This window comes from Coregonus lavaretus (genome assembly GCF_964263955.1).
Source record: "Coregonus lavaretus genome assembly, contig: HAP1_SCAFFOLD_465, whole genome shotgun sequence".
Classification (NCBI taxonomy): Eukaryota; Metazoa; Chordata; class Actinopteri; order Salmoniformes; family Salmonidae; genus Coregonus; species Coregonus lavaretus.
Genome location: NW_028164548.1, coordinates 28,816 through 313,046, shown reverse-complemented (window position 1 = coordinate 313,046; position 284,231 = coordinate 28,816). Strand labels below are relative to the sequence as shown.

The window sequence follows — 284,231 nt, the reverse complement described above, 5'->3', positions numbered from 1 at the left end:
ACTGTAAGTCGCTTTGGATGGAAGCGTCTGCTAAATGACATATTATTATGCGTGTGTATGAGCTTTCGCACTCAAGCGTAGACGTACGTTATGAGTGGGAAAGTAAGTCGCTTTGGATAAAAGCGTCTGCTAAATGGCATATTATTATTATTATTATTATAGAGAATATTTGCGTTTTTGGTCAGTTGGCAGACGCTCTAATCCGGAGCGATTTGAAGAGCCAATAGTGCTTTGCATGGAACTATTCTGTCGTGTTGGGCATTTGAATGGCAGAAGATGGAATATGTGTGTATGAGGAAATTCAACGGCGGGTATGAATGATAACCGGATACTACTTAGTATTTGGTTGGTTAAATGCTAAATAAAAGATTTGAGGCGTGGTTATGGGGGAACTAGGAAGACGCACTTATTCAAAAAGGAATGGGTGGAGAGAGAGTTTTTTACGTGTATTAAAAGTTGCATTAGATAGACATATCTAGAATATTACTAAAGCTATGAAAATATGTTATAAGTACTAATGACATTATTTCTTAAGAAGGAAAATTGTAGGGAAGTTTCCCGCGCCTCCCCATAATGTAGGAAGGAGCAGGGAAGGGGGGGAGTGAGAGACAGGACATCGTTCAAATGGTAGGGATGTCATTAAGTGTATGCTGATAAATAATATCAAGCGTTTGTTTTATTGATTGGGGCCGAATCAGAGAAAACTGTTAAAGATATTGAATAGCGAACTGAAAATGAAAGGCATAAAATACAGAATAATTGGACGATTTTAAAACGATAATTTATTTTGGTTAGGAAGCAAGTGGCATTGGCTGTTGTGCTGGGGAAATAGCGCCAGCCTGTGGTGGGTTCTGGATTTGTTATAAACAACTTTATATTTTAAACTAAAATGAATAGACTACAATTTGAACATCAGAAAAAGGACAATATAATTCGTAATAGTTATTATAATTATTATTGATAGTTATTGCAGTTATTATTATCCTGAGTGGCGCAGTGGTCTAAGGCACTGCATCGCAGGGCTAACTGTGCCACTAGAGATCCTGGTTCGGATCCAGGCTCTGTCGCAGCCGACAGCGACCGGGAGACTCATGGGCGGTGCACAATTGGCCCAGTGTCGTCCAGGGTAGGGGGGAAAATGGCCGGCAAGGATGGAGCTCAGTTGATAGAGCATGGGGTTTGCAACGCCAGGGTTATGGGTTCGATTCCCACGGGGGGAGGCCAGTAAAAAAAATAAAGATAAAAATAATACAAATGTATTCACTAGGTTGCTCTGGATAGGAGCGTCTGCTGGGTGACTAGAATGTAAATGTATTATCATTGATTCAGTAATGATAGGAGGGAAGTAGCGATAGAGCTGTGAGGGTTGAGAGTTGAGGAGAATGATTTGTGGCTCTGGTTGGCGGGAAAAAGGAGAGGCAGAGACATACTTAGAGAGACAGAGGAAGTTAGAGGGAGAGAATAAAAGAAAAAGAGAGAAGGAGACTGTTTAGGTTTGAAAAACAAGCAGGCTGAGGGACAGAGATAACAGTTTCTGGAGCTTGAAAAGCAGAGACTAACAGAGTAAGAAAAGGAACAGACGAGAGCAGAGTATTTAATGGCCACTAGGGGAAATAGCTGGGATCGGTAAAACTCTAAGATAGAAGAGGAGAGAGATTTACTAGGGGGTGGATCAAATAATTGATAACGGATCATTTGAATGAGATCACATGTAGCAGATTTAGAGTAATCAATTAAATAATCATTGTATACTCTAGGAATTTTGAGGGATTTTATGAGGTTAGGCATATTTAGGTCATTTTTCAATTGGGTTTTTCAAATAAAATAAAAACACACCCAGCATGATGTTTATAAAGGGTTGTTATGTTGAATTTAGGGAATTTTCAACAGTTCATAGGTGGTGTTTACTATGCTGTGGGATGGAACGGTTTATTGGGTGATATTTGAAACTAAATTCATGGAATAAGCTGCAGTAATCAGAAGAATGTACAATCTAAGGCGAGACAACTATTGCCTAGATCATTGATTTAGCAATAGGGTCAGGTAGATAAGGAAAATAAGAAAACAATTAGATGAAGAATGATGAGCTTTTTGGTAAGGATAGACTTCTGTAAAGCTAAGGTCGTCATTATGTACTGCATACGGGTAAATCAAGTGATCTTATCTACGGGAAGGCAATGGCAGCCCATGGTAAAATCATTTGGAACTCTGAGGAGGAAGAACAGGTTATGTTGTTGCTCTCTTCCCAAACAGTCTTAGCTTTTAATAAATATATCAGGGATGTTACCCAAATGGTAGAGAGTAACGAGGGATATGACATTGGTAGTGATTTAAAGATGATGAAGTTTTTTGGTGGGCTATTAGATATAACTGGGTTAATCATGAACATAGAGATTTTTATTCTTTGTTGCTAGACAGAAGACTTAAGTGACTTACAAAACAGACTTGTCATGTCCAACAATCAGTCTTCAGGTCAAGCCCGGGAGAGCCGGGGTAGAACAGAGGTTGAACTAAACATAAGTGTTTTTACAAGATAAGAGATTGTTTGATTGGATTACTAATTGATTCTGAACTGAATGAAAGTCAAATTTAGCCGCCATAAAGAGAAAGGAAGTGGGAGGAGCAATAAAGAAGCAAAAAAGAATCTAAAAAATGAAAGGCATGGCAATTGGTTGATAAATAATCTAAGGGAATGTTTAGGAAGGTGGAAAAAATTGACACATAAGCAGAACTATGTGTCAAGAGGGGGGAAGAGGCTAATTGTATTAGATAATATACGAAGGAGAGGACAAAATACTTTTAAAAAAAAACATTTTTTAGATAGTCTAAAAAGAGAATGCAGTCAGAAATTGTTACATTAATCTGAACATGTGTGAAGATAGTTTATTAACCACACCCGTATGTCAGAGGTTTTGTGCCCCACAGGTGAACTAAAGGAGAAGGTGACCCACTATCTAACCAGGTGACTGGTGAGCATCCAGTCACTAGAAGGAAAACTGGAAGCAGGCCTGTTGGGAAGGGCCCTATCAGGTTATGTTGGTCACCACCTTGGCCATTAGAATAGCAGAGAGAGGAACCTGGGTCCATGTTACCCACTGCAAGAAGGTAAGACCACATACAAGCACCGCTTAGCACACGCAGAGTTGACGAGCGGAACTGCGCCACAGGGTGCGGGGGTCATCTCTGTCAACGAAGATCTCCTACCCAGACCTATCATCACTGTAGTGTGTTCCTAGGGTGTGAGTATGGGGTGGTACCGAGCAGAAGGACTCAAGACAGGAGAGGGTTGGGTTTTTTTTTTGTTGAGAATATGGGTGACCCTGAGCTGCATCATAGTCTCGGCAATAGTCGTGGTAGGTCAAAATCCACCACCACCTCACACCAATTACGCTATGGCCTTACCATTATTAAGAAATAAAGGGAAAGTGACCCGACATACTGACCATCAAGGGCGAGTGATCTACAAAATAGGAGTCAGAGAAGGGTGGGGAGTAAGATTCAAAATTATGATTAGGGATCTTATCAGAGCGGATAAGCAAGCAACATGGGATTATAAGATCCCGTTGTATTTATGTTCAGCCCCCTCAGCGGATTGTTCCTGGGCTCAGGTATTCAGACATACTGGGGGAAGGAGATATGAGACGGGGGGGGGCTGGACGTCCAGATGGAGGATAAGAAGGTATAACGACATCCCCACGGAGATGGTAGTAACAATAGTAAAGGTCGCTAAAGAGGACATGAAAAGAACTTACTGGGCTTGTGCGGACGTATACGGACGGGATACTTGTCTAAGATTATATTTGATGGAGTCAAAAGATATAGAGGGAGCAGGTACTGGCATTAATCCATTAATGACAATAGACCGAGTAAATCAGTCAAGGGATGACGGAGTCAATTTGACTAACCCGTCCACTATGAAAGATTTTCTCCTCCAGGAATGGAACAATGGGGAAGTGGAGGGGGTCCCTGATGAGAATCTCTGGTTAAAGTGGATGAAATACACCGCTAGGGCCTTGGGGGAGACAAATTGTTATGCATGCTCCATTGGGTGACCAGCAATGTTGACCGCCCCAATGCCAAAGGCGATGTTTCCCTGTGTATTAGACCTGGGGTCCAATCAAAAAGAGCCAAATTGCACAGGGATTGGGCTGGCAAAATTGACATACTCGGCCAGCCCACCTAGATTCACTTTAACTCCTGGCGAATACCAGTGTTACATACATAGAAATGGCACCCGTAACTTGGGTGATTTTGATGGCTGTAAGGAGATAATTAATGTGACTGATTTAGATAAGGAAGGAAGGGAAAAAAGATTAGGAACCTAACCATCCCTTTGACTGATGTGTGGTGGGCATGCACTAAACAGGGAGCATTCGGCAGACATTACCAGAGGGATGGGTGGGTACTTGTGTACCAGTATTGTTGGTCCAACCTGTAAGAATTGGTCATCAAAGACCAGTGACAGGAAGAATAATTAGGAGAAAAATAAATAAGTCAGGAATGAAATAGCCCAATTTGGATAGATGGTATAGGCATCCCCAGGGGTGTTCTAGACGAATACAAAGCTATAAATCAAATATGGGAGAGTTTTACTACAAAATGTTTCTGGTGGGGGACAAACAAAAATATGGATTGGATAAATTATATCTATTACAACCAACAGCGATTTATTGACAAGACTAGAGATGCAGTAAGGGGATCTCTGAGCGATTATCCGCCATCCCGCTCGTAACTTAGTAGAGGTTGGTTCTAGATCAGGCAGAAAGGGCCGGTGTCTATAGAATGATAAGCCATTGTTGCATATTTATCCCTAACAACACCACACTGGATGGGACAGTCACCAGAGCTCTTACAGAATTAACTGCACTGAGTGAAGGATGAACTGAACTCAGAAGTTAGTACATTGTGGATAGGGTGGTTTGATGAAATATTTGGTAAATGGAAAACCCTAGCAGCCACCGTCTTAGGAGCGATCAATGTTTGTATGGATATTCTTGTATTATGTGGTTGTTGTCTTGTTCCCTGTGTCCGAGGATTGGTGAGTCAGGCGTTGGTGAAATGCAGTATCTAAACAATGATGAGAGATGGACTGACTCCGGACTCTGACCAGGGGAATGTGAAAAACAATCCTCCAGGCTTGGTGGATGACGAAGATTTGGACCCTGAAAGACCGCAATTGGATGAAATGTTTATTAGTTCTGATGTGATCTCTGAGATTAATCATGCTTGTAAAATACATTTATCCTGAATGTGGGAATATTTAGTCAAAGGGGTGGATTGATAGATGAATTTGTGTACTAAGAATAATGACTAAAGAATTACACCCCAAACACAGTATAAATGTTAGAATTATCATGTGTCAACCCACTAACAGAAGGGGCGTTACTAACCATTCAAGGGGGGAGGCGGGAACTGTTTAAGAAAGGTGGGAGGAGTATAGTGTCTTTGTTGTCAAGAAGTATAAAGAAAGGAGATTTGTGTTTTGGCCTCAGAGCTCTCACCATGGATAAAAATACAGATAAGACTTGTGAGTTGTGGACCTTGAATCATTGATGATTAAAACTAGAGCCTTACAACCTCTGGTAATGATTCAAGCTTAGGGTGAATTAGAGATAGAAATTCACGTGACAACAAATCAAAATATATTTGAGATTCTTCAAATAGCCACCCTTTGCATTGATGACAGCTTTGCACACTCTTGGCATTCTCTCAACCAGCTTCATGAGGTAGTCACCTGGAATGCATTTCCGTTAACAGGTGTGCCTTCTTAAAAGATAATTTGTGGAATTTCTTTCCTTCTTAATGCTTTTGAGCCAATCAGTTGTGTGGTGACAAGGTATACAGAAGATAGCCCTATTTGGTAAAAGACCAAGTCCATATTATGGCAAGAACAGCTCAAATAAGCAAAGAGAAACGACAGTCCATCATTACTTTAAGACATGAAGGTCAGTCAATACGGAAAATATATTATAAATATATACCACAGCATATCTTTATTGTAATATATTCTAAATACAGCATATCTTTATTGTAATATATTCTTAATATATACCACAGGATAAATGTAGTGTAGTCAGTCTGTTAAGGTGAGGTGTTGTAAATGTAGTGTAGTCAGTCTGTTAAGGTGAGGTGTTGTAAATGTAGTGTAGTCAGTCTGTTAAGGTGAGGTGTTGTAAATGTAGTGTAGTCACCTCTGTTAAGGTGAGGTGTTGTAAATGTCCCAACACAGGAAATCCATGTATAAGGAAGTAGAGGAATAAATGGACGTTATGGGTAGAAGACAAAAACATCGGAGGTTTGTAGCTTTCTTTTACAATTTAATGTAGAAAAGTGTTCTGGAGAAGTTAGGCTATCATAGAGAGACAGATGATTTAGGGGTAAGACATCTACAGAAATGTAAAGTTAATACAATACTGATTTCAACTTTCAACAATGATAATTTTACTGTACATTGGTGTTGATTCATATTGCTTAGCCTAATCAATATGATCCAATGTGATGTGATGTTATAGGCTACAGGGCTATGAGGTAGGGTATTAATGGTAAAGGCGATTGACATCACATTATCGTGATTATTATCCGCATGTCGAAACTGCGTTAGAAAGACGTGCATCGGAATTATGTAAAGATGTCACTGAAGAAAATAGTCTGTTTCGACAAGTCAGTCAAGTAAAAATGACGCGCAACAATAGACATAGAAACTATTTAAATGTTGGGATAAATCAAAGTTCAAGTTGAAAATGCTTTCTGGCGACACCGATCAGAAAGGCTGTGGTCCGTTTTGCTCAGTGCTCTACGCTTCATATAACTTGGCCAGCGCACTGTTGCGTAATGTTCCGCATCGTTGTCTGCACACCTGAATACAAGCCCGGGTGCAACGGACGAGATAAACTGTTGGCACCTCATGTGAAGTCAAGCAGTGCATGGGTGTATTCACTAAGGGCACTATTCCAACTTATGAAATTACGCCTTTCCTACGCACTGCTCATAGTTTCTATTCAGAAATATTGGAAGATGGAAAAAAAGTGTACAATAGGGGTTGAATAGGGGGGTCCTATACATTTACCCTAATTCTCACTAATCATGGAACTGTATGAAACCGGTTCAGTCGTCGTGAACCGTGAACCAGGCTACAGGTTTAACCTGCTACGTGTGGTCTGAGTTCCATAATGATTCAAACAGGCTACATGTCCTAAATTCTTGCCCAACGTTAGCCTAATGCTAACGACCCTCAGGAACAACTGACGTGACAGAGGAAAGAAAGGGAAACAGAATGGAATGATGCTAAATGGAAGCTACAAATGGAAGAAAACGAACACTAAAGTGACAGTTATAAATGTATGTGGGTTTTACTGACGGTGGTTCTCGATAGTGGCTGATATTTAACATGATACAACTTGTAAAATAAACGGAGAAAAGCCCGGGCATAGCCTATAATTAAAACATTCCGAAGCTCATACATCAACTCGGCAGGTTCAGTCCTACAGAAGCCTAAAGCTTGGGGGTCCAAATTGCATCCACGCCTATTATGAGGTCACACCAGTAGAGGTGCGTGCGTAAAATCACTGGGGAAGACAGAAAAATACAATACAATCTATGTGTTGTAATATTTATTTTGCTCTATAACCTGTTAATTCATATGCCTTGTGACCCTGATATAGGCTTTAGGCCTAAAGGTCGAGACAATAAGAAGACACAGTGGGAGAATAAATTCAACCACACCTTTGTTTTTATCACAAAACCAGAGAGCAACTTCTGTCCAGTTAAGTCCACAAAGCATATTCTATGTAACAGACAGTTACATGACCTACATCATGGTCAAGCAAGTTAATGTTTCCGATCACTAAACAACTATTGATTTAGATCCACAGAGAGTTACAGCAAGTTGTAAATGCAGTGTAGTCACCTCTGTTAAGGTGTGTGTGTGTGTGTGTGTGTGTGTGTGTGTGTGTGTGTGTGTGTGTGTGTGTGTGTGTCTGTGTGTGTGTGTGTGTGTGTGTGTTAGAGAGAGAGGCAGATCCTATGTCAATAAGCTCTAAGGTCCTATGTTACTACACAGTGTATAGAGTACGTACTCTCAAATGACACCCTTTTCCCTATATAGTGCACTACTTTTGATATTGCACAATGATCAATCTCCACTTCTCCTCCCTCTCTCCACCTCTCCTCCCATCCCCCCTCCCTCCCTCCCTCCCTCCCTCCCTCCACTCCACTCCACCTCTCCCTCTCTCCCCCCCCTCCCCCCTCCCTCCCTACCTCCCTCCACTCCACCTCTCCCTCTCTCCCCCCACCTCTCCCTCTCTCCTCCCTCCCTCCCTAAACTCCACCTCTCCCTCTCTCTCCCCTCCCTCCCTCCCTCCCTCCCTCCCTCCCTCCCTCCCTCCCTCCCTCCCTCCCTCCCTCCCTCCCTCCCTCCCTCCCTCCCTCCCTCCCTCTCTCCACCCCTCCTTCTCTCCACCTCTCCTCCCTCTCTCCACCTCTCCCTCTCTCCCCCCACCTCTCCACCTCTCCTCCCTCCCTCCACCCCCCCTCCCCCCTCCCTCCCTCCCTCCCTCCCTCCACTCCACCTCTCCCTCTCTTCCCCCACCTCTCCCTCTCTCCTCCCTACCTCCCTCTACCTCTCCCCTCCCTCCACCTCATGTCCCAACATAGGTAGTATCAGGAAGTAGAGGAAGAAATGGACCTTACAGGTAGAAGACAAAAACATCGGAGGTTTGTAGCTTTCTTTTTCAATATAATGTAGAAAAGTGTTCTGGAGAAGTTAGGCTATCAGAGAGAGACAGATGATTTAGGGGTAAGACATCTACAGAAATGTAAAGTTAATACAATACTGATTTCAATTTTCAAGAATGCTAATTTTACTGTACATTGGTGTTGATTCATATTGCTTAGCCTAATCAATATGATCCAATGTGATGTGATGTTATAGGCTACAGGGCTATGAGGTAGGGTATTATTGGTAAAGGCGATTGACATCACATTATCGTGATTATTATCCGCATGTCGAAACTGCGTTAGAAAGACGTGCATCGGAATTATGTAAAGCTGTCACTAAAGAAAATAGTCTGTTTCGTCAAGTCAGTCAAGTAAAAATGACGTGCAACATTAGCATAGAAACTAATTAAATGTTGGGATAAATCAAAGTTCACGTTGAAAATGCTTTCTGGCGACACCGATCAGAAAGGCTGTGGTCCGTTTTGCTCAGTGCTGTACGCTTCATATAACTTGGCCAGCGCACTGTTGCGTAATGTTCCGCATCGTTGTCGGCACACCTGAATACAAGCCCGGGTGCAACGGACGAGATAAACTGTTGGCACCTCATGTGAAGTCAAGCAGTGCATGGGTGTATTCACTAAGGGCACTATTCCAACTTATGAAATTACGCCTTTCCTACCTGGCTAAAATGCTTGGAGAATTAAGTAAAACCACAAGTCCGAATCCCTATCTCCATCCATGGTTAATTTAGGAAAGGACCAATGTTAACTAACTAGCTAGACACCAGAGGACAACAACACAACGAGATGCAACAATTCAAGTAGTTTCTGTCAAAATCCAAGCTGGTTTACCTTGACACCTTTTATTGGTGCACCAGAACCAATCACAGTTGAGCTCGCTCAGTTTAGCTCAACGCTGATTGGCTCATTTCTAATAGTTTTTTTAATCAAAGGCCAAATGCTCGCAGGCTTCCCTTGTCTTCAATGCAACGGGCCACAATGTCATACTCGTTTGGACCAGACAGCATCAGATAGATGGCCTACACATAGAGAGACAGAGGGGCGCTGTTTAGCTCGCTCGGATGCTTTCTCCTGTGAGATACATTCAGCCTCTTGCAAATTAAAGGACAATTATGAAGCAAAGAGAGACTAAAGATACATTATAGCCTGGCTTCCCTTGGCATAGAAGAAATACCTGTCAGCTATTTTAACTGTATGTAATGTCTACTTGGTAAATGTTTATAATGTCTGTCAATCTAAGCTGTAACGTATTTTTAGTTGTGTTTACCCGAGGTAGACTAGCTGTTGTTATGGCGTCAGCTAATGGGGATCCAAGTCAAATCAAATCAAATTAACTGTGCATGTTTAAATGCAACATGAAGTCTCTGTTTGAACTTTGACCACAGACAGTAAAAGTGTTGTCATTGTTAATGGTTCTTCAACAATGTTCAGAAATATTGACTGTTCTGTTATTTCTTATTGTAGCTGAGTGAACTGTGACTTACATCTAAAATGAGTCTCTCTGGGGAGAGAGAAGAGGGAACCACTGCCTCTAAAATGAGTCTCTCTGGGGAGAGAGAGGAGGGGACCACTGCCTCTAAAATGAGTCTCTCTGGGGAGAGAGAGGAGGGGACCACTGCCTCTAAAATGAGTCTCTCTGGGGAGAGAGAGGAGGGGACCACTGGCTCTAAAATGAGTCTCTCTGGGGAGAGAGAGGAGGGGACCACTGCCTCTAAAATGAGTCTCTCTGGGGAGAGAGAGGAGGGGACCACTGCCTCTAAAATGAGTCTCTCTAGGGAGAGAGAGGAGGGGACCACTGCCTCTAAAATGAGTCTCTCTGGGGAGAGAGAGGAGGGGACCACTGCCTCTAAAATGAGTCTCTCTGGGGAGAGAGAGGAGGGGACCACTGCCTCTAAAATGAGTCTCTCTGGGGAGAGAGAGAAGGAGACCACTGCCTCTAAAATGACTCAAGACACCAGTTCTAAGAGGTAAGAGATTACATGTAAAATATACAGTTCTCTTAAAGATATAAAACTAAAGGGAAAAGTTTTCCCAAATTACATCAAATGTAGTTCTACATCATTCATTTAAAAGTCCCCAAACCGATTTACCAATTGCAGACTGTAGCTTTATAAAGAAACATCAGGACTTCTATGAGTTCAGCTATACACTTGTTGAAATGATGTAGATGAGGTATTGATGAGATATTGATGAGGTGATCTGCCTCCCTGTTTTGTTCAGTGTCCAGAAGCCCAGAGCAGAGTCACCTGCCCCCAGCCTGCTATCAATGAAGAGTGATCAGCCACCTGCTTTCAGCCAGGAACCATTACCAGATGACAATAAGGAAGTGGAGAGTTTGGACAGTGAGGATGCATTAAAGATCACACACAACCTTCTGGACAGAAGAAGTAAGACTGTGTTTCATACAATATTACAAAGAACGGGACAAAGGCCCTTCTAACACACACACACACACACACACACACACACACACACACACACACACACACACACAAACTTATGAGTCCCAACTCTCATTGTTCTCCTACAGGTCAAACTCTTCTGACAGTCCAACAAGACATTAAGGCTAAACTGAAACACAAGTATCAACACATATCTGAAGGAATTAGACACCATGGAAACCAACGTCTGTTAAATGACATCTACACAGAGCTCTACATCACAGAGAGTGGAAGTGGAGGGGTCAATAATGAACATGAGGTGAGACTGATAGAGATGGCATCCAAGAAACAAACCACACAAGAGACACCAATCAAATGCAACGACATCTTCAAGCCTTTAGCTGGACAAGACAAACCTATCAGAACTGTGCTGACAAAAGGAATCGCTGGAATTGGAAAAACAGTCTCTGTGCAGAAGGTCATCCTTGACTGGGCAGAGGGAAAAGCAAATCAGGACGTTCATTTCATGTTTCCTCTTCCTTTCCGTGATCTGAACCTGAAAAAGGACCAATACAGTCTGATGCAACTTCTTTCCCACTACTTCTCAGAGCTGAAAGAGATTGACAGCATTGAAGATGGTGAAACCAAAACTGTTTTCATTTTTGATGGTCTGGATGAGTGTCGACTTCCTCTAGACTTCAAAAACAATGAGAGGTGCTGTGATGTCACGAAGCCAACCTCAGTGGACGTGCTGCTGACAAACCTCATCAAGGGGAATCTGCTTCCCTCTGCTCTCCTCTGGATAACCTCACGGCCTGCAGCAGCCAATCAGATCCCTCCTGAGTGTGTTGACCAGGTGACAGAGGTACGAGGGTTCAATGATCCACAGAAGGAGGAGTACTTCAGGAAGAAAATCACAGATCAGAATCTGGCCAATGAAATCATCAAACACATGAAGACATCAAGGAGCCTCCACATCATGTGCCACATGCCAGTCTTCTGTTGGATATCAGCCACTGTCCTTGAGATTATGCTGAAAGAGGCAGAGAAGGATGAAGTCCCCAAAACTCTGACCCAGATGTTCACACACTTCACGCTCATCCAAATCATTGTGAAGAACAAGAAGTACAACAAAGCCACAGAGACAAACCCAAAGGAACTGTCTCAGTCAGACAAAGAGATGATCCTGAAACTGGCAGAGCTGGCTTTCCAACAGCTGCAGAAGGGCAACCTGATCTTCTATGAGGAGGACCTGAGAGAGTGTGGCCTTGATGTCACAGAGGCATCAGAGTACTCAGCATTGTGTACAGAGATCTTTAAAGAAGAATCTGGGCTCAACCAAGAGAAGGTCTACAGCTTTGTGCATCTGAGCATTCAGGAGTTTCTAGCAGCAGTGCATGCTTTAGAATCATGGCTGGACAAGAAGGAAAATGTTTTTTCCCCCAAAGCAGTCACTAGTGGTTATGATGACTACGATGATGATGATGATGATGATGATGAAGAGTACTATGAAGCGTTTTCAGTCAGTGATGATGATGACGAGGAGAAGAATGATGACGAAGATGATGACTATGATGAAGATGAGGAGAAGGATGATGATGATGATGAGGAGAAGGATGATGATGATGATGATGATGACTATGAAGAGAAGGATGATGATGATGAAGAGAAGGATGATGACAAGAAGGAAAATGTTTTTTCCACCACTAGTGAGGATGAAGAGGAGGATTCAATCCAGTTGTTTGACTTACACAGGAGAGCAGTGGACCAGGCCTTGAAGAGTGTGAATGGACACCTGGACCTGTTCCTCCGCTTCCTTCTGGGTCTCTCACTGGAGTCCAATCAGAATCTGTTACGAGGCCTTCTGACACAGACAGGAAGTACAACACAGAGCAATGAGGAAACAGTTGAGAGAACAGTCAGGTACCTTTCAGACAAGATAGAGGAGGAACGTTCACCAGAAAGGATCATCAACTTGTTCCACTGTCTGAATGAACTTGGTGCCAACTCTCTAGTTGAAGACATGCAAACCTCCCTGCGATCAGGAACTCTTTCAGAAACAAGACTAAAACGTGACCAATGTTCAGCCCTGGCCTACCTGTTACTGATGTCAGAGGAGGTGCTGGAGGAGTTTGACCTGAAGACATACACCACATCAGAGGAAGGTTATCAGAGGTTGCTGCCGGTAGTGAAAACCTGCAAGAGAGCACTGTAAGTTCTGTTATTGAGTTGATGTATACAGTATCATTATTCTGAAGGATTTGTATATCTAACAGATGATCTCCTCTCTCCAGACTGCCTGGCTGTAAACTCACATATGAATCCTGTGAGACTCTGGCCTCAGCTCTGCAGACACCAAACTCCCCCCTGAGAGAACTGGACCTCAGCTACAATGACCTGGGAGACAGAGGAGTGGAGCTGCTCTGTGTTGGACTAACCAGTCCACTCTGCAACATACAGACACTAGTGTGAGTTAAATATCTTCAGTATCCACTGTGAGTGTTTATATATTATGTATGTAGTTAGTATGTGTATGTTTTTAACATTATTTGAACGTCTTGGTAAATATGCAGAAACATACATAGAATGTGATAAATATATCAAACTAAGGTTGAATATCTTGAGTGAGTTAGTATGTTTTTAACATTGGTTAATCATGTGTCCTTCTGTTATTGTCTTAATGCATCTCATTATTCTTAAAGCTTTGCATATTTAACAGTGTATCAACATATCTCCTCTCTCCAGACTGTCTGGCTGTGAACTCACATATGAATCCTGTGAGACTCTGGCTTCAGCTCTGCAGACACCAAACTCCCCCCTGAGAGAACTGGACCTCAGCTACAATGACCTGGGAGACAGAGGAGTGAAGCTGCTCTGTGTTGGACTAACCAGTACACTCTGCAAAATACAGACACTAGTGTGAGTTAAATATCTTCATTATCCACTGTGAGTGTTTATATATTATGTATGTACTGTATACTGAACAAAAATATAAATGCAACATGCAAACATTTCAAAGGTTTTACTGAGTTACAGTTCAAATGAGGAAATCAGTCAATTGAAATAAATTCATTAGGCCCTAATCCATGGATTTCACATAAATGGGAATTCAGATATGCATCTGTTGGTCACAGATACCTTAAAAAAAATAAGTATGGGTGTGTATCAGAAAACCAGTCCATAAATGGACCACCATTTGCCTCATGCAGCGCGACACATCTCCTTCACATAGAGTTGATCAGGCTGTTGATTGTGGCTTGTGGAATGTTCTCCCACTCCTCTTCAATGGCTGTGCGAAGTTGCTGGAAACTGCCGGGAACTGGAAGATGCTGTCGTACACGTCGATCCAGAGCATCCCAAACATGCATGTCTGGTGAGTATGCAGTCCATGGAAGAACTGGGACATTTTCAGCTTCCAGGAAATGTATACAGATCCTTGTGACATGGGGCCGTGCATTATCATGCTGAAACATGAGGTGATGGCGGCGGTTGAATGGCACGACAATGGGCCTCAGGATCTCGTCACGCTATCTCTGTGCATTCAAATTGCCATCGATAAAATGTGATTGTGTTCGTTGTCCGTAGTTTATGCCTGCCCATACCATAACCCCACCGCACCATGGGGCACTCTGTTCACAACGTTGACCTCAGCAAACCGCTTGCCCACACAATACCATCACGACTCCATAAACGCTTTCTGCCATCTTCCCGGTACAGTTGAAACCGGGATTCATCCGTGAAGAGCACATGTCTCCAGCGTGTCAGTGGCCATCGAAGGTGAGCATTTGCCCACTGAAGGCGGTTACGACGCCGAACTGCAGTCAGGTCAAGACCCTGGTGAGGATGACGAGCACGCAGATGAGCTTCCCTGAGAAGGTTTCTGACTATTTTTGCAGAAATTTTTCGGTTGTGAAAACCCACAGTTAAATCAGCTGTCCTGGTGGCTTGTCTCAGACCATCCTGCAGGTGAAGAAGCCGGATGTGGAGGTCCTGGGCTGGCGTGTTTACACATGGTCTGCGGTTGCGAGGCCGGTTGGATGTACTGCCAAATTCTCTAAAATGATGTTGGAGGCGGTTTATGGTAGAGAAATGAACATAAAATTCTCTAGCAACAGCTCTGGTGGACATTCCTGCAGTCATCATGCCAATTGCACACTCCCTCAAAACTTGACACATCTGTTTCATTGTGTTGTGTGACAAAACTGCACATTTCAGAGTGGCCTTTTATTGTCCCCAGCACAAGGTGCACCTGTGTAATGATCATGCAGTTTAATCAGCTTCTTGATATACCACACCTGTCAGGTGAATGGATTATCTTAACAAAATTGATTATCTTAACAAAGGAGAAATGCTCACTAACAGGGATCTAAACAAATTTATGCACAACATTTGAGAGAAATAAGCTTTTGTGCGTATGGAACATATCTGGGATCTTTTATTTCAGCTCATGAAACGTGGGACCAACACTTTACATGTTGGGTTTATATTTCTGTTCAGTATAGTTAGTATGTGTATGTTTTTAACATTATTTTAACATTTTGGGACATATCCAGAAACATACATAACAACATATATCAAACTAAGGTAAATATCTTGAGTGAGTTAGTATGTTTTTAACATTGGTTAATCATGTGTCCTTCTGTTATTGTCTTAATGCATCTCATTATTCTTAAAGCTTTGCATATTTAACAGTGTATCACTATATCTCCTCTCTCCAGACTGTCTGACTGTGAACTCACATATGAATCCTGTGAGACTCTGGCCTCAACTCTGCAGACACCAAACTCCCCCCTGAGAGAACTGGACCTCAGCTACAATGACCTGGGAGACAGAGGAGTGGAGCTGCTCTGTGTTGGACTAACCAGTCCACTCTGCAACATACAGACACTAGTGTGAGTTAACTTTCTTCAGTATGACTTATTATGTGGATGTTTTAGACATTTGTTAATCATGTGCTCTTCTGCCCTCTAGTCTAGGTCAGTGTGGTCTGACAGAGGGTTGCTGTTCAGATCTGGCCTCAGTCCTGAGTTCACCCAACTCACAACTGAAACAACTGGAGCTGAGAGACAATGACCTGCAGGACTCAGGAGTTACACTGCTGTCTGCTGGACTGGAGGATCCAGACTGTAAACTACACACACTGGGGTAAGTACAGCTGTTTCAGTCAGGTCGGTACTGAGCTGAGTTACACTGCCCTCTGCTGGACTGGAGGATCCAGACTGTAAACTACACACACTGGGGTATGTACAGCTGTTTCAGTCAGGTCGGTACTGAGCTTAGTAAAACAAAAATCAAATGTTTCTTTACAATGTTTGTGTCATGGACAAATATATGGGTGTCCTACAAGATGATTGACACCAGTCCACCAACCTAGACAGCTGTTGTGTCTCTCTGTAGGCTGTCTGGCTGTCTGGTCACAGAGGAGGGCTGTGCTGCTCTGTCTTCAGCTCTGAGGTCAAACCCCTCCCACCTGAAAGAGCTGGACCTGAGCTACAATCACCCAGGAGACTCTGCAGGGGGACTGCTTTCAGCTGCTCTGGTGGATCCCACAGATAAACTGATGAAGCTGAAGTAAGTCAGAATAGATGTCCTAATAGTGTGAGCAGTGGTTGTGTCCTATGTAGTGTAGTAGGTTCAGTAACATGAGGACATGATGGTAGAATACAGGGGATGTTTACCCAGCAGGCTTAGCACTCCAACACAGCATACATCATCACCACATTAATACTCTTCTTCTGCATCTCTGATATCCTGTTGGAATTGTACTCTGTTCTGTATGCAGTAGGTAGGATAGAATACCTGTATGTCTCTAGTAATGAATTGTACTCTGTTCTGTATCCAGTAGGTAGGATAGAATACCTGTATGTCTCTAGTAATGAATTGTACTCTGTTCTGTATGCAGTATGTAGGATAGAATACCTGTATTTCTCTAGTAATGAATTGTACTCTGTTCTGTATGCAGTAGGTAGGATAGAATACCTGTATGTCTCTAGTAATGAATTGTACTCTGTTCTGAATGCAGTAGGTAGGATAGAATACCTGTATTTCTCTAGTAATGAACTTGGATAGTGCACCAGAACACAACAATATGGTTTAAATGTTGACTGCTGTATTAGGTCTTTGTCAGTCAATAACCTGTTTCTCCTACAGTGTGGATCATGGTGGAGAGTTCAGGCTGAAATCAGGGCTGAGGAAATGTAAGTCTCTTCAATCCTAATTAACTGCATATTCAGAACTACAGTAACATAGTAACTAATCAATACTTGTTCTCTACCTACAAAACAACATTTTATATGAAGATGTGGTTTGATTAAACTCTCCTTTTGTCTACAGATGCCTGTCATCTCACCCTGGACCCAAATACAGCAAACCCAGACCTGATACTGTCTGAGGGGAACAGGAAGGTGACATGGGTGGAGGAGAAGCAGCATTATGAAGACCATCCAGACAGATTTGACCATTATCCCCAAGTTCTCTGCAGAGAAGGCTTATCTGGATCTCGTTATTACTGGGAGGTGGAGATGGATGGTGACGGGGCTGGCATTGGTGTGGTGTACAAAGGAATGAAGAGGAAGGGAGAGGAGGACAGTTGGATTGGATACAATAGGAAGTCCTGGTGTTTATTCTGCATTGACAGTGGATATGCCTTTCACCATGCTGGAGTCTGCAGATCCATCCCTGGTCCTGTTCCTAACAGAGTTGGAGTGTATCTGGACTGGCCAGCTGGTACTTTGTCCTTCTATAGTGTGTCCTCCTCTGGTACACTGACACACCTTTACACAAAACACACCACATTCACTGAACCCCTCTATCCTGGGTTTGGGTTTGGGGTTCCCTCCTCCTCCTCAGTGACCCTGTGTCAGATAGATGACCAACACATTCAAAGGTGAGTCATAGCAATGTTTTATCATGTGTTTTCCTCTGGAATCATTCCTACAATTAGATTGTTTTAATGTGTTCTGTTGGACCTACAGACAGTTAGATTAGTAGTAGTGGTGTGTTTTAATGTGTTCTGTTGGACCTACAGACAGTTAGATTAGTGGTAGTGGTGTGTTTTAATGTGTTCTGTTGGACCTACAGACAGTTAGATTAGTAGTAGTGGTGTGTTTTAATGTGTTCTGTTGGACCTACAGACAGTTAGATTAGTGGTAGTGGTGTGTTTTAATGTGTTCTGTTGGACCTACAGACAGTTAGATTAGTAGTAGTGGTGTGTTTTTAATGTGTTCTGTTGGACCTACAGACAGTTAGATTAGTAGTAGTGGTGTGTTTTAATGTGTTCTGTTGGACCTACAGACAGTTAGATTAGTAGTGGTGTGTTTTTAATGTGTTCTGTTGGATGTACAGATGTTTCCTCTCCTATGTCTCACTGTAGTGTCAGTCTCACTCTAACCACAAGAGGGCATCAGAACCTGTTAAAATGGTACCTGGTGACTTCACCTCTCTAGGGGCTTTCATCAAGATAAGCAATGTCACCTGTAATGTCACCATCAGTATTGACTCCATGGAAGTTGACATAGTGTTATGTCACATTAGGCAATGCACCCTACATAGGGAGTGGTTCTGTCACCCTTTATACACCCTTTGTATTGCTTATGAAGACTGTATGTATGCTATATAAAGCCTTTATAAGTTGTATTTAGTTTAATCACAGTCTATCCTTCTGCTTTCCCAACAGCAGAGACCATGGTGGAGAGTGTTGTATCAAGCCTGGACCTGAGAACACCAGAGACCAGATATGTGAGTGTTAACTGATAATTGTTTTAAAATCAAAATACGATTAAAGCGTTCTTGAGTCCCAGGCAAGGAACACAATCATGATCTATTTGGTCAAAACAAACTTAAAGGTAGAGTCAGCAATATGATGTAGATGCACAAAGTAAACAGCATAGTGGGTCAATTTCTACAACAACTAAGAGCGTTGGAGCGCGATGCTAAACTTCTCTGTTTTGGTCCCGTGGCTACCACACTGTAAGAGAGTGAAGAGAACCCGTGCACCTGGGCAGATACTGTGTGAGAGAGAAGTCAGGCATCTTGCTCATCACAATATCTGCGTTGCTGCTCGTACAACATCATTTAGCTGACTCTACCTTTAAGCTCTCATCCTGGGATCTACCAGAAATCAGGCCCCCAACATCTCCAAAACATGGACCAGAACCATGTTGTTTCCTGCTTCCACAAACATTCATTAATATAACACTAATGTCAGATTATGGTATGATAATGAGTGTACATTCTGAGACTGTTGCTCACTTACATTCATTTTTATTACAAGTCTGTTTAATATTTATTAATTCATTATTACATGAGATTGTCCGTTTTAAATAACAACTTCTTTTGACTTCAGGGATTCCTCAGAGCTGTAAGACTTGTGACCATGTTGAGGTAAGTCATAATGTCAATTCTCACTTTTACATACCTTCAGGAGTCAGGCACAGTCTGAAAGCCAGGTGTGTACTGACCAACCATTCATACTGGGATATAGACAGTCCTGTGTTCTGCTTTAGTAATATAAACACAGTCTGAAAGCCAGGTGTGTACTGACCAACCATTCATACTGGGATATAGACAGTCCTGTGTTCTGCTTTAGTAATATAAACACAGTCTGAAAGCCAGGTGTGTACTGACCAACCATTCATACTGGGATATAGACAGTCCTGTGTTCTGCTTTAGTAATATAAACACAGTCTGAAAGCCAGGTGTGTACTGACCAACCATTCATACTGGGATATAGACAGTCCTGTGTTCTGCTTTAGTAATATAAACACAGTCTGAAAGCCAGGTGTGTACTGACCAACCATTCATACTGGGATATAGACAGTCCTGTGTTCTGCTTTAGTAATATAAACACAGTCTGAAAGCCAGGTGTGTACTGACCAACCATTCATACTGGGATATAGACAGTCCTGTGTTCTGCTTTAGTAATATAAACACAGTCTGAAAGCCAGGTGTGTACTGACCAACCATTCATACTGGGATATAGACAGTCCTGTGTTCTGCTTGTAGGAATGCAGGATTTTAGCTGTTGTCATATTTTGTCATTAGACAGTTTAATTGGATCAATCGCCAGCATTCCATGTAACATTGAATAAATACATTAGATTAGTTACTTTGCTTAATGGGCCAGTTTCCCGGACAAAGATTAAGCCTAGTCTTGGACCTTAAATAACTTTCTATTGAAACTTCCATTGATCATGCTTAAAGTCCAGCACTAGACTCAATCTGTGTCCAGGAAACTGGCCCCATATGTATAACTGACATGCTTGTCCTTGTTCAGGACTCCACACACTGGCTTCAGATTGAACCCTTGACTTCCACTGTCCAGGAAGTGACAATGTTCAGGTAAAATAACTACTTTTAACATTTCATTCCACTTGCTAGTGTATTTCCCCATTACCTTTGGGAATAGGCTTCTAATCCAACCTCTCCATTTGACGATTGACCCTATCTACCATATCTTGTTGTTGCCCTCAGGCACAGGACACCCAAAGGGCGTTATGAGTGCACAGTGTCTGGTCTCCGCTGGGTGTGTGACGGAGATGTCATTCTGAAGTATCACTTCAGGAACTGGGAACCCTACAGTCAACTTCTGAAAGACATGCAGTACGGACAAGGTGGTCCATTGCTGGACATCACTATGGAGTTAGGTGAACTGGAGGAAGTTCATCTGCCACACTTTGTCTGTTTAGGTAAAACCATATAGACATAGTATTCAGAAAGACATTTCCATGTAACTGAGTTTCACTTCCTGAATGAATAAATGAATATTCTGGGAGTTTGAGTTTACTGTGATCTGGTACCGCATATTCTTTGTGTTTTAGTTGGATGAATAATACAATATTTGTCTTTCTGTCTCCTTTTTATTGTGTTGTTCAGGGACCAACCCTTCCCTGAGGAATGAGATGAAGATTCTTCATGTAGAGGAACATGGAGTGTCTGTTGAGGAAGTGCATGAGGTCACCAGATTCCATGCCAAAATTCTCCATCCCAAGTTTTCAGCTATCGCTGTTATACTGAGCTATATCTTTTTTTGGAACGTAGATGTCCACTGTGACGTGGTCCTCTATATGGCAGTAAAAAAGGCAACAGTAATTTCACGGCTGTACATGCTCCTCAGAAACTCCAGTCAGAAAGAGGTGAGGCACCATCATTGAAGTGACAACAGTATGTTGAAACTTACTAAAGGAAAGCTGATAGGTTGTTGAAAATCTATAGATTACAAAGTTACAAAATCTATTTCTGTCTCATTCATTTGAAGAGCCAGTAGACGGCACTCTTCTCTCTGTTCGAAGGAGAACCCAATGCCCCGGGGCAGTGAAGGGGACATTGCCCCGTGTAAGGTGCTGTCTTTCGCATGGGACGTTAAACATGTTTCCTGACTCTCTGTGGTCACTAAAGATCCCATGGAACTTATCGTAAGAGTAGGGGTGTTAACCCCGGTGTCCTGGCTAAATTCACTATCTGGCCCTCATACCATCATGGCCACCTAATCATCCCCAGCTTCCAATTGGCTCATTCATCCCCTTCCCCTGTAACACTTCCCGAGATCGTTGCTGTAAAAGAGACTCTCTTCTCAGTCAATTCCCTGGTAAAATAAATAAAAAATAGTGTACACATTTTTTTGATGTTGACAAAAAAGGATTGCTCAGTGAGCTGCATGTTGTGTGAATTATTAGACTACATTGTTCAGACTGACTACTACACTGCTCATTTTGTAGGCTGTTCGGGACCGGGAGAAGAATCAGGTGTCCCAAGGATATTCAGAATTTCTGCTGTCAAGTCCAAAGGGGTCCTTAAAGCTGAACAGTTGGTTTGCAGTCAAGAATCCCCATTCCTCCTCCATCAATCCAGAGGTGCAGTTTTAGCAGGCTGAGGACATGAATCTGTCATATTATATATGAATAACTGGAATATCATTCTATTTCTTTCTCTCTCTCTCTGTCTGTTGTCTCAATCGTTGCACCATATGACCTTCTACAGAAGATTCAGCTGTTACCTGCAGACACCACACCAAGCTGTTGTAAGATGGTTATGAGAAACACAGGGGTTGACATTGAGATGGAGTTAATCGGGGATGATGAGAGGACAGTATGGAGATCAGTTGTATCAAAAGGTAAGAAATACTATACATGAACACTATGTCAATCATAAATGTCATTTTCTTACAGATGCTATTAAAATGTTTTTATGATGTTTTCTCTTGTTTGTCTTTTAGATGAATACAGCAAAGACTCTCATCCAATAGGTACGTTTGTTTTTGTGGACGAGGTTTATAAAACGGGTTATAGAGCGAACGTCTCTTCAAGTTGTGATGAAGGACACTGATGAAGACCTTCATGAGTCATGTTCAGTGGGGTGATGAAGACCTTCATGAGTCATGTTCAGTGGGGTGATGAAGGTCTTCATGAGTCATGTTCAGTGGGGTGATGAAGGTCTTCATGAGTCATGTTCAGTGGTGTGATGAAGACCTTCATGAGTCATGTTCAGTGGGGTGATGAAGGTCTTCATGAGTCAAGTTCAGTGGGGTGATGAAGGTCTTCATGAGTCATGTTCAGTGGGGTGATGAAGGTCTTCATTAGTCAAGTTCAGTGGGGTGATGAAGGTCTTCATGAGTCATGTTCAGTGGGGTGATGAAGGTCTTCATGAGTCATGTTCAGTGGGGTGATGAAGGTCTTCATGAGTCATGTTCAGTGGGGTGATGAAGGTCTTCATGAGTCATGTTCAGTGGGGTGATGAAGGTCTTCATGAGTCATGTTCAGTGGGGTGATGAAGGTCTTCATGAGTCATGTTCAGTGGGGTGATGAAGACCTTAATGAGTCATGTTCAGTGGGGTGATGAAGGTCTTCATGAGTCATGTTCAGTGGTGTGTAATGCTACAGAACATTCAGACAGAAACCCAGTGCCTTGCAAAAGTATCTGCATCACATTTTATTGTGTTACAAAGCAGGATTAAAGGGGATTTAATTGTCATTTTATGTCAACAATCTACACAAAATACTGTAATGTCAAAGTGGAAGAATATTTATATATATATTTTTAGATTGATAGAAATGAAATAGCTCCCTGAGTCAATAAATGTTAGAAACACCTTGGCAGCCATTACAGCTGGGAGTCTTCTTGTCTAAGTCTCTAAGAGCTTTACACACCTGGATTGTACAATATTAGCCCATTATTCTTTTCATAATTCTTCAAGCTCTGTCAAGATGTTGGGGATCGTGGCTAGACTGCAGTTTTCAAGTCTTGCCATAGATTTTCAAGTAGATTTAAGTCAAAACTGTAACTTGGCCACTCAGGAACATTCACTGTCTTCTTGGTAAGCAACTCCAGTGTAGATGTGGCCTTGTGTTGTAGGTTATTGTCCTGCTGAAAGGTGAATTCCTCTCCCAGTGTCTGGTGAAAAGTAGACTGAAGCAAGTTTTCCTCTAGGATTTGTCTGTTCTTAGCTCCATCCCATTTCTTTTTATCCTGTAAAACTCCTCAGTATTGTCAAGCATACCCATAACATGATGCAGCCACCACCGTGCTTGAAAATAAGGAGGCAGTTACTCAGTGATGTGTTGTGTTGGATTTGCCCCAAACATGAGGCTTTGCATTTAGGCCCAAAAGTGGATTCCTTTGCCGTTTCCTTTTGCAGTATTACTTTAGTACCTTGTTGCATATAAGATGCATGTTTTGGAATATTTGTATTCTGTATATTTGTGTTACTTTAAGTCATCATTGTGGAGTCACTACAATGTTGTTGATCCATCCTCAGTTTTCTCCCATCACAGACATTGAACTCTGTAGCTGTTTTAAAATCACCAATGAACTCATGGTGACATCACTAACAGTTTCCTTCCTGTCCTGCAGCTCAGTTCAGAAGGACGACTGCATCTTTTGATGTGTCTGGGTGGTTTAATACATCACCCACAGGATAATTATTAACTTGACCATGCTTAAAGAGATATTCAATGTCTGATGTGTTATTGTTACCCATCTACCAATCACTGCCCTTCTTTATGAGGCTTTCAAAAAAGATCCCTGGTCTTTGTATATAGTTGAGTCTGTGCTTGAAATGCGATACTTGACTGAGGGACCTTACAGATGTTGAATGTATGGGGGACATGTCCACTTTGACATTAGAGGATTCTGAGTAGATTGTTGATAAAACATTAATAAGGGCATCAATTTTCAATGACTTCTCAATAAACCTAATAGGAAAAATTATTATTTCAATTTTTTTATTTTAAATTGACTGACTTTAATTGGAATTGACCACAACCCTGGAGTCGGCTCTATACAATAAATGACTATCAGATGAATGATAACTGGAGAGACTGGAAGATGTAGAAACAGCTGCTGTTAACCCTAAAGCCATATTAATTTAATTGACCCCCTCCCCCCCTTCAGCATTAACAGTCCCTGACATTCCTGCTGAGGAGTTTCTGAAGAAACACTGGGCTAAACTAATTCAGCGAACCAAAAACTCAATGCCAATAGCAGATGATCTGTGGTCAAAGAACATGATTGGTGAAGAAGAGCACTCCAGAATAACAGCTGAAACAACTGAACAGGACCGAATGAGAAAACTACTGAAAGCAGTCATCCCCAAAGGACCAGAAGTGACGGGAGCTTGTCTCAAAGCTCTCGTTGAACATGAAAACCATCTTGTTAAGGACTTGAGTGAATCTAGGTAAGACAGTTTTCTTTGCTCCCTCCCTTGAATATGTGTAATGATTAAATATAGGTCAAATAAAAACACAGCTACCCAGATCAAAGAGGAACTGTTTTTCCAGAATGGAAGCATGTTTTTGTGTTTCTGTCTGTAATAAATGACTGTTATCTTATTGTAGTTACATCATAGGACCATCATCACATCATTATCTCAGGTGGAACTCCTCCTTCTCCTCCATACTTTCTGATCTCTCTCTTCCCTTCTCCTCCATACTTTCTGATCTCTCTCTTCCCTTCTCCTCCATACTTTCTGATCTCTCTCTTCCCTTCTCCTCCATACTTTCTGATCTCTCTCTTCCCTTCTCCTCCATACTTTCTGATCTCTCTCTTCCCTTCTCCTCCATACTTTCTGATCTCTCTCTTCCCTTCTCCTCCATACTTTCTGATCTCTCTCTTCCCTTCTCCTCCATACTTTCTGATCTCTCTCTCCCCTTCTCCTCCATACTTTCTGATCTCTCTCTCTCCCCTTCTCCTCCATACTTTCTGATCTCTCTCTTCCCTTCTCCTCCATACTTTCTGATCTCTCTCTTCCCTTCTCCTCCATACTTTCTGATCTCTCTCTTCCCTTCTCCTCCATACTTTCTGATCTCTCTCTTCCCTTCTCCTCCATACTTTCTGATCTCTCTCTTCCCTTCTCCTCCATACTTTCTGATCTCTCTCTTCCCTTCTCCTCCATACTTTCTGATCTCTCTCTTCCCTTCTCCTCCATACTTTCTGATCTCTCTCTTCCCTTCTCCTCCATACTTTCTGATCTCTCTCTCTCCCCTTCTCCTCCATACTTTCTGATCTCTCTCTTCCCTTCTCCTCCATCCTCTTTCTTGTAGAACCTAATCTGAAGACGCTGAGGCCTGTCTCCTAGTCTGTGGACTAAGACACTTCTTCACCTAATCTGAAGACGCTGAGGCCTGTCTCCTAGTCTGTGGACTAAGACACTTCTTCACCTAATCTGAAGACGCTGAGGCCTGTCTCCTAGTCTGTGGACTAAGACACTTCTTCACCTAATCTGAAGACGCTGAGGCCTGTCTCCTAGTGTGTGGACTAAGACACTTCTTCACCTAATCTGAAGACGCTGAGGCCTGTCTCCTAGTCTGTGGACTAAGACACTTCTTCACCTAATCTGAAGACGCTGAGGCCTGTCTCCTAGTCTGTGGTCTAAGACACTTCTTCACCTAATCTGAAGACGCTGAGGCCTGTCTCCTAGTCTGTGGACTAAGACACTTCTTCACCTAATCTGAAGACGCTGAGGCCTGTCTCCTAGTCTGTGGACTAAGACACTTCTTCACCTAAGAATGTATTTTGTTTGTGTGTGTCTTTGTATATACTGTGTGTGAGTTGGTCTCTGATTACTGTGATTAGTTCAATGTAATGTCATATACTATACATTATAATCAGTCTGTTTTGGGTTTGCAGAATCATTGTATATCATTGGTTTTCCATCCTATCATGTTACCACACAGATGTGACTGTCTAGCTCAGCGGTTCCCAAACTTTCCCATTCTGGAGACCATCAAATCACCGTCCAAAGCTCTTGAGGACCACCATTCACGGAGTCGCTGTTCTTTTTTCACATCAAATATATTGCGGGTCAAATTATATCAATAGATGTGAATGTAACAAAGCCTGTAAAGGTCTATTATTATAAACTAGTTGCATTGTGAAAAGGAATGTAAAATTGCTTATAATACCATTAATACTCCCAACTGTTATTATTTTTGAATAATAAAATACTACAATCTAAAAGTAATTGAGGACCACCTGCACCACCCCCCAAGGACCACAGGTTGGGAACCACTGGTCTGGAGTCCTTCTGCCAAACCTGGTTGTTGTGTCACACTGCCCCCTCCTGGTTGCACTGCAAAACATCACCTCATTAAATCAAATCATTAAATACAAAAATGTAATTGCAGTTTTACTAGATATAATCTTAATTTATAGGCTGAATACTTGTATTAAGTGGATGAAGACTTTAGATGAACCTATGGGTGTTGAATCCTCCCACTGTGTTGAAACAGGAAGTCCATTTATAATGAAGTAGAGGAACGGGTCCACCTCTTATTGTAGATCAATGGTGCCGCTACTTCGCTTCACCTCCGTTCCGCCAGTATGAATAACCAAGACCTAGAAAGAATAAGGTCGTGACCTCGGCGATTTTCCTTCAAAATAAAAATCCCGCAATGATGATTGTGATTTTTTCTATACTGAAATTCGTAACATTTTGTGAGGAAATGTTAGCAGACTTAGAATGTTGTTTAACAATATGAAAAAAGCAATAAAGTCAATCGCCTTAATAGCACAAATAATATTATAGCATTGCCATTTGTTAACAGCATTGAAAGTAATGATTACTAGACAGTTGTCATGGTAACAGCAGTAATACAAATATCATTTATGATGCTACTATTAATAATAATAGCAATAGCACTATTAATAATAATACAATCATTATAATAATCAATTTTAGAAAACACTTTAAAATCCCATCGTTAATTAGATTAGATGAGTTTATTAGTCACATGGAGAGGGACGCAAAATCTTATGCTCTGGGCTCCAACAGCGCAGGTCAAAATAAATCAAATCAAATCATCAATCTTGTGCTCTGGGCTCCAACAGCGCAGGTGGGGGCAGGGTAAGAGTCTGTTGGGTGATGGGGGCAGGGTAAGAGTCTGTTGGGTGGTGGGGGCAGGGTAGAGTCTGTTGGGTGGTGGTGGGGGCAGGGTAAGAGTCTGTTGGGTGGTGGTGGGGGCAGGGTAAGAGTCTGTTGGGTGGTGGTGGGGGCAGGGTAAGAGTCTGTTGGGTGGTGGGGGCAGGGTAAGAGTCTGTTGGGTGGTGGGGGCAGGGTAAGAGTCCGTTGGGTGGTGGTGGGGGCAGGGTAAGAGTCTGTTGGGTGGTGGTGGGGGCAGGGTAAGAGTCTGTTGGGTGGTGGTGGGGGCAGGGTAAGAGTCTGTTGGGTGGTGGTGGGGGCAGGGTAAGAGTCTGTTGGGTGGTGGGGGCAGGGTAAGAGTCTGTTGGGTGGTGGTGGGGGCAGGGTAAGAGTCTGTTGGGTGGTGGTGGGGGCAGGGTAAGAGTCTGTTGGGTGGTGGGGGCAGGGTAAGAGTCTGTTGGGTGGTGGGGGCAGGGTAAGAGTCTGTTGGGTGGTGGGGGCAGGGTAGAGTCTGTTGGGTGGTGGGGGCAGGGTAAGAGTCTGTTGGGTGGTGGTGGGGGCAGGGTAAGAGTATGTTGGGTGGTGGGGGCAGGGTAAGAGTCTGTTGGGTGGTGGGGGGGCAGGGTAAGAGTCTGTTGGGTGGTGGGGGCAGGGTAAGAGTCTGTTGGGTGGTGGGGGGGGACAGGGTAAGAGTCTGTTGGGTGGTGGGGGCAGGGTAAGAGTCTGTTGGGTGGTGGTGGGGGCAGGGTAAGAGGCCGTTGGGTGGTGGTGGGGGCAGGGTAAGAGGCCGTTGGGTGGTGGTGGGGGCAGGGTAAGAGTCTGTTGGGTGGTGGTGGGGGCAGGGTAAGAGTCTGTTGGGTGGTGGTGGGGGCGGGGTAAGAGTCTGTTGGGTGGTGGTGGGGGCAGGGTAAGAGTCTGTTGGGTGGTGGTGGGGGCAGGGTAAGAGTCTGTTGGGTGGTGGTGGGGGCAGGGTAAGAGTCTGTTGGGTGGTGGTGGGGGCGGGGTAAGAGTCCGTTGGGTGGTGGGGGCGGGGTAAGAGTCTGTTGGGTGGTGGGGGCAGGGTAAGAGTCTGTTGGGTGGTGGGGGCAGGGTAAGAGTCTGTTGGGTGGTGGGGGCAGGGTAAGAGTCTGTTGGGTGGTGGGGGCAGGGTAAGAGTCCGTTGGGGAATGCCCACAGGGGGAGCAGCAGGGGGGGAAGTGATATGTGAATGAAACAGTAATAAAGCAGAATAATATGTAGATATTTACTCCATTGGGGGGTGTGGCTAGGGTAAATGAGGAAGTGATCCATGGTTGCCATCAGTAACAACAAACCAGGTATGGTTTTATTTGCTTTACATTTTTCTCCCCTCTTATCATAGTTTTGTTTTTGTCCTGTTGTGTTCTAAAATACAATTCTGGTACAAACCTCCCAAAAATACTAATGTGTTGTTTGTTAAACTCTTATTTTCTAGTTTATTTTATGCACTTTGAGATTATTCTTGTTTTCAAAATAATTATTATTATTGGTGGTGGTGGGGGCAGGGTAAGAGTATTGGGTGGTGGTTAAACTGCGCTAATCTGTACATAAACCATGCAAGGGATCATTTCCACGCAAAGTGTGAGATTGATCAATATAAATGTTAGTTTGAGAGTGTTCAGCCCCATGACCACGATCAGTGCCAAGTGGCGGAATAAGGGAACTGCTTGTGAAGCGTAGAATGGGGAAAGGGAGATACATAGTAGGTTGTACAACTGAATGAATGAATTCAACTGAAATGTGTCTTCCGTATTTAACCCCTCTGAATCAGAGAGGTGCTGGATCTGCCTTAATCGACATCCACGTCATCGGCGCCCGGGGAACAGTGGGTTAACTGTTCAGGGGCAGAACGACAGATTTTTACCTTGTCAGTTTGGGGATTCGATGTATAAACTTGGCGCATTCATGTTTCCAGTTATAAATCAGACATGTTGTAAAACGGTGCCCGCGTGAACCAGCGTTATAACTCCACCTGACATACACCCATCATTCATCTGTTATGGTGACAATAACGCCCTTATTTTCTGTATACCTTGGAAGTATTGGAATTAGGCCCACCCAGCTAACAAGGAACGTAACTGAGACATTTGTAACGTTCCCCTGAAGTCTTCCAGAAGTACTGAATGCCATAGCCCGTTTGGGACGTTACAGGCACATTCATATCAATCAATCAATCAATTTTATTTTATATAGCCCTTCATACATTAGCTAATATCTCGAAGTGCTGTACAGACACCCAGCCTAAAACCCCAAACAGCTAGTAATGCAGGTGTAGAAGCACGGTGGCTAGGAAAAACTCCCTAGAAAGGCCAAAACCTGGGAAGAAACCTAGAGAGGAACCAGGCTATGAGGGGTGGCCAGTCCTCTTCTGGCTGTGCCGGGTGGAGATTATAACAGAACCATGCCAAGATGTTCAAAAATGTTCATAAGTGACAAGCATGGTCAAATAATAATCAGGAATAAATCTCAGTTGGCTTTTCATAGCCGATCATTAAGAGTTGAAAACAGCAGGTCTGGGACAGGTAGGGGTTCCATAACCGCAGGCAGAACAGTTAAAACTGGAATAGCAGCAAGGCCAGGCGGACTGGGGACAGCAAGGAGTCACCACGGCCGGTAGTCCCGACGTATGGTCCTAGGGCTCAGGTCTCTCAGTTGGCTTTTCATAGCCGATCATTAAGAGTTGAAAGCAGCAGGTCTGGGACAGGTAGGGGTTTCGTAACCGCAGGCAGAACAGTTGAAACTGGAATAGCAGCAAGGCCAGGCGGACTAATTAGACATAACGTTTCTAATAAGTATTATAGAGGTTATAAATATCAGGTCGCTATACAGACATCATGGGAGCATAAAAAACGTTCCTTGGTAGTCCATGAAAGGTTCTGAATATCATGTTATTTTGGAGATATAATAATAATAATAATATAATATAATATAATATAATATAATATAATAATTATATAATAATATAATATGCCATTTAGCAGACGCTTTTATCCAAAGCGACTTACAGTCATGTGTGCATACATTTTTACGTATGGGTGGTCCCGGGGATCGAACCCACTACCCTGGCGTTACAAGCGCCATGCTCTACCAATTGAGCTACAGAGGACCACCTTATCTAGGACATTAGTATCTTCAGACTGTCTGTTTGAGACTTTAGACATAGAAATCGCTCAGACAGACATACGTACCAACCCCTAGTTGAGAAAGGGTGGTCCCAGAATGCACCCTGATGTGTGGCAGCTGTCAGGGCCATTTTCTCTGGCAGCTTAAGCGTTAAACAGGTTTCCAGTGTTCATGCGAGACGCGTCTCTAGTCTCTATAGCCAGACTTGACTACAGAGTCCAACCCTACTGGTCAACTATTTTACTACTGCTTACTACAAACAGACAAACATTCAGTGATTCAGTGATCCAGAGTCTGGAATGAAGCAGAGACAAACCGTCATATTTATAATAAATTTAAAAATAGCACTCGGAACGGTTCAGTTTGGGGGTGTTAAGCCCCCAAGGGAAAGTTAGTCAGCTTTGTCCAGCTCTGTCCACAAAATAGGGGTGAGAAGTATAGGGAAAGGGGTGGGCTGGGGTACGGGTGTAAATGCGGGTGAGAGGGGTGGGGGTATAAGGGTGAATGGTTAGTGGTTGGCCATGGGGTCAGTCGAGAAGGTGTTTGCGGAGGCCAATGCGTGCGCGGTATGAGCGGCGGTTGTCTGCAGGGCCCAGTGTGTCTCTGCACCTCTGACACCTATACTTCTCGGGGACGTGGGACTTCCTGATCTTAGCGCAGGATATCCTAGGAACATTTCATAACGTCACATTTAGAGCTATGGTTTGTCTTAAAATCGGAATGATAGAAATACATTTTGGAACATCGTCTGTAAGTTTCACAATAACGTTATTATGACTTATGTGGGGACTAAAATAACTTTGTGGTCAAGTCCTGGATCATAATTTTGTTAGCTGGGCAGACAGTGTATCTAAAGGAAATATCCATGGCGAACTTGATCAAATGTCTTTGGAGGTGTTGGCAGAATGTTTTATTTACCAGTGACATTTGCTGTCGGTCTATCTGATCGTTTCTGAAAGACAAAAACACTTGCAAATTGTTGTGGACCTGTAAACAGATCGTTTGAATGCAGTAATGTTTTGCATTCACTTTTTCCCGAAACTAAATATGCTGTCCTGCTCACAAATTCTGAAACAAAAAAATAAAAATAAACTAGAGTTTATTGGTAGCCTACACACTTCAATACAAAAGATCAGCTGTCTGTTCACCTGTTCCATTCTGCTGTATGTTATAAACCGCGCCGCGCACCCTGTCATCTGCATAGAGCAAACACTTTAAATAAAAGCCTCTCTGATAGGCCCAATTAAATGAGAAATGCGCATGGTAATGTGTTGTATGGCTACATCGGGAATATGAACTCATCATGGCCAGAAAAGGTGAGGAATTTATTATGCAATGATTATGATAATGTATTATGTTTATAAATGAAATATTGTCAACGCAAGAAATGTCACATTACATCATTCAGACGTCGCCTACAAACGTCAACGGAAAAGGTGAATCGTCTGTTCTAACGTTAAACTGCGCTTCGGATCGGATCGCATAGAGCAAAATAGGCTGCTGGAAATACTGTAGCTGATCTATTTACTACTGTGAAGTGGGTCCTATTAAATGAGAGATGGGACGAATGGTAGCCAATCCGAACTTGTTATAGGCCTATAAGCTATTTTTGAGAGTATAGGCTTTATTCTGCAATAACAGGAAATGTATGCCTATTTCTAATTATTTTAGAATGTAAAGATAAATGGATTTTCACTAGCAGCAAATGATTGCATCTTGTTATTATATTTAGCTAGGCCTACCGGTTGTTTTGTTCTGAATAAGAGTCTCGTCATATATTCCCCATCTGCACAAAGCTACTAGGCTACTTTAGCCTTCTTAATATGCAAGACTTCAACCACTAGAAACTGTGCGCACGCATGGTCTAAAGTTTGCAGCAAATTCTCAGGTCAAGTTCAGTTTTTATAAATGACAACATTTGCGTGAAAAGTGGCACTTGCATGTTTTGTTGTATATTTTGTGTGTAGGCAACGTTTATAAATGAGACCCCTGGTATTATAGAGCAAAATACTTGGAATAGCTGATCTATTTACTGCTGTGAAGTGGGTCCAATTAAACGAGAGATGGTTGGAACAGTAACCTTGTTGTAGGTCTATATGCTACCACGTGAGTATGAAACCATCACAGAAAAGGTGAGGAATTTATTATGCAATGATCATGGAAACGAAATAAATAATAGCCTAGGAAATAGATGTCTATTTCTAATTATTTTAAAACGCATAGATAAACGAAATACATTTTCTCTCTTCTCTCTAACGGCATCTTGTTATTAACCTTTTTATTGTTATGAATTAGCGTGTCCATCATATCCCACATTTACACAAAATACTAATGCACCAATTTGTAAGTCGCTCTGGATAAGAGCGTCTGCTAAATGACGTAAATGTAAATGTACTAATCTACTTGCCTTCTTGCAACGCAATACTTCAACCACTAGAAACTGTGAATACGCATGGTCTAAAGTTAGCGGGAAGGTGTGTGTGTGTCTGTCTGTCTGTCTGTCTGTCTGTCTGTCTGTCTGTCTGTGTCTTTCTTTCTTTCCTAAAACATGACATTTCTACCTTTTAGATTTTGTGGCATAGAGAAAGTTAAAATATCAGACAGGGGAGGTGATATAAATAATACTCTGAGCAAAAGAGAATGTTTTTGGATTTTCACCCTCCAGACATTATTTCCTGAAGGTCGTAATGATGTAATGCCTATGTATGTTCTGTTGTAAATGTGAACATGAATTAATGCCCCCATTTCAGATTACTCTGACGTATTTCTTGCGCTGTAGCCAATGATTTATGAAAACTTGCTTAGTGGGTCGACGTCCTTATTGTGGTTTTACAGACGTGTTTAATACGTTTATGTACACACTGTATTAGAATATTTATGAAATGAACATTTTTATATTTGGTAGCCCTTACTTGTTTTCCCTCGACTCCAACCCTATTGGATGGTGGAACGGATGTGGGTGGAGCTATGTCTACATAAGGGTGCTAATTTAAAAAAACTCACAAAAGCTCTGATGAAGGCCTTGAGGCGGATACATAAAGCTTATTAAAGAGCAGTGATACTATCAAGAGCAGTGATACTATCAAGAGCAGTGATACTATCAAGAGCAGTGATACTATCAAGAGCAGTGATACTATCAAGAGCAGTGATACTATCAAGAGCAGTGATACTATCAAGAAAAGTGATACTATCAAGAGCAGTGATTTAAAAAAAAAGATAGCTCAGATGTGTTAGTGCCTTTAGAATTCTGTTTAACAAGTAATTTAAAAAAAAGATACGTCCATATTATTGGACCTGACTGTACATTAATATGTTTCATATGTGTGGTCCTATTGTAATATATTCTAAATATACACTCATTTGGACACACCTACTCATTCAAGGGTTTTTCTTTATTTTGACTATTTTCTACATTGTAGAATAATAGTGAAGACATCAAAACTATGAAAGAACAAATATGGAATTATGTAGAAACCAAAAAAGTGTTAAACAAATCAAAATATATTTGAGATTCTTCAAATAGCCACCCTTTGCATTGATGACAGCTTTGCACACTCTTGGCATTCTCTCAACCAGCTTCGTGAGGTAGTCACCTGGAATGCATTTCCATTAACAGGTGTGCCTTCTTAAAAGTTAATTTGTGGAATTTCTTTCCTTCTTAATGCTTTTGAGCCAATCAGTTGTGTGGTGACAAGGTATACAGAAGATAGCCCTATTTGGTTAAAGACCTAGTCCATATTATGGCAAGAACAGCTCAAATAAGCAAAGAGAAACGACAGTCCATCATTACTTTAAGACATGAAGGTCAGTCAATACGGAAAATATATTATAAATATATACCACAGCATATCTTTATTGTAATATATTCTAAATACAGCATATCTTTATTGTAATATATTCTAAATACAGCATATCTTTATTGTAATATATTCTAAATACAGCATATCTTTATTGTAATATATTCTAAATACAGCATATCTTTATTGTAATATATTCTAAATACAGCATATCTTTATTGTAATATATTCTAAATACAGCATATCTTTATTGTAATATATTCTAAATACAGCATATCTTTATTGTAATATATTCTAAATACAGCATATCTTTATTGTAATATATTCTTAATATATACCACAGGATAAATGTAGTGTAGTCAGTCTGTTAAGGTGAGGTGTTGGAAATGTAGTGTAGTCAGTCTGTTAAGGTGAGGTGTTGTAAATGTAGTGTAGTCAGTCTGTTAAGGTGAGGTGTTGGAAATGTAGTGTAGTCAGTTTGTTAAGGTGAGGTGTTGTAAATGTAGTGTAGTCAGTCTGTTAAGGTGAGGTGTTGTAAATGTAGTGTAGTCAGTCTGTTAAGGTGAGGTGTTGGAAATGTAGTGTAGTCAGTCTGTTAAGGTGAGGTGTTGTAAATGTAGTGTAGTCAGTCTGTTAAGGTGAGGTGTTGGAAATGTAGTGTAGTCAGTTTGTTAAGGTGAGGTGTTGTAAATGTAGTGTAGTCAGTCTGTTAAGGTGAGGTGTTGTAAATGTAGTGTAGTCAGTCTGTTAAGGTGAGGTGTTGGAAATGTAGTGTAGTCACCTCTGTTAAGGGGAGGTGTTGTAAATGTAGTGTAGTCAGTCTGTTAAGGTGAGGTGTTGTAAATGTAGTGTAGTCAGTCTGTTAAGGTGAGGTGTTGTAAATGTAGTGTAGTCACCTCTGTTAAGGTGAGGTGTTGTAAATGTAGTGTAGTCAGTCTGTTAAGGTGAGGTGTTGTAAATGTAGTGACGTCACCTCTGTTAAGGTGAGGTGTTGTAAATGTAGTGTAGTCAGTCTGTTAAGGTGAGGTGTTGTAAATGTAGTGTAGTCAGTCTGTTAAGGTGAGGTGTTGTAAATGTAGTGTAGTCAGTCTGTCAAGGTGAGGTGTTGTAAATGTAGTGTAGTCAGTCTGTTAAGGTGAGGTGTTGTAAATGTAGTGTAGTCAGTCTGTTAAGGTGAGGTGTTGTAAATGTAGTGTAGTCACCTCTGTTAAGGTGAGGTGTTGTAAATGTAGTGTAGTCACCTCTGTTAAGATGAGGTGTTGTAAATGTAGTGTAGTCAGTCTGTTAAGGTGAGGTGTTGTAAATGTAGTGTAGTCACCTCTGTTAAGGTGAGGTGTTGTAAATGTAGTGTAGTCAGTCTGTTAAGGTGAGGTGTTGTAAATGTAGTGTAGTCACCTCTGTTAAGATGAGGTGTTGTAAATGTAGTGTAGTCAGTCTGTTAAGGTGAGGTGTTGTAAATGTAGTGTAGTCAGTCTGTTAAGGTGAGGTGTTGTAAATGTAGTGTAGTCACCTCTGTTAAGGTGAGGTGTTGTAAATGTAGTGACGTCACCTCTTAAGGCGAGGCGTTGTAAATGTCCCAACACAGGAAGTCCATGTATAAGGAAGTAGAGGAAGAAATGGACGTTATGGGTAGAAGACAAAAACATCTGAGGTTTGTAGCTTTCTTTTACAATTTAATGTAGAAAAGTGTTCTGGAGAAGTTAGGCTATCATAGAGAGACAGATGATTTAGGGGTAAGACATCTACAGAAATGTAAAGTTAATACAATACTGATTTCAACTTTCAAGAATGATAATTTTACTGTACATTGGTGTTGATTCATATTGCTTAGCCTAATCAATATGATCCAATGTGATGTGATGTTATAGGCTACAGGGCTATGAGGTAGGGTATTATTGGTAAAGGCGATTGACATCACATTATCGTGATTATTATCCGTATGTCGAAACTGCGTTAGAAAGACGTGCATCGGAATTATGTAAAGCTGTCACTAAAGAAAATAGTCTGTTTCGACAAGTCAGTCAAGTAAAAATGACGCGCAACAATAGCATAGAAACTAATTAAATGTTGGGATAAATCAAAGTTCAAGTTAAAAATGCTTTCTGGCGACACCGATCAGAAAGGCGGTGGTCCGTTTTGCTCAGTGCTCTACGCTTCATATAACTTGGCCAGCGCACTGTTGCGTAATGTTCCGCATCGTTGTCGGCACACCTGAATACAAGCCCGGGTGCAACGGACGAGATAAACTGTTGGCACCTCATGTGAAGTCAAGCAGTGCATGGGTGTATTCACTAAGGGCACTATTCCAACTTATAAAATTACGCCTTTCCTACCTGGCTAAAATGCTTGGAGAATTAAGTAAAACCACAAGTCCGAATCCCTATCTCCATCCATGGCTCATTTAGGAAAGGACCAATGTTAACTAACTAGCTAGACACCAGAGGACAACAACACAACGAGATGCAACAATTCAAGTAGTTTCTGTCAAAATCCAAGCTGGTTTACCTTGACACCTTTTATTGGAGCACCAGAACCAATCACAGTTGAGCTCGCTCAGTTTAGCTCAACGCTGATTGGCTCATTTCTAATAGTTTTTTAAATCAAAGGCCAAATGCTCGCAGGCTTCCCTTGTCTTCAATGCTACGGGCAACAATGTCATACTCGTTTGGACCAGACAGCATCAGATAGATGGCCTACACATAGAGAGACAGAGGGGCGCTGTTTAGCTCGCTCGGATGCTTTCTCCTGTGAGATACATTCAGCCTCTTGCGAATTAAAGGACAATTATGAAGCACAGAGAGACGAAAGATACATTATAGCCTGGCTTCCCTTGGCATAGAAGAAATACCTGTCAGCTATTTTAACTGTATGTAATGTCTACTTGGTAAATGTTTATAATGTCTGTCAATCTAAGCTGTAACGTATTTTTAGTTGTGTTTACCCGAGGTAGACTAGCTGTTGTTATGGCGTCAGCTAATGGGGATCCAAGTCAAATCAAATCAAATTAACTGTGCATGTTTAAATGCAACATGAAGTCTCTGTTTGAACTTTGACCACAGACAGTAAAAGTGTTGTCATTGTTAATGGTTCTTCAACAATGTTCAGAAATATTGACTGTTCTGTTATTTCTTATTGTAGCTGAGTGAGCTGTGACTTACATCTAAAATGAGTCTCTCTGGGGAGAGAGAGGAGGGGACCACTGCCTCTAAAATGAGTCTCTCTGGGGAGAGAGAGGAGGAGACCACTGCCTCTAAAATGAGTCTCTCTGGGGAGAGAGAGGAGGAGACCACTGCCTCTAAAATGAGTCTCTCTGGGGAGAGAGAGGAGGGGACCACTGACTCTAAAATGAGTCTCTCTGGGGAGAGAGATGAGGAGACCACTGCCTCTAAAATGACTCAAGACACCAGTTCTAAGAGGTAAGAGATGACATGTAAAATATACAGTTCTCTTAAAGATATAAACCTAAAGGGAAAGGTTTTCCCAAATTACATCAAATGTAGGTCTACATCATTCATTTAAAAGTCCCCCAATCGATTTACCAATTGCAGACTGTAGCTTTATAAAGAAACATCAGGACTTCTATGAGTTCAGCTATACAGTTGTTGAAATGATGTAGATGAGGTATTGATGAGATATTGATGAGGTGATCTGCCTCCCTGTTTTGTTCAGTGTCCAGAAGCCCAGAGCAGAGTCACCTGCCCCCAGCCTGCTATCAATGAAGAGTGATCAGCCACCTGCTTTCAGCCAGGAACCATTACCAGATGACAATAAGGAAGTGGAGAGTTTGGACAGTGAGGATGCATTAAAGATCACACACAACCTTCTGGACAGAAGAAGTAAGACTGTGTTTCATACAATATTACAAAGAACGGGACAAAGGCCCCTCTAACACACACACACACACACACACACACTCACACACACACACACACACACACACACACACACACACACACACACACACACACACACACACACACACACACACACACACACACACACACACACACACACACACACACACACACACACACACACATGCACTTATGAGTCCCAACTCTCATTGTTTTCCTACAGGTCAAACTCTTCTGACAGTCCAACAAGACATTAAGGCTAAACTGAAACACAAGTATCAACACATATCTGAAGGAATTGGAAACCATGGAAACCAAAGTCTGTTAAAGGACATCTACACAGAGCTCTACATCACAGAGGGTGGAAGTGGAGGGGTCAATAATGAACATGAGGTGAGACAGATAGAGATGGCATCCAAGAAACAAATCACACAAGAGACACCAATCAAATGCAACGACATCTTCAAGCCTTTAGCTGGACAAGACAAACCTATCAGAACTGTGCTGACAAAAGGAATCGCTGGCATTGGAAAAACAGTCTCTGTGCAGAAGGTCATCCTTGACTGGGCAGAGGGAAAAGCAAATCAGGACGTTCATTTCATGTTTCCTCTTCCTTTCCGTGATCTGAACCTGAAAAAGGACAAATACAGTCTGATGCAACTTCTTTCCCACTACTTCTCAGAGCTGAAAGAGATTGACAGCATTGAAGATGGTGAAACCAAAACTGTTTTCATTTTTGATGGTCTGGATGAGTGTCGACTTCCTCTAGACTTCAAAAACAATGAGAGGTGCTGTGATGTCACGAAGCCAACCTCGGTGGACGTGCTGCTGACAAACCTCATCAAGGGGAATCTGCTTCCCTCTGCTCTCCTCTGGATAACCTCACGGCCTGCAGCAGCCAATCAGATCCCTCCTGAGTGTGTTGACCAGGTGACAGAGGTACGAGGGTTCAATGATCCACAGAAGGAGGAGTACTTCAGGAAGAAAATCACAGATCAGAATCTGGCCAATGAAATCATCAAACACATGAAGACATCAAGGAGCCTCCACATCATGTGCCACATGCCAGTCTTCTGTTGGATATCAGCCACTGTCCTTGAGATGCTGAAAGAGGCAGAGAAGGATGAAGTCCCCAAAACTCTGACCCAGATGTTCACACACTTCACACTCATCCAATTCATTGTGAAGAACAAGAAGTACAACAAAGCCACAGAGACAAACCCAAAGGAACTGTCTCAGTCAGACAAAGAGATGATCCTGAAACTGGCAGAGCTGGCTTTCCAACAGCTGCAGAAGGGCAACCTGATCTTCTATGAGGAGGACCTGAGAGAGTGTGGCCTTGATGTCACAGAGGCATCAGAGTACTCAGCATTGTGTACAGAGATCTTTAAAGAAGAATCTGGGCTGTACCAAGAGAAGGTCTACAGCTTTGTGCATCTGAGCATTCAGGAGTTTCTATCAGCAGTGCATGCTTTAGAATCATGTCTGGACAAGAAGGAAAATGTTTTCCCCCCCAAAGCAGTCACTAGTGATGATGATGATGATTCCTCTGACGATGACTATGATGAAGCAGCCACTCCAACCCTACTCCAAAATGTCATCACACAACAGTACAGAGACATGAAGTCAGACCCGTTGTATGACTTACACACGAGAGCAGTGGACCAGGCCTTGAAGAGTGAGAATGGACACCTGGACCTGTTCCTCCGCTTCCTTCTGGGCCTCTCACTGGAGTCCAATCAGAATCTGTTACGAGGCCTTCTGACACAGACAGGAAGTACAACACAGAGCAATGAGGAAACAGTCGAGAGAACAGTCAGGTACCTTTCAGACAAGATCAAAAGGGAATCCTCACCAGAAAGGATCATCAACTTGTTCCACTGTCTGAATGAACTTGGTGCCAACTCTCTAGTTGAAGACATGCAAACCTCCCTGCGATCAGGAACTCTTTCAGAAACAAGACTAAAACCTGACCAATGTTCAGCCCTGGCCTACCTGTTACTGATGTCAGAGGAGGTGCTGGAGGAGTTTGACCTGAAGACATACACCACATCAGAGACAGGTTATCAGAGGTTGCTGCCGGTAGTGAAAACCTGCAAGAGAGCACTGTAAGTTCTGCTATTGAGTTGATGTATACAGTATCATTATTCTGAAGGATTTGTATATCTAAAAGATTATCTCCTCTCTCCAGACTGGCTGGCTGTAAACTCACATATGAATCCTGTGAGACTCTGGCTTCAGCTCTGCAGACACCAAACTCCCCCCTGAGAGAACTGGACCTCAGCTACAATGACCTGGGAGACAGAGGAGTGGAGCTGCTCTGTGTTGGACTAACCAGTCCACTATGCAACATACAGACACTAGTGTGAGTTAAATATCTTCAGTATCCACTGTGAGTGTTTATATATTCTGTATGTACTGTATACTGAACAAGAATATAAAAGTAACATGCAACCATTTCAAAGGTTTTACTGAGTTACAGTTCAAATGAGGAAATCATTCAATTGAAATAAATTCATTAGGCCCTAATCTATGGATTTCACATAAATGGGAATTCAGATATGCATCTGTTGGTCACAGATACCTTTAAAAAAATAAGTATGGGTGTGTATCAGAAAACCAGTCCGTATCTGGTGTGACCACCATTTGCCTCATGCAGCGCGACACATCTCCTTCACATAGAGTTGATCAGGCTGTTGATTGTGGCCTGTGGAATGTTGTCCCACTCCTCTTCAATGGCTGTGCGACGTTGCTGGAAACTGCCGGAAACTGGAAGACGCTGTCGTACACTTCGATCCAGAGCATCCCAAACATGCATGTCTGGTGAGTATGCAGTCCATGGAAGAACTGGGACATTTTCAGCTTCCAGGAATTGTATACAGATCCTTGCGACACGTGGCTGTGCATTATCATGCTGAAACATGAGGTGATGGCGGCGGTTGAATGGCACGACAATGGGCCTCAGGATCTCATCACGGTATCTCTGTGCATTCAAATTGCCATCGATAAAATGTGATCGTGTTCATTGTCCGTAGCTTATGCCTGCCCATACCATAACCCCACCGCCACCATGGGGCACTCTGTTCACAACGTTGAAATCAGCAAACCGCTTGCCCACACAATGCCATCACGACGCCATACACGCTTTCTGCCATCTTCCCGGCACAGTTGAAACCGGGATTCATCCGTGAAGAGCACACTTCTCCAGTGTGCCAGTGGCCATCGAAGGTGAGCATTTGCCCACTGAAGGCGGTTACGACGCCGAACTGCAGTCAGGTCAAGACCCTGGTGAGGATGACGAGCACGCAGATGAGCTTCCCTGAGACGGTTTCTGACAGTTTGTGCAGAAAGTATTCGGTTGTGAAAACCCACAGTTAAATCAGCTGTCCTGGTGGCTTGTCTCAGACCATCCTGCAGGTGAAGAAGCCGGATGTGGAGGTCCTGGGCTGGCGTGGTTACATGTGGTCTGTGATTGTGAGGCCGGTAGGATGTACTGCCAAATTCTCTAAAACGATGTTGGAGGCGGTTTATGGAAGAGAAATTAACATAAAATTCTCTAGCAACAGCTCTGGTGGACATTCCTGCAGTCATCATGCCAATTGCACGCTCCCTCAAAACTTGACACATCTATGGTATTGTGTTGTGTGACAAAACTGCACATTTCAGGGTGGCCTTTTATTGTCCCCAGCACAAGGTGCACCTGTGTAATGATCATGCTGTTTAATCAGCTTCTTGATATACCACACCTGTCAGGTGAATGGATTATCTTAACAAAATGTATTATCTTAACAAAGGAGAAATGATCACTAACAGGGATCTAAACAAATTTATGCACAACATTTGAGAGAAATAAGCTTTTGTGCATAAGGAACATAACTGGGATCTTTTATTTCAGCTCATGAAACGTGGGACCAACACTTTACATGTTGGGTTTATATTTCTGTTCAGTATAGTTAGTATGTGTATGTTTTTAACATTATTTTAACATTTTGGGACATATCCAGAAACATACATAACAACATATATCAAACTAAGGTAAATATCTTGAGTGAGTTAGTATGTGTCCTTCTGTTATTATCTTAATGCATCTCATTATTCTTAAAGCTTTGCATATTTAACAGTGTATCACTATATTTCCTCTCTCCAGACTGGCTGGCAGTGAACTCACATATGAATCCTGTGAGACTCTGGCTTCAGCTCTGCAGACACCAAACTCCCCCCTGAGAGAACTGGACCTCAGCTACAATGACCTGGGAGACAGAGGAGTGGAGCTGCTCTGTGTTGGACTAACCAGTCCACTCTGCAACATACAGACACAAGTGTGAGTTAACTTTATTCAGTATGAGTTATTATGTGTATGTTTTTAACATTATTTGAACGTCTTGGTAAATATGCAGAAACATACATAAAATGTGATAAATATATCAAACTAAGGTTAAATATCTTGAGTGAGTTAGTATGTTTTTAACATTGGTTAATCATGTGTCCTTCTGTTATTGTCTTAATGCATCTCATTATTCTTAAAGCTTTGCATATTTAACAGTGTATCACTATATCTCCTCTCTCCAGACTGTCTGGCTGTAAACTCACATATGAATCCTGTGAGACTCTGGCTTCAGCTCTGCAGACACCAAACTCCCCCCTGAGAGAACTGGACCTCAGCTACAATGACCTGGGAGACAGAGGAGTGGAGCTGCTCTGTGTTGGACTAACCAGTCCACTCTGCAACATACAGACACTTGTGTGAGTTAACTATCTTCAGTATGAGTTATTATGTGGATGTTTTAAACATTTGTTAATCATGTGCTCTTCTGTCCTCTAGTCTAGGTCAGTGTGGTCTGACAGAGGGTTGCTGTTCAGATCTGGCCTCAGTCCTGAGTTCACCCAACTCACAACTGAAACAACTGGAGCTGAGAGACAATGACCTGCAGGACTCAGGAGTTACACTGCTGTCTGCTGGACTGGAGGATCCAGACTGTAAACTACACACACTGGGGTATGTACAGCTGTTTCAGTCAGGTCGGTACTGAGCTGAGTTACACTGCCCTCTGCTGGACTGGAGGATCCAGACTGTAAACTACACACACTGGGGTATGTACAGCTGTTTCAGTCAGGTCGGTACTGAGCTGAGTTACACTGCCCTCTGCTGGACTGGAGGATCAAACTGTAAACTACACACACTGGGGTATGTACAGCTGTTTCAATCAGGTCGGTACTGAGCTTAGTAAAACAAATACTCTGAACATCTGATGTTTCATGACAATGTTTGTGTCATGGACACATATATGGGTGTCCTACAAGATGATTGACACCAGTCCACCAACCTAGACAGCTGTTGTGTCTCTCTGTAGGCTGTCTGGCTGTCTGGTCACAGAGGAGGGCTGTGCTGCTCTGTCTTCAGCTCTGAGGTCAAACCCCTCCCACCTGAAAGAGCTGGACCTGAGCTACAATCACCCAGGAGACTCTGCAGGGGGACTGCTTTCAGCTGCTCTGGTGGATCCCACAGATAAACTGATGAAGCTGAAGTAAGTCAGAATAGATGTCCTAATAGTGTGAGCAGTGGTTGTGTCCTATGAAGTGTAGTAGGTTCAGTAACATGAGGACCTGATGGTAGAATACAGGGGACGTTTACCCAGCAGGCTTAGCACTCCAACACAGCATACATCATCACCACATGAATACTCTTCTTCTGCATCTCTGATATCCTGTTGGAATTGTACTCTGTTCTGTATGCAGTAGGTAGGATAGAATACCTGTATGTATCTAGTAATGAATTGTACTCTGTTCTGAATGCAGTAGGTAGGGTAGAATACCTGTATGTCTCTAGTAATGAATTGTACTCTGTTCTGTATGCAGTAGGTAGGATAGAATACCTGCATGTATCTAGTAATGAATTGTACTCTGTTCTGAATGCAGTAGGTAGGATAGAATACCTGTATGTATCTAGTAATGAATTGTACTCTGTTCTGTATGCAGTAGGTAGGATAGAATACCTGTATGTCTCTAGTAATGAATTGTACTCTGTTCTGTATGCAGTAGGTAGGATAGAATACATGTATGTCTCTAGTAATGAATTGTACTCTGTTCTGTATGCAGTAGGTAGGATATAATACCTGTATGTCTCTAGTAATGAATTGTACTCTGTTCTGTATGCAGTAGGTAGGGTAGAATACCTGTATTTCTCTAGTAATGAACTTGGATAGTGCACCAGAACACAACAATATGGTTCAAATGCTGACTGCTTTATTAGGTCTTTGTCAGTCAATAACCTGTTTCTCCTACAGTGTGGATCATGGTGGAGAGTTCAGGCTGAAACCAGGGCTGAGGAAATGTAAGTCTCTTCAATCCTAATTAACTGCATATTCAGAACTACAGTAACATAGTAACTCATCAATACTTGTTCTCTACCTACAAAACAACATTTTATATGAAGATGTGGTTTGATTAAACTCTCCTTTTGTCTACAGATGCCTGTCATCTCACCCTGGACCCAAATACAGCAAACCCAAACCTGATACTGTCTGAGGGGAACAGGAAGGTGACACGGGTGGAGGAGAAGCAGCATTATGAAGACCATCCAGACAGATTTGACCGTCATCACCAAGTTCTCTGCAGAGAAGGCTTATCTGGATCTCGTTATTACTGGGAGGTGGAGAGGGGTGGTGACGAGGCTTGCATTGGTGTGGCGTACAAAGGAATGAAGAGGAAGGGAAAGGGAGAGGAGGAGGACAGTTGGTTTGGAGCCAATAGGAAGTCCTGGTGTTTATTCTGCTATAACAGTGTATATTACTTTCACCATGCTGGAGTCATCAGATCCATCCCTGGTCCTATTCCTAACAGAGTTGGAGTGTATCTGGACTGGCCAGATGGTACTTTGTGCTTCTATAGTGTGTCCTCCTCTGGTACACTGACACACCTTTACACAGAACACACCACATTCACTGAACCCCTCTATCCTGGGTTTGGGTTTGTGGTTTCCTCCTCCTCCTCAGTGACCCTGTGTCAGATAGATGACCAACACATTCAAAGGTGAGTCATAGCAATGTTTCATCATACGTTTTCCTCTGGAATCATTCCTACAATTATATTAGTAGTAGTGGTGTGTTTTAATGTGTTCTGTTGGACCTACAGACAGTTAGATTAGTAGTGGTGGTGTGTTTTAATGTGTTCTGTTGGACCTACAGACAGTTAGATTAGTAGTAGTGGTGTGTTTTAATGTGTTCTGTTGGACCTACAGACAGTTAGATTAGTGGTGGTGGTGTGTTTTAATGTGTTCTGTTGGACCTACAGACAGTTAGATTAGTAGTAGCGGTGTGTTTTAATGTGTTCTGTTGGACCTACAGACAGTTAGATTAGTAGTAGTGGTGTGTTTTAATGTGTTCTGTTGGACCTACAGACAGTTAGATTAGTAGTAGTGGTGTGTTTTAATGTGTTCTGTTGGACCTACAGACAGTTAGATTAGTGGTGGTGGTGTGTTTTAATGTGTTCTGTTGGACCTACAGACAGTTAGATTAGTAGTAGTGGTGTGTTTTAATGTGTTCTGTTGGACCTACAGACAGTTAGATTAGTGGTGGTGGTGTGTTTTAATGTGTTCTGTTGGACCTACAGACAGTTAGATTAGTAGTAGTGGTGTGTTTTGAATGTGTTCTGTTGGATGTACAGATGTTTCCTCTCCTATGTCTCACTGTAGTGTCAGTTTCACTCTAACCACAAGAGGGCATCAGAACCTGTTAAAATGATACCTGGTGACTTCACGTCTCTAGGGGCTTTCATCAAGATAAGCAATGTCACCTGTAATGTCACCATCAGTATTGACTTCATGGAAGTTGACATAGTGTTATGTCACATTTGGCAATGCACCCTACATAGGGAGTGGTTCTGTCACCCTTTATACACCCTTTGTATTGCTTATGAAGACTGTATGTATGCTATATAAAGCCTTTATAAGTTGTATTTAGTTTAATCACAGTCTATCCATCTGCTTTCCCAACAGCAGAGACCATGGTGGAGAGTGTTGTATCAAGCCTGGACCTGAGAACACCAGAGACCTGATATGTGAGTGTTAACTGATAATTGTTTTAAAATCAAAATACGATTAAAGCGTTCTTGAGTCCCAGGCAAGGAACACAATCATGATCTATTTGGTCAAAACAAACTTAAAGGTAGAGTCAGCAATATGATGTAGATGCACATAGTAAACATCATAGTGGGTAAACTTCTACAACAACTAAGAGTGTTGGAGCGCGATGCTAAACTTCTCTGTTTTGGTCCCGTGGCTACCACGCTGTAAGAGAGTGAAGAGAACCCGTGCACAAGGGCAGATACTGTGTGAGAGAGAAGTCAGGCATCTTGCTCATCACAATATCTGCGGTGCTGCTCGTACAACATCATTTAGCTGACTCTACCTTTAAGCTCTCATCCTGGGATCTACCAGAAATCAGGCCCCCAACATCTACAAAACATGGACCAGAACCATGTTGTTTCCTGCTTCCACAAACATTCATTAATATAACACTAATGTCAGATTATGGTATGATCATGAGTGTACATTCTGAGACTGTTGCTCACTTACATTCATTTTTATTACAAGTCTGTTTAATATTTATTAATTCATTATTACATGAGATTGTCCGTTTTAAATAACAACTACTTTTGACTTCAGGGATTCCTCAGAGCTGTAAGACTTGTGACCATGTTGAGGTAAGTCATAATGTCAATTCTCACTTTTACATACCTTCAGGAGTCAGGCACAGTCTGAAAGCCAGGTGTGTACTGACCAACCATTCATACTGGGATATAGACAGTCCTGTGTTCTGCTTTAGTAATATATACACAGTCTGAAAGCCAGGTGTGTACTGACCAACCATTCATACTGGGATATAGACAGTCCTGTGTTCTGCTTTAGTAATATAAACACAGTCTGAAAGCCAGGTGTGTACTGACCAACCATTCATACTGGGATATAGACAGTCCTGTGTTCTGCTTTAGTAATATAAACACAGTCTGAAAGCCAGGTGTGTACTGACCAACCATTCATACTGGGATATAGACAGTCCTGTGTTCTGCTTGTAGGAATGCAGGATTTTAACTGCTGTCATATTTTGTCATTAGACAGTTTAATTGGATCAATCACCAGCATTCCATGTAACATTGAATAAATACATTAGATAAATTACTTTGTTCATTTAATGAGCCAGTTTCCCGGACAAAGATTAAGCCTAGTCCTGGACCTTAAAGAACTTTCTATTGAAACTTCCATTGATCATGCTTTAAGTCCAGCACTAGACTCACTCTGTGTCCAGGAAACTGGCCCCATATGTATAACTGACATGCTTGTCCTTGTTCAGGACTCCACACACTGGCTTCAGATTGAACCCTTGACATCCACTGTCCAGGGAGTGACAATGTTCAGGTAAAATAACTAATTTTAACATTTCATTCCACTTGCTAGTGTATTTCCCCATTACCTTTGGGAATAGGCTTCTAATCCAACCTCTCCATTTTACGATTGACCCTCTCTACCATATCTTGTTGTTGCCCTCAGGCACAGGACACCCAAAGGGCGTTATGAGTGCACAGTGTCTGGGCTCCGCTGGGTGTGTGACAGAGATGTCATTCTGAAGTATCACTTCAGGAACTGGGAACCCTACAGTCAACTTCTGAAAGACATGCAGTACGGACAAGGTGGTCCATTGCTGGACATCACTATGGAGTTAGGTGAACTGGAGGAAGTTCATCTGCCACACTTTGTCTGTTTAGGTAAAACCATATTGACATAGTATTCAGAAAGACATTTCCATGTAACTGAGTTTCACTTCCTGAATGAATGAATGAATATTCTGTGAGTTTGAGTTTACTGTGATCTGATACTGCATATTCTTTGTGTTTTAGTTGGATGAATAATACAATATTTGTCTTTCTGTCTCCTTTTTATTGTGTTGTTCAGGGACCAACCCTTCCCTGAGGAATGAGATGAAGATTCTTCATGTAGAGGAACACGGAGTGTCTGTTGAGGAAGTGCATGATGTCACCAGATTCCATGCTAAGATTCTCCATCCCAGGTTCTCAGTTATCTCTGTTATACTGAGCTATATCTTTTGGCAGAACATAGATGTCCACTGTGAGCTGATGCTCTATATGACAGTGAAAAAGCAAACACTAATTCCACGCCTATACCTGTTCCCCAGTAACCCCAGCCAAATACAGGTGAGGTACCATTATTTTAGAGGTGACCTTAACTAAGCAGTGGTACGGTTTATGTTGACACTCATAACATGAAGATAATAGTGTGTTGCTAGTTTTCTGAATAATGTTTGAATAAGACTATACATTGACTGGCTGTGTATTTCATGCCTCGTTTCGCAGGCTGTGAAACAACAGGAAAAGTCTCAAGGGTCTTCAAGGGTTCTCATCACAAGACCAGAGCAGGCCTTCAAACTGAATAGTTACTTCAGACTGAACATTCCCTGTTCTACCGCCATCAATCCACCGGTACAGTTTTAGTAGACTAAGAACATGAATCTGACATTTAAGTCACATTTCTATCCATTGCTCTCTGTCGCTCGATGGCTCTCAATTCAAATGGCTTTATTGGCAAGGGAAATATATGTTTACATTGCAAGCAATCTCTCTCTCGCTCTCTCCATCTCTCTCCAGAAGATTCATCTCATACATAGAGACTCCACACCAAGCTTTTTCAGGGCGGTTGTGAAAATAACAGGGGTTAACATTGAGATGGAGTTATTCGGTGATGATGAGAGGATTGCATGGAAAGAAGTGGTATCACAAGGTAGGAGCATATGTCAATCATAACTTTGTACTTTTGTAACAGATGCTATTTAGAGTAATATAACCTCATTTGGTTTATATTTCAGATGAATACATCACTGCCACCCATTCAACAAGTAAGTAAACATGAGTTACAGTGCATTCAGAAAGTATTCAGACCCCTTGAATTGTTCCACATTTTGTTACATTACAGCCTTATTATAAAATTGATACAATTGTTTTTTCCCCCTCATCAATCTACACAAAATACCCCATAATGACAAAGCAAAACAGGTTTTTAGACATTGTTGCAAATGTATACATAAAAAAACCCTGAAATATCACATTTACATAAGTATTCAGACCCTTTACTCAGTACTTTGTTGAAGCACCTTTGGCAGCGATTACAGCCTTGAGTCTTCTTGGGTATGACGCTACAAGGTTGGCACACCTGTATTTGGGGAGTTTCTCCCATTCTTCTCTGCAGATCCTCTCAAGCTCTGTCAGGTTGGATGGGGAGTGTCGCTGCACAGCTATTTTCAGGTCTCTCTAGAGATATTAGATCGGGTTCATGTCCGGGCTCTGGCTGGGCCACTCAAGGACATTCAGAGACTTGTCCCGGAGCCACTCCTGCGTTGTCTTGTCTGTGTGCTTAGGGTCGTTGTCCTGTTGGAAGGTGAACCTTCGCCCCAGTCTGAGGTCCTGAGCGCTCTGGAGCAGGATTTCATCAAGGATCTCTCTGTACTTTTCTCCATTCATCTTTCCCTCGATCCTGACTAGTCTCCCAGTCCCTGCCGCTGAAAAACATCCCCACAGCATGATGCTGCCACCACCATGCTTCACCGTAGGGATGGTGCCAGGGTTCTTCCAGATGTGACGCTTGGCATTCAGGCCAAAGAGTTCAATCTTGGTTTCATCAGACCAGAGAATCTTGTTTCTCATGGTCTGAGAGTCTTTTGGTGCCTTTTGGCAAATTCAAAGCGGGCTGTCATGTGCCTTTTACTAAGGAGTGGCTTCCGTCTTGCCACTCTACCATAAAGGCCTGATTGGTGGAGTGCTGCAGAGATGGTTGTCCTTCTGGAAGGTTCTCCCATCTCCACAGAGGAACTCTGGAGCTCTTTCAGAGTGACCATCAGGTTCTTGGTCACCTCCCTGACCAAGGCCTTCTCCCCCGATTGCTCAGTTTGGCCGGGCGGCCAGCTCTAGGAAGAGTTTCGGTGGTTCTAAACTTCTTCCATTTAAGAATGAAGGAGGCCACTGTGTTCTTGGATACCTTCAATGCTGCAGAACTGTTTCGGTACCCTTCCCCAGATCTGGGCCTCGACACAATCCTGTCTCGGAGCTCTACGGACAATTCCTTCGACCTCATGGCTTGGTTTTTGCTCTGACATGCACTGTCAACTGTGGGACCTTATATAGACAGGTGTGTTCCTTCTCAAACATGTCCAATCAATTATATGTACCACAGGTGGACTCCAATCAAGTTGTTCAAACATCTCAAGGATGATCAATGGAAACAGGATGCACCTGAGCTCAATTTCCAGTCTAATAGCAAAGGGTCTGAATACTTATGTAAATAAGGTATTTCTGTTTTGGAATATAATTTTTATTCTGTATATTTGTATTCTTCTGTTCACTCTGTCATTTAAGTCATTATTGTGGAGTCACTACAATGTTGTTGATCCATCCTCAGTTTTCTCCCGTCACAGACATTGACCTCTGTAGCTGTTTTAAAATCACCAATGGCCTCATGGTGACATCACTAAGCAGTTTCCTTCCTGTCCTGCAGCTCAGTTCAGAAGGACGACTGTATCTTTGATGTGTCTGGGTGGTTTAATACATCACCCACAGGATAATTATTAATTTGACCATGCTTAAAGAGATATTCAATGTCTGATGTGTTATTGTTACCCATCTACCAATCACTGCCCTTCTTTATGAGGCTTTCAAAAAAGATCCCTGGTCTTTGTATATAGTTGAATCTGTGCTTGAAATGCGATACTTGACTGAGGGACCTTCCAGATGTTGAATGTATGGGGGACAGGCCCACTTTGACAATAGAGTATTCTGAGTAGATTGTTGATAAAACATTAATACGGGCATCTATTTTCAATGACTTCTCAATAAACCTAATAGGAAAAATTATTATTTCAATTTTTTTATTTTAAATTGACTGACTTTAATTGGAATTGACCACAACCCTGGAGTCGGCTCTATACAATAAATGACTATCAGAGGAATGATAACTGGAGAGACTGGAAGATGTAGAAACAGCTGCTGTTAACCCTAAAGCCATATTAATTTAATTGACCCCCCCTTCAGCATTAACAGTCCCTGACATTCCTGCTGAGGAGTTTCTGAAGAAACACTGGGCTAAACTAATTCAGCGAACCAAAAACTCAATGCCAATAGCAGATGATCTGTGGTCAAAGAACATGATTGGTGAAGAAGAGCACTCCAGAATAACAGCTGAAACAACTGAACAGGACCGAATGAGAAAACTACTGAAAGCAGTCATCCCCAAAGGACCAGAAGTGACGGGAGCTTGTCTCAAAGCTCTCGTTGAACATGAAAACCATCTTGTTAAGGACTTGAGTGAATCTAGGTAAGACAGTTTTCTTTGCTCCCTCCCTTGAATATGTGTAATGATTAAAATATAGGTCAAATAAAAACACAGCTACCCAGATCAAAGAGGAACTGTTTTTCCAGAATGGAAGCATGTTTTAGTGTTTCTGTCTGTAATAAATGACTGTTATCTTATTGTAGTTACATCATAGGACCATCATCACATCATTATCTCAGGTGGAACTCCTCCTTCTCCTCCATACTTTCTGATCTCTCTCTTCCCTTCTCCTCCATACTTTCTGATCTCTCTTCCCTTCTCCTCCCTACTTTCTGATCTCTCTCTTCCCTTCTCCTCCCTACTTTCTGATCTCTCTCTTCCCTTCTCCTCCATACTTTCTGATTTCTCTCTTCCCTTCTCCTCCCTACTTTCTGATCTCTCTCTTCCCTTCTCCTCCATACTTTCTGATCTCTCTCTTCCCTTCTCCTCCCTACTTTCTGATCTCTCTCTTCCCTTCTCCTCCATACTTTCTGATCTCTCTCTTCCCTTCTCCTCCATACTTTCTGATCTCTCTCTTCCCATCTCCTCCATACTTTCTGATCTCTCTCTTCCCTTCTCCTCCATACTTTCTGATCTCTCTCTTCCCATCTCCTCCATACTTTCTGATCTCTCTCTTCCCTTCTCCTCCATACTTTCTGATCTCTCTCTTCCCTTCTCCTCCATACTTTCTGATCTCTCTCTTCCCTTCTCCTCCATACTTTCTGATCTCTCTCTTCCCTTCTCCTCCATACTTTCTGATCTCTCTCTTCCCTTCTCCTCCATACTTTCTGATCTCTCTCTTCCCTTCTCCTCCATACTTTCTGATCTCTCTCTTCCCTTCTCCTCCATACTTTCTGATCTCTCTCTTCCCTTCTCCTCCATACTTTCTGATCTCTCTCTTCCCTTCTCCTCCATACTTTCTGATCTCTCTCTTCCCTTCTCCTCCATACTTTCTGATCTCTCTCTTCCCTTCTCCTCCATACTTTCTGATCTCTCTCTTCCCTTCTCCTCCACACTTTCTGATCTCTCTCTTCCCTTCTCCTCCATACTTTCTGATCTATCTCTTCCCTTCTCCTCCCTACTTTCTGATCTCTCTCTTCCCTTCTCCTCTCTACTTTCTGATCTCTCTCTCCCCTTCTCCTCCATACTTTCTGATCTCTCTCTCCCCTTCTCCTCCATACTTTCTGATCTCTCTCTTCCCTTCTCCTCCATACTTTCTGATCTCTCTCTTCCCTTCTCCTCCATCCTCTTTCTGATCTCTCTCTTCCCTTCTCCTCCATACTTTCTGATCTCTCTCTTCCCTTCTCCTCCATCCTCTTTCTTGTAGAACCTAATCTGAAGATGCTGAGGCCTGTCTCCTAGTCTGTGGACTAAGACACTTCTTCACCTAATCTGAAGACGCTGAGGCCTGTCTCCTAGTCTGTGGATTAAGACACTTCTCCACCTAATCTGAAGACGCTGAGGCCTGTCTCCTAGTCTGTGGACTAAGACACTTCTTCACCTAATCTGAAGACGCTGAGGCTTGTCTCCTAGTCTGTGGACTAAGACACTTCTTCACCTAATCTGAAGACGCTGAGGCCTGTCTCCTAGTCTGTGGACTAAGACACTTCTTCACCTAATCTGAAGACGCTGAGGCCTGTCTCCTAGTCTGTGGACTAAGACACTTCTTCACCTAATCTGAAGACGCTGAGGCCTGTCTCCTAGTCTGTGGACTAAGACACTTCTTCACCTAATCTGAAGACGCTGAGGCCTGTCTCCTAGTCTGTGGACTAAGACACTTCTTCACCTAGGAATGTATTTTGTTTTTGTGTGTCTTTGTATATACTGTGTGTGAGTTGGTCTCTGATTACTGTGATTAGTTCAATGTAACGTCATATACTATACATTATAATCAGTCTGTTTTGGGTTTGCAGAATCATTGTATATCATTGGTTTTCCATCCTATCATGTTACCACACAGATGTGACTGTCTAGCTCAGCGGTTCCCAAACTTTCCCATTCTGGAGACCATCAAATCACCGTCCAAAGCTCTTGAGGACCACCATTCACGGAGTCGCTGTTCTTTTTTCACATCAAATATATTGCCGGTCAAATTCTATCACTAGATGTGAATGTAACAAAGCCTGTAAAGGTATATTATTATAAACTAGTTGCATTGTGAAAAGGAATGTAAAATTGATTATAATACCATTAATACTCCCAACTGTTATTATTTTAGAATAATAAAATACTACAATCTAAAAAGTAATTGAGGACCACCTGCACCACCCCCCAAGGACCACAGGTTGGGAACCACTGGTCTGGAGTCCTTCTGCCAAACCTGGTTGTTGTGTCACACTGCCCTCTCCTGGTAGCACTGCAAAACATCACCTCATTAAATAAAATCATTAAATACAAAAATGTAATTGCAGTTTTACTAGATAGAATCTTAACTTATAGGCTGAATACTTGTATTAAGTGTATGAAGACTTTACATGAACCTATAGGTGTTGAATCCTCCCACTGTGTTGAAACAGGAAGTCCATTTATAATGAAGTAGATGAACGGGTCCACCTCTTATTGTAGATCAATGGTGCCGCTACTTCGCTTCACCTCCGTTCCGCCAGTATGAATAAACAAGACCTAGAAAGAATAAGGTCGTGACCTCGGCGATTTTCCTTCAAAATAAAAGTCCCGCAATAAAGATTGTGATTTTTTTTTAAACTGAAATTCGTAACATTTTATGAGGAAATGTTAGCAGACTTAGAATGTTGTTTAACAATATGAAAAAAGCAATAGTCAATCGTCTTTATAACACAAATAATATTATACCATCGACATTTGTTAACAGCATTAAAAGTAATGATTACTAGATAGTTGTGAGATTTATCAATATAAATGTTAGCTTGAGAGTGTTCAGCCCCATGACCACGATCAGTGCCAAGTGGTGGAATAAGGGAACTGCTTGTCAAGCGTAGAACGGGGAAAATATACTGTATGTTGAAAATGTGTGAAATCATGAGTGTAATAATGACATTATTTTATTTATGTAATTATATTGACATTGTGAATTCATGCAACGGGCTTGACAGGTTAAATATATTTGACCACATCAGTGCATTGGTAACGATAATAATCCATATAAAGTACAGTCATTTGTTAAATTAGAGGTACGTGTGAAAGTGAAACTATTGTGTAAATCCTATAAAAGACTGAGATAATGGAAATCCAATGAGAGATGGCTGATCTTGCTCTGTTGGAAGATCTGGCACCGCTGCATTTCACAGAGAGCACGTTTTTAGAGACAGGTGAGACGTTTTAGCAGAAAGTACAGATTGGCTCATCAGATATCGATTCCCAAAACCAATCTTATAGGATCTTTGAGAGGATTTAAGACCTACTTTAGAAAGTTAAACCCATGCCATTCGGGTGCGCGTCAAAGTGTTATCCATCCTCGGGTTTTTGGCAACGGGCACTTTTCAGCCGGAGCTTGTGATCGGCCAGCGGCATCTCACATCCCTCGATGAGCCAATGTTTTGGATGCAATCATCAGCAAAACGTACTGTAACATACAATTTCCACCATCGCGCAACAGGTTAAGAGGGGTTTCTTTGCCATCAATGGGTTCCCAAATACGAACGGAGAAATAGACGGCCCCCACATCGCCATAAAAGCACCATCCCAAAACGAGTTCAACTAGGCTATGTGAACAGAGAAGGCTTCTACTCTTAATGAGCATGTGATAGGTGATGTTATGTGCAAAACACGCTACTGAATTTAGTGCTCAGGTGGAAAGCACGACTTGTTCATTCTGCAGAACAGCAATGTTGCCGATCCGCCTACAGGGGGAGCTGTTGAGGATGGATGGCGTATTGGTGAGTATTGCCTACTGCTAGTGTCAGATATTGAATTCAACCAAAAGGTTTTATTTGTCTCACTCAGTTGTGGTTTGATGAGTAACAATGAGCGTTATAACTCCACGTGAAATACGCCCATCATTCACCCTTCATGGTGACAATAATGCCCTTATTTGCTGTATAGTTGGGAAGTATTGGAATTAGGCCCAGACAGTATATCTAAAGGAAATATCCATGGCGAACTTCAAATGTCTTTGGAGGTGTTGGCAGCAGTGGCGGTTTTACACGGAGGCCGGGGGAGGCCCGTGCCTCCCTGGAAATGTCCCTGGCCACCCCTGTGGCCCCCCCGTGCTGACCAAATAAAAAATTATGAATTTATAACTATTTTACACGCGAGCGCCAAAAGCGGAACTAATGCAACGCTCTACACGGCAACGTTCTACACGGGTAAATTAGAGTGGCGCACCCAAAAACTGTATCCTGCCATCTGCCTGCCTGCCACGTGTGGTGCTGCTTCGGTGAATGAGAGCTCAGCAACTACTATTTGCGAGAGGAGCTACGATTTGCAGGAGTCGAAGGTAAGAAAAAACAATTTAATATCATAAGTGACTTGTTGTTCTTGCACATAGCCTACATGTTCCTTTTGTTCCTCACACATAAATCAAATCAAGTTTTTAAATGTCTGGTCTCGATTTGTTTAGAAATGTAATCATATCTAAGCAAACTCATCGAAGCAGAAGCAAATATCCAAATGTTAGTAGGCTATCCTTGCTAGGTCTACACAATGTTGTGATGTTAACCACGTAACTTCATCCGTCTTGGCTGTTGCATCGCGATAACAAATACATTTTTAGTAAAGTAATCAACAGGTTATCTGCCAGTGTTAAGTAGGGAGGGATGGTTAGGTAACAAAATGTAATGCATGCCCCTACGTTTTTTCTTCTTCTAATAGTTATCATGAAACGAGGAAGGGACATAAAGTCATTTTTTGCCCCAGCAAACAAAAAAGTGAGAGAAACAAATCGAGGTTTTGAGAAAGTTGAGGAAGAGGGAGAGCCAGCATGTGATGAAAGTGAGGGGTCTGACAAAGAGAGGGAAATTCCAGAGGGTGAGGAGGATGAAGAAGAGGGTGAGGAGGATGAAGAAGAGGGTGAGGAGAATGAAGAAGAGGGCGAGGAGAATGAAGAAGAGGGTGAGAAGCATGAAGAAGAAAGCATACAGGGACAGAGAGATGAACAGCCAGAGGGACAGCAAGTGGATCCATGTGGATCAAGTACTGCACCATCAGGTTTGTGATGAGGAAGGTTCTTACTATTTGCAAAGCAATGCAATTACAATGTAATGGTAGGCCTGCTGGGTGTCCTTAAAATGCTGCTTTCTGCTGTTAATTCTTTTTTGTGTCAATATGGCTCTGTTTTTTTTTTAAAGTAAATACTTTGCCTACATTTTGAAATACATGCAGATATACAGTAAATAAATGTTGTAGTTGTGCCCTATGTTTACTGTCCATCTTCTTCAGATATCAGCAAGTCTAAGTATGACGTACCAGTACAGCCGAACTTGAAGATATTCCCAACCACACTGATGGGGGACAGAAGACGAAGCTTCAGACCAAACTGGTACACTACTCATCCATGGCTTGAGTATTCTGTAATGACGGACTCTACATGTTGCTATGCATGTAGACATTTTAGCACACCAAATGCCCCAGACACCGTTTTTGTTTCAACACCTGGTTTTACAAACTGGAAAAAGGCAACTATGAGAAATGCAGGGTTTTCACTACATGCAAAGTCTGAACGACACAAGTGTGCGGTTACGAAACCCCTACCTGTCCCAGACCTGCTGTTTTCAACTCTTAATGATCGGCTATGAAAAGCCAACTGAGAGACCTGAGCCCTAGGACCATACGTCGGGACTACCGGCCGTGGTGACTCCTTGCTGTCCCCAGTCCGCCTGGCCTTGCTGCTATTCCAGTTTCAACTGTTCTGCCTGCGGTTATGGAACCCCTACCTGTCCCAGACCTGCTGTTTTCAACTCTTAATGATCGGCTATGAAAAGCCAACTGAGATTTATTCCTGATTATTATTTGACCATGCTTGTCACTTATGAACATTTTTGAACATCTTGGCATGGTTCTGTTATAATCTCCACCCGGCACAGCCAGAAGAGGACTGGCCACCCCTCATAGCCTGGTTCCTCTCTAGGTTTCTTCCTAGGTTTTGGCCTTTCTAGGGAGTTTTTCCTAGCCACCGTGCTTCTACACCTGCATTACTAGCTGTTTGGGGTTTTAGGCTGGGTTTCTGTACAGCACTTCGAGATATTAGCTGATGTAAGTAGGGCTATATAAAATCAAATTGATTGATTGATTGATTGTGCAATGATCGCATGGAGGGATTATCAAAGAGCTGTTAGAACTGACGCAACACTAACAGATCTCCTTGACAAAGAACACACTAAACAAGTACAAGAAAATCAGGCATACATTAAAACAGTTGGGGAAGTGCTGTTGCTTACAGCTACACAAAACATAGCACAAAGAGGACATGATGAATCTGAAGGGTCCACTAACAAAGGAAACTTTAGGGAAATTCTTAACACAGTTGCTAACCACGACCAACTTGTTAAGAGAAGATTAACTTCCATTCACAATGCAAAGTACACAAGCAAGATCATCCAGAATGAGGTTTTGGGTTGTTTGGCAGAAATGGTTCGGTCTGAAATCATAGAAGAAGTGAAGAAAAGTGAGGTTTTTAGCGTCATGGCAGATGAAACAAAGGATATTTCAAAAAAAGAACAGATGTCCTTCACACTCAGGTACTATTACAATGGGGCCATTAAGGAGAGTTTTCTCCATTTTGAATCTGCAGAGAGGTTAGATGCAGCAGGGCTTACTGGAAAAATAGTACACTTACTGGAACGTTATGGCCTGGACTACAAAAATAACCTCGTAGGCCAAGCGTACGATGGCGCTGCCGTTATGAGCGGTAAGCATTCAGGGGTTCAGGCAAGGATCAAAGAACAGGCTAAATTTGCCTTCTACGTCCATTGTAGTGCTCATTGTCTGAATTTAGTGTTAGTTGATGTAGTCAAAAGTGTCCCAGAAACGGAGGAGTTTTTTTCTTTGTTACAGAGTCTTTATATGTTTACTTCTTCCTCATATGTGCACCCAAAATGGCTGTCTCTCCAAAGAGAAATGTATGGCAGAACCAGAGAGCTGCAACGTTTAAGCGACACACGTTGGTCATGCCGATTTCTAGCCCTACGTAATATCATGGACACTCTACCTGCCCTTAAACGACTACTGCAAGAGATTGCTCAAGAACGTCATGGTGAAAGAACTGTTGAGGCCCGAGGTCTTCTTGCTCAAATTGACCTAGAATTTGTTGTGCATCTTGTTACTCTGCGTAAGTTGTTTGGGGAGACAAAGCTATTGTCTGACATGTTACAGTCACAAACTGTTGATCTGTCAAGTGCTGTTGACTTAGTAAATGCTTTAGTCCTGACATTGAAAGACCACAGGCAGGAGTCTTTCTTTGATGAGTTGTGGGATGAAGCATTGAATATTTGTGAGCAGTGTGATTCTGCAACAAGGTCAGTGGCGAAACGTCAGAAAATGCTGAGCTCTAGACTCAGTGGCTACTGCACGCTAAGCACTGTTGGTCAGAGGGAGGTAGAACGTGACAAAGATATGTTTCTCACATCATTTTTCTATCCTGTAATTGACAGCATGCTCAATGAGTTGAACAGACGTTTCTCCAATACAAACTGTGAGCTCATGAGAAGCATACAGTCTCTCAGTCCCCAGAGTGATACCTTTTTAAAGGAGAGCAATGTTTTTTCATTTGGCCGTTTGTATAATGCAGACATTGATGATTTAGGGCATGAGCTCCATCAATTTAAGAGAGTTTTGGACAGAAAAATACAGAGTGGTGAAGTCAAAAAGCCATGCAGTACAGTTGAGCTGGTTTGTTTTATTGAGCCATACAGGGAAGTTTTCTTTGAGCTCTTTAGACTGTGCAAGATTGCTGTAACCCTTCCTGTAAGCTCAGCCTCTTGTGAACGCAGTTTCTCCACACTGAAACTGATAAAAACCTTCCTGCGGTCCACCACTAGTGATGAGAGACTCAGTGATCTTGGTGTCCTGAGCATAGAGTCCAGAAGGGCCAAGGCTCTGGATCTTGATGTATTTGTGGACCGTTTTGCCAGACAGCACAACCGCCGTATCCTGTTGCTGTAGTGTATCTATATGATATATACGCTAGTAGCGTATGAGTGCCGCTGTGAGGAAAAAGAGATATAATGAACAATAAAACAACAAGCTTGAGCTTCTTAAGACACGGTGGGTTTATCTGTTCTCAATACCACCGGTAAAATGAATGGAGTTAGTCTGGTGTCCACATGAAGTTACGTGTGTAGACAAAGAGTCTGGTGTCCATATGAAGTTACATGTGTAGACAGAGACAGTCTGGTGTCCATATGAAGTTACATGTGTAGACAAAGACAGTCTGGTGTCCACATGAAGTTACATGTGTAGACAGAGACAGTCTGGTGCCCATATGAAGTTACATGTGTAGACAAAGACAGTCTGGTGTCCATATGAAGTTACATGTGTAGACAAAGAGTCTGGTGTCCACATGAAGTTACATGTGTAGACAGAGACAGTCTGGTGCCCATATGAAGTTACATGTGTAGACAAAGAGTCTGGTGTCCATATGAAGTTACATGTGTAAACAGAGACGGTCTGGGGTCCATATGAAGTTAGATGTGTAGACAAAGACAGTCTGGTGTCCACATGAAGTTACATGTGTCTACTTAGATGAACCCACCGTGTCTTAAGAAGCTGAAGCTTGTTTTATTTTTCATTTTACATCATCTATCTTTTTTTCCTCACAGTACCAGTAGTTCCACACACTACTAGAGTGTATGTATGTTTGTATGTATGTATATATATCCCACCAATCCTCTCTCAAGAGGTTTTCAAAAAGGGGCAAACTCATGTCTCAAGACCTGCTTCTGTTGGTTCCCCTCTCCTGCCTGTAACTTTCCATCCACATCCCCAAAGTTTTGTGGCCCATTATGACATCACTCCATTAAGTGATTGCTGCATGTACTGCTCTAAGGAAACACTTCTCTCTCTCTCTCTCTCTCTCTCTCTCTCTCTCTCTCTCTCTCTCTCTCTCTCTCTCTCTCTCTCTCTCTCTCTCTCTCTCTCTCTCTCTCGATAGATAGATAGATAGATAGATAGATAGATAGATAGATAGATAGATAGATAGATAGATAGATAGATAGATAGATAGAGTTTATGATTTTATTCTTTTGAATTATCTCTGCCAAACATCTATGTACTACAAATCTTCAAGCTCCACAGATGTTTTATGGCATCCACTAAACCTCTTTAGATATTTGTAAATTATACAGTGTGATACCTTTCAACGAAAGTTTATTTTATTTTTTACCAACTATGATTTTTCCTTTTGAAAACAAGCAAAGCAAGAAAAAAAAGAAAAAAAATCACTCCAATCATTGCACACTTGTGTCGTTCAGACTTTGCAGGTCCAGCTTTGACATGATGATCTAACTAACACTAATATTGTAACTAATATTGTAACTGAAATATGCATGATCCTATGATGAGCGATTGCTTACTTCCCTTTCACTCTTAAAAAATTACTGAAAAAAAATGTGTATAAAAAGGTATATGTAGTATATGTTTGTTTAGTGAGCATTCATGCTGTCATTTTTTCCTAATGTGAACTATGGTGGAAATGTGCTGTCCTAAATGGACTTGCCCATATATGTTGTAAAGCCTTTTTTTGTACACCTGCTCATCAACTGACAGTGAAGTACACAAAGACACACACACACACACACACACACACACACAGACACCTGTAATATTCTTGTTTTCATGTTGTTGCTGATATCCATCAGTGTTGTTCATATTGCTACATTGTGTTGACATGATTGTTGCTTTTAAACGAATGTTAACTTAATGTTTATTGTCTGCATCCTATTGGACTACTGGATGTTAATGTGTAACACGTTTCCCTGTTTATGTGCTTTAGCAATACTGTATGTCAATATGGTCATGCTAGTAAAGCCTCTTTGAATTGAATTTCTTTTCTGATTTGGTTTATTTTACCTAAATGGATACAGGGTAGTGTGTTTTGTTTATAAATCACTCAGAAAGTTTTCTTTCTTAAAACAAAATGTGGAATCAACTGTCCACAGTAGTGGGGCTTCCATAAATAGGAAATGGCACATTGTTGTACCCTTTGTTGTATCCTGGAGTTTTGTTCACATTGAATATGAACCCTGTATTTGTACCCTGTACTTTTTAAAATTTTTTAATGTATTTATTTTTTCATTTTTATGGCACTATCTCTCTTGCATCTGCACTCTTGTACAAAATACATGTTATAATAAATGTCATATGATTTTAAAGTAAAATAAAGTTTATAATCTTTGAATATCAAGTGTTGCCAGTTTTTTTATGTGTGCCCCCCTGATTAAACACTGGCCCCTCCTTGGCCCCCCTAGTAAAATGTGTCTAGAACCGCCACTGGTTGGCAGAATGTTTTATTTTACAGTGACATTTGCTGTCGGTCTATCTGACCGTTTCTGAAAGACAAAAACAATTGCAAATAGTTGTGGACCTGTAAACAGATCGTTTTAATGCAGTAGTGTTTTGCATTCACTTTTTCCCGAAACTAAATATGCTTCACTGCCCACAAATTCGGAAACATTGTCTACTCGAAAAAAATGAAAAATAAACGAGTTTATTGGTAGCCTACACACTTCAATACAAAAGATAATCTGTCTGTTCACCTGTTCCATTCTGCTGAATGTTATAAACCGCGCCGCGCACCCTGTCATCTGCATAGAGCAAACACTTTAAATAATAGCCTCTCTGATAGGCCCAATTAAATGAGAAATGCGCATGGTAATTTGTTGTATGGCTACATCGGGAATATGAACTCATCATGGCCAGAAAAGGTGTGGAATTTATTATGCAATGATTATGATAATGTATTATGTTTATAAATGAAATATTTTCTACGCAAGAAATGTCATATTACATCATTCAGACGTCGCCTACAAACGTCAATGGAAAAGGTGAATCGTCTGTTCTAACGTTAAACTGCGCTTCGGATCGGATCGCATAGAGCAAAATGGGCTGCTGGAAATACTGTAGCTGATCTATTTACTACTGTGAAGTGGGTCCTATTAAATGAGAGATGGGACGAATGGTAGCCAATCCGAACTTGTTGTAGGCCTATAGGATATTTGGCGAGTATAGGCTTTATTCTGTAATGATCATGGAAATGAAATAAAAACAGGAAATATATGCCTATTTCTAATTATTTTAGAATGTAAAGATACATCGATTTTCGCTCTTTCACTAACAGGAAATTATTGCATCTTGTTATTATATTTAGCTAGGGCTACCTGTTCTTTTGTTGTGAATAAGAGTCTCGTCATATATTCCTCATCTGCTCAAAGCTACTAGGCTACTTTTAAATTCTTAATATGCAAGACTTCAACCACTAGAAACTGTGAATACGCATGGTCTAAAGTTAGCGGGAAGGTGAGTCTGTCTGTGTCTGTCTGTCTGTCTGTGTGTCTGTCTGTCTGTGTGTCTTCACATATTTCTATATTTCTTAATTCCATTCTTCTACTTTTAGATTTGTGTGTATTGTTGTGTATTGTTAGATACTACTGCACTGTTGGAGCTAGGAACCCAAGCATTTCACTACACCCAGAATAACATCTGCTAAATATGTTTATGCGACCAATACAATTTGATTTGATTTAAATGGCCCCTGGGTGTGAGAATTCATTATTGAAAAAATATATTGAGAATTGTTGGTAAACCAATACATAGTCAGGGTTGGGGTCGATTTCATTTAAATTCCAGTCAATTCAGGAAGTAGACTGACATTCTAATTCCAATTCTCCTTCAATGCTTTTCAATGAAGACAATTTGGATTTGGAATTTGGTTAACTTTCTGACTGGACTGGAATTCAAATGGAAGTGACTCCAACCATGTACATAGTCACTATGAAAATATAGACCTTTCATTTAAGTTCATCATTGGTTACCCATCCTATCATGTTACCACACAGATATGACCGTCTAGCGTCCTTCTGCCAAACCTGGGTGTTGTCACAGGGCCCTCTCTTGGTAACACCTGCAACACATCACTAAATCAAATCCTGAAATAAAAATCCACTTTTACTAGATAAAATATGTATTTATGGGCTGAATACTTGCATTAAGTTTATGAAGACTTTACATGACATAAATATATACTTTAAACCTATACGTGGTGAACCCGCCCACTGTGTTGAAATAGGAAGTACATTTATAAGGAAATAGAGAAAGAAATGGACACTATCGGTCGAAGAAAAATGTTTCTGAGGTTTGTAGCGTTCTTTTACAATTTTATATAGAAAAGTGTTTTGTAAAAGTTAGGCCATCGCAGAGAGAGGTGATTTAGGGGGTAAGACATCCGCAGAATTGGTAAGTTATTAAAATACTGGTTTCAACGTTCAATAATGATCATTTTAGGCTTACTTACATTGTCGCTGGATCATATTGATTAGCCTAGTCAATATGAATCAATGTTATATTATATATATACATATATATATATATATATATATATATATATATATATATATACATCAGCACACACCATTTGTCTTGATGAAAACCCCGCCAGCCAGTGTACAGGTTGAGATAACCGGTACCGCACCTCAAGTGAACTCAAGCAGTGGGTTTCGGCCTTTTCAGTAAACGGACCAAAACGGAGAGGGACCTACCTGAATTTGTTCACTATACAATAGATCACTAAATCAAATCCTGAAATAAAAATAAACTTTTACTAGATAAAATATGAATTTATGGGCTGAATACTTTATGAAGACTTTACATGACATAAATATATACTATAAACCTATACGTGGTGAACCCGCCCACTGTGTTTAAATAGGAAGTACATTTATAAGGAAATAGAGAAAGAAATGGACACTATCGGTCGAAGAAAAATGTTTCTGAGGTTTGTAGCGTTCTTTTACAATTGGATGAAGAAATTTGTTTTGTAAAAGTTAGTCCATCGCAGAGAGAGGTGATTTAGGGGGTAAGACATCCGCAGAATTGTTAAGTTATTAAAATACTGATTTCAACGTTCAATATGGATCATTTTAGGCTTACTTACATTGTCTCTGGATCATATTGATTAGCCTAGTCAATATGAATCAATGTTATATTATAGGCTACAGGGCTATGAGGTAGGGTATGGGCGATTGACTGCACATGATCGTGATATTAGCTTTGCGCTCTTTCGATTACGGGAGAAAGACGTGTATCAGGTAAACTAGTTAATTTGAAAAAAAAAAGTCAGTCTCGTCAATTCGGCCAAGTAAAAGTGACGTGCAGCAATGGGCATTGAAACATATTTTTTTTCCCGAGTTCCAAGTTGTTTTGACCACACTGAAGTCGAAAGTCGGAGAGTTCCCAGTTGTTTTGACCGCACTGAAGTCGAAAATCGGAGAGTTCCCAGTTGTTTTGAACACACTGAAGTCGGAAGTTGGAGAGTTCCCAGTTGTTTTGACCGCACTGAAGTCGAAAGTCAGAGAGTTCCCAGTTGTTTTGAACGCACTGAAGTCGAAAGTCGAAGAGTTCCCAGTTGTTTTGACCGCACTGAAGTCGAAAGTCGGAGAGTTCCCAGTTGTTTTGAACGCACTGAAGTCGGAAGTCGGAGAGTTCCCAGTTGTTTTGACCGCAATGAAGTCGAAAGTCGGAGAGTTCCCAGTTGTTTTGAATGCACTGGAGTCGAAAGTCATCATCAACTTGCTGTAGTCACCTCTGTTAAGATGAGGTGTTGTAAATGTAGTGTAGTCAGTCTGTTAAGGTGAGCTGTTGTACATTTAGTGTAGTCACCTCTGTTAAGGTGAGGTGTTGTAAATGTAGTGTAGTCACCTCTGTTAAGGTGAGGTGTTGTAAATGTAGTGTAGTCAGTCTGTTAAGGTGAGGTGTTGTAAATGTAGTGTAGTCACCTCTGTTAAGGTGAGGTGTTGTAAATGTAGTGTAGTCAGTCTGTTAAGGTGAGGTGTTGTAAATGTAGTGTAGTCAGTCTGTTAAGGTGAGGTGTTGTTAAATGTAGTGACGTCACCTCTTAAGGCGAGGCGTTGTAAATGTCCCAACACAGGAAGTCCATAGGAAGAAATGGACGTTATGGGTAGAAGACAAAAACATCGGAGGTTTGTAGCTTTCTTTTACAATATAATGTAGAAAAGTGTTCTGGAGAAGTTAGGCTATCATAGAGAGACAGAAGATTTAGGGGTAAGACATCTGCAGAATTGTAAAGTTAATACAATACTGATTTCAACTTTCAAGAATGCTAATTTTACTGTACATTGGTGTTGATTCATATTGCTTAGCCTAATCAATATGATCCAATGTGATGTGATGTTATAGGCTACAGGGCTATGAGGTAGGGTATTATTGGTAAAGGCGATTGACATCACATTATCGTGATTATTATCCGCATGTCGAAACTGCGTTAGAAAGAGGTGCATCGGAATTATGTAAAGCTGTCACTAAAGAAAATAGTCTGTTTCGTCAAGTCAGTCAAGTAAAAATGACGCGCAACAATAGCATAGAAACTAATTAAATGTTGGGATAAATCAAAGTTCAAGTTGAAAATGCTTTCTGGCGACACCGATCAGAAAGGCTGTGGTCCGTTTTGCTCAGTGCTCTAGGCTTCATATAACTTGGCCAGCGCACTGTTGCGTAATGTTTCGCATCGTTGTCGGCACACCTGAATACAAGCCCGGGTGCAAAGGGCGAGATAAACTGTTGGCACCTCATGTGAAGTCGAGCAGTGCATGGGTGTATTCACTAAGGGCACTATTCCAACTTATAAAATGACGCCTTTCCTACGCACTGCTCATAGTTTCTATTCAGAAATATTGGAAGATGGAAAAAAAGTGTACAATAGGGGTTGAATAGGGGGGTCCTATACATTTACCCTAATTCTCACTAATCATGGAACTGTATGAAACCGGTTCAGTCGTCGTGAACCGTGAACCAGGCTACAGGTTTAACCTGCTACGTGTGGTCTGAGTTCCATAATGATTCAAACAGGCTACATGTCCTAAATTCTTGCACAACGTTAGCCTAATGCTAACGACCCTCAGGAACAACTGACGTGACAGAGGAAAGAAAGGGAAACAGAAAGGAATGATGCTAAATGTAAGTTACAAATTGAAGAAAACGAACACTAAAGTGACAGTTATAAATGTATGTGGGTTTTACTGACGGTGGCTCTCGATAGTGGCTGATATTTAACATGATACAACTTGTAAAATAAACGGAGAAAAGCCTGGGCACAGCCTATAATTAAAACATTCCGAAGCTCATACATCAACTCGTCAGGTTCAGTCCTACAGAAGCCTAAAGCTTGGGGGTCCAAATTGCATCCACGCCTATTATGAGGTCACACCAGTAGAGGTGCGTGTGTAAAATCACTGGGGAAGACAGAAAAATACAATACAATCTATGTGTTGTAATAATGTTTTTGCTCTATAACCTGTTAATTCATATGCCTTGTGACCCTGATATAGGCTTTAGGCCTAAAGGTCGAGACAATAAGAAGACACAGTGGGAGAATAAATTCAACCACACCTTTGTTTTATCACAAAACCAGAGAGCAACTTCTGTCCGGTTAAGTCCACAAAGCATATTCTATGTAACAGACAGTTACATGACCTACATCATGGTCAAGCAAGTTAATGTTTCCGATCACTAAACAACTATTGATTTAGAACCACAGAGAGTTACCGCAAGTTGTAAATGCAGTGTAGTCACCTCTGTTAAGGTGTGTGTGTGTGTGTGTGTGTGTGTGTGTGTGTGTGTGTGTGTGTCTGTGTGTGTGTGTGTGTGTGTGTGTGTGTGTGTGTGTGTGTGTGTGTGTGTGTGTGTTAGAGAGAGAGACAGATCCTATGTCAATAAGCTCTAAGGTCCTATGTTACTACACAGTGTATAGAGTACGTACTCTCAAATGACACCCTTTTCCCTATATAGTGCACTACTTTTGATATTGCATTATGCTCAATCTCCACCTCTCCCTACCTCCCTCCCTCCCTCCCTCCCTCCACCCCCCCTCCCTCCCTCCCTCCCTCCACCTCTCCCTCTCTACCCCCACCTCTCCCTCTCTCCTCCCTCCCTCCCTCTACCTCTCCCCTCCCTCCCTGTCGCCATCTCTCCCTCTACCTCTCCCCTCCCCCCTCCCTCCCTCTCTCCCCCCACCTCTCCCTCCCTCCCTCCCTCCCTCTACCTCTCCCCTCCCTCCATCTCATGTCCCAACATAGGTAGTATAAGGAAGTAGAGGAAGAAATGGACCTTACAGGTAGAAGACAAAAACATCGGAGGTTTGTAGCTTTCTTTTACAATTTAATGTAGAAAAGTGTTCTGGAGAAGTTAGGCTATCATAGAGAGACAGATAATTTAGGGGTAAGACATCTACAGAAATGTAAAGTTAATACAATACTGATTTCTACTTTCAAGAATGATCATTTTACTGTACATTGGTGTTGATTCATATTGCTTAGCCTAATCAATATGATCCAATGTGATGTGATGTTATAGGCTACAGGGCTATGAGGAAGGGTATTATTGGTAAAGGCGATTGACATCACATTATCGTGATTATTATCCACATGATGAAACAACGTTAGAAGACGTGCATCGGAATTATGTAAAGCTGTCACTAAAGAAAATAGTCTGTTTCGACAAGTCAGTCAAGTAAAAATGACGCGCAACAATAGACATAGAAACTATTTAAATGTTGGGATAAATCAAAGTTCAAGTTGAAAATGCTTTCTGGCGACACCGATCAGAAAGGCTGTGGTCCGTTTTGCTCAGTGCTGTACGCTTCATATAACTTGGCCAGCGCACTGTTGGGTAATGTTCCTCATCGTTGTCGGCACACCTGAATACAAGCCCGGGTGCAACGGACGAGATAAACTGTTGGCACCTCATGTGAAGTCAAGCAGTGCATGGGTGTATTCACTAAGGGCACTATTCCAACTTATGAAATTACGCCTTTCTTACCTGGCTTGGAGAATTAAGTAAAACCACAAGTCCGAATCCCTATCTCCATCCATGGTTCATTTAGGAAAGGACCAATGTTAACTAACTAGCTAGACACCAGAGGACAACGATGCAAGAATTCAAGTTGTTTCTGTCAAAAACCAAGCTGGTTTACCTTGACACCTTTTATTGGTGCACCAGAACCAATCACAGTTGAGCTCGCTCAGTTTAGCTCAACGCTGATTGGCTCATTTCTAATAGTTTTTTAAATCAAAGGCCAAATGCTCGCAGGCTTCCCTTGTCTTCAATGCTACGGGCAACAATGTCATACTCGTTTGGACCAGACAGCATCAGATAGATGGCCTACACATAGAGAGACAGAGGGGCGCTGTTTAGCTCGCTCGGATGCTTTCTCCTGTGAGATACATTCAGCCTCTTGCGAATTAAAGGACAATTATGAAGCAAAGAGAGACGAAAGATACATTATAGCCTGGCTTCCCTTGGTATAGAATAAATACCTGTCAGCTATTTTAACTGTCTGTAATGTCTACTTGGTAAATGTTTATAATGTCTGTCAATCTAAGCTGTAACGTATTTTTAGTTGTGTTTACCCGAGGTAGACTAGCTGTTGTTATGGAGTCAGCTAATGGGGATCCAACCAGGGAGACTAGCTGTTGTTATGGAGTCAGCTAATGGGGATCCAACCAGGTAGACTAGCTGTTGTTATGGAGTCAGTTAATGGGGATCCAACCAGGTAGACTAGCTGTTGTTATGGAGTCAGCTAATGGGGATCCAACCAGGTAGACTAGCTGTTGTTATGGAGTCAGCTAATGGGGATCCAACCAGGTAGACTAGCTGTTGTTATGGAGTCAGCTAATGGGGATTGTAGTGGCTTCCTTTCCTCTTTACCATAGCCACTGCCCTAGCCTGAAGCGGGGTTGTTTCGGACGCATACAGTCCACACTCAACGTTTCCAAACGGCCAAACATTCAATGAGATCCAGGGATATAGTGCAACAAAAATGTTTATTCTTCTTATCTAACAAAAAGGTATTCTCCAATCAACTTAAAGCAGAGATTACTTGAAATGCAAATACATAATATAATATGACCTGTCTGTCTGTATTTCTGTATGTCTATATGATCAAAAAACTATACCGCTCCCGCATCTAGCAAGGACTCCTCCCCCCGAAGGCCCAACTTCCTGCCTTTATACTAACACAATTAACACAGTACAATGAATGGGCGAGAGGGGGGGGCAAAAACTGAGTTACACTAATAACAAATGAATAAATCTCAATCCGGTAAATAAATCATAAAGGTACGTACCTAATATTTCATCATATACATTAATATTTAATATATTTACACAAATGTACATGGAGCTCAGTATGTTCAGTCTTTTATACAAAATATGCCCAAATCGGCTCTAACATACCGGCCCCTAATTGTTGACTGCACTGAATGCACAACAATTACTTAATATTCAAACGTAGAGCCAATACAAAAACATTCTATACCAGAGCACCATTACAGTTCATAGCTATATACAAATATACAAGGTGCTATATAGGAAAATAGTCCATAGATCTCAGTCTGAGTTGAAGTGTAAAGGTGTTCAACTTCCAAAAAATGTCAAGAGTTTGACGTCCACAAAATGTATGACATCAAAGAATGTAAGAGTACGACATCAACGAATCAGAGGTGCACGTGATTCAAAGATGGGGCACTGTGTGTGTGTGTGTCTCACTTCGTCGCCTCAAGGAGCAGACAGAGTTTATTGATAGGTCTCTGTAGGATATTGGTCTTAGTCTTAACCATGACACTCCGGACAAGACCTTTGGCCCCTGGCAAAGCCTTCACCACACGCCCCATTAGCCAAGAGTTCCTTGGGGCGGTGTCATCGACGATGACCACAAGGTCACCAGGACTGAAGTTTCTCTTAGTTTTGTTCCACTTGTTCCGCTCCTGCATAAGTGGTAGATACTCCCTGATCCATCTCTTCCAGAAGAGGTCAGTGATATATTGTACTTGCTTCCATCTCCTTCTTGAGTATAGGTCACTTCTCTGGAATAGTCCTGGTGGCAGGACTGGCTTTGCTTTCAGATGAAGCAGATGGTTCGGAGTCAGGGGTTCTAGATCGTTAGGGTCATTTGTTACAGTAGTGATTGGTCTGTCGTTCATAATCGCCTCAACTTCACACAAGGCTGTCTGCAAAGCCTCATCATCCAGTACTTGCTCTTTAAGGACTGAATAGAGGATCTTTTTCACCAGTCGGATCAACCTCTCCCATACCCCCCCATGGTGGGCTCCAGAGGGAGGGTTGAATGACCATGTCACTCCTTCCTTCAGTAATTTATTTTGAATCTTGTTGTGATCCAGCTCTTTCAGAGCTTCTCCTAGCTCTCTGTGTGTTCCGACAAAGTTGGTGCCATTGTCTGTTCTGATACTTGTTACTGGGCCCCTTCGACAGATGAACCTGCGCAGGGCATTGATGCAGGAATCAGTATCCAGATAACTAGCAACTTCTAGATGGACAGCTCGACTCACAAGGCAAGTAAAGATCACACCATACCGCTTCACATGAACGCGGCCTCGCTTCACCTCTATGGGGCCGAAGTAATCTATGCCCACATGGGTGAAAGGCGGCAAATCAGGTGCTACCCGATCTTGTGGAAGGTCAGCCATCTTCTGTTCCCCAGCTCTAGCTTGCATCCGCCTGCAGAAGACACAGCTCTTAAGGATCTTCCTTGCTAAGGAGTTGGCACAGGGTATCCAATATCGCTGGCGAAGTCTAGAAAGCTTCCGCATTGTCTCCGTACTGCTGTGCTGTTTGTTGCTACTTGGCTACCTGCCAAACTATTCACGTTTTACTTTTAATAAACGTTTAATCAATCTTTGTGTTCAACATATTTACCAACTTTTTAGTTTTGTCCTCACTCATCTTTTTTCGTTAAACTTTTTCACCCCGGACGTTTATCCCGAGACAGAAGAGTCATTTTCCTGTGCGTTTTAGCTGCCAACTTTACGTTATTTTCCTTTTTTCCATCGCAACTTTTTTTCCCTTATTCAACTTTTTCACTCCGGACGCTTTATCTGGACATGGTTCATCAACATCTTCAACAGCCGAAGCTAAGTAGTAACATTAACATGATGTCTTCTAATTGCAGTCGCTGTACTCATAATATACAGGAGAACGATCGCCTTACGGCGAAAATAGCTGTGCTACAAGCCCAGCTTCAGACGCAATCGTTAGGCAAGGGTAATCTCAGTGTAGGAAAGGAAGAAACAGCGTCTGTGCCACCAGTAAGTACAGACAGTAACGTTAGTATAAATCCCCCCGCACAGTCCCTGCAGCCGGACAACTTTCTCATGGCTTCTGGAGGGAAATACTGTTGGAATGCTCAACCGGTGTCGCTCATTCAGCCGACAGAAACCTTCAACCGGTTTTCCCCATTATGTAGCGAGTCGGAGTCTGAGTCTGAGTCTTCTCTAGTCTCTACTCCTCCCGTTACGGGGTCTGAGACGCCGAAGGCTCCCACCATTAGCTCTGACAAATTGAAAACCCTAGTCATTGGCGACTCCATTACCCGCAGTATTAGACTTAAAACGAATCACCCAGCGATCATACACTGTTTACCAGGGGGCAGGGCTACCGACGTTAAGGCTAATCTAAAGATGGTGCTGGCTAAAGCTAAAACTGGCGAGTGTAGAGAGTATAGAGATATTGTTATCCACGTCGGCACCAACGATGTTAGGATGAAACAGTCAGAGGTCACCAAGTGCAACATAGCTTCAGCGTGTAAATCAGCTAGAAAGATGTGTCGGCATCGAGTAATTGTCTCTGGCCCCCTCCCAGTTAGGGGAAGTGACGAGCTCTACAGCAGAGTCTCAGCACTTAATCGCTGGTTGAAAACTGTTTTCTGCCCCTCCCAAAAGATAACATTTGTGGATAATTGGCCCTCTTTCTGGGACTCACCCACAAACAGGATCAAGCCTGACCTGCTGAGGAGTGACGGACTCCATCCTAGCTGGAGGGGTGCTCTCCTCTTATCTACCAACATAGATAGGGCTCTAACTCCTCTAGCCCCACAGTGAAATAGGGTGCAGGCCAGGCAGCAGGCTGTTAGCCAACCTGCCAGCTTAGTGGAGTCTGCCAATAGCACAGTCAGTGTAGTCAGCTCAGCCATACCCATTGAGACTGTGTCTGTGCCTCGACCTAGGTTGGGCAAAACTAAACATGGCGGTGTTCACCCTAGCAATCTTATTAGGATAAAGACCTCCTCCATTCCTGCCATTATTGAAAGAGATCGTGATACCTCACATCTCAAAATAGGGTTACTTAATGTTAGATCCCTCACTTCAAAGGCAGTCATAGTCAATGAACTAATCACTGATCATAATCTTGATGTGATTGGCCTGACTGAAACATGGCTTAAGCCTGATGAATTTGCTGTGTTAAATGAGGCCTCACCTCCTGGTTACACTAGTGACCATATTCCCTGTGCATCCCGCAAAGGCGGAGGTGTTGCTAACATCTACGATAGCAAATTTCAATTTACAAAAAAAAAAATGGCGTTTTCATCTTTTGAGCTTCTAGTCATGAAATCTATGCAGCCTACTCAATCACTTTTTATAGCTACTGTTTACAGGCCTCCTGGGCCATATACAGCGTTCCTCTCTGAGTTTCCTGAATTCCTATCAGACCTTGTAGTCATAGCAGATCATATTCTAATTTTTGGTGATTTTAATATTCACATGGAGAAGTCCACAGACCCACTCCAAAAGTCTTTCGGAGCCATTATCGACTCAGTGGGTTTTGTCCAACATGTCTCTGGACCTACTCACTGCCACAGTCATACTCTGGACCTAGTTTTGTCCCATGGAATAAATGTTGTAGATCTTAATGTTTTTCCACAAAATCCTGGACTATCGGACCACCATTTTATTACATTTGCAATCGCAACAAATAATCTGCTCAGACCCCAACCAAGGAGCATCAAAAGTCGTGCTATAAATTCTCAAACAACACAAAAATTCATTGATGCCCTTCCAGACTCCTTCTGCCTACCCAAGGACGTCAGAGGACAAAAATCAGTTAACCACTTAACTGAGGAACTCAATTTAACCTTGCGCAATACCCTAGATGCAGTTGCACCCCTAAAAACGAAAAACATTTGTCATAAGAAACTAGCTCCCTGGTATACAGAAAATACCCGAGCTTTGAAGCAAGCTTCCAGGAAATTGGAACGGAAATGGCGCCACACCAAACTGGAAGTCTTCCGACTAGCTTGGAAAGACAGTACCGTGCAGTACCGAAGAGCCCTCACTGCTGCTCGATCATCCTACTTTTCCAACTTAATTGAGGAAAATAAGAACAATCCCAAATTTCTTTTTGATACTGTTGCAAAGCTAACTAAAAAGCAGCATTCCCCAAGAGAGGATGGCTTTCACTTCAGCAGTGATAAATTCATGAACTTCTTTGAGGAAAAGATCATGACCATTAGAAAGCAAATTACGGACTCCTCTTTGAATCTGCGTATTCCTCCAGGGCTTAGCTGTCCTGGATCTGCACAGCTCTGCGAGGGCCTGGGATCGGGAGAGACACTTAAGTGTTTTAGTACTATATCTCTTGACACAATGATGAAAATAATCATGGCCTCTAAACCTTCAAGCTGCATACTGGATCCTATTCCTACTAAACTGCTGAAGGAGCTGCTTCCTGTGCTTGGCCCTCCTATGTTGAACATAATAAACAGCTCTCTATCCACCGGATGTGTACCAAACTCACTAAAAGTGGCAGTGATAAAGCCTCTCTTGAAAAAGCCAAACCTTGACCCGGAAAATATAAAAAACTATCGGCCTATATCGAATCTTCCATTCCTCTCAAAAATTTTAGAAAAAGCTGTTGCGCAGCAACTCACTGCCTTTCTGAAGACAAACAATGTATACGAAATGCTTCAGTCTGGTTTTAGACCCCATCATAGCACTGAGACTGCACTTGTGAAGGTGGTAAATGACCTTTTAATGGCGTCAGACCGAGGCTCTGCATCTGTCCTCGTGCTACTAGACCTTAGTGCTGCCTTTGACACCATCGATCACCACATTCTTTTGGAGAGACTGGAAACCCAAATTGGTCTACACGGACAAGTTCTGGCCTGGTTTAGATCCTACCTGTCGGAAAGATATCAGTTTGTCTCTGTGAATGGTCTGTCCTCCGACAAATCAACTGTACATTTCGGTGTTCCTCAAGGTTCCGTTTTAGGACCACTATTGTTTTCACTATATATTTTACCTCTTGGGGATGTTATTCGAAAACATAATGTTAACTTTCACTGCTATGCGGATGACACACAGCTGTACATTTCAATGAAACATGGTGAAGCCCCAAAATTGCCCTCGCTAGAAGCCTGTGTTTCAGACATAAGGAAGTGGATGGCTGAAAACTTTTTACTTTTAAACTCGGACAAAACAGAGATGCTTGTTCTAGGTCCCAAGAAACAAAGAGATCTTCTGTTAAATCTGACAATTCATCTTGATGGTTGTAAAGTCGTCTCAAATAAAACTGTGAAGGACCTCGGCGTTACTCTTGACCCTGATCTCTCTTTTGACGAACATATCAAGACTGTTTCAAGGACAGCTTTTTTCCATCTACGTAACATTGCAAAAATCAGAAATTTTCTGTCCAAAAATGATGCAGAAAAATTAATCCATGCATTTGTTACTTCTAGGTTAGACTACTGCAATGCTCTATTTTCCGGCTACCCGGATAAAGCACTAAATAAACTTCAGTTAGTGCTAAATACGGCTGCTAGAATCCTGACTAGAACCAAGAAATTTGATCATATTACTCCAGTGCTAGCTTCCCTACACTGGCTTCCTGTTAAGGCAAGGGCTGATTTCAAGGTTTTACTGTTAACCTATAAAGCGTTACATGGGCTTGCTCCTACCTATCTTTCCGAGTTGGTCCTGCCGTACATACCAATACGTACGCTACGGTCACAAGACGCAGGCCTCCTAATTGTCCCTAGAATTTCTAAGCAAACAGCGGGAGGCAGGGCTTTCTCCTATAGATCTCCATTTTTATGGAACAGTCTGCCTACCCATGTGAGAGACGCAGACTCGGTCTCAACCTTTAAGTCTTTACTGAAGACTTATCTCTTCAGTAGGTCATATGATTGAGTGTAGTCTGGCCCAGGAGTGTGAAGGTGAACGGAAAGGCTGGAGCAACGAACAGCCCTTGCTGTCTCTGCCGGGCCGGTTCCCCTCTCCACTGGGGTTCTCTGCCTCTAACCCTGTTGCAGGGGCTGAGTCACTGGCTTGCTGGTGCTCTTTCATGCCGTCCCTGGGAGGGGTGCGTCACTTGAGTGGGTTGAGTTACTGACGTGATCTTCCTGTCTGGGTTGGCGCCCCCCCCCTTGGTTTGTGCTGTGGTGGAGACCTCTGTGGGCTATACTCGGCCTTGTCTCAGGATTGTAAGTTGGTGGTTGGGGATATCCCTCTAGTGGTGCGGGGGCTGTGCTTTGGCGGAGTGGGTGGGGTTATATCCTTCCTGTTTGGCCCTGTCCGGGGGTTTCTTCGGATGGGGCCACAGTGTCTCCGGACCGCTCCTGTCTCAGCCTCCAGTATTTATGCTGCAGTAGTTTATGTGTCGGGGGGCTGGGGTTAGTTGGTTATACCTGGAGTACTTCTCCTGTCTTATCCAGTGTCCTGTGTGAATTTAAGTATGCTCTCTCTAATTCTCTCGTTCTCTCTTTCTCTCTGAAAACCTGAGCCCTAGGACCATACGTCAGGACTACCGGGCATGATGACACCTTGCTGTCCCCAGTCCGCCTGGCCTTGCTGCTATTCCAGTTTCAACTGTTCTGCCTGCGGCTACGAAACCCCTACCTGTCCCAGACCTGCTGTTTTCAACTCTTTAATGATCGGCTATGAAAAGCCAACTGAGAGACCTGAGCCCTAGGACCATACGTCGGGACTACCGGCCGTGGTGACTCCTTGCTGTCCCCAGTCCGCCTGGCCTTGCTGCTATTCCAGTTTCAACTGTTCTGCCTGCGGTTATGGAACCCCTACCTGTCCCAGACCTGCTGTTTTCAACTCTTAATGATCGGCTATGAAAAGCCAACTGAGATTTATTCCTGATTATTATTTGACCATGCTTGTCACTTATGAACATTTTTGAACATCTTGGCATGGTTCTGTTATAATCTCCACCCGGCACAGCCAGAAGAGGACTGGCCACCCCTCATAGCCTGGTTCCTCTCTAGGTTTCTTCCTAGGTTTTCGCCTTTCTATGGAGTTTTTCCTAGCCACCGTGCTTCTACACCTGCATTACTAGCTGTTTGGGGTTTTAGGCTGGGTTTCTGTACAGCACTTCGAGATATTAGCTGATGTAAGAAGGGCTACATAAAATAAAGTTGATTGATTGATTGATTGATGTGACCTCTCCCAGAGTGGCCAACCTGCTCATGGATGTGGAGTAAGATCAGTCTGGAGATGTAGGAGTCTTTGGGCAGGATCATAGGATTCTTTAGTTCCGTAGGCATAGCAGCTTTGCTTAACCTTCCTCCTACTCTCAGAATGCCATTGTCAACTATTGGATCAAGCTTACAGATTGAGCCGCTTCTCTTGGCACATTGTTTTCCTTTTACATCTAGTGCAATTTCTTGTTTAAAGTGCTGTCGTTGCTCAAATCGAATGATGACCTTTTCTGCTTCATCTAGGTCATCTACAGACAGACTTTCTTTTCCAAACGTCAGTTTGAACTTGTCAATTTGTTCCTTCAGTGAGTTTGTCAGACTCTGATCTGATCCTGGATCGGTTTGGGTGAGAACTTTCCTTTTCTGGCTTAACTGTAGTAGAAGTCTCTTCAGTTTCAGCATCCAGGCAACTGCTTTCTTCAAGCTGTTCCATGTTGAATAGTACTCAATCAGTTTGCTGGTCGGACTCTTTTCTTCCACACATGTACTGTTTACGATGACGTCTTTTCTCACCTCTGGATCATCTGGAGGGATGGAGCCAAGCTCCTCGGGGACTTTCGGCCATTGTGTTTCTGTTTTCTCCAGGAATTCTGGTCCTTTGCGCCATCTCTTTGAGTTCAGGAAAGTTTCAACATGTAATCCTCTTGAGGCATCATCGGCTGGGTTGTGTTTGGAGTTCAAATACCTCCACTGTTTTGCTTTCGATAGGTCACGGATCATAGCAACCCTATTAGCCACAAAAGTATGGAATCTCTTGGTATCGTTGCGGATGTATTTTAGCACCGACTGGCTGTCTGTCCAGAAAGTTGACTCCTCAAGTTCAATCTGGAGCTCCAACCTTAACATCCTGTCCACTCGCACTGCCAATGTTGCTGCAGCTAGTTCCAGTCTGGGGATCGTCATCTGCTTGAGTGGGGTCACCCTTGATTTCCCCAGTATGAATGCGATGTGGACCTTTTCCATAACGTTTGTGAACCTAAGGTAGCTTGCCGTGCCATAACCTTGTTCACTTGCATCACCGAAGTGATGCAGCTGTGCGGTCTTGATTTGACCAAAGTTCTCCGGCATCATACACCTGTTGATCTGGAATCTGGAGAGCAGGTCCAGCTCTGAGAGCCATCTCTTCCATGAAATAGAGTGTTCTTCAGGGATGACTTCGTCCCATCCACACTTTAGCTTGCAGAGCACTTGAAGAATTTGCTTTGCCTTTAATACGAATGGGGCGAGGAAACCTAATGGATCATAAATAGAGCTGACAGTTGAGAGAATACCTCTTCTTGTAAGGGGTCTGTTCTTGACAGTGACCTGGAAGGTAAACACATCCCTTTCAATGTTCCATCGGATTCCAAGTGCTCTTTCAACAGGCAGCTTTTCTCTGTCCAGGTCCAGTTCTTTTATCTGCTTGGCTTTGTGTTCATCAGGGATAGAAGCTAGTACAGTGCGGCTGTTGCTGACCCACTTGGTCAATTTGAACCCACCTTGAGAGCACACATCCCTGAGGTTTCTTGTGAGAGCTATGGCTTGTTCTTCTGTGGCCACTGACTTGAGGCAGTCATCAACATAGAAGTTGGACTTGACTGTTTGAATCACCTCTTCATCGTACCCCTCACAGTTGTCTTCTGCAGTCTTTCGCAGTGCAAAGTTTGCACAACTTGGAGAGGATATAGCACCGAAAAGATGTACTGTCATTCTGTACTCCTCCAATCTTTTGTTAGTATCACCATCCGGCCACCATAGGAATCGCAGGAAGTCTAAGTCATCTTCATGGACACGTACTTGATGGAACATTCCTTCGATGTCTGCCATCATGGCAATGTGCTCTTGCCGAAATCTTAGCAAGACTCCTATAAGCGTGTTTGCCAGGTCAGGGCCTTGAAGGAGTTCACTGTTAAGAGATGTACCTTTATAGGATGATGAACAGTCAAACACCACTCGTATCGTTCCTTTGCGCTTATGGTGAACGCCATGGTGTGGTATGTACCATACCTTGCCTTTCTCTCTGAGGAGCTGTTCTTGTGGTACCTTCTCGGCGTAACCTTTTGTTATCATCTCTTCCATGAAGCCTTTGTACTCTGCAGCGTAACCTTTGTCCTTCTTGAACTTCCTGATAATATTTAGAGCCCGCTGCTTTGCCATGTCACGGTTGTTTGGCAGGACTACATCTTTGTTGCGAAAGGGCAACGGTAAGTAGTAGTGATGGTCTTTGAGGGTTATGGAGCTTGATACTATCTCCATAAACCTACGATCCTCAGCTGACATCTCACTTTTCTCTTCATACTCTCTCTCAGGGAAGTCATGGTTGTACTGATTTACAAGAAGAACCCCCAGGTCGGCCATTGAGATACGATTGGCCATCACCGTAGGACGCCCAGATTCTTCTGCCATGGTACAACTGTTGAGAGGACCATTCATCACCCATCCAAAGAGGGTTTTCACTGCATACGGTCCGTTGCCTTGGCTATTTATGATTTGCCAGGGTTCCATTGCCTTTGGAGCATTTACGCCAATCAGAAGTTCGACGTCGGCATCAATCTCCTTCAACTGAACCTCTTTCAGGTATGGCCACCTTTTGAGCTCTTTCTGAGTGGGAATGTTCTCTCTTGTCACTGGGATCTTATGTTGGGTGTAGACCTTTGGTAATGCAAGAAATGTGTCGCCTTCCACATTGCCAATCTCTAATCCAGATATCTCGAAGCTCTTGGTAGGACTCTCCTGCCCCATTGTGCGTAGCAGAATTTCAGTCGCACTGCCTTTAGCTTGCAACTGCCTCATGAGTCTCTCCGTACAAAATGTTGCTGAGCTACCAGAATCGAGAAACGCATAGGTTAACACAGACTTGCTTCCATTTGCCACCTTTACTTGAACTGGCACAATTGCAAGTGCACAATCTGTACCGGCCCCGGTATCTTCACCAGCTTCCAGTGAAACAAGAGCACTGCTGACAGTCTCCTCCCGCTTTACTGCTACACCACTCATATCTGCCTTTTGAGATCTAAATCTCTCTCTTCCTTCAATGTGCAGGATAGTGGGGTGCTTTCTTTGACAGCTCTGACAGGTCATCCTTCTTTTACATTCTCTGCTTAAGTGTCCTCTCATCAAACAGCCAAAACAAAGGCCTTTTGATCTCAGAAACTCAACCTTGAACTCATGTGGCTGTGCCTTCACCTGTTGGCAGTCGACCAATAAATGCGCACCAGCACAAAATATACATGAGATACTGGGAGCATCAGAAGGGTAGGTGCCTGGTCTCTTTACTTTGAATGTTTGTTCTTTTAAAGGTTTTTCAGAGTCACAATCTGCCACTACAGCTACTGTAGTGGCAAAGCTGCTTCCCCTACTCTTGGACTTGAACTGCTGTTTAAAGTCAGCTTCTGTTTTGGGTTTTAAAAACCTTTTGTTGTACAGGGGATCTTGAATATCTCCATACAACGGATCCTGCAGTATTTTGGCCTGTTTTTCCATGAACGTTACCAGGTCACTGAACTGGGCCCTCAGGTGACTTCTCTCTAAAATATCACATGCCATAGACCTCCATTTTTCCCTTAGTTTGTAGGGAAGTTTTGACATGATCAGCTTTATGTTGGAGGGAAGATTAAGCTCTTCCATGTTCTGTAGGTCTTGCATAGCGTTACAGCAACCTCTTAGATAGAGTGCATAACCACCCAGTCCCTTTCCATCATCGGGTTTGATGTTTGTCCAGTTCCAAGCCTTTTCCATGTAAGCAGTGGTGACTTTGATTTCATTGCCAAAGTGTTCCTTTAACAACCTCTTAGCTACTGCATAGCCTCTTCTGGCTTCCATATGCAGACAACTACGGACCAGATCCTTGGGCTGACCAGAGGTGTATTGTTCCAGGTAATAGAGCCTATCCTGGTGACTGCTTGTCTTATCTTCTATACCATGCTCAAATGCACGCATGAATGGCCTAAAGTTTAGAGGATCACCGTCAAACATAGGTATCTCCCTAACAGGGAGTGTGGCTTGTTTGTGCTGTAGTACAAGGAGGTCAGCAATTTCATTCTGCCTTTGCATGACAGTAGAGAGGTTATCATGGCTGGTATTATGGCTGATACCCGCAGTGTTGATTCTGTGTCGATTGCTAGACCTTGCTGTTGGCTGCTGAAGAGTGTGGTTTACGACTGTTTTCGGAATAGGGTTTGATGGCTTTGTGGTCGGTTGTTGTAAAACTCTTTGTAGTGGGGTCTTTGGAACTGCACCTAATGCAGCAAACTCAACAGGTGATGGTTCAGGTTCCACATAGACCTCTGGTTCCTGTTTCTCAAAATAAGAGTTCATTCCATCTTCTTGGCTTAGTAAATGGGCTGCCACAGAATGGGATTGAGAAGTTGACTCGGTACTCTCCAGGACCTTCAGTTTGGCATTATATGCTGCTATGTCCGTTTCCAGTGCCATTTTTTCCATCCTAACATTCAGTTGAGCTTTCTCCAGTTCCAATGCATGCTTGTCTTGTAATGATGCTTGGCGAGCTAGTAGAGCTGCTCGTTCTGCCTCGGCTTTAAGGCGTTCAGAGGACACTGAGGAAGCAGTCTTAGAATACTTAGTTTTACTTGATATTTTTGACACATTGGAAATGCTGTCATGTGGTTCAATGAGCGTTTGTGGCTCAACTTCAGCCTTTTTCCATATTTCCACCTCTTTCAGGAAATGTTCATAAGTTCTCATTCTTGGTTGATAATAGTTAATGCTCTCCTGTTCCTGTTCCTCCTCTGTGACCAGCTCTAGCACAGATTCATGAGCCTTCTTAAAGTCATTGAGCACAGCATCAAATGCTTCAAGACTCTCATTCACAGTTGCAATGTTTCCTCCATCAACAAGAAGGACTTTTATTTCATTCATTTTGCGTGTACACACTCCAAGTTTGCCTCTCCGGGCTGCATAGAGTGAATTTAGATGCTCCTCTGCCCTCTCCAGTGGAGTCTTATTTGGGATTTCCTCCTCCATCATTCACTTTTAGTTCACTCAATTTACAATGACACGGTTGTTGGTTTGATTGTTAAACGTAATGCCCCTTTAGACCTCCTTTAATCTTTAAAAACACAGTCATCCATTTCAGCATATTGACCCATTTTGAATTGCACATGTGCAAGTTTGGCATTTTAGATGCGTTTTAAACATTTCATCCCGTTGAGGTTTTGTCCCTTTAATGAAGTTTTAACACGCAGTATCTTTAGATCCTTAAGTTGCATTCGTTGCGTTGATGGATTGCATTTCCACGTTAGGCCAAATATTAGATATATGATTAGGCTACATTGTGCATAGGATCTGTGTTTCCCGAACTTAAACTTCTTAATTGTTTTCACAGCGCTGTATCTTGAATTCCATTCCCAAGTTTATCAAACATTCCAATTATAAGCACATTTGCGCTTCCATAATATGCATGATCAAACGCTCGCCTTGAACAGGGCAGCTCATTCATTCGCAGTGGTTACTCACGGCTGGCGAAATCTAGGAGTTCAAATCCTTCCAAGCGAGCTGTCCTTATGGTCCGAATGCAATTACAAATAGAACAAAATCCAGCGTGTGTCCGAACCGGAGATTTCCTTCCGGTAGTAATCCTTCACGGAGTTTTTTGACTTGAATGTAGTGGCTTCCTTTCCTCTTTACCATAGCCACTGCCCTAGCCTGAAGCGGGGTTGTTTCTGACGCATACAGTCCACACTCAACGTTTCCAAACGGCCAAACATTCAATGAGATCCAGGGATATAGTGCAACAAAAATGTTTATTCTTCTTATCTAACAAAAAGGTATTCTCCAATCAACTTAAAGCAGAGATTACTTGAAATGCAAATACATAATATAATATGACCTGTCTGTCTGTATTTCTGTATGTCTATATGGTCAAAAAACTATACCGCTCCCGCATCTAGCAAGGACTCCTGCCCCCGAAGGCCCAACTTCCTGCCTTTATACTAACACAATTAACACAGTACAATGAATGGGCGAGAGGGGGGGCCAAAAACTGAGTTACACTAATAACAAATGAATAAATCTCAATCCGGTAAATAAATCATAAAGGTACGTACCTAATATTTCATCATATACATTAATATTTAATATATTTACACAAATGTACATGGAGCTCAGTATGTTCAGTCTTTTATACAAAATATGCCCAAATCGGCTCTAACAGGGATCCAACCAGGTAGACTAGCTGTTGTTATGGAGTCAGCTAATGGGGATCCAACCAGGTAGACTAGCTGTTGTTATGGAGTCAGCTAATGGGGATCCAACCAGGTAGACTAGCTGTTGTTATGGAGTCAGGGGATCCAACCAGGTAGACTAGCTGTTGTTATGGAGTCAGCTAATGGGGATCCAACCAGGTAGACTAGCTGTTGTTATGGAGTCAGCTAATGGGGATCCAACCAGGGAGACTAGCTGTTGTTATGGAGTCAGCTAATGGGGATCCAACCAGGTAGACTAGCTGTTGTTATGGAGTCAGCTAATGAGGATCCAACCAGGTAGACTAGCTGTTGTTATGGAGTCAGCTAATGGGGATCCAACCAGGTAGACTAGCTGTTGTTATGGAGTCAGCTAATGGGGATCCAACCAGGGAGACTAGCTGTTGTTATGGAGTCAGTTAATGGGGATCCAACCAGGGAGACTAGCTGTTGTTATGGAGTCAGCTAATGGGGATCCAACCAGGGAGACTAGCTGTTGTTATGGAGTCAGCTAATTGGGATCCATGTCAAATCAAATCAAATTAATAACATATTGGACTGTGCATGTTTAAATGCAACATGAAGTCTCTGTTTGAACTCAGACCACAGACAGTAAAAGTGTTGTCATTGTTAATGTTCGGAAATATTGACTGTTCTGTTATTTCTTATTGTAGCTGAGTGAGCTGTGACTTACATCTAAAATGAGTCTCTCTGGGGAGAGAGAGGAGGGGACCACTGCCTCTAAAATGAGTCTCTCTGGGGAGAGAGAGGAGGGGACCACTGCCTCTAAAATGAGTCTCTCTGGGGAGAGAGAGGAGGGGACCACTGCCTCTAAAATGAGTCTCTCTGGGGAGAGAGAGGATGGGACCACTACCTCTAAAATGTGTCTCTCTGGGGAGAGAGAGGAGGGGACCACTGCCTCTAAAATGAGTCTCTCTGGGGAGAGAGAGGAGGGGACCACTGCCTCTAAAATGAGTCTCTCTGGGGAGAGAGAGGAGGGGACCACTGCCTCTAAAATGAGTCTCTCTGGGGAGAGAGAGGAGGGGACCACTGCCTCTAAAATGACTCAAGACACCAGTTCTAAGAGGTAAGAGATGACATGTAAAATATACAGTTCTCTTAAAGATATAAAACTAAAGGGAAAGGTTTTCCCAAATTACATAAAATGTAGTTCTACATCATTCATTTAAAAGTCCCCAAACCGATTTACCAATTGCAGACTGTAGCTTTATAAAGAAACATCAGTACTTCTATGAGTTCAGCTATACAGTTGTTGAAATGATGTAGATGAGGTACTGATGAGATATTGATGAGGTGATCTGCCTCCCTGTTTTGTTCAGTGTCCAGAAGCCCAGAGCAGAGTCACCTGCCCCCAGCCTGCTATCAATGAAGAGTGATCAGCCACCTGCTTTCAGCCAGGAACCATTACCAGATGACAATAAGGAAGTGGAGAGTTTGGACAGTGAGGATGCATTAAAGATCACACACAACCTTCTGGACAGAAGAAGTAAGACTGTGTTTCATACAATATTACAAAGAACGGGACAAAGGCCCCTCTAACACACACACACACACACACACACTCACACACACACACACACACACACACACACACACACACACACACACACACACACACACACACACACACACACACACACACATGCTCTTATGAGTCCCAACTCTCATTGTTTTCCTACAGGTCAAACTCTTCTGACAGTCCAACAAGACATTAAGGCTAAACTGAAACACAAGTATCAACACATATCTGAAGGAATTGGAAACCATGGAAACCAAAGTCTGTTAAAGGACATCTACACAGAGCTCTACATCACAGAGGGTGGAAGTGGAGGGGTCAATAATGAACATGAGGTGAGACAGATAGAGATGGCATCCAAGAAACAAATCACACAAGAGACACCAATCAAATGCAACGACATCTTCAAGCCTTTAGCTGGACAAGACAAACCTATCAGAACTGTGCTGACAAAAGGAATCGCTGGCATTGGAAAAACAGTCTCTGTGCAGAAGGTCATCCTTGACTGGGCAGAGGGAAAAGCAAATCAGGACGTTCATTTCATGTTTCCTCTTCCTTTCCGTGATCTGAACCTGAAAAAGGACAAATACAGTCTGATGCAACTTCTTTCCCACTACTTCTCAGAGCTGAAAGAGATTGACAGCATTGAAGATGGTGAAACCAAAACTGTTTTCATTTTTGATGGTCTGGATGAGTGTCGACTTCCTCTAGACTTCAAAAACAATGAGAGGTGCTGTGATGTCACGAAGCCAACCTCGGTGGACGTGCTGCTGACAAACCTCATCAAGGGGAATCTGCTTCCCTCTGCTCTCCTCTGGATAACCTCACGGCCTGCAGCAGCCAATCAGATCCCTCCTGAGTGTATTGACCAGGTGACAGAGGTACGAGGGTTCAATGATCCACAGAAGGAGGAGTACTTCAGGAAGAAAATCACAGATCAGAATCTGGCCAATGAAATCATCAAACACATGAAGACATCAAGGAGCCTCCACATCATGTGCCACATGCCAGTCTTCTGTTGGATATCAGCCACTGTCCTTGAGATGATGCTGAAAGAGGCAGAGAAGGATGAAGTCCCCAAAACTCTGACCCAGATGTTCACACACTTCACACTCATCCAATTCATTGTGAAGAACAAGAAGTACAACAAAGCCACAGAGACAAACCCAAAGGAACTGTCTCAGTCAGACAAAGAGATGATCCTGAAACTGGCAGAGCTGGCTTTCCAACAGCTGCAGAAGGGCAACCTGATCTTCTATGAGGAGGACCTGAGAGAGTGTGGCCTTGATGTCACAGAGGCATCAGAGTACTCAGCATTGTGTACAGAGATCTTTAAAGAAGAATCTGGGCTGTACCAAGAGAAGGTCTACAGCTTTGTGCATCTGAGCATTCAGGAGTTTCTAGCAGCAGTGCATGCTTTAGAATCATGTCTGGACAAGAAGGAAAATGTTTTCCCCCCCAAAGCAGTCACTAGTGATGATGATGATGATTCCTCTGACGATGACTATGATAAAGAAACCACTCCAACCCTACTCCAAAATGTCATCACACAACAGTACAGAGACATGAAGTCAGACCCGTTGTATGACTTAAACACGAGAGCAGTGGACCAGGCCTTGAAGAGTGAGAATGGACACCTGGACCTGTTCCTCCGCTTCCTTCTGGGCCTCTCACTGGAGTCCAATCAGAATCTGTTACGAGGCCTTCTGACACAGACAGGAAGTACAACACAGAGCAATGAGGAAACAGTCGAGAGAACAGTCAGGTACCTTTCAGACAAGATCAAATTGGAATCCTCACCAGAAAGGATCATCAACTTGTTCCACTGTCTGAATGAACTTGGTGCCAACTCTCTAGTTGAAGACATGCAAACCTCCCTGCGATCAGGAACTCTTTCAGAAACAAGACTAAAACCTGACCAATGTTCAGCCCTGGCCTACCTGTTGCTGATGTCAGAGGAGGTGCTGGAGGAGTTTGACCTGAAGACATACACCACATCAGAGGAAGGTTATCAGAGGTTGCTGCCGGTAGTGAAAACCTGCAAGAGAGCACTGTAAGTTCTGCTATTGAGTTGATGTATACAGTATCATTATTCTGAAGGATTTGTATATCTAAAAGATTATCTCCTCTCTCCAGACTGGATCACTGTGACCTCACATATGAATCCTGTGAGACTCTGGCCTCAGCTCTGCAGACACCAAACTCCCCCCTGAGAGAACTGGACCTCAGCTACAATGACCTGGGAGACAGAAAAGTGGAGCTGCTCTGTGTTGGACTAACCAGTCCACTCTGCAACATACAGACACTAGTGTGAGTTAAATATCTTCAGTATCCACTGTGTGTGTTTATATATTATGTATGTACTGTATACTGAACAATAATATAAATGCAACATGCAACAATTTGAAAGGTTTACTGAGTTACAGTTCATATGAGGAAATCAGTCAATTGAAATAAATTCATTAGGCCCAAATCTCTGGATTTCACATAAATGGGAATACAGATATGCATCTGTTGGTCACAGATACCTTAAAAAATATAAGTATGGGTGTGTATCAGAAAACCAGTCTGTATCTGGTGTGACCACCATTTGCCTCATGCAGCGCGACACATCTCCTTCACATAGAGTTGATCAGGCTGTTGATTGTGGCCTGTGGAATGTTGTCCCACTCCTTTTCAATGGCTGTGCGAAGTTGCTGGAAACTGCCGGGAACTGGAAGACGCTGTCGTACACGTCGATCCAGAGCATCCCAAACATGCATGTCTGGTGAGTATGCAGTCCATGGAAGAACTGGGACATTTTCAGCTTCTAGGAAATGTATACAGATCCTTGCGACATGGGGCCGTGCATTATCATGCTGAAACATGAGGTGATGGCGGCAGATGAATGGCACGACAATGGGCCTCAGGATCTCGTCACGGTATCTCTGTGCATTCAAATTGCCATCGATAAAATGTGATCGTCTTCATTGTCCGTAGCTTATGCCTGCCCATACCATAACCCCACCGCCACCATGGGGCACTCTGTTCACAACGTTGACCTCAGCAAACAGCTCGCCCACACAATGCCATCACGACGCCATACACGCTTTCTGCCATCTTCCCGGTACAGTTGAAACCGGGATTCATCCATGAAGAGCACACTTCTCCAGTGTGCCAGTGGCCATCGAAGGTGAGCATTTGCCCACAGAAGTTGGTTACGACGCCGAACTGCAGTCAGGTCAAGACCCTGGTGAGGATGTTGTCCTCTGTAGCTCAGCTGGTAGAGCACGGCGCTTGTAACGCCAAGGTAGTGGGTTCAATCCCCGGGACCACCCATACACAAAAATGTATGACTGTAAGTCGCTTTGGATAAAAGCGTCTGCTAAATGGCATATTATTATTATTATTATTATTATTATTATTATTATTATTATGACGAGTACGCAGATGAGCATCCCTGAGACGGTTTCTGACAGTTTGTGCAGAAATTATTCGGTTGTGAAAACCCACAGTTAAATCAGCTGTCCTGGTGGCTTGTCTCAGACCATCCTGCAGGTGAAGAAGCCGGATGTGGAGGTCCTGGGCTGGCGTGGTTACATGTGGTCTGTGATTGTGAGGCCGGTTGGATGTACTGCCAAATTCTCTAAAACGATGTTGGAGGCGGTTTATGGAAGAGAAATTAACATGAAATTCTCTAGCAACAGCTCTGGTGGACATTCCTGCAGTCATCATGCCAATTGCACACTCCCTCAAAACTTGACACATCTGTGGCATTGTGTTGTGTGACAAAACTGCACATTTCAGAGTGGCCTTTTTTTGTCCCCAGCACAAGGTGCACCTGTGTAATGATCATGCAGTTTAATCAGCTTCTTGATATACCACACCTGTCAGGTGAATGGATTATCTTAACAAAATTGATTATCTTAACAAAGGAGAAATGCTCACTAACAGGGATCTAAACAAATTTATGCACAACATTTGAGAGAAATAAGCTTTTGTGCGTATGGAACATATCTGGGATATTTTATTTCAGCTCATGAAATGTGGGACCAACACTTTACATGTTGGGTTTATATTTCTGTTCAGTATAGTTAGTATGTGTATGTTTTTAACATTATTTTAACATTTTTGGGACATATCCAGAAACATACATAACATATATAAAATTAAGGTAAATATCTTGAGTGAGTTAGTATGTTTTTAACATTGGTTAATCATGTGTCCTTCTGTTATTGTCTTAATGCATCTCATTATTCTTAAAGCTTTGCATATTTAAGTGTATCAACATATCTCCTCTCTCCAGACTGTCTGGCTGTAAACTCACATATGAATCCTGTGAGACTCTGGCTTCAGCTCTGCAGACACCAAACTCCCCCCTGAGAGAACTGGACCTCAGCTACAATGACCTGGGAGACAGAGGAGTGGAGCTGCTCTGTGTTGGACTAACCAGTCCACTCTGCAACATACAGACACTAGTGTGAGTTAACTTTCTTCAGTATGAGTTATTATGTGGATGTTTTAAACATTTGTTAATCATGTGCTCTTCTGTCCTCTAGTCTAGGTCAGTGTGGTCTGACAGAGGGTTGCTGTTCAGATCTGGCCTCAGTCCTGAGTTCACCCAACTCACAACTGAAACAACTGGAGCTGAGAGACAATGACCTGCAGGACTCAGGAGTTACACTGCTGTCTGCTGGACTGGAGGATCCAGACTGTAAACTACACACACTGGGGTAAGTACAGCTGTTTCAGTCAGGTCGGTACTGAGCTGAGTTACACTGCCCTCTGCTGGACTGGAGGATCCAGACTGTAAACTACACACACTGGGGTATGTACAGCTGTTTCAGTCAGGTCGGTACTGAGCTGAGTTACACTGCCCTCTGCTGGACTGGAGGATCCAGACTGTAAACTACACACACTGGGGTATGTACAGCTGTTTCAATCAGGTCGGTACTGAGCTTAGTAAAACAAATACTCTGAACATCTGATGTTTCATGACAATGTTTGTGTCATGGACAAATATATGGGTGTCCTACAAGATGATTGACACCAGTCCACCAACCTAGACAGCTGTTGTGTCTCTCTGTATGCTGTCTGGCTGTCTGGTCACAGAGGAGGGCTGTGCTGCTCTGTCTTCAGCTCTGAGGTCAAACCCCTCCCACCTGAAAGAGCTGGACCTGAGCTACAATCACCCAGGAGACTCTGCAGGGGGACTGCTTTCAGCTGCTCTGGTGGATCCCACAGATAAACTGATGAAGCTGAAGTAAGTCAGAATAGATGTCCTAATAGTGTGAGCAGTGGTTGTGTCCTATGAAGTGTAGTAGGTTCAGTAACATGAGGACATGATGGTAGAATACAGGGGAAGTTTACCCAGCAGGCTTAGCACTCCAACACAGCATACATCATCACCACATGAATACTCTTCTTCTGCATCTCTGCTATCCTGTTGGAATTGTACTCTGTTCTGTATGCAGTAGGTAGGATAGAATACCTGTATGTCTCTAGTAATGAATTGTACTCTGTTCTGTATGCAGTAGGTAGAATAGAATACCTGTATGTCTCTAGTAATGAATTGTACTCTGTTCTGTATGCAGTAGGTAAAACTAGCCGCCGAAATTGTCGCAACCCCTAATACTAGTCTGTTCAACCTCTCTTTCATAACGTCTGAGATCCCCAGAGATTGGAAAGCTGCCGCGGTCATCCCCCTCTTCAAAGGGGGTGACACTCTAGATCCAAACTGCTACAGACCTATATCCATCCTGCCCTGCCTTTCGAAAGTATTTGAAAGCCAAGTTAACAAACAGATCACCGACCATTTCGAATACCACCGTACCTTCTCCGCTATGCAATCCTGTTTCCGAGCTGGTCATGGGTGCACTTCAGCCACGCTCAAGGTCCTAAACGATTTTATAACCACGTTTGATAATAGACAGTACTGTGCAGCCGTCTTCATCGACCTGGCCAAGGCTTTCGACTCTGTCAACCACCGCATTCTTATTGGCAGACTAAATAGCCTTGGTTTCTCAAATGACTGCCTCGCCTGGTTCACCAACTACTTCTCAGATAGAGTTCAGTGTGTCAAATCGGAGGGCCTGTTGTCTGGACCTATGGCAGTCTCTATGGGGGTGCCACAGGGTTCAATTCTTGGGCCGACACTTTTCTCCGTGTATATCAATGATGTCGCTCTTGCTGCTGGTGACTCTCAGATCCACCTCTACGCAGACGACACCATTTTGTATACATCTGGCCCTTCATTGGACACAGTGTTAACAAACCTCCAAACGAGCTTCAATGCCATACAACACTCCTTCAGTAGCCTCCAACTGCTCTTAAACACTAGTAAAACTAAATGCATGCTTTTCAATCGAACGCTGCTGGCACCCGCCCACCCGACTAGAATCACCACTCTTGACGGGTCTGACCTAGAGTATGTGGACAACTACAAATACCTAGGTGTCTGGTTAGACTGTAAACTCTCCTTCCAGACTCACATAAAGAATCTCCAATCCAAAGTTAAATCTAGAATCGGCTTCCTATTTCGCAACAAAGCCTCCTTCACTCATGCTGCCAAACATGCCCTCGTAAAACTGACTATCCTACCGATCCTTGACTTCGGCGATGACATTTACAAAATAGCCTCCAACACTCTACTCAGCAAATTGGATGTAGTCTATCACAGTGCCATCCGTTTTGTCTCCAAAGCCCCATACGCTACCCACCACTGTGACCTGTACGCTCTTGTTGGCTGGTCCTCACTACATGTTCGTCGTCAAACCCACTGGCTCCAGGCCATCTATAAATCACTGCTAGGCAAATCCCCGCCTTATCTTAGCTCATTGGTCACCATAGCAGCACCCACCCGTAGTCTGCGCTCCAGCAGGTATATCTCACTGGTCATTCCCAAAGCCAACACCTCCTTTGGCCGCCATTCCTTCCAGTTCTCTGCTGCCAATGACTGGAACGAATTGCAAAAATCTCTGAAGCTGGAGACTCTTATCTCCCTCACTAACTTTAAGCATCAGTTGTCAGAGCACCTTACCGATCACTGCACCTGTACACAGCCCATCTGAAATTAGCCCACCCAACTACCTCATCCCTATATTGTTATTTATTTTGCTCTTTTGCACCCCAGTATCTCTATTTGCACATAATCTCTTGCACATCTAGCATTCCAGTGTTAATACTATTGTAATTATTTTGCACTATAGCCTATTTATTGCCTTACCTCCATAACTTGCTACATTTGCACACACTGTTTTTCTGTTGTATTTTTGACTTTATGTTTTTTACCCCATATGTAACTCTGTGTTGTTTTTATCGCACTGCTTTGCTTTATCTTGGCCAGGTCGCAGTTGTAAATGAGAACTTGTTCTCAACTGGCTTACTTGGTTAAATAAAGGTGAAATAAAAATAAATAACAAATAGAATACCTGTATTTCTCTAGTAATGAACTTGGATAGTGCACCAGAACACAACAATATGGTTTAGATGTTGACTGCTTTATTAGGTCTTTGTCAGTCAATAACCTGTTTCTCCTACAGTGTGGATCATGGTGGAGAGTTCAGGCTGAAACCAGGGCTGAGGAAATGTATGTCTCTTCAATCCTAATTAACTGCATATTCAGAACTACAGTAACATAGTAACTAATCAATATTTGTTCTCTACCTACAAAACAACATTTTATATGAAGATGTGGTTTGATTAAACTACCCTTTTGTCTACAGATGCCTGTCATCTCACCCTGGACCCAAATACAGCAAACCAAGTCCTGATACTGTCTGAGGGGAACAGGAAGGTGACACGGGTGGAGGAGAAGCAGCATTATGAAGTCCATCCAGACATATTTAAATATCATCCTCAAGTTCTCTGCAGAGAAGGCTTATCTGGATCTCGTTATTACTGGGAGGTGGAGATGGATGGGGGCAGGGCTGACATTGGTGTGGCGTACAATGGAATGCAGAGGAAGGGAGTGATGGACAGTTGGATTGGAGACAATAGGAAGTCCTGGGGTTTAGTCTGCTCTAACAGAGGTTATGACTTTTACCATGCTGGAGTCATCTCATCCATCTCTGGTCCTGTTTCTAACAGAGTTGGAGTGTATCTGGACTGGCCAGCTGGTACTTTGTCCTTCTATAGTGTGTCCTCCTCTGGTACACTGACACACCTTTACACAGAACACACCACATTCACTGAACCCCTCTATCCTGGGGTTGGGGTTGGGATTGGGATTAGGATTGGGGCTTTCTCCTCCTCCTCAGTGACCCTGTGTCAGATAGATGACCAACACATTCAAAGGTGAGTCATAGCAATGTTTCATCATGTGTTTTCCTCTGGAATCATTCATAAAATTAGATTAGTAGTGGTGTGTTTTAATGTGTTGACAGTTAGATTATTAGTAGTGGTTTGTTTTAATGTGTTCTGTTGGACCTACAGACAGTTAGATTAGTAGTAGTGGTGTGTTTTAATGTGTTCTGTTGGACCTACAGACAGTTAGATTAGTAGTGGTGGTGTGTTTTAATGTGTTCTGTTGGACCTACAGACAGTTAGATTAGTGGTGGTGGTGTGTTTTAATGTGTTCTGTTGGACCTACAGACAGTTAGAATAGTGGTTGTGGTGTGTTTTAATGTGTTCTGTTGGACCTACAGACAGTTATATTAGTAGTAGTGGTGTGTTTTAATGTGTTCTGTTGGACCTACAGACAGTTAGATTAGTAGTAGCGGTGTGTTTTAATGTGTTCTGTTGGACCTACAGACAGTTAGATTAGTAGTAGTGGTGTGTTTTAATGTGTTCTGTTGGACCTACAGACAGTTAGATTAGTAGTAGTGGTGTGTTTTAATGTGTTCTGTTGGACCTACAGACAGTTAGATTAGTAGTAGTGGTGTGTTTTAATGTGTTCTGTTGGACCTACAGACAGTTAGATTAGTAGTAGTGGTGTGTTTTAATGTGTTCTGTTGGACCTACAGACAGTTAGATTAGTAGTGGTGGTGGGTTTTTAATGTGTTCTGTTGGACCTACAGACAGTTAGATTAGTAGTAGTGGTGTGTTTTAATGTGTTCTGTTGGACCTACAGACAGTTAGATTAGTAGTAGTGGTGTGTTTTAATGTGTTCTGTTGGACCTACAGACAGTTCGATTAGTAGTAGTGGTGTGTTTTAATGTGTTCTGTTGGACCTACAGACAGTTAGATTAGTAGTAGTGGTGTGTTTTAATGTGTTCTGTTGGATGTACAGATGTTTCCTCTCCTATGTCTCACTGTAGTGTCAGTTTCACTCTAACCACAAGAGGGCATCAGAACCTGTTAAAATGATACCTGGTGACTTCACGTCTCTAGGGGCTTTCATCAAGATAAGCAATGTCACCTGTATTGTCACCATCAGTATTGACTTCGTGGAAGTTGACATAGTGTTATGTCACATTTGGCAATGCACCCTACATAGGGAGCTGTTCTGTCACCCTTTATACACCCTTTGTATTGCTTATGAAGACTGTATGTATGCTATATAAATATAAGTTGTTTTTAGTTTAATCACAGTCTATCCATCTGCTTTCCCAACACCAGAGACCATGGTGGAGAGTGTTGTATCAAGCCTGGACCTGAGAAATGTGAGTGTTAACTGATTTAATTGTTTTTCAATCAAAATACTTTTAAAGCGTTCATTATACTTGAGTCCCAGGCAAGGAACACAATCATGATCTATTTGGTCAAAACAAACTTAAAGGTAGAGTCAGCAATATGATGTAGATGCACAAAGTAAACAGCATAGTGGGTCAATTTCTACAACAACTAAGGGCGTTGGAGCGCGATGCTAAACTCCTCTGTTTTGGTCCCGTGGCTACCACGCTGTAAGAGAGTGAAGAGAACCCGTGCACCTGGGCAGATACTGTGTGAGAGAGAAGTCAGGCATCTTGCTCATCACAATATCTGCGGTGCTGCTCGTACAACATCATTTAGCTGACTCTACCTTTAAGCTCTCATCCTGGGATCTACCAGAAATCAGGCCCCCAACATCTACAAAACATGGACCAGAACCATGTTGTTTCCTGCTTCCACAAACATTCATTAATATAACACTAATGTCAGATTATGGTATGATAATGAGTGTACATTCTGAGACTGTTGCTCACTTACATTCATTTTTATTACAAGTCTGTTTAATATTTATTAATTCATTATTACATGAGATTGTCCGTCTTAAATAACAACTACTTTTGACTTCAGGGATTCCTCAGAGCTGTAAGACTTGTGACCATGTTGAGGTAAGTCATAATGTCAATTCTCACTTTGACATACCTTCAGGAGTCAGGCACAGTCTGAAAGCCAGGTGTGTACTGACCAACCATTCATACTGGGATATAGACAGTCCTGTGTTCTGCTTTAGTAATATAAACACAGTCTGAAAGCCAGGTGTGTACTGACCAACCATTCATACTGGGATATAGACAGTCCTGTGTTCTGCTTGTAGGAATGCAGGATTTTAACTTCTGTCATATTTTGTCATTAGACAGTTTAATTGGATCAATCACCAGCATTCCATGTAACATTGAATAAATACATTAGATAAATTACTTTGTTCATTTAATGGGCCAGTTTCCCGGACAAAGATTAAGCCTAATCTTGGACCTTAAAAAACTTTCTATTGAAACTTCCATTGATCATGCTTTAAGTCCAGCACTAGACTCAATCTGTGTCCAGGAAACTGGCCCCATATGTATAACTGACATGCTTGTCCTTGTTCAGGACTCCACACACTGGCTTCTGATTGAACCCTTGACTTCCACTGTCCAGGAAGTGACAATGTTCAGGTAAAATAACTACTTTTAACATTTCATTCCACTTGCTAGTGTATTTCCCCATTACCTTTGGGAATAGGCTTCTAATCCAACCTCTCCATTTGACGATTGACCCTCTCTACCATATCTTGTTGTTGCCCTCAGGCAGAGGACACCCAAAGGGCGTTATGAGTGCACAGTGTCTGGGCTCCGCTGGGTGTGTGAGAGAGATGTCATTCTGAAGTATCACTTCAGGAACTGGGAACCCTACAGTCAACTTCTGAAAGACATGCAGTACGGACAAGGTGGTCCATTGCTGGACATCACTATGGAGTTAGGTGAACTGGAGGAAGTTCATCTGCCACACTTTGTCTGTTTAGGTAAAACCATATAGACATAGTATTCAGAAAGACATTTCCATGTAACTGAGTTTCACTTCCTGAATGAATGAATGAATATTCTGGGAGTTTGAGTTTACTGTGATCTGATACTGCATATTCTTTGTGTTTTAGTTGGATGAATAATACAATATTTGTCTTTCTGTCTCCTTTTTATTGTGTTGTTCAGGGACCAACCCTTCCCTGAGGAATGAGATGAAGATTTTTCATGTAGAGGAACATGAAAAAGTGTCTGTTGAGGAAGTGCATGAGGTCACCAGATTCCATGCTAAGATTCTCCATCCCAAGTTCTCAGTTATCTCTGTTATATTTATAAATATTATTTTGTGGTTTGTAAATGTCCACTGTGAGCTGATGCTCTATCTGTCAGTGAAAAAGCAAACACTAATTCCACGCCTATACCTGTTCCCCAGTAACCCCAGCCAAATACAGGTGAGGTACCATTCTTTTAGAGGTGACCTTAACTAAGCAGTGGTACGGTTTATGTTGACACTCATAACATGAAGATAATAGTGTGTTGCTAGTTTTCTGAATAATGTTTGAATAAGACTATACATTGACTGGCTGTGTATTTCATGCCTCGTTTCGCAGGATGTGGAAAAACAGGAAAAGTCTCAAGGGTCTTCAAGGGTTCTCATCACAAGACCAGAGCAGGCCTTCAAACTGAATAGTTTCTTCAGACTGAACATTCCCTGTTCTACCTACATCAATCCACAGGTACAGTTTTAATAGACTAAGAACATGAATCTGACATTTTAAGTCACATTTCTATCCATTGCTCTCTGTCGCTCGATGGCTCTCAATTCAAATGGCTTTATTGGCATGGGAAACATATGTTTACATTGCAAGCAATCTCTCTCTCGCTCTCTCCAGAAGATTCATCTCATACATAGAGACTCCACACCAAGCTTTTTCAAGGCGGTTTTGAAAATGACAGGGGTTGACATTGAGATGGAGTTATTCGGTGATGATGAGAGGATTGCATGGAAAGAAGTGGTATCACAAGGTAGGAGCATATGTCAATCATAACTTTGTACTTTTGTAACAGATGCTATTTAGAGTGATATAACCTCATTTTGTTTATCTTTCAGATGAATACATCACTGCCACCCATTCAACAAGTAAGTAAACATGAGTTACAGTGCATTCAGAAAGTATTCAGACCCCTTGACTTTTTCCACATTTTGTTACGTTACAGCCTTATTATAAAATTGATTAAATCGTTTTTTCCCCTCATCAATCTGCACAAAATACCCCATAATGACAAAGCAAAAACAGGTTTTTAGACATTGTTGCAAATGTATATATATAAAAAAACTGAAATATTACATTTACATAAGTATTCAGACCCTTTACTCAGAACTTTGTTGAAGCACCTTTGGCAGCGATTACAGCCTTGAGTCTTCTTGGGTATGACGCTACAAGCTTGGCACACCTGTATTTGGGGAGTTTCTCCCATTCTTCTCGAAGCTCTGTCAGGTTGGATGGGGAGCGTCGCTGCACAGCTATTTTCAGGTCTCTCCAGAGATGTTCGATCGGGTTCAAGTCCGGGCTCTGGCTGGGCCACTCAAGGACATTCAGAGACTTGTCCCGAAGCCACTCCTGCGTTGTCTTGTCTATGTGCTTAGGGTAGTTGTCCTGTTGGAAGGTGAACCTTCGCCCCAGTCTGAGGTCCTGAGCGCTCTGGAGCAGGTTTTCATTAAGGATCTCTCTGTACTTTGCTGAGTTCATCTTTCCCTCGATCCTGACTAGTCTCCCAGTCCCTGCCGCTGAAAAACATCCCCACAGCATGATGCTGCCACCACCATGCTTCACTGTAGGGATGGTGCCAGGTTTCCTCCAGACGTGACGCTAGGCATTCAGGCCAAAGAGTTCAATCTTAGTTTCATCAGACCAGAGAATCTTGTTTCTCATGGTCTGAGAGTCCTTTAGGTGCCTTTTGGCAAACTCCAAGCGGGCTGTCATGTGCCTTTTACTGAGGAGTGGCTTCCGTCTGGCCACTCTACCATAAAGGCCTGATTGGTGGAGTTCTGCAGAGATGGTTGTCCTTCTGGAAGGTTCTCCCATCTCCACAGAGGAACTCTGTAGCTCTGTCAGAGTGACCATCTGGTTCTTAGTCACCTTCCTGACCAAGGCCCTTCTCCCCCGCTTGCTCAGTTTGTCCGGGCGGCCAGCTCTAGGAAGAGTCTTGGTGGTTCCGAACTTCTTCCATTTAAGAATGATGGAGGCCACTGTGTTCTTGGGGACCTTCAATGCTGCATAACTTTTTCGGTACCCTTCCCCAGATCTGGGCCTTGACATAATCCTTCGACCTCATTGCTTGGTTTTTGCTCTGACATGCACTGTCAACTGTGGGACCTTATATAGACAGGTGTGTGCCTTTCCAAATCATGTCCAATCAATTGAATTTACCACAGGTGGACTCCATTCAAGTTGTAGAAACATCTCAAGGATGATCAATGGAAACAGGATGCACCTGAGCTCAATTTCGAGTCTCATAGCAAAGGGTCTGAATAATTATGTAAATAAGGTATTTCTGTCTTTTTATTTTTAATACATTTGTAAACATTTACAAAAACCTGTTTTCGCTTTGTCATTATGGGGTATTGTGTGTAGATTGATGAGGAAAAACATGTAGTTAATCCATTTTAAAATAAGGCTGTAACGTAACAAAATGTGGAAAAAGTTAAGGGGTCTGAATACTTTCCAAATGCACTGTACAAACCAATGGCTTGATGGCCAGTCGACATGGTTTACTGTTGGACTAGTCCTGATTATAAAAGGCTGTCTTCAAGATCAATGACATCTCCTCCAGGACGTGATGTAGATTAGCCTGGTTCTGAATGACATCTCCTCCAGGACTTGATGTAGATTAGCCTGGTTCTGAATGCCCCAATGACATCTCCTCCAGGACGTGATGTAGATTAGCCTGGTTCTGAATGCCCCAATGACATCTCCTCCAGGACGTGATGTAGATTTGCCTGGTTCTGAATGCCCCAATGACATCTCCTCCAGGACTTGATGTAGATTAGCCTGGTTCTGAATGACATCTCCTCCAGGGCTTGATGTAGATTAGCCTGGTTCTGAATGCCCCAATGCCATCTCCTCCAGGACTTGATGTAGATTAGCCTGGTTCTGAATGCCATCTCCTCCAGGACTTGATGTAGATTAGCCTGGTTCTGAATGCCCCAATGACATCTCCTCCAGGACTTGATGTAGATTAGCCTGGTTCTGAATGCCCCAATGACATCTCCTCCAGGACTTGATGTAGATTAGCCTGGTTCTGAATGACATCTCCTCCAGGACTTGATGTAGATTAGCCTGGTTCTGAATGCCCCAATGACATCTCCTCCAGGACGTGATGTAGATTAGCCTGGTTCTGAATGCCCCAGCCTGTTTTTCTACGTCTGTGAAAACCGACCCTAAATATGAATGAAACAGTAGTGGTGTGATGTGTTCATTGATGCAGGTTGTTATTGTTACAGAATGTGTTCTTAATGCAAAGATTAATAATACAATGAAGACTTTTACTGTAGGTCACTCTGAAAGAAGTCTGTTTCTAAATGTCTGAAATGTGAATGAACAAATGTAGTTATTTTATAACCTGACTCTCTCAGGTGCTGTGTTGGGGGCAGGGCGTCCGGCTGAGAGCAGTCTGACTGGTTCTACAGAGCAGCAGCTGGGTTCTGTACGGACAGAGTTTGTGAGACGAGTGTCAGGACCTGTCCTGGAAGGTCTGCTGGACGGACTCCTGCAATACACAGTCATCAACCAGGAGGAAATGGAATCAGTAAAGGTGATAGCTGCGAGGGCAGAGAAGGCACGTTACATCATCGACATGGTGTTGAGAAAAGGAACTGAGTCATGTTCCAGGATGATCAACCTTCTTGGGGATCTGGACCCCTGTCTTTGGTCACAGCTTCAGAACAACAGTTGTAGCCAACCCCTGGGTGTGGGGAGACCAGGCAGAATAGACAGGCAGGGTGGTTCAACATGTTCTTGTTGTCTGTTGCTTTAATTCAGGCTCCTAAAAATGTACAGAAAATGTCAATCAAACATGACCACTATAATAGCAATAAACGAACCAAAGGTCCAGCCAAACAGCCCCTCTCCTTCTGCAGCCTCCTGGAGGTGTGGATCTTCTAGCAGGAGGATCAGTTAGTCCTCCACTAGGTACCTAGCTGGACCCCTATCTAGCAGGAGGATCAGTTAGTCCTCCACTAGGTACCTAGGTATGGACCCCTATTTAGCAGGAGGATCAGTTAGTCCTCCACTAGGTACCTAGCTGGACCCCTATCTAGCAGGAGGGTCAGTTAGTCCTCCACTAGGTACCTAGCTGGACCCCTATCTAGCAGGAGGGTCAGTTAGTCCTCCACTAGGTACCTAGCTGGACCCCTATCTAGCAGGAGGGTCAGTTAGTCATCCACTAGGTACCTAGCTGGACCCCTATCTAGCAGGAGGGTCAGTTAGTCATCCACTAGGTACCTAGCTGGACCCCTATCTAGCAGGAGGGTCAGTTAGTCCTCCACTAGGTACCTAGCTGGACCCCTATCTAGCATGAGGGTCAGTTAGTCCTCCACTAGGTACCTAGGTATGGACCCCTATCTAGCAGGAGGGTCAGTTAGTCCTCCACTAGGTACCTAGCTGAACCCCTATCTAGCAGGAGGGTAAGTTAGTCCTCCACTAGGTACCTAGCTGGACCCCTATCTAGCAGGAGGATCAATTAGTCCTCCACTAGGTACCTAGCTGGACCCCTATCTAGCAGGAGGGTCAGTTAGTCCTCCACTATGTACCTAGCTGGACACCTATCTAGCAGGAGGGTCAGTTAGTCCTCCACTAGGTACCTAGCTGGACCCCTATCTAGCAGGAGGATCAGTTAGTCCTCCACTAGGTACCTAGCTGGACCCCTATCTAGCAGGAGGATCAGTTAGTCCTCCACTAGGTACCTAGCTGGACCCCTATCTAGCAGGAGGGTCAGTTAGTCCTCCACTAGGTACCTAGATGGACCCCTATCTAGCAGGAGGGTCAGTTAGTCCTCCACTAGGTACCTAGCTGGACCCCTATCTAGCAGGAGGGTCAGTTAGTCCTCCACTATGTACCTAGCTGGACCCCTATCTTGCAGGAGGGTCAGTTAGTCATCCACTAGGTACCTAGCTGGACCCCTATCTAGCAGGAGGGTCAGTTAGTCCTCCACTAGGTACCTAGCTGGACCCCTATCTAGCAGGAGGGTCAGTTAGTCCTCCACTAGGTACGGACCCCTATCTAGCAGGAAGATCAGTTAGTCCTCCACTAGGTACCTAGCTGGACCCCTATCTAGCAGGAGGGTCAGTTAGTCCTCCACTAGGTACCTAGGTATGGACCCCTATCTAGCAGGAGGATCAGTTAGTCCTCCACTAGGTACCTAGCTGGACCCCTATCTAGCAGGAGGGTCAGTTAGTCCTCCACTAGGTACCTAGCTGGACCCCTATCTAGCAGGAGGATCAGTTAGTCCTCCACTAGGTACCTAGCTGGACCCCTATCTAGCAGGAGGATCAGTTAGTCCTCCACTAGGTACCTAGCTGGACCCCTATCTAGCAGGAGGGTCAGTTAGTCCTCCACTAGGTACCTAGCTGGACCCCTATCTAGCAGGAGGGTCAGTTAGTCCTACACTAGGTACCTAGCTGGACCCCTATCTAGCAGGAGGGTCAGTTAGTCCTCCACTAGGTACCTAGCTGGACCCCTATCTAGCAGAACATGTTGATACAACTCTGTCTCTCTCTCACACCAACACACCTACCTACCTGATGTCTGTGTATTTTAAACTTTAGATTTTAAATTTCATTGTATACGCATTGTAAACATGTATTTTATACGCATTGTAAGCTTGTATTGTATACGTATTGTAAACATGCATTGTATACGCATTGTAAACATGTATTGTATACGCATTGTAAACATGTATTGTATACGAATTGTAAACATGTATTGTATACGCATTGTAAACATGTATTGTATATGCAGTGTAAACATGTATTGTATACGCATTGTAAACATGTATTGTATACGCAGTGTAAACATGTATTGTATACGTATTGTAAACATGTATTGTATACGCATTGTAAGCATGTATTGTATACGCATTGTAAACATGTATTTTGTACGCATTGTAAACATGTATTGTGATGTTATTGGAATTTACTTACTGTATTTGCATACTCACTGTGAATGTGTCCGGGAAAATGGCTCTGAGAATTTGGCATTCAACTTAAAACCACAGAAATATATTTTATGAATATATTGTACAGTGTTGGCCTGATAGAGGTTAATGAGAGGGGCTGGATATCAACACAACCACCTCAGTCTATCAGCAGTTTTCTCAGTGAGAGCACATTGACCATTGACAGACATAAGGAGCTGCTCAACCTCTCTCCCCTTTACCAATGACTTGAGAGAGGCTGAAGGACCAATCAGCCCCCATCTATACACAATGTTTTACTAAATGTTTTATAACGTTGTATTTTTCTATGTGTATCTACCTGCCCAGGGACTACAGCTAAATCTGGCACATTTACAGAAATGTTGATTGATGTGCTGTATCCCTGTCAAATACATGTTGTACATGTCAATTAAAAGGAATGTATTGTGACTTAGAATGTTGTTTAACAATATGGAAAAAAGCAATAAAGTCAACCGCCTTTATAGCACAAATAATATTATAGCACTGACATTTGTTAACAGCATTGAAAGTAATGATTACTAGACAGTTGTCATGGTAACAGCAGTAATACAAATAACATTATTTATGATGCTACTATTAATAATAATAATAATATTATAATAATAATCAATTTTAGAAAACACTTTAAAATCCCATCGTTAATTAGATTAGATTAGTTTATTAGTCACATGGAGAGGGAAGCAAAATCTTATGCTCTGGGCTCCAACAGCGCAGGTGGGGGCAGGATAAGAGTCTGTTGGGTGGTGGGGGCAGGGTAAGAGTCTGTTGGGTGGTGGGGGCAGGGTAAGAGTCTGTTGGGTGGTGGGGGGGCTGGGTAAGAGTCTGTTAGGTGGTGGGGGCAGGGTAAGAGTCTGTTGGGTGGTGGTGGGGGCAGGGTAAGAGTCTGTTGGGTGGTGGGGGCAGGGTAAGAGTCTGTTGGGTGGTGATGGCAGGGTAAGAGTCTGTTGGGTGGTGGGGGGGGGGGCAGGGTAAGAGTATGTTGGGTGGTGGGGGCAGGGTAAGAGTCTGTTGGGTGGTGGGGGCAGGGTAAGAGTCTGTTGGGTGGTGGGGGCAGGGTAAGAGTCTGTTGGGTGGTGGGGGGGCAGGGTAAGAGTCTGTTGGGTGGTGGTGGGGGCAGGGTAAGAGTCTGTTGGGTGGTGGTGGGGGCAGGGTAAGAGTCTGTTGGGTGGTGGGGGCAGGGTAAGAGTATGTTGGGTGGTGGGGGCAGGGTAAGAGTCTGTTGGGTGGTGGTGGGGGCAGGGTAAGAGTCTGTTGGGTGGTGGTGGGGGCAGGGTAAGAGTCTGTTGGGTGGTGGTGGGGGCAGGGTAAGAGTCTGTTGGGTGGTGGTGGGGGCAGGGTAAGAGTCCGTTGGGTGGTGGTGGGGCAGGGTAAGAGTCTGTTGGGTGGTGGGGGCAGGGTAAGAGTCTGTTGGGTGGTGGTGGGGGCAGGGTAAGAGTCTGTTGGGTAGTGGGGGCAGGGTAAGAGTCCGTTGGGGGGTGGTGGGGGCAGGGTAAGAGTCTGTTGGGGGGTGGTGGGGGCAGGGTAAGAGTCTGTTGGGTGGTGGTGGGGGCAGGGTAAGAGTCCGTTGGGGGGTGATGGGGGCAGGGTAAGAGTCTGTTGGTTGGTGGGGGCAGGGTAAGAGTCCGTTGGGTGATGGGGGCAGGGTAAGAGTCTGTTGGGTGGTGATGGGGGCAGGGTAAGAGTCTGTTGGGTGGTGGTGGGGGCAGGGTAAGAGTCCGTTGGGGAATGCCCATAGGGGGAGCAGCAGGGGGGGAAGTGATATGTGAATTAAACAGTAATAAAGCAGAATAATATGTAGATATTTACTCTGTAACAATGAGACATCTCCATTGGGGGGTGTGGCTAGGGTAAATGAGGAAGTGATCTATGGTGGCCATCAGTAACAACAAACCAGGTATGGTTTTATTTACTTTACATTTTTCTCCCCTCTTATCATAGTTTTGTTTTTGTCCTGTTGTGTTCTAAAATACAATTCTGGTACAAACCTCCCAAAAATACTAATGTGTTGTTTGTTAAACTCTTATTTTCTAGTTTATTTTATGCACTTTGAGATTATTCTTGTTTTTCAAAATAATGATGATTATTACTATTCATTACATCATACATAGGCGCTAATCTGTACATAAACCATGCAAGGGATCATTTCCACGCAAAGTGTGAGATTTATCAATATAAATGTTAGCTTGAGAGTGTTCAGCCCCATGACCACGATCAGTGCCAAGTGGTGGAATAAGGGAACTGCTTGTCAAGCGTAGAATGGGGAAAGGGAGATACATAGTAGGTTGTACAACTGAATGAATGAATTCAACTGAAATGTGTCTTCCGTATTTAACCCCTCTGAATCAGAGAGTTGCGTCGACCGGGGAACAGTGGGTTAACTGTTCAGGGGCAGAACGACAGATTTTTACCTTGTCAGTTTGGGGATTCGATCCAACAACCTTTCGGTTACTGGCCCAACGCTCCTACCCGCCAGGCGACCTGCCGCCCCAAAATATACTGTATGTTGAAAATGTGTGAAATCGTGAGAGTAATAATGACATTTTTTTATGTAATTATATTGACATTGTGAATTCATGCAACATGTCTTGACAGGCTATATATTTTTGACCACATCAGTGCATTTGTAACGATAATAATCCATATAAAGTACAGTAATTTGTTAAATTAGAGGTACGTGTGAAAGTGAAACTATTGTGTAAATCCTATAAAAGACTGAGATAATGGAAATCCAATGAGAGATGGCTGATCTGCTCTGTTGGAAGATCTGGCACCGCTGCATTTCACAGAGAGCACGTTTTTAGAGACAGGTGGGACTTTTTAGCAGAAAGTACAGATTGGCTCATCAGATATCGTTTCCCAAAACCAATCTTATAGGATCATTGCGAGGATTTAAGACCTACTTTAGAAAGGCAAACCCATGCCATTCGGGTGCGCGTCAAAGTGTTATCCATCCTCGGGTTTTTGGCAACAGGGCACTTTTCAGCCGGAGCTTTCCGATCGGCCAGCGGCATCTCACATCCCTCGATGAGCCAATGTTTTGGATGCAATCATCAGCAAAACGTACTGTAACATACAATTTCCACCATCGCGCAACAGGTTAAGAGCGGTTTCTTTGCCATCAATGGGTTCCCAAATACGAACGGAGAAATAGACGGCCCCCACATCGCCATAAAAGCACCATCCCAAAACGAGTTCAACTAGGCTATGTGAACAGAGAAGGCTTCTACTCTTAATGAGCAGGTGATAGGTGATGTTATGTGCAAAAGACGCTACTGAATGTGGTGGCCAGGTGGAAAGCACGACTTGTTCATTCAGCAGAACCTTTTGGTTGTATTAAATATCTGACACTAGCACCTCTATTTCAGTCTAGGAAAAGTTTTTTCGTAGCTTTTGTTGTTTCATTTCATTGTAAGGCTTTGTACATTCCCCACGGGCTTTAAATTCATGATTTTGACCATATCTGGTTAATTAGGGGCGTTTCTAAATGCTAAATAGCCAAAGTAATAGACAAGAACTGAGGCTGAGAACAACTGGTATTTATCAATGGCGACCTCCTACGTTTGCGTCATAGGATTGGTTGATACATCACACTTTTTCTATGCATACCAACATTTAAAATAGCGTTTATAAGTAGTATTTTAGGATAGTTTCTACACAATATTTATAAATTGATAAATGTGCACAAAAGCATTGAGATGTATAAACTTGGCGCATTCATGTTTGCAGTTATAAATCAGACCTGTTGTAAAACGGTGCCTGCATGAACTAGCGTTATGAAATACACCCATCATCAATCTTTTATGGTGACAATCACACCCGTCGCTATGGGCGGGCCATAAAAAAATGCTTGTGCCCCCCCCCCCCCCCCACTTTAGGGAATTTATTATTAAATATACGTACTGTAGGCTAATAATAATTGTGCCCTGCCCTCCCATGCATTTCATATGCCCCCCTTAAGACTGAGGTCTGGCGACTGGTCTGGTGACAATAACGCCCTTATTTTCTGGATACTTGGAAGGATTGGAATTAGGCCCAGACAGTATATCTAAAGGAAATATCCATGGCGAACTTGATCAAATGTCTTTGAAGATGTTGGCAGAATGTTTTCTTTTACAGTGACATTTGCTGTAGGCCTTTCTGACCTCTCTAATAGGCCCAATTAAATGAGAAATGCGCATGGTAATTTGTTGTATGGCTACATCGGGAATATGAACTCATCATGGCCAGAAAAGGTGAGGAATTTATTATGCAATGATTATGATAATGTATTATGTTTGTAAATGAAATATTTTCTACGCAAGAAATGTCACATTACATCATTCAGACGTCGCCTACAAACGTCAATGGAAAAGGTGAATCGTCTGTTCTAACGTTAAACTGCGCTTCGGATCGGATCGCATAGAGCAAAATAGGCTGCTGGAAATACTGTAGCTGATCTATTTACTACTGTGAAGTGGGTCCTATTAAATGAGAGATGGGACGAATGGCAGCCAATCCGAACTTGTTGTAGGCCTATAGGATATTTCGCGAGTATATGCTTTGTATATGCAATAACAGGAAATATATACCTATTTCTAATTATTTTAGAATGTAAAGATAAATGGATTTTCACTAGCAGCAAATGATTGCATCTTGTTATTGTATTTAGCTAGGCCTACCGGTTGTTTTGTTATGAATAAGAGTCTCGTCATATATTCCCTATTTGCACGTCTGCTAAAGAGTGTGTGTGTGTGTGTGTGTGTGTAATGGAGATAGATAGATTCAGTCCAGATGATGACAATCCCAGATTATCTCATTGAGAAGTCAATCGACCTGGATGTTAAAAGGTTCAGTGGGGAAACTAGTAGACTGGATTACTGGAAAGTTTTATGACACATTTGCCTGGTTGCAAAAATGCTGATAGTTTTTCTAATTTCAGTTTGTGTGACAAAACATGGTACCATCTTAACCGCTGAGAAATAACTGTTTGAAGCTGGTGTACAAAACAGAAAGTCAAAAGATGCCAAAACGAAACTTAATGAGGTAATCGGCAGTTGCTAAATCCATTTTTTGACTTATAAATTAATGATACAGTATGTACCCATTGATTCTTGAAGAATCTAACTTATAAATGCCTCATGAGCTCAGTTCAACTGTCATACCCCATCAGAACCCAGAATCTAACTTATAAATGCCTCATGAGCTCAGTTCAACTGTCATACCCCATCAGAACCCAGAATATAACTTATAAATGCCTCATGAGCTTAGTTCAACTGTCATACCCCATCAGAACCCAGAATATAACTTATAAATGCCTCATGAGCTCAGTTCAACTGTCATACCCCATCAGAACCCAGAATCTAACTTATAAATGCCTCATGAGCTCAGTTCAACTGTCATACCCCATCAGAACCCAGAATCTAACTTATAAATGCCTCATGAGCTCAGTTCAACTGTCATACCCCATCAGAACCCAGAATCTAACTTATAAATGCCTCATGAGCTCAGTTCAACTGTCATACCCCATCAGAACCCAGAATCTAAGCTTGTTTTACTTTGTTTGTAAACAAAGTACATGTAAACCAACACTGTATAGCCTCAACATGGTTAAAACTATAATGTTGATATCATGGATGGTCAGTCCATGCATCCGTAGCTCTGTCTATGAATTTAAGAGTGGTTACATTTCTCCAGCCCCCCATCCCTCAGATTTTAACAGAAACAGTGGCGGATATAACGTGTTCTTATTGTTTCAACTGCTGATTGGCGCTTTAAGGATGGGAAGCATAGAAGTAGCACACATAGAACAGATCTACCATTTATCAGACCTGCTTTCAACCAGAAGACAGATCTATAACTGACGTGAATTTGATCTGGTCGCCCACAAAGCTACATATTGCGCCCTTTTAATTAGCATGGTCATGTGATGAGGATAACAGACTGTCTCATTGAGAAGGCGGATCACCTGCGTTTTACACAGGCAGCCCAATTCTGATATTTTTCCTGTTAATTGGCAAAATAAGCTGATCTGATTGGTCAAAAGCCAATGAGTGAAAGAAAAGAACCCAGAATTGGTCAGCCTGTGTAAACACAGCCATAGGGACCTGTAAAGTCCACACTGAAGTTGTCCAACTGATGTAGGACTACAACGTGTCAGTTAGTTCATTAACAAATAATGACTTCATTTGAATGACGTTATTCTGGCTCAGCCTTTTTCAAAGCTCTCCTCCAGGGCCCCCAGGAGGTGCATGTTTTAGTTTTTGGTCCTAGAACTAACGCCTTAGATTCAACTAATTAACTCTATCATCAAGCCTTTGATTTTTTTTGTATCGGGTGTGTTAGTGCTAGGGCAATTTTATTTTGTATCTACCTGCCCAGGGACTACAGTTGAAAACTAGCTAGCTGGCTAAATCTGACACCTTTACTGAAATGTTGATTGATGTGCAGTATCCCTGTCAAATACATTTCATAGATTAAATTAAAAGGAATGGAATGTTTCTATGTGTCTGTCTATCTGTGTATGTGAATTTGTAAAACATGAGGAAAAAAAAAAAGTGACCCTCCCCTATACCCCAAATTACCCTCACTCCTAGGACAGACCACAGCCTTTAGATATGGAGTTTTAGAAACTGTTCGTTGTTTTGTAACCATCACATGGCAAAGTAGCCAGAAGGTTGTGGATTCGCAGACCACCACGGACAATGGTAGGGGTGAAGAAAAGATAGCTTTTATAAAAGGCATTTCATGCAATTCTTTGTCATTTTACATGACTGGAGACAAGCAGAATCTATTTTAATACCACAACAGAGCATGACAACGAATGAGCGCACGCTGCAGCACCGGAGACGTTTTGATTTCTATACAGGCTGTTCACCGGAGACGTTTTGATTTCTATACAGGCTGTTCACCGGAGACGTTTTGATTTCTATACAGGCTGTTCACCGGAGACGTTTTGATTTCTATACAGGCTGTTCACCGGAGACGTTTTCATTTCTATTCAGGCTGTTCACCGGAGACGTTTTGATTTCTATACAGGCTGTTCACCGGAGACGTTTTGATTTCTATACAGGCTGTTCACCGGAGACGTTTTGATTTCTATACAGGCTGTTCACCGGAGACGTTTTGATTTCTATACAGGCTGTTCACCGGAGACGTTTTGATTTCTATACAGGCTGTTCACCGGAGACGTTTTGATTTCTATACAGGTTGTTCACCGGAGACGTTTTGATTTCTATACAGGCTGTTCACCGGAGACGTTTAGATTTCTATACAGGCTGTTCACCGGAGACGTTTTTTATTTCTATACAGGCTGTTCACCGGAGACGTTTTGATTTCTATACAGGCTGTTCACCGGAGACGTTTTGATTTCTATACAGGCTGTTCACCGGAGACGTTTTGATTTCTATACAGGCTGTTCACCGGAGACGTTTTGATTTCTATACAGGCTGTTCACCGGAGACGTTTTGATTTCTATACAGGCTGTTCACCGGAGACGTTTTGATTCTATACAGGCTGTTCACCGGAGACGTTTTGATTTCTATACAGGCTGTTCACCGGAGACGTTTTGATTTCTATTCAGGCTGTTCACCGGAGACGTTTTGATTTCTATTCAGGCTGTTGTTAAGAAAGAGGATAGTCTAAGTTTTGGAACAGTGCTAAAGTTATATTTCAACTGTAAAAAATTAAGTACAACAGAACCAGTTACAACTGAACTATTTGATCATCAATGAATTTGCAAAGTCAATGTTTTGTTTCCTTTGTCTTCGCGGCTGGGGCGGCAGGTAGCTTAGTGGTTAAGAGCGTTGTGCCAGTAACCGAGAGGTTGCTGGTTCTAATCCCCGAGCCGACTAGGTGAAAAATCTGTCGCTGTGCCCTTGAGCAAGGCACTTAACCCTAATTGCTCCTGTAAGTCGCTCTGAATAAGAGCGTCTGCTAAATGACTAAAAATGTAAAAATATAGAAAGTTGTAGCACAGCCTCTGAATGTCATAGAGACAAAACAATGATATTCTATATGCAACACAAATCCCTCGTTGTTAGTGGCCTAAAGCGACATTAAAATGAAGGTTGTTTAAGTGAATGAAGCCTTCTTGAATTAGCCTACTTTCAGCACCCATGCACTGTCCATCTCCGCGGCTGCCGCTTCATGGGTAAGTTATGGAAATTACTGGTTTATGGTTTATTTCTTTATTTACCTGAATTTAAAATCAGGGGAGCCCAACTGAAACCAGTGTCTCATTTGTAATGGTGTCTTGAGGACAAAAAATCCATCAACACAACAACAAAAGACAAAGAGAAACTACCAGACAGCTATAAATACATGACATCAGGTGATTACACACTTCAGTGGGACTCATTTAACAACAGAGTTTTAAACTGCCCTATCAGCACCTGGGAATCCAGATGGATTCGAATCATCGGATTGGTGATTCGTTTTGTATTCCATAACTGTGGTGCGTTAAAACTAAAAGGCAGATTTACCAAAACATTTGTAGAGACAAGCGGGACCCCAAGAGTTAACCAACCTTGCGAACGGGTTTGGTATCTCATGTTTTTATATTTCAACAGGGAAGTGAGGTATGTTGGAAGCTTGTGGACAAGAGCTCTGTAAACAAGAAGGGAGTAATGAAGTGATCTATGGGATTTTAGTGAGGACCAGCCAACCTTTTGATACAGGATGCAGCGATGTGTATTAAAACTATCTCCTGTGATAAAGTGAAAGGTGCTATGGTAGACGGCATCCAAATGTTTAAGAGTAGTGGCTGCTGCATTCTGGTAAATGGAGTCACCGTGGTCAAGAACTGGAAGGAAAATTGACAGCACAATCTGCTTCCTGCTGTTAATAAAAAAAGAAGCCCACTTTAAAATCTTAGCTTTTTAACTAGCTCATCAGTATGTTTTTTTAAACGTTAGATCTTTATCAACCCAAATGCCCAGATATTTATAAGCGGGAACGCGTTCCATAACAGAGCCACCCAATGAGTGAATATGTAGCCCATCGGAGACAGTTTATTCAGTGAATAAGAGAACAACATATTTAGTTTTGCCCGCAATAAGTACGGGTTTTAAATCAACAAGGGCTTCCTGTAATGTAACTAAATCAGATTGCAGCTCTAACATAGCTTGGTCAACAGTCGGCGCATAACCGTATAGTCTGCATATAGAAGAATATTACAGGATTTAATACATAGACCAGTAGTATTTATATACATGGTAAAGAGAGGTCAATAACTCTGATAAATAGCTTCATTATGGGGCAACAAAACATATTGTTTTTATTCATATCAATTACAGCAGTAGCGAGCTTACCTCCTGTCTTCCTTCTCATGTTCACGTACTCCCTCTCAAACTGAACAGGAAGTAAGTAAGACTAGTCCGCGCACACAGATATTGCATTTTTTTTTTAAACCTTTTTTTAAATGTATTTTTCCGTTAGAAGCCTTTGACTCGCCTCCTGAAGTCCCACGGTACACAGCACATCCATTGATTAGGAAGCACACCAGGGTTTACATCAGCAAGAGCAGGGTAGGACAGGGCTCATGATTGGGATAACCTATCCATTGCACTGTGTAACACTGTATACACCATCCCAGCAGCAGTGCAAAAACTCGGAAAAGGAAGTACATTTTCTTAGAAATGGAACTTGGCGCTGTTCTTCTCCGAGCATTCTCTTCCTATAGCCTTAGGCCTACAGTAGAGGCCATGGATCATGTGATTGAGACCAAGCGAAAGATCATGACCCTCCCCCATTGTGAACAATTGCGTGCATTTCGACCACTCCCTAATTTCATTAAATCAAGAAATACAAAATATAAATCGACTTTTACTAGATAGAATATGAACGTATCGGCTGGATACTTGCCTTAAGTGTATGAAGACTTTACATGACCTAAATATCAATATATAATAGGCTATAAACCTATGAGTATTTTTGGTGAGCCGGTTCATTTGACTCCGTTCACATAAGAGAGCCATCATTTGGCTCCCAAATGGCTCTTCATTTAAAACGCTTAATTGCAAATCTACAATATAAAGGTCAAAAGGTAGACTACCATTACGTCAGATAGTGAAATGCGCGTTCAAATACATTTTTATCTGGATAAATTATTAGATCACCTGCTTAAAAAATAAAGTTTATTTTTAACGCACTACAAACATAAGCCTGGAGCAGAATGACGCGCTCTCCCCACTATTTACTGTTTCTGCAGTAAGGATTCACCCTCTTTAGATAATTATTGTGTAACTTATCTGCGGGTGATCGTTGTTTTGAGCTCAAAAAGCACCTCCTGGCTGCATGTAAATCAGGGAGACAAATTAACGGCTCTTTCACCGATGCAATTCGATTCCCGATGTTCACCAAAAAAAGATCCGTTCACAAAGAGCCGTTCTTTCGCGAACGACCCCATGACTAGTTTGAAATAGGAAATACATGTATAAGGAAGTAAAGAAGTAGAGGACGTTGTCGTCGAGGAAACATGTTTAAGAGGTTTGTAGCGTTCTTGTACAATTTAATGTAGACTATTATTTATTGAGAAGTTATGCTATCATAAAGAGAGAGATGATTTAGGGGGTAAGACATCCGCCAAGTTATTACAATATTGATTTCAGCTTTCGTGAATGATAATTTTGGCTAATTAACATTGGTGTTAGTGATCAGCCTAATCGATAAGATCGAATGTGATGTGATAGGCTACAGGGCTGTGATTATGGGTATTATTGTTATAGGCGATTGACAGCACATTATTGTGATAATTATCCGCGTGAAAGACTGTGGAAACTGCGCACTTTCACTTACTGAAAGAAGACGTGCATCGGAATTATGTAAAGCTGTCCACTAAATAAAATAGTATGTCTCGTCAAGTAAAAGTGACGTGCAACAATGTGCATAGAAACTATTTAAATGTAGGGCTAAATCAAATTTTAAGTTTAAAGCTTTCTGGTGATGGATCAGAAAGGCGGTGGTCCGTTTGGCGCAGGTGCGCTCGATATAATTTACATTTACATTTTTAGTCATTTATCCAGAGCGACTTACAGTTTATTTTTTCATACTGGCCCCCCTTGGGAATCGAACCCACAACCCTGGCGTTGCAAACGCCATGCTCTACCAACTGAGCTACATCCCTGCCATGCCATTCCCTCCCCTACCCTGGACGACGCTGGGCCAATTGTGGGCCGCCCCATGGGTCTCCCGGTCACGGCCGGCTACGACAGAGCCTGGATTCGAACCAGGATCTCTAGTGGCACAGCTAGCACTGCGATGCAGTGCCTTAGACCACTGCGCCACTCGGGAGACATTTACCGGCTCACGTACGCGCATTGTTAACCACAGGTTGAATCGGCAGCACACCTTTTCTCTGAATGCAAAACCCCGGTGCCCCGGGCGAGATAAACTGATCGCACCTCAAGGGAACTCAAGCGCTGCATGGGTGTATTCACTAAACCAGGGATGGGCAACTGGCGGGCCGCGACCCACCTTTTGTAGTCCCGCGGACCAATAATAAAAGACGTTGTTTTGGAACTCAGTCTGGGTCTCAACTTGCTGTTGACCGTTAGAATAATAGAACACACGAGGTGCAATTTGGAAATGTGGTTGTGCCTCAGCAGTCACTCAATTAGCCCATGTCAGCTACATTTGTTTTTAGATTGGTAGGTTACTGAATTACAGACCGCGGGTGGGGACCATTGATCGGCAGTTATCATATTAAAAACGGCAAACATTTGCCCCCACCCTTTGGCAAAATGTGTAGAATTGCATGAAATGAGTTAGAAAATTGCCCAATATTCTCTCCGCCCTCATGGCGAAATGTGTAGAATTGCATGAAATGAGTTAGAAAATTGCGAAATATTCTCTCCGCCCTCATGGCGAAATGTGTCGAATTGCAGGAAATGAGTTAGAAAATTGCGAAATATTCTCTCCGCCCTCATGGCAAAATGTGTAGAATTGCATGAAATGAGTTAGAAAATTGCGAAATAATCTCTCCGCCCTCATGGCGAAATGTGTCGAATTGCAGGAAATGAGTTAGAAAATTGCGAAATATTCTCTCCGCCCTCATGGCGAAATGTGTAGAATTGCAGGAAATGAGTTAGAAAATTGCGAAATATTCTCTCCGCCCTCATGGCGAAATGTGTAGAATTGCATGAAATGAACATGAAAACTATTATGGATGTGGGTACGCAGAGACACTGCGGCACCCCATGATGAGTTCTGTTTTTTTTTGTGGCACCCCACCCCCATCAAAGTTGCCCATCCCACCACTAGGGACCTACCAGAATTAGTCCAATAGAAAGTCTTGTTGTTGAAACATTTTGCTACGGTTTGGTACGGTGTTCACTAACGGCACTATCAAATGCACTTGCCAGACAAACACACTTTTCCATCATTGGACATTTTTCTGCATAAGGTAATTTCCATGTAAAAGGACCCATGAGCACCAACATGTGAAGGTCATAGGAGAATATCAAATTGGGTATCAAATGAAAGCTTAAGAGTCTGTGTTTTGGGGAAATCAGAAGGCATAGATACATTTTTCAACCATTTTCCATCTTTAAAATGATGCATAAGTAATAGGTCTTCGAAAACATCTACCAGAAAAAGTCTATAAAGGTATTAGAAATACATCAAAACACAATAATGTTAAAGTGGAGACCCCTAACAGCCAACTAATAGCAACACTTATATTTAGTTTGGGATAAATTAGTTGCCTTCTGTAAGTTTTTAAGAAACATTGCCTTGTAATTCCGTTACCACAAAAACACACACAGTATATTTAAGATATTTTCTAATTTCTCTTATCAGGAGGGAGGATAATGAAAGTTCACAGTAATTCACACATAATTTTGGTAATTATGTTACCAAATCTGAACCTAAAAGAATACAATAATTAAGAAACCCATTTGAAAAACTAAAAGTATACTGAAACTATTATCATTGACTCCAAAAATAAAATAAAAACAATCATAAACTATGTTCAGTTAGTTTTTTTTCCTTCTATACTTTGGGGCAAAAAATCTAATGGGGTTTTCAAGCTTCTGAATCTGTCTGGTAAATGCTGCCAGGAGATGGCGATGTTTCAAATAGGCCTAGCTTGTTCATCAGTAGTCTCTCTAGACAGCCTCCCACAATGTACCAATGTTCCTGCATACAAGCAAAGATTGTCTATTATATTGAGAAGATACTCAAGTGACCGCTCTAACAATGGAAATGCATGTCCTCAAAGATGGGAGGATGCATGTCCTCAAAGATGGAAGGCAGGCGGGAGGATGCATGTCCTCAAAGATGGAAGGCAGGCGGGAGGAGGCGAGAGCCGATGGGACCATCTAGCCAATGAGAGGGCAGATATGTGTGTGAACAACAGGCCATAGAGATAAAGGGACTCATCTTTGTATCTGTGCCATTATAGCATCTGGGACAGCATGGGCAGAGCCATTCAGGCTATCTCCATTTTAAAGTAGTACATTTTCTTCTTCTTCATTGGCTGATTGCTCCCAACTCACAGGAATCCCCATCCAGTTAACTACTTTAAAATGGTGGAAGGCCTCAAGCGCAATGTCCATGCTAAAACCGGTTATATCCCTGATGAGTCCTCTATTTCTATGGCAACAGGCACAACTCCGATGGTTTGTTTACATTTCTACCGTTGTGGCTAGATGGAGTAGGCCTACAGCTCTGTCTAGTGGTTGCGTTGGGGACAACAGTTGTTGACAAATGTAGCATTTTAGCTAAGCCTAACCCTTTTCCTAACCAATCAATTTCAATCAATCAATTTTATTTTATATAGCCCTTCTTACATCAGCTAATATCTCGAAGTGCTGTACAGAAACCCAGCCTAAAACCCCAAACAGCTAGTAATGCAGGTGTAGAAGCACGGTGGCTAGGAAAAACTCCCTAGAAAGGCGAAAACCTAGGAAGAAACCTAGAGAGGAACCAGGCTATGAGGGGTGGCCAGTCCTCTTCTGGCTGTGCCGGGTGGAGATTATAACAGAACCATGCCAAGATGTTCAAAAATGTTCATAAGTGACAAGCATGGTCAAATAATAATCAGGAATAAATCTCAGTTGGCTTTTCATAGCCGATCATTAAGAGTTGAAAACAGCAGGTCTGGGACAGGTAGGGGTTCCATAACCGCAGGCAGAACAGTTTAAACTGGAATAGCAGCAAGGCCAGGCGGACTGGGGACAGCAAGGAGTCACCACGGCCGGTAGTCCCGACGTATGGTCCTAGGGCTCAGGTCTCTCAGTTGGCTTTTCATAGCCGATCATTAAGAGTTGAAAACAGCAGGTCTGGGACAGGTAGGGGTTTCGTAGCCGCAGGCAGAACAGTTGAAACTGGAATAGCAGCAAGGCCAGGCGGACTGGGGACAGCAAGGTGTCATCATGCCCGGTAGTCCTGACGTATGGTCCTAGGGCTCAGGTTCTCAGAGAGAAAGAGAGAACGAGAGAATTAGAGAGAGCATACTTAAATTCACACAGGACACTGGATAAGACAGGAGAAGTACTCCAGGTATAACCAACTAACCCCAGCCCCCCGACACATAAACTACTGCAGCATAAATACTGGAGGCTGAGACAGGAGCGGTCCGGAGACACTGTGGCCCCATCCGAAGAAACCCCCTAACCTTAACCTCAGTCTCCTAACCTGCTGTGTTACTTCTCCTAACCTGCTGTGTTAGTTCTCCTCCTAACTTGCTGTGTTAGTTCTCCTAACCTGCTGTAATAGTTGTCATAACCTGCTGTGTTAGTTCTCCTAACCTGCTGTGATAGTTCTCCTAACCTGCTGTGATAGTTCTCATCCTAACCTGCTGTGTTAGTTCTTCTAACCTGCTGTGTTAGTTCTCCTAACCTGCTGTAATAGTTCTCCTAACCTGCTGTGATAGTTCTCCTCCTAACCTGCTGTGTTAGTTCTTCTAACCTGCTGTGTTAGTTCTCCTAACCTGCTGTGTTAGTTCTCCTCCTAACCTGCTGTGTTAGTTCTCATCCTAACCTGCTGTGTTAGTTCTCCTAACCTGCTGTGTTAGTTCTCCTAACCTGCTGTGTTAGTTTTCCTAACTTGCTGTGTTAGTTCTCCTAACCTGCTGTGTTAGTTTTCCTAACCTGCTGTGTTAGTTCTCCTAACCTGCTGTGTTAGTTCTCCTCCTAACCTGCTGTGTTAGTTCTCCTAACCTGCTGTGTTAGTTCTCCTCCTAACCTGCTGTGTTAGTTCTCCTAACCTGCTGTGTTACTTCTCCTCTTAACTTGCTGTGTTAGTTCTCCTAACCTGCTGTGTTAGTTTTCCTAACCTGCTGTGTTAGTTCTCCTAACCTGCTGTGTTAGTTCTCCTCCTAACCTGCTGTGTTAGTTCTCCTAACCTGCTGTGTTAGTTCTCCTCCTAACCTGCTGTGTTAGTTCTCCTCCTAACCTGCTGTGTTAGTTCTCCTAACCTGCTGTGTTAGTTCTCCTAACCTGCTGTGTTAGTTCTCCTCCTAACCTGCTGTGTTAGTTCTCCTAACCTGCTGTGTTAGTTTTCCTAACCTGCTGTGTTAGTTCTCCTCCTAACCTGCTGTGTTAGTTCTCCTAACCTGCTGTGTTAGTTCTCCTAACCTGCTGTGTTAGTTCTCCTAACCTGCTGTGTTAGTTCTCCTCCTAACCTGCTGTGTTAGTTCTCCTCCTAACCTGCTGTGTTAGTTCTCCTCCTAACCTGCTGTGTTAGTTCTCCTCCTAACCTGCTGTGTTAGTTCTCCTAACCTGCTGTGTTAGTTCTCCTCCGAACCTGCTGTGTTATTTTGCCTCCTAACCTGCTGTGTTAGTTCTCCTCCTAACCTGCTGTGTTAGTTCTCCTCCTAACCTGCTGTGTTAGTTCTCCTCCTAACCTGCTGTGTTAGTTCTCCTCCTAACCTGCTTTGTTAGTTCTCCTCCTAACCTGCTTTGTTAGTTCTCCTCCTAACCTGCTGTGTTAGTTCTCCTAACCTGCTGTGTTAGTTCTCCTCCTAACCTGCTGTGTTAGTTCTCCTCCTAACCTGCTGTGTTAGTTCTCCTCCTAACCTGCTGTGTTAGTTCTCCTCCTAACCTGCTGTGTTAGTTCTCCTCCTAACCTGCTGTGTTAGTTCTCCTCCTAACCTGCTGTGTTAGTTCTCCTAACCTGCTGTGTTAGTTCTCCTAACCTGCTGTGTTAGTTCTCCTAACCTGCTGTGTTAGTTCTCCTAACCTGCTGTGTTAGTTCTCCTCCTAACCTGCTGTGTTAGTTCTCCTCCTAACCTGCTGTGTTAGTTCTCCTAACCTGCTGTGTTAGTTCTCCTAACCTGCTGTGTTAGTTCTCCTAACCTGCTGTGTTAGTTTACCTCCTAACCTGCCACGTTGTCCTTATATTGACGTCACCACTATATCTGCTTCTTGCCCTAGTGCACAGATTATCCATTATATTAACCAGGTACTATAGTGGCTGCTCTCAGATTATCCATTATATTGGCCAGGTACTATAGTGGCTGCTCTATCAGATTATCCATTATATTGGCCAGGTACTATAGTGGCTGCTCTATCAGATTATCCATTATATTGGCCAGGTACTATAGTGGCTGCTCTATCAGATTATCCATTATATTGGCCAGGTACTATAGTGGCTGCTCTATCAGATTATCCATTATATTGGCCAGGTACTATAGTGGCTGCTCTATCAGATTATCCATTATATTGACCAGGTACTATAGTGGCTGCTCTCAGATTATCCATTATATTGGCCAGGTACTATAGTGGCTGCTCTATCAGATTATCCATTATATTGGCCAGGTACTATAGTGGCTGCTCTATCAGATTATCCATTATATTGGCCAGGTACTATAGTGGCTGCTCTATCAGATTATCCATTATATTGGCCAGGTACTATAGTGGCTGCTCTATCAGATTATCCATTATATTGACCAGGTACTATAGTGGCTGCTCTATCAGATTATCCATTATATTGACCAGGTACTATAGTGGATGCTCTCAGATTATCCATTATATTGACCAGGTACTATAGTGGCTGCTCTATCAGATTATCCATTATATTGACCAGGTACTATAGTGGCTGCTCTATCAGATTATCCATTATATTGACCAGGTACTATAGTGGCTGCTCTATCAGATTATCCATTATATTGACCAGGTACTATAGTGGCTGCTCTATCAGATTATCCATTATTTTGACCAGGTACTATAGTGGCTGCTCTATCAGATTATCCATTATATTTGCCAGGTACTATAGTGGCTGCTCTATCAGATTATCCATTATATTGACCAGGTACTATAGTGGCTGCTCTTTCAGATTATCCATTATATTGGCCAGGTACTATAGTGGCTGCTCTATCAGATTATCCATTATATTGGCCAGGTACTATAGTGGCTGCTCTATCAGATTATCCATTATATTGACCAGGTACTATAGTGGCTGCTCTATCAGATTATCCATTATATTGGCCAGGTACTATAGTGGCTGCTCTATCAGATTATCCATTATATTGACCAGGTACTATAGTGGCTGCTCTATCAGATTATCCATTATATTGACCAGGTATTATAGTGGCTGCTCTCAGATTATCCATTATATTGGCCAGGTACTATAGTGGCTGCTCTATCAGATTATCCATTATATTGACCAGGTACCATAGTGGCTGCTCTATCAGATTATCCATTATATTGACCAGGTACCATAGTGGCTGCTCTATCAGATTATCCATTATATTGACCAGGTACTATAGTGGCTGCTCTATCAGAGATATCCATTATATTGACCAGGTACCATAGTGGCTGCTCTATCAGATTATCCATTATATTGACCAGGTACCATAGTGGCTGCTCTATCAGATTATCCATTATATTGACCAGGTACTATAGTGGCTGCTCTATCAGATTATCCATTATATTGACCAGGTACCATAGTGGCTGCTCTATCAGATTATCCATTATATTGACCAGGTACCATAGTGGCTGCTCTATCAGATTATCCATTATATTGACCAGGTACTATAGTGGCTGCTCTATCAGATTATCCATTATATTGACCAGGTACCATAGTGGCTGCTCTATCAGATTATCCATTATATTGACCAGGTACTATAGTGGCTGCTCTATCAGATTATCCATTATATTGACCAGGTACTATAGTGGCTGCTCTATCAGATTATCCATTATATTGACCAGGTACTATAGTGGCTGCTCTATCAGATTATCCATTATATTGACCAGGTACTATAGTGGCTGCTCTATCAGATTATCCATTATATTGACCAGGTACTATAGTGGCTGCTCTATCAGATTATCCATTATATTGACCAGGTACTATAGTGGCTGCTCTATCAGATTATCCATTATATTGACCAGGTACTATAGTGGCTGCTCTATCAGATTATCCATTATATTGACCAGGTACTATAGTGGCTGCTCTATCAGATTATCCATTATATTGGCCAGGTACTATAGTGGCTGCTCTATCAGATTATCCATTATATTGACCAGGTACTATAGTGGCTGCTCTATCAGATTATCCATTATATTGGCCAGGTACTATAGTGGCTGCTCTATCAGATTATCCATTATATTGACCAGGTACTATAGTGGCTGCTCTATCAGATTATCCATTATATTGACCAGGTACTATAGTGGCTGCTCTATCAGATTATCCATTATTTTGACCAGGTACTATAGTGGCTGCTCTATCAGATTATCCATTATATTGACCAGGTACTATAGTGGCTGCTCTATCAGATTATCCATTTTATTGACCAGGTACTATAGTGGCTGCTCTATCAGATTATCCATTATATTGGCCAGGTACTATAGTGGCTGCTCTATCAGATTATCCATTATATTGACCAGGTACTATAGTGGCTGCTCTATCAGATTATCCATTATATTGGCCAGGTACTATAGTGGCTGCTCTATCAGATTATCCATTATATTGACCAGGTACTATAGTGGCTGCTCTCAGATTATCCATTATATTGACCAGGTACTATAGTGGCTGCTCTATCAGATTATCCATTATATTGGCCAGGTACTATAGTGGCTGCTCTATCAGATTATCCATTATATTGGCCAGGTACTATAGTGGCTGCTCTATCAGATTATCCATTATATTGACCAGGTACTATAGTGGCTGCTCTATCAGATTATCCATTATATTGACCAGGTACTATAGTGGCTGCTCTCATATTATCCATTATATTGGCCAGGTACTATAGTGGCTGCTCTATCAGATTATCCATTATATTGGCCAGGTACTATAGTGGCTGCTCTATCAGATTATCCATTATATTGACCAGGTACTATAGTGGCTGCTCTCAGATTATCCATTATATTGACCAGGTACTATAGTGGCTGCTCTATCAGATTATCCATTATATTGGCCAGGTACTATAGTGGCTGCTCTATCAGATTATCCATTATATTGACCAGGTACTATAGTGGCTGCTCTATCAGATTATCCATTATATTGACCAGGTACTATAGTGGCTGCTCTATCAGATTATCCATTATATTGGCCAGGTATTATAGTGGCTGCTCTATCAGATTATCCATTATATTGGCCAGGTACTATAGTGGCTGCTCTATCAGATTATCCATTATATTGACCAGGTACTATAGTGGCTGTTCTCAGATTATCCATTATATTGACCAGGTACTATAGTGGCTGTTCTCAGATTATCCATTATATTGACCAGGTACTATAGTGGCTGCTCTGTCAGATTATCCATTATATTGACCAGGTACTATAGTGGCTGCTCTCAGATTATCCATTATATTGACCAGGTACTATAGTGGCTGCTCTATCAGATTATCCATTATATTGACCAGGTACTATAGTGGCTGCTCTATCAGATTATCCATTATATTGACCAGGTACTATAGTGGCTGCTCTATCAGATTATCCATTATATTGGCCAGGTACTATAGTGGCTGCTCTATCAGATTATCCATTATATTGACCAGGTACTATAGTGGCTGCTCTATCAGATTATCTATTATATTGACCAGGTACTATAGTGGATGCTCTCAGATTATCCATTATATTGACCAGGTACTATAGTGGCTGCTCTATCAGATTATCCATTATATTGGCCAGGTACTATAGTGGCTGCTCTATCAGATTATCCATTATATTGGCCAGGTACTATAGTGGCTGCTCTATCAGATTATCCATTATATTGACCAGGTACTATAGTGGCTGCTCTATCAGATTATCCATTATATTGACCAGGTACTATAGTGGCTGCTCTCATATTATCCATTATATTGGCCAGGTACTATAGTGGCTGCTCTATCAGATTATCCATTATATTGGCCAGGTACTATAGTGGCTGCTCTATCAGATTATCCATTATATTGACCAGGTACTATAGTGGCTGCTCTCAGATTATCCATTATATTGACCAGGTACTATAGTGGCTGCTCTATCAGATTATCCATTATATTGGCCAGGTACTATAGTGGCTGCTCTATCAGATTATCCATTATATTGACCAGGTACTATAGTGGCTGCTCTATCAGATTATCCATTATATTGACCAGGTACTATAGTGGCTGCTCTATCAGATTATCCATTATATTGGCCAGGTATTATAGTGGCTGCTCTATCAGATTATCCATTATATTGGCCAGGTACTATAGTGGCTGCTCTATCAGATTATCCATTATATTGACCAGGTACTATAGTGGCTGTTCTCAGATTATCCATTATATTGACCAGGTACTATAGTGGCTGTTCTCAGATTATCCATTATATTGACCAGGTACTATAGTGGCTGCTCTGTCAGATTATCCATTATATTGACCAGGTACTATAGTGGCTGCTCTCAGATTATCCATTATATTGACCAGGTACTATAGTGGCTGCTCTATCAGATTATCCATTATATTGACCAGGTACTATAGTGGCTGCTCTATCAGATTATCCATTATATTGACCAGGTACTATAGTGGCTGCTCTATCAGATTATCCATTATATTGGCCAGGTACTATAGTGGCTGCTCTATCAGATTATCCATTATATTGACCAGGTACTATAGTGGCTGCTCTATCAGATTATCTATTATATTGACCAGGTACTATAGTGGATGCTCTCAGATTATCCATTATATTGACCAGGTACTATAGTGGCTGCTCTCAGATTATCCATTATATTGACCAGGTACTATAGTGGCTGCTCTATCAGATTATCCATTATATTGGCCAGGTACTATAGTGGCTGCTCTATCAGATTATCCATTATATTGACCAGGTACTATAGTGGCTGCTCTATCAGATTATCCATTATATTGACCAGGTACTATAGTGGCTGCTCTATCAGATTATCCATTATATTGGCCAGGTATTATAGTGGCTGCTCTATCAGATTATCCATTATATTGGCCAGGTACTATAGTGGCTGCTCTATCAGATTATCCATTATATTGACCAGGTACTATAGTGGCTGTTCTCAGATTATCCATTATATTGACCAGGTACTATAGTGGCTGTTCTCAGATTATCCATTATATTGACCAGGTACTATAGTGGCTGCTCTGTCAGATTATCCATTATATTGACCAGGTACTATAGTGGCTGCTCTCAGATTATCCATTATATTGACCAGGTACTATAGTGGCTGCTCTATCAGATTATCCATTATATTGACCAGGTACTATAGTGGCTGCTCTATCAGATTATCCATTATATTGGCCAGGTACTGTAGTGGCTGCTCTCAGATTATCCATTATATTGACCAGGTACTATAGTGGCTGCTCTATCAGATTATCCATTATATTGGCCAGGTACTATAGTGGCTGCTCTATCAGATTATCCATTATATTGGCCAGGTACTATAGTGGCTGCTCTATCAGATTATCCATTATATTGACCAGGTACTATAGTGGCTGCTCTATCAGATTATCCATTATATTGGCCAGGTACTATAGTGGCTGCTCTATCAGATTATCCATTATATTGACCAGGTACTATAGTGGCTGCTCTATCAGATTATCTATTATATTGACCAGGTACTATAGTGGATGCTCTCAGATTATCCATTATATTGACCAGGTACTATAGTGGCTGCTCTCAGATTATCCATTATATTGACCAGGTACTATAGTGGCTGCTCTATCAGATTATCCATTATATTGGCCAGGTACTATAGTGGCTGCTCTATCAGATTATCCATTATATTGGCCAGGTACTATAGTGGCTGCTCTATCAGATTATCCATTATATTGGCCAGGTGCTATAGTGGCTGCTCTCAGATTATCCATTATATTGACCAGGTACTATAGTGGCTGCTCTATCAGATTATCCATTATATTGACCAGGTACTATAGTGGCTGCTCTCAGATTATCCATTATATTGGCCAGGTAATAATCTGATAGAGCAGCCACTATAGTACCTGGTCAATATAATGCAACCAGGTAGACTAGCTGTTGTTATGGAGTCAGGGGATCCAACCAGGTAGACTAGCTGTTGTTATGGAGTCAGCTAATGGGGATCCAACCAGGTAGACTAGCTGTTGTTATGGAGTCAGCTAATGGGGATCCAACCAGGTAGACTAGCTGTTGTTATGGAGTCAGCTAATGGGGATCCAACCAGGGAGACTAGCTGTTGTTATGGAGTCAGCTAATGGGGATCCAACCAGGTAGACTAGCTGTTGTTATGGAGTCAGCTAATGGGGATCCAACCAGGGAGACTAGCTGTTGTTATGGAGTCAGGGGATCCAACCAGGTAGACTAGGTCTTGTTATGGAGTCAGCTAATGGGGATCCAACCAGGGAGACTAGCTGTTGTTATGGACTCAGCTAATGGGGATCCAACCAGGTAGACTAGCTGTTGTTATGGAGTCAGCTAATGGGGATCCAACCAGGTAGACTAGCTGTTGTTATGGACTCAGCTAATGGGGATCCAACCCGGTAGACTAGCTGTTGTTATGGAGTCAGCTAATGGGGATCCAACCAGGGAGACTAGCTGTTGTTATGGAGTCAGTTAATGGGGATCCAACCAGGTAGACTAGCTGTTGTTATGGAGTCAGCTAATGGGGATCCAACCAGGTAGACTAGCTGTTGTTATGGAGTCAGCTAATGTTGATCCAACCAGGTAGACTAGCTGTTGTTATGGAGTCAGCTAATGGGGATCCAACCAGGTAGACTAGCTGTTGTTATGGAGTCAGCTAATGGGGATCCAACCAGGTAGACTAGCTGTTGTTATGGAGTCAGCTAATGGGGATCCAACCAGGTAGACTAGCTGTTGTTATGGAGTCAGTTAATGGGGATCCAACCAGGTAGACTAGCTGTTGTTATGGAGTCAGCTAATGGGGATCCTACCAGGTAGACTAGCTGTTGTTATGGAGTCAGCTAATGGGGATCCAAGTCAAATCAAATCAAATTAATAACACATTGGACTGTGCATGTTTAAATGCAACATGAAGTCTCTGTTTGAACTTTGACCACAGACAGTAAAAGTGTTGTCATTGTTAATGTTCGGAAATATTGACTGTTCTGTTATTTCTTAGTGTAGCTAAGTGAGCAGTGACTCAAAAATGAGTCTCTCTGGGGAGAGAGAGGAGGGGACCACTGCCTCTAAAATGAGTCTCTCTGGGGAGAGAGAGGAGGGGACCACTGCCTCTAAAATGAGTGTCTCTGGGGAGAGAGAGGAGGGGACCACTGCCTCTAAAATGAGTCTCTCAGGGGAGAGAGAGGAGGAGACCACTGCCTCTAAAATGAGTCTCTCTGGGGAGAGAGAGGAGGAGACCACTGCCTCTAAAATGACTCAAGACACCAGTTCTAAGAGGTAAGAGTTTAATTGTAAAATATACAGTTCTCTTAAAAATATCAAACTAATGAAGAGAAAAGTGTTCACAAATTACATCAAATGTAGGCCTATATCATTCATTTAAAAGGCCAAAACCGATTTACCAATTGCAGACTGTAGCTTTATAAAGAAACATCAGGATTTCTATGAGTTCAGCTATACACTTGTTGAAATGTTGTAGATGAGGTACTGATGAGATATTGATGAGGTGATCTGCCTCCCTGTTTTGTTCAGTGTCCAGAAGCCCAGAGCAGAGTCACCTGCCCCCAGCCTGCTATCAATGAAGAGTGATCAGCCACCTGCTTTCAGCCAGGAACCATTACCAGATGACAATAAGGAAGTGGAGAGTTTGGACAGTGAGGATGCATTAAAGATCACACACAACCTTATGGACAGAAGAAGTAAGAATGTGTTTCATACAATATTACAAAGAACGGGACAAAGGCCCCTCTAACACACACACACACACACACACACACACACACACACTCACACTCACACTCACACACACACACACACACACACACACACACACACACACACATGCACTTATGAGTCCCAACTCTCATTGTTTTCCTACAGGTCAAACTCTTCTGACAGTCCAACAAGACATTAAGGCTAAACTGAAACACAAGTATCAACACATATCTGAAGGAATTGGACACCATGGAAACCAAAGTCTGTTAAAGGACATCTACACAGAGCTCTACATCACAGAGGGTGGAAGTGGAGGGGTCAATAATGAACATGAGGTGAGACAGATAGAGATGGCATCCAAGAAACAAACCACACAAGAGACACCAATCAAATGCAACGACATCTTCAAGCCTTTACCTGGACAAGACAAACCTATCAGAACTGTGCTGACAAAAGGAATCGCTGGCATTGGAAAAACAGTCTCTGTGCAGAAGGTCATCCTTGACTGGGCAGAGGGAAAAGCAAATCAGGACGTTCATTTCATGTTTCCTCTTCCTTTCCGTGATCTGAACCTGAAAAAGGACCAATACAGTCTGATGCAACTTCTTTCCCACTACTTCTCAGAGCTGAAAGAGATTGACAACATTGAAGATGGTGAAACCAAAACTGTTTTCATTTTTGATGGTCTGGATGAGTGTCGACTTCCTCTAGACTTCAAAAACAATGAGAGGTGCTGTGATGTCACGAAGCCAACCTCAGTGGACGTGCTGCTGACAAACCTCATCAAGGGGAATCTGCTTCCCTCTGCTCTCCTCTGGATAACCTCACGGCCTGCAGCAGCCAATCAGATCCCACCTGAGTGTGTTGACCAGGTGACAGAGGTACGAGGGTTCAATGATCCACAGAAGGAGGAGTACTTCAGGAAGAAAATCACAGATCAGAATCTGGCCAATGAAATCATCACCCACATAAAAACATCAAGGAGCCTCCACATCATGTGCCACATGCCAGTCTTCTGTTGGATATCAGCCACTGTCCTTGAGATGATGCTGAAAGAGGCAGAGAAGGATGAAGTCCCCAAAACTCTGACCCAGATGTTCACACACTTCACGCTCATCCAAATCATTGTGAAGAACAAGAAGTACAACAAAGCCACAGAGACAAACCCAAAGGAACTGTCTCAGTCAGACAAAGAGATGATCCTGAAACTGGCAGAGCTGGCTTTCCAACAGCTGCAGAAGGGCAACCTGATCTTCTATGAGGAGGACCTGAGAGAGTGTGGCCTTGATGTCACAGAGGCATCAGAGTACTCAGCATTGTGTACAGAGATCTTTAAAGAAGAATCTGGGCTGAACCAAGAGAAGGTCTACAGCTTTGTGCATCTGAGCATTCAGGAGTTTCTAGCAGCAGTGCATGCTTTAGAATCATGTCTGGACAAGAAGGAAAATGTTTTTTCCACCACTAGTGAGGATGAAGATGAGGAGTCAATCCAGTTGTCTGACTTACACAGGAGAGCAGTGGACCAGGCCTTGAAGAGTGAGAATGGACACCTGGACCTGTTCCTCCGCTTCCTTCTGGGTCTCTCACTGGAGTCCAATCTGAATCTGTTACGAGGCCTTCTGACACAGACAGGAAGTACAACACAGAGCAATGAGGAAACAGTTGAGAGAACAGTCAGGTACCTTTCAGACACGATCAAAAGGGAATCCTCACCAGAAAGGATCATCAACTTGTTCCACTGTCTGAATGAACTTGGTGCCAACTCTCTAGTTGAAGAAATGCAAACCTCCCTGCGATCAGGAACTCTTTCAGAAACAGAGCTAGAACCTCAACAATGTTCAGCCCTGGCCTACCTGTTACTGATGTCAGAGGAGGTGCTGGAGGAGTTTGACCTGAAGACATACACCACATCAGAGGAAGGTTATCAGAGGTTGCTGCCGGTAGTGAAAACCTGCAAGAGAGCACTGTAAGTTCTGTTATTGAGTTGATGTATACAGTATCATTATTCTGAAGGATTTGTATATCTAACAGATGATCTCCTCTCTCCAGACTGGATCGCTGTGAACTCACATATGAATCCTGTGAGACTCTGGCTTCAGCTCTGCAGACACCAAACTCCCCCCTGAGAGAACTGGACCTCATCTACAATGACCTGGAAGACAGAGGAGTGGAGCTGCTCTGTGTTGGACTAACCAGTCCACTCTGCAACATACAGACACTAGTGTGAGTTAAATATCTTCAGTATCCACTGTGAGTGTTTATATATTATGTATGTAGTTAGTATGTGTATGTTTTTAACATTATTTGAACGTCTTGGTAAATATGCAGAAACATACATAAAATGTGATAAATATATCAAACTAAGGTTAAATATCTTGAGTGAGTTAGTATGTTTTTAACATTGGTTAATCATGTGTCCTTCTGTTATTATCTTAATGCATCTCATTATTCTTAAAGCTTTGCATATTTAACAGTGTATCAACATATCTCCTCTCTCCAGACTGTCTGGCTGTAAACTCACATATGAATCCTGTGAGACTCTGGCTTCAGCTCTGCAGACACCAAACTCCCCCCTGAGAGACCTGGACCTCAGATACAATGACCTGGGAGACAGAGGAGTGGAGCTGCTCTGTGTTGGACTAACCAGTCCACTCTGCAACATACAGACACTAGTGTGAGTTAACTATCTTCAGTATCCACTGTGAGTGTTTATATATTATGTATGTACTATATACTGAACAAGAATATAAACGCAACATGCAACAATTTGAAAGGTTTTACTGAGTTACAGTTCATATGAGGAAATCAGTCAATTGACATAAATTCATTAGGCCCTAATCTATGGATTTCACATAAATGGGAATTCAGATATGCATCTGTTGGTCACAGATACCTTAAAAAAAAGTATGGGTGTGTATCAGAAAACCAGTCCGTATCTGGTGTGACCACCATTTGCCTCATGCAGCGCAACAAATCTCCTTCACATAGAGTTGATCAGCCTGTTGATTGTGGCCTGTGGAATGTTGTCCCACTCCTCTTCAATGGCTGTGCGAAGTTGCTGGAAACTGCCGGGAACTGGAAGACGCTGTCGTACACGTCGATCCAGAGCATCCCAAACATGCATGTCTGGTGAGTATGCAGTCCATGGAAGAACTGGGACATTTTCAGCTTCCAGGAAATGTATACAGATCCTTGCGACATGGGGCCGTGCATTATCATGCTGAAACATGAGGTGATGGCGGCGGTTGAATGGCACGACAATGGGCCTCAGGATCTCATCACGGTATCTCTGTGCATTCAAATTGCCATCGATAAAATGCGATCGTGTTCATTGTCCGTAGTTTATGCCTGCCCATACCATAACCCCACCGCCACCATGGGGCACTCTGTTCACAACGTTGACCTCAGCAAACCGCTCGCCCACACAATGCCATCACGACGCCATACACGCTTTCTGCCATCTTCCCGGTACAGTTGAAACCGGGATTCATCCGTGAAGAGCACACTTCTCCAGTGTGCCAGTGGCCATCGAAGGTGAGCATTTGCCCACTGAATTCGGTTACGACGCCGAACTGCAGTCAGGTCAAGACCCTGGTGAGGATGACGAGTACGCAGATGAGCTTCCCTGAGACGGTTTCTGACTATTTGTGCAGAAATTTTTCGGCTGTGAAAACCCACAGTTAAATCAGCTGTCCTGGTGGCTTGTCTCAGACCATCCTGCAGGTGAAGAAGCCGGATGTGGAGGTCCTGGGCTGGCGTGTTTACACATGGTCTGCGGTTGCGAGGCCGGTTGGATGTACTGCCAAATTCTCTAAAATGATGTTGGAGGCGGTTTATGGTAGAGAAATGAACATAAAATTCTCTAGCGACAGCTCTGGTGGATATTCCTGCAGTCATCATGCCAATTGCACACTCCCTCAAAACTTGACACATCTGTTTCATTGTGTTGTGTGACAAAACTGCACATTTCAGAGTGGCCTTTTATTGTCCCCAGCACAAGGTGCACCTGTGTAATGATCATGCAGTTTAATCAGCTTCTTGATATACCACACCTGTCAGGTGAATGGATTATCTTAACAAAATGTATTATCTTAACAAAGGAGAAATGCTCACTAACAGGGATCTAAACAAATGTATGCACAACATTTGAGAGAAATAAGCTTTTGTGCGTATGGAACATATCTGGGATCTTTTATTTCAGCTCATGAAACGTGGGACCAACACTTTACATGTTGGGTTTATATTTCTGTTCAGTATAGTTAGTATGTGTATGTTTGTAACATTATTTTAACATTTTGGGACATATCCAGAAACATACATAACATATATACAACTAAGGTAAATATCTTGAGTGAGTTAGTATGTGTCCTTCTGTTATTATCTTAATGCATCTCATTATTCTTAAAGCTTTGCATATTTAACAGTGTATCGACATATCTCCTCTCTCCAGACTGTCTGGCTGTAAACTCACATATGAATCCTGTGAGACTCTGGCTTCAGCTCTGCAGACACCAAACTCCCCCCTGAGAGAACTGGACCTCCGCTACAATGACCTGGGAGACAGAGGAATGAAGCTGCTCTGTGTTGGACTAACCAGTCCACTCTGCAACATACAGACACTAGTGTGAGTTAACTATCTTCAGTATGAGTTATTATGTGGATGTTTCAGACATTTGTTAATCATGTGCTCTTCTGTCCTCTAGTCTAGGTCAGTGTGGTCTGACAGAGGGTTGCTGTTCAGATCTGGCCTCAGTCCTGAGTTCACCCAACTCACAACTGAAACAACTGGAGCTGAGAGACAATGACCTGCAGGACTCAGGAGTTACACTGCTGTCTGCTGGACTGGAGGATCCAGACTGTAAACTACACACACTGGGGTAAGTACAGCTGTTTCAGTCAGGTCGGTACTGAGCTGAGTTACACTGCCCTCTGCTGGACTGGAGGATCCAGACTGTAAACTACACACACTGGGGTAAGTACAGCTGTTTCAGTCAGGTCGGTACTGAGCTGAGTTACACTGCCCTCTGCTGGACTGGAGGATCCAGACTGTAAACTACACACACTGGGGTATGTACAGCTGTTTCATTCAGGTCGGTACTGAGCTTAGTAAAACAAATACTCTGAACATCTGATGTTTCATGACAATGTTTGTGTCATGGACAAATATATGGGTGTCCTACAAGATGATTGACACCAGTCCACCAACCTAGACAGCTGTTGTGTCTCTCTGTAGGCTGTCTGGCTGTCTGGTCACAGAGGAGGGCTGTGCTGCTCTGTCTTCAGCTCTGAGGTCAAACCCCTCCCACCTGAAAGAGCTGGACCTGAGCTACAATCACCCAGGAGACTCTGCAGGGGGACTGCTTTCAGCTGCTCTGGTGGATCCCACAGATAAACTGATGAAGCTGAAGTAAGTCAGAATAGGTGTCCTAATAGTGTGAGCAGTGGTTGTGTCCTATGTAGTGTAGTAGGTTCAGTAACATGAGGACATGATGGTAGAATACAGGGGACGTTTACCCAGCAGGCTTAGCACTCCAACACAGCATACATCATTACCACATGAATACTCTTCTTCTGCATCTCTGATATCCTGTTGGAATTGTACTCTGTTCTGTATGCAGTAGGTAGGGTAGAATACCTGTATTTCTCTAGTAATGAATTGTACTCTGTTCTGTATGCAGTAGGTAGGATAGAATACCTGTATGTCTCTAGTAATGAACTTGGATAGTGCACCAGAACACAACAATATGGTTTAAATGTTGACTGCTTTATTAGGTCTTTGTCAGTCAATAACCTGTTTCTCCTACAGTGTGGATCATGGTGGAGAGTTCAGGCTGAAACCAGGGCTGAGGAAATGTAAGTCTCTTCAATCCTAATTAACTACATATTCAGAACTACAGTAACATAGTAACTAATCAATACTTGTTCTCTACCTACAAAACAACATTTTATATGAAGATGTGGTTTGATTAAACTCTCCTTTTGTCTACAGATGCCTGTCATCTCACCCTGGACCCAAATACAGCAAACCCAAACCTGATACTGTCTGAGGGGAACAGGAAGGTGACATGGGTGGAGGAGGAGCAGCATTATGAAGACCATCCAGACAGATTTGACCATCATCCCCAAGTTCTCTGCAGAGAAGGCTTATCTGGATCTCGTTATTACTGGGAGGTGGAGAAGGATGGTGACGCGGCTCACATTGGTGTGGTGTACAAAGGAATGAAGAGGAAGGGAGAGGATAATGACAGTTGGATTGGAGCCAATAGGAAGTCCTGGAGTTTATTCTACTATGGCAGTGTATATCACCTTTACCATGCTGGAGTCATCAGATCCATCCCTGGTCCTGTTTCTAACAGAGTTGGAGTGTATCTGGACTGGCCAGCTGGTACTTTGTCCTTCTATAGTGTGTCCTCCTCTGGTACACTGACACACCTTTACACAGAACACACCACATTCACTGAACCCCTCTATCCTGGGTTTGTGGTTTCCTCCTCCTCCTCAGTGACCCTGTGTCAGATAGATGACCAACACATTCAAAGGTGAGTCATGACAATGTTTTATCATGTGTTTTCCTCTGGAATCATTCCTACAATTAGATTAGTAGTGGTGTGTTTTAATGTGTTCTGTTGGACCTACAGACAGTTAGATTAGTAGTTGTGTGTTTTAATGTGTTCTGTTGGACCTACAGACAGTTAGATTAGTAGTAGTGGTGTGTTTTAATGTGTTCTGTTGGACCTACAGACAGTTAGATTAGTAGTAGTGGTGTGTTTTAATGTGTTCTGTTGGACCTACAGACAGTTAGATTAGTAGTAGTGGTGTGTTTTAATGTGTTCTGTTGGACCTGCAGACAGTTAGATTAGTAGTAGTGGTGTGTTTTAATGTGTTCTGTTGGACCTACAGACAGTTAGATTAGTAGTAGTGGTGTGTTTTAATGTGTTCTGTTGGACCTACAGACAGTTAGATTAGTAGTAGTGGTGTGTTTTAATGTGTTCTGTTGGACCTACAGACAGTTAGATTAGTAGTAGTGGTGTGTTTTAATGTGTTCTGTTGGACCTACAGACAGTTAGATTAGTGGTGGTGGTGTGTTTTAATGTGTTCTGTTGGACCTACAGACAGTTAGATTAGTAGTAGTGGTGTGTTTTAAAGTGTTCTGTTGGACCTACAGACAGTTAGATTAGTGGTGGTGGTGTGTTTTAATGTGTTCTGTTGGACCTACAGACAGTTAGATTAGTAGTAGTGGTGTGTTTTAATGTGTTCTGTTGGACCTACAGACAATTAGATTAGTAGTAGTGGTGTTTTAAAGTGTTCTGTTGGACCTACAGACAGTTAGATTAGTAGTAGTGGTGTGTTTTAATGTGTTCTGTTGGACCTACAGACAGTTAGATTAGTAGTGGTGTGTTTTAATGTGTTCTGTTGGACCTACAGACAGTTAGATTAGTGGTGGTGGTGTGTTTTAATGTGTTCTGTTGGACCTACAGACAGTTAGATTAGTAGTAGTGGTGTGTTTTAATGTGTTCTGTTGGATGTACAGATGTTTCCTCTCCTATCTCTCACTGTAGTGTCAGTTTCACTCTAACCACAAGAGGGCATCAGAACCTGTTAAAATGATACCTGGTGACTTCACGTCTCTAGGGTCTTTCATCAAGATAAGCAATGTCACCTGTAATGTCACCATCAGTATTGACTTCATGGAAGTTGACATAGTGTTATGTCACATTTGGCAATGCACCCTACATAGGGAGCTGTTCTGTCACCCTTTATACACCCTTTGTATTGCTTATGAAGACTGTATGTATGCTATATGAAGCCTTTATAAGTTGTATTTAGTTTAATCACAGTCTATCCTTCTGCTTTCCCAACAGCAGAGACCATGGTGGAGAGTGTTGTATCAAGCCTGGACCTGAGAACACCAGAGACCAGATATGTGAGTGTTAACTGATAATTGTTTTAAAAATCAAAATACGATTAAAGCGTTCTTGAATCCCAGGCAAGGAACACAATCATGATCTATTTGGTCAAAACAAACTTAAAGGTAGAGTCAGCAATATGATGTAGATGCACAAAGTAAACATCATAGTGGGTAAACTTCTACAACAACTAAGAGCGTTGGAGCGCGATGCTAAACTTCTCTGTTTTGGTCCCGTGGCTACCACGCTGTAAGAGAGTGAAGAGAACCCGTGCACATGGGCAGATACTGTGTGAGAGAGAAGTCAGGCATCTTGCTCATCACAATATCTGCGGTGCTGCTCGTACAACATCATTTAGCTGACTCTACCTTTAAGCTCTCATCCTGGGATCTACCAGAAATCAGGCCCCCAACATCTACAAAACATGGACCAGAACCATGTTGTTTCCTGCTTCCACAAACATTCATTAATATAACACTAATGTCAGATTATGGTATGATAATGAGTGTACATTCTGAGACTGTTGCTCACTTACATTCATTTTTATTACAAGTCTGTTTAATATTTATTAATTCATTATTACATGAGATTGTCCGTTTTTAATAACAACTACTTTTGACTTCAGGGATTCCTCAGAGCTGTAAGACTTGTGACCATGTTGAGGTAAGTCATAATGTCAATTCTCACTTTTACATACATTCAGGAGTCAGGCACAGTCTGAAAGCCAGGTGTGTACTGACCAACCATTCATACTGGGATATAGACAGTCCTGTGTTCTGCTTTAGTAATATAAACACAGTCTGAAAGCCAGGTGTGTACTGACCAACCATTCATACTGGGATATAGACAGTCCTGTGTTCTGCTTGTAGGAATGCAGGATTTTAACTGTTGTCATATTGTTTCATTAGACAGTTTAATTGGATCAATCACCAGCATTCCATGTAACATTGAATAAATACATTAGATTAGTTACTTTGGTTAATGGGCCAGTTTCCCGGACACAGATTAAGCCTAGTCCTGGACCTTAAAGAACTTTCTATTGAAACTTCCATTGATCATGCTTAAAGTCCAGCACAAGACTCAATCTGTGTCCAGGAAACTGGCCCCATATGTATAACTGACATGCTTGTCCTTGTTCAGGAATCCACACACTGGCTTCAGATTGAACCCTTGACATCCACTGTCCAGGGAGTGACAATGTTCAGGTAAAATAACTACTTTTAACATTTCATTCCACTTGCTAGTGTATTTCCCCATTACCTTTGGGAATAGGCTTCTAATCCAACCTCTCCATTTGACGGTTGACCCTCTCTACCAAATCTTGTTGTTGCCCTCAGGCACAGGACACCCAAAGGGCGTTATGAGTGCACAGTGTCTGGGCTCCGCTGGGTGTGTGAGAGAGATGTCATTCTGAAGTATCACTTCAGGAACGGGGAACCCTACAGTCAACTTCTGAAAGACATGCAGTACGGACAAGGTGGTCCATTGCTGGACATCACTATGGAGTTAGGTGAACTGGAGGAAGTTCATCTGCCACACTTTGTCTGTTTAGGTAAAACCATATTGACATAGTATTCAGAAAGACATTTCCATGTAACTGAGTTTCACTTCCTGAATGAATAAATGAACTATTCTGGGAGTTTGAGTTTACTGTGATCTGGTACCGCATATTCTTTGTGTTTTAGTTGTTTGAATAATACAATATTTGTCTTTCTGTCTCCTTTTTATTGTGTTGTTCAGGGACCAACCCTTCCCTGAGGAATGAGATGAAGATTTTTCATGTAGAGGAACATGGAGTGTCTGTTGAGGAAGTGCATGAGGTCACCAGATTCCATGCTAAGATTCTCCATCCCAAGTTCTCAGTTATCTCTGTTATACTGAGCTATATCTTTTGGCGGAACGTAGATGTCCACTGTGAGCTGATGCTCTATCTGTCAGTGAAAAAGCAAACACTAATTCCACGCCTATACCTGTTCCCCAGTAACCCCAGCCAAATACAGGTGAGGTACCATTCTTTTAGAGGTGACCTTAACTAAGCAGTGGTACGGTTTATGTTGACACTCATAACATGAAGTTAATAGTTTGTTGCTAGTTTTCTGAATAATGTTTGAATAAGACTATACATTGACTGGCTGTGTATTTCATGCCTCGTTTCGCAGGCTGTGGAACAACAGGAAAAGTCTCAAGGGTCTTCAAGGGTTCTCATCACAAGACCAGAGCAGGCCTTCAAACTGAATAGTTTCTTCAGACTGAACATTCCCTGTTCTACCTACATCAATCCACAGGTACAGTTTTAGTAGACTAAGAACATGAATCTGACATTTAAGTCACATTTCTATCCATTGCTCTCTGTCGCTCGATGGCTCTCAATTCAAATGGCTTTATTGGCAAGGGAAACATATGTTTACATTGCAAGCAATCTCTCTCTCGCTCTCTCCATCTCTCTCCAGAAGATTCATCTCATACATAGAGACTCCACACCAAGCTTTTTCAGGGCGGTTGTGAAAATAACAGGGGTTAACATTGAGATGGAGTTATTCGGTGATGATGAGAGGATTGCATGGAAAGAAGTGGTATCACAAGGTAGGAGCATATGTCAATCATAACTTTGTACTTTTGTAACAGATGCTATTTAGAGTAATATAACCTCATTTGGTTTATCTTTCAGATGAATACATCACTGCCACCCATTCAACAAGTAAGTAAACATGAGTTACAGTGCATTCAGAAAGTATTCAGACCCCTTGAATTGTTCCACATTTTGTTACATTACAGCCTCATTATAAAATTGATACAATTGTTTTTTCCCCCTCATCAATCTACACAAAATACCCCATAATGACAAAGCAAAACAGGTTTTTAGACATTGTTGCAAATGTATACATAAAAAAACCCTGAAATATCACATTTACATAAGTATTCAGACCCTTTACTCAGTACTTTGTTGAAGCACCTTTGGCAGCGATTACAGCCTTGAGTCTTCTTGGGTATGACGCTACAAGGTTGGCACACCTGTATTTGGGGAGTTTCTCCCATTCTTCTCTGCAGATCCTCTCAAGCTCTGTCAGGTTGGATGGGGAGTGTCGCTGCACAGCTATTTTCAGGTCTCTCTAGAGATATTAGATCGGGTTCATGTCCGGGCTCTGGCTGGGCCACTCAAGGACATTCAGAGACTTGTCCCGGAGCCACTCCTGCGTTGTCTTGTCTGTGTGCTTAGGGTCGTTGTCCTGTTGGAAGGTGAACCTTCGCCCCAGTCTGAGGTCCTGAGCGCTCTGGAGCAGGATTTCATCAAGGATCTCTCTGTACTTTTCTCCATTCATCTTTCCCTCGATCCTGACTAGTCTCCCAGTCCCTGCCGCTGAAAAACATCCCCACAGCATGATGCTGCCACCACCATGCTTCACCGTAGGGATGGTGCCAGGGTTCTTCCAGATGTGACGCTTGGCATTCAGGCAAAATAGTTCAATCTTGGTTTCATCAGACCAGAGAATCTTGTTTCTCATGGTCTGAGAGTCTTTTGGTGCCTTTTGGCAAATTCAAAGCGGGCTGTCATGTGCCTTTTACTAAGGAGTGGCTTCCGTCTTGCCACTCTACCATAAAGGCCTGATTGGTGGAGTGCTGCAGAGATGGTTGTCCTTCTGGAAGGTTCTCCCATCTCCACAGAGGAACTCTGGAGCTCTTTCAGAGTGACCATCAGGTTCTTGGTCACCTCCCTGACCAAGGCCTTCTCCCCCGATTGCTCAGTTTGGCCGGGCGGCCAGCTCTAGGAAGAGTTTCGGTGGTTCTAAACTTCTTCCATTTAAGAATGAAGGAGGCCACTGTGTTCTTGGATACCTTCAATGCTGCAGAACTGTTTCGGTACCCTTCCCCAGATCTGGGCCTCGACACAATCCTGTCTCGGAGCTCTACGGACAATTCCTTCGACCTCATGGCTTGGTTTTTGCTCTGACATGCACTGTCAACTGTGGGACCTTATATAGACAGGTGTGTTCCTTCTCAAACATGTCCAATCAATTATATGTACCACAGGTGGACTCCAATCAAGTTGTTCAAACATCTCAAGGATGATCAATGGAAACAGGATGCACCTGAGCTCAATTTCCAGTCTAATAGCAAAGGGTCTGAATACTTATGTAAATAAGGTATTTCTGTTTTGGAATATTTTTTTATTCTGTATATTTGTATTCTTCTGTTCACTCTGTCATTTAAGTCATTATTGTGGAGTCACTACAATGTTGTTGATCCATCCTCAGTTTTCTCCCGTCACAGACATTGACCTCTGTAGCTGTTTTAAAATCACCAATGGCCTCATGGTGACATCACTAAGCAGTTTCCTTCCTGTCCTGCAGCTCAGTTCAGAAGGACGACTGTATCTTTGATGTGTCTGGGTGGTTTAATACATCACCCACAGGATAATTATTAATTTGACCATGCTTAAAGAGATATTCAATGTCTGATGTGTTATTGTTACCCATCTACCAATCACTGCCCTTCTTTATGAGGCTTTCAAAAAAGATCCCTGGTCTTTGTATATAGTTGAATCTGTGCTTGAAATGCGATACTTGACTGAGGGACCTTCCAGATGTTGAATGTATGGGGGACAGGCCCACTTTGACAATAGAGTATTCTGAGTAGATTGTTGATAAAACATTAATACGGGCATCTATTTTCAATGACTTCTCAATAAACCTAATAGGAAAAATTATTATTTCAATTTTTTTATTTTAAATTGACTGACTTTAATTGGAATTGACCACAACCCTGGAGTCGGCTCTATACAATAAATGACTATCAGAGGAATGATAACTGGAGAGACTGGAAGATGTAGAAACAGCTGCTGTTAACCATAAAGCCATATTAATTTAATTGACCCCCCCTTCAGCATTAACAGTCCCTGACATTCCTGCTGAGGAGTTTCTGAAGAAACACTGGGCTAAACTAATTCAGCGAACCAAAAACTCAATGCCAATAGCAGATGATCTGTGGTCAAAGAACATGATTGGTGAAGAAGAGCACTCCAGAATAACAGCTGAAACAACTGAACAGGACCGAATGAGAAAACTACTGAAAGCAGTCATCCCCAAAGGACCAGAAGTGACGGGAGCTTGTCTCAAAGCTCTCGTTGAACATGAAAACCATCTTGTTAAGGACTTGAGTGAATCTAGGTAAGACAGTTTTCATTGCTCCCTCCCTTGAATATGTGTAATGATTTAAATATGGGTCAAATAAAAACACAGCTACCCAGATCTAAGAGGAACTGTTTTTCCAGAATGGAAGCATGTTTTTGTGTTTCTGTCTGTAATAAATGACTGTTATCTTATTGTAGTTACATCATAGGACCATCATCACATCATTATCTCAGGTGGAACTCCTCCTTCTCCTCCATACTTTCTGATCTCTCTCTTCCCTTCTCCTCCATACTTTCTGATCTCTCTCTTCCCTTCTCCTCCATACTTTCTGATCTCTCTCTTCCCTTCTCCTCCATACTTTCTGATCTCTCTCTTCCCTTCTCCTCCATACTTTCTGATCTCTCTCTTCCCTTCTCCTCCATACTTTCTGATCTCTCTCTTCCCTTCTTCTCCATACTTTCTGATCTCTCTCTTCCCTTCTCCTCCATCCTCTTTCTTGTAGAACCTAATCTGAAGACGCTGAGGCCTGTCTCCTAGTCTGTGGACTAAGACACTTCTTCACCTAATCTGAAGACGCTGAGGCCTGTCTCCTAGTCTGTGGACTAAGACACTTCTTCACCTAATCTGAAGACGCTGAGGCCTGTCTCCTAGTCTGTGGACTAAGACACTTCTTCACCTAATCTGAAGACGCTGAGGCCTGTCTCCTAGTCTGTGGACTACGACACTTGTATTTTGTGTGTGTGTGTCTTTGTATATACTGTGTGTGAGTTGGTCTCTGATTACTGTGATTAGTTCAATGTAACGTCATATACTATACATTATAATCAGTCTGTTTTGGGTTTGCAGAATCATTGTATATCATTGGTTTTCCATCCTATCATGTTACCACACAGATGTGACTGTCTAGCTCAGCGGTTCCCAATTTTTCCCATTCCGGAGACCATCAAATCACCGTCCAAAGCTCTTGAGGACCACCTTTCACGGAGTCGCTGTTCTTTTTTCACATCAAATATATTGCTGGTCAAATTCTATCAATAGATGTGAATGTAACAAAGCCTGTAAAGGTCTATTATTATAAACTAGTTGCATTGGGAAAAGGAATGTAAAATTGCTTATAATACCATTATTACTCCCAACTGTTATTATTTTTGAATAATAAAATACTACAATCTAAAAGTAATTGAGGACCACCTGCACCACCCCCCAAGGACCACAGGTTGGGAACCACTGGTCTAGAGTCCTTCTGCCAAACCTGGTTGTTGTGTCACACTGCCCTCTCCTGGTAGCACTGCAGAACATCACCTCATTAAATACAAAAATGTAATTGCAGTTTTACTAGATAGAATCTTAACTTATAGGCTGAATACTTGTATTAAGTGTATATAGACTTTACATGAACCTATGGGTGTTGAATCCGCCCACTGTGTTGAAACAGGAAGTCCATTTATAATGAAGTAGAGGAACGGGTCCACCTCTTATTGTAGATCAATGGTGCCGCTACTTCGCTTCACCTCCGTTCCGCCAGTATGAATAAACAAGACCTAGAAAGAATAAGGTCGTGACCTTGGCGATTTTCCTTCAAAATAAAAGTCCCGCAATGATGATTGTAATTTTTTCTATACTGAAATTCGTAACATTTTGTGAGGAAATGTTAGCAGACTTAGAATGTTGTCTAAAGATGATAATAATATGTAGACATTTACAACTGGGTGGTGGGGGCAGGGTAAGAGTCTGTTGGGTGGTGGTGGGGGCAGGGTAAGAGTCTGTTGGGTGGTGGGGGCAGGGTAAGAGTCTGTTGGGTGGTGGTGGGGGCAGGGTAAGAGTCTGTTGGGTGGTGGGGGCAGTGTAAGAGTCCGTTGGGTGGTGGGGGCAGGGTAAGAGTCTGTTGGGTGGTGGGGGCAGGGTAAGAGTCTGTTGGGTGGTGGGGGCAGGGTAAGAGTCTGTTGGGTGGTGGTGGCAGGGTAAGAGTCTGTTGGGTGGTGGGGGCAGGGTAAGAGTCTGTTGGGTGGTGGGGGGGCAGGGTAAGAGTCTGTTGGGTGGTGGTGGGGGCAGGGTAAGAGTCTGTTGGGTGGTGGGGGCAGGGTAAGAGTCTGTTGGGTGGTGGGGGCAGGGTAAGAGTCTGTTGGGTGGTGGTGGGGGCAGGGTAAGAGTCTGTTGGGTGGTGGTGGGGGCAGGGTAAGAGTCTGTTGGGTGGTGGGGGCAGGGTAAGAGTCTGTTGGGTGGTGGGGGCAGGGTAAGAGTCTGTTGGGTGGTAGGGCAGGGTAAAAGTATGTTGGGTGGTGGGGGTAGGGTAAGAGTCTGTTGGGTGGGGGGGGGGGGCAGGGTAAGAGTCTGTTGGGTGGTGGGGGCAGGGTAAAAGTCTGTTGGGTGGTGGGGGCAGGGTAAGAGTCTGTTGGGGGCAGGGTAAGAGTCTGTTGGGGCGTGGGGGCAGGGTAAGAGTCTGTTGGGTGGTGGGGGCAGGGTAAGAGTCTGTTGGGTGGTGGGGGCAGGGTAAGAGTCTGTTGGGTGGTGTGGGGGCAGGGTAAGAGTCTGTTGGGTGGTGTGGGCAGGGTAAGAGTCTGTTGGGTGGTGTGGGCAGGGTAAGAGTCTGTTGGGTGGTGGGGGCAGGGTAAGAGTCTGTTGGGTGGTGGGGGCAGGGTAAGAGTCCGTTGGGTGGTGTGGGCAGGGTAAGAGTCTGGGTAGGGGAGGGAATGGCCGGCAGGGATGTAGCTCAGTTGGTAGAGCGTGGCGTTTGCAATGCCAGGGTTGTGGATTCGATTCCCACGGGGGGGCAGTATGAAAAATAAAAAAATAATGTAATGCACTCACTAACTGTAAGTCGCTCTGGATAAAAGCGTCTGCTAAATGACTAAAATGATCATGTAAATGTTAGCTTGAGAGTGTTCAGCCCCATGACCACGATCAGTGCCAAGTGGTGGAATAAGGGAACTGCTTGTCAAGCGTAGAACGGGGAAAGGGAGATAATAGCAGGTTGTACAACTGAATGAATGAATTCAACTGAAATGTGTCTTCCGTATTTAACCCCTCTGAATCAGAGAGGTGCTGGATCTGCCTTAATCGACATCCACGTCATCGGCGCCCGGGGAACAGTGGGTTAACTGTTCAGGGGCAGAACGACCGATTTTTACCTTGTCAGTTTGGGGATTCGATCCAACAACCTTTCGGTTACTGGCCCAACGCTCCTACCCGCCAGGCGACCTGCCGCCCCAAAATATACTGTATGTTGAAATTGTGAGAGTAATAATGACATTTTTTTATGTAATTATATTGACATTGTGAATTCATGCAACATGTCTTGACAGGCTAAATATAATTGACCACATTGGTGCATTGGTAACGATAATAATCCATATAAAGTACAGTAATTTGTTAAATTAGAGGTACGTGTGAAAGTGAAACTATTGTGTAAATCCTATAAAAGACTGAGATAATGGAAATCCAATGAGAGATGGCTGATCTGCTCTGTTGGAAGATCTGGCACCGCTGCATTTCACAGAGAGCACGTTTTTAGAGACAGGTGGGACTTTTTTAGCAGAAAGTACAGATTGGCTCATCAGATATCGTTTCCCAAAACCAATCTTATAGGATCTTTGAGAGGATTTAAGACCTACTTTAGAAAGGCAAACCCATGCCATTCGGGTGCACGTCAAAGTGTTATCCATCCTCGGGTTTTTGGCAACAGGGCACTTTTCAGCCGGAGCTTTCCGATCGGCAAGCGGCGTCTCACATCCCTCGATGAGTCAATGTTTTGGATGCAATCATCAGCAAAACGTACTGTAACATACAATTCCCACCATCGCGCAACAGGTTAAGAGGGGTTTCTTTGTCATCAATAGGTTCCCAAATACGAACGGAGAAATAGACGGCCCCCACATCGCCATAAAAGCACCATCCCAAAACGAGTTCAACTAGGCTATGTGAACAGAGAAGGCTTCTACTCTTAAGCAGGTGATAGGTGATGTTATGTGCAAAAGACGCTACTGAATGTGGTGGCCAGGTGGAAAGCACGACTTGTTCATTCAGCAGAACCTTTTGGTTGTATTAAATATCTGACACTAGCACCTCTATTTCAGTCTAGGAAAAGTTTTTTCTTAGCTTCTGTTGTTTCATTTCATTGTAAGGCTTTGTACATTCCCCACGGGCTTTAAATGGATGATTTTGACCATATCTGCTTAATTAGGGGCGTTTCTAAATGCTAAATAGCCAAAGTAATACACAAGAACTGAGGCTGAGAACAACTGGTATTTATCAATGGCGACCTCCTACGTTTGCGTCATTTGATGGGTTGATACATCACACTTTTTCTATGCAAACCAACATTTAAAATAGCGTTTATAAGTAGTATTTTAGGTTAGTTTCTACACAATATTTATAAATTGATAAATGTGCACAAAAGCATTGAGATGTATAAACTTGGCGCATTCATGTTTGCAGTTATAAATCAGACCTGTTGTAAAACGGTGCCTGCATGAACTAGCGTTATGAAATACACCCATCATCAATCTTTTATGGTGACAATAACGCCCTTATTTGCTGTATACTTTGGAAGGATTGGAATTAGGCCCAGACAGTATATCTAAAGGAAATATCCATGGCGAACTTGATCAAATGTCTTTGGAGGTGTTGGCAGAATGTTTTATTTTACAGTGACATTTGCTGTAGGCCTTTCTGACCTATCTAATTAAATGAGAAATGCGCATGGTAATTTGTTGTATGGCTACATCGGGAATATGAACTCATCATGGCCAGAAAAGGTTAGGAATTTATTATGCAATGATTATGATAATGTATTATGTTTGTAAATGAAATATTGTCTACGCAAGAAATGTCACATTACATCATTCAGACGTCGCCTACAAACGTCAATGGAAAAGGTGAATCGTCTGTTCTAACGTTAAACTGCGCTTCGGATCGGATCGCATAGAGCTAAATAGGCTGCTGGAAATACTGTAGCTGATCTATTTAGTACTGTGAAGTGGGTCCTATTAAATGAGAGATGGGACGAATGGTAGCCAATCCTAACGTGTTATAGGCCTATAGGATATTTGGCGAGTATAGGCTTTATTCTGCAATAACAGGCAATGTATGCCTATTTCTAATTATTTTAGAAATCTCTCTCTCTCTCTCTCTCTCTCTCTCTCTCTCTCTCTCTCTCTCTCTCTCTCTCTCTCTCTCTCTCTCTCTCTCTCTCTCTCTCTCGACTGTTATCTGACCCAGACTACAACCACCATCCATGGACACACCTACACCTCTCTGGAAATCTCCAGTAACAACTGAATTGAATCATATTGAATGGATTGGAATTGAATTGATTGGACTCTGTTGAATTGAATTGAATGGATTGGATTCAGTTTAATTTAATTGGATTGAACTGAATAAAATAAAGAAATGAGTCATGTAATTCACTAAATGAAGTCATGTGTATTCACTATAATGACTTAATGTTCCAGGTAAGTGAAGGGAGCTCACCACTGCTGAACTGGAGGACTTTAAGAGACAGGTTGACTGTCTCAACATGCCACCTGCCATGTTCATCAACCCCAAGACAGGTTGGTTGACATCTTAACCCAGTCTCTGCAGTGCAACTGACAAGTGCTGTGGCTCAAAACTGACACAGAATGATTCTGCCTCAGAATGGCCCCTGTGTGTGAGAATTCATCATTGAAAAATATATATAGAAAGGTTGGTAAACCAATACATAGTCAGGGTTGGGGTCAATTCCATTAAAATGTCAGTCAATTCAGGAAGTAGACTGAAATTCTAATTCCAATTCTCCTTCAATGCTTTTCAATTAAGACAATTTGGCATTGGAATTTGGTTAACTTTCTGAATTAACTGGAATTCAAATGAAATTGACTCAAACCATGTACATACAGTGAGGGAAAAAAGTATTTGATCCCCTGCTGATTTTGTATGTTTGCCCACTGACAAAGACATGATCAGTCTATAATGTTAATGGTAGGTTTATTTGAACAGTGAGAGACAGAATAACAAAACAAAAATCCAGAAAAACACATGTCAAAAATGTTATAAATTGAATTGCATTTTAATGAGGGAAATAAGTATTTGACCCCTCTGCAAAACATGACTTAGTACTTGGTGGCAAAACCCTTGTTGGCAATCACAGAGGTCATACGTTTCTTGTAGTTGGCCACCAGGTTTGCACACATCTCAGGAGGGATTTTGTTCCAATCCTCTTTGCAGATCTTCTCCAAGTCATTAAGGTTTTGAGGCTGACGTTTGGCAACTCGAACCTTCAGCTCCCTCCACAGATTTTCTATGGGATTAAGATCTGGAGACTGGCTAGGCCACTCCAGGGCCTTTAATGTGCTTCTTCTTGAGCCACTCCTTTGTTGCCTTGGTCGTGTGTTTTGGGTCATTGTCATGCTGGAATATCCATCCACGACCCATTTTCAATGCCCTGGCTGAGGGAAGGAGGTTCTCACCCAAGATTTGACGGTACATGGCCCTGTCCATCGTCCCTTTGATGCGGTGAAGTTGTCCTGTCACCTTAGCAGAAAAACACCCCCAAAGCATAATGTTTCCACCTCCATGTTTGACAGTGGGGATGGTGTTCTTGGGGTCATAGGCATCATTCCTCCTCCTCCAAACACGGCGAGTTGAGTTGATGCCAAAGAGCTCGATTTTGGTCTCATCTGACCACAACACTTTCACCCAGTTCTCCTCTGAATCATTCAGATGTTCATTGGCAAACTTCAGACGGCCCTGTATATGTGCTTTCTTGAGCAGGGGGACCTTGCAGGCGCTGCAGAATTTCAGTCCTTCACGGCGTAGTGTGTTATCAATTGTTTTCTTGGTGACTATGGTCCCAGCTGCCTTGAGATCATTGACAAGATCCTCCCGTGTAGTTCTGGGCTGATTCCTCACCGTTCTCATGATCATTGCAACTACACGAGGTGAGATCTTGCATGGAGCCCCAGGCCGAGGGAGATTGACAGTTATTTTGTGTTTCTTCCATTTGCGAATAATCGCACCAACTGTTGTCACCTTCTCACCAAGCTGCTTGGCGATGGTCTTGTAGCCCATTCCGGCCTTGTGTAGGTCTACAATCTTGTCCCTGACATCCTTGGAGAGCTCTTTGTTCTTGGCCATGGTGAAGAGTTTGGAATCTGATTGATCTATTGCTTCTGTGGACAGGTGTCTTTTATACAGGTAACAAGCTGAGATTAGGAGCACTCCCTTTAAGAGTGTGCTCCTAATCTCAGCTCATTACCTGTATAAAAGACACCTGGGAGCCAGAAATCTTTCTGATTGAGAGGGGGTCAAATACTTTATATCCCTCATTAAAATGCAAATCAATTTATAACATTTTAGAAATGCCTTTTTCTGGATTTTTTTGTTGTTATTCTGTCTCTCACTGTTCAAATAAACCTCCCATTAAAATTATAGACTGATAATTTCTTTGTCAGTGGGCAAACGTACAAAATCAGCAGGGGATCAAATACTTTTTTCCCTCACTGTAAATCGGCAGTTGCTAAATCAATTTTTTGACTTATAGATTAATGATACAGTATGTACCCATTGATTCTTGAAGAATCTAACTTTTAAATGCCTCATGAGCTCCGTTCAACTGTCATACCCCATCAGAACCCAGAATCGAACTTATAAATGCCTCATGAGCTCAGTTCAACTGTCATACCCCATCAGAACCCAGAATCTAACTTATAAATGCCTCATGAGCTCAGTTCAACTGTCATACCCCATCAGAACCCAGAATCTAACTTATAAATGCCTCATGAGCTCAGTTCAACTGTCATACCCCATCAGAACCCAGAATCTAACTTATAAATGCCTCATGAGCTCAGTTCAACTGTCAAACCCCATCAGAACCCAGAATCTAACTTATAAATGCCTCATGAGCTCAGTTCAACTGTCATACCCCATCAGAACCCAGAATCTAACTTATAAATGCCTCATGAGCTCAGTTCAACTGTCATACCCCATCAGAACCCAGAATCTAACTTATAAATGCCTCATGAGCTCAGTTCAACTGTCATACCCCATCAGAACCCAGAATCGAACTTATAAATGCCTCATGAGCTCAGTTCAACTGTCATACCCCATCAGAACCCAGAATCTAACTTATAAATGCCTCATGAGCTCAGTTCAACTGTCATACTCCATCAGAACCCAGAATCTAACTTATAAATGCCTCATGAGCTCAGTTCAACTGTCATACTCCATCAGAACCCAGAATATAACTTATAAATGCCTCATGAGCTCAGTTTACCTGTCGTACCCCATCAGAACCCAGAATCTAACTTATAAATGCCTCATGAGCTCAGTTCAACTGTCATACCCCATCAGAACCCAGAATCTAACTTATAAATGCCTCATGAGCTCAGTTCAACTGTCATACCCCATCAGAACCCAGAATCTAACTTATAAATGCCTCATGAGCTCAGTTCAACTGTCATACCCCATCAGAACCCAGAATCTAAACTTGTTTTACTTTGTTTGTAAACAAAGTACATGTAAACCAACACTGTATAGCCTCAACATGGTTAAAACTATAATGTTGATATCATGGATGGTCAGTCCATGCATCCGTAGCTCTGTCTATGAATTTAAGAGTTTTTACATTTCTCCAGCCCCCATCCCTCAGATTTTAACAGAAACAGTGGCGGATATAACGTGTTCTTATTGTTTCAACTGCTGATTGGTGCTTTTAAGGATGGGAAGCATAGAAGTAGCACACATAGAACAGATCTACCGTTTATCAGACCTGCTTTCAACCAGAAGACAGATCTATAACTGACGTGAATTTGATCTGGTCGCCCACAAAGCTACATATTGCGCCTTTTAATTAGCATGGTCATGTGATGAGGATAACAGACTGTCTCATTGAGAAGGCGGATCACCTGCGTTTTACACAGGCAGCCCAATTCTGATATGTTTCCTGTTAATTGGCAAAATAAGCTGATCTGATTGGTCAAAAGCCAATGAGTGAAAGAAAAGAACCCAGAATTGGTCAGCCTGTGGAAACACAGCCATAGGGACCTGTAAAGTCCACACTGAAGTTGTACAACTGATGTAGGACTACAACGTGTCAGTTAGTTCATTAACAAATAATGACTTCATTTGAATGACGTTATTCTGGCTCAGCCTTTTTCAAAGCTCTCCTCCAGGGCCCCCAGGAGGTGCATGTTTTAGTTTTTGGTCCTAGAACTAACACCTTAGATTCAACTAATTAACTTTATCATCAAGCCCTTGATTGTTTTTGTATCGGGTGTGTTAGTGCTAGGGCCATTTTATTTTGTATCTACCTGCCCAGGGACTACAGTTGGAAACTAGCTAGCTGGCTAAATCTGACACCTTTACTGAAATGTTGATTGATGTGCAGTATCCCTGTCAAATACATTTCATAGATTAAATTAAAAGGAATGGAATGTATCTATGTGTCTGTCTATCTGTGTATGTGAATTTGTAAAAAAAAAAAGTGACCCTCCCCTATACCCCAAATTACCCTCACTCCTAGGACAGACCACTGTTACGGTCCGGCACTGTTGGTCCTGTCCCCGCTTGGTTCCCTTTTCCTTTTTCCCCTGTGTGTGTCTGTCTCCCCCTGCTGTGCAGCCCAGTCAGAGGATCTAGGTCAGGGGGCGTGGCCATTCTCTCTCATGCTCAGGTACCTCCAGCTGCGGCTCATTGTCACCAATCAACCAGCAGTTATCTACCCGGGCTGGACACCTCTCCAGCGCCAGTTCGTTCCTACATGGTGTTACCTGTGGTAACTTGGCCCCGTACAGAAATCTCAGTTTAGTTGTTACTCTCTCAGCATTATAGTTGTTTCTGTCACGTTTGTAACCTGTCTCTCCTTCGATCAGATCTCGTCTGTTCCTGCTGTCTGCCTGCCTGCCATTCCCACGCCGCAACCTGCTCATCTGTTGTCGGATATCCTCGTCATCCAGCTCTCAGGACTACTGGCTCTCCACCCCACTCAGCTTCTACCCCGGTCTGAAGCTACTCCACCCCTGAACTGTTTCTCTCTGCCAGAACACGCTTATTAAACAACATCTTAATTCACCCTCTTTTGTCCATGTGTCCGTCTCTGCGCCTGAGTCCCCCACCCAGCCTAACAACCACAGCCTTTAGATATGGAGTTTTAGAAACTGTTCGTTGTTTTGTAACCATCACATGGCAAAGTAGGCAGAAGGTTGTGGATTCGCAGACCACCACGGACAATGGTAGGGGTGAAGAAAAGATAGCTTTTATAAAAGGCATTTCATGCAATTCTTTGTCATTTTACATGACTGGAGACAAGCAGAAATCTATTTTAATACCACAACAGAGCATGACAACGAATGAGCGCACGCTGCAGCACCGGAGACGTTTTGATTTCTATACAGGATGTTCACCGGAGACGTTTTGATTTCTATACAGGCTGTTCACCGGAGACGTTTTGATTTCTATACAGGCTGTTCACCGGAGATGTTTTGATTTCTATTCAGGCTGTTGTTAAGAAAGAGGATGGTCTAAGTTTTGGAACAGTGCTAAAGTTGTATTTCAACTGTAAAAAAATTAAGTGCAACAGAACCAGTTACAACTGAACTATTTGATCATCAATGAATTTGCAAAGTCAATGTTTTGTTTCCTTTGTCACACCTGCTGGGGCGGCAGGTGGCTTAGTGGTTAAGAGCGTTGTGCCAGTAACCGAGAGGTCGCTGGTTCTAATCCCCGAGCCGACTAGGTGAAAAATCTGTCGCTGTGCCCTTGAGCAAGGCACTTAACCCTAATTGCTCCTGTAAGTCTCTCTGAATAAGAGCGTCTGCTAAATGACTAAAAATGTAAAAATATAGAAAGTTGTAGCACAGCCTCTGAATGTCATAGAGACAAACCAATGATATTCTATATGCAACACAAATCCCTCGTTGTTAGTAGCCTAAAGCGACATTAAAATGAAGGTTGTTTAAGTGAATGAAGCCTTCTTGAATTAGCCTACTTTCAGCACCCATGCACTGTCCATCTCCGCGGCTGCCGCTTCATGGGTAAGTTATGGAAATTACTGGTTTATGGTTTATTTCTTTATTTACCTGAATTTAAAATCAGGGGAGCCCAACTGAAACCAGTGTCTCATTTGTAATGGTGTCTTGAGGACAAAAATTCCATCAACACAACAACAAAAGACAAAGAGAAACTACCAGACAGCTATAAATACATGACATCAGGTGATTACACACTTCAGTGGGACTCATTTAACAACAGAGTTTTAAACTGCCCTATCAGCACCTGGGAATCCAGATGGATTCGAATAATCGAATTGGTGATTCGTTTTGTGTTCCATAACTGTGGTGCGTTAAAACTAAAAGGCAGATTTACCAAAAAATGTGTAGAGACAAGCGGGACCCCAAGAGTTAACCAACCTTGCGAACGGGTTTGGTATCTCATGTTGTTATATTTCAACAGGGAAGTGAGGTATGTTGGAAGCTTGTGGACAAGAGCTCTGTAAACAAGAAGGGAGTAATGAAGTGATCTATGGGATTTTAGTGAGGACCAGCCAACCTTTTGATACAGGATGCAGCGATGTGTATTAAAACTATCACCTGTGATAAAGTGAAAGGCGCTATGGTAGACGGCATCCAAGTGTTTAAGAGTAGTGGCTGCTGCATTCTGGTAAATGGAGTCACCGCGGTCAAGAACTGGAAGGAAAATTGACAGCACAATCTGCTTCCTGCTGTTAATAAAAAAGAAGCCCACTTTAAAATCTTAGCTTTTTAACTAGCTCATCAGTATGTTTTTTAAACGTTAGATCTTTATCAACCCAAATGCCCAGATATTTATAAGCGGGAACGCGCTCCATAACAGAGCCACCCAATGAGTGAATATGTAGTGAATATGTAGCCCATCGGAGACATGTTTATTCAGTGAATAAGAGAACAACATATTTAGTTTTGCCCGCAATAAGTACGGGTTTTAAATCAACAAGGGCTTCCCCTGTAATGTAACTAAATCAGATTGCAGCTCTAACATAGCTTGGTCAACAGTCGGCGCATAACCGTATAGCCTGCATATAGAAGAATATTACAGGATTTAATACATAGACCAGTAGTATTTATATAAATGGTAAAGAGAGGTCAATAACTCTGATAAATAGCTTCATTATGGGGCAACAAAACATATTGTTTTTATTCATATCAATTACAGCAGTAGCGAGCTTACCTCCTGTCTTCCTTCTCATGTTCACGTACTCCCTCTCAAACTGAACAGGAAGTAAGGAAGACTAGTCCGCGCACACAGATATTCAATTTTTTAAAACCTTTTTTTTAAATGTATTTTTTCGTTAGAAGCCTTTGACTCGCCTCCTGAAGTCCCACGGTACACAGCACATCCATTGATTAGGAAGCACACCAGGGTTTACATCAGCAAGAGCAGGGTAGGACAGGGCTCATGATTGGGATAACCTATCCATTGCACTGTGTAACACTGTATACACCATCCCAGCAGCAGTGCAAAAACTCGGAAAAGGAAGTACATTTTCTTAGAAATGGAACTTGGCGCTGTTCTTCTCCGAGCATTCTCTTCCTATAGCCTTAGGCCTACAGTAGAGGCCATGGATCATGTGATTGAGACCAAGCGAAAGATCATGACCCTCCCCCATTGTGAACAATTGCGTGCATTTCGACCACTCCCTAATTTAATTAAATCATGAAATACAAAATATAAATCGACTTTTACTATAGATAGAATATGAACGTATCGGCTGGATACTTGCCTTAAGTGTATGGAGACTTTACATGACCTAAATATCAATATATAATAGGCTATAAACCTATGAGTATTTTTGGTGAGCCGGTTCATTTGACTCCGTTCACATAAGAGAGCCATCATTTGGCTCCCAAATGGCTCTTCATTTAAAATGCTTAATTGCAAATCTACAATATAAAGGTCAAACGGTAGACTACCATTACATCAGATAGTGAAATGCGCGTTCAAATACATTTTTATCTGGATAAATTATTAGATCACCTGCTTAAAAAATAAAGTTTATTTTTAACGCACTACAAACATAAGCCTGGAGCAGAATGACGCGCTCTCCCCACTATTTACTGTTTCTGCAGTAAGGATTCACCCTCTTTAGATAATTATTGTGTAACTTATCTGCGGGTGATCGTTGTTTTGAGCTCAAAAAGCACCTCCTGGCTGCATGTAAATCAGGGAGAACAAATTAACGGCTCTTTCACCGATGCAATTCGATTCCCGATGTTCACCAAATAGATCCGTTCACAAAGAGCCGTTCTTTCGCGAACGACCCCATCACTAGTTTGAAATAGGAAATACATGTATACGGAAGTAAAGGACGTTGTCGTCGAGGAAACATGTTTAAGAGGTTTGTAGCGTTCTTGTACAATTTAATGTAGACAATTATTTATCGAGAAGTTATGCTATCATAAAGAGAGAGATGATTTAGGGGGTAAGACATCCGCCAAGTTATTACAATATTGATTTCAGCTTCCGTGAATGATATAATTTTGGCTAATTAACATTGTTGTTAGTGATCAGCCTAATCGATAAGATCGAATGTGATGTGAAAGGCTACAGGGCTATGATTATGGGTATTATTGTTATAGGCGATTGACAGCACATTATCGTGATAATTATCCGCGTGAAAGACTGTGGAAACTGCGCACTTTCACTTCATGAAAGAAGAAGTGCATCGGAATTATGTAAAGCTGTCCACTAAATAAAATAGTATGTCTCGTCAAGTAAAAGTGACGTGCAACAATGTGCATAGAAACTATTTAAATGTAGGGCTAAATCAAATTGTAAGTTTAAAGCTTTCTGGTAACGGATCAGAAAGGCGGTGGTCCGTTTGGCGCAGGCGCGCTCGATATAATTTACCGGCTCACCCACGCGCATTGTTAACCACAGGTTGAATCGGCAGCACACCTTTTCTCTGAATGCAAAACCCCGGTGCCCCGGGCGAGATAAACTGATCGCACCTCAAGGGAACTCAAGCGCTGCATGGGTGTATTCACTAAACCAGGGATGGGCAACTGGCGGGCCGCGACCCACCTTTTGTAGTCCCGCGGACCAATAATAAAAGACGTTGTTCTGGAACTCAGTCTGGGTCTCAACTTGCTGTTGACCGTTAGAATAATAGAACACACGAGGTGCAATTTCGAAATGTGGTTGTGCCTCAGCAGTCACTCAATTAGCCCATGTCAGCTACATTTGTTTTTAGATTGGTAGGTTACTGAATTACAGACCGCGGGTGGGGACCATTGATCGTCAGTTATCATATTAAAAACGGCAAACATTTGCCTCCACCCTTTGGCAAAATGTGTAGAATTGCATGAAATGAGTTAGAAAATTGCGAAATATTCTCTCCGCCCTCATGGCGAAATGTGTAGAATTGCATGAAATGAGTTAGAAAATTGCGAAATATTCTCTCCGCCCTCATGGCGAAATGTGTAGAATTGCATGAAATGAGTTAGAAAATTGCGAAATATTCTCTCCGCCCTCATGGCGAAATGTGTAGAATTGCATGAAATGAGTTAGAAAATTGCCCAATATTCTCTCCGCCCTCATGGCGAAATGTGTAGAATTGCAGGAAATGAGTTAGAAAATTGCGAAATATTCTCTCCGCCCTCATGGCGAAATGTGTAGAATTGCAGGAAATGAACATGAAAACTATTATGGATGTGGGTACGCAGAGACACTGCGGCACCCCATGATGAGTTCTGTTTTTTTTTGTGGCACCCACCCCCATCAAAGTTGCCCATCCCACCACTAGGGACCTACCAGAATTTGTCCAATAGAAAAGTCTTGTTGTTGAAACATTTTGCTACGGTTTGGTACGGTGTTCACTAACGGCACTATCAAATGCACTTGCCAGACAAACACACTTTTCCATCATTGGACATTTTTCTGCATAAGGTAATTTCCATGTAAAAGGACCCATGAGCACCAACATGTGAAGTTCATAGGAGAATATCAAATTGGGTATCAAATGAAAGCTTAAGAGTCTGTGTTTTGGGGAAATCAGAAGGCATAGATACATTTTTCAACCATTTTCCATCTTAAAAATGATGCATAAGTAATAGGTCTTCGAAAACATCTACCAGAAAAAGTCTAAAAAGGTATTAGAAATACATCAAAACACAATAATGTTAAAGTGAAGACCCCTAATAGCCAACTAATAGCAACACTTATATTTAGTTTTGGATAAATTAGTTGCCTTCTGTAAGTTTTTAAGAAACATTGCCTTGTAATTCCGTTACCACAAAAACACAGACAGTATATTTAAGATATTTTCTAATTTCTCTTCTCATCAGGAGGGAGGATAATGAAAGTTCACAGACGTAACAAGTAAAAGTAGATATAACAATTAGGTAGTGTTTTTACTGATATACATTTTTATTTGTGAATTATTAACTGATTAAAACTCGTAATTATGTTACCAAATCTGAACCTAAAATAATACAATAATTAAGAAACCCATTTGAAAAACTAAAATTATACTGAAACTATTATCATTGACTCCAAAACTAAAATAAAATAAAAACAATCATAAACTATGTTCAGTTAGTTTTTTTTCCTTCTATACTTTGGGGCAAAAAATCTAATGGGGTTTTTCAAGCTTCTGAATCTGTCTGGTAAATGCTGCCAGGAGATGGCGATGTTTCAAATAGGCCTAGCTTGTTCATCAGTAGTCTCTCTAGACAGCCTCCCACAATGTACCAATGTTCCTGAATACAAGCAAAGATTGTCTATTATATTGAGAAGATACTCAAGTGACCGCTCTAACAATGGAAATGCATGTCCTCAAAGATGGGAGGCAGGCGGGAGGATGCATGTCCTCAAAGATGGAAGGCAGGCGGGAGGATGCATGTCCTCAAAGATGGGAGGCAGGCGGGAGGATGCATGTCCTCAAAGATGGGAGGCAGGCGGGAGGATGCATGTCCTCAAAGATGGAAGGCAGGCGGGAGGATGCATGTCCTCAAAGATGGAAGGCAGGCGGGAGGATGCATGTCCTCAAAGATGGAAGGCAGGCGGGAGGATGCATGTCCTCAAAGATGGAAGGCAGGCGGGAGGATGCATGTCCTCAAAGATGGAAGGCAGGCGGGAGGAGGCGAGAGCCGATGGGACCATCTAGCCAATGAGAGGGCAGATATGTGTGTGAACAACAGGCCATAGAGATAAAGGGACTCATCTTTGTATCTGTGCCATTATAGCATCTGGGACAGCATGGGCAGAGCCATTCAGGCTATCTCCATTTTAAAGTAGTACATTTTCTTCTTCTTCATTGGCTGATCGCTCCCAACTCACAGGAATCCCCATCCAGTTGACTACTTTAAAATGGTGAAAGGCCTCAAGCCCAATGTCAATGCTAAAACCGGTTATATCCCTGATGAGTCCTCTATTTCTATGGCAACAGGCACAACTCCGATGGTTTAAGCCACTATAGTACCTTGTCAATATAATGGATAATCTGATAGAGCAGCCACTATAGTACCTGGCCAATATAATGGATAATCTGATACGGCAGCCACTATAGTACCTGGTCAATATAATGGATAATCTGAGAGCAGCCACTATAGTACCTGGTCAATATAATGGATAATCTGATAGAGCAGCCACTATAGTACCTGGTCAATATAATGGATAATCTGATAGAGCAGCCACTATAGTACCTGGTCAATATAATGGATAATCAGATAGAGCAGCCACTATAGTACCTGGCCAATATAATGGATAATCTGATACAGCAGCCACTATAGTACCTGGTCAGGTAGACTAGCTGTTGTTATGGAGTCAGCTAATGGGGATCCAACCAGGTAGACTAGCTGTTGTTATGGAGTCAGCTAATGGGGATCCAACCAGGTAGACTAGCTGTTGTTATGGAGTCAGCTAATGGGGATCCAACCAGGTAGACTAGCTGTTGTTATGGAGTCAGCTAATGGGGATCCAACCAGGTAGACTAGCTGTTGTTATGGAGTCAGCTAATGGGGATCCAACCAGGTAGACTAGCTGTTGTTATGGAGTCAGCTAATGGAGATCCAACCAGGTAGACTAGCTGTTGTTATGGAGTCAGCTAATGGGGATCCAACCAGGTAGACTAGCTGTTGTTATGGAGTCAGCTAATGGGGATCCAACCAGGTAGACTAGCTGTTGTTATGGAGTCAGCTAATGGGGATCCAACCAGGTAGACTAGCTGTTGTTATGGAGTCAGCTAATGGAGATCCAAATCAAATTAATAACATATTGGATTGTGCATGTTTAAATGCAACATGAAGTCTCTGTTTGAACTTTGACCACAGACAGTAAAAGTGTTGTCATTGTTCATGTTCGGAAATATTGACTGTTCTGTTATTTCTTAGTGTAGCTGAGTGAGCTGTGACTCAAAAATGAGTCTCTCTGGGGAGAGAGAGGAGGGGACCACTGCCTCTAAAATGAGTCTCTCTGGGGAGAGAGAGGAGGAGCCCACTGCCTCTAAAATGAGTCTCTCTGGGGAGAGAGAGGAGGGGACCACTGCCTCTAAAATGAGTCTCTCTGGGGAGAGAGAGGAGGGGACCACTGCCTCTAAAATGAGTCTCTCTGGGGAGAGAGAGGAGGGGACCACTGCCTCTAAAATGAGTCTCTCTGGGGAGAGAGAGGAGGAGACCACTGCCTCTAAAATGAGTCTCTCTGGGGAGAGAGAGGAGGGGACCACTGCCTCTAAAATGACTCAAGACACCAGTTCTAAGAGGTAAGAGATTACGTTGTAAAATATACAGTTCTCTTAAAGATATAAAACTAATGAAGAGAAAAGTGTTCACAAATTACATCAAATGTAGGCCTATATCATTAATTTAAAAGGCCAAAACCGATTTACCAATTGCAGACTGTAGCTTTATAAAGAAACATCAGGAATTCTATGAGTTCAGCTATACACTTGTTGAAATGATGTAGATGAGGTACTGATGAGATATTGATGAGGTGATCTGCCTCCCTGTTTTGTTCAGTGTCCAGAAGCCCAGAGCAGAGTCACCTGCCCCCAGCCTGCTATCAATGAAGAGTGATCAGCCACCTGCTTTCAGCCAGGAACCATTACCAGATGACAATAAGGAAGTGGAGAGTTTGGACAGTGAGGATGCATTAAAGATCACACACAACCTTCTGGACAGAAGAAGTAAGACTGTGTTTCATACAATATTACAAAGAACGGGACAAAGGCCCCTCTAACACACACACACACACACACACACACACACACACACACACACACACACACACACACACACACAAACTTATGAGTCCCAACTCTCATTGTTTTCCTACAGGTCAAACTCTTCTGACAGTCCAACAAGACATTAAGGCTAAACTGAAACACAAGTATCAACACATATCTGAAGGAATTGGACACCAAAGTCTGTTAAAGGACATCTACACAGAGCTCTACATCACAGAGGGTGGAAGTGGAGGGGTCAATAATGAACATGAGGTGAGACAGATAGAGATGGCATCCAAGAAACAAACCACACAAGAGACACCAATCAAGTGCAACGACATCTTCAAGCCTTTACCTGGACAAGACAAACCTATCAGAACTGTGCTGACAAAAGGAATCGCTGGCATTGGAAAAACAGTCTCTGTGCAGAAGGTCATCCTTGACTGGGCAGAGGGAAAAGCAAATCAGGACGTTCATTTCATGTTTCCTCTTCCTTTCCGTGATCTGAACCTGAAAAAGGACCAATACAGTCTGATGCAACTTCTTTCCCACTACTTCTCAGAGCTGAAAGAGATTGACAGCATTGAAGATGGTGAAACCAAAACTGTTTTCATTTTTGATGGTCTGGATGAGTGTCGACTTCCTCTAGACTTCAAAAACAATGAGAGGTGCTGTGATGTCACGAAGCCAACCTCAGTGGACGTGCTGCTGACAAACCTCATCAAGGGGAATCTGCTTCCCTCTGCTCTCCTCTGGATAACCTCACGGCCTGCAGCAGCCAATCAGATCCCTCCTGAGTGTGTTGACCAGGTGACAGAGGTACGAGGGTTCAATGATCCACAGAAGGAGGAGTACTTCAGGAAGAAAATCACAGATCAGAATCTGGCCAATGAAATCATCAAACACATGAAGACATCAAGGAGCCTCCACATCATGTGCCACATGCCAGTCTTCTGTTGGATATCAGCCACTGTCCTTGAGATGATGCTGAAGGAGGCAGAGAAGGATGAAGTCCCCAAAACTCTGACCCAGATGTTCACACACTTCACGCTCATCCAAATCATTGTGAAGAACAAGAAGTACAACAAAGCCACAGAGACAAACCCAAAGGAACTGTCTCAGTCAGACAAAGAGATGATCCTGAAACTGGCAGAGCTGGCTTTCCAACAGCTGCAGAAGGGCAACCTGATCTTCTATGAGGAGGACCTGAGAGAGTGTGGCCTTGATGTCACAGAGGCATCAGAGTACTCAGCATTGTGTACAGAGATCTTTAAAGAAGAATCTGGGCTGTACCAAGACAAGGTCTACAGCTTTGTGCATCTGAGCATTCAGGAGTTTCTAGCAGCAGTGCATGCTTTAGAATCATGTCTGGACAAGAAGGAACATGTTTTCCCCCCCAAAGCAGTCACTAGTGATGGTGATGATGATTCCTCTGACGATGACTATGATGAAGCAGCCACTCCAACCCTACTCCAAAATGTCATCACACAACAGGACAGAGACAAGAAGTCAGACCCGTTGTATGACTTACACAGGAGAGCAGTGGACCAGGCCTTGAAGAGTGAGAATGGACACCTGGACCTGTTGCTCCGCTTCCTTCTGGGCCTCTCACTGGAGTCCAATCAGAATCTGTTACGAGGCCTTCTGACACAGACAGGAAGTACAACACAGAGCAATGAGGAAACAGTCGAGAGAACAGTCAGGTACCTTTTAGACAAGATCAAAAGGGAATCCTCACCAGAAAGGATCATCAACTTGTTCCACTGTCTGAATGAACTTGGTGCCAACTCTCTAGTTGAAGAAATGCAAACCTCCCTGCGATCAGGAACTCTTTCAGAAACAGTCCTAGAACCTCAACAATGTTCAGCCCTGGCCTACCTGTTACTGATGTCAGAGGAGGTGCTGGAGGAGTTTGACCTGAAGACATACACCACATCAGAGGAAGGTTATCAGAGGTTGCTGCCGGTAGTGAAAACCTGCAAGAGAGCACTGTAAGTTCTGCTATTGAGTTGATGTATACAGTATCATTATTCTGAAGGATTTGTATATCTAACAGATGATCTCCTCTCTCCAGACTGGATCAATGTGACCTCACATATACATACTGTGAGACTCTGGCTTCAGCTCTGCAGACACCAAACTCCCCCCTGAGAGAACTGGACCTCCGCTACAATTACCTGGAAGACAGAGGAGTGGAGCTGCTCTGTGTTGGACTAACCAGTGCACTCTGCAACATACAGACACTAGTGTGAGTTAACTATCTTCAGTATCCACTGTGAGTGTTTATATATTATGTATGTAGTTAGTATGTGTATGTTTTAAACATTATTTGAACGTCTTGGTAAATATGCAGAAACATACATAAAATGTGATAAGTATATTAAACTAAGGTTAAATGTATTGAGTGAGTTAGTATGTTTTTAACATTGGTTAATCATGTGTCCTTCTGTTATTGTCTTAATGTATCTCATTATTCTTAAAGCTTTGCATATTTAACAGTGTATCGACATATCTCCTCTCTCCAGACTGTCTGGCTGTGAACTCACATATGAATCCTGTGAGACTCTGGCCTCAGCTCTGCAGACACCAAACTCCCCCCTGAGAGAACTGGACCTCCGCTACAATGACCTGGGAGACAGAGGAGTGGAGCTGCTCTGTGTTGGACTAACCAGTCCACTCCGCAACATACAGACACTAGTGTGAGTTAACTATCTTCAGTATCCACTGTGAGTGTTTAAATATTATGTATGTACTATATACTGAACAAGAATATAAACGCAACATGCAACAATTTGAAAGGTTTTACTGAGTTACAGTTCATATGAGGAAATCAGTCAATTGAAATAAATTAATTAGGCCCTAATCTATGGATTTCACATAAATGGGAATTCAGATATGCATCTGTTGGTTACAGATACCTTTAAAAAAAAGTATGGGTGTGTATCAGAAAACCAGTCCGTATCTGGTGTGACCACCATTTGCCTCATGCAGCGCGACACGTCTCCTTCACATAGAGTTGATCAGGCTGTTGATTGTGGCCTGTGGAATGTTGTCCCACTCCTCTTCAATGGCTGTGCGAAGTTGCTGGAAACTGCCGGGAACTGGAAGACGCTGTCGGACACGTCGATCCAGAGCATCCCAAACATGCATGTCTGGTGAGTATGCAGTCCATGGAAAAACTGGGACATTTTCAGCTTCCAGGAATTGTGTACAGATCCTTGCGACACGGGGCCGTGCATTATCATGCTGAAACATGAGGTGATGGCGGCAGATGAATGGCACGACAATGGGCCTCAGGATCTCGTCACGGTATCTCTGTGCATTCAAATTGCCATTGATAAAATGCGATTGTGTTCATTGTCCGTAGCTTATGCCTGCCCATACCATAACCCCACCGCCACCATGGGGCACTCTGTTCACAACGTTGACCTCAGCAAACCGCTCGCCCACACAATGCCATCACGACGCCATACACGCTTTCACGACGCCATACACGCTTTCACGACGCCATACACGCTTTCTGCCATCTTCCCGGTACAGTTGAAACCGGGATTCATCCGTGATGAGCACATGTCTCCAGCGTGCCAGTGGCCATCGAAGGTGAGCATTTGCCCTCTGAAGTCGGTTTCGATGCCGAACTGCAGTCAGGTCAAGACCCTGGTGAGGATGACGAGTACGCAGATGAGCTTCCCTGAGACGGTTTCTGACAGTTTGTGCAGAAAGTATTCGGTTGTGAAAACCCACAGTTAAATCAGCTGTCCTGGTGGCTTGTCTCAGACCATCCTGCAGGTGAAGAAGCCGGATGTGGAGGTCCTGGGCTGGCGTGTTTACACGTGGTCTGCAGTTGTGAGGCCGGTAGAATGCACTGCCAAATTCTCTAAAACGATGTTGGAGGCGTTTTATGGAAGAGAAATTAACATAAAATTCTCTAGCAACAGCTCTGGTGGACATTCCCGCAGTCATCATGCCAATTGCACGCTCCCTCAAAACTTGACACATCTGTGGCATTGTGTTGTGACAACTGCAAATTTCAGAGTGGCCTTTTATTATCCCCAGCACAAGGTGCACCTGTGTAATGATCATGCAGTTTAATCAGCTTCTTGATATACCACACCTGTCAGGTGAATGGATTATATTAACAAAATGGATTATCTTAACAAAGGAGAAATGCTCACTAACAGGGATCTAAACAAATTTATGCACAACATTTGAGAGAAATAAGCTTTTGTGCGTATGGAACATATCTGGGATCTTTTTATTTCAGCTCATGAAACGTGGGATCTACACTTTACATGTTGGGTTTATATTTTTGTTCAGTATAGTTAGTATGTGTATGTTTTTAACATTATTTTAACATTTTTGGGATATATCCAGAAACATACATAACATATATAAAACTAAGGTAAATATCTTGAGTGAGTTAGTATGTGTCCTTCTGTTATTATCTTAATGCATCTCATTATTCTTAAAGCTTTGCATATTTAACAGTGTATCAACATATCTCCTCTCTCCAGACTGGCTGGCTGTAAACTCACATATGAATCCTGTGAGACTCTGGCTTCAGCTCTGCAGACACCAAACTCCCCCCTGAGAGAACTGGACCTCAGCTACAATGACCTGGGAGACAGAGGAGTGGAGCTGCTCTGTGTTGGACTAACCAGTCCACTCTGCAACATACAGACACTAGTGTGAGTTAACTATCTTCAGTATGAGTTATTATGTGGATGTTTTATACATTTGTTAATCATGTGCTCTTCTGCCCTCTAGTCTAGGTCAGTGTGGTCTGACAGAGGGTTGCTGTTCAGATCTGGCCTCAGTCCTGAGTTCACCCAACTCACAACTGAAACAACTGGAGCTGAGAGACAATGACCTGCAGGACTCAGGAGTTACACTGCTGTCTGCTGGACTGGAGGATCCAGACTGTAAACTACACACACTGGGGTAAGTACAGCTGTTTCAGTCAGGTCGGTACTGAGCTGAGTTACACTGCCCTCTGCTGGACTGGAGGATCCAGACTGTAAACTACACACACTGGGGAATGTACAGCTGTTTCAGTCAGGTCGGTACTGAGCTGAGTTACACTGCCCTCTGCTGGACTGGAGGATCCAGACTGTAAACTACACACACTGGGGTATGTACAGCTATTTCAGTCAGGTCGGTACTGAGCTGAGTTACACTGCCCTCTGCTGGACTGGAGGATCCAGACTGTAAACTACACACACTGGGGTATGTACAGCTATTTCAGTCAGGTCGGTACTGAGCTGAGTTACACTGCCCTCTGCTGGACTGGAGGATCCAGACTGTAAACTACACACACTGGGGTATGTACAGCTGTTTAAGTCAGGTCGGTACTGAGCTTAGTAAAACAAAAATTGAATGTTTCATTACAATGTTTGTGTCATGGACAAATGTATGAGTGTCCTACAAGATGATTGACACCAGTCCACCAACCTAGACAGCTGTTGTGTCTCTCTGTAGGCTGTCTGGCTGTCTGGTCACAGAGGAGGGCTGTGCTGCTCTGTCTTCAGCTCTGAGGTCAAACCCCTCCCACCTGAAAGAGCTGGACCTGAGCTACAATCACCCAGGAGACTCTGCAGGGGGACTGCTTTCAGCTGCTCTGGTGGATCCCACAGATAAACTGATGAAGCTGAAGTAAGTCAGAATAGATGTCCTAATAGTGTGAGCAGTGGTTGTGTCCTATGTAGTGTAGTAGGTTCAGTAACATGAGGACATGATGGTAGAATACAGGGGACGTTTACCCAGCAGGCTTAGCACTCCAACACAGCATACATCATCACCACATGAATACTCTTCTTTTGCATCTCTGATATCCTGTTGGAATTGTACTCTGTTCTGTATGCAGTAGGTAGGATAGAATACCTGTATGTCTCTAGTAATGAATTGTACTCTGTTCTGTATGCAGTAGGTAGGATAGAATACCTGTATGTCTCTAGTAATGAATTGTACTCTGTTCTGTATGCAGTAGGTAGGATAGAATACCTGTATGTCTCTAGTAATGAATTGTACTCTGTTCTGTATGCAGTAGGTAGGATAGAATACCTGTATGTCTCTAGTAATGAATTGTACTCTGTTCTGTATGCAGTAGGTAGGATAGAATACCTGTATGTCTCTAGTAATGAACTTGGATAGTGCACCAGAACACAACAATATGGTTTAAATGTTGACTGCTTTATTAGGTCTTTGTCAGTCAATAACCTGTTTCTCCAACAGTGTGGATCATGGTGGAGAGTTCAGGCTGAAACCAGGGCTGAGGAAATGAAAGTCTCTTCAATCCTAATTAACTACATATTCAGAACCACAGTAACATAGTAACTAATCAATACTTGTTCTCTACCTACAAAACAACATTTTATATGAAGATGTGGTTTGATTAAACTCTCCTTTTGTCTACAGATGCCTGTCATCTCACCCTGGACCCAAATACAGCAAACCCAGACCTGATACTGTCTGAGGGGAACAGGAAGGTGACACGGGTGGAGGAGAAGCAGCATTATGAAGACCATCCAGACAGATTTGACCGTCATCCTCAAGTTCACTGCAGAGAAGGCTTATCTGGATCTCGTTATTACTGGGAGGTGGAGAGGGATGGTGACATGGCTCACATTGGTGTGGCGTACAAAGGAATGAAGAGGAAGGGAGAGAAGAAGGACAGTTATATTGGATTCAACAGGAAGACCTGGTGTTTATTCTGCTCTGACAGTGGATATTACTTTTCCCATGCTGGAGTCGACAGATCCATCTCTTGTCCTGTTTCTAACAGAGTTGGAGTGTATCTGGACTGGCCAGCTGGTACTTTGTCCTTCTATAGTGTGTCGTCCTCTGGTACACTGACACACCTTTACACAGAACACACCACATTCACTGAACCCCTCTATCCTGGGTTTGGGTTTGGGGTTTATTCCTCCTCCTCAGTGACCCTGTGTCAGATAGATGACCAACACATTCAAAGGTGAGTCATAGCAATGTTTTATCATGTGTTTTCCTCTGGAATCATTCCTACAATTAGATTAGTAGTGGTGTGTTTTAATGTGTTCTGTTGGACCTACAGACAGTTAGATTAGTAGTAGTGGTGTGTTTTAATGTGTTCTGTTGGACCTACAGACAGTTAGATTAGTAGTAGTGGTGTGTTTTAATGTGTTCTGTTGGACCTACAGACAGTTAGATTAGTGGTGGTGGTGTGTTTTTAATGTGTTCTGTTGGACCTACAGACAGTTAGATTAGTGGTGGTGGTGTGTTTTTAATGTGTTCTGTTGGACCTACAGACAGTTAGATTAGTAGTAGTGGTGTGTTTTAATGTGTTCTGTTGGACCTACAGACAGTTAGATTAGTGGTGGTGGTGTGTTTTAATGTGTTCTGTTGGATGTACAGATGTTTCCTCTCCTATGTCTCACTGTAGTGTCAGTTTCACTCTAACCACAAGAGGGCATCAGAACCTGTTAAAATGATACCTGGCGACTTCAAGTCTCTAGGGGCTTTCATCAAGATAAGCAATGTCACCTGTAATGTCACCATCAGTATTGACTTCATGGAAGTTGACATAGTGTTATGTCACATTTGGCAATGCACCCTACATAGGGAGCTGTTCTGTCACCCTTTATACACCCTTTGTATTGCTTATGAAGACTGTATGTATGCTATATAAAGCCTTTATAAGTTGTATTTAGTTTAATCACAGTCTATCCATCTGCTTTCCCAACAGCAGAGACCATGGTGGAGAGTGTTGTATCAAGCCTGGACCTGAGAACACCAGAGACCAGATATGTGAGTGTTAACTGATAATTGTTTTAAAATCAAAATACGATTAAAGCGTTCTTGAGTCCCAGGCAAGGAACACAATCATGATCTATTTGGTCAAAACAAACTTAAAGGTAGAGTCAGCAATATGATGTAGATGCACAAAGTAAACATCATAGTGGGTAAACTTCTACAACAACTAAGAGCGTTGGAGCGCGATGCTAAACTTCTCTGTTTTGGTCCGGTGGCTACCACGCTGTAAGAGAGTGAAGAGAACCCGTGCACCTGGGCAGATACTGTGTGAGAGAGAAGTCAGGCATCTTGCTCATCACAATATCTGCGGTGCTGCTCGTACAACATAATTTAGCTGACTCTACCTTTAAGCTCTCATCCTGGGATCTACCAGAAATCAGGCCCCCAACATCTCCAAAACATGGACCAGAACCATGTTGTTTCCTGCTTCCACAAACATTCATTAATATAACACTAATGTCAGATTATGGTATGATAATGAGTGTACATTCTGAGACTGTTGCTCACTTACATTCATTTTTATTACAAGTCTGTTTAATATTTATTAATTCATTATTACATGAGATTGTCCGTTTTAAATAACAACTACTTTTGACTTCAGGGATTCCTCAGAGCTGTAAGACTTGTGCCCATGTTGAGGTAAGTCATAATTTCAATTCTTACTTTTACATACCTTCAGGAGTCAGGCACAGTCTGAAAGCCAGGTGTGTACTGACCAACCATTCATACTGGGATATAGACAGTCCTGTGTTCTGCTTTAGTAATATAAACACAGTCTGAAAGCCAGGTGTGTACTGACCAACCATTCATACTGGGATATAGACAGTCCTGTGTTCTGCTTTAGTAATATAAACACAGTCTGAAAGCCAGGTGTGTACTGACCAACCATTCATACTGGGATATAGACAGTCCTGTGTTCTGCTTGTAGGAATGCAGGATTTTAACTCCTGTCATATTTTGTCATTAGACAGTTTAATTGGATCAATCACCAGCATTCCATGTAACATTGAATAAATACATTAGATAAATTACTTTGTTCATTTAATGGGCCAGTTTCCCGGACAAAGATTAAGCCTAATCTTGGACCTTAAAAAACTTTCTATTGAAACTTCCATTGATCATGCTTTAAGTCCAGCACTAGACTCAATCTGTGTCCAGGAAACTGGCCCCATATGTATAACTGACATGCTTGTCCTTGTTCAGGACTCCACACACTGGCTTCAGATTGAACCCTTGACTTCCACTGTCCAGGGAGTGACAATGTTCAGGTAAAATAACTACTTTTAACATTTCATTCCACTTGCTAGTGTATTTCCCCATTACCTTTGGGAATAGGCTTCTAATCCAACCTCTCCATTTGACGATTGACCCTCTCTACCATATCTTGTTGTTGCCCTCAGGCACAGGACACCCAAAGGGCGTTATGAGTGCACAGTGTCTGGGCTCCGCTGGGTGTGTGAGAGAGATGTCATTCTGAAGTATCACTTCAGGAACTGGGAACCCTACAGTCACCTTCTGAAAGACATGCAGTACGGACAAGGTGGTCCATTGCTGGACATCACTATGGAGTTAGGTGAACTGGAGGAAGTTCATCTGCCACACTTTGTCTGTTTAGGTAAAAGCATATTCACATAGTATTCAGAAAGACATTTCCATGTAACTGAGTTTCACTTCCTGAATGAATGAATGAATATTCTGGGAGTTTGAGTTTACTGTGATCTGGTACCGCATATTCTTTGTGTTTTAGTTGTTTGAATAATACAATATTTGTCTTTCTGTCTCCTTTTTATTGTGTTGTTCAGGGACCAACCCTTCCCTGAGGAATGAGATGAAGATTCTTCATGTAGAGGAACATGGAGTGTCTGTTGAGGAAGTGCATGAGGTCACCAGATTCCATGCTAAGATTCTCCATCCCAAGTTCTCAGTTATCTCTGTTATACTGAGCTATATCTTTTCGTGGAACATAGATGTCCACTGTGAGCTGATGCTCTATCTGACAGTGAAAAAGGAAATACTAATTCCGCGCCTATACCTGTTCCCCAGTAACCCCAGCCAAATACAGGTGAGGTACCATTCTTTTAGAGGTGACCTTAACTAAGCAGTGGTACGGTTTATGTTGACACTCATAACATGAAGTTAATAGTTTGTTGCTAGTTTTCTGAATAATGTTTGAATAAGACTATACATTGACTGGCTGTGTATTTCATGCCTCGTTTCGCAGGCTGTGGAACAACAGGAAAAGTCTCAAGGGTCTTCAAGGGTTCTCATCTCAAGACCAGAGCAGGCCTTCAAACTGAATAGTTTCTTCAGACTGAACATTCCCTGTTCTACCTACATCAATCCACAGGTACAGTTTTAGAAGACTAAGAACATGAATCGGACATTTTAAGTCACATTTCTATCCATTGCTCTCTCTCGCTCGCTGGCTCTCAATTCAAATGGCTTTATTGGCATGGGAAACATATGTTTACATTGCAAGCAATCTCTCTCTCGCTCTCTCCATCTCTCTCCAGAAGATTCATCTCATACATAGAGACGCCACACCAAGCTTTTTCAAGGCGGTTTTGAAAATGACAGGGGTTGACATTGAGATGGAGTTATTCGGTGATGATGACAGGATTGCATGGAAAGAAGTGGTATCAAAAAGTAGGAGCATATGTCAATCATAACTTTGTACTTTTGTAACAGATGCTATTTAGAGTGATATAACCTCATTTGGTTTATCTTTCAGATGAATACATCACTGCCACCCATTCAACAAGTAAGTAAACATGAGTTACAGTGCATTCAGAAAGTATTCAGACCCCTTGAATTGTTCCACATTTTGTTACGTTACAGCCTTATTATAAAATTTATAAAATCGTTTTTTTCCCCTCATCAATCTACACAAAATACCCCATAATGACAAAGCAAAAACAGGTTTTTAGACATTGTTGCAAATGTATATATATAAAAAAAAAACATGAAATATCACATTTACATAAGTATTCAGACCCTTTACTCAGTACTTTGTTGAAGCACCTTTGGCAGCGATTACAGCATCAATTCTTCTTGGGCATGATGCTACAAGCTTGGCACACCTGTATTTGGGGAGTTTCTCCCATTCTTCTCTGCAGATCCTCTCAAGCTCTGTCAGGTTGGATGGGGAGCGTCGCTGCACAGCTATTTTCAGGTCTCTCCAGAGATGTTCGATCAGGTTCAAGTCCGGGCTCTGGCTGGGCCACTCAAGGACATTCAGAGACTTGTCCCGAAGCCACTCCTGCGTTGTCTTGGCTGTGTGCTTAGGGTCGTTGTCCTGTTGGAAGGTGAACCTTCGCCCCAGTCTGAGGTCCTGAGCGCTCTGGAGCAGGATTTCATTAAGGATCTCTCTGTACTTTGCTCCATTCATCTTTCCCTCGATCCTGACTAGTCTCCCAGTCCCTGCCGCTGAAAAACATCCCCACAGTATGATGCTGCCACCACCATGCTTCACCGTAGGGATGGTGCCAGTGTTCTTCCAGATGTGATGCTTGGCATTCAGGCCAAAGAGTTCAATCTTGGTTTCATCAGACCAGAGAATCTTGTTTCTCATGGTCTGAGAGTCTTTTGGTGCCTTTTGGCAAATTTAAAGCGGGCTGTCATGTGCCTTTTACTAAGGAGTGGCTTCCATCTGGCCACTCTACCATAAAGGCCTGATTGGTGGAGTGCTGCAGAGATGGTTGTCCTTCTGGAAGGTTCTCCCATCTCCACAGAGGAACTCTGGAGCTCTTTCAGAGTGACCATCAGGTTCTTGGTCACCTCCCTGACCAAGGCCTTCTCCCCCGATTGCTCAGTTTGGCCGGGCGGCCAGCTCTAGGAAGAGTTTCGGTGGTTCTAAACTTCTTCCATTTAAGAATGATAGAGGCCACTGTGTTCTTGGATACCTTCAATGCTGCAGAAATGTTTTGGTACCCTTCCCCAGATCTGGGCCTCGACACAATCCTGTCTCGGAGCTCTACGGACAATTCCTTCGACCTCATGGCTTGGTTTTTGCTCTGACATGCACTGTCAACTGTGGGACCTTATATAGACAGGTGTGTTCCTTCCCAAACATGTCCAATCAATTATATGTACCACAGGTGGACTCCAATCAAGTTGTTCAAACATCTCAAGGATGATCAATGGAAACAGGATGCACCTGAGCTCAATTTCAAGTCTCATAGCAAAGGGTCTGAATACTTATGTCGATAAGGTATTTCTGTTTTGGAATATTTTTTTATTCTGTATATTTGTATTCTTCCGTTCACTCTGTCATTTAAGTCATTATTGTGGAGTCACTACAATGTTGTTGATCCATCCTCAGTTTTCTCCCGTCACAGACATTGAACTCTGTAGCTGTTTTAAAATCACCAATGGCCTCATGGTGACATCACTAAGCAGTTTCCTTCCTGTCCTGCAGCTCAGTTCAGAAGGACGACTGCATCTTTGATGTGTCTGGGTGGTTTAATACATCACCCACAGGATAATTATTAACTTGACCGTGCTTAAAGAGATATTCAATGTCTGATGTGTTATTGTTTCCCATTTACCAATCACTGCCCTTCTTTATAAGGCTTTCTAAAAGATCCCTGGTCTTTGTATAAAGTTGAATCTGTGCTTGAAATGCGATATTTGACTGAGGGACCTTACAGATGTTGAATGTATGGGGGACATTTCCACTTTGACATTAGATTATTCTGAGTAGATTGTTGATAAAACATTAATAAGGGCATCTATTTTCAATGACTTCTCAATAAACCTAATAGGAAAAATTATTATTTCAATTTTTTTATTTTAAATTGACTGACTTTAATTGGAATTGACCACAACCCTGGAGTCGGCTCTATACAATAAATGACTATCAGAGGAATGATAACTGGAGAGACTGGAAGATGTAGAAACAGCTGCTGTTAACCCTAAAGCCATATTAATTTAATTGACCCCCCCTTCAGCATTAACAGTCCCTGACATTCCTGCTGAGGAGTTTCTGAAGAAACACTGGGCTAAACTCATTCAGCGAACCAAAAACTCAATGCCAATAGCAGATGATCTGTGGTCAAAGAACATGATTGGTGAAGAAGAGCACTCCAGAATAACGGCTGAAACAACTGAACAGGACCGAATGAGAAAACTACTCAAAGCAGTCATCCCCAAAGGACCAGAAGTGACGGGAGCTTGTCTCAAAGCTCTCGTTGAACATGAAAACCATCTTGTTAAGGACTTGAGTGAATCTAGGTAAGACAGTTTTTTCTTTGCTCCCTATCTTGAATATGTGTAATGATTAAATATAGGTCAAATAAAAACACAGCTACCCAGATCTAAGAGGAACTGTTTTTCAGAATGGAAGCATGTTTTTGTGTTTCTGTCTGTAATAAATGACTGTTATCTTATTGTAGTTACATCATAGGACAATCATCATCACATCATTATCTCAGGTGGAGCTCCTCCTTCTCCTCCATACTTTCTGATCTCTCTCTTCCCTTCTCCTCCATACTTTCTGATCTCTCTCTTCCCTTCTCTTCCATACTTTCTGATCTCTCTCTTCCCTTCTCCTCCATACTTTCTGATCTCTCTCTTCCCTTCTCCTCCATACTTTCTGATCTCTCTCTTACCTTCTCCTCCATACTTTCTGATCTCTCTCTTCCCTTCTCCTCCATACTTTCTGATCTCTCTCTTCCCTTCCCCTCCATACTTTCTGATCTCTCTCTTCCCTTCCCCTCCATACTTTCTGATCTCTCTCTTCCCTTCTCCTCCATACTTTCTGATCTCTCTTCCCTTCTCCTCCATACTTTCTGATCTCTCTCTTCCCTTCTCCTCCATACATTCTGATCTCTCTCTTCCCTTCTCCTCCATACTTTCTGATCTCTCTCTTCCCTTCTCCTCCATACATTCTAATCTCTCTCTTCCCTTCTCCTCCATACTTTCTGATCTCTCTCTTCCCTTCTCCTCCATACTTTCTGATCTCTCTCTTCTCTTCTCCTCCATACTTTCTGATCTCTCTCTCCCCTTCTCCTCCATACTTTCTGATCTCTCTCTTCCCTTCTCCTCCATACTTTCTGATCTCTCTCTTCCCTTCTGCTCCATACTTTCTGATCTCTCTCTTCCCTTCTCCTCCATACTTTCTGATCTCTCTCTCCCCTTCTCCTCCATACTTTCTGATCTCTCTCTTCCCTTCTCCTCCATCCTCTTTCTTGTAGAACCTAATCTGAAGACGCTGAGGCCTGTCTCCTAGTCTGTGGACTAAAACACTTCTTCACCTAATCTGAAGACGCTGAGGCCTGTCTCCTAGTCTGTGGACTAAGACACTTCTTCACCTAATCTGAAGACGCTGAGGCCTGTCTCCTAGTCTGTGGACTAAGACACTTCTTCACCTAGGAATGTATTTTGTTTGTGTGTGTCTTTGTATATACTGTGTGTGAGTTGGTCTCTGATTACTGTGATTAGTTCAATGTAACGTCATATACTATACATTATAATCAGTCTGTTTTGGGTTTGCAGAATCATTGTATATCATTGGTTTTCCATCCTATCATGTTACCACACAGATGTGACTGTCTAGCTCAGCGGTTCCCAAACTTTCCCATTCTGGAGACCATCAAATCACCGTCCAAAGCTCTTGAGGACCACCATTCACGGAGTCGCTGTTCTTTTTTCACATCAAATATATTGCCGGTCAAATTATATCACTAGATGTGAATGTAACAAAGCCTGTAAAGGTCTATTATTATTATAAACTAGTTGCATTGTGACAAGGAATGTAAAATTGCTTATAATACCATTAATACTCCCAACTGTTATTATTTTTGAATAATAAAATACTACAATCTAAAAGTAATTGAGGACCACCTGCACCACACCCCAAGGACCACAGGTTGGGAACCACTGGTCTGGAGTCCTTCTGCCAAACCTGGTTGTTGTGTCACACTGCGCTCTCCTGGTAGCACTGCAAAACATCACCTCATTAAATACAAAAATGTAATTGCAGTTTTACTAGATAGAATCTTAACTTATAGGCTGAATACTTGTATTAAGTGTATGAAGACTTTACATGAACCTATGGGTGTTGAATCCTCCCACTGTGTTGAAACAGGAAGTCCATTTATAATGAAGTAGAGGAACGGGTCCACCTCTTATTGTAGATCAATGGTGCCGCTACTTCACTTCACCTCCGTTCCGCCGGTATGAATAAACAAGACCTAGTAAGAATAAGGTCGTGACCTCAGCGATTTTCCTTCAAAATAAAAGTCCCGCAATGATGATTGTGATTTTTTCTATACTGAAATTCGTAACATTTTGTGAGGAAATGTTAGCAGACTTAGAATGTTGTTTAACAATATGAAAAAAGCAATAAAGTCAATCGCCTTAATAGCACAAATAATATTATAGCACTGACATTTGTTAACAGCATTAAAAGTAATGATTACTAGACAGTTGTCATGGTAACAGCAGTAATACAAATAACATTTATGATGCTACTATTAATAATAATAGTAATAATATTATAATAGTCAATTTTAGAAAACACTTTAAAATCCCATCGTTAATTAGATTAGATGAAAATAAAATCTTGTGCTCTGGGCTCCAACAGCTCAGGTCAAAATAAATCAAATCAAATCAAGATAAGTGAATGAGACAAGATAAAGATGATAATAATATGTAGACATTTACAACTGGATGGTGGGGGGGGGGGGGGGCAGGGTAAGAGTCTGTTGGGTGGTGGGGGCAGGGTAAGAGTCTGTTGGGTGGGGGGGGGCAGGGTAAGAGTCTGTTGGGTGGTGGGGGCAGGGTAAGAGTCTGTTGGGTGGTGGGGGCAGGGTAAGAGTCTGTTGGGTGGTGGGGGCAGGGTAAGAGTCTGTTGGGTTGTGGGGGCAGGGTAAGAGTCTGTTGGGTGGTGGTGGGGGCAGGGTAAGAGTCTGTTGGGTGGTGGGGGCAGGGTAAGAGTCTGTTGGGTGGTGGGGGCAGGGTAAGAGTCTGTTGGGTGGTGGGGGCAGGGTAAGCGTCTGTTGGGTTGTGGGGGCAGGGTAAGAGTCTGTTGGGTGGTGGGGGCAGGGTAAGAGTCTGTTGGGTGGTGGGGGCAGGGTAAGAGTCTGTTGGGTGGTGGGGGCATGGTAAGAGTCTGTTGGGTGGTGGGGGCAGGGTAAGAGTCTGTTGGGTGGTGGGGGCAGGGTAAGAGTCTGTTGGGTGGTGGGGGCAGGGTAAGAGTCTGTTGGGTGGTGGGGGCAGGGTAAGCGTCTGTTGGGTGGGGGGGCAGGGTAAGAGTCTGTTGGGTGGTGGGGGCAGGGTAAGAGTCTGTTGGGTCGTGGTGGGGGCAGGGTATATACTGTATGTTGAAAATGTGTGAAATTGTGAGAGTAATAATGACATTTTTTTTATTTATTTAATTATATTGACATTGTGAATTCATGCAACGTCTTGACAGGTTAAATATAATTGACCACATCGGTGCATTTGTAATGATAATAATCCATATAAAGTACAGTCATTTGTTAAATTAGAGGTACGTGTGAAAGTGAAACTATTGTGTAAATCCTATAAAAGACTGAGATAATGGAAAACCAATGAGAGATGGCTGATCTGCTCTGTTGGAAGATCTGGCACCGCTGCATTTCACAGAGAGAACGTTTTTTAGAGACAGGTGGGACTTTTTAGCAGAAAGTACAGATTGGCTCATCAGATATCGTTTCCCAAAACTAATCTTATAGGATCTTTGAGAGGATTTAAGACCTACTTTAGAAAGGCAAACCCATGCCATTCGGGTGCGCGTCAAAGTGTTATCCATCCTCGGGTTTTTGGCAACGGGGCACTTTTCAGCCGGAGCTTGCTGATCGGCCAGCGGCGGCATCTCACATCCCTCGATGAGCCAATGTTTTGGATGCAATCATCAGCAAAACGTACTGTAACATACAATTTCCACCATCGCGCAACAGGTTAAGAGCGGTTTCTTTGCCATCAAATACGAACGGAGAAATAGACGGCCCCCACATCGCCATAAAAGCACCTATCGTATCTGAAGATTATGCCTTTGTTAAATGTTTTTCATGACGAAATGGAATGTTGGTTATGTTAGTATAATGTAACATATAATAGACAGGAAGTGTATTGTAAACTGGCCAGAAGAGGGAGCCCATCTTGTTGCATTGGTTATAAATAGGGGTACACGAAGAAGATAGGACAGAGCAGACATTAGAATTGGACGACACTGCTCTCCGGACCACGCGTGTCTGTAAACTCATGCTGAAGCTTGTGGTCTGAATAAACCTTATGATCAATGTTCAGTATGAGCCGACTCCTTTTGTTGACAGCAATAATTGCCACCATTCATCATATACGACAAAAGGCAATCCCATGCCATTCGGGTGCGCGTCAAAGTGTTATCCATCCTCGGGTTTTTGGCAATGGGCACTTTTCAGCCGGAGCTTTCTGATCGGCCAGCGGCGTCTCACATCATATTTGTCATCGCTAAAGTTGAATTGTTCTAATGGTCTCTTTGTAGCTATGTTAAAATTTTTACTCATCAAACCACTAAGGTTTTATTTGTCTCACTCAGTTGTGGTTTGATGAGTAACAATGAGCGTTATAACTCCACGTGAAATACGCCCATCATTCACCCTTCATGGTGACAATAACGACCTTATTTGCTGTATAGTTGGGAAGTATTGGAATTAGGCCCAGACAGTATATCTAAAGAACATATCCATGGCGAACTTCAAATGTCTTTGGAGGTGTTGGCAGAATGTTTTATTTTACAGTGACATTTGCTGTCGGTCTATCTGACCGTTTCTGAAAGACAAAAACAATTGCAAATAGTTGTGGACTTGTAAACAGATCGTTTGAATGAAGTAATGTTTTGCATTCACTTTTTCCCGAAACTAAATATGCTTCACTGCCCACAAATTCTGAAACATTGTCTACTCGAAAAAATAAAAATAAACTAGAGTTTATTGGTAGCCTACACACTTCAATCCAAAAGATCATCTGTCTGTTCACCTGTTCCATTCTGCTGTATGTTATAAACCGCGCCGCGCACCCTGTCATCTGCATAGAGCAAACACTTTAAATAAAAGCCTCTCTGATAGGCCCAATTAAATGAGAAATGCGCATGGTAATTTGTTGTATGGCTACATCGGGAATATGAACTCATCATGGCCAGAAAAGGTGAGGAATTTATTATGCAATGATTATGATAATGTATTATGTTTATAAATGAAATATTGTCTACGCAAGAAATGTCACATTACATCATTCAGACGTCGCCTACAAACGTCAACGGAAAAGGTGAATCGTCTGTTCTAACGTTAAACTGCGCTTCGGATCGGATCGCATAGAGCAAAATAGGCTGCTGGAAATACTGTAGCTGATCTATTTACTACTGTGAAGTGGGTCCTATTAAATGAGAGATGGGACGAATGGTAGCCAATCCGAACTTGTTGTAGGCCTATAGGATATTTTGCGAGTATAGGCTTTGTTCTGCAATAACAGGAAATATATGCGGGAGACCTCATGGGGCGGAGCGTCGTCCAGGGTAGGGGAGGGAATGGCCGGCAGGGGATGTAGCTCAGTTGGTAGAGCATGGCGTTTGCAACGCCAGGGTTGTGGGTTCGATAAAATAATGTATGCACTAACTGTAAGTCGCTCTGGATAAGAGCGTCTGCTAAATGACTAAAATGTAAATGTAAAATATATTTCTAATTATTTTAGAATGTAAAGATAAATGGATTTTCACTAGCAGCAAATGATTGCATCTTGTTATTATATTTAGCTAGGCCTACCGGTTGTTTTGTTCTGAATAAGAGTCTCGTCATATATTCCCCATCTGCACAAAGCTACCAGGCTACTTTTGCCTTCTTAATATGCAAGACTTCAACCACTAGAAACTGTGCGCACGCATGGTCTAAAGTTTGCAGCAAATTCTCAGGTCAAGTTCCGTTTTTATAAATGACAACATTTGCGTGAAAAGTGCCACATGCATGTTTTGTTCGCATATTTTGTGTGTAGGCAACGTTTATAAATGAGACCCCTGGTATTATAGAGCAAAATACTTGAAATAGCTGATCTATTTACTGCTGTGAAGTGGGTCCAATTAAACGAGAGATGGTTGGAACAGTAACCTTGTTGTAGGTCTATATGCTACCTCGTGAGTATGAAACCATCACAGAAAAGGTGAGGAATTTATTATGCAATGAGCATGGAAACGAAATAAATAATAGTCTAGGAAATAGATGGCTATTTCTAATTATTTTAAAACGCAAAGATAAACGAAATACATTTTCTATCTTCTTACTAGCAGCAAATGAATGGTAGCCAATCCTAACTTGTTGTAGGCCTATAGGATATTTCGCGAGTATATGCTTTGTTCTGCAATAACAGGAAATATATGCCTATTTCTAATGATTTTAGAATGTAAAGATGAATTGATTTTCACTAACGGCAAATGATTGCATCTTGTTATTAACCTTTTATTGTTATGAATAAGCGTGTCCATCATATCCCACATTTACACTAAATACTAATCTACTTGCCTTCTTGCAACGCAATACTTCAACCGCTAGAAACTGTGTATACGCATGGTCTAAAGTTAGCGGGAAGGTGAGGGTGTCTGTCTGTCTGTCTGTCTGTCTGTCTGTCTGTCTGTCTGTCTGTCTGTCTGTCTACATATTTCTATATTTCTTAATTCCATTCTTTTACTTTTAGATTTGTGTGTATTGTTAGATACTACTGCACTGTTGGAGCTAGGAACCCAAGCATTTCACTACACCCACAATAACATCTGCTAAATATATGTATGTGACCAATAATGTTTGATTTGATTTGATTTAATTGGCCCCTGGTTGTGAGAATTCATTATTGAAAAATATATAGAGAAACGTTGGTAAACCAATACATAGTCAGGGTTGGGGTCAATTTCATTTAAATTCCAGTCAATTCAGGAAGTAGACTGACATTCTAATTCCAATTCTCCTCAATGCTTTTCAATGAAGACAATTTGGAATTTGGTTAACTTTCTGACTGGACTGGAATTCAAATGGAAGTGACTCCAACCACGTACAAAGTCACTATGAAAATATAGACCTTAATGATATTTTTAGTAAAAGTGAAATAGTGTTTATTATCTTGTAGTGTTTTAATCTCTCTGTGTGTGTCTGTGTTTGGGTATATGCTTTAGTGTGTGTGTGTGTGTGTGTGTGTGTGTGAGAGAGAGAGAGAGAGCATTGGTGAGATAATGAATAAATAATGAGTTAATTTGTATCTCATTACTCTAGGCCAGTGTATTCCAACCTCTCCTCTGGGATCCCTAAGGATCACATTACTCTAGGCCAGTGTATTCCAACCTCTCCTCTGGGATCCCTAAGGATCACATTACTCTAGGTCAGTGTATTCCAACCTCTCCTCTGGGATCCCTAAGGATCACATTACTCTAGGTCAGTGTATTCCAACCTCTCCTCTGGGATCCCTAAGGATCACATTAGTTGTTTTTGCCCTAGAAGTAACACACTTGATTCAACTAATGAACTAATTATCATCAAGCCTTTGATGAGTAGAATCAGATGTGTTGGTGCTAGGGCAAAAACATGTATTTAGTATTTATTAAAATGTGTATCTACCTGCCCAGGGACTACAGCTAAATCTGGCACATTCACAGAAATGTTGAATGATGTGCAGTATCACTGTCAATTACATTTTCAATAAATGAAATTAAAAGGAATGGAATGCATTTATGTGTGTGTGTTTCTGTGAGTGTGTTTCGGTCGATCTGTGTGTGTGAATGTGTCTTTGATAAGATTGATTCATTCAATGTAACTTCACATTATAAATAGTCAATTTTTAAATTCATATGCTATACATTACAATAAATAATTTTGGGGGGTTTGCAGAATCATTGTATATCATTGGTTACCCATCCTATCATGTTACCACACAGATATGACCGTCTAGCGTCCTTCTGCCAAACCTGGGTGTTGTCACAGGGCCCTCTCTTGGTAACACCTGCAAAACATCACTAAATCAAATCCTGAAATAAAAATCCACTTTTACTAGATAAAATATGTATTTATGGGCTGAATACTTGCATTAAGTTTATGAAGACTTTACATTACAGAAATATATACTATAAACCTATACGTGGTGAACCCGCCCACTGTGTTGAAATAGGAAGTACATTTATAAGGAAATAGAGAAAGAAATGGACACTATCGGTCGAAGAAAAATGCTTCTGAGGTTTGTAGCGTTCTTTTACAATTGGATGTAGAAAAGTGTTTTGTAAAAGTTAGGCCTTCGCAGAGAGAGGTGATTTAGGGGGTAAGACATCCGCAGAATTGTTAAGTTATTAAAATACTGATTTCAACATCGATCATTTTAGGCTTACTTACATTGTCGCTGGATCATATTGATTAGCCTAGTCAATATGAATCAATGTTATATTATAGGCTACAGGGCTATGAGGTAGGGTATGGGCGATTGACTGCACATGATCGTGATTATTATCTTTGCGCTCTTTCAATTACTGGAGAAAGACGTGTATCAGGTAAACTAGTTTCTTTGAAAAAAAAGTCAGTCTCGTCAATTCGGCCAAGTAAAAGTGGCGTGCAGCAATGGGCATTGAAACGTTTTTTTTTAGTTGTTTTGACCACACTGAAGTCGAAAGTCGGAGAGTTCCCAGTTGTTTTGACCGCACTGAAGTCGAAAGTCGGAGAGTTCCCAGTTGTTTTGACCGTTTTGGTGAGGTGTTGTAAATGTAGTGTAGTCAGTCTGTTAAGGTGAGGTGTTGTAAATGTAGTGTAGTCAGTCTGTTAAGGTGAGGTGTTGTAAATGTAGTGTAGTCAGTCTGTTAAGGTGAGGTGTTGTAAATGTAGTGTAGTCAGTCTGTTAAGGTGAGGTGTTGTAAATGTAGTGTAGTCAGTCTGTTAAGGTGAGGTGTTGTAAATGTAGTGTAGTCAGTCTGTTAAGGTGAGGTGTTGTAAATGTAGTGTAGTCACCTCTGTTAAGGTGAGGTGTTGTAAATGTAGTGTAGTCAGTCTGTTAAGGTGAGGTGTTGTAAATGTAGTGTAGTCAGTCTGTTAAGGTGAGGTGTTGTAAATGTAGTGTAGTCACCTCTGTTAAGGTGAGGTGTTGTAAATGTAGTGTAGTCAGTCTGTTAAGGTGAGGTGTTGTAAATGTAGTGTAGTCAGTCTGTTAAGGTGAGGTGTTGTAAATGTAGTGTAGTCAGTCTGTTAAGGTGAGGTGTTGTAAATGTAGTGTAGTCACCTCTGTCAAGGTGAGGTGTTGTAAATGTAGTGTAGTCACCTCTGTCAAGGTGAGGTGTTGTAAATGTAGTGTAGTCACCTCTGTCAAGGTGAGGTGTTGTAAATGTAGTGTAGTCAGTCTGTTAAGGTGAGGCGTTGTAAATGTAGTGACGTCACCTCTTAAGGCGAGGCGTTGTAAATGTCCCAACACAGGAAGTCCATGTATAAGGAAGTAGAGGAAGAAATGGACGTTATGGGTAGAAGACAAAAACATCGGAGGTTTGTAGCTTTCTTTTACAATATAATGTAGAAAAATGTTCTGGAGAAGTTAGGCTATCATAGAGAGACAGAAGATTTAGGGGTAAGACATCTACAGAATTGTAAAGTTAATACAATACTGATTTCAACTTTCAAGAATGCTAATTTTACTGTACATTGGTGTTGATTCATATTGCTTAGCCTAATCAATATGACCCAATGTGATGTGATGTTATAGGCTACAGGGCTATGAGGTAGGGTATTAATGGTGAAGGCGATTGACATCACATTATCGTGATTATTATCCTCATGTCGAAACTGCGTTAGAAAGACGTGCATCGGAATTATGTAAAGCTGTCACTAAAGAAAATAGTCTGTTTCGACAAGTCAGTCAAGTAAAAATGACGCGCAACAATAGCATAGAAACTATTTAAATGTTGGGATAAATCAAAGTTCAAGTTGAAAATGCTTTCTGGCGACACCGATCAGAAAGGCTGTGGTCCGTTTTGCTCAGTGCTGTACGCTTCATATAACTTGGCCAGCGCACTGTTGCGTATGTTCCGCATCGTTGTCGGCACACCTGAATACAAGCCCGGGTGCAACGGACGAGATAAACTGTTGGCACCTCATGTGAAGTAAAGCAGTGCATGGGTGTATTCACTAAGGGCACTATTCCAACTTATGAAATGACGCCTTTCCTACGCACTGCTCATAGTTTCTATTCTGAAATATTGGAAGATGGAAAAAAAGTGTACAATAGGGGTTGAATAGGGGGGTCCTATACATTTACCCTAATTCTCACTAATCATGGAACTGTAGGCCTATGAAACCGGTTCAGTCGTCGTGAACCGTGAACCAGGCTACAGGTTTAACCGGCTACGTGTGGTCTGAGTTCCATAATGATTCAAACAGGCTACATGTCCTAAATTCTTGCACAACGTTAGCCTAATGCTAACGACCCTCAGGAACAACTGACGTGACAGAGGAAAGAAAGGGAAACAGAATGGAATGATGCTAAATGTAAGCTACACATGGAAGAAAACGAACACTAAAGTGACAGTTATAAATGTATGTGGGTTTTACTGACGGTTGCTGTCGATAGTGGCTGATATTTAACATGATACAACTTGTAAAATAAACGGAGAAAAGGCCGGGCACAGCCTATAATTAAAACATTCCGAAGCTCATACATCAACTCGGCAGGTTCAGTCCTACAGAAGCCTAAAGCTTGGGGGTCCAAATTGCATCCACGCCTATTATGAGGTCACACCAGTAGAGGTGCGGGCGTAAAATCACTGGGGAAGACAGAAAAATACAATACAATCTAAGTGTTGTAATATTTGTTTTTGCTCTATAACCTGTTAATTCATATGCCTTGTGACCCTGATATAGGCTTTAGGCCTAAAGGTCGAGACAATAAGACGACACAGTGGGAGAATAAATTCAACCACACCTTTGTTTTATCACAAAACCAGAGAGCAACTTCTGTCCGGTTAAGTCCACAAAGCATATTCTATGTAACAGACAGTTACATGACCTACATCATGGTCAAGCAAGTTAATGTTTCCGATCACTAAACAACTATTGATTTAGAACCACAGAGAGTTACCGCAAGTTGTAAATGCAGTGTAGTCACCTCTGTTAAGGTGTGTGTGTGTGTCTGTGTGTGTGTGTGTGTGTGTGTGTGTGTCTGTGTGTGTGTGTGTGTGTGTGTCTGTGTGTGTGTGTGTCTGTGTGTGTGTGTGTGTCTGTGTGTGTGTCTGTGTCTGTGTGTGTGTGTGTCTGTGTGTGTGTGTGTGTGTGTCTGTGTGTGTCTGTGTGTGTGTCTGTGTGTGTGTGTGTGTGTGTGTTAGAGAGAGAGACAGATCCTATGTCAATAAGCTCTAAGGTCCTATGTTACTACACAGTGTATAGAGTACGTACTCTCAAATGACACCCTTTTCCCTATATAGTGCACTACTTTTGATATTGCATTATGCTCATTCTCCACCTCTCCTCCCTCTCTCCACCTCTCCCTCTCTCCCCCCACCTCTCCCTCTCTCCTCCCTCCCTCCCTCTCCCTCTCTCCTCCCTCCCTCCCTCTACCTCTCCCCTCCCTCCACCTCATGTCCCAACATAGGTAGTATGAGGAAGTAGAGGAAGAAATGGACCTTACAGGTAGAAGACAAAAACATCGGAGGTTTGTAGCTTTCTTTTACAATTTAATGTAGAAAAGTGTTCTGGAGAAGTTAGGCTATCATAGAGAGACAGATGATTTAGGGGTAAGACATCTACAGAAATGTAAAGTTAATACAATACTGATTTCAACTTTCAAGAATGATAATTTTACTGTACATTGGTGTTGATTCATATTGCTTAGCCTAATCAATATGATCCAATGTGATGTGATGTTATAGGCTACAGGGCTATGAGGTAGGGTATTATTGGTAAAGGCGATTGACATCACATTATCGTGATTATTATCCACATGTCGAAACTGCGTTAGAAAGACGTGCATCGGAATTATGTAAAGCTGTCACTAAAGAAAATAGTCTGTTTCGACAAGTCAGTCAAGTAAAAATGACGCGCAACAATAGCATAGAAACTAATTAAATGTTGGGATAAATCAAAGTTCAAGTTGAAAATGCTTTCTGGCGACACCGATCAGAAAGGCGGTGGTCCGTTTTGCTCAGTGCTGTACGCTTCATATAACTTGGCCAGCGCACTGTTGCGTAATGTTCCGCATCGTTGTCGGCACACCTGAATACAAGCCCGGGTGCAACGGACGAGATAAACTGTTGGCACCTCATGTGAAGTCAAGCAGTGCATGGGTGTATTCACTAAGGGCACTATTCCAACTTATGAAATCACGCCTTTCCTACGCACTGCTCATAGTTTCTATTCAGACTTTACCTTATTAAGTTGCACAACGGGTTTTGCAGGCGTGGTTCCCTTGCGACCGCTGAATAAATGTAATCCAACCGCTGAAAACACTCCCACTTGCTTGGTAGATTTAAAAATACTCAGATTTTGTAGATTATTTAGGCACATTTTAGGGATAGGAAAGTATGTATGAATCATTCAAAAAAATTGGTTTGGAGAACCTTTACACACTAAATATATTGATTAATAAAAAAATACAGTGGTTTGATTCATCCTGAAAGTTGTCATATTCAAGTTAAATCCATGAAATATTGGAAGGTGGAAAAAAAGTGTACAATAGGGGTTGAATAGGGGGGTCCTATACATTTACCCTAATTCTCACTAATCATGGAACTGTATGAAACCGGTTCAGTCGTCGTGAACCATGAACCAGGCTACAGGTTTAACATGCTACGTGTGGTCTGAGTTCCATAATGATTCAAACAGGCTACATGTCCCATATTCTTGCACAACGTTAGCCTAATGCTAACGACCCTCAGGAACAACTGACGTGACAGAGGAAAGAAAGGGAAACAGAATGGAATGATGCTAAATGTAAGCTACAAATGGAAGAAAACGAACACTAAAGTGACAGTTATAAATGTATGTGGGTTTTACTGACGGTGGTTCTCGATAGTGGCTGATATTTAACATGATACAACTTGTAAAATAAACGGAGAAAAGCCTGGGCACAGCCTATAATTAAAACATTCCGAAGCTCATACATCAACTCGGCAGGTTCAGTCCTACAGAAGCCTAAAGCTTGGGGGTCCAAATTGCATCCACGCCTATTATGAGGTCACACCAGTAGAGGTGCGTGCGTAAAATCACTGGGGAAGACAGAAAAATACAATACAATCTATGTGTTGTAATATTTGTTTTGCTCTATAACCTGTTAATTCATATGCCTTGTGACCCTGATATAGGCTTTAGGCCTAAAGGTCGAGACAATAAGAAGACACAGTGGGAGAATAAATTCAACCACACCTTTGTTTTATCACAAAACCAGAGAGCAACTTCTGTCCGGTTAAGTCCACAAAGCATATTCTATGTAACAGACAGTTACATGACCTACATCATGGTCAAGCAAGTTAATGTTTCCGATCACTAAACAACTATTGATTTAGAACCACAGAGAGTTACAGCAAGTTGTAAATGTAGTGTAGTCACCTCTGTTAAGGTGTTTGTGTGTGTCTGTGTGTGTGTCTGTGTGTGTGTGTGTGTGTGTGTGTGTGTTAGAGAGAGAGGCAGATCCTATGTCAATAAGCTCTAAGGTCCTATGTTACTACACAGTGTATAGAGTACGTACTCTCAAATGACACCCTTTTCCCTATATAGTGCACTACTTTTGGTATTGCATTATGCTCAATCTCCACCTCCCCTCCCTCCCTCCCTCCCTCCACCCTCACCCTCAACCTCACTCCACCTCTCCCTCTCTCCCCCCACCTCTCCCTCTCTCCTCCCTCCCTCCCTCTACCTCTCCCCTCCCTCCACCTCATGTCCCAACATAGGTAGTATAAGGAAGTAGAGGAAGAAATGGACCTTACAGGTAGAAGACAAAAACATCGGAGGTTTGTAGCTTTCTTTTACAATTTAATGTAGAAAAGTGTTCTGGAGAAGTTAGGCTATCATAGAGAGACAGATGATTTAGGGGTAAGACATCTACAGAAATGTAAAGTTAATACAATACTGATTTCAACTTTCAAGAATGATAATTGTACTGTACATTGGTGTTGATTCATATTGCTTAGCCTAATCAATATGATCCAATGTGATGTGATGTTATAGGCTACAGGGCTATGAGGTAGGGTATTATTGGTAAAGGCGATTGACATCACATTATCGTGATTATTATCCGCATGTCGAAACTGCGTTAGAAAGACGTGCATCGGAATTATGTAAAGCTGTCACTAAAGAAAATAGTCTGTTTCGTCAAGTCAGTCAAGTAAAAATGACGCGCAACAATAGACATAGAAACTAATTAAATGTTGGGATAAATCAAAGTTCAAGTTGAAAATGCTTTCTGGCGACACCGATCAGAAAGGCTGTGGTCCGTTTTGCTCAGTGCTGTACGCTTCATATAACTTGGCCAGCGCACTGTTGCGTAATGTTCCGCATCGTTGTCGGCACACCTGAATACAAGCCCGGGTGCAACGGACGAGATAAACTGTTGGCACCTCATGTGAAGTCAAGCAGTGCATGGGTGTATTCACTAAGAGCACTATTCCAACTTATGAAATGACGCCTTTCCTACGCACTGCTCATAGTTTCTATTCAGAAATATTGAAAGATGGAAACAAAGTGTACAATAGGGGTTGAATAGGGGGGTCCTATACATTTACCCTAATTCTCACTAATCATGGAACTGTATGAAACCGGTTCAGTCGTCGTGAACCGTGAACCAGGCTACAGGTTTAACCTGCTACGTGTGGTCTGAGTTCCATAATGATTCAAACAGGCTACATGTCCTAAATTCTTGCCCAACGTTAGCCTAATGCTAACGACCCTCAGGAACAACTGACGTGACAGAGGAAAGAAAGGGAAACAGAATGGAATGATGCTAAATGGAAGCTACAAATTGAAGAAAACGAACACTAAAGTGACAGTTATAAATGTATGTGGGTTTTACTGACCGTGGTTCTCGATAGTGGCTGATATTTAACATGATACAACTTGTAAAATAAACAGAGAAAAGCCTGGGCATAGCCTATAATTAAAACATTCCGAAGCTCATACATCAACTCGGCAGGTTCAGTCCTACAGAAGCCTAAAGCTTGGGGGTCCAAATTGCATCCACGCCTATTATGAGGTCACACCAGTAGAGGTGCGTGCGTAAAATCACTGGGGAAGACAGAAAAATACAATACAATCTATGTGTTGTAATAATGTTTTTGCTCTATAACCTGTTAATTCATATGCCTTGTGACCCTGATATAGGCTTTAGGGCTAAAGGTCGAGACAATAAGAAGACACAGTGGGAGAATAAATTCAACCACACCTTTGTTTTTATCACAAAACCAGAGAGCAACTTCTGTCCGGTTATGTCCACAAAGCATATTCTATGTAACAGACAGTTACATGACCTACATCATGGTCAAGCCAGTTAATGTTTCCGACCACTAAACAACGATTGATTTAGAACCACAGAGAGTTACCGCAAGTTGTAAATGTAGTGTAGTCACCGCTGTTAAGGTGTGTGTGTGTGTGTGTCTCTGTGTGTGTGTGTGTGTGTGTGTCTCTGTGTGTGTGTGTTAGAGAGAGAGACAGATCCTATGTCAATAAGCTCTAAGGTCCTATGTTACTACACAGTGTATAGAGTACGTACTCTCAAATGACACCCTTTTCCCTATATAGTGCACTACTTTTGATATTGCACTATGCTCAATCTCCACCTCTCCCTCCCTCTCTCCATCCCTCTCTCCACCCCTCTCTCCCTACCTCCCTCCCTCCACCCCCTCCATCCCTCCACCCACCCTCCCTCCCATCCCCCCCACCTCTTCCTCTCTCCCCCCACCTCTCCCTCCCTCCACCTCTCCCACACTCCTCCCTCCCCCCAACTCTCCCTGTCTCCTCCCTCCCTCCCTCCCTCCCTCCCTCCCTCCCTCCCTCCCTCCCTCCCTCCCTCCCTCCCTCCCTCCCTCCCTCCACCTCTTTCCCTCCCTCCACCTCTTTCCCTCCCTCCACCTCTCCCTCTCGCCACCTCCACCTCTCCCTCCCTCCCTCCACCTCTCCCTCTCTCTTCCTCCCTCCCTCTCGCCACCTCTCCCTCTACCTCTCCCCTCCCTCCACCTCATGTCCCAACATAGGAAGTATAAGGAAGTAGAGGAAGAAATTGACTTTACAGGGAGAAGACAAAAACATCAGAGGTCTGTAGCTTTCTTTTACAATTTAATGTAGAAAAGTGTTCTGGAGAACTTAGGCTATCATAGAGAGACAGATGATTTAAGGGTAAGACGTCTGCAGAATTATAAAGTTAATACAATACTGATTTCAACTTTCAAGAATGATGAGTTTAGTCTTATTTATATTGGTGTTGATTCATATTAATTAGCCTAATCAATATGATCCAATGTGATGTGATGTTATAGGCTACAGGGCTATGAGGTAGGGTATTATTGGTAAAGGCGACTGACAGCACATTATCGTGATTATTATCCGCGTGATGAAACAACGTTCGAAGACGTGCATCGGAATTATGTAAAGATGTCACTAAATAAAGAAAATAGTCTGTTTCGACAAGTCAGTCAAGTAAAAATGACGTGCAACAATAGCATAGAAACTAAATAAATATTGGGATAAATCAAAGTTCAAGTTGAAAATGCTTTCTGGCGACATGGATCAGAAAGGTGGTGGTCCGTTTTGCTCACTGCTGTGCGCTCGATATAACTTGGCCGGCGCACCGTTGCGTAATGTTACCCACTGGTTCAATCGTTGTCGGCACACCTTTCTTCTGAATACATGCCCCGGTGCAACGGACGAGATAAACTGATCGCACCTCATGTGAACTCGAGCAGTGCATGGGTGTATTCACTAAGGGCACTATTCCAATTTATGAAATTACCCCTTTCCTACGCACTGCTCATCGTTTCTATTCACACTTTACCTTATTAAGTTGCATAACGGGCTTTGCAGGCGTGGTTCCCTTGCGTGCGCTGAATAAATGTAATTCAAACGCTGAAAACACTTGCTGGCCAACAGATTTTCTGGTGGAGTTTTCATTAAATAGCGTTTTCAGTACATATATTTTAAGCCTTTAAGTACGGTGTACCTTTAATTAGATTTTTTTCGACAGACTAGAATACATCGAGAGAACGGGTTGAGAATATTAAAAATACTCAGATTTTGTAGATTATTTAGGCACATTTTAGGGTTAGGAAAGTATGTATGAATCATAAAAAAACTGGTTTGGAGAACCTTTACACACGATGCAAAAATGATGCAAAATCTAAGCTTCAAATGGAAGAAAACGAACACTAAAGTGACAGTTATAAATGTATGTGGGTTTTACTGACGGTGGCTCTCGATAGTGGCTGATATTTAACATGATACAACTTGTAAAATAAACGGAGAAAAGCCTGGGCACAGCCTATAATTAAAACATTCCGAAGCTCATACATCAACTCGGCAGGTTCAGTCCTACAGAAGCCTAAAGCTTGGGGGTCCAAATTGCATCCACGCCTATTATGAGGTCACACCAGTAGAGGTGCGTGCGTAAAATCACTGGGGAAGACAGAAAAATACAATACAATCTATGTGTTGTAATAATGTTTTTGCTCTATAACCTGTTAATTCATATGCCTTGCGACCCTGATATAGGCTTTAGGTCTAAAGGTCAAGACAATAAGAAGACACAGTGGCAGAATAAATTCAACCACACCTTTGTTTTATCACAAAACCAGAGAGCAACTTCTGTCCGGTTAAGTCCACAAAGCATATTCTATGTAACAGACAGTTACATGACCTACATCATGGTCAAGCAAGTTAATGTTTCCGATAACTAAACAACTATTGATTTAGAACCACAGAGAGTTACCGCAAGTTGCAAAGAATGGTTCATGGTCCTGATTTATGTGTTCGTGCAAGTATGAAAAAACATGTTGACTCACCCTACTTGTAGAGAAACGCCAATGACATCCTCCTCTCTTTCATGTTGACAAAATGGTCTATCACTCTGTCATACAGTACACGGTCTATCACTCTGTCATACAGTACACGGTCTATCACTCTGTCATACAGTACACGGTCTATCACTCTGTCATACAGTACACGGTCTATCACTCTGTCATACAGTACACGGTCTATCACTCTGTCATACAGTACACGGTCTATCAGTCTGTCATACAGTACACGGTCTATCACTCTGTCATACAGTACACGGTCTATCACTCTGTCATACAGTACACGGTCTATCACTCTGTCATACAGTACACGGTCTATCACTCTGTCATACAGTACACGGTCTATCACTCTGTCATACAGTACACGGTCTATCACTCTGTCATACAGTACACGGTCTATCACTCTGTCATACAGTACACGGTCTATCACTCTGTCATACAGTACACGGTCTATCAGTCTGTCATACAGTACACGGTCTATCACTCTGTCATACAGTACACGGTCTATCACTCTGTCATACAGTACACGGTCTATCACTCTGTCATACAGTACACACTTTTATATTTTGTTGTTGAGGCTACATGGCTAAAATGCTTGCTCACTAGCCTAACTTCCATTCATGGGCAAGGTTAGCTAGTTAACATTAGCCTTCTACATCTAGCTACATATTGAACTTCCATCCTCTCAGGCCGGGGGCACAGCAATGTATGACTTAATGGTTGGATCAGAATCGCTGTTATAATCATTCGCCAGTACGGAGAATTAAGTAAAACCACAAGTCCGAATCCCTATCTGCATCCATGGTTCATTTAGGAAAAGGCCAATGTTAACTAACTAGCTAGACACCAGAGGACAACAACTAAAAACTAAAATCAAATCAAATTAATAACATATTGGACTGTGCATGTTTAAATGCAACATGAAGTCTCTGTTTGAACTTTGACCACAGACAGTAAAAGTGTTGTCATTGTTAATGGTTCTTCAACAGTTATTTCTTATTGTAGCTGAGTGAGCTGTGACTTACATCTAAAATGAGTCTCTCTGGGGAGAGAGAGGAGGGGACCACTGCCTCTAAAATGAGTCTCTCTGGGGAGAGAGAGGAGGGGACCACTGCCTCTAAAATGAGTCTCTCTGGGGAGAGAGAGGAGGGGACCACTGCCTCTAAAATGACTCAAGACACCAGTTCTAAGAGGTAAGAGATGACATGTAAAATATACAGTTCTCTTAAAGATATAAAACTAAAGGGAAAGGTTTTCCCAAATTACATAAAATATAGGTCTACATCATTAATTTAAAAGTCCCCAAACCAATTTACCAATTGCAGACTGTAGCTTTATAAAGAAACATCAGGAATTCTATAAGTTCAGCTATACACTTGTTGAAATGATGTAGATGAGGTATTGATGAGATATTGATGAGGTGATCTGCCTCCCTGTTTTGTTCAGTGTCCAGAAGCCCAGAGCAGAGTCACCTGCCCCCAGCCTGCTATCAATGAAGAGTGATCAGCCACCTGCTTTCAGCCAGGAACCATTACCAGATGACAATAAGGAAGTGGAGAGTTTAGACAGTGAGGATGCATTAAAGATCACACACAACCTTCTGGACAGAAGAAGTAAGACTGTGTTTCATACAATATTACAAAGAACGGGACAAAGGCCCCTCTAACACACACACACACACACACACACACACACACACACACACACACACACACTCACACACACACACACACACACACACACACACACACACACACACACACACACACTCACACACACACACACATGCACTTATGAGTCCCAACTCTCATTGTTTTCCTACAGGTCAAACTCTTCTGACAGTCCAACAAGACATTAAGGCTAAACTGAAACACAAGTATCAACACATATCTGAAGGAATTGGACACCATGGAAACCAAAGTATGTTAAAGGACGTCTACACAGAGCTCTACATCACAGAGGGTGGAAGTGGAGGGGTCAATAATGAACATGAGGTGAGACAGATAGAGATGGCATCCAAGAAACAAATCACACAAGAGACACCAATCAAATGCAACGACATCTTCAAGCCTTTAGCTGGACAAGACAAACCTATCAGAACTGTGCTGACAAAAGGAATCGCTGGCATTGGAAAAACAGTCTCTGTGCAGAAGGTCATCCTTGACTGGGCAGAGGGAAAAGCAAATCAGGACGTTCATTTCATGTTTCCTCTTCCTTTCCGTGATCTGAACCTGAAAAGGGACCAATACAGTCTGATGCAACTTCTTTCCCACTACTTCTCAGAGCTGAAAGAGATTGACAACATTGAAGATGGTGAAACCAAAACTGTTTTCATTTTTGATGGTCTGGATGAGTGTCGACTTCCTCTAGACTTCAAAAACAATGAGAGGTGCTGTGATGTCACGAAGCCAACCTCGGTGGACGTGTTGCTGACAAATCTCATCAAGGGGAATCTGCTTCCCTCTGCTCTCCTCTGGATAACCTCACGGCCTGCAGCAGCCAATCAGATCCCACCTGAGTGTGTTGACCAGGTGACAGAGGTACGAGGGTTCAATGATCCACAGAAGGAGGAGTACTTCAGGAAGAAAATCACAGATCAGAATCTGGCCAATGAAATCATCAAACACATGAAGACATCAAGGATCCTCCACATCATGTGCCACATGCCAGTCTTCTGTTGGATATCAGCCACTGTCCTTGAGATGATGCTGAAAGAGGCAGAGAAGGATGAAGTCCCCAAAACTCTGACCCAGATGTTCACACACTTCACGCTCATCCAAATCATTGTGAAGAACAAGAAGTACAACAAAGCCACAGAGACAAACCCAAAGGAACTGTCTCAGTCAGACAAAGAGATGATCCTGAAACTGGCAGAGCTGGCTTTCCAACAGCTGCAGAAGGGCAACCTGATCTTCTATGAGGAGGACCTGAGAGAGTGTGGCCTTGATGTCACAGAGGCATCAGAGTACTCAGCATTGTGTACAGAGATCTTTAAAGAAGAATCTGGGCTGTACCAAGACAAGGTCTACAGCTTTGTGCATCTGAGCATGCAGGAGTTTCTAGCAGCAGTGCATGCTTTAGAATCATGTCTGGACAAGAAGGAACATGTTTTCCACCCCAAAGCAGTCACTAGTGATGGTGATGATGATTCCTCTGACGATGACTATGATGAAGCAGCCACTCCAACCCTACTCCAAAATGTCATCACACAACAGGACAGAGACAAGAAGTCAGACCCGTTGTATGACTTAAACAGGAGAGCAGTGGACCAGGCCTTGAAGAGTGAGAATGGACACCTGGACCTGTTCCTCCGCTTCCTTCTGGGCCTCTCACTGGAGTCCAATCAGAATCTGTTACGAGGCCTTCTGACACAGACAGGAAGTACAACACAGAGCAATGAGGAAACAGTTGAGAGAACAGTCAGGTACCTTTCACACAAGATCAAAAGGGAATCCTCACCAGAAAGGATCATCAACTTGTTCCACTGTCTGAATGAACTTGGTGCCAACTCTCTAGTTGAAGACATGCAGACCTCCCTGCAATCAGGAACTCTTTCAGTAACAAGACTAAAACCTCAACAATGTTCAGCCCTGGCCTACCTGTTACTGATGTCAGAGGAGGTGCTGGAGGAGTTTGACCTGAAGACATACACCACATCAGGGGAAGGTTATCAGAGGTTGCTGCCGGTAGTGAAAACCTGCAAGAGAGCACTGTAAGTTCTGCTATTGAGTTGATGTATACAGTATCATTATTCTGAAGGATTTGTATATCTAACAGATGATCTCCTCTCTCCAGACTGGCTTGCTGTAAACTCACATATGAATCCTGTGAGACTCTGGCTTCAGCTCTGCAGACACCAAACTCCCCCCTGAGAGAACTGGACCTCTGCTACAATGACCTGGGAGACAGAGGAGTGACGCTGCTCTGTGTTGGACTAACCAGTCCACTCTGCAACATACAGACACTAGTGTGAGTTAACTATCTTCAGTATCCACTGTGAGTGTTTATATATTATGTATGTACTATATACTGAACAAGAATATAAACGCAACATGCAACAATTTGAAAGGTTTTACTGAGTTACAGTTCATATGAGGAAATCAGTCAATTGAAATAAATTCATTAGAACCCTAATCTATGGATTTCACATAAATGGGAATTCAGATATGCATCTGTTGGTCACAGATACCTTAAAAAAAAAAAGTATGGGTGTGTATCAGAAAACCAGTCCGTATCTGGTGTGACCACCATTTGCCTCATGCATCGCGACACGTCTCCTTCACATAGAGTTGATCAGGCTGTTGATTGTGGCCTGTGGAATGTTGTCCCACTCCTCTTCAATGGCTGTGCGAAGTTGCTGGAAACTGCCGGGAACTGGAAGACGCTGTCGTACACGTCGATCCAGAGCATCCCAAACATGCATGTCTGGTGAGTATGCAGTCCATGGAAGAACTGGGACATTTTCAGCTTCCAGGAAATGTATACAGATCCTTGCGACATGGGGCCGTGCATTATCATGCTGAAACATGAGGTGATGGCGGCAGATGAATGGCACGACAATGGGCCTCAGGATCTCGTCACGGTATCTCTGTGCATTAAAATTCCCATCGATAAAATGCGATTGTGTTCATTGTCCGTAGCTTATTCCTGCCCATACCATAACCCCACCGCCACCATGGGGCACTCTGTTCACAACGTTGACCTCAGCAAACCGCTCGCCCACACAATGCCATCACGACGCCATACACGCTTTCTGCCATCTTCCCGGTACAGTTGAAACCGGGATTCATCCGTGAAGAGCACACTTCTCCAGTGTGCCAGTGGCCATCGAAGGTGAGCATTTGCCCACTGAAGTTGGTTACGACGCCAAACTGCAGTCAGGTCAAGACCCTGGTAAGGATGACGAGCACGCAGATGAGCTTCCCTGAGAAGGTTTCTGACTATTTGTGCAGAAATTTTTCGGTTGTGAAAACCCACAGTTAAATCAGCTGTCCTGGTGGCTTGTCTCAGACCATCCTGCAGGTGAAGAAGCCGGATGTGGAGGTCCTGGACTGGCGTGGTTACATGTGGTCTGCAGTTGTGAGGCCGGTAGGATGTACTGCCAAATTCTCTAAAACGATGTTGGAGGCGGTTTATGGTAGAGAAATTAACATAAAATTCTCTAGCAACAGCTCTGGTGGACATTCTTGCAGTCATCATGCCAATTGCACGCTCCCTCAAAACTTGAGACATCTGTGGCATTGTGCTGTGACAAAACTGCACATTTCAGAGTGGCCTTTTATTGTCCCCAGCACAAGGTGCACCTGTGAAATGATCATGCTGTTTAATCAGCTTCTTGATATACCATATTTTAGCAAAGGAGAAACGCTCACTAACAGGGATCTAAACAAATTTATGCACAACATTTGAGAGAAATAAGCTTTTGTGCGTATGGAACATATCTGGGATATTTTATTGCAGCTCATGAAACGTGGGACCTACACTTTACATGTTGGGTTTATATTTCTGTTCAGTATAGTTAGTATGTGTATGTTTTTAACATTATTTTAACATTTTTGGGACATATCCAGAAACATACATAACATATATAAAACTAAGGTAAATATCTTGAGTGAGTTAGTATGTTTTTAACATTGGTTAATCATGTGTCCTTCTGTTATTGTCTTAATGCATCTCATTATTCTTAAAGCTTTGCATATTTAACAGTGTATCAACATATCTCCTCTCTCCAGACTGGCTGGCTGTGATCTCGCATATGAATCCTGTGAGACTCTGGCTTCAGCTCTGCAGACACCAAACTCCCCCCTGAGAGAACTGGACCTCAGCTACAATGACCTGGGAGACAGAGGAGTGGAGCTGCTCTGTGTTGGACTAACCAGTCCACTCTGCAACATACAGACACTAGTGTGAGTTAACTATCTTCAGTATGAGTTATTATGTGGATGTTTCAGACATTTGTTAATCATGTGCTCTTCTGTCCTCTAGTCTAGGTCAGTGTGGTCTGACAGAGGGTTGCTGTTCAGATCTGGCCTCAGTCCTGAGTTCACCCAACTCACAACTGAAACAACTGGAGCTGAGAGACAATGACCTGCAGGACTCAGGAGTTACACTGCTGTCTGCTGGACTGGAGGATCCAGACTGTAAACTACACACACTGGGGTAAGTACAGCTGTTTCAGTCAGGTCGGTACTGAGCTGAGTTACACTGCCCTCTGCTGGACTGGAGGATCCAGACTGTAAACTACACACACTGGGGTATGTACAGCTGTTTCAGTCAGGTCGGTACTGAGCTGAGTTACACTGCCCTCTGCTGGACTGGAGGATCCAGACTGTAAACTACACACACTGGGGTAAGTACAGCTGTTTCAGTCAGGTCGGTACTGAGCTTAGTAAAACAAATACTCTGAACATCTGATGTTTCATGACAATGTTTGTGTCATGGACAAATATATGGGTGTCCTACAAGATGATTGACACCAGTCCACCAACCTAGACAGCTGTTGTGTCTCTCTGTAGGCTGTCTGGCTGTCTGGTCACAGAGGAGGGCTGTGCTGCTCTGTCTTCAGCTCTGAGGTCAAACCCCTCCCACCTGAAAGAGCTGGACCTGAGCTACAATCACCCAGGAGACTCTGCAGGGGGACTGCTTTCAGCTGCTCTGGTGGATCCCACAGATAAACTAATGAAGCTGAAGTAAGTCAGAATAGATGTCCTAATAGTGTGAGCAGTGGTTGTGTCCTATATAGTGTAGTAGGTTCAGTAACATGAGGACATGATGGTAGAATAAAGGGGACGTTTACCCAGCGGGCTTAGCACTCCAACACAGCATACATCATCACCACATGAATACTCTTCTTCTGCATCTCTGATATCCTGTTGGAATTGTACTCTGTTCTGAATGCAGTAGGTAGGATAGAATACCTGTATGTCTCTAGTAATGAATTGTACTCTGTTCTGTATGCAGTAGGTAGGATATAATACCTGTATGTCTCTAGTAATGAACTTGGATAGTGCACCAGAACACAACAATATGGTTTAAATGTTGACTGCTTTATTAGGTCTTTGTCAGTCAATAACCTGTTTCTCCTACAGTGTGGATCATGGTGGAGAGTTCAGGCTGAAACCAGGGCTGAGGAAATGTAAGTCTCTTCAATCCTAATTAACTGCATATTCAGAACTACAGTAACATAGTAACTAATCAATACTTGTTCTCTACCTACAAAACAACATTTTATATGAAGATGTGGTTTGATTAAACTCTCATTTTGTCTACAGATGCCTGTCATCTCACCCTGGACCCAAATACAGCAAACCCAAACCTGATACTGTCTGAGGGGAACAGGAAGGTGACACGGGTGGAGGAGAAGCAGCATTATGAAGACCATCCAGACAGATTTGACCATGATTCCCAAGTTCTCTGCAGAGAAGGCTTATCTGGATCTCGTTATTACTGGGAGGTGGAGAAGGATGGTGGCGGGGCTGGATGACAGTTGGATTGGATACAATAGGAAGTCCTGGAGTATATTCTGCATGGACGGTGGATATACATTTATCCATCGTGGAGTCGGCAGATCCATCCCTGGTCCTGTTTCTAACAGAGTTGGAGTGTATCTGGACTGGCCAGCTGGTACTTTGTCCTTCTATAGTGTGTCCTCCTCTGGTACACTGACACACCTTTACACAGAACACACCACATTCACTGAACCCCTCTATCCTGGGTTTGGGTTTGGGGTTTCCTCCTCCTCAGTGACCCTGTGTCAGATAGATGACCAACACATTCAAAGGTGAGTCATGACAATGTTTTATCATGTGTTTTCCTCTGGAATCATTCCTACAATTAGATTAGTAGTAGTGGTGTGTTTTAATGTGTTCTGTTGGACCTACAGACAGTTAGATTAGTAGTAGTGGTGTGTTTTAATGTGTTCTGTTGGACCTACAGACAGTTAGATTAGTAGTAGTGGTATGTTTTAATGTGTTCTGTTGGACCTACAGACAGTTAGATTAGTAGTAGTGGTGTGTTTTAATGTGTTCTGTTGGACCTACAGACAGTTAGATTAGTAGTAGTGGTGTGTTTTAATGTGTTCTGTTGGACCTACAGACAGTTAGATTAGTAGTAGTGGTGTGTTTTAATGTGTTCTGTTGGACCTACAGACAGTTAGATTAGTAGTAGTGGTGTGTTTTAATGTGTTCTGTTGGATGTACAGACAGTTAGATTAGTAGTAGTGGTGTGTTTTAATGTGTTCTGTTGGACCTACAGACAGTTAGATTAGTAGTGGTGTGTTTTAATGTGTTCTGTTGGACCTACAGACAGTTAGATTAGTAGTAGTGGTGTGTTTTAATGTGTTCTGTTGGACCTACAGACAGTTAGATTAGTGGTAGTGGTGTGTTTTAATGTGTTCTGTTGGACCTACAGACAGTTAGATTAGTAGTAGTGGTGTGTTTTTAATGTGTTCTGTTGGACCTACAGACAGTTAGATTAGTAGTAGTGGTGTGTTTTTAATGTGTTCTGTTGGACCTACAGACAGTTAGATTAGTAGTGGTGTGTTTTTAATGTGTTCTGTTGGACCTACAGACAGTTAGATTAGTAGTAGTGGTGTGTTTTAATGTGTTCTGTTGGACCTACAGACAGTTAGATTAGTAGTAGTGGTAATGTTTTAATGTGTTCTGTTGGACCTACAGACAGTTAGATTAGTAGTAGTGGTGTGTTTTAATGTGTTCTGTTGGACCTACAGACAGTTAGATTAGTGGTGGTGGTGTGTTTTAATGTGTTCTGTTGGACCTACAGACAGTTAGATTAGTAGTAGTGGTGTGTTTTAATGTGTTCTGTTGGATGTACAGATGTTTCCTCTCCTATGTCTCACTGTAGTGTCAGTTTCACTCTAACCACAAGAGGGCATCATAACCTGTTAAAATGATACCTGTTGACTTCACGTCTCTAGGGGCTTTCATCAAGATAAGCAATGTCACCTGTAATGTCACCATCAGTATTGACTTCATGGAAGTTGACATAGTGTTATGTCACATTAGGCAATGCACCCTACATAGGGAGCTGTTCTGTCACCCTTTATACACCCTTTGTATTGCTTATGAAGACTGTATGTATGCTATATAAAGCCTTTATAAGTTGTATTTAGTTTAATCACAGTCTATCCATCTGCTTTCCCAACAGCAGAGACCATGGTGGAGAGTGTTGTATCAAGCCTGGACCTGAGAACACCAGAGACCAGATATGTGAGTGTTAACTGATAATTGTTTTAAAATCAAAATACGATTAAAGCGTTCTTGAGTCCCAGGCAAGGAACACAATCATGATCTATTTGGTCAAAACAAACTTAAAGGTAGAGTCAGCAATATGATGTAGATGCACATAGTAAACATCATAGTGGGTAAACTTCTACAACAACTAAGGGCGTTGGAGCGCGATGCTAAACTCCTCTGTTTTGGTCCCGTTTCTACCACGCTGTAAGAGAGTGAAGAGAACCCGTGCACCTGGGCAGATACTGTGTGAGAGAGAAGTCAGGCATCTTGCTCATCACAATATCTGCGGTGCTGCTCGTACAACATCATTTAGCGGACTCTACCTTTAAGCTCTCATCCTGGGATCTACCAGAAATCAGGCCCCCAACATCTACAAAACATGGACCAGAACCATGTTGTTTCCTGCTTCCACAAACATTCATTAATATAACACTAATGTCAGATTATGGTATGATAATGAGTGTACATTCTGAGACTGTTGCTCACTTACATTCATTTTTATTACAAGTCTGTTTAATATTTATTAATTCATTATTACATGAGATTGTCCGTTTTAAATAACAACTACTTTTGACTTCAGGGATTCCTCAGAGCTGTAAGACTTGTGACCATGTTGAGGTAAGTCATAATGTCAATTCTCACTTTTACATACCTTCAGGAGTCAGGCACAGTCTGAAAGCCAGGTGTGTACTGACCAACCATTCATACTGGGATATAGACAGTCCTGTGTTCTGCTTTAGTAATATAAACACAGTCTGAAAGCCAGGTGTGTACTGACCAACCATTCATACTGGGATATAGACAGTCCTGTGTTCTGCTTTAGTAATATAAACACAGTCTGAAAGCCAGGTGTGTACTGACCAACCATTCATACTGGGATATAGACAGTCCTGTGTTCTGCTTTAGTAATATAAACACAGTCTGAAAGCCAGGTGTGTACTGACCAACCATTCATACTGGGATATAGACAGTCCTGTGTTCTGCTTTAGTAATATAAACACAGTCTGAAAGCCAGGTGTGTACTGACCAACCATTCATACTGGGATATAGACAGTCCTGTGTTCTGCTTTAGTAATATAAACACAGTCTGAAAGCCAGGTGTGTACTGACCAACCATTCATACTGGGATATAGACAGTCCTGTGTTCTGCTTGTAGGAATGCAGGATTTTAACTTCTGTCATATTTTGTCATTAGACAGTTTAATTGGATCAATCACCAGCATTCCATGTAACATTGAATAAATACATTAGATAAATTACTTTGTTCATTTAATGGGCCAGTTTCCCGGACAAAGATTAAGCCTAGTCTTGGACCTTAAATAACTTTCTATTGAAACTTCCATTGATCATGCTTGAAGTCCAGCACTAGACTCAATCTGTGTCCAGGAAACTGGCCCCATATGTATAACTGACATGCTTGTCCATGTTCAGGACTCCACACAGTGGCTTAAGATTGAACCCTTGACTTCCACTGTCCATGGAGTGAAAATGTTCAGGTAAAATAACTACTTTTAACATTTCATTCCACTTGCTAGTGTATTTCCCCATTACCTTTGGGAACAGTCTTCTAATCCAACCTCTCCATTTGACGATTGACCCTCTCTACCATATCTTGTTGTTGCCCTCAGGCACAGGACACCCAAAGGGCGTTATGAGTGCACAGTGTCTGGGCTCCGCTGGGTGTGTGAGAGAGATGTCATTCTGAAGTATCACTTCAGGAACTGGGAACCCTACAGTCAACTTCTGAAAGACATGCAGTATGGACAAGGTGGTCCATTGCTAGACATCACTATGGAGTTAGGTGAACTGGAGGAAGTTCATCTGCCACACTTTGTCTGTTTAGGTAAAACCATATAGACATAGTATTCAGAAAGACATTTCCATGTAACTGAGTTTCACTTCCTGAATGAATAAATGAATATTCTGGGAGTTTGAGTTTACTGTGATCTGGTACCGCATATTCTTTGTGTTTTAGTTGTTTGAATAATACAATATTTGTCTTTCTGTCTCCTTTTTATTGTGTTGTTCAGGGACCAACCCTTCCCTGAGGAATGAGATGAAGATTTTTCATGTAGAGGAACATGGAGTGTCTGTTGAGGAAGTGCATGAGGTCACCAGATTCCATGCCAAAATTCTCCATCCTAAGTTCTCACTTATCTCTGTTATACTGAGCTATATCTTTTCGCGGAACATAGATGTCCACTCTATCTGACAGTGAAAAAGCAAACACTAATTCCACGCCTATACCTGTTCCCCAGTAACCCCAGCCAAATACAGGTGAGGTACCATTCTTTTAGAGGTGACCTTAACTAAGCAGTGGTACGGTTTATGTTGACACTCATAACATGAAGATAATAGTGTGTTGCTAGTTTTCTGAATATTGTTTGAATATGACTATACATTGACTGGCTGTGTATTTCATGCCTCGTTTCGCAGGCTGTGGAACAACAGGAAAAGTCTCAAGGGTCTTCAAGGGTTCTCATCACAAGACCAGAGCAGGCCTTCAAACTGAATAGTTTCTTCAGACTGAACATTCCCTGTTCTACCTACATCAATCCACAGGTACAGTTTTAGTAGACTAAGAACATGAATCTGACATTTAAGTCACATTTCTATCCATTGCTCTCTGTCGCTCGATGGCTCTCAATTCAAATGGCTTTATTGGCATGGGAAACATATGTTTACATTGCAAGCAATCTCTCTCTCGTTCTCTCCATCTCTCTCCAGAAGATTCATCTCATACATAGAGACTCCACACCAAGCTTTTTCAGGGCGGTTGTGAAAATGACAGGGGTTAACATTGAGATGGAGTTATTCGGTGATGATGAGAGGATTGCATGGAAAGAAGTGGTATCACAAGGTAGGAGCATATGTCAATCATAACTTTGTACTTTTGTAACAGATGCTATTTAGAGTGATATAACCTCATTTTATTTATCTTTCAGATGAATACATCACTGCCACCCATTCAACAAGTAAGTAAACATGAGTTACAGTGCATTCAGAAAGTATTCAGACCCCTTGAATTGTTCCACATTTTGTTACGTTACAGCCTTATTATAAAATGGATTAAATAGTTTTTCCCCCCCCCCTCATCAATATACACACAATACCCCATAATGACAAAGCAAAAAAAAACATATTTATAAAAACTAAATAAATAATGAAATATCACATTTACATAAGTATTCAGACCCTTTACTCAGTACTTTGTTGAAGCACCTTTGGCAGTGATAACAGCCTCAATTCTTCTTGGGTATGATGCTAGAAGCTTGGCACACCTGTATTTGGGGAGTTTCTCCCATTCTTCTCTGCAGATCCTCTCAAGCTCTGTCAGGTTGGATGGGGAGCGTCGCTGCACAGCTATTTTCAGGTCTCTCTAGAGATATTAGATCGTGTTCAAGTCCGGGCTCTGGCTGGGCCACTCAAGGACATTCAGAGACTTGTCCCGAAGCCACTCCTGCGTTGTCTTGTCTATGTGCTTAGGGTAGTTGTCCTGTTGGAAGGTGAACCTTCGCCCCAGTCTGAGGTCCTGAGCGCTCTGGAGCAGGTTTTCATTAAGGCTCTCTCTGTACTTTGCTCCGTTCATCTTTCCCTCGATCCTGACTAGTCTCCCAGTCCCTGCCGCTGAAAAACATCCCCACAGCATGATGCTGCCACCACCATGCTTCACCGTAGGGATGGTGCCAGCTTTCCTCCAGATGTGACGCTTGGCATTCAGGCCAAAGAGTTCAATCTTGGTTTCATCAGACCCAGAGAATCTTGTTTCTCATGGTCTGAGAGTCTTTTGGTGCCTTTTGGCAAACTCAAGTGGGCTGTCATGTGCCATTTACTGAGGAGTGGCTTCCGTCTGGCCACTCTACCATAAAGGCCTGATTGGTGGAGTTCTGCAGAGATGGTTGTCCTTCTGGAAGTTTCTCCCATCTCCACAGAGGAACTCTGGAGCTCTTTCAGAGTGACCATCAGGTTCTTGGTCACCTCCCTGACCAAGGCCTTCTCCCCCGATTGCTCAGTTTGGCCGGGCGGCCAGCTCTAGGAAGAGTTTCGGTGGTTCTAAACTTCTTCCATTTAAGAATGAAGGAGGCCACTGTGTTCTTGGATACCTTCAATGCTGCAGAACTGTTTCGGTACCCTTCCCCAGATCTGGGCCTCGACACAATCCTGTCTCGGAGCTCTACGGACAATTCCTTCGACCTCATGGCTTGGTTTTTGCTCTGACATGCACTGTCAACTGTGGGACGTTATATAGACAGGTGTGTTCCTTCTCAAACATGTCCAATCAATTATATGTACCACAGGTGGACTCCAATCAAGTTGTTCAAACATCTCAAGGATGATCAATGGAAACAGGATGCACCTGAGCTCAATTTCCAGTCTAATAGCAAAGGGTCTGAATACTTATGTAAATAAGGTATTTCTGTTTTGGAATATTTTTTTATTCTGTATATTTGTATTCTTCTGTTCACTCTGTCATTTAAGTCATTATTGTGGAGTCACTACAATGTTGTTGATCCATCCTCAGTTTTCTCCCGTCACAGACATTGAACTCTGTAGCTGTTTTAAAATCACCAATGGCCTCATGGTGACATCACTAAGCAGTTTCCTTCCTGTCCTGCAGCTCAGTTCAGAAGGACGACTGCATCTTTGATGTGTCTGGGTGGTTTAATACATCACCCACAGGATAATTATTAACTTGACCGTGCTTAAAGAGATATTCAATGTCTGATGTGTTATTGTTACCCATTTACCAATCACTGCCCTTCTTTATAAGGCTTTCTAAAAGATCCCTGGTCTTTGTATAAAGTTGAATCTGTGCTTGAAATGCGATATTTGACTGAGGGACCTTACAGATGTTGAATGTATGGGGGACATTTCCACTTTGACATTAGATTATTCTGAGTAGATTGTTGATAAAACATTAATAAGGGCATCTATTTTCAATGACTTCTCAATAAACCTAATACGAAAAATTATTATTTCAATTTTTTTATTTTAAATTGACTGACTTTAATTGGAATTGACCACAACCCTGGAGTCGGCTCTATACAATAAATGACTATCAGAGGAATGATAACTGGAGAGACTGGAAGATGTAGAAACAGCTGCTGTTAACCCTAAAGCCATATTAATTTAATTGACCCCCCCTTCAGCATTAACAGTCCCTGACATTCCTGCTGAGGAGTTTCTGAAGAAACACTGGGCTAAACTAATTCAGCGAACCAAAAACTCAATGCCAATAGCAGATGATCTGTGGTCAAAGAACATGATTGGTGAAGAAGAGCACTCCAGAATAACAGCTGAAACAACTGAACAGGACCGAATGAGAAAACTACTGAAAGCAGTCATCCCCAAAGGACCAGAAGTGATGGGAGCTTGTCTCAAAGCTCTCGTTGAACATGAAAACCATCTTGTTAAGGACTTGAGTGAATCTAGGTAAGACAGTTTTCATTGCTCCCTCCCTTGAATATGTGTAATGATTAAATGTAGGTCAAATAAAAACACAGCTACCCAGATCTAAGAGGAACTGTTTTTCCAAGCATGTTTTAGTGTTTCTGTCTGTAATAAATGACTGTTATCTTATTGTAGTTACATCATAGGACCATCATCACATCATTATCTCCTCCATACTTTCTGATCTCTCTCTTCCCTTCTCCTCCATACTTTCTGATCTCTCTCTTCCCTTCTCCTCCCTACTTTCTGATCTCTCTCTTCCCTTCTCCTCTCTACTTTCTGATCTCTCTCTTCCCTTCTCCTCCATACTTTCTGATCTCTCTCTTCCCTTCTCCTCCATACTTTCTGATCTCTCTCTTCCCTTCTCCTCCATACTTTCTGATCTCTCTCTTCCCTTCTCCTCCATACTTTCTGATCTCTCTCTTCCCTTCTCCTCCATACTTTCTGATCTCTCTCTTCCCTTCTCCTCCATACTTTCTGATCTCTCTCTTCCCTTCTCCTCCATACTTTCTGATCTCTCTTCCCTTCTCCTCCATACTTTCTGATCTCTCTCTTCCCTTCTCCTCCCTACTTTCTGATCTCTCTCTTCCCTTCTCCTCTATACTTTCTGATCTCTCTCTTCCCTTCTCCTCCATACTTTCTGATCTCTCTCTTCCCTTCTCCTCCATACTTTCTGATCTCTCTTCCCTTCTCCTCCATACTTTCTGATCTCTCTCTTCCCTTCTCCTCCCTACTTTCTGATCTCTCTCTTCCCTTCTCCTCTATACTTTCTGATCTCTCTCTTCCCTTCTCCTCCATACTTTCTGATCTCGCTCTTCCCTTCTCCTCCATACTTTCTGATCTCTCTCTTCCCTTGTCCTCCATACTTTCTGATCTCTCTCTTCCCTTCTCCTCCATACTTTCTGATCTCTCTCTTCCCTTCTCCTCCATACTTTCTGATCTCTCTCTTCCCTTCTCCTCCATACTTTCTGATCTCTCTCTTCCCTTCTCCTCCATACTTTCTGATCTCTCTCTTCCCTTCTCCATACTTTCTGATCTCTCTCTCTTCCCTTCTCCTCCATACTTTCTGATCTCTCTCTTCCCTTCTCCTCCATACTTTCTGATCTCTCTCTTCCCTTGTCCTCCATACTTTCTGATCTCTCTCTTCCCTTCTCCTCCATACTTTCTGATCTCTCTCTCCCCTTCTCCTCCATACTTTCTGATCTCTCTCTTCCCTTCTCCTCCATACTTTCTGATCTCTCTCTTCCCTTCTCCTCCGTACTTTCTGATCTCTCTCTTCCCTTCTCCTCCGTACTTTCTGATCTCTCTCTTCCCTTCTCCTCCATACTTTCTGATCTCTCTCTTCCCTTCTCCTCCATACTTTCTGATCTCTCTCTTCCCTTCTCCTCCATACTTTCTGATCTCTCTCTTCCCTTCTCCTCCATACTTTCTGATCTCTCTCTTCCCTTCTCCTCCATACTTTCTGATCTCTCTCTTCCCTTCTCCTCCATACTTTCTGATCTCTCTCTTCCCTTCTCCTCCAAACTTTCTGATCTCTCTCTTCCCTTCTCCTCCAAACTTTCTGATCTCTCTCTTCCCTTCTCCTCCATACTTTCTGATCTCTTTCTTCCCTTCTCCTCCATACTTTCTGATCTCTCTCTTCCCTTCTTCTCCATACTTTCTGATCTCTCTCTCTTCCCTTCTCCTCCATACTTTCTGATCTCTCTTCTTCCCTTCTCCTCCATACTTTCTGATCTCTCTTCTTCCCTTCTCCTCCATACTTTCTGATCTCTCTCTTCCCATCTCCTCCATACTTTCTGATCTCTCTCTTCCCTTCTCCTCCATCCTCTTTCTTATAGAACCTAATCTGAAGACGCTGAGGCCTGTCTCCTAGTCTGTGGACTAAGACACTTCTTCACCTAATCTGAAGACGCTGAGGCCTGTCTCCTAGTCTGTGGACTAAGACACTTCTTCACCTAATCTGAAGCCGCTGAGGCCTGTCTCCTAGTCTGTGGACTAAGACACTTCTTCACCTAATCTGAAGCCGCTGAGGCCTGTCTCCTAGTCTGTGGACTAAGACACTTCTTCACCTAATCTGAAGCCGCTGAGGCCTGTCTCCTAGTCTGTGGACTAAGACACTTCTTCACCTGATCTGAAGATGCTGAGGCCTGTCTCCTAGTCTGTGGACTAAGACACTTCTTCACCTGATCTGAAGATGCTGAGGCCTGTCTCCTAGTCTGTGGACTAAGACACTTCTTACCTGATCTGAAGATGCTGAGGCCTGTCTCCTAGTCTGTGGACTAAGACACTTCTTCACCTGATCTGAAGATGCTGAGGCCTGTCTCCTAGTCTGTGGACTAAGACACTTCTTCACCTAATCTGAAGACGCTGAGGCCTGTCTCCTAGTCTGTGGACTAAGACACTTCTTCACCTAATCTGAAGACGCTGAGGCCTGTCTCCTAGTCTGTGGACTAAGACACTTCTTCACCTAATCTGAAGACGCTGAGGCCTGTCTCCTAGTCTGTGGACTAAGACACTTCTTTACCTAATCTGAAGACGCTGAGGCCTGTCTCCTAGTCTGTGGACTAAGACACTTCTTCACCTAATCTGAAGACGCTGAGGCCTGTCTCCTAGTCTGTGGACTAAGACACTTCTTCACCTAATCTGAAGACGCTGAGGCCTGTCTCCTAGTCTGTGGACTAAGACACTTCTTCACCTAATCTGAAGACGCTGAGGCCTGTCTCCTAGTCTGTGGACTAAGACACTTCTTCACCTAATCTGAAGACGCTGAGGCCTGTCTCCTAGTCTGTGGACTAAGACACTGCTTCACCTAATCTGAAGACGCTGAGGCCTGTCTCCTAGTCTGTGGACTAAGACACTTCTTCACCTAATCTGAAGACGCTGAGGCCTGCCTCCTAGTCTGTGGACTAAGACACTACTTCACCTAATCTGAAGACGCTGAGGCCTGTCTCCTAGTCTGTGGACTAAGACACTTCTTCACCTAATCTGAAGATGCTGAGGCCTGTCTCCTATTCTGTGGACTAAGACACTTCTTCACCTAATCTGAAGACGCTGAGGCCTGTCTCCTATTCTGTGGACTAAGACACTTCTTCACCTAATCTGAAGACGCTGAGGCCTGTCTCCTAGTCTGTGGACTAAGACACTTCTTCACCTAATCTGAAGACGCTGAGGCCTGTCTCCTAGTCTGTGGACTAAGACACTTCTTCACCTAATCTGAAGACGCTGAGGCCTGTCTCCTAGTCTGTGGACTAAGACACTTCTTCACCTAATCTGAAGACGCTGAGGCCTGTCTCCTAGTCTGTGGACTAAGACACTTCTTCACCTAATCTGAAGACGCTGAGGCCTGTCTCCTAGTCTGTGGACTAAGACACTTCTTCACCTAATCTGAAGACGCTGAGGCCTGTCTCCTAGTCTGTGGACTAAGACACTTCTTCACCTCGTCAAGCCAGTGCTACAGCATGAAGCTGGCTAGTCAAAGACACTTCTTCACCTCGTCAAGCCAGTGCTACAGCATGAAGCTGGCTAGACAAAGACACTTCTTCACCTCGTCAAGCCAGTGCTACAGCATGAAGCTGGCTAGACAAAGACACTTCTTCACCTCGTCAAGCCAGTGCTACAGCATGAAGCTGGCTAGACAAAGACACTTCTTCACCTCGTCAAGCCAGTGCTACAGCATGAAGCTGGCTAGTCAAAGACACTTCTTCACCTCGTCAAGCCAGTGCTACAGCATGAAGCTGGCTAGTCAAAGACACTTCTTCACCTCGTCAAGCCAGTGCTACAGCATGAAGCTGGCTAGACAAAGACACTTCTTCACCTCGTCAAGCCAGTGCTACAGCATGAAGCTGGCTAGTCAAAGACACTTCTTCACCTCGTCAAGCCAGTGCTACAGCATGAAGCTGGCTAGACAAAGACACTTCTTCACCTCGTCAAGCCAGTGCTACAGCATGAAGCTGGCTAGTCAAAGACACTTCTTCACCTCGTCAAGCCAGTGCTACAGCATGAAGCTGGCTAGTCAAAGACACTTCTTCACCTCGTCAAGCCAGTGCTACAGCATGAAGCTGGCTAGTCAAAGACACTTCTTCACCTCGTCAAGCCAGTGCTACAGCATGAAGCTGGCTAGTCAAAGACACACCACCACGTTGACATCTTGACCTTCCTTAGATTCTTTATGGGATTGCAACTCACTCTGTCTGAAGGAAGGAAGGGAGGAAATGGCCTCACTAAAGGGGATACCTGAGAGGGCAGAGAAGGCACGTGACATCATCGACATGGTGTTGAGAAAAGGAACTGAGTCATGTTCCAGGATGATCAACCTTCTTGGGAAGCTGGACCCCTATCTTTGGACACAGCTTCAGATCTACAGTTGTAGCCAACCCCTGGGTGTGGGGAGACCAGGCAGAATAGACAGCCAGGGTGGTTCAACATTGTCTTGGTGTCTGTTGCTTTAATTCAGGCTCCCAAAAATTTACAGAAAATGTAAATCAAACATGACCACTATAATAGCAATAAACTAACCAAAGGTGCAGCCTCCTGGAGGTGTGTATCTTCTAGCAGGAGGATCAGTTAGTCCTCCACTAGGTACCTAGCTGTACCCCTATGTAGCAGGAGGGTCAGTTAGTCCTCCACTAGGTACCTAGCTAGACCCCTATCTAGCTGCACATGTTGGTACAACTATCTCTATATCAACTATCTCTCTCACACCAACCTACCTGATGTCTGTGTATTTTAAACTTTAGATTTTAAATTTCATTGTATATGTATTGTAAACATGTATTGTGAACGTGTTATATATACGGAGTGTAAACATATATTGCATATGCATTGTAAGCATGTATTGTATACATATTGTAAGCATGTATTGTATACATATTGTGGGGGCAGGGTAAGAGTCTGTTGGGTGGTGGGGGCAGGGTAAGAGTCTGTTGGGTGGTGGGGGCAGGGTAAGAGTCTGTTGGGTGGTGGGGGCAGGGTAAGAGTCCGCTGGGTGGTGGGGGCAGGGTAAGAATCCGTTGGGTGGTGGGGGTAGGGTAAGAGTCCGTTGGGTGTTGGTGGGGGCAGGGTAAGAGTCTGTTGGGGGGTGGTGGGGGCAGGGTAAGAGTCTGTTGGGTGGTGGGGGCAGGGTAAGAGTCTGTTGGGTGGTGGGGGCAGGGTAAGAGTCTGTTGGGTGGTGGGGGCAGGGTAAGAGTCTGTTGGGTGGTGGGGGCAGGGTAAGAGTCCGTTGGGTGTTGGTGGGGGCAGGGTAAGAGTCTGTTGGGGGGTGGTGGGGGCAGGGTAAGAGTCTGTTGGGGGGTGGTGGGGGCAGGGTAAGAGTCTGTTGGGTGGTGGGGGCAGGGTAAGAGTCTGTTGGGTGGTGGGGGCAGGGTAAGAGTCTGTTGGGTGGGGGGGGCAGGGTAAGAGTCCGTTGGGTGGTGGGGGTAGGGTAAGAGTCCGTTGGGTGTTGGTGGGGGCAGGGTAAGAGTCCGTTGGGTGGTGGGGGCAGGGTAAGAGGCCGTTGGGTGTTGGTGGGGGCAGGGTAAGAGTCTGTTGGGTGGTGGTGGGGGCAGGGTAAGAGTCTGTTGGGTGGTGGTGGGGGCAGGGTAAGAGTCTGTTGGGTGGTGGGGGCAGGGTAAGAGTCTGTTGGGGGGTGGTGGGGGCAGGGTAAGAGTCTGTTGGGTGGTGGGGGCAGGGTAAGAGTCCGTTGGGTGGTGGGGGCAGGGTAAGAGTCTGTTGGGTGGTGGGGACAGGGTAAGAGTCCGTTGGGTGGTGGGGGGGGCAGGGTAAGAGTCCGTTGGGTGGTGGTGGGGGCAGGGTAAGAGTCCGTTGGGTGGTGGTGGGGGCAGGGTAAGAGTCCGTTGGAATGGAAATCTAACTATCTAGTAATCATTACTTCCTCGTTTACCCTACCCTTATTAATAGTAGCATTATAAATAATGTTTTACTGCTGTTACCATGACAACTATCTAGTAATCATCACTTCCTTATTTACCCTGTCCTGTTGTGTTCTAAAATACTATTCTGATACAACCCCCCAAACAATACTAATACGTTTCTTATTAAACTTTATTTTCTAGTTTATTTTATGCACTTTGTTATTATTCATTACATCATTTATCAATCATACGTAGGCGCTAATCTGTACGTAAACCATGCAAGGGATCATTTCCACGCAAAGTGTGAGATTTATCAATATAAATGTTAGCTTGAGAGTGTTCAGCCCCATGACCACGATCAGTGCCAAGTGGTGGAATAAGGGAACTGCTTGTCAAGCGTAGAACGGGGAAAATATACTGTATGTTGAAAATGTGTTTTATTGTGAGAGTAATAATGACATTATTTTATTTATTTAATTATATTGACATTGTGAATTCATGCAACGTCTTGACAGGCTATAAATAATTTGACCACATCAGTGCATTTGTAACGATAATAATCCATATAAAGTACAGTCATTTGTTAAATTAGAGGTACGTGTGAAAATGAAACTATTGTGTAAATCCTATAAAAGACTGAGATAATGGAAATCCAATGAGAGATGGCTGATCTGCTCTGTTGGAAGATCTGGCACCGCTGCATTTCACAGAGAGCACGTTTTTAGAGACAGGTGGGACTTTTTAGCAGACAGTACAGATTGGCTCATCAGATATCGTTTCCCAAAACCAATCTCATAGGATCTTTGCGAGGATTTAAGACCTACTTTAGAAAGGCAAACCCATGCCATTCGGGTGCACGTCAAAGTGTTATCCATCCTCGGGTTTTTGGCAACGGGCACTTTTCAGCCGGAGCTTTCCGATCGGCCAGCGGCATCTCACATCCCTCGATGAGTCAATGTTTTGGATGCAATCATCAGCAAAACGTACTGTAACATACAATTCCCACCATCGCGCAACAGGTTAAGAGGGGTTTCTTTGCCATCAATGGGTTCCCAAATACGTCCTGTTGTGTTCTAAAATACAATTATGGTACAAACCTCCCAAAAAGACTAATGTGTTGTTTGTTAAACTCTTATTTTCTAGTTTATTTTCTGCACTTTGAGATTATTCTTGTTTTCAAAATAATGATTATTATTACTATTCATTACATCATACATAGGTGCTAATCTGTACATAAACCATGCAAGGGATCATTTCCACGCAAAGTATGAGATTGATCAATATAAATGTTACCTTGAGAGTGTTCAGCCCCATGACCACGATCAGTGCCAAGTGGTGGAATAAGGGAACTGCTTGTCAAGCGTAGAACGGGGAAAGGGAGATGCATAGCAGGTTGTACAACTGAATGAATGAATTCAAATGAAATGTCTTCCGTATTTAACCCCTCTGAATCAGAGAGGTGCTGGGTCTGCCTTAATCGACATCCACGTCATCGGCGCCCGGGGAACAGTGGGCTAACTGTTCAGGGGCAGAACGACAGATAACGCCAGTATGAAAAAAAAAAAAAGTATGTATGCACTCACTAACTGTAAGTCGCTCTGGATAAGAGCATCTGCTAAATGACTAAAATGATAATGTATCAATATAAATGTTAGTTTGAGAGTGTTCAGCCCCATGACCATGAGTACTCCTGAGTGGCGCAGTGGTCTAAGGCACTGCATCGCAGTGCTAACTGTGCGACTAGAGATCCTGGTTCGAATCCAGGCTCTGTCGCCGCGCGGTCGCACAATTGGCCCAGCGTCGTCCAGGGTAGGGGAGGGAATGGCCGGCAGGGATGTAGGTCAGTTGATAGAGCATGACGTTTGCAACGCCAGGGTTGTGGGTTCGATTCCCACGGTGGGCCAGTATAAAAAAAATATGTATTCACTAACTGTAAGTCGCTCTGGATAAGTGTGTAAAATGTAATGAGTGCGATCAGTGCCACTTGTCAAGCGTAGAATGGGGAAAGGGAGATGCATAGTAGGTTGTACAACTGAAGTACAGTTTTGCATTCACTTTTTCCCGAAACTAAATATGCTTCACTGCCCACAAATTCTGAAACATTGTCTACTCGAAAAAATAAAAATAAACTAGAGTTTATTGGTAGCCTACACACTTCAATACAAAAGATCAGCTGTCTGTTCACCTGTTACATTCTGCTGTATGTTATAAACCGCGCCGCGCACCCTGTCATCTGCATTGAGCAAACACTTTAAATAATAGCCTCTCTGATAGGCCCAATTAAATGAGAAATGCGTATGGTCATTTGCTGTATGGCTACATCGGGAATATGAACTCATCATGGCCAGAAAAGGGGAGGAATTTATTATGCAATGATTATGATAATGTTTTATGATTGTAAATTAAATATTGTCTACGCAAGAAATGTCACATTACATCATTCAGACGTCGCCTACAAACGTCAATGGAAAAGGTGAATCGTCTGTTCTAATGTTAAACTGCGCTTCGGATCGGATCGCATAGAGCAAAATAGGCTGCTGGAAATACTGTAGCTGATCTATTGACTACTGTGAAGTGGGTCCTATTAAATGAGAGATGGGACGAATGGTAGCCAATCCTAACTTGTTGTAGGCCTATAGGATATTTGGCGAGTATAGGCTTTATTCTGTAATGATCGTGGAAATGAAATAAAAACAGGAAATATATGCCTATTTCTAATTATTTTAAAGATACATCGATTTTCGCTCTTTCACTAACAGGAAATGATTGCATCTTGTTATTATATTTAGCTAGGCCTACCTGTTATTTTGTTCTGAATAAGAGTCTTGTCATATATTCCTCATCTGCACAAAGCTACTAGGCTACTTTGCCTTCTTAATGTGCAAGACTTCAACCACTAGAAACTGTGCGCACGCATGGTCTAAAGTTTGCGGGAAGGTGAGTCTGTCTGTCTGTCTGTCTGTCTGTCTGTCTGTCTGTCTTCTGTCTGTCTGTCTGTCTGTCTGTCTGTCTGTGTGTCTTCACATATTTTTATATTTCTTAATTCCATTCTTTTACTATTAGATTTGTGTGTATTGTTGTGTATTGTTAGATACTACTGCACTGTTGGAGCTAGGAACCCAAGCATTTCACTACACCCACAATAACATCTGCTAAATATGTGTATGAGACCAATAACATTTGATTTGATTTAAATGGCCCCTGGGTGTGAGAATTCATTATTGAAAAATATATAGAGAAATGTTGGTAAACCAATACATAGTCAGGGTTGGGGTCGATTTCATTTAAGTTCATCATTGGTTACCCATCCTATCATGTTACAACACAGATATGACCGTCTAGCGTCCTTCTGCCAAACCTGGGTGTTGTCACAGGGCCCTCTCTTGGTAACACCTGCAAAACATCACTAAATCAAATCCTGAAATAAAAATCCACTTTTACTAGATAAAATATGAATTTATGGGCTGAATACTTTATGAAGACTTTACATGACATAAATATATACTATAAACATATACGTGGTGAACCCGCCCACTGTGTTGAAATAGGAAGTAGAGGAAAAAATGTCAATATGAATCAATGCTATATATATATTTCGCACATTGACTCTGCAACGGTACCCCCCTGTATATATAGCCTCCCTACTGTCACTTTATTTTACTTCTGCTCTTTTTTTCTCAACACTTTTTTTTGTTGTTGTTTTATTTTTACTTTTTTTGTTACAAATAAATGCACTGTTGGTTAAGGGCTGTAAGTAAGCATTTCACTGTAATGTCTGCACCTGTTGTATTCGGCGCATGTGACCAATAAAATTAGATTAGATTAGATTTGATTTGATTTATATTATAGGCTACAGGGCTATGAGGTAGGGTATGGGCGATTGACTGCACATGATCGTGATATTAGCTTTGCGCTCTTTCAATTACTGGAGAAAGACGTGTATCAGGTAAACTAGTTTCTTTGAAAAAAAAGTCAGTCTCGTCAATTCGGCCAAGTAAAAGTGACGTGCAGCAATGGGCATTGAAACGTGTTTTTTTTTCTTCCTGAGTTCCAAGTTGTTTTGACCACACTGAAGTCGAAAGTCGGAGAGTTCCCAGTTGTTTTGACCGCACTGAAGTCGAATGTCGGAGAGTTCCCAGTTGATTTGAACGCACCGAAGTCGAAAGTCATCATCAACTTGCTGTAGTCACCTCTGTTAAGATGAGGTGTTGTAAATGTAGTGTAGTCAGTCTGTTAAGGTGAGGTGTTGTAAATGTAGTGTAGTCACCTCTGTTAAGGTGAGGTGTTGTAAATGTAGTGTAGTCAGTCAGTTAAGGTGAGGTGTTGTAAATGTAGTGTAGTCACCTCTGTTAAGGTGAGGTGTTGTACATGTAGTGTAGTCAGTCTGTTAAGGTGAGGTGTTGTAAATGTAGTGTAGTCACCGTTGTTAAGGTGAGGTGTTGTAAATGTAGTGTAGTCAGTCTGTTAAGGTGAGGTGTTGTAAATGTAGTGTAGTCAGTCTGTTAAGGTGAGGTGTTGTAAATGTAGTGTAGTCAGTCTGTTAAGGTGAGGTGTTGTAAATGTAGTGTAGTCACCTCTGTTAAGGTGAGGTGTTGTAAATGTAGTGTAGTCAGTCTGTTAAGGTGAGGTGTTGTAAATGTAGTGTAGTCAGTCTGTTAAGGTGAGGTGTTGTAAATGTAGTGTAGTCACCTCTGTTAAGGTGAGGTGTTGTAAATGTAGTGTAGTCAGTCTGTTAAGGTGAGGTGTTGTAAATGTAGTGTAGTCACCTCTGTTAAGGTGAGGTGTTGTAAATGTAGTGTAGTCACCTCTGTTAAGGTGAGGTGTTGTAAATGTAGTGTAGTCAGTCTGTTAAGGTGAGGTGTTGTAAATGTAGTGTAGTCAGTCTGTTAAGGTGAGGTGTTGTAAATGTAGTGTAGTCAGTCTGTTAAGGTGAGGTGTTGTAAATGTAGTGTAGTCAGTCTGTTAAGGTGAGGTGTTGTAAATGTAGTGTAGTCAGTCTGTTAAGGTGAGGTGTTGTAAATGTAGTGTAGTCAGTCTGTTAAGGTGAGGTGTTGTAAATGTAGTGTAGTCACCTCTGTTAAGGTGAGGTGTTGTAAATGTAGTGTAGTCAGTCTGTTAAGGTGAGGTGTTGTAAATGTAGTGTAGTCAGTCTGTTAAGGTGAGGTGTTGTAAATGTAGTGACGTCACCTCTTAAGGCGAGGCGTTGTAAATGTCCCAACACAGGAAGTCCATGTATAAGGAAGTAGAGGAAGAAATGGACGTTATGTGTAGAAGACAAAAACATCGGAGGTTTGTAGCTTTCTTTTACAATTTAATGTAGAAAAGTGTTCTGGAGAAGTTAGGCTAGAGAGACAGATGATTTAGGGGTAAGACATCTACAGAAATGTAAAGTTAATACAATACTGATTTCAACTTTCAAGAATGATAATTTTACTGTACATTGGTGTTGATTCATATTGCTTAGCCTAATCAATATGATCCAATGTGATGTGATGTTATAGGCTACAGGGCTATGAGGTAGGGTATTAATGGTAAAGGCGACTGACATCACATTATCGTGGTCCTCTGTAGCTCAGCTGGTAGAGCACGGCGCTTGTAACGCCAAGGTAATGGGTTCGATCCCCGGGACCACCCATACACAAAAATGTATGCACGCATGACTGTAAGTCGCTTTGGATAAAAGCGTCTGCTAAATGGCATATTATTTATTTATTTATATTATTATCTGCATGTCGAAACTGCGTTAGAAAGAGGTGCATCGGAATTATGTGAAGCTGTCACTAAAGAAAATAGTATGTTTCGACAAGTCAGTCAAGTAAAAATGACGCGCAACAATAGACATAGAAACTATTTAAATGTTGGGATAAATCAAAGTTCAAGTTGAAAATGCTTTCTGGCGACACCGATCAGAAAGAATGTGGTCCGTTTTGCTCAGTGCTGTACGCTTCATATAACTTGGCCAGCGCACTGTTGCGTAATGTTCCGCATCGTTGTCGGCACACCTGAATACAAGCCCGGGTGCAACGGACGAGATAAACTGTTGGCACCTCATGTGAAGTCAAGCAGTGCATGGGTGTATTCACTAAGGGCACTATTCCAACTTATGAAATGACGCCTTTCCTACGCACTGCTCATAGTTTCTATTCAGAAATATTGGAAGATGGAAAAAAAGTGTACAATAGGGGTTGAATAGGGGGGTCCTATACATTTACCCTAATTCTCACTAATCATGGAACTGTATGAAACCGGTTCAGTCGTCGTGAACCGTGAACCAGGCTACAGGTTTAACCTGCTACGTGTGGTCTGAGTTCCATAATGATTCAAACAGGCTACATGTCCTAAATTCTTGCACAACGTTAGCCTAATGCTAACGACCCTCAGGAACAACTGACGTGACAGAGGAAAGAAAGGGAAACAGAATGGAATGATGCTAAATGGAAGCTACAAATGGAAGAAAACGAACACTAAAGTGACAGTTATAAATGTATGTGGGTTTTACTGACGGTGGCTCTCGATAGTGGCTGATATTTAACATAATACAACTTGTAAAATAAACGGAGAAAAGCCCGGGCATAGCCTATAATTAAAACATTCCGAAGCTCATACATCAACTCGGCAGGTTCAGTCCTACAGAAGCCTAAAGCTTGACAAAATGGTCTATCACTCTGTCATACAGTACACGGTCTATCACTCTGTCATACAGTACACGGTCTATCACTCTGTCATACAGTACACGGTCTATCACTCTGTCATACAGTACACGGTCTATCACTCTGTCATACAGTACACGGTCTATCACTCTGTCATACAGTACACGGTCTATCACTCTGTCATACAGTACACGGTCTATCACTCTGTCATACAGTACACGGTCTATCACTCTGTCATACAGTACACGGTCTATCACTCTGTCATACAGTACACGGTCTATCACTCTGTCATACAGTACACGGTCTATCACTCTGTCATACAGTACACGGTCTATCACTCTGTCATACAGTACACGGTCTATCACTCTGTCATACAGTACACGGTCTATCACTCTGTCATACAGTACACGGTCTATCACTCTGTCATACAGTACACGGTCTATCACTCTGTCATACAGTACACGGTCTATCACTCTGTCACACAGTACACGGTCTATCACTCTGTCATACAGTACACGGTCTATCACTCTGTCACACAGTACACGGTCTATCACTCTGTCACACAGTACACGGTCTATCACTCTGTCATACAGTACACGGTCTATCACTCTGTCATACAGAGCTTTAAAATCAAAGGCCAAATGCTCGCAGGCTTCCCTTGTCTTCAATGCTACGGGCAACAATGTCATACTCGTTTGGACCAGACAGCATCAGATAGATGGCCTACACATAGAGAGACAGAGGGGCGCTGTTTAGCTCGCTCGGATACTTTCTCCTGTGAGATACATTCAGCCTCTTGCGAATTAAAGGACAATTATGAAGCACAGAGAGACGAAAGATACATTATAGCCTGGCTTCCTTTGGTATAGAATAAATACCTGTCAGCTATTTTAACTGTATGTAATGTCTACTTGGTAAATGTTTATAATGTCTGTCAATCTAAGCTGTAACGTCTTTTTAGTTGTGTTTACCCGAGGTAGACTAGCTGTTGTTATGGCGTCAGCTAATGGGGATCCAAGTCAAATCAAATCAAATTAACTGTGCATGTTTAAATGCAACATGAAGTCTCTGTTTGAACTTTGACCACAGACAGTAAAAGTGTTGTCATTGTTAATGGTTCTTCAACAATGTTCAGAAATATTGACTGTTCTGTTATTTCTTATTGTAGCTGAGTGAGCTGTGACTTACATCTAAAATGAGTCTCTCTGGGGAGAGAGAGGAGGGGACCACTGCCTCTAAAATGAGTCTCTCTGGGGAGAGAGAGGAGGGGACCACTGCCTCTAAAACGAGTCTCTCTGGGGAGAGAGAGGAGGGGACCACTGCCTCTAAAATGAGTCTCTCTGGGGAGAGAGAGGAGGGGACCACTGCCTCTAAAACGAGTCTCTCTGGGGAGAGAGAGGAGGGGACCACTGCCTCTAAAACGAGTCTCTCTGGGGAGAGAGAGGAGGAGACCACTGCCTCTAAAATGAGTCTCTCTGGGGAGAGAGAGGAGGGGACCACTGCCTCTAAAATGAGTCTCTCTGGGGAGAGAGAGGAGGGGACCACTGCCTCTAAAACGAGTCTCTCTGGGGAGAGAGAGGAGGAGACCACTGCCTCTAAAATGAGTCTGTCTGGGGAGAGAGAGGAGGGGACCACTGCCTCTAAAAGGAGTCTCTCTGGGGAGAGAGAGGAGGGGACCACTGCCTCTAAAATGAGTCTCTCTGGGGAGAGAGAGGAGGGGACCACTGCCTCTAAAACGAGTCTCTCTGGGGAGAGAGAGGAGGAGACCACTGCCTCTAAAATGAGTCTCTCTGGGGAGAGAGAGGAGGAGACCACTGCCTCTAAAATGAGTCTCTCTGGGGAGAGAGAGGAGGGGACCACTGCCTCTAAAATGAGTCTCTCTGGGGAGAGAGAGGAGGGGACCACTGCCTCTAAAATGAGTCTCTCTGGGGAGAGAGAGGAGGGGACCACTGCCTCTAAAATGACTCAAGACACCAGTTCTAAGAGGTAAGAGATTACATGTAAAATATACAGTTCTCTTAAAGATATAAAACTAAAGGGAAAAGTTTTCCCAAATTACATCAAATGTAGTTCTACATCATTAATTTAAAAGTCCCCAAACCGATTTACCAATTGCAGACTGTAGCTTTATAAAGAAACATCAGGACTTCTATAAGTTCAGCTATACACTTGTTGAAAATATGTAGATGAGGTACTGATGAGATATTGATGAGGTGATCTGCCTCCCTGTTTTATTCAGTGTCCAGAAGCCCAGAGCAGAGTCACCTGCCCCCAGCCTGCTATCAATGAAGAGTGATCAGCCACCTGCTTTCAGCCAGGAACCATTACCAGATGACAATAAGGAAGTGGAGAGTTTGGACAGTGAGTATGCATTAAAGATCACACACAACCTTCTGGACAGAAGAAGTAAGACTGTGTTTCATACAATATTACAAAGAACGGGACAAAGGCCCCTCTAACACACACACACACACACACACACACACACACACACACAAACTTATGAGTCCCAACTCTCATTGTTTTCCTACAGGTCAAACTCTTCTGACAGTCCAACAAGACATTAAGGCTAAACTGAAACACAAGTATCAACACATATCTGAAGGAATTGGACACCATGGAAACCAAAGTCTGTTAAAGGACGTCTACACAGAGCTCTACATCACAGAGGGTGGAAGTGGAGGGGTCAATAATGAACATGAGGTGAGACAGATAGAGATGGCATCCAAGAAACAAACCACACAAGAGACACCAATCAAATGCAACGACATCTTCAAGCCTTTAGCTGGACAAGACAAACCTATCAGAACTGTGCTGACAAAAGGAATCGCTGGCATTGGAAAAACAGTCTCTGTGCAGAAGGTCATCCTTGACTGGGCAGAGGGAAAAGCAAATCAGGACGTTCATTTCATGTTTCCTCTTCCTTTCCGTGATCTGAACCGGAAAAGGGACCAATACAGTCTGATGCAACTTCTTTCCCACTACTTCTCAGAGCTGAAAGAGATTGACAACATTGAAGATGGTGAAACCAAAACTATTTTCATTTTTGATGGTCTGGATGAGTGTCGACTTCCTCTAGACTTCAAAAACAATGAGAGGTGCTGTGATGTCACGAAGCCAACCTCGGTGGACGTGCTGCTGACAAACCTCATCAAGGGGAATCTGCTTCCCTCTGCTCTCCTCTGGATAACCTCACGGCCTGCAGCAGCCAATCAGATCCCTCCTGAGTGTGTTGACCAGGTGACAGAGGTACGAGGGTTCAATGATCCACAGAAGGAGGAGTACTTCAGGAAGAAAATCACAGATCAGAATCTGGCCAATGAAATCATCAAACACATGAAGACATCAAGGAGCCTCCACATCATGTGCCACATGCCAGTCTTCTGTTGGATATCAGCCACTGTCCTTGAGATGATGCTGAAAGAGGCAGAGAAGGATGAAGTCCCCAAAACTCTGACCCAGATGTTCACACACTTCACGCTCATCCAAATCATTGTGAAGAACAAGAAGTACAACAAAGCCACAGAGACAAACCCAAAGGAACTGTCTCAGTCAGACAAAGAGATGATCCTGAAACTGGCAAAGCTGGCTTTCCAACAGCTGCAGAAGGGCAACCTGATCTTCTATGAGGAGGACCTGAGAGAGTGTGGCCTTGATGTCACAGAGGCATCAGAGTACTCAGCATTGTGTACAGAGATCTTTAAAGAAGAATCTGGGCTGAACCAAGAGAAGATCTACAGCTTTGTGCATCTGAGCATTCAGGAGTTTCTAGCAGCAGTGCATGCTTTAGAATCATGTCTGGACAAGAAGGAAAATGTTTTTTCCACCACTAGTGAGGATGAAGATGAGGAGGCAATCCAGTTGTCTGACTTACACAGGAGAGCAGTGGACCAGGCCTTGAAGAGTGAGAATGGACACCTGGACCTGTTCCTCCGCTTCCTTCTGGGTCTCTCACTGGAGTCCAATCAGAATCTGCTACAAGGCCTTCTGACACAGACAGGAAGTACATCACAGAGCAATGAGGAAACAGTTGAGAGAACAGTCAGGTAAATTTCAGACATGATCGAATGGGAGTCCTCACCAGAAAGGATCATCAACTTGTTCCACTGTCTGAATGAACTTGGTGCCAACTCTCTAGTTGAAGACATGCAAACCTCCCTGCGATCAGGAACTCTTTCAGAAACAATACTAAAACCTGACCAATGTTCAGCCCTGGCCTACCTGTTACTGATGTCAGAGGAGGTGCTGGAGGAGTTTGACCTGAAGACATACACCACATCAGAGGAAGGTTATCAGAGGTTGCTGCCGGTAGTGAAAACCTGCAAGAGAGCACTGTAAGTTCTGTTATTGAGTTGATGTATACAGTATCATTATTCTGAAGGATTTGTATATCTAACAGATTATCTCCTCTCTCCAGACTGGATCGCTGTGAACTCACATATGAATCCTGTGAGACTCTGTTCTCAGCTCTGCAGACACCAAACTCCCCCCTGAGAGAACTGGACCTCAGCTACAATGACCTGGGAGACAGAGTGGAGCTGCTCTGTGTTGGACTAACCAGTCCACTCAGCAACATACAGACACTAGTGTGAGTTAAATATCTTCAGTATCCACTGTGAGTGTTTATATATTATGTATGTAGTTAGTATGTGTATGTTTTTAACATTATTTGAACAAATTTATGCACAACATTTGAGAGAAATAAGCTTTTGTGCGTATGGAACATATCTGGGATCTTTTATTTCAGCTCATGAAACGTGGAACCAACACTTTACATGTTGGGTTTATATTTCTGTTCAGTATAGTTAGTATGTGTATGTTTTTAACATTATTGTAACATTTTTGGGACATATCCAGAAACATACATAACATATATAAAACTAAGGTAAATATCTTGAGTGAGTTAGTATGTTTTTAACATTGGTTAATCGTGTCCTTCTGTTATTGTCTTAATGCATCTCATTATTCTTAAAGCTTTGCATATTTATCAGTGTATCAACATATCTCCTCTCTCCAGACTGGCTGGCTGTAAACTCACATATAAATCCTGTGAGACTCTGGCCTCAGCTCTGCAGACACCAAACTCCCCCCTGAGAGAACTGGACCTCCGCTACAATGACCTGGGAGACAGAGGAGTGGAGCTGCTCTGTGTTGGACTAACCAGTCCACTCTGCAACATACAGACACTAGTGTGAGTTAACTATCTTCAGTATCCACTGTGAGTGTTTATGTATTATGTATGTACTATATACTGAACAAGAATATAAACGTAACATGCAACCATTTCAAAGGTTTTACTGAGTTACAGTTCATACGAGGAAATCAGTCAATTGAAATAAATTCATTAGGCCCTAATCTATGGATTTCACATAAATGGGAATTCAGATATGCATCTGTTGGTCACAGATACCTTAAAAAAAAGTATGGGTGTGTATCAGAAAACCAGTCCGTATCTGGTGTGACCACCATTTGCCTCATGCAGCGCGACACGTCTCCTTCACATAGAGTTGATCAGGCTGTTGATTGTGGCCTGTGGAATGTTGTCCCACTCCTCTTCAATGGCTGTGTGAAGTTGCTGAAAACTGCCGGGAACTGGAAGACGCTGTCGTACACGTCGATCCAGAGCATCCCAAACATGCATGTCTGGTGAGTATGCAGTCCATGGAAGAACTGGGACATTTTCAGCTTCCAGGAATTGTATACAGATCCTTGCGACATGGGGCCGTGCATTATCATGCTGAAACATGAGGTGATGGCGGCAGATGAATGGCACGACAATGGGCCTCAGGATCTCATCACGGTATCTCTGTGCATTCAAATTGCCATCGATAAAATGTGATTTTGTTCATTGTCCGTAGCTTATGCCTGCCCATACCATAACCCCACCGCCACCATGGGGCACTCTGTTCACAACGTTGACCCCAGCAAACCGCTCGCCCACACAATGCCATCACAACGCCATACACGCTTTCTGCCATCTTCCCGGTACAGTTGAAACCGGGATTCATCCGTGAAGAGCACACTTCTCCAATGTGCCAGTGGCCATCGAAGGTGAGCATTTGCCCACTGAAGTCGGTTACGACGCCAAACTGCAGTCAGGTCAAGACCCTGGTGAGGATGACGAGCATGCAGATGAGCTTCCCTGAGACGGTTTCTGACAGTTTGTGCAGAAAGTATTCGGTTGTGAAAACCCAGAGTTAAATCAGCTGTCCTGGTGGCTTGTCTCAGACCATCCTGCAGGTGAAGGAGCCGGATGTGGAGGTCCTGGGCTGGCGTGGTTACATGTGGTCTGTGATTGTGAGGCCGGTAGGATGTACTGCCAAATTCTCTAAAACGATGTTGGAGGCGGTTTATGGAAGAGAAATTAACATAAAATTCTCTAGCAACAGCTCTGGTGGACATTCCTGCAGTCATCATGCCAATTGCACGCTCCCTCAAAACTTGACACAACTGTGGCATTGTGTTGTGTGACAAAACTGCACATTTCAGAGTGGCCTTTTATTGTGCCCAGCACAAGGTGCACCTGTGTAATGATCATGCTGTTTAATCAGCTTCTTGATATACCACACCTGTCAGGTGGATGGATTATCTTAACAAAGGAGAAACGCTCACTAACAGGGATCTAAACAAATTTATGCACAACATTTGAGAGAAATAAGCTTTTGTGCGTATGGAACATATCTGGGATCTTTTATTTCAGCTCATGAAACGTGGGACCAACACTTTACATGTTGGGTTTATATTTCTGTTCAGTATAGTTAGTATGTGTATGTTTTTAACATTATTTTAACATTTTTGGGACATATCCAGAAACATACATAACATATATAAAACTAAGGTAAATATCTTGAGTGAGTTAGTATGTTTTTAACATTGGTTAATCATGTGTCCTTCTGTTATTGTCTTAATGCATCTCATTATTCTTAAAGCTTTGCATATTTAACAGTATATCACTATATCTCCTCTCTCCAGACTGGCTGGCTGTAAACTCACATATGAATCCTGTGAGACTCTGGCTTCAGCTCTGCAGACACCAAACTCCCCCCTGAGAGAACTGGACCTCAGCTACAATGACCTGGGAGACAGAGGAGTGGAGCTGCTCTGTGTTGGACTAACCAGTCCACTCTGCAACATACAGACACTAGTGTGAGTTAACTTTCTTCAGTATGAGTTATTATGTGGATGTTTTAAACATTTGTTAATCATGTGCTCTTCTGTCCTCTAGTCTAGGTCAGTGTGGTCTGACAGAGGGTTGCTGTTCAGATCTGGCCTCAGTCCTGAGTTCACCCAACTCACAACTGAAACAACTGGAGCTGAGAGACAATGACCTGCAGGACTCAGGAGTTACACTGCTGTCTGCTGGACTGGAGGATCCAGACTGTAAACTACACACACTGGGGTAAGTACAGCTGTTTCAGTCAGGTCGGTACTGAGCTGAGTTACACTGCCCTCTGCTGGACTGGAGGATCCAGACTGTAAACTACACACACTGGGGTAAGTACAGCTGTTTCAGTCAGGTCGGTACTGAGCTGAGTTACACTGCCCTCTGCTGGACTGGAGGATCCAGACTGTAAACTACACACACTGGGGTATGTACAGCTGTTTCAGTCAGGTCGGTACTGAGCTTAGTAAAACAAATACTCTGAACATCTGATGTTTCATCACAATGTTTGTGTCATGGACAAATGTATGAGTGTCCTACAAGATGATTGACACCAGTCCACCAACCTAGACAGCTGTTGTGTCTCTCTGTAGGCTGTGTGGCTGTCTGGTCACAGAGGAGGGCTGTGCTGCTCTGTCTTCAGCTCTGAGGTCAAACCCCTCCCACCTGAAAGAGCTGGACCTGAGCTACAATCACCCAGGAGACTCTGCAGGGGGACTGCTTTCAGCTGCTCTGGTGGATCCCACAGATAAACTGATGAAGCTGAAGTAAGTCAGAATAGATGTCCTAATAGTGTGAGCAGTGGTTGTGTCCTATGTAGTGTAGTAGGTTCAGTAACATGAGGACATGATGGTAGAATACAGGGGACGTTTACCCAGCAGGCTTAGCACTCCAACACAGCATACATCATCACCACATGAATACTCTTCTTCTGCATCTCTGATTTCCTGTTGGAATTGTACTCTGTTCTGTATGCAGTAGGTAGGATAGAATACCTGTATGTCTCTAGTAATGAATTGTACTCTGTTCTGTATGCAGTAGGTATGATAGAATACCTGTATGTCTCTAGTAATGAATTGTACTCTGTTCTGTATGCAGTAGGTATGATAGAATACCTGTATGTCTCTAGTAATGAATTGTACTCTGTTCTGTATGCAGTAGGTAGGGTAGAATACCTGTATTTCTCTAGTAATGAACTTGGATAGTGCACCAGAACACAACAATATGGTGTAAATGTTGACTGCTTTATTAGGTCTCTGTCAGTCAATAACCTGTTTCTCCTACAGTGTGGATCATGGTGGAGAGTTCAGGCTGAAACCAGGGGTGAGGAAATGTAAGTCTCTTCAATCCTAATTAACTACATATTCAGAACTACAGTAACATAGTAACTAATCAATACTTGTTCTCTACCTACAAATCAAAATTTTATATGAAGATGTGGTTTGATTAAACTCTCCTTTTGTCTACAGATGCCTGTCATCTCACCCTGGACCCAAATACAGCAAACCCAAACCTGATACTGTCTGAGGGGAACAGGAAGGTGACATGGGTGGAGGAGAACCAGCATTATGAAGACCATCCAGACAGATTTGACCGTCTTCCCCAAGTTCTCTGCAGAGAAGGCTTATCTGGATCTCGTTATTACTGGGAGGTGGAGAGGGATGATGACGGGGCTGGCATTGGTGTGGCGTACAAAGGAATTAAGAGGAAGGGAGTGGAGAAGGACAGTTGGATTGGATACAACAGGAAGTCCTGGGGTTTAGTCTGCTCTGACAGAGGATATGACTTTTACCATGCTGGAGTCATCAGATCCATCCCTGGTCCTGTTTCTAACAGAGTTGGAGTGTATCTGGACTGGCCAGCTGGTACTTTGTCCTTCTATAGTGTGTCCTCCTCTGGTACACTGACACACCTTTACACAAAACACACCACATTCACTGAACCCCTCTATCCTGGGTTTGAGGTTTACTCCTCCTCAGTGACCCTGTGTCAGATAGATGACCAACACATTCAAAGGTGAGTCATAGCAATGTTTCATCATGTGTTTTCCTCTGGAATCATTCCTACAATTAGATTAGTAGTAGTGGTTTGTTTTAATGTGTTCTGTTGGACCTACAGACGGTTAGATTAGTAGTAGTGGTGTGTTTTAAAGTGTTCTGTTGGACCTACAGACAGTTAGATTAGTAGTAGTGGTGTGTTTTAATGTGTTCTGTTGGACCTACAGACAGTTCGATTAGTAGTAGTGGTGTATTTTAATGTGTTCTGTTGGATGTACAGATGTTTCCTCTCCTATGTCTCACTGTAGTGTCAGTTTCACTCTAACCACAAGAGGGCATCAGAACCTGTTAAAATGATACCTGGTGACTTCACGTCTCTAGGGGCTTTCATCAAGATAAGCTATGTCACCTGTAATGTCACCATCAGTATTGACTTCATGGAAGTTGACATAGTGTTATGTCACATTTGGCAATGCACCCTACATAGGGAGCTGTTCTGTCACCCTTTATACACCCTTTGTATTGCTTATGAAGACTGTATGTATGCTATATAAATCCTTTATAAGTTGTATTTAGTTTAATCACAGTCTATCCATCTGCTTTCCCAACAGCAGAGACCATGGTGGAGAGTGTTGTATCAAGCCTGGACCTGAGAACACCAGAGACCAGATATGTGAGTGTTAACTGATAATTGTTTTAAAATCAAAATACGATTAAAGCGTTCTTGAGTCCCAGGCAAGGAACACAATCATGATCTATTTGGTCAAAACAAACTTAAAGGTAGAGTCAGCAATATGATGTAGATGCACAAAGTAAACATCATAGTGGGTACATTTCTACAACAACTAAGAGTGTTGGAGCACGATGCTAAACTCCTCTGTTTTGGTCCCGTGGCTACCACGCTGTAAGAGAGTGAAGAGAACCCGTGCACATGGGCAGATACTGTGTGAGAGAGAAGTCAGGCATCTTGCTCATCACAATATCTGCGGTGCTGCTCGTACAACATCATTTAGCTGACTCTACCTTTAAGCTCTCATCCTGGGATCTACCAGAAATCAGGCCCCCAACATCTACAAAACATGGACCAGAACCATGTTGTTTCCTGCTTCCACAAACATTCATTAATATAACACTAATGTCAGATTATGGTATGATAATGAGTGTACATTCTGAGACTGTTGCTCACTTACATTCATTTTTATTACAAGTCTATTTAATATTTATTAATTCATTATTACATGAGATTGTCCATTTTAAATAACAACTACTTTTGACTTCAGGGATTCCTCAGAGCTGTAAGACTTGTGACCATGTTGAGGTAAGTCATAATGTCAATTCTCACTTTTACATACCTTCAGGAGTCAGGCACAGTCTGAAAGCCAGGTGTGTACTGACCAACCATTCATACTGGGATATAGACAGTCCTGTGTTCTGCTTTAGTAATATAAACACAGTCTGAAAGCCAGGTGTGTACTGACCAACCATTCATACTGGGATATAGACAGTCCTGTGTTCTGCTTTAGTAATATAAACACAGTCTGAAAGCCAGGTGTGTACTGACCAACCATTCATACTGGGATATAGACAGTCCTGTGTTCTGCTTTAGTAATATAAACACAGTCTGAAAGCCAGGTGTGTACTGACCAACCATTCATACTGGGATATAGACAGTCCTGTGTTCTGCTTTAGTAATATAAACACAGTCTGAAAGCCAGGTGTGTACTGACCAACCATTCATACTGGGATATAGACAGTCCTGTGTTCTGCTTTAGTAATATAAACACAGTCTGAAAGCCAGGTGTGTACTGACCAACCATTCATACTGGGATATAGACAGTCCTGTGTTCTGCTTGTAGGAATGCAGGATTTTAACTGTCATATTTTGTCATTAGACAGTTTAATTGGATCAATCACCAGCATTCCATGTAACATTGAATAAATACATTAGATAAATTACTTTGTTCATTTAATGGGCCAGTTTCCCGGACAAAGATTAAGCCTAGTCTTGGACCTTAAATAACTTTCTATTGAAACTTCCATTGATCATGCTTGAAGTCCAGCACTAGACTCAATCTGTGTCCAGGAAACTGGCCCCATATGTATAACTGACATGCTTGTCCATGTTCAGGACTCCACACAGTGGCTTAAGATTGAACCCTTGACTTCCACTGTCCATGGAGTGAAAATGTTCAGGTAAAATAACTACTTTTAACATTTCATTCCACTTGCTAGTGTATTTCCCCATTACCTTTGGGAACAGTCTTCTAATCCAACCTCTCCATTTGACGATTGACCCTCTCTACCATATCTTGTTGTTGCCCTCAGGCACAGGACACCCAAAGGGCGTTATGAGTGCACAGTGTCTGGGCTCCGCTGGGTGTGTGAGAGAGATGTCATTCTGAAGTATCACTTCAGGAACTGGGAACCCTACAGTCAACTTCTGAAAGACATGCAGTATGGACAAGGTGGTCCATTGCTAGACATCACTATGGAGTTAGGTGAACTGGAGGAAGTTCATCTGCCACACTTTGTCTGTTTAGGTAAAACCATATAGACATAGTATTCAGAAAGACATTTCCATGTAACTGAGTTTCACTTCCTGAATGAATAAATGAATATTCTGGGAGTTTGAGTTTACTGTGATCTGGTACCGCATATTCTTTGTGTTTTAGTTGTTTGAATAATACAATATTTGTCTTTCTGTCTCCTTTTTATTGTGTTGTTCAGGGACCAACCCTTCCCTGAGGAATGAGATGAAGATTTTTCATGTAGAGGAACATGGAGTGTCTGTTGAGGAAGTGCATGAGGTCACCAGATTCCATGCCAAAATTCTCCATCCTAAGTTCTCACTTATCTCTGTTATACTGAGCTATATCTTTTCGCGGAACATAGATGTCCACTGTGAGCTGATGCTCTATCTGACAGTGAAAAAGCAAACACTAATTCCACGCCTATACCTGTTCCCCAGAAACCCCAGCCAAATACAGGTGAGGTACCATTCTTTTAGAGGTGACCTTAACTAAGCAGTGGTACGGTTTATGTTGACACTCATAACATGAAGATAATAGTGTGTTGCTAGTTTTCTGAATATTGTTTGAATATGACTATACATTGACTGGCTGTGTATTTCATGCCTCGTTTCGCAGGCTGTGGAACAACAGGAAAAGTCTCAAGGGTCTTCAAGGGTTCTCATCACAAGACCAGAGCAGGCCTTCAAACTGAATAGTTTCTTCAGACTGAACATTCCCTGTTCTACCTACATCAATCCACAGGTACAGTTTTAGTAGACTAAGAACATGAATCTGACATTTTAAGTCACATTTCTATGCATTGCTCTCTCTTGCTCGCTCGATGGCTCTCAATTCAAATGGCTTTATTGGCATGGGAAACATATGTTTACATTGCAAGCAATCTCTCTCTCGCTCTCTCCATCTCTCTCCAGAAGATTCATCTCATACATAGAGACTCCACACCAAGCTTTTTCAAGGCGGTTTTGAAAATGACAGGGGTTGACATTGAGATGGAGTTATTCGGTGATGATGAGAGGATTGCATGGAAAGAAGTGGTATCACAAGGTAGGAGCATATGTCAATCATAACTTTGTACTTTTGTAACAGATGCTATTTAGAGTGATATAACCTCATTTGGTTTATCTTTCAGATGAATACATCACTGCCACCCATTCAACAAGTAAGTAAACATGAGTTACAGTGCATTCAGAAAGTATTCAGACCCCTTGAATTGTTCCACATTTTGTTACGTTACAGCTTTATTATAAAATTGATAAAATTGTTTTTTCCCCCTCATCAATCTACACAAAATACCCCATAATGACAAAGCAAAAACAGGTTTTTTAGACATTGTTGCAAATGTATATATAAAAAAAACCCTGAAATATCACATTTACATAAGTATTCAGACCATTTACTCAGTACTTTGTTGAAGCACCTTTGGCAGCGATTACAGCCTTGAGTCTTCTTGGGTATGGCGCTACAAGCTTGGCACACCTGTATTTGGGGAGTTTCTCCCATTCTTCTCTGCAGATCCTCTCAAGCTCTGTCAGGTTGGATGGGGAGCGTCGCTGCACAGCTATTTACAGGTCTCTCTAGAGATATTAGATCGGGTTCAAGTCCGGGCTCTGGCTGGGCCACTCAAGGACATTCATAGACTTGTCCCGGAGCCACTCCTGCGTTGTCTTGTCTGTGTGCTTAGGGTCGTTGTCCTGTTGGAAGGTGAACCTTCGCCCCAGTCTGAGGTCCTGAGCGCTCTGGAGCAGGTTTTCATTAAGGATCTCTCTGTACTTTGCTCCATTCATCTTTCCCTCGATCCTGACTAGTCTCCCAGTCCCTGCCGCTGAAAAACATCCCCACAGCATGATGCTGCCACCACCATGCTTCACCGTAGGGATGGTGCCAGGTTTCCTACAGACGTGACGCTTGGCATTCAGGCCAAAGAGTTCAATCTTGGTTTCATCAGACCAGAGAATCTTGTTTCTCATGGTCTGAGAGTCCTTTAGCGGGCTGTCATGTGTATTTTACTGAGGAGTAGCTTCCATCTGGCCACTCTACCATAAAGGCCTGAGTGGTGGAGTGCTGCAGAGATGGTTGTCCTTCTGGAAGGTTCTCCCATCTCCACAGAGGAGCTCTGGAGCTCTTTCAGAGTGACCATCAGGTTCTTGGTCACCTCCCTGACCAAGGCCCTTCTCCCCCGATTGCTCAGTTTAGCCGGGCGGCCAGCTCTAGGAAGAGTCTTGGTGGTTCCAAACTTCTTCCATTTAAGAATGATGGAGACCTTCAATGCTGCAGAACTGTTTCAGTACCCTTCCCCAGATCTGGGCCTCAACACAATCCTGTCTCGGAGCTCTACGGACAATTCCTTCGACCTCATGGCTTGGTTTTTGCTCTGACATGCACTGTCAACTGTGGGACCTTATATAGACAGGTGTGTTCCTTCCCAAACATGTCCAATCAATTATATGTTCCACAGGTGGACTCCAATCAAGTTGTAGAAACATCTCAAGGATGATCAATGGAAACAGGATGCACCTGAGCTCAATTTCAAGTCTCATAGCAAAGGGTCTGAATACTTATTTCGATAAGGTATTTCTGTTTTGGAATATTTTTATTCTGTATATTTGTATTCTTCCGTTCACTCTGTCATTTAAGTCATTATTGTGGAGTCACTACAATGTTGTTGATCCATCCTCAGTTTTCTCCCATCACAGCCATTGAACTCTGTAACTGTTTTAAAATCACCAATGGCCTCATGGTGACATCACTAAGCAGTTTCCTTCCTGTCCTGCAGCTCAGTTCAGAAGGACGACTGCATCTTTGATGTGTCTGGGTGGTTTAATACATCACCCACAGGATAATTATTAACTTGACCATGCTTAAAGAGATATTCAATGTCTGATGTGTTATTGTTACCCATCTACCAATCACTGCCCTTCTTTATAAGGCTTTCTAAAAGATCCCTGGTCTTTGTATGTAGTTGAATCTGTGCTTGAAATGCAACACTTGACTGAGGGACCTTCCAGATGTTGAATGTATGGGGGACAGGCCCACTTTGACATTAGATTATTCTGAGTAGATTGTTGATAAAACATTAATAAGGGCATCAATTTTCAATGACTTCTCAATAAACCTAATAGGAAAAATTATTATTTCAATTTTTTTATTTTAAATTGACTGACTTTAATTGGAATTGACCACAACCCTGGAGTCATCTCTATACAAGAAATGACTATCAGAGGAATGATAACTGGAGAGACTGGAAGATGTAGAAACAGCTGCTGTTAACCCTAAAGCCATATTAATTTAATTGACCCCCCCTTCAGCATTAACAATCCCTGACATTCCTGCTGAGGAGTTTCTGAAGAAACACTGGGCTAAACTAATTCAGCGAACCAAAAACTCAATGCCAATAGCAGATGATCTGTGGTCAAAGAACATGATTGGTGAAGAAGAGCACTCCAGAATAACAGCTGAAACAACTGAACAGGACCGAATGAGAAAACTACTGAAAGCAGTCATCCCCAAAGGACCAGAAGTGACGGGAGCTTGTCTCAAAGCTCTCGTTGAACATGAAAACCATCTTGTTAAGGACTTGAGTGAATCTAGGTAAGACAGTTTTCATTGCTCCCTCCCTTGAATATGTGTAATGATTAAATATAGGTCAAATAAAAACACAGCTACCCAGATCAAAGAGGAACTGTTTTTCCAGAATGGAAGCATGTTTTTGTGTTTCTGTCTGTAATAAATGACTGTTATCTTATTGTAGTTACATCATAGGACCATCATCACATCATTATCTCAGGTGGAACTCCTCCTTCTCCTCCATACTTTCTGATCTCTCTCTTCCCTTCTCCTCCATACTTTCTGATCTCTCTTCCCTTCTCCTCCATACTTTCTGATCTCTCTCTTCCCTTCTCCTCCATACTTTCTGATCTCTCTCTTCCCTTCTCCTCCATACTTTCTGATCTCTCTCTTCCCTTCTCCTCCATACTTTCTGATCTCTCTCTTCCCTTCTCCTCCATACTTTCTGATCTCTCTTCCCTTCTCCTCCATACTTTCTGATCTCTCTCTTCCCTTCTCCTCCATACTTTCTGATCTCTCTCTTCCCTTCTCCTCCATACTTTCTGATCTCTCTCTTCCCTTCTCCTCCATACTTTCTGATCTCTCTCTCCCCTTCTCCTCCATACTTTCTGATCTCTCTCTTCCCTTCTCCTCCATACTTTCTGATCTCTCTCTCCCCTTCTCCTCCATACTTTCTGATCTCTCTCTCCCCTTCTCCTCCATACTTTCTGATCTCTCTCTTCCCTTCTCCTCCATACTTTCTGATCTCTCTCTTCCCTTCTCCTCCATACTTTCTGATCTCTCTCTCCCCTTCTCCTCCATACTTTCTGATCTCTCTCTTCCCTTCTCCTCCATACTTTCTGATCTCTCTCGTCCCTTCTCCTCCATACTTTCTGATCTCTCTCTCCCCTTCTCCTCCATACTTTCTGATCTCTCTCTTCCCTTCTCCTCCATACTTTCTGATCTCTCTCTTCCCTTCTCCTCCATACTTTCTGATCTCTCTCTTCCCTTCTCCTCCATACTTTCTGATCTCTCTCTTCCCTTCTCCTCCATACTTTCTGATCTCTCTCTTCCCTTCTCCTCCATACTTTCTGATCTCTCTCTTCCCTTCTCCTCCATACTTTCTGATCTCTCTTCCCTTCTCCTCCATACTTTCTGATCTCTCTCTTCCCTTCTCCTCCATCCTCTTTCTTATAGAACCTAATCTGAAGATGCTGAGGCCTGTCCCCTAGTCTGTGGACTAAGACACTTCTTCACCTAATCTGAAGACGCTGAGGCCTGTCTCCTAGTCTGTGGACTAAGACACTTCTTCACCTAATCTGAAGACGCTGAGGCCTGTCTCCTAGTCTGTGGACTAAGACACTTCTTCACCTAATCTGAAGACGCTGAGGCCTGTCTCCTAGTCTGTGGACTAAGACACTTCTTCACCTAATCTGAAGACGCTGAGGCCTGTCTCCTAGTCTGTGGACTAAGACACTTCTTCACCTAATCTGAAAACGCTGAGGCCTGTCTCCTAGTCTGTGGACTAAGACACTTCTTCACCTAGGAATGTATTTTGTTTGTGTGTGTCTTTGTATATACTGTGTGTGAGTTGGTCTCTGATTACTGTGATTAGTTCAATGTAACGTCATATACTATACATTATAATCAGTCTGTTTTGGGTTTGCAGAATCATTGTATATCATTGGTTTTCCATCCTATCATGTTACCACACAGATGTGACTGTCTAGCTCAGCGGTTCCCAAACTTTCCCATTCTGGAGACCATCAAATCACCGTCCAAAGCTCTTGAGGACCACCATTCACAGAGTCGCTGTTCTTTTTTCACATCAAATATATTGCTGGTCAAATTCTATCAATAGATGTGAATGTAACAAAGCCTGTAAAGGTCTATTATTATTATTATTATTATTATTATTATTATAAACTAGTTGCATTGTGAAAAGGAATGTAAAATTGCTTATAATACCATTAATACTCCCAACTGTTATTATTTTAGAATAATAAAATACTACAATCTAAAAAGTAATTGAGGACCACCTGCACCACCCCCCAAGGACCACAGGTTGGGAACCACTGGTCTGGAGTCCTTCTGCCAAACCTGGTTGTTGTGTCACACTGCCCTCTCCTGGTAGCACTGCAAAACATCACCTCATTAAATACAAAAATGTAATTGCAGTTTTAATAAATAGAATCTTAACTTATAGGCTGAATACTTGTATTAAGTGGATGAAGACTTTACATGAACCTATGGGTGTTGAATCCGCCCACTGTGTTGAAACAGGAAGTCCATTTATAATGAAGTAGAGGAACGGGTCCACCTCTGATTGTAGATCAATGATGATAGTGATTTTTTTTTATACTGAAATTCGTAACATTTAATTAGGAAATGTTAGCAGACTTAGAATGTTGTTTAACAATATGAAAAAAGCAATAAAGTCCATCGCCTTTATAGCACAAATAATATTATAGCATCGACATTTGTTAACAGCATTAAAAGTAATGATTACTAGATAGTTGTGAGATTTATCAATATAAATGTTAGCTTGAGAGTGTTCAGCCCCATGACCACGATCAGTGCCAAGTGGTGGAATACGCTTGTCAAGCGTAGAACGGGGAAAATATACTGTATGTTGAAAATGTGTTTTATTGTGAGAGTAATAATGACATTTTTTTATGTAATTATATTGACATTGTGAATTCATGCAACGTCTTGACAGGTTAAATATAATTGACCACATTGGTGCATTTGTAACGATAATAATCCATATAAAGTACAGTCATTTGTTAAATTAGAGGTACGTGTGAAAGTGAAACTATTGTGTAAATCCTATAAAAGACTGAGATAATGGAAATCCAATGAGAGATGGCTGATCTGCTCTGTTGGAAGATCTGGCACCGCTGCATTTCACAGAGAGCACGTTTTTAGAGACAGGTGGGACTTTTTAGCAGAAAGTACAGATTGGCTCATCAGATATCGTTTCCCAAAACCAATCTTATAGGATCTTTGAGAGGATTTAAGACCTACTTTAGAAAGGCAAACCCATGCCATTCGGGTGCGCGTCAAAGTGTTATCCATCCTCGGGTTTTTGGCAACGGGCACTTTTCAGCCGGAGCTTTCCGATCGGCCAGCGGCATCTCACATCCCTCGATGAGCCAATGGTTTGGATGCAATCATCAGCAAAACGTACTGTAACATACAATTCCCACCATCGCGCAACAGGTTAAGAGGGGTTTCTTTGCCATCAATGGGTTCCCAAATACGAACGGAGAAATAGACGGCCCCCACATCGCCATAAAAGCAGCATCCCAAAACGAGTTCAACTAGGCTATGTGAACAGAGAAGGCTTCTACTCTTAATGAGCAGGTGATAGGTGATGTTATGTGCAAAACACGCTACTGAATATAGTGCCCAGGTGGAAAGCACGACTTGTTCATTCAGCAGAACCTTTTGGTTGTATTAAATATCTGACACTAGCACCTCTATGTTTTATTTTACAGTGACATTTGCTGTAGGTCTTTCTGACATCTCTAATAGGCCCAATTAAATGAGAAATGCGCATGGTAATTTGTTGTATGGCTACATCGGGAATATGAACTCATCATGGCCAGAAAAGGTGAGGAATTTATTATGCAATGATTATGATAATGTATTATGTTTGTAAATGAAATATTTTCTACGCAAGAAATGTCACATTACATCATTCAGACGTCGCCTACAAACGTCAATGGAAAAGGTGAATCGTCTGTTCTAACGTTAAACTGCGCTTCGGATCGGATCGCATAGAGCAAAATAGGCTGCTGGAAATACTGTAGCTGATCTATTTACTACTGTGAAGTGGGTCCTATTAAATGAGAGATGGGACGAATGGTAGCCAATCCTAACTTGTTGTAGGCCTATAGGATATTTGGCGAGTATAGGCTTTATTCTGCAATAACAGGAAACGTATGCCTTTTTCTAATGATTTTAGAATGTAAAGATACATGGATTTTCACTAGGGGCAAATGATTGCATCTTGTTATTGTATTTAGCTAGGCCTACCGGTTGTTTTGTTCTGAATAAGAGTCTCGTCATATATTCCCCATCTGCACAAAGCTACTAGGCTACTTTAGCCTTCTTAATGTGCAAGACTTCAACCACTAGAAACTGTGCGCACGCATGGTCTAAAGTTTGCAGCAAATTTTCAGGTCAAGTTCAGTTTTTATAAATGACAACATTTGCGTGAACAGTGTGGTATATTTTGTGTGTAGGCAACGTTTATAAATGAGACCCCTGGTATTATAGAGCAAAATATTTGAAATAGCTTATCTTTACTGCTGTGAAGTGGGTCCAATTAAACGAGAGATGGTTGGAACAGTAACCTTGTTGTAGGTCTATATGCTACCACGTGAGTATGAAACCATCACAGAAAAGGTGAGGAATTTATTATGCAATGATCATGGAAACGAAATAAATAATAGCCTAGGAAATAAATTATTTTAAAATGCAAAGAAATGAAATATATTTTATCTCTAACGGCAAATGATTGCATCTTGTTATCAACGTTTTTATTGTTATGAATAAGCTTGTCCATCATATTCTCCATTTACACAAAATACTAATCGACTTGCCTGTGTGTGATGATTTTGCGGATACACGCTGTGTTGGTATTTACATACGTGTGTGTTTTGGACGTGTGTTTGCCAGACCTTACCGAAATAATATTTGTTTTCTTTCTGGACGCCAGCAGGTATTGAACTAACCTCTTTTCGTTCTCCTCCTGCTCCCCCTCCTCCTCCTCCTCCTGCTCAGACTCCTCCTCCTCATCCTCCCCCTCCCCCTCCCCCTCCTCCTCCTCCTCCCCCTCCTCCTCTCTTTAGACAGGGCTCCAGATGTTGTAGTAACAACCTCCCCCTGACTCTGGAAGACCACATGCTAAGCTGGAGTTAGTAGAACATGTTGTCCCAAATGGAACCCTATTCCCTTTATAGTGCACTACTTTAGACGCCTGCCTGCCTGCCTGCCTGCCTGCCTGCCTGCCTGCCTGCCTGCCTGCCTGCCTGCCTGCCTGCCTGCCTGCCTGCCTGCCTGCCTGCCTGCCTGCCTGCCTGCCTGCCTGCCTGCCTGCCTGCCTGCCTGCCTGCCTGCCTGCCTGCCTGCCTGCCTGCCTGCCTGCCTGCCTGCCTGCCTGCCTGCCTGCCTGCCTGCCTGCCTGCCTGCCTGCCTGCCTGCCTGCCTGCCTGCCTGCCTGCCTGCCTGCCTGCCTGCCTGCCTGCCTGCCTGCCTGCCTGCCTGCCTGCCTGCCTGCCTGCCTGCCTGCCTGCCTGCCTGCCTGCCTGCCTGCCTGCCTGCCTGCCTGCCTGCCTGCCTGCCTGCCTGCCTGCCTGCCTGCCTGCCTGCCTGCCTGCCTGCCTGCCTGCCTGCCTGCCTGCCTGCCTGCCTGCCTGCCTGCCTGCCTGCCTGCCTGCCTGCCTGCCTGCCTGCCTGCCTGCCTGCCTGCCTGCCTGCCTGCCTGCCTGCCTGCCTGCCTGCCTGCCTGCCTGCCTGCCTGCCTGCCTGCCTGCCTGCCTGCCTGCCTGCCTGCCTGCCTGCCTGCCTGCCTGCCTGCCTGCCTGCCTGCCTGCCTGCCTGCCTGCCTGCCTGCCTGCCTGCCTGCCTGCCTGCCTGCCTGCCTGCCTGCCTGCCTGCCTGCCTGCCTGCCTGCCTGCCTGCCTGCCTGCCTGCCTGCCTGCCTGCCTGCCTGCCTGCCTGCCTGCCTGCCTGCCTGCCTGCCTGCCTGCCTGCCTGCCTGCCTGCCTGCCTGCCTGCCTGCCTGCCTGCCTGCCTGCCTGCCTGCCTGCCTGCCTGCCTGCCTGCCTGCCTGCCTGCCTGCCTGCCTGCCTGCCTGCCTGCCTGCCTGCCTGCCTGCCTGCCTGCCTGCCTGCCTGCCTGCCTGCCTGCCTGCCTGCCTGCGCTGCCTGCCTGCGCTGCCTGCCTGCGCTGCCTGCCTGCGCTGCCTGCCTGCGCTGCCTGCGCTGCCTGCGCTGCCGCAGTGCAACTGAAGTGCTGTGGCTCAAAACTGACACAGAATGGTTCTGCCTCAAAATGGCCCCTGTGTGTGAGAATTCCTCATTGAAAAATCTATTGAGAAAGGTTGGTAAACCAATACATAGTCAGGGTTGGGGTCAATTCCATTAAAATGTCAGTCAATTCAGGAAGCAGACTGAAATTCTAATTCCAATTCTCCTCAATGCTTTTCAATTAAGACAATTTGGATTTGGAATTTGGTTAACTTTCTGACTGGACTGGAATTAAAATGAAATTGACCCAAACCATGTACATAGTCACTATGAAAATATATTTTTAGTAAAAGTTAAATATTGTGTTTATTATCCTGTAGTGTTTTAATCTATGTGTGTGTGTGTGTGTGTGTGTGTGTGTGTGTGTGTGTGTGTGTGTGTGTGTGTCCTGTTGGCCTTCATGGAGATAGATTCAGTCCAAATGATGATGAGAATCCCAGATTATCTCATTGAGAAGTCAATCTACCTGGGTGTCTTGGATGTTGGAAATGTTAAAAGGTTCAGTGGGGAAACTAGTAGACTGGATTACTGGAAAGTTTTATGAGACATTTGCCTGGTTGCAAAAATGCTGATAGTTTGTCTAATTTCAGTTTGTGTGACAAAACATGGTACCATCTTAACCGCTGAGAAATAACCGTTTGAAGCTGGTGTACAAAACAGAAAGTCAAAAGATGCCAAAACGAAACTTAATGAGGTAATCGGCAGTTGCTAAATCCATTTTTTGACTTATAAATTAATGATACAGTATGTACCCATTGATTCTTGAAGAATCTAACTTATAAATGCCTCATGAGCTCAGTTCAACTGTCATACCCCATCAGAACCCAGAATCTAACTTATAAATGCCTCATGAGCTTAGTTCAACTGTCATACCCCATCAGAACCCAGAATCTATCTTATAAATGCCTCATGAGCTCAGTTCAACTGTCATACCCCATCAGAACCCAGAATCTAACTTATAAATGCCTCATGAGCTCAGTTCAACTGTCATACCCCATCAGAACCCAGAATCTAACTTATAAATGCCTCATGAGCTCAGTTCAACTGTCATACCCCATCAGAACCCAGAATCTAACTTATAAATGCCTCATGAGCTCAGTTCAACTGTCATACCCCATCAGAACCCAGAATCTAACTTATAAATGCCTCATGAGCTCAGTTCAACTGTCGTACCCCATCAGAACCCAGAATCTAACTTATAAATGCCTCATGAGCTCAGTTCAACTGTCATACCCCATCAGAACCCAGAATCTAACTTATAAATGCCTCATGAGCTCAGTTCAACTGTCATACCCCATCAGAACCCAGAATCTAACTTATAAATGCCTCATGAGCTCAGTTCAATTGTCATACCCCATCAGAACCCAGAATCTAATTTATAACTGTCATACCTGTCTTAAATGCTGTAGGTGGGTGTAGTGGTGGAATCAAGCGCAGGACACCGAAGTATAGTCCAAAAGACTTTAGTGGAATATCCAACAAGGAAAACAGAACAAACTTGCCCGAAGGCGAAACTACGCACGTAGGCGACAAACAAAAGGCGCACTACACAGGTGCGTAAAACGCTCCAACACAGTGGAGTAAAGCTCAACCGAGCGAATAAGGAAATCGACAAGCAAACATACGACAGGAACAATCACACACAAACACAGACACACCCAACGAGACTTAAATAGAACACTAATGAGGACTAACTAGACACAGGTGTACAACATCAAGACCAAACCAAACGAACATGAAACATAGATCGGTGGCAGCTAGTACTCCGGGGACGACGACCGCCGATGCCTGCCCGAACCAGGAGGAGGAGCAGCCTCGGCCGAAACCGTGACGTGAATTTGATCTGGTCGCCCACAAAGCTACATATTGCGCCTTTTAATTAGCATGGTCATGTGATGAGGATAACAGACTGTCTCATTGAGAAGGCAGATCACCTGCGTTTTACACAGGCAGCCCAATTCTGATATTTTTCCTGTTAATTGGCAAAATAAGCTGATCTGATTGGTCAAAAGCCAATGAGTGAAAGAAAAGAACCCAGAATTGGTCAGCCTGTGTAAACACAGCCATAGGGACCTGTAAAGTCCACACTGAAGTTGTCCAACTGATGTAGGACTACAACGTGTCAGTTAGTTCATTAACAAATAATGACTTCATTTGAATGATGTTATTCTGGCTCAGCCTTTTTCAAAGCTCTCCTCCAGGGCCCCCAGGAGGTGCATGTTTTAGTTTTTGGTCCTAGAACTAACACCTTAGATTCAACTACTTAACTTTATCATCAAGCCCTTGATATTTTGTATCGGGTGTGTTAGTGCTAGGGCCATTTTATTTTGTATCTACCTGCCCAGGGACTACAGTTGAAAACTAGCTAGCTGGCTAAATCTGACACATTCACAGAACTCTAGGTCAGTGTATTCCAACCTCTCCTCTGGGATCCCTAAGGATCACATTACTCTAGGTCAGTGTATTCCAACCTCTCCTCTGGGATCCCTAAGGATCACATTATTCTAGGTCAGTGTATTCCAACCTCTCCTCTGGGATCCCTAAGGATCACATTACTCTAGGTCAGTGTATTCCAACCTCTCCTCTGGGATCCCTAAGGATCACATTACTCTAGGCCAGTGTATTCCAACCTCTCCTCTGGGATCCCTAAGGATCACATTACTCTAGGTCAGTGTATTCCAACCTCTCCTCTGGGATCCCTAAGGATCACATTATTCTAGGTCAGTGTATTCCAACCTCTCCTCTGGGATCCCTAAGGATCACATTATTCTAGGTCAGTGTATTCCAACCTCTCCTCTGGGATCCCTAAGGATCACATTACTCTAGGTCAGTGTATTCCAACCTCTCCTCTGGGATCCCTAAGGATCACATTACTCTAGGTCAGTGTATTCCAACCTCTCCTCTGGGATCCCTAAGGATCACATTACTCTAGGTCAGTGTATTCCAACCTCTCCTCTGGGATCCCTAAGGATCACATTATTCTAGGTCAGTGTATTCCAACCTCTCCTCTGGGATCCCTAAGGATCACATTACTCTAGGCCTTGTTCTCAACTGGCTTACCTGGTTAAATAAAGGTTAAATAAAAATAAAATAAAACATTTGTTGTTTTTGCCCTAGAAGTAACACACTTGATTCAACTAATGAACTAATTATCATCAAGCCTTTGATGAGTAGAATCAGATGTGTTGGTGCTAGGGCAAAAACATGTATTTAGTATTTATTAAAATGTTTATCTACCTGCCCAGGGACTACAGTTGGAAACTAGCTAGCTGGCTAAATCTGACACCTTTACCTGAGGTTGCTGGTTCTAATCCCCGAGCCGACTAGGTGAAAAATCTGTCGCTGTGCCCTTGAGCAAGGCACTTAACCCTAATTGCTCCTGTAAGTCGCTCTGAATAAGAGCGTCTGCTAAATGACTAAACATTTAAAAATGTAAAAATATAGAAAGTTGTAGCACAGCCTCTGAATGTCATAGAGACAAACCAATGATATTCTATATGCAACACAAATCCCTCGTTGTTAGTGGCCTAAAGCGACATTAAAATGAAGGTTGTTTAAGTGAATGAAGCCTTCTTGAATTAGCCTACTTTCAGCACCCATGCACTGTCCATCTCCGCGGCTGCCGCTTCATGGGTAAGTTATGGAAATTACTGGTTTATGGTTTATGGTTTATTTCTTTATTTACCTGAATTTAATCAGGGGAGCCCAACTGAAACCAGTGTCTCATTTGTAATGGTGTCTTGAGGACAAAAATTCCATCAACACAACAACATGTGTCTTTAAATCAACAAGGGCTTCCTGTAATGTAACTAAATCAGTGGAACGCATAACCGTATAGTCTGCATATAGAAGAATATTACAGGATTTTAATACATAGACCAGTAGTATTTATATAAATGGTAAAGAGAGGTCAATAACTCTGATAAATAGCTTCATTATGGGGCAACAAAACATATTGTTTTTATTCATATCAATTACAGCAGTAGCGAGCTTACCTCCTGTCTTCCTTCTCATGTTCACGTACTCCCTCTCAAACTGAACAGGAAGGACCAATTTGTAAGTCGCTCTGGATAAGAGCGTCTGCTAAATGACGTAAATGTAAAATGTAAATGTAAGTAAGACTAGTCCGCGCACACAGATATTGAATTTTTTTAAAACCTTTTTTTAAATTTATTCTTTCGTTAGAAGCCTTTGACTCGCCTCCTGAAGTCCGACGGTACACAGCACATCCATTGATTAGGAAGCACACCGGGGTTTACATCAGCAAGAGCAGGGTAGGACAGGGCTCATGATTGGGATAACCTATCCATTGCACTGTGTAACACTGTATACACCATCCCAGCAGCAGTGCAAAAACTCGGAAAAGGAAGTACATTTTCTTAGAAATGGAACTTGGCGCTGTTCTTCTCCGAGCATTCTCTTCCTATAGCCTTAGGCCTACAGTAGAGGCCATGGATCATGTGATTGAGACCAAGCGAAAGATCATGACCCTCCCCCATTGTGAACAATTGCGTGCATTTTCGACCACTCCCTAATTTCATTAAATCAAGAAATACAAAATATAAATCGACTTTTACTAGATAGAATATGAACGTATCGGCTGGATACTTGCCTTAAGTGTATGGAGACTTTACATGACCTAAATATCAATATATAATAGGCTATAAACCTATGAGTATTTTTGGTGAGCCGGTTCATTTGACTCCGTTCACATAAGAGAGCCATCATTTGGCTCCCAAACGGCTCTTCATTTAAAACGCTTAATTGCAAATCTACAATATAAAGGTCAAAAGGTAGACTACCATTACGTCAGATAGTGAAATGCGCGATCAAATACATTTTTACCTGGATAAATTATTAGATCACCTGCTTAAAAAATAAGTTTATTTTTAACGCACTACAAACATAAGCCTGGAGCAGAATGACGCGCTCTCCCCACTATTTACTGTTTCTGCAGTAAGGATTCACCCTCTTTAGATAATTATTGTGTAACTTATCTGCGGGTGATCGTTGTTTTGAGCTCAAAAAGCACCTCCTAGCTGCATGTAAATCAGGGAGAACAAATTAACGGCTCTTTCACCGATGCAATTCGATTCCCGACGTTCACCAAAAAGATCCGTTCACAAAGAGCCGTTCTTTCGCGAACGACCCCATCACTAGTTGAAATAGGAAATACATGTATAAGGAAGTAAAGGACGTTGTCGTCGAAGAAAAATGTTTAAGAGGTTTGTAGCGTTCTTGTACAATTTAATGTAGACTATTATTTATTGAGAAGTTATGCTATCATAAAGAGAGAGATGATTTAGGGGGGTAAGACATCCGCCAAGTTATTACAATATTGATTTCAGCTTCCGTGAATGATAATTTTGGCTAATTAACATTGGTGTTAGTGATCAGCCTAATCAATAAGATCGAATGTGATGTGATAGGCTACAGGGCTATGATTATGGGTATTATTGTTATAGGCGATTGACAGCACATTATCGTGATAATTATCCGCGTGAAAGACTGTGGAAACGGCGCACTTTCACTTCCTGAAAGAAGACGTGCATCGGAATTATGTAAAGCTGTCCACTAAATAACATAGTATGTCTCGTCAAGTAAAAGTGACGTGCAACAATGTGCATAGAAACTATTTAAATGTAGCGCTAAATCAAATTTTAAGTTTAAAGCTTTCTGGTGACGGATCAGAAAGGCGGTGGTCCGTTTGGCGCAGGTGCGCTCGATATAATTTACCGGCTCACGTACGCGCATTGTTAACCACAGGTTGAATCGGCAGCACACCTTTTCTCTGAATGCAAAACCCCGGTGCCCCGGGCGAGATAAACTGATCGCACCTCAAGGGAACTCAAGCGCTGCATGGGTGTATTCACTAAACCAGGGATGGGCAACTGGCGGGCCGCGACCCACCTTTTGTAGTCCCGCGGACCAATAATAAAAGACGTTGTTTTGGATCTCAGTCTGGGTCTCAACTTGCTGTTGACCGTTAGAATAATAGAACACACGAGGTGCAATTTCGAAATGTGGTTGTGCCTCAGCAGTCACTCAATTAGCCCATGTCAGCTACATTTGTTTTTAGATTGGTAGGTTACTGAATTACAGACCGCGGGTGGGGACCATTGATCGTCAGTTATCATATTAAAAACGGCAAACATTTGCCTCCACCCTTTGGCAAAATGTGTAGAATTGCATGAAATGAGTTAGAAAATTGCCCAATATTCTCTCCGCCCTCATGGCGAAATGTGTCGAATTGCATGAAATTAGTTAGAAAATTGCGAAATATTCTCTCCGCCCTCATGGCGAAATGTGTAGAATTGCATGAAATGAGTTAGAAAATTGCGAAATATTCTCTCCGCCCTCATGGCGAAATGTGTAGAATTGCAGGAAATGAACATGAAAACTATTATGGATGTGGGTACGCAGAGACACTGCGGCACCCCATGATGAGTTCTGTTTTTTTTTGTGGCACCCACCCCCATCAAAGTTGCCCATCCCACCACTAGGGACCTACCAGAATTTGTCCAATAGAAAAGTATTGTTGTTGAAACATTTTGCTACGGTTTGGTACGGTGTTCACTAATGAGTACACCCAAGCTCAGGCACTATCAAATCACTTGCCAGACAAACAATCTTTTCCATCATTGGACATTTTTCTGCATAAGGTAATTTCCATGTAAAAGGACCCATGAGCACCAACATGTGAAGGTCATAGGAGAATATCAAATTGGGTATCAAATGAAAGCTTAAGAGTCTGTGTTTTAGGGAAATCAGAAGGCATAGATACATTTTTCAACCATTTTCCATCTTAAAGATTATGCATACATTTTCGATGGGACCATCTAGCCAATGAGAGGGCAGATATGTGTGTGAACAACAGGCCATAGAGATAAAGGGACTCATCTTTGTATCTGTGCCATTATAGCATCTGTGACAGCATGGGCAGAGCCATTCAGGCTATCTCCATTTTAAAGTAGTACATTTTCTTCTTCTTCATTGGCTGATTGCTCCCAACTCACAGGAATCCCCATCCAGTTGACTACTTTAAAATGGTGGAAGGCCTCAAGCGCAATGTCCATGCTAAAACCGGTTATATCCCTGATGAGTCCTCTATTTCTATGGCAACAGGCACAACTCCGATGGTTTGTTTACATTTCTACCGTTGTGGCTAGATGGAGTAGGCCTACAGCTCTGTCTAGTGGTTGCGTTGGGGACAACAGTTGTTGACAAATGTAGCATTTTAGCTAAGCCTAACCCTTTTCCTTACCTTAACCTCAGTCTCCTAACCTGCTGTGTTACTTCTCCTAACCTGCTGTGTTACTTCTCCTAACCTGCTGTGTTAGTTCTCCTAACCTGCTGTGTTAGTTCTCCTCCTAACCTGCTGTGTTAGTTCTCCTCCTAACCTGCTGTGTTAGTTCTCCTAACCTGCTGTGTTACTTCTCCTAACCTGCTGTGTTACTTCTCCTAACCTGCTGTGTTAGTTCTCCTAACCTGCTGTGTTAGTTCTCCTCCTAACCTGCTGTGTTAGTTCTCCTCCTAACCTGCTGTGTTAGTTCTCCTCCTAACCTGCTGTGTTAGTTCTCCTCCTAACCTGCTGTGTTAGTTCTCCTCCTAACCTGCTGTGTTAGTTCTCCTAACCTGCTGTGTTAGTTCTCCTAACTTGCTCTGTTAGTTCTCCCAACCTGCTGTGTTAGTTCTCCTCCTAACCTGCTGTGTTAGTTCTCCCAACCTGCTGTGTTAGTTCTCCTAACCTGCTGTGTTAGTTCTCCTAACCTGCTGTGTTAGTTCTCCTAACCTGCTGTGTTAGTTATCCTCCTAACCGCTGTGTTAGTTCTCCTCCTAACCTGCTGTGTTAGTTCTCCTCCTAACCTGCTGTGTTAGTTCTCCTAACCTGCTGTGTTAGTTCTCCTAACCTGCTGTGTTCATTCTCCTAACCTGCTGTGTTAGTTCTCCTAACCTGCTGTGTTAGTTCTCCTCCTAACCTGCTGTGATAGTACTCCTAACCTGCTGTGTTAGTTCTCCTAACCTGCTGTGTTAGTTCTCCTAACCTGCTGTGTTAGTTATCCTCCTAACCCGCTGTGTTAGTTCTCCTCCTAACCTGCTGTGTTAGTTCTCCTCCTAACCTGCTGTGTTAGTTCTCCTCCTAACCTGCTGTGTTAGTTCTCCTAACCTGCTGTGTTAGTTCTCCTAACCTGCTGTGTTAGTTCTCCTAACCTGCTGTGTTAGTTCTCCTAACTTGCTGTGTTAGTTCTCCTAACCTGCTGTGATAGTTCTCCTAATCTGCTGTGTTAGTTCTCCTAACCTGCTGTGTTAGTTCTCCTAACTTGCTGTGTTAGTTCTCCTAACCTGCTGTGATAGTTATCCTAACCTGCTGTGTTAGTTCTCCTAACCTGCTGTGTTAGTTCTCCTAACCTGCTGTGACAGTTCTCCTAACCTGCTGTGTTAGTTCTCCTCCTAACCTGCTGTGTTAGTTCTCCTCCTAACCTGCTGTGTTAGTTCTCCTCCTAACCTGCTGTGTTAGTTCTCCTCATAACCTGCTGTGTTAGTTATCCCCCTAACCTGCTGTGTTAGTTCTCCTCCTAACCTGCTGTGTTAGTTTGCCTCCTAACCTACTGTGTTAGTTTGCCTCCTAACCTGCTGTGTTAGTTCTCCTAACCTGCTGTGTTAGTTCTCCTAACCTGCTGTGTTAGTTTGCCTCCTAACCTGCTGTGTTAGTTTGCCTCCTAACCTGCTGTGTTAGTTTGCCTCCTAACCTGCTGTGTTAGTTCTCCTCCTAACCTGCTGTGTTAGTTCTCCTAACCTGCTGTGTTAGTTCTCCTAACCTGCTGTGTTAGTTCTCCTCCTAACCTGCTGTGTTAGTTCTCCTCCTAACCTACTGTGTTAGTTCTCCTCCTAACCTGCTGTGTTAGTTCTCCTCCTAACCTGCTGTGATAGTTCTCCTCCTAACCTACTGTGTTAGTTCTCCTCCTAACCTGCTGTGTTAGTTCTCCTCCTAACCTGCTGTGTTAGTTCTCCTAACCTGCTGTGTTAGTTCTCCTCCTAACCTGCTGTGATAGTTCTCCTAACCTGCTGTGTTAGTTCTCCTCCTAACCTACTGTGTTAGTTCTCCTCCTAACCTGCTGTGTTAGTTCTCCTCCTAACCTGCTGTGATAGTTCTCCTCCTAACCTACTGTGTTAGTTCTCCTCCTAACCTGCTGTGATAGTTCTCCTAACCTGCTGTGTTAGTTCTCCTAACCTGCTGTGTTAGTTCTCCTCCTAACCTGCTGTGTTAGTTCTCCTCCTAACCTGCTGTGTTAGTTCTCCTCCTAACCTGCTGTGTTAGTTCTCCTAACCTGCTGTGTTAGTTCTCCTCCTAACCTGCTGTGTTAGTTCTCCTCCTAACCTGCTGTGTTACTTCTCCTCCTAACCTGCTGTGTTAGTTCTCCTCCTAACCTGCTGTGTTAGTTCTCCTCCTAACCTGCTGTGTTAGTTCTCCTCCTAACCTGCTGTGTTAGTCCTCCTAACTTGCTGTGTTAGTTCTCCTCCTAACCTGCTGTGTTAGTCCTCCTAACCTGCTGTGTTAGTTCTCCTCCTAACCTGCTGTGTTAGTTCTCCTCCTAACCTGCTGTGTTAGTTCTCCTCCTAACCTGCTGTGTTAGTTCTCCTCCTAACCTGCTGTGTTAGTTCTCCTAACCTGCTGTGTTAGTTCTCCTCCTAACCTGCTGTGTTAGTTCTCCTCCTAACCTGCTGTGTTAGTTCTCCTCCTAACCTGCTGTGTTAGTTCTCCTCCTAACCTGCTGTGTTAGTTCTCCTCCTAACCTGCTGTGTTAGTTCTCCTCCTAACCTGCTGTGTTAGTTCTCCTAACCTGCTGTGTTAGTTCTCCTCCTAACCTGCTGTGTTAATTCTCCTCCTAACCTGCTGTGTTAGTTCTCCTCCTAACCTGCTGTGTTAGTTCTCCTCCTAACCTGCTGTGTTAGTTCTCCTCCTAACCTGCTGTGTTAGTTCTCCTCCTAACCTGCTGTGTTAGTTCTCCTCCTAACCTGCTGTGTTAGTTCTCCTCCTAACCTGCTGTGTTAGTTCTCCTCCTAACCTGCTGTGTTAGTTCTCCTCCTAACCTGCTGTGTTAGTTCTCCTCCTAACCTACTGTGTTAGTTCTCCTCCTAACCTGCTGTGTTAGTTCTCCTAACCTGCTGTGTTAGTTTCCTAACCTGCTGTGTTAGTTCTCCTAAACTGCTGTGTTAGTTCTCCTAACCTGCTGTATTAGTTCTCCTCCTAACCTGCTGTGTTAGTTCTCCTCCTAACCTGCTGTGTTAGTTCTCCTCCTAACCTGCTGTGTTAGTTCTCCTCCTAACCTGCTGTGTTAGTTCTCCTCCTAACCTGCTGTGTTAGTTCTCCTAACCTGCTGTGTTAGTTCTCCTCCTAACCTGCTGTGTTAGTTCTCCTCCTAACCTGCTGTGTTAGTTCTCCTCCTAACCTGCTGTGTTAGTTCTCCTCCTAACCTGCTGTGTTAGTTCTCCTCCTAACCTGCTGTGTTAGTTCTCCTAACCTGCTGTGTTAGTTCTCCTAACCTGCTGTGTTAGTTCTCCTAACCTGCTGTGTTAGTTCTCCTCCTAACCTGCTGTGTTAGTTCTCCTCCTAACCTGCTGTGTTAGTTCTCCTAACCTGCTGTGTTAGTTCTCCTCCTAACCTGCTGTGATAGTTCTCCTAACCTGCTGTGTTAGTTCTCCTCCTAACCTGCTGTGTTAGTTCTCCTAACCTGCTGTGATAGTTCTCCTAACCTGCTGTGTTAGTTCTCCTCCTAACCTGCTGTGTTAGTTCTCCAACCAGGGAGACTAGCTGTTGTTATGGAGTCAGCTAATGGGGATCCAACCAGGTAGACTAGCTGTTGTTATGGAGTCATGGGATCCAACCAGGTAGACTAGCTGTTGTTATGGAGTCAGCTAATGGGGATCCAACCAGGGAGACTAGCTGTTGTTATGGACTCAGCTAATGCGGATCCAACCAGGTAGACTAGCTGTTGTTATGGAGTCAGCTAATGGGGATCCAACCAGGTAGACTAGCTGTTGTTATGGAGTCAGCTAATGGGGATCCAACCAGGTAGACTAGCTGTTGTTATGGAGTCAGCTAATGGGGATCCAACCAGGGAGACTAGCTGTTGTTATGGAGTCAGCTAATGGGGATCCAACCAGGGAGACTAGCTGTTGTTATGGAGTCAGCTAATGGGGATCCAACCAGGTAGACTAGCTGTTGTTATGGAGTCAGCTAATGGGGATCCAACCAGGGAGACTAGCTGTTATGGAGTCAGCTAATGGGGATCCAACCAGGTAGACTAGCTGTTGTTATGGGGTCAGCTAATGGGGATCCAACCAGGTAGACTAGCTGTTGTTATGGAGTCAGCTAATGGGGATCCAACCAGGTAGACTAGCTGTTGTTATGGAGTCAGCTAATGGGGATCCAACCAGGTAGACTAGCTGTTGTTATGGAGTCAGCTAATGGGGATCCAACCAGGTAGACTATCTGTTGTTATGGAGTCAGCTAATGGGGATCCAACCAGGTAGACTAGCTGTTGTTATGGAGTCAGCTAATGGGGATCCAACCAGGTAGACTAGCTGTTGTTATGGAGTCAGCTAATGGGGATCCAACCAGGGAGACTAGCTGTTGTTATGGAGTCAGCTAATGGGGATCCAACCAGGTAGACTAGCTGTTGTTATGGAGTCAGCTAATGAGGATCCAACCAGGTAGACTAGCTGTTGTTATGGAGTCAGCTAATGGGGATCCAACCAGGGAGACTAGCTGTTGTTATGGAGTCAGCTAATGGGGATCCAACCAGGGAGACTAGCTGTTGTAATGGAGTCAGCTAATGAGGATCCAACCAGGTAGACTAGCTGTTGTTATGAAGTCAGGGGATCCAACCAGGTAGACTAGCTGTTGTTATGGAGTCAGCTAATGGGGATCCAACCAGGTAGACTAGCTGTTGTTATGGAGTCAGCTAATGGGGATCCAACCAGGTAGACTAGCTGTTGTTATGGAGTCAGCTAATCGGGATCCAAATCAAATTAATAACATATTGGACTGTGCATGTTTAAATGCAACATGAAGTCTCTGTTTGAACTCTGACCACTGACAGTAAAAGTGTTGGCATTGTTAATGTTCAGAAATATTGACTGTTCTGTTATTTCTTATTGTAGCTGAGTGAGCTGTGACTCGAAAATGAGTCTCTCTGGGGAGAGAGAGGAGGGGACCACTGCCTCTAAAATGAGTCTCTCTGGGGAGAGAGAGGAGGAGACCACTGACTCTAAAATGAGTCTCTCTGGGGAGAGAGAGGAGGAGACCACTGCCTCTAAAACGAGTCTCTCTGGGGAGAGAGAGGAGGGGACCACTGCCTCTAAAATGAGTCTCTCTGGGGAGAGAGAGGAGGGGACCACTGCCTCTAAAATGAGTCTCTCTGGGGAGAGAGAGGAGGGGACCACTGCCTCTAAAATGACTCAAGACACCAGTTCTAAGAGGTAAGAGATGACATGTAAAATATACAGTTCTCTTAAAGATATAAACCTAAAGGGAAAGGTTTTCCCAAATTACATCAAATGTAGGTCTACATCATTCATTTAAAAGTCCCCAAACAGATTTACCAATTGCAGACTGTAGCTTTATAAAGAAACATTAGGACTTCTATGAGTTCAGCTATACAGTTGTTGAAATGTTGTAGATGAGGTACTGATGAGATATTGATGAGGTGATCTGCCTCCCTGTTTTGTTCAGTGTCCAGAAGCCCAGAGCAGAGTCACCTGCCCCCAGCCTGCTATCAATGAAGATTGATCAGCCACCTGCTTTCAGCCAGGAACCATTACCAGATGACAATAAGGAAGTGGAGAGTTTGGACAGTGAGGATGCATTAAAGATCACACACAACCTTCTGGACAGAAGAAGTAAGACTGTGTTTCATACAATATTACAAAGAACGGGACAAAGGCCCCTCTAACACACACACACACACACACACACACACACACACACACACACACACACACACACACACACACACACACACACACACACACACACACACACACACACACACACACACACACACACACACACACACACACACACACACACACACACACACACACACATACACATACACATACACATACACATACACACACACACACACACACACACACATGAACTTATGAGTCCCAACTCTCATTGTTTTCCTACAGGTCAAACTCTTCTGACAGTCCAACAAGACATTAAGGCTAAACTGAAACACAAGTATCAACACATATCTGAAGGAATTGGACACCATGGAAACCAAAGTCTGTTAAAGGACATCTACACAGAGCTCTACATCACAGAGGGTGGAAGTGGAGGGGTCAATAATGAACATGAGGTGAGACAGATAGAGATGGCATCCAAGAAACAAACCACACAAGAGACACCAATCAAATGCAACGACATCTTCAAGCCTTTAGCTGGACAAGACAAACCTATCAGAACTGTGCTGACAAAAGGAATCGCTGGCATTGGAAAAACAGTCTCTGTGCAGAAGGTCATCCTTGACTGGGCAGAGGGAAAAGCAAATCAGGACGTTCATTTCATGTTTCCTCTTCCTTTCCGTGATCTGAACCTGAAAAGGGACCAATACAGTCTGATGCAACTTCTTTCCCACTACTTCTCAGAGCTGAAAGAGATTGACAACATTGAAGATGGTGAAACCAAAACTGTTTTCATTTTTGATGGTCTGGATGAGTGTCGACTTCCTCTAGACTTCAAAAACAATGAGAGGTGCTGTGATGTCACGAAGCCAACCTCAGTGGACGTGCTGCTGACAAACCTCATCAAGGGGAATCTGCTTCCCTCTGCTCTCCTCTGGATAACCTCACGGCCTGCAGCAGCCAATCAGATCCCACCTGAGTGTGTTGACCAGGTGACAGAGGTACGAGGGTTCAATGATCCACAGAAGGAGGAGTACTTCAGGAAGAAAATCACAGATCAGAATCTGGCCAATGAAATCATCAAACACATGAAGACATCAAGGAGCCTCCACATCATGTGCCACATGCCAGTCTTCTGTTGGATATCAGCCACTGTCCTTGAGATGATGCTGAAAGAGGCAGAGAAGGATGAAGTCCCCAAAACTCTGACCCAGATGTTCACACACTTCACGCTCATCCAAATCATTGTGAAGAACAAGAAGTACAACAATGCCACAGAGACAAACCCAAAGGAACTGTCTCAGTCAGACAAAGAGATGATCCTGAAACTGGCAAAGCTGGCTTTCCAACAGCTGCAGAAGGGCAACCTGATCTTCTATGAGGAGGACCTGAGAGAGTGTGGCCTTGATGTCACAGAGGCATCAGAGTACTCAGCATTGTGTACAGAGATCTTTAAAGAAGAATCTGGGCTGAACCAAGAGAAGGTCTACAGCTTTGTGCATCTGAGCATTCAGGAGTTTCTAGCAGCAGTGCATGCTTTAGAATCATGTCTGGACAAGAAGGAAAATGTTTTTTCCACCACTAGTGAGGATGAAGAGGAGGAGTCAATCCAGTTGTCTGACTTACACAGGAGAGCAGTGGACCAGGCCTTGAAGAGTGAGAATGGACACCTGGACCTGTTCCTCCGCTTCCTTCTGGGTCTCTCACTGGAGTCCAATCAGAATCTGTTACGAGGCCTTCTGACACAGACAGGAAGTACAACACAGAGCAATGAGGAAACAGTTGAGAGAACAGTCAGGTACCTTTTAGACAAGATCAAAAGGGAATCCTCACCAGAAAGGATCATCAACTTGTTCCACTGTCTGAATGAACTTGGTGCCAACTCTCTAGTTGAAGAAATGCAAACCTCCCTGCGATCAGGAACTCTTTCAGAAACAAGACTAAAACCTGACCAATGTTCAGCCCTGGCCTACCTGTTACTGATGTCAGAGGAGGTGCTGGAGGAGTTTGACCTGAAGACATACACCACATCAGAGGAAGGTTATCAGAGGTTGCTGCCGGTAGTGAAAACCTGCAAGAGAGCACTGTAAGTTCTGCTATTGAGTTGATGTATACAGTATCATTATTCTAAAGGATTTGTATATCTAACAGATGATCTCCTCTCTCCAGACTGTCTGGCTGTAAACTCACATATGAATCCTGTGAGACTCTGGCCTCAGCTCTGCAGACACCAAACTCCCCCCTGAGAGAACTGGACCTCAGCTACAATTACCTGGGATACCGAGGAGTGAAGCTGCTCTGTGTTGGACTAACCAGTCCACTCTGCAACATACAGACACTAGTGTGAGTTAACTATCTTCAGTATGAGTTATTATGTGGATGTTTTAAACATTATTTGAACGACTTAGTAAATATGCAGAAACATACATAAAATGTGATAAATATATCAAACTAAGGTAAATATCTTGAGTGAGTTAGTATGTTTTTGACGTTGGTTAAACATGTGTCCTTCTGTTATTGTCTTAATGCTGTCACGATCGTCGTAGGATTGAGTAGACCAAGGCGCAGCGTTGCGGGTGAACATATTTATATTTATTAACTAGATCACACGATCAAAACAATGAACGAAACGTGAAGTCCTTCGATACACAAACCAAAAGGAACAAGAAACCACAACACAAAGTGAAAAGACCGATAGTTAAAAATGGCTCCCAATCAGAGACAACCAGCTGACACTCGTTGCCTCTGATTGGGAGTCACTCAGGCCAACCTAGACATACAAAACATAGACTTACACACCCTGGCTCAACATAACATAGTCCCCAGAGCCAGGGCGTGACAGTACCCCCCCCCAAAGGCGTGGACTCCGGCCGCGCCAAACAACCACAACAGGGGAGGGACCGGGTGGGCACTTGGTGCGGGGAGCAGGAATGAGCCGGACCGGGCTGACGACGCGCACCACTGACCTGGTGCGGGGAGTTTGGATGGGCCGGACTGGGCTGGCGACGCGCACCACAGACTTGGTACGGAGAGCAGGAACGGGCCGGACAGGGCTGACGAAACGCACCATAGACTTGGTGCGGAGAGCAGGCACGGGCCGTGCCGGACTGACGACGCACACCACTGGCTTGGTGCGGGAAGCTTGGATGGGCCGGACTGGGCTGGCGACGCGCACCACAGACTTGGTGCGGAGAGCAGGCACGGGCCGTGCCGGACTGACGACGCACACCACTGGCTTGGTGCGGGAAGCTTGGATGGGCCGGACTGGGCTGGCGACGCGCACCACAGACTTGGTGCGGAGAGCAGGAACGGGCCGTGCCGGACTGACGACGCACACCACTGGCTTGGTGCGGGAAGCTTGGATGGGCCGGACTGGGCTTGCGACGCGCACCACAGACTTGGTGCGGAGAGCAGGAATGGGCCGGACCGGGCTGGCGACGCGCACCACCGACTTGGTACGGAGAGCAGGAATGGGCCGGACTGGGCTGGCGACGCGCACCACAGACTTGGTGCGGAGAGCAGGAACGGGCCGGACAGGGCTGACGAAACGCACCACAGACTTGGTGCGGGGAGCAGGAATGGGCCGGACTGGGCTGGCGACGCGCACCACAGACTTGGTGTGGGGAGCAGGAATGGGCCGGACAGGGCTGACGACGCGCACCACAGGCTCGGTGCGAGAGTCAGGAACAGGCCGAACCGTACTGGGGACACACGCCACTGGCCCTATGCAGGGATCAGGAACGGGCCGGACCGGACTGGTAATACACCCCAGTACCTCTCGCCGTGCCTCCACACTTTCCCTCTCCTCTGTGACCAGTGGCCCCCTTAACCTGGCGGCCTCCTCTTCACACCCGCTGGACCGCTCCATTGCGGCCTCCTGCTGCCCCGTCGTCCACGTCGTGAGCCCCCCCCTAAACATTTTCTGGGGTTCTCTCCTCCCCGTGGACCAGGCCTCCCTAGCTCTCGCCAGACTCTCGATCCATTGCTTCATAGACCAGCCTCTCTCCTCTTCACTTAGCGTGGCCCAGCCGAAACTCCTACTCCCCTGATCCCAGGTCCTTCCTCTCTCCTCTTCACGCTGCTTGGTCCATTTTTGGTGGTTTCTTCTGTCCTATTGTTGTATTTTGAGAGTTCGCACTGCGTGCGCTTTTTTCTTGTTTTCGCACTGTTGTTGCTGTGCGTAATTGTTCGTGCCACCCGGTTGGGTTGGCGACTCATTCCTGTTTGGATTTACTAAAGTCTGTTGACGAACACCCCTGTTCCTGCGCTTGATTCCCTGCACCACATCCACACGCAGCGTTCTGACAAATGCATCTCATTATTCTTAAAGCTTTGCATATTTATCAGTGTATTGACATATTTCCTCTCTCCAGACTGGCTGACTGTAAACTCACATATGAATCCTGTGAGACTCTGGCCTCAGCTCTGCAGACACCAAACTCCCCCCTGAGAGAACTGGACCTCAGCTACAATGACCTGGGAGACAGAGGAGTGGAGCTGCTCTGTGTTGGACTAACCAGTTCACTCTGCAACATACAGACACTAGTGTGAGTTAAATATCTTCAGTATCCACTGTGAGTGTTTATTTATTATGTATGTAGTTTGTATGTGTATGTTTTTAACATTATTTGAACATCTTGGTAAATATCCAGAAACATACATAAAATGTGATAAATATATCAAACTAAGGTTAAATATCTTGAGTGAGTTAGTATGTTTTTAACATTGGTTAATCATGTGTCCTTCTGTTATTGTCTTAATGCATCTCATTATTCTTAAAGCTTTGCATATTTAACAGTGTATCACTATATCTCCTCTCTCCAGACTGTCTGGCTGTAAACTCACATATGAATCCTGTGAGACTCTGGCTTCAGCTCTGCAGACACCAAACTCCACCCTGAGAGAACTGGACCTCAGCTACAATCACCTGGGGGACAGAGGAGTGAAGCTGCTCTGTGTTGGACTAACCAGTACACTCTGCAACATACAGACACTAGTGTGAGTTAACTATCTTCAGTATCCACTGTGAGTGTTTATGTATTATGTATGTACTATATACTGAACAAGAATATAAACGTAACATGCAACCATTTCAAAGGGTTTACTGAGTTACAGTTCATACAAGGAAATCAGTCAATTGAAATAAATTCATTAGGCCCTAATCAATGGATTTCACATAAATGGGAATTCAGATATGCATCTGTTGGTCACAGATACCTTAAAAAAAAGTATGGGTGTGTATCAGAAAACCAGTCCGTATCTGGTGTGACCACCATTTGCCTCATGCAGCGCGACACATCTCATTCACATAGAGTTGATCAGGCTGTTGATTGTGGCCTGTGGAATGTTGTCCCACTCCTCTTCAATGGCTGTGCGAAGTTGCTGGAAACTGCCGGGAACTGGAAGACGCTGTCGTACACGTCGATCCAGAGCATCCCAAACATGCATGTCTGGTGAGTATGCAGTCCATGGAAGAACTGGGACATTTTCAGCTTCCAGGAATTGTATACAGATCCTTGCGACACGGGGCTGTGCATTATCATGCTGAAACATGAGGTGATGGCGGAGGATGTATGGAAAGACAATGGGCCTCAGGATCTCGTCACGGTATCTCTGTGCATTCAAATTGCCATCGATAAAATGTGATTGTGTTCATTGTCCGTAGCTTATGCCTGCCCATACCATAACCCCACCGCGACCATGGGGCACTCTGTTCACAACGTTGACATCAGCAAACCGCTCGCCCACACAATGCCATCACGACGCCATAAACGCTTTCTGCCATCTTCCCGGTACAGTTGAAACCGGGATTCATCCGTGAAGAGCACACTTCTCCAGTGTGTCAGTGGCCATCGAAGGTGAGCATTTGCCCACTGAAGGCGGTTACGACGCCGAACTGCAGTCAGTTTAAGACCCTGGTGAGGATGACGAGCACGCAGATGAGCTTCCCTGAGAAGGTTTCTGACTGTTTGTGCAGAACTTTTTCGGTTGTGAAAACCCACAGTTAAATCAGCTGTCCTGGTGGCTTGTCTCAGACCATCCTGCAGGTGAAGAAGCCGGATGTGGAGGTCCTGGGCTGGCGTGTTTACACATGGTCTGCGGTTGTGAGGCCGGTAGGATGTACTGCCAAATTCTCTAAAACGATGTTGGAGGCGGTTTATGGTAGAGAAATTAACATGAAATTCTCTAGCAACAGCTCTGGTGGACATTCCTGCAGTCATCATGCCAATTGCACGCTCCCTCAAAACTTGACACATCTGTGGCATTGTGTTGTGTGACAAAACTGTACATTTCAGAGTGGCCTTTTATTGTCCCCAGCACAAGGTGCACCTGTGTAATGATCATGCAGTTTAATCAGCTTCTTGATATACCACACCTGTCAGGTGAATGGATTATCTTAACAAAATTGATTATCTTAACAAAGGAGAAATGCTCACTAACAGGGATCTAAACAAATTTATGCACAACATTTGAGAGAAATAAGCTTTTGTGCGTATGGAACATATCTGGGATATTTTATTTCAGCTCATGAAATGTGGGACCAACACTTTACATGTTGGGTTTATATTTCTGTTCAGTATAGTTAGTATGTGTATGTTTGTAACATTATTTTAACATTTTTGGGACATATCCAGAAACATACATAACATATATAAAATTAAGGTAAATATCTTGAGTGAGTTAGTATGTTTTTAACATTGGTTAATCATGTGTCCTTCTGTTATTGTCTTAATGCATCTCATTATTCTTAAAGCTTTGCATATTTAAGTGTATCAACATATCTCCTCTCTCCAGACTGTCTGGCTGTAAACTCACATATGAATCCTGTGAGACTCTGGCTTCAGCTCTGCAGACACCAAACTCCCCCCTGAGAGAACTGGACCTCAGCTACAATGACCTGGGAGACAGAGGAGTGGAGCTGCTCTGTGTTGGACTAACCAGTCCACTCTGCAACATACAGACACTTGTGTGAGTTAACTTTCTTCAGTATGAGTTATTATGTGGATGTTTTAAACATTTGTTAATCATGTGCTCTTCTGTCCTCTAGTCTAGGTCAGTGTGGTCTGACAGAGGGTTGCTGTTCAGATCTGGCCTCAGTCCTGAGTTCACCCAACTCACAACTGAAACAACTGGAGCTGAGAGACAATGACCTGCAGGACTCAGGAGTTACACTGCTGTCTGCTGGACTGGAGGATCCAGACTGTAAACTACACACACTGGGGTAAGTACAGCTGTTTCAGTCAGGTCGGTACAGAGCTGAGTTACACTGCCCTCTGCTGGACTGGAGGATCCAGACTGTAAACTACACACACTGGGGTAAGTACAGCTGTTTCAGTCAGGTCGGTACTGAGCTGAGTTACACTGCCCTCTGCTGGACTGGAGGATCCAGACTGTAAACTACACACACTGGGGTATGTACAGCTGTTTCAGTCAGGTCGGTACTGAGCTGAGTTACACTGCCCTCTGCTGGACTGGAGGATCCAGACTGTAAACTACACACACTGGGGTATGTACAGCTGTTTCAATCAGGTCGGTACTGAGCTTAGTAAAACAAATACTCTGAACATCTGATGTTTCATGACAATGTTTGTGTCATGGACAAATATATGGGTGTCCTACAAGATGATTGACACCAGTCCACCAACCTAGACAGCTGTTGTGTCTCTCTGTAGGCTGTCTGGCTGTCTGGTCACAGAGGAGGGCTGTGCTGCTCTGTCTTCAGCTCTGAGGTCAAACCCCTCCCACCTGAAAGAGCTGGACCTGAGCTACAATCACCCAGGAGACTCTGCAGGGGGACTGCTTTCAGCTGCTCTGGTGGATCCCACAGATAAACTGATGAAGCTGATGTAAGTCAGAATAGATGTCCTAATAGTGTGAGCAGTGGTTGTGTCCTATGTAGTGTAGTAGGTTCAGTAACATGAGGACCTGATGGTAGAATACAGGGGACGTTTACCCAGCAGGCTTAGCACTCCAACACAGCATACATCATCACCACATGAATACTCTTCTTCTGCATCTCTGATATCCTGTTGGAATTGTACTCTGTTCTGTATGCAGTAGGTAGGATAGAATACCTGTATGTATCTAGTAATGAATTGTACTCTGTTCTGAATGCAGTAGGTAGGGTAGAATACCTGTATGTCTCTAGTAATGAATTGTACTCTGTTCTGTATGCAGTAGGTAGGATAGAATACCTGCATGTATCTAGTAATGAATTGTACTCTGTTCTGAATGCAGTAGGTAGGATAGAATACCTGTATGTATCTAGTAATGAATTGTACTCTGTTCTGTATGCAGTAGGTAGGATAGAATACCTGTATGTCTCTAGTAATGAATTGTACTCTGTTCTGTATGCAGTAGGTAGGATAGAATACCTGTATGTCTCTAGTAATGAATTGTACTCTGTTCTGTATGCAGTAGGTAGGGTAGAATACCTGTATTTCTCTAGTAATGAACTTGGATAGTGCACCAGAACACAACAATATGGTTTAAATGCTGACTGCTTTATTAGGTCTTTGTCAGTCAATAACCTGTTTCTCCTACAGTGTGGATCATGGTGGAGAGTTCAGGCTGAAACCAGGGCTGAGGAAATGTAAGTCTCTTCAATCCTAATTAACTGCATATTCAGAACTACAGTAACATAGTAACTTATCAATACTTGTTCTCTACCTACAAAACAACATTTTATATGAAGATGTGGTTTGATTAAACTCTCCTTTTGTCTACAGATGCCTGTCATCTCACCCTGGACCCAAATACAGCAAACCCAGACCTGATACTGTCTGAGGGGAACAGGAAGGTGACATGGGTGGAGGAGAAGCAGCATTATGAAGACCATCCAGACAGATTTGACCATCATCCCCAAGTTCTCTGCAGAGAAGGCTTATCTGGATCTCGTTATTACTGGGAGGTGGAGAAGGATGGTGACGCGGCTCACATTGGTGTGGTGTACAAAGGAATGAAGAGGAAGGGAGAGGATAATGACAGTTGGATTGGAGCCAATAGGAAGTCCTGGAGTTTATTCTACTATGGCAGTGTATATCACCTTTACCATGCTGGAGTCATCAGATCCATCCCTGGTCCTGTTTCTAACAGAGTTGGAGTGTATCTGGACTGGCCAGCTGGTACTTTGTCCTTCTATAGTGTGTCCTCCTCTGGTACACTGACACACCTTTACACAGAACACACCACATTCACTGAACCCCTCTATCCTGGGTTTGTGGTTTCCTCCTCCTCCTCAGTGACCCTGTGTCAGATAGATGACCAACACATTCAAAGGTGAGTCATGACAATGTTTTATCATGTGTTTTCCTCTGGAATCATTCCTACAATTAGATTAGTAGTGGTGTGTTTTAATGTGTTCTGTTGGACCTACAGACAGTTAGATTAGTAGTTGTGTGTTTTAATGTGTTCTGTTGGACCTACAGACAGTTAGATTAGTAGTAGTGGTGTGTTTTAATGTGTTCTGTTGGACCTACAGACAGTTAGATTAGTAGTAGGGGTGTGTTTTAATGTGTTCTGTTGGACCTACAGACAGTTAGATTAGTAGTAGTGGTGTGTTTTAATGTGTTCTGTTGGACCTGCAGACAGTTAGATTAGTAGTAGTGGTGTGTTTTAATGTGTTCTGTTGGACCTACAGACAGTTAGATTAGTAGTAGTGGTGTGTTTTAATGTGTTCTGTTGGACCTACAGACAGTTAGATTAGTAGTAGTGGTGTGTTTTAATGTGTTCTGTTGGACCTACAGACAGTTAGATTTGTAGTAGTGGTGTGTTTTAATGTGTTCTGTTGGACCTACAGACAGTTAGATTAGTAGTAGTGGTGTGTTTTAATGTGTTCTGTTGGACCTACAGACAGTTAGATTAGTGGTGGTGGTGTGTTTTAATGTGTTCTGTTGGACCTACAGACAGTTAGATTAGTAGTAGTGGTGTGTTTTAAAGTGTTCTGTTGGACCTACAGACAGTTAGATTAGTGGTGGTGGTGTGTTTTAATGTGTTCTGTTGGACCTACAGACAGTTAGATTAGTAGTAGTGGTGTGTTTTAATGTGTTCTGTTGGACCTACAGACAATTAGATTAGTAGTAGTGGTGTTTTAAAGTGTTCTGTTGGACCTACAGACAGTTAGATTAGTAGTAGTGGTGTGTTTTAATGTGTTCTGTTGGACCTACAGACAGTTAGATTAGTATTGGTGTGTTTTAATGTGTTCTGTTGGATGTACAGATGTTTCCTCTCCTATGTCTCACTGTAGTGTCAGTTTCACTCTAACCACAAGAGGGCATCAGAACCTGTTAAAATGATACCTGGTGACTTCACGTCTCTAGGGTCTTTCATCAAGATAAGCAATGTCACCTGTAATGTCACCATCAGTATTGACTTCATGGAAGTTGACATAGTGTTATGTCACATTTGGCAATGCACCCTACATAGGGAGCTGTTCTGTCACCCTTTATACACCCTTTGTATTGCTTATGAAGACTGTATGTATGCTATATGAAGCCTTTATAAGTTGTATTTAGTTTAATCACAGTCTATCCATCTGCTTTCCCAACAGCAGAGACCATGGTGGAGAGTGTTGTATCAAGCCTGGACCTGAGAACACCAGAGACCAGATATGTGAGTGTTAACTGATAATTGTTTTAAAATCAAAATACGATTAAAGCGTTCTTGAGTCCCAGGCAAGGAACACAATCATGATCTATATCGTCAAAACAAACTTAAAGGTAGAGTCAGCAATATGATGTAGATGCACAAAGTAAACATCATAGTGGGTAAACTTCTACAACAACTAAGGGCGTTGGAGCGCGATGCTAAACTTCTCTGTTTTGGTCCCGTGGCTACCACGCTGTAAGAGTGAAGAGAACCCGTGCACATGGGCAAATACTGTGTGAGAGAGAAGTCAGGCATCTTGCTCATCACAATATCTGCGGTGCTGCTCGTACAACATCATTTAGCTGACCCTACCTTTAAGCTCTCATCCTGGGATCTACCAGAAATCAGGCCCCCAACATCTACAAAACATGGACCAGAACCATGTTGTTTCCTGCTTCCACAAACATTCATTAATATAACACTAATGTCAGATTATGGTATGATAATGAGTGTACATTCTGAGACTGTTGCTCACTTACATTCATTTTTATTACAAGTCTGTTTAATATTTATTAATTCATTATTACATGAGATTGTCCGTTTTAAATAACAACTACTTTTTACTTCAGGGATTCCTCAGAGCTGTAAGACTTGTGCCCATGTTGAGGTAAGTCATAATGTCAATTCTCACTTTTACATACCTTCAGGAGTCAGGCACAGTCTGAAAGCCAGGTGTGTACTGACCAACCATTCATACTGGGATAGAGACAGTCCTGTGTTCTGCTTTAGTAATATAAACACAGTCTGAAAGCCAGGTGTGTACTGACCAACCATTCATACTGGGATATAGACAGTCCTGTGTTCTGCTTTAGTAATATAAACACAGTCTGAAAGCCAGGTGTGTACTGACCAACCATTCATACTGGGATATAGACAGTCCTGTGTTCTGCTTTAGTAATATAAACACAGTCTGAAAGCCAGGTGTGTACTGACCAACCATTCATACTGGGATATAGACAGTCCTGTGTTCTGCTTGTAGGAATGCAGGATTTTAACTGCTGTCATATTTTGTCATTAGACAGTTTAATTGGATCAATCACCAGCATTCCATGTAACGTTGAATAAATACATTAGATTAGTTCCTTTGGTTAATGGGCCAGTTTCCCGGACACAGATTAAGCCTAGTCCTGGACCTTAAATAACTTTCTATTGAAACTTCCATTGATCATGCTTTAAGTCCAGCACTAGACTCAATCTGTGTCCAGGAAACAGGCCCCATATGTATAACTGACATGCTTGTCCTTGTTCAGGACTCCACACACTGGCTTCAGATTGAACCCTTGACTTCCACTGTCCAGGGAGTGACAATGTTCAGGTAAAATAACTACTTTTAACATTTCATTCCACTTGCTAGTGTATTTCCCCATTACCTTTGGGAATAGTCTTCTAATCCAACCTCTCCATTTGACGATTGACCCTCTCTACCATATCTTGTTGTTGCCCTCAGGCACAGGACACCCAAAGGGCGTTATGAGTGCACAGTGTCTGGGCTCCGCTGGGTGTGTGAGAGAGATGTCATTCTGAAGTATCACTTCAGGAACTGGGAACCCTACAGTCAACTTCTGAAAGACATGCAGTACGGACAAGGTGGTCCATTGCTGGACATCACTATGGAGTTAGGTGAACTGGAGGAAGTTCATCTGCCACACTTTGTCTGTTTAGGTAAAACCATATAGACATAGTATTCAGAAAGACATTTCCATGTAACTGAGTTTCACTTCCTGAATGAATATTCTGGGAGTTTGAGTTTACTGTGATCTGATACTGCATATTCTTTGTGTTTTAGTTGGATGAATAATATAATATTTGTCTTTGTCTCCTTTTTATTGTGTTGTTCAGGGACCAACCCTTCCCTGAGGAACGAGATGAAGATTTTTCATGTAGAGGAACATGGAGTGTCTGTTGAGGAAGTGCATGAGGTCACCAGATTCCATGCTAAGATTCTCCATCCCAAGTTCTCAGTTATCTCTGTTATACTGAGCTATATCTTTTTTTGGAACGTAGATGTCCACTGTGACGTGGTCCTCTATATGGCAGTAAAAAAGGCAACAGTAATTTCACGGCTGTACATGCTCCTCAGAAACTCCAGTCAGAAAGAGGTGAGGCATCATCATTGAAGTGACAACAGTATGTTGAAACTTACTAAAGGAAAGCTGATAGTTTGTTGAAAATCTATAGATTACAAAGACAACATGCAGCTCTGTGAAAAATCTATTTCTGTCTCATTCATTTGAAGAGCCAGTAGACGGCACTCTTCTCTCTGTTCGAAGGAGAACCAAATGCCCCGGGGCAGTGACGGGGACATTGCCCAATCTGGCCCTCATACCATCACGGCCACCAATCATCCCCAGCTTCCAATTGGCTCATTCATCCCCTTTCCCCTGTAACACTTCCCGAGGTCGTTGCTGTAAAATAGACTCTCTTCTCAGTCAATTACCTGGTAAAATAAGGGTAAAATAAATAAAAAATAGTGTACCATTTTTTTTTATGTTGACAAAAAAGGATTGCTCAGTGAGCTGCATGTTGTGTGAATTATTAGACTACATTGTTCAGACTGACTACTACACTGCTCATTTTGTAGGCTGTTCGGGACCGGGAGAAGAATCAGGTGTCCCAAGGATATTCAGAATTTCTGCTGTCAAGTCCAAAGGGGTCCTTAAAGCTGAACAGTTGGTTTGCAGTCAAGAATCCCCATTCCTCCTCCATCAATCCAGAGGTGCAGTTTTAGCAGGCTGAGGACATGAATCTGTCATATTATATATTAATAACTGGAATATCATTCTATTTCTTTCTCTCTTTCTCTGTCTGTTGTCTCAATCGTTGCACCATATGACCTTCTACAGAAGATTCAGCTGTTACCTGCAGACACCACACCAAGCTGTTGTAAGATGGTTATGAGAAACACAGGGGTTGACATTGAGATGGAGTTAATCGGGGATGATGAGAGGACAGTATGGAAATCAGTGGTATCAAAAGGTAAGAAATACTATACATGAACACTATGTCAATCATAAATGTCCTTTTCTTCCAGATGCTATTAAAATGTTTTTATGATGTTTTCTCTTGTTTGTCTTTTAGATGAATACAGCAAAGACTCTCATCCAATAGGTACGTTTGTTTTTGTGGACGAGGTTTATAAAACGGGTTATACAGCGAACGTCTCTTCAAGTTGTGATGAAGGACACTGATGAAGACCTTCATGAGTCATGTTCAGTGGGGTGATGAAGGTCTTCATGGGTCATGTTCAGTGGGGTGATGAAGGTCTTCATGAGTCATGTTCAGTGGGGTGATGAAGACCTTCATGAGTCATGTTCAGTGGGGTGATGAAGACCTTCATGAGTCATGTTCAGTGGGGTGATGAAGGTCTTCATGAGTCATGTTCAGTGGGGTGATGAAGGTCTTCATGAGTCATGTTCAGTGGGGTGATGAAGGTCTTCATGAGTCATGTTCAGTGGGGTGATGAAGACCTTCATGAGTCATGTTCAGTGGTGTGATGAAGACCTTCATGAGTCATGTTCAGTGGGGTGATGAAGGTCTTCATGAGTCATGTTCAGTGGGGTGATGAAGGTCTTCATGAGTCATGTTCAGTGGGGTGATGAAGGTCTTCATGAGTCATGTTCAGTGGGGTGATGAAGGTCTTCATGAGTCATGTTCAGTGGAGTGATGAAGGTCTTCATGAGTCATGTTCAGTGGGGTGATGAAGGTCTTCATGAGTCATGTTCAGTGGTGTGTAATGCTACAGAAAATTCAGACAGAAACCCAGTGCCTTGCAAAAGTATCTGCATCACATTTTATTGTGTTACAAAGCGGGATTAAAGGGGATTTAATTGTCATTTTATGTCAACAATCTACACCAAATACTCTAATAACAAAGTGGAAGAATATTTATATATATATTTTTAGATTGATAGAAATGAAATAGCTCCCTGAGTCAATACATGTTAGAAACACCTTGGCAGCCATTACAGCTGGGAGTCTTCTTGTCTAAGTCTCTAAGAGCTTTACACACCTGGATTGTCCAATATTAGCCCATTATTCTTTTCATAATTCTTCAAGCTCTGTCTAGATGTTGGGGATCGTGGCTAGACAGCAGTTTTCAAGTCTTGCCGTAGATTTTCAAGCAGATTTAAGTCAAAACTGTAACTTGGCCACTCCGGAACATTCACTGTCTTCTTGGTGAGCAACTCCAGTGTAGATGTGGCCTTGTGTTGTAGGTTATTGTCCTGCTGAAAGGTGAATTCCTCTCCCAGTGTCTGGTGAAAAGTAGACTGAAGCAGGTTTTCCTCTAGGATTTAGTCTGTGCTTAGCTCCATCCCGTTTCTTTTTATCCTGAAAAACTCCTCAGTATTTGCCGATGTCAAGTATACCCATAACATGATGCAGCCACCACCATGCTTGAAAATAAGGAGGCAGTTACTCAGTGATGTGTTGTGTTGGATTTGCCCCAAACATGAGGCTTTGCATTTAGGCCAAAAAGTGGATTCCTTTGCCGTTTCCTTTTGCAGTATTACTTTAGTACCTTGTTGCATATAAGATGCATGTTTTGGAATATTTTTATTCTGTATATTTGTGTTATTTTAAGTCATTATTGTGGAGTCACTACAATGTTGTTGATCCATCCTCAGTTTTCTCCCGTCACAGACATTGAACTCTGTAGCTGTTTTAAAATCACCAATGGCCTCATGGTGACATCACTAAGCAGTTTCCTTCCTGTCCTGCAGCTCAGTTCAGAAGGACGACTGTATCTTTGATGTGTCTGGGTGGTTTAATACATCACCCACAGGATAATTATTAACTTGACCATGCTTAAAGAGATATTCAATGTCTGATGTGTTATTGTTACCCATCTACCAATCACTGCCCTTCTTTTATGAGGCTTTCAAAAAAGATCCCTGGTCTTTGTATGTAGTTGAATCTGTGCTTGAAATGCGATACTTGACTGAGGGACCTTCCAGATGTTGAATGTATGGGGGACAGGCCCACTTTGACATTAGAGGATTCTGAGTAGATTGTTGATAAAACATTAATAAGGGCATCAATTTTCAATGACTTCTCAATAAACCTAATAGGAAAAATTATTATTTCAATTTTTTTATTTTAAATTGACTGACTTTAATTGGAATTGACCACAACCCTGGAGTCATCTCTATACAAGAAATGACTATCAGAGGAATGATAACTGGAGAGACTGGAAGATGTAGAAACAGCTGCTGTTAACCCTAAAGCCATATTAATTTAATTGACCCCCCCTTCAGCATTAACAGTACCTGACATTCCTGCTGAGGAGTTTCTGAAGAAACACTGGGCTAAACTAATTCAGCGAACCAAAAACTCAATGCCAATAGCAGATGATCTGTGGTCAAAGAACATGATTGGTGAAGAAGAGCACTCCAGAATAACAGCTGAAACAACTGAACAGGACCGAATGAGAAAACTACTGAAAGCAGTCATCCCCAAAGGACCAGAAGTGATGGGAGCTTGTCTCAAAGCTCTCGTTGAACATGAAAACCATCTTGTTAAGGACTTGAGTGAATCTAGGTAAGACAGTTTTCATTGCTCCCTCCCTTGAATATGTGTAATGATTAAATATAGGTCAAATAAAAACACAGCTACCCAGATCAAAGAGGAACTGTTTTTCCAGAATGGAAGCATGTTTTTGTGTTTCTGTCTGTAATAAATGACTGTTATCTTATTGTAGTTACATCATAGGACCATCATCACATCATTATCTCAGGTGGAACTCCTCCTTCTCCTCCATACTTTCTGATCTCTCTCTTCCCTTCTCCTCCATACTTTCTGATCTCTCTCTTCCCTTCTCCTCCATACTTTCTGATCTCTCTCTTCCCTTCTCCTCCATACTTTCTGATCTCTCTCTCCCCTTCTCCTCCATACTTTCTGATCTCTCTCTTCCCTTCTCCTCCATACTTTCTGATCTCTCTCTTCCCTTCTCCTCCATACTTTCTGATCTCTCTCTCCCCTTCTCCTCCATACTTTCTGATCTCTCTCTTCCCTTCTCCTCCATCCTCTTTCTTATAGAACCTAATCTGAAGACGCTGAGGCCTGTCTTCTAGTCTGTGGACTAAGACACTTCTTCACCTAATCTGAAGACGCTGAGGCCTGTCTCCTAGTCTGTGGACTAAGACACTTCTTCACCTAATCTGAAGACGCTGAGGCCTGTCTCCTAGTCTGTGGACTAAGACACTTCTTCACCTAATCTGAAGACGCTGAGGCCTGTCTCCTAGTCTGTGGACTAAGACACTTCTTCACCTAATCTGAAGACGCTGAGGCCTGTCTCCTAGTCTGTGGACTAAGACACTTCTTCACCTAGGAATGTATTTTGTGTGTGTCTTTGTATATACTGTGTGTGAGTTGGTCTCTGATTACTGTGATTAGTTCAATGTAACGTCATATACTATACATTATAATCAGTCTGTTTTGGGTTTGCAGAATCATTGTATATCATTGGTTTTCCATCCTATCATGTTACCACACAGATGTGACTGTCTAGCTCAGCGGTTCCCAAACTTTCCCATTCTGGAGACCATCAAATCACCGTCCAAAGCTCTTGAGGACCACCATTCACGGAGTCGCTGTTCTTTTTTCACATCAAATATATTGCCGGTCAAATTCTATCAATAGATGAGAATGTAACAAAGCCTGTAAAGGTCTATTATTATTATTATAAACTAGTTGCATTGTGAAAAGGAATGTAAAATTGCTTATAATACCATTAATACTCCCAACTGTTATTATTTTTGAATAATAAAATACTACAATCTAAAAAATAATTGAGGACCACCTGCACCACCCCCCAAGGACCACAGGTTGGGAACCACTGGTCTGGAGTTCTTCTGCCAAACCTGGTTGTTGTGTCACACTGCCCTCTCCTGGTAGCACTGCAAAACATCACCTAATTAAATACAAAAATGTAATTTCAGTTTTCCTAGATAGAATCTTAACCTATAGGCTGAATACTTGTATTAAGTGTATGAAGACTTTACATGAACCTATGGGTGTTGAATCCTCCCACTGTGTTGAAACAGGAAGTCCATTTATAATGAAGTAGAGGAACGGGTCCACCTCTGATTGTAGATCAATGATGATAGTGATTTTTTTTTATACTGAAATTCGTAACATTTAATTAGGAAATGTTAGCAGACTTAGAATGTTGTTTAACAATATGAAAAAAGCAATAAAGTCCATCGCTTTTATAGCAAAATTAATATTATAGTATCGACATTTGTTAACAGCATTAAAAATAATGATTACTAGATAGTTGTGAGATTGATCAATATAAATGTTAGCTTGAGAGTGTTCAGCCCCATGACCACGATCAGTGCCAAGTGGTGGAATAAGGGAACTGCTTGTCAAGCGTAGAACGGGGAAAATATACTGTATGTTGAAAATATGTTTTATTGTTAGAGTAATAATGACATTATTTATTTTATTGTATTGTATTGACATTGTGATTTCATGCAACGGCTTGACAGGCTAAATATAATTTGACCAGATCGGTGCATTGGTAACGATAATAATCCGTAGTTTAGTGGTTAAGCGCGTTGTGCCAGTAACCGAAAGGTTGCTGGTTCTAATCCCCGAGCCGACTAGGTGAAAAATCTGTCGATGTGCCCTTGAGCAAGGCACTTAACCCTAATTGCTCCTGTAAGTCGCTCTGGATAAGAGCGTCTGCTAAATGACATAAATAAATATAAAGTACAGTCATTTGTTAAATTAGAGGTCCGTGTGAAAGTGAAACTATTGTGTAAATCCTATAAAAGACTGAGATAATGGAAATCCAATGAGAGGTGGCTGATCTGCTCTGTTGGAAGATATGGCACCGCTGCATTTCACAGAGAGCACGTTTTTAGAGACAGGTGGGACTTTTTTAGCAGAAAGTACAGATTGGCTCATCAGATATCGTTTCCCAAAACCAATCTTATAGGATCTTTGAGAGGATTTAAGACCTACTTTAGAAAGGCAAACCCATGCCATTCGTGTGCGCGTCAAAGTGTTATCCATCCTCGGGTTTTTGGCAACAGGGCACTTTTCAGCCGGACATTTCCGATCGGCCAGCGGCATCTCACATCCCTCGATGAGCCAATGTTTTGGATGCAATCATCAGCAAAACGTACTGTAACATACAATTCCCACCATCGCGCAACAGGTTAAGAGCGGTTTCTTTGCCATCAATGGGTTCCCAAATACGAACGGAGAAATAGACGGCCCCCACATCGCCATAAAGGCACCATCCCAAAACGAGTTCAACTAGGCTATGTGAACAGAGAAGGCTTCTACTCTTAATGAGCAGGTGATAGGTGATGTTATGTGCAAAACACGCTACTGAATGTGGTGGCCAGGTGGAAAGCACGACTTGTTCATTCAGCAGAACCTTTTGGTTGTATTAAATATCTGACACTAGCACCTCTATTTCAGTCTAGGAAAAGTTTTTTCTTAGCTTTTGTTGTTATTTCATTTCATTGTAAGGCTTTGTACATTCCCCACGGACTTTAAAGGGATGATTTTGACCATATCTGCTTAATTAGGGCCGTTTCTAAATGCTAAATAGCCGAAGTAATACACAAGAACTGAGGCTGAGAACAACTGGTATTTATCAATGGCGACCTCCTACGTTTGCGTCATATGATTGGTTGATACATCACACTTTTTCTATGCATACCAACATTTAAAATAGCGTTTATAAGTAGTATTTTAGGATAGTTTCTACACAATATTTATAAATTGATAAATGTGCACAAAAGCATTGAGATGTATAAACTTGGCGCATTAATGTTTGCAGTTATAAATCAGACATGTTGTAAAACGGTGCCTGCATGAACTAGCGTTATGAAATACACCCATCATCAATCTTTTATGGTGACAATAACCCCCTTATTTGCTGTATACTTTGGAAGGATTGGAATTAGGCCCAGACAGTATATCTAAAGGAAATATCCATGGCGAACTTGATCGAATGTCTTTGAAGATGTTGGCAGAATGTTTTATTTTACAGTGACATTTGCTGTAGGTCTATCTGACCGTTTCTGAAAAACAAAAACAATTGCAAATTGTTGTGGACCTGTAAACAGATCGTTTGAATGCAGTAATGTTTTAATAGGCCCAATTAAATGAGAAATGCGCATGGTAATTTGTTGTATGGCTACATCGGGAATATGAACTCATCATGGCCAGAAAAGGTGAGGAATTTATTATGCAATGATTATGATAATGTATTATGTTTATAAATGAAATATTGTCTACGCAAGAAATGTCACATTACATCATTCAGACGTCGCCTACAAACGTCAATGGAAAAGGTGAAACGTCTGTTCTAACGTTAAACTGCGCTTCGGATCGGATCGCATAGAGCAAAATGGGCTGCTGGAAATACTGTAGCTGATCTATTTACTACTGTGAAGTGGATCCTATTAAATGAGAGATGGGACGAATGGTAGCCAATCCTAACGTGTTATAGGCCTATAGGATATTTGGCGAGTATAGGCTTTATTCTGTAATGATCATGGAAATGAAATAAAAAAAGGAAATATATGCCTATTTCTAATTATTTTAGAATGTAAAGATACATCGATTTTCGCTCTTTCACTAACAGGAAATGATTGCATCTTGTTATTATATTTAGCAAGACCTACCTGTTCTTTTGTTGTGAATAAGAGTCTCGTCATATATTCCTCATCTGCTCAAAGCTACTAGGCTACTTTTGCCTTCTTAATATGCAAGACTTCAACCACTAGAAACTGTGAATACGCATGGTCTAAAGTTAGTGGGAAGGTGAGAGTGTGTGTCTGTCTGTCTGTCTGTGTGTCTTCACATATTTCTATATTTCTTAATTCCATTCTTCTACTTTTAGATTTGTGTGTATTGTTGTGTATTGTTAGATACTACTGCACTGTTGGAGCTAGGAACACAAGCATTTCACTACACCCACAATAACATCTGCTAAATATGTGTATGAGACCAATAACATTTGATTTGATTTAAATGGCCCCTGGGTGTGAGAATTCATTATTGAAAAATATATAGAGAAATGTTGGTAAACCAATACATAGTCAGGGTTGGGGTCGATTTTTTTTAAGTTCATCATTGGTTACCCATCCTATCATGTTACCACACAGATATGACCGTCTAGCGTCCTTCTGCCAAACCTGGGTGTTGTCACAGGGCCCTCTCTTGGTAACACCTGCAAAACATCACTAAATCAAATCCTGAAATAAAAATCCACTTTTACTAGATAAAATATGAATTTATGGGCTGAATACTTTATGAAGACTTTACATGACATAAATATATACTATAAACCTATACGTGGTGAACCCGCCCACTGTGTTGAAATAGGAAGTAGAGGGAAAAATTGACACTATCGGTCGAAGAAAAATTATTCTGAGGTTTGCAGCGTTCTTTTACAATTTGATGTAGAAAAGTGTTTTGTAAAAGTTAGGCCATCGCAGAGAGAGGTGATTTAGGGGGTAAGACATCCGCAGAATTGTTAACTTATTCAAATACTGATTTCAACGTTCAATATGGATCATTTTAGGCTTACTTACATTGTCGCTTTTTTGACTCATTTCTCTCTGCCTCCTTCTTTCCACTCCTCTCCTCTTTTGACCTCACCCTCTCACCGTCCCCCCCTACTCACAAGGCAGGCAATACGCTTGACCTCATCTTTACTAGATGCTGCTCTTCTACTAATCTCACTGCAACTCCCCTCCATGTCTCCGACCACTACTTTGTTTCCTTTTCTCTCTCGCTCTCCTCCCACACTACTCACTCTGCCCCTACACAGATGGTAATGCGCCGCCGCAACCTTCGCTCTCTCTCTCCCACTACTCTCTCCTCTTCCATCCTATCATCTCTTCCCTCTGCTCAATCCTTCTCCCTCCAATCTCCTGATTCTGCCTCCTCAACCCTCCTCTCCTCCCTTTCTGCATCCTTTGACTCTCTGTGTCCCCTATCCTCCCGGCCGGCTCGGTCCTCCCCTCCAGCTCCGTGGCTTGATGACTCATTGCGAGCTCACAGAACAGAGCTCCGGGCAGCGGAGCGGAAATGGAAGAAAACTAAACTCCCTGCCGACCTGGCATCTTTTCACTCCCTCCTCTCTACATTTTCTTCATCTGTTTCTGCTGCTAAGGCCACTTTCTACCACTCTAAATTCCAAGCATCTGCCTCTAACCCTAGGAAGCTCTTTGCCACATTTTCCTCCCTGCTGAATCCCCCCCCCCCCCCCTCCTCTCTCTCTGTGGATGACTTTGTCAACCACTTTGAAAAGAAGGTTGACGACATCCGATCCTCGTTTGTTAAGTCTAATGACACTGCTGGTCCTACTCACACTGCCCTACCCTATGCTTTGACTTCTTTCTCCCCTCTCTCTCCAGATAAAATCCTGCGACTTGTGACTGCAGGCCGCCCAACAACCTGCCCGCTTGACCCCATCCCCTCCTCTCTTCTCCAGACCATCTCCGGTGACCTTCTCCCCTACCTCACCTCGCTGATCAACTCATCCTTGACCGCTGGCCATGTCCCTTCCGTCTTCAAGAGAGCGAGAGTTGCTCCCCTTCTCAAAAAACCAACACTCGATCCCACTGATGTCAACAACTACAGACCAGTATCCCTTCTTTCTTTTCTTTCCAAAACTATTGAGCGTGCCGTCTTTAGCCAACTCTCTTGCTATCTCTCTCAGAATGACCTTCTTGATCCAAACCAGTCAGGTTTCAGGACTGGTCATTCAACTGAGACTGCTCTTCTCTGTGTCACGGAGGCTCTCCGCACTGCTAAAGCTAACTCTCTCTCCTCTGCTCTTGTCCTTCTAGACCTGTCTGCTGCCTTTGATACTGTGAACCATCAGATCCTCCTCTCCACCCTCTCCGAGCTGGGCATCTCCGGCGCGGCTCACTCCTGGATTGCGTCCTACCTGACCGGTCGCTCCTACCAAGTGGCGTGGCGAGAAGCTGTCTCCGCACCACGTGCTCTCACCACTGGTGTCCCCCAGGGCTCAGTTCTAGGCCCTCTCCTTTTCTCCCTATACACCAAGTCACTTGGCTCTGTCATATCCTCACATGGCCTCTCCTATCATTGCTACGCTGACGATACACAACTAATCTTCTCCTTTCCCCCTTCTGATAACCAGGTGGCGAATCGCATCTCTGCATGTCTGGCAGACATATCAGTATGGATGACGGATCACCACCTCAAGCTGAACCCTGGCAAGACGGAGCTGCTCTTCCTCCCGGGGAAGGACTGCCCGTTCCATGATCTCGCCATCACGGTTGACAACTCCGTTGTGTCCTCCTCCCAGAGTGCGAAGAGCCTTGGCGTGACCCTGGACAACACCCTGTCGTTCTCCGCTAACATCAAGGCGGTGACCCGCTCCTGCAGGTTCATGCTCTACAACATTCGGAGAGTACGACCCTGCCTTACACAGGAAGCGGCACAGGTCCTAATCCAGGCACTTGTCATCTCCCGTCTGGACTACTGCAACTCGCTGTTGGCTGGCCTCCCTGCCTGTGCCATTAAACCCCTACAACTCATCCAGAATGCCGCAGCCCGTCTGGTGTTCAACCTTCCCAAGTTCTCTCACGTCACCCCCCTCCTCCGCACACTCCACTGGCTTCCAGTTGAAGCTCGCATCCGTTACAAGACCATGGTGCTTGCCTATGGAGCAGTGAGGGGAACGGCACCTCTGTACCTTCGGGCTCTGATCAGTCCCTACACCCAAACGAGGGCATTGCGTTCATCCACCTCTGGCCTGCTGGCTCCCCTTCCTCTGCGGAAGCATAGTTCCCGCTCAGCCCAGTCAAAACTGTTCGCTGCTCTGGCACCCCAATGGTGAAACAAGCTCCCTCACGACGCCAGGACAGCGGAGTCACTCACCACCTTCCGGAGACATTTGAAACCCCACCTCTTTAAGGAATACCTGGGATAGGATAAAGTAATCCTTGTACCCCCCCCCCCCCCCCCCCCCCCCAACAAAAAAAAATTGTAAAGTGGTTATCCCACTGGCTATAGGGTGAATGCACCAATTTGTGAGTCGCTCTGGATAAGAGCGTCTGCTAAATGACGTAAATGTGCCCTTGAGCAAGGCACTTAACCCTAATTGCTCCTGTAAGTCGCTCTGGATAAGAGCGTCTGCTAAATGACTAAAATGTAAATGTAAATGTCGCTGGATCATATTGATTAGCCTAGTCAATATGAATCAATGTTATATTATAGGCTACAGGGCTATGAGGTAGGGTATGGGCGATTGACTGCACATGATCGTGATATTAATTAATGATATATATTAAGAGCTTTGCGCTCTTTCAATTACTGGAGAAAGACGTGTATCAGGTAAACTAGTTTCTTTGAAAAAAAAGTCAGTCTCGTCAATTCGGCCAAGTAAAAGTGATGTGCAGCAATGGGCATTGAAACGTTTTTTTTTTCCCGAGTTCCAAGTTGTTTTGACCGCACTGAAGTCGAAAGTCGGAGAGTTCCCAGTTGTTTTGACCGCACTGAAGTCGAATGTCGGAGAGTTCCCAGTTGATTTGAACGCACTGGAGTCGAAAGTCATCATCAACTTTCTGTAGTCACCTCTGTTAAGGTGAGGTGTTGTAAATGTAGTGTAGTCACCTCTGTTAAGGTGAGGTGTTGTAAATGTAGTGTAGTCAGTCTGTTAAGGTGAGGTGTTGTAAATGTAGTGTAGTCAGTCTGTTAAGGTGAGGTGTTGTAAATGTAGTGTAGTCACCTCTGTTAAGGTGAGGTGTTGTAAATGTAGTGTAGTCAGTCTGTTAAGGTGAGGTGTTGTAAATGTAGTGTAGTCAGTCTGTTAAGGTGAGGTGTTGTAAATGTAGTGTAGTCACCTCTGTTAAGGTGAGGTGTTGTAAATGTAGTGTAGTCAGTCTGTTAAGGTGAGGTGTTGTAAATGTAGTGTAGTCAGTCTGTTAAGGTGAGGTGTTGTAAATGTAGTGTAGTCAGTCTGTTAAGGTGAGGTGTTGTAAATGTAGTGTAGTCAGTCTGTTAAGGTGAGGTGTTGTAAATGTAGTGTAGTCACCTCTGTTAAGGTGAGGTGTTGTAAATGTAGTGTAGTCAGTCTGTTAAGGTGAGGTGTTGTAAATGTAGTGTAGTCACCTCTGTTAAGGTGTGGTGTTGTAAATGTAGTGTAGTCAGTCTGTTAAGGTGAGGTGTTGTAAATGTAGTGTAGTCAGTCTGTTAAGGTGAGGTGTTGTAAATGTAGTGTAGTCAGTCTGTTAAGGTGAGGTGTTGTAAATGTAGTGTAGTCAGTCTGTTAAGGTGAGGTGTTGTAAATGTAGTGACGTCACCTCTTAAGGCGAGGCGTTGTAAATGTCCCAACACAGGAAGTCCATGTATAAGGAAGTAGAGGAATAAATGGACGTTATGGGTAGAAGACAAAAACATCTGAGGTTTGTAGCTTTCTTTTACAATTTAATGTAGAAAAGTGTTCTGGAGAAGTTAGGCTATCATAGAGAGACAGATGATTTAGGGGTAAGACATCTACAGAAATGTAAAGTTAATACAATACTGATTTCAACTTTCAAGAATGATAATTGTACTGTACATTGGTGTTGATTCATATTGCTTAGCCTAATCAATATGATCCAATGTGATGTGATGTTATAGGCTACAGGGCTACGAGGTAGGGTATTATTGGTAAAGGCGATTGACATCACATTATCGTGATTATTATCCGTATGTCGAAACTGCGTTAGAAAGACGTGCATCGGAATTATGTAAAGCTGTCACTAAAGAAAATAGTCTGTTTCGACAAGTCAGTCAAGTAAAAATGACGCGCAACAATAGACATAGAAACTATTTAAATGTTGGGATAAATCAAAGTTCAAGTTGAAAATGTTTTCTGGCGACACCGATCAGAAAGGTGGTGGTCCGTTTTGCTCAGTGCTGTACGCTTCATATAACTTGGCCAGCGCACTGTTGCGTAATGTTTCGCATCGTTGTCGGCACACCTGAATACAAGCCCGGGTGCAACGGACGAGATAAACTGTTGGCACCTCATGTGAAGTCAAGCAGTGCATGGGTGTATTCACTAAGGGCACTATTCCAACTTATGAAATTACGCCTTTCCTACCTGGCTAAAATGCTTGGAGAATTAAGTAAAACCACAAGTCCGAATCCCCATCTCCATCCATGGTTCATTTAGGAAAGGACCAATGTTAACTAACTAGCTAGACACCAGAGGACAACAACACAACGAGAAGCAAGATTTCAAGTTGTTTCTGTCAAAAACCAAGCTGGTTTACCTTGACACCTTTTATTGGTGCACCAGAACCAATCACAGTTGAGCTCGCTCAGTTTAGCTCAACGCTGATTGGCTCATTTCTAATAGTTTTTTAAATCAAAGGCCAAATGCTCGCAGGCTTCCCTTGTCTTCAATGCTACGGGCAACAATGTCATACTCGTTTGGACCAGACAGCATCAGATAGATGGCCTACACATAGAGAGACAGAGGGGCGCTGTTTAGCTCGCTCGGATGCTTTCTCCTGTGAGATACATTCAGCCTCTTGCGAATTAAAGGACAATTATGAAGCAAAGAGAGACGAAAGATACATTATAGCCTGGCTTCCTTTGGTATAGAATAAATACCTGTCAGCTATTTTAACTGTCTGTAATGTCTACTTGGTAAATGTTTATAATGTCTGTCAATCTAAGCTGTAACGTATTTTTAGTTGTGTTTACCCGAGGTAGACTAGCTGTTGTTATGGCGTCAGCTAATGGGGATCCAACCAGGTAGACTAGCTGTTGTTATGGAGTCAGCTAATGGGGATCCAAGTCAAATCAAATCAAATTAATAACATATTGGACTGTGCATGTTTAAATGCAATATGAAGTCTCTGTTTGAACTTTGACCACAGACAGTAAAAATGTTGTCATTGTTAATGGTTCTTCAACATTGTTCAGAAATATTGACTGTTCTGTTATTTCTTATTGTAGCTGAGTGAACTGTGACTTACATCTAAAATGAGTCTCTCTGGGGAGAGAGAGGAGGGGACCACTGCCTCTAAAATGAGTCTCTCTGGGGAGAGAGAGGAGGGGACCACTGCCTCTAAAATGAGTCTCTCTGGGGAGAGAGAGGAGGAGACCACTGCCTCTAAAATGAGTCTCTCTGGGGAGAGAGAGGAGGGGACCACTGCCTCTAAAATGAGTCTCTCTGGGGAGAGAGAGGAGGAGACCACTGCCTCTAAAATGAGTCTCTCTGGGGAGAGAGAGGAGGGGACCACTGCCTCTAAAATGACTCAAGACACCAGTTCTAAGAGGTAAGAGATTACATGTAAAATATACAGTTCTCTTAAAGATATAAAACTAAAGGGAAAAGTTTTCCCAAATTACATCAAATGTAGTTCTACATCATTAATTTAAAAGTCCCCAAACCGATTTACCAATTGCAGACTGTAGCTTTATAAAGAAACATCAGGACTTCTAGAAGTTAAATTATACAGTTGTTGAAATGATGTAGATGAGGTACTGATGAGATATTGATGAGGTGATCTGCCTCCCTGTTCTGTTCAGTGTCCAGAAGCCCAGAGCAGAGTCACCTGCCCCCAGCCTGCTATCAATGAAGAGTGATCAGCCACCTGCTTTCAGCCAGGAACCATTACCAGATGACAATAAGGAAGTGGAGAGTTTAGACAGTGAGGATGCATTAAAGATCACACACAACCTTCTGGACAGAAGAAGTAAGACTGTGTTTCATACAATATTATAAAGAACGGGACAAAGGCCCCTCTAAAACACACACACACACACACACACACACACACACACACACACACACACACACACACACACACACACACACACACACACACACACACACACACACACACACACACACACACACACACACACACACACACACACACACACACACACACACACACACACACACACACACACACACACACACACACACACACACACACGCACATGCACTTATGAGTCCCAACTCTCATTGTTTTCCTACAGGTAAAACTCTTCTGACAGTCCAACAAGACATTAAGGCTAAACTGAAACACAAGTATCAACACATATCTGAAGGAATTGGAAACCAAAGTCTGTTAAAGGACATCTACACAGAGCTCTACATCACAGAGGGTGGAAGTGGAGGGGTCAATAATGAACATGAGGTGAGACAGATAGAGATGGCATCCAAGAAACAAACCACACAAGAGACACCAATCAAATGCAACGACATCTTCAAGCCTTTACCTGGACAAGACAAACCTATCAGAACTGTGCTGACAAAAGGAATCGCTGGCATTGGAAAAACAGTCTCTGTGCAGAAGGTCATCCTTGACTGGGCAGAGGGAAAAGCAAATCAGGACGTTCATTTCATGTTTCCTCTTCCTTTCCGTGATCTGAACCTGAAAAAGGACCAATACAGTCTGATGCAACTTCTTTCCCACTACTTCTCAGAGCTGAAAGAGATTGACAACATTGAAGATGGTGAAACCAAAACTGTTTTCATTTTTGATGGTCTGGATGAGTGTCGACTTCCTCTAGACTTCAAAAACAATGAGAGGTGCTGTGATGTCACGAAGCCAACCTCAGTGGACGTGCTGCTGACAAACCTCATCAAGGGGAATCTGCTTCCCTCTGCTCTCCTCTGGATAACCTCACGGCCTGCAGCAGCCAATCAGATCCCTCCTGAGTGTGTTGACCAGGTGACAGAGGTACGAGGGTTCAATGATCCACAGAAGGAGGAGTACTTCAGGAAGAAAATCACAGATCAGAATCTGGCCAATGAAATCATCAAACACATGAAGACATCAAGGAGCCTCCACATCATGTGCCACATGCCAGTCTTCTGTTGGATATCAGCCACTGTCCTTGAGATGATGCTGAAAGAGGCAGAGAAGGATGAAGTCCCCAAAACTCTGACCCAGATGTTCACACACTTCACGCTCATCCAAATCATTGTGAAGAACAAGAAGTACAACAAAGCCACAGAGACAAACCCAAAGGAACTGTCTCAGTCAGACAAAGAGATGATCCTGAAACTGGCAGAGCTGGCTTTCCAACAGCTGCAGAAGGGCAACCTGATCTTCTATGAGGAGGACCTGAGAGAGTGTGGCCTTGATGTCACAGAGGCATCAGAGTACTCAGCATTGTGTACAGAGATCTTTAAAGAAGAATCTGGGCTGTACCAAGAGAAGGTCTACAGCTTTGTGCATCTGAGCATGCAGGAGTTTCTAGCAGCAGTGCATGCTTTAGAATCATGTCTGTACAAGAAGGAAAATGTTTTTTCCACCACTAGTGAGGATGAAGATGAGAAGTCAATCCAGTTGTCTGACTTACACAGGAGAGCAGTGGACCAGGCCTTGAAGAGTGAGAATGGACACCTGGACCTGTTCCTCCGCTTCCTTCTGGGTCTCTCACTGGAGTCCAATCAGAATCTGTTACGAGGCCTTCTGACACAGACAGGAAGTACAACACAGAGCAATGAGGAAACAGTCGAGAGAACAGTCAGGTACATTTCAGACAAGATCGAAAGGGAATCCTCACCAGAAAGGATCATCAACTTGTTCCACTGTCTGAATGAACTTGGTGCCAACTCTCTAGTTGAAGACATGCAAACCTCCCTGCGATCAGGAACTCTTTCAGAAACAGTCCTAGAACCTCACCAATGTTCAGCCCTGGCCTACCTGTTACTGATGTCAGAGGAGGTGCTGGAGGAGTTTGACCTGAAGACATACACCACATCAGAGGAAGGTTATCAGAGGTTGCTGCCGATAGTGAAAACCTGCAAGAGAGCACTGTAAGTTCTGTTATTGAGTTGATGTAAACAGTATCATTATTCTGAAGGATTTGTATATCTAACAGATGATCTTCTCTCTCCAGACTGTCTGGCTGTAAACTCACATATGAATCCTGTGAGACTCTGGCCTCAGCTCTGCAGACACCAAACTCCCCCCTGAGAGAACTGGACCTCAGCTACAATGACCTGAGAGACAGAGGAGTGGAGCTGCTCTGTGTTGGACTAACCAGTCCACTCTGCAACATACAGACACTAGTGTGAGTTAAATATCTTCAGTATCCACTGTGAGTGTTTATATATTATGTATGTAGTTAGTATGTGTATGTTTTTAACATTATTTGAATATCTTGGTAAATATGCAGAAACATACATAAAATGTGATAAATATATCAAACTAAGTATCAAACTAAGGTTAAATGTCTTGAGTGAGTTAGTATGTTTTTAACATTGGTTAATCATGTGTCCTTCTGTTATTATCTTAATGTATCTCATTATTCTTAAAGCTTTGCATATTTATCAGTGTATCACTATATCTCCTCTCTCCAGACTGTCTGGCTGTGAACTCACATATGAATCCTATGAGACTCTGGCTTCAGCTCTGCAGACACCAAACTCCCCCCTGAGAGAACTGGACCTCAGCTACAATGACCTGGGAGACAGAAGAGTGGAGCTGTTCTGTGTTGGACTAACCAGTCCACTCTGCAACATACAGACACTAGTGTGAGTTAACTATCTTCATTATCCACTGTGAGTGTTTATATATTCTGTATGTACTGTATACTGAACAAAAATATAAATGCAACATGCAACAATTTGAAAGGTTTTACTGAGTTACAGTTCATATGAGGAAATCAGTCAATTGAAATAAATTCATTAGGCCCTAATCTATGGATTTCACATAAATGGGAATTCAGATATGCATCTGTTGGTCAGAGATACCTTTAAAAAAATAAGTATGGGTGTGTATCAGAAAACCAGTCCGTATCTGGTGTGACCACCATTTGCCTCATGCAGCGCGACACATCTCCTTCGCATAGAGTTGATCAGGCTGTTGATTGTGGCCTGTGGAATGTTGTCCCACTCCTCTTCAATGGCTGTGCGAAGTTGCTGGAAACTGCCGGGAACTGGAAGACGCTGTCGTACACGTCGATCCAGAGCATCCCAAACATGCATGTCTGGTGAGTATGCAGTCCATGGAAGAACTGGGACATTTTCAGCTTCCAGGAATTGTATACAGATCCTTGCGACACTGGGCCGTGCATTATCATGCTGAAACATGAGGTGGTGGCGGCGGTTGAATGGCACGACAATGGGCCTCAGGATCTCGTCACGGTATCTCTGTGCATTCAAATTGCCATCGATAAAATGTGATTTTGTTCATTGTCCGTAGCTTATGCCGGCCCATACCATAACCCCACCGCCACCATGGGGCACTCTGTTCACAACGTTGACCTCAGCAAACCGCTTGCCCACACAATGCCATCACGACGCCCTACACGCTTTCTGCCATCTTCCCGGTACAGTTGAAACCGGGATTCATCCGTGAAGAGCACACTTCTCCAGTGTGCCAGTGGCCATCGAAGGTGAGCATTTGCCCACAGAAGTCGGTTACGACGCCGAACTGCAGTCAGGTCAAGACCCTGGTGAGGATGACAAGCACACAGATGAGCTTCCCTGAGACAGTTTCTGACAGTTTGTGCAGAAAATATTCGGTTGTGAAAACCCACAGTTAAATCAGCTGTCCTGGTGGCTTGTCTCAGACCATCCTGCAGGTGAAGAAGCCGGATGTGGAGGTCCTGGGCTGGCGTGGTTACATGTGGTCTGTGATTGTGAGGCCGGTAGGATGTACTGCCAAATTCTCTAAAACGATGTTGGAGGCGGTTTATGGAAGAGAAATTAACATAAAATTCTCTAGCAACAGCTCTGGTGGACATTCCTGCAGTCATCATGCCAATTGCACGCTCCCTCAAAACTTGACACATCTGTGGCATTGTGTTGTGTGACAAAACTGTACATTTCAGAGTGGCCTTTTATTGTCCCCAGCACAAGGTGCACCTGTGTAATGATCATGCAGTTTAATCAGCTTCTTGATATACCACACCTGTCAGGTGAATGGATTATCTTAAGAAAATGGATTATCTTAACAAAGGGGAAATGCTCACTAACAGGGATCTAAACAAATTTATGCACAACATTTGAGAGAACTAAGCTTTTGTGCGTATGGAACATATCTGGGATATTTTATTGCAGCTCATGAAACGTGGGACCTACACTTTACATGTTGGGTTTATATTTATGTTCAGTATAGTAAGTATGTGTATGTTTTTAACATTATTTTAACATTTTGGGACATCTCCAGAAACATACATAACATATATAAAACTAAGGTAAATATCTTGAGTGAGTTAGTATGTTTTTAACATTGGTTAATCATGTGTCCTTCTGTTATTGTCTTAATGCATTTCATTATTCTTAAAGCTTTGCATATTTAACAGTGTATCAACATATCTCCTCTCTCCAGACTGGCTGGCTGTAAACTCACATATGAATCCTGTGAGACTCTGGCTTCAGCTCTGCAGACAACAAACTCCCCCCTGAGAGAACTGGACCTCAGATACAATGACCTGGGAGACAGAGGAGTGGAGCTGCTCTGTGTTGGACTAACCAGTCCACTCTGCAACATACAGACACTAGTGTGAGTTAACTTTCTTCAGTATGAGTTATTATGTGGATGTTTTAAACATTTGTTAATCATGTGCTCTTCTGCCCTCTAGTCTAGGTCAGTGTGGTCTGACAGAGGGTTGCTGTTCAGATCTGGCCTCAGTCCTGAGTTCACCCAACTCACAACTGAAACAACTGGAGCTGAGAGACAATGACCTGCAGGACTCAGGAGTTACACTGCTGTCTGCTGGACTGGAGGATCCAGACTGTAAACTACACACACTGGGGTAAGTACAGCTGTTTCAGTCAGGTCGGTACTTTGCTGAGTTACACTGCCCTCTGCTGGACTGGAGGATCCAGACTGTAAACTACACACACTGGGGTATGGACAGCTGTTTCAGTCAGGTCGGTACTGAGCTTAGTAAAACAAATACTCTGAACATCTGATGTTTTATGACAATGTTTGTGTCATGGACAAATATATGGGTGTCCTACAAGATGATTGACACCAGTCCACCAACCTAGACGGCTGTTGTGTCTCTCTGTAGGCTGTGTGGCTGTCTGGTCACAGAGGAGGGCTGTGCTGCTCTGTCTTCAGCTCTGAGGTCAAACCCCTCCCACCTGAAAGAGCTGGACCTGAGCTACAATCACCCAGGAGACTCTGCAGGGGGACTGCTTTCAGCTGCTCTGGTGGATCCCACAGATAAACTGATGAAGCTGAAGTAAGTCAGAATAGATGTCCTAATAGTGTGAGCAGTGGTTGTGTCCTATGTAGTGTAGTAGGTTCAGTAACATGAGGACATGATGGTAGAATACAGGGGACGTTTACCCAGCAGGCTTAGCACTCCAACACAGCATACATCATCACCACATGAATACTCTTCTTCTGCATCTCTGATATCCTGTTGGAATTGTACTCTGTTCTGTATGCAGTAGGTAGGATAGAATACCTGTATGTCTCTAGTAATGAATTGTACTCTGTTCTGTATGCAGTATGTAGGATAGAATACCTGTATTTCTCTAGTAATGAATTGTACTCTGTTCTGTATGCAGTAGGTAGGATAGAATACCTGTATGTCTCTAGTAATGAATTGTACTCTGTTCTGTATGCAGTATGTAGGATAGAATACCTGTATTTCTCTAGTAATGAATTGTACTCTGTTCTGTATGCAGTAGGTAGGATAGAATACCTGTATGTCTCTAGTAATGAATTGTACTCTGTTCTGAATGCAGTAGGTAGGATAGAATACCTGTATGTCTCTAGTAATGAACTTGGATAGTGCACCAGAACACAACAATATGGTTTAAATGTTGACTGCTTTATTAGGTCTTTGTCAGTCAATAACCTGTTTCTCCTACAGTGTGGATCATGGTGGAGAGTTCAGGCTGAAATCAGGGCTGATGAAATGTAAGTCTCTTCAATCCTAATTAACTACATATTCAGAACTACAGTAACATAGTAACTAATCAATACTTGTTCTCTACCTACAAAACAACATTTTATATGAAGATGTGGTTTGATTAAACTCTCCTTTTGTCTACAGATGCCTGTCATCTCACCCTGGACCCAAATACAGCAAACCCAAACCTGATACTGTCTGAGGGGAACAGGAAGGTGACACGGGTGGAGGAGAAGCAGCATTATGAAGACCATCCAGACAGATTTGACCGTCATCCCCAAGTTCTCTGCAGAGAAGGCTTATCTGGATCTCGTTATTACTGGGAGGTGGAGAGGGATGGTGACGTGGCTGTCATTGGTGTGGTGTACAAAGGAATGCAGAGGAAGGGAGTGATGGACAGTTGGATTGGACTCAACGGGAAGTCCTGGAGTTTATTCTACTCTGACAGTGGATATAAGTTTTACCATGCTGGAGTCGACAGATCCATCCCTGGTCCTTTTTCTAACAGAGTTGGAGTGTATCTGGACTGGCCAGCTGGTACTTTGTCCTTCTATAGTGTGTCCTCCTCTGGTACACTGACACACCTTTACACAGAACACACCACATTCACTGAACCCCTCTATCCTGGGTTTAGGGTTTATTCCTCCTCCTCCTCAGTGACCCTGTGTCAGATAGATGACCAACACATTCAAAGGTGAGTCATAGCAATGTTTCATCATGTGTTTTCCTCTGGAATCATTCCTACAATTAGATTAGTATTCGTGTGTTTTAATGTGTTCTGTTGGACCTACAGACAGTTAGATTAGTAGTAGTGGTGTGTTTTAATGTGTTCTGTTGGACCTACAGACAGTTAGATTAGTAGTGGTGGTGTGTTTTTAATGTGTTCTGTTGGACCTACAGACAGTTAGATTAGTAGTAGTGGTGTGTTTTAATGTGCTCTGTTGGACCTACAGACAGTTAGATTAGTAGTGGTGGTGTGTTTTAATGTGTTCTGTTGGACCTACAGAGAGTTAGATTAGTAGTAGTGGTGTGTTTTAATGTGTTCTGTTGGACCTACAGACAGTT

At 42.9% G+C, this 284,231-nt stretch overlaps 14 protein-coding genes and 2 pseudogenes across 16 annotated transcripts; all 16 read left to right on the top strand.

The window, feature by feature from the left end:
• Window positions 1-10,959: 10,959 nt before the first annotated feature.
• Window positions 10,960-18,006, top strand: LOC311116926 (protein NLRC3-like; the record flags this gene model as incomplete). Its single annotated transcript, XM_084191944.1, has 8 exons — window positions 10,960-11,122; window positions 11,266-12,619; window positions 12,827-13,327; window positions 15,835-16,008; window positions 16,088-16,261; window positions 16,514-16,687; window positions 17,267-17,313; window positions 17,450-18,006. Exons 1-8 carry the CDS (start codon window positions 11,002-11,004, stop codon window positions 18,004-18,006), a joined length of 3,102 nt encoding a protein of 1,033 aa, XP_084048070.1. The 5' UTR covers window positions 10,960-11,001.
• Window positions 18,007-20,324: 2,318 nt separating this feature from the next.
• On the top strand, window positions 20,325-27,120 carry LOC311116925 (NACHT, LRR and PYD domains-containing protein 1 homolog). Its single transcript, XM_084191943.1, has 8 exons — window positions 20,325-20,455; window positions 20,588-20,802; window positions 20,990-21,249; window positions 21,832-21,966; window positions 22,094-22,226; window positions 22,329-22,358; window positions 24,503-24,785; window positions 25,651-27,120. Exons 1-8 carry the CDS (start codon window positions 20,373-20,375, stop codon window positions 25,655-25,657), a joined length of 1,146 nt encoding a protein of 381 aa, XP_084048069.1. The 5' UTR covers window positions 20,325-20,372; the 3' UTR covers window positions 25,658-27,120.
• A 10,958-nt stretch (window positions 27,121-38,078) lies between these two features.
• Window positions 38,079-45,292, top strand: LOC311116917 (protein NLRC3-like; the record flags this gene model as incomplete). The annotated part of the gene is made up of 7 exons (XM_084191936.1): window positions 38,079-38,241; window positions 38,483-40,367; window positions 42,829-43,002; window positions 43,082-43,255; window positions 43,611-43,784; window positions 44,544-44,590; window positions 44,727-45,292. Exons 1-7 carry the CDS (start codon window positions 38,121-38,123, stop codon window positions 45,290-45,292), a joined length of 3,141 nt encoding a protein of 1,046 aa, XP_084048062.1. The 5' UTR covers window positions 38,079-38,120.
• A 3,378-nt stretch (window positions 45,293-48,670) lies between these two features.
• LOC311116914 (apoptosis-associated speck-like protein containing a CARD) lies at window positions 48,671-54,024 on the top strand. Its single transcript, XM_084191933.1, has 5 exons — window positions 48,671-48,750; window positions 48,916-49,048; window positions 49,134-49,163; window positions 51,349-51,631; window positions 52,956-54,024. The coding sequence occupies exons 2-5, from the start codon at window positions 48,994-48,996 to the stop codon at window positions 52,960-52,962; spliced, it is 375 nt and encodes a 124-aa protein (XP_084048059.1). The 5' UTR covers window positions 48,671-48,750; window positions 48,916-48,993; the 3' UTR covers window positions 52,963-54,024.
• Window positions 54,025-65,688: 11,664 nt separating this feature from the next.
• On the top strand, window positions 65,689-93,039 carry LOC311116919 (protein NLRC3-like; the record flags this gene model as incomplete). The annotated part of the gene is made up of 10 exons (XM_084191938.1): window positions 65,689-65,733; window positions 67,846-67,905; window positions 83,899-84,311; window positions 84,565-84,731; window positions 84,927-86,814; window positions 89,047-89,220; window positions 89,300-89,473; window positions 89,830-90,003; window positions 92,282-92,328; window positions 92,465-93,039. The coding sequence occupies exons 3-10, from the start codon at window positions 83,926-83,928 to the stop codon at window positions 93,037-93,039; spliced, it is 3,585 nt and encodes a 1,194-aa protein (XP_084048064.1). The 5' UTR covers window positions 65,689-65,733; window positions 67,846-67,905; window positions 83,899-83,925.
• Window positions 93,040-96,251: 3,212 nt separating this feature from the next.
• Window positions 96,252-102,597, top strand: LOC311116931 (uncharacterized protein). The gene is made up of 5 exons (XM_084191947.1): window positions 96,252-96,339; window positions 96,499-96,624; window positions 96,781-96,913; window positions 96,999-97,028; window positions 99,525-102,597. The coding sequence occupies exons 1-5, from the start codon at window positions 96,262-96,264 to the stop codon at window positions 99,923-99,925; spliced, it is 768 nt and encodes a 255-aa protein (XP_084048073.1). The 5' UTR covers window positions 96,252-96,261; the 3' UTR covers window positions 99,926-102,597.
• Window positions 102,598-126,122: 23,525 nt separating this feature from the next.
• Window positions 126,123-132,844, top strand: LOC311116933 (protein NLRC3-like; the record flags this gene model as incomplete). Its single annotated transcript, XM_084191948.1, has 8 exons — window positions 126,123-126,285; window positions 126,467-128,267; window positions 128,351-128,524; window positions 130,752-130,925; window positions 131,005-131,178; window positions 131,535-131,708; window positions 132,108-132,154; window positions 132,291-132,844. The coding sequence occupies exons 1-8, from the start codon at window positions 126,165-126,167 to the stop codon at window positions 132,842-132,844; spliced, it is 3,219 nt and encodes a 1,072-aa protein (XP_084048074.1). The 5' UTR covers window positions 126,123-126,164.
• A 1,310-nt stretch (window positions 132,845-134,154) lies between these two features.
• LOC311116927 (NACHT, LRR and PYD domains-containing protein 1 homolog) lies at window positions 134,155-140,423 on the top strand. The gene is made up of 10 exons (XM_084191945.1): window positions 134,155-134,225; window positions 134,834-134,871; window positions 135,349-135,413; window positions 135,546-135,760; window positions 135,949-136,208; window positions 136,368-136,493; window positions 136,659-136,791; window positions 136,877-136,906; window positions 139,091-139,373; window positions 139,840-140,423. Exons 3-10 carry the CDS (start codon window positions 135,406-135,408, stop codon window positions 139,844-139,846), a joined length of 1,062 nt encoding a protein of 353 aa, XP_084048071.1. The 5' UTR covers window positions 134,155-134,225; window positions 134,834-134,871; window positions 135,349-135,405; the 3' UTR covers window positions 139,847-140,423.
• A 12,233-nt stretch (window positions 140,424-152,656) lies between these two features.
• Window positions 152,657-196,074, top strand: LOC311116928 (protein NLRC3-like; annotated as a pseudogene). The gene is made up of 10 exons: window positions 152,657-152,685; window positions 189,296-189,483; window positions 189,737-189,903; window positions 190,115-192,002; window positions 192,086-192,259; window positions 194,023-194,196; window positions 194,276-194,449; window positions 194,806-194,979; window positions 195,379-195,425; window positions 195,562-196,074. The product of its transcript is annotated as a protein NLRC3-like (transcript).
• Window positions 156,773-164,483, top strand: LOC311116929 (protein NLRC3-like; the record flags this gene model as incomplete). Its single annotated transcript, XM_084191946.1, has 8 exons — window positions 156,773-157,047; window positions 157,304-157,470; window positions 157,622-159,500; window positions 162,024-162,197; window positions 162,277-162,450; window positions 162,988-163,161; window positions 163,741-163,787; window positions 163,924-164,483. Exons 1-8 carry the CDS (start codon window positions 156,797-156,799, stop codon window positions 164,481-164,483), a joined length of 3,426 nt encoding a protein of 1,141 aa, XP_084048072.1. The 5' UTR covers window positions 156,773-156,796.
• A 3,678-nt stretch (window positions 196,075-199,752) lies between the features above and the next one.
• Window positions 199,753-202,981, top strand: LOC311116918 (apoptosis-associated speck-like protein containing a CARD; the record flags this gene model as incomplete). The annotated part of the gene is made up of 5 exons (XM_084191937.1): window positions 199,753-199,821; window positions 199,981-200,106; window positions 200,272-200,404; window positions 200,490-200,519; window positions 202,695-202,981. The coding sequence occupies exons 3-5, from the start codon at window positions 200,329-200,331 to the stop codon at window positions 202,979-202,981; spliced, it is 393 nt and encodes a 130-aa protein (XP_084048063.1). The 5' UTR covers window positions 199,753-199,821; window positions 199,981-200,106; window positions 200,272-200,328.
• Window positions 202,982-217,321: 14,340 nt separating this feature from the next.
• On the top strand, window positions 217,322-224,676 carry LOC311116913 (protein NLRC3-like; annotated as a pseudogene). The gene is made up of 9 exons: window positions 217,322-217,480; window positions 217,734-217,900; window positions 218,028-219,828; window positions 219,912-220,082; window positions 222,467-222,640; window positions 222,720-222,893; window positions 223,250-223,423; window positions 223,943-223,989; window positions 224,126-224,676. The product of its transcript is annotated as a protein NLRC3-like (transcript).
• A 1,287-nt stretch (window positions 224,677-225,963) lies between these two features.
• Window positions 225,964-232,394, top strand: LOC311116934 (NACHT, LRR and PYD domains-containing protein 1 homolog; the record flags this gene model as incomplete). The annotated part of the gene is made up of 8 exons (XM_084191949.1): window positions 225,964-225,971; window positions 226,979-227,193; window positions 227,381-227,640; window positions 227,800-227,925; window positions 228,096-228,228; window positions 228,314-228,343; window positions 230,490-230,772; window positions 231,925-232,394. The coding sequence occupies 8 exons, from the start codon at window positions 225,964-225,966 to the stop codon at window positions 231,929-231,931; spliced, it is 1,062 nt and encodes a 353-aa protein (XP_084048075.1). The 3' UTR covers window positions 231,932-232,394.
• Window positions 232,395-249,107: 16,713 nt separating this feature from the next.
• Window positions 249,108-258,963, top strand: LOC311116915 (protein NLRC3-like; the record flags this gene model as incomplete). The annotated part of the gene is made up of 9 exons (XM_084191934.1): window positions 249,108-249,248; window positions 249,502-249,668; window positions 249,966-251,766; window positions 254,505-254,678; window positions 256,476-256,649; window positions 256,729-256,902; window positions 257,354-257,527; window positions 258,227-258,273; window positions 258,410-258,963. The coding sequence occupies exons 1-9, from the start codon at window positions 249,133-249,135 to the stop codon at window positions 258,961-258,963; spliced, it is 3,381 nt and encodes a 1,126-aa protein (XP_084048060.1). The 5' UTR covers window positions 249,108-249,132.
• Window positions 258,964-261,479: 2,516 nt separating this feature from the next.
• Window positions 261,480-266,385, top strand: LOC311116922 (NACHT, LRR and PYD domains-containing protein 1 homolog). The gene is made up of 8 exons (XM_084191940.1): window positions 261,480-261,642; window positions 261,775-261,989; window positions 262,167-262,426; window positions 262,909-263,043; window positions 263,171-263,303; window positions 263,406-263,435; window positions 265,583-265,865; window positions 266,364-266,385. The coding sequence occupies exons 1-8, from the start codon at window positions 261,560-261,562 to the stop codon at window positions 266,368-266,370; spliced, it is 1,146 nt and encodes a 381-aa protein (XP_084048066.1). The 5' UTR covers window positions 261,480-261,559; the 3' UTR covers window positions 266,371-266,385.
• Window positions 266,386-276,386: 10,001 nt separating this feature from the next.
• Window positions 276,387-284,210, top strand: LOC311116916 (NACHT, LRR and PYD domains-containing protein 3-like). The gene is made up of 9 exons (XM_084191935.1): window positions 276,387-276,604; window positions 276,858-277,024; window positions 277,314-279,105; window positions 279,189-279,362; window positions 281,627-281,800; window positions 281,880-282,053; window positions 282,315-282,488; window positions 283,128-283,174; window positions 283,311-284,210. The coding sequence occupies exons 1-9, from the start codon at window positions 276,399-276,401 to the stop codon at window positions 283,862-283,864; spliced, it is 3,462 nt and encodes a 1,153-aa protein (XP_084048061.1). The 5' UTR covers window positions 276,387-276,398; the 3' UTR covers window positions 283,865-284,210.
• The last annotated feature ends 21 nt before the right edge of the window (window positions 284,211-284,231 follow it).

Coding starts and splice junctions, on each gene's coding strand:
- LOC311116925 (XM_084191943.1), top strand. CDS start 20,373: ATGCTTGTCCTTGTTCAGGACTCCACACACTGGCTTCAGATTGAACCC. Junction 21,250..21,831: donor GAAACTCCAGTCAGAAAGAG/GTGAGGCACCAT, acceptor CTCATTTTGTAG/GCTGTTCGGGACCGGGAGAA. Junction 22,227..22,328: donor GAGATCAGTTGTATCAAAAG/GTAAGAAATACT, acceptor TTTGTCTTTTAG/ATGAATACAGCAAAGACTCT.
- LOC311116914 (XM_084191933.1), top strand. CDS start 48,994: ATGGAGTTATTCGGTGATGATGAGAGGATTGCATGGAAAGAAGTGGTA. Junction 49,049..49,133: donor GAAAGAAGTGGTATCACAAG/GTAGGAGCATAT, acceptor TTTATATTTCAG/ATGAATACATCACTGCCACC. Junction 49,164..51,348: donor CACTGCCACCCATTCAACAA/GTAAGTAAACAT, acceptor CCCCCCCTTCAG/CATTAACAGTCCCTGACATT.
- LOC311116931 (XM_084191947.1), top strand. CDS start 96,262: ATGCTCTATCTGTCAGTGAAAAAGCAAACACTAATTCCACGCCTATAC. Junction 96,340..96,498: donor GTAACCCCAGCCAAATACAG/GTGAGGTACCAT, acceptor CTCGTTTCGCAG/GATGTGGAAAAACAGGAAAA. Junction 96,914..96,998: donor GAAAGAAGTGGTATCACAAG/GTAGGAGCATAT, acceptor TTTATCTTTCAG/ATGAATACATCACTGCCACC.
- LOC311116927 (XM_084191945.1), top strand. Junction 136,494..136,658: donor CTACCTACATCAATCCACAG/GTACAGTTTTAG, acceptor ATCTCTCTCCAG/AAGATTCATCTCATACATAG. Junction 136,907..139,090: donor CACTGCCACCCATTCAACAA/GTAAGTAAACAT, acceptor CCCCCCCTTCAG/CATTAACAGTCCCTGACATT.
- LOC311116922 (XM_084191940.1), top strand. CDS start 261,560: ATGCTTGTCCTTGTTCAGGACTCCACACACTGGCTTCAGATTGAACCC. Junction 262,427..262,908: donor GAAACTCCAGTCAGAAAGAG/GTGAGGCATCAT, acceptor CTCATTTTGTAG/GCTGTTCGGGACCGGGAGAA. Junction 263,044..263,170: donor CCTCCTCCATCAATCCAGAG/GTGCAGTTTTAG, acceptor GACCTTCTACAG/AAGATTCAGCTGTTACCTGC.
- LOC311116916 (XM_084191935.1), top strand. CDS start 276,399: ATGAGTCTCTCTGGGGAGAGAGAGGAGGAGACCACTGCCTCTAAAATG. Junction 277,025..277,313: donor CAACCTTCTGGACAGAAGAA/GTAAGACTGTGT, acceptor GTTTTCCTACAG/GTAAAACTCTTCTGACAGTC. Junction 279,363..281,626: donor TGCAACATACAGACACTAGT/GTGAGTTAAATA, acceptor TCCTCTCTCCAG/ACTGGCTGGCTGTAAACTCA.